Here is a 288358-nt window from a genome sequence, read left to right as displayed (position 1 = left end):
TTTTCCTGACACTTCACACAGGGTGACTTTTCTCTCTCTCATAGGTTTTCTGTGACTGGGATTCTCTGGCACATTTATAAAACTTCATCAGCATTGGCAACTTGAAGCTTTCTATCTGGTAATGTGTCTCACATTTCCAATCTCTGACTGGATAACCTTAAAGTGACTAACCAACAGAGCAGGGGAACTTCATAAGGATGTTGCAGTCAAAATAGCAAAATAGTGGTTTGGTTTTTCCAGCAGAGATTTATGCTGGGGTCAAAAACTGTAGTCCAGTTACAGACTTTACAATGATCTGCCTGATCATAAAAACAGACTGCATGTTGGTTACTTGCAATGTTCTGTTCCACAGAGGCTATTCAAATTCACCTTCTTCAAGTGTGTGAATAGATGAACCAATTGAAATTCCAGTTGTAACAATATATTATAGGATATTTGAATAGTAAATATATTTATCAATGTTAGAAAAGATGGGCTGTCAGTTTTGTGCTTCTTTCACATTTCTTCATTTTCTTCCTTATCATCATGCCAATGACAGTAACCAACAAAACACTTAAAAAACAAATAAAAACCCCACAACATTGCCCCAGCAATCACCATTTGGAACATTTTCATAAACATTCTTTTCAAGACATGCCCTACTCAATGAAATAGATGCCTGAAATCATGTATACTTCAACGTATTTCCTTTTCACATTCCTTCTGGACGTGTATTTATATGCCAACTCGTCTTCATAAATTTCATACCGGCCTTATAATAGCACAAATTAATGATGCCACTAGAAAAAGAACTCAGCTGCTTTTAAAGGAGCAATAATCATGTCAGAGGTGCAGTTGGCATGAAGATGATTGAGTTGCACCTCTTCCCTGAGATATTTTCAGGGATGAATCATCCCTTACATAACATATAGCAATGGACGAATTTTCCATGTTACTCTTGATACCTCATGCCATCACATTTAATTGTGTAACAGTCAATCACTATCGCATAAATTTGCTTCCTCAATGATTTGTTGTAAGACCGTGGTAGAAGTGTTTTCAGCAAGCTGATTCGAGACATCAGGAGACACGTATCTAACACTACATTGAATTACACTACACTACTCTGCAGGATACCGATACACCTTTCTGGAGACAAACTCTCCTTCTGACTTTTTGATGTGAGCTAATTGGAACTCCTCTCTCGAACATTAACTCCTCCATTGTGAACAATTAAAGGAGGAAATGATAGACAATAAAAAGTCACTTTACTGTAAATAAAAGGACCTTATTACATACTTTGCCTAACAGACTTTTTCATAACCTCATATATCAAAGATTTGCTTTAGTGCTTGTGATGTTTTTCAGGTTACGTCTTGCATCTCTCTTTAAGAGAAGTTTAGATTAATTATTCATCTAATATTGCAATCTAAATACGCTAACCAAAAGCCCCATGCTTTTCTTGCACCACAGCACAGATACAGCATTGCTGATGTGACACAGACTATTATCAGACATTCAAGCTGATATTCTAGAGCATTCTTTGGATTTCTAAATGTTATAAGTCAGACTTCCTTTTAACACAATATCTACAGAAGGTTTTTGTTGTAGACCCTGTTGAAGAATGGAATTAAGCAGAAGTAATTTTAAAACAATAGTTGTATATTAAATTGTTCTTATTCAAGTGGGTTCCAAACCTGGAAACTCCAGGAATGTTGCCCTTTCTCAGAAAAACTTCATCAGTAGAAAACTGTAGATCTGTCATGGTGCATTAGGCTGCTGTTTCACACAGCGTTTCACAGAGTAAGGAATATCTATAAACCACCCACTCTTTGGAGTCGATAATGTTTCGCATCAGCTTAGTGCATGACACCCTACTATGCCAGGGAGTGGTGAAGTGCATTTATATCTACATTGACTTTAACCTGACTGAGAGTGATTCATCCCTTTTAACTTTAGACATGTACCTGAAGTGACTAAGTTAGTAATCTAGGTGCCCTACAACTTAGGGCGATGGAGTTTTGTGCTGGTGCATTAAGATTCGCGCCTCTGAGCCGTCTCCCTCTCTCTTTCCGCTGAGCCTAGCTTACCTCAGAGAGGTGCCAAAAGCTACATGGGATAAATTAAAATAAATTAAAATGGAGTTACATTCTGAAAAACAAACAAAGAAACAAACAAAAACATAAGACCTGCAACTATTAAAGGAGAATATCTGTAAACAAAAGAAATATCAGATCTTAGCTCCTCTGATGAGGAGGGTAGATAATTAGGCTTTTACTAGCCTTAGTATTTCAAAATCTTCAACAGATACCAGGTTCTTTTTACCACAGGAGTGGGGTGCACACACACATTGTCTACCATATTCCACCCTACTTATAACTGCATAAAAGACCAAGAACGTAATCCTGTCCTGGTAGACATTTATTCTGTGATAGCAATTTTAATGTAAATCTCTACTGAATGGGTTCTGTATAGGGTTTGTTCATGAGGGGGATTGTCTAAGCCAGGAAAATTCCAAAGAAGTAAAAATTAACCTACATAACATAGCGTGCAGTTTAGGAAGAGACCGTGATTTTGGAAACAAGTCATATGTAGGATCTTCTCCCTCTTACAGAAAAAAGTTATTTAAAGTCAGAAAAAGTTTTAAAATTCACTTAAAATATAATATTGTGAATGGTATCTAGAATCTGAAATCTGCTAGAGTGTATTTCCCCTTCCACTGTGAAGTTTCCAACTGTGCAATACATTTCCCTTCTCTCCATTTATATTTTGTATGCATTCAACATGCAGTTTAGCTATAGCCTGTGTGATCTAAGCCTCCATGCAGAAATTCATGCTATTCTTTACTGGAACTGCATGAAAGGCTACCATATATTGAACTTTTCCCTTCATACATGGCTTGGTTGTTATAGCATTGTCATGGGGAGTTAGCTTGATTCCTACCAGTTCAAGAAACTCAAGTTACCCATTGCACAGAACATGTTCAAGGCTGTTGGCTGTTTTGTTTGGCAATTCTACCATGCCCTGTTGGGTTGGCACATTGGACCTGACCCTACACAGGCTTCTGCTCTGCTCTGCCCAGCTGGGCTTCAGAGGGTGCCAGCTGGTGAGGCAGGTCTGGACACACTCAGAAGCAGAAAATATATAAAATGAGGATATTTCTGAATGAAGAGGGAAGCATCTATCCAACACAGACCTTTCCAGTTTAGAGCCTTTGCATAGTGGGCATTAATATCAGCTTTACATCTGCATGCCTCAGGTCTCTCTAGACCTACATCTTGCAGCATGCACCTTCCAAGTCTGACAGAGGCCAGAGGAAAGACTCTTGGGAATGACACCATTACTGAGAAAAGGTATTTTGTGTTCGTATTTTCTGCAGGTTTCCTGCTGGGTCAATGAATTGTACCTTTGAGCAAAGGGCCTAAAGAAGACCATGGCACCACTTAACACCTACTGTCTGAATGCACCTCTTGTTTGATATCATGGCAAACCCATGACCCGCTTCTGTGTGAGACAGCGTGAAATCTGGGATGTGGATGTCCATTTTGAGAGACTGTGTACAATTTTTACTGATTCGGTCAGTAAGATTTTGGGCTTGCACAAAACATTTATTCCACATTCATGAAGTTCCAGACTTACACCTTCACCTGCCTTTTCCAGTGCCACTTTGCAGAGCAGAACATCAGGCTTAATCTTACATTTTTGCAAAACATTTTAGCAAACCTAAGTTGTTCAATGTACATAAGACCATACACCAAATCTTTTCTATATCTCTCTGAATAAGCAGAGAGAACTGAGATGAAAGCTGGTTACAAAAGACATCTGACAGTAACTTGTGTCCTAGGAAGTTACATAAAACAGAAAGCAAGTCGGTAAACAGTTTCTTCACTTTCAAGATGCTTCTAGATTAACAGACAAGTGCCTTGGCTGGCCAGAGACAGATTTCTTTGGTAGCTTGCCCACAAAAACGATCTAAGAACAATTAATGCAAGTAGGTGGACAATATTTTTCTAAAAGCAGTTACTTGAACAAACAGTTATGCTTTTACAAATGACCAACATGACTTTACATTCCCTGTTTATATAGTCTGGTATTCATTTCCATGCTTTTCCTTCTTTCTGAGTGTCCTCCCATGCCAATCCTCTCCCTGATCATGGAAAGCTAATGTATTTCAATACCTTTGTGCATAAATATATATATTTTTTAATAATAAATTAGAACAGGATTTTGTATTTTCATGATAGTGCTTTTGGCTCTGTACAGGTGCAGTGAAACTCAGTAACTCTTTGTTTTTATGTCTTAGTGGATGTTACTGCATGCAGAAAGCTTAAATTCCAGATATTATAGATTTGGTGTGTTTTAGTGCCAGCCCAACTGTTAACCTACCATAGCATAGAAATTGAACATTGATATGTAAAAAAAGCATGAGTTATTTGTTTCGTGTATTCTCTCTTCTTGGATACTCTATTTCTTCACTTTTTAAATTTCCTTTTGTTCTTTATAGTCTGTCAGTTTAGCCAATATATTTAAAGAAATTTGTAACAGCCTCTTTTCATACATTTATCAAAACTTCAAGTGTTTCCTTGCTTTATTAAAAAGTACCTCACTAAAAATAAAAAATATAATGCTCTTTGGCATTCCAGCCTCCTCACGTGGCCCATGAGACGTCAAGTGTTCCTGTCACCTGTTTGTGGAAGTTTGCATAAACTGGGAGGCTGGCACTTGGCCTCTGATATGAGGTGCCCTGTGTTCATAGTTTTAACCAAGTTTTAAACTTTCCAGACTGATTTTAAGGTCCTAAATCAGAAAGGATTGCTTTGGCGACCTATCAGCTACGCTCACTTAAACAAGAGTAGATACGAAATTGTTATTCAAGAATTGGAAAGAATTGTTTCTTTTTTTCTTTCCAAAGAAAGTTTGCATTAAATCTGTAATGTGATTCTTATTCAAAAGAGCTGATTCTATTTCCTTGTAGAAATAAAATTTCCTGTGAATATTTGTCATATAGTAGATATTTTCCCATCAAAATTACAAAATAAATCTGCTGTTATCAAAAGTTTACTGAAGTCAAAAAGCATTCAGTTTGGTAATTTTGTTTAACTGAAGGCCAGAACTCAGATACTAGGGTGTGGACTTTTTTGAATTAGTTTGGTGGGGTTTTTTTGGTCAGAGATTTTAGTCTATCAGCTAGGGGCTGGGTAGTGAACTGCTTTTAATCATATTATTCTCACAACTTAAGTCAGCATTGCCTAAAGCCACATAAAGCGGCTCAGTATTGTGGAGACTGAGATTTGAGTAAACAAAAATCCGTATAAAATGTGAATGAAACTACACCAATGTCGATTGAGACAAAAGGAGACAAGCAAGGGTAAATTCTTGCTTATCCTCTACCCTCTAATCCGCAAAGAATAGGGGGAAATGGATGTAACATGGGCATCACTGACGGGCAGAGTACATATGATTTACAGAAGCAAAGGTGAATGGAGGTGGGGGATGTGGTAGCTGGGAAGAGGAGGAAGCCAGAGCCCAGCTGCCGTGTAACCATGGGCAACTACACGGACTCACAGGGAATTTCAAAGGTGCCAGCACAACTGTCTTTGGGGTCTGCCAAGGAGCCAGATGCTGGTGCAGAGTGAATATTTTAGACCGTTTGCCATAGTGTTTTCAGAATTCTACCTGATCATCTTCCCATCTCCTCTGGAAAACCCAGTGGTGTGTTAATTACCAACTTCATGAAAGAAAGAAAAAAAAAATAGTCCACAGTAAGCCAGTGAGTTTACAGAACTTTTGCCGAAATGCAAGACAAAGCACGTGAACTAGCTGGGAAAACAAAAAAGTACATTGTTACAATCAGTACATTAAAATTCATTGGCAGCGTATAACATTCGTGGCCTCTTTGATTAAAAACGAGGTTTCTTCTTTCTGTAACACCCAGGGATTTTCATTAAGCAAAATAAAGATCTTAACTGCAGCTACTAAAAGCAGCAGCTGGTGTTTCTACTGGTAGAGTTGCACAGCCTGTGACTTGTTCTTTCCTTGCTTCTCATTTCTAGTTAGACAACACATATCTGCTTCATCTTCCCCTCTTTTGAAGACCCTTTGACCACTGCAGAAATACCAGGGTCCTGTAATAATGTGTGATTAAGTCTTTCCAATGAGAAGGGTAAGCTGAAGGTATAGATTTGCAATCGGTAGATGCTTCTCTGTTGATCAGATATAACTGTGTTTTTATTTCTGTCTCTTCCAGATTAGAGGATATAAAAGCAGTCACCTGTCAACCTAATCCAGCAATGAAATTCAGCAGCCTATTGTCCCAATCACTGCTTTCAATCACTCTAAACGGTCTCCAGAGACAATCATTATTATAGGACATGTTCCTAAGAGTAGATAAATGGAGCTCAACCTGCCAGCCTGCATAAGGAAAGATGGACAGTCTTGGCCAAAAATATGAAAGGGCCTGGAGCTTTATTGACATTTACATCAAAAATAGTTAGCAATGAAAGCAGCTGTTGTGGAGAGCTTTCACCACAACGTGTTTGGAATATGCTGCGAATTGAAATACAGACCTCCTGACAAGCAATTTACCTTCTGTCATTCTCCATGTGCTTGCAGCATTACTGGGTACTTGCTGTGATAGCCCACTTAAAGCTGCACATGTGTACAGTTTGGATGAAAGATTAACTGCAATTTGAGGCAGGAAGTAACGAATTGTGGAGTGTCATTCATAATGGCCGACATTGTCATCTGCGAGGTGACACCACAGCAAGAAGGTGCCTCTGTTGTGACGAGCTTATAGATTCAGATGTCATTCATCCTAATGAAGATCTGCCTACAGTTCTAATAAGCAGAGTGTGAGACAGCTCAGGATTATAAGCATTAATCTGCCTTGTTTGTTGACATTAACATGATGACTAAAATGCCATTATGCAAGAAATTCTTTTGAAAGCTATTAAAAAGGGGCAATCTTAATATGAGTATTACAGCCCAGAACAAAAGATGTGCCAGGAGTTAATTTCCATGTTTACTCTTGTCATTTTCTACACTGTACTGATTTTTTTCTCCTCTAAATAACTTATGCTGCACAAAAGTTTTTGCCGTTTCATGAATATAGTACCAGTTACTGTAGCTGAAATACAAGCCACTTGCTGGATTCTCTTAATGCAAAAGATAAATCCATTAACCCTTGGTGCTGATAGCAGATTAAGTTAAATAGAAATAACAATACAATAAATATTTAGCTGATATTTTGAGAGAATAACAAACCCAAATCATGCCAAACACACTTAAAAGGAAGATTTATGATAATATTTAATTTAAATAATTGACCTAATATGTAAAGTAGATTGGATTTTATTTTCAGCCATACAAATAAGCCATTTTCAAGCTGATGTGGTGCTCTTGACTATGGGGGTCAATGGAGAGCTGCCAAGGCTAATTTTTCCAAAGACATCAAGACTCTTATAAGTCATTATCAACTGGAATTGAAATAAATCTGTGTGTAAATCTCTGTTTAAAGAGGGCTAGAAGAAGGATATTAAGGATTTTGATCTTTATCCCTGCAGAAGTGGATGACATACATAAAAATGGATTTGTTTGCCTGTCTTTGCAACTAAGCTTAAATATCATTTGCTATCTGAAAACTGTATTCACTAGCAAAATTCAGACAGGAATCGAGTATACTCAGATATAGGATAAATAATTTTCTTTCTAGATGCACCTAAGAGACTCATGGCACAGGTTTTAAAGGACAGTGATGCAGATGGGGGATCTCTTTGCACCTGTAGATGCTTCAGCATCTTTTTGTTGGTGGTGGTGGTGATTTAGTGCCTAGTTGTTAAAAGCCACTTGAAAATTCTTAATTTATGTAAGGCAGATTTCACCAGGACATAGATTTTTTTTTTCTGTCTGGATGTGGACAAGTAATACTCAGTAGTAAGAGATTCGGGTTGGGGATAGGTTAGTAAAAGATCTTATAAAAAGGTTAATCAAAATCTAGTAGCAAATGTTATCTTTGTAATGTGTCAATGGAGAAAAGGGCAGAGAATTATCTTGACATATGTTTGCCTATATATCAATGGAAGCAGGTGAAGCAATTTAAAAGCCAGGATGACCTGAGAGACATGCTGAGGGCCAAGAGGAATACGCACTGTCTCTTCTTAGTCTCTCCTATCTCTGCAAAATGGGAAACCTCAAATTGTCAAATCTACCAGCATCCAACAAGAGAGGAGCAGGAAGTGAATTGGTGCTGCGTGTGGGACCACTATAGGCTTCCTTCAGGAGGTAAAAAAAATACCTATTTAAGGTGAAGGATAAACTGCTGGTTTATGTCAAGTTGATATTTTTTGACCAACAAGCCAAGTCTTGCAGCTTGTTGTAGCTATATTGCAGCTATAAATGATAAGAGGTCTTCAGATTGAGACAGCACTGGACTCCAAGTGCTGTAAGTGAGAAGAGTTAAATGTCTTGGAGTGGTGTTTAAAAGGGACACTTCTTCAAGTAAGGAGCTGCCAGAAGTCAACAGGGGCATGGCACAACCTTTTAGACTCAGACAAATAAGAGAATATCATTGATGGGAATAATATTATATATCATGTTATGGAAATCTCTCATGAAAGCAGGGACATGGTTTCCTTTCAAGCAGCCGAGCAGGGCACAGGTGTATTAAATGATAGGACCTGAAGAAGGTGGCACTTTCCTTCTTCCCTGCTTCTAGGGCAGAGCAGAAGGTGGCATGTGGGGGGCTCAGGTTCATCATATTTCCTCCATTTGATGGGTCCCTGAATTCCCCCCAGGCCTCTTGGTGGGTCAGGATTTTCCGTGTGAACTCCAAGCCTCCCTGGGGATGCACGATTTTTTTTTTCTTTTTCTTAGCAGGTGAAAGCACCATTTCAAAGGAGACCGTCATGCTGAATTATTTGAGCTGCTGGTAATGAAGCTCCCTTATGTCAGGGACCAGTAGTAGGGCAATGATGAAAGCCTAGCGGGGCGAACAGGGGCTGAGGGTAATTCTGAGGGTCTGAAGCACAACGCTGCACTCCCTCCAAGGCATCTCACACTGCTCACCGCCTTCTCCATCCCTCCACGGTGTGACTCCCCTGGCAGCACTGCCAGGCAGTCCCCGCTGGCTGTTTCAGCTGGGTGGGACTTCTGGTTCAGCTAGCACTAACCCCCTGACATATTTCTGACTAGAGATATACTCAGTCCCGAGGGGAACATACCTCAGAGAGCAGCTGTTGGCTGCTCGTCCTGCCCCCTGCACCAGCTGCAGAGCACCAGACGCGCACAGGAGATTTCATGGTGCTCATGCAGTCAGCTGGAACAGCACAGTACTGAAATATTTTCCTGCTCTGTTTGAACAAGGCTGCTATTCATTTCTTAAGCCTGTGTCAGGTAGATGAAGACAAGAGCAAAATTACAATTTCAAGTCCTTCTGAGAGAATCGCCCTCTTGCAAAACACTGTGCTCCTTCGTGGTGGTACTTGTCTGTTGCGTGGGAAGTGTCCTAGAGGTAAGACTGAAATGCCAGTTGTAAGGGTGTTTCTAGACCTTCTCAAACTATCTCAATTACGTGGCCATGAGAGTTATTCCAGCCCACAGAAAACTTGGTTAGGCTGCATGTGAAACTATATGTGGGTGTATGCCTGCAACAGCGTCCTGGTCCTCTGAGCAGGGGAGGTGCTTAGAAGCATTTTTTGCCCAGCCTCTGCATGGAGGTAGCCTTTCTATGAAAAAAAAAAGGGAGGAGCGGGGAAGGGAGGGCTCTGGGTTGGAGGCATAGAGGAGATAAAACCCCTGAATCTCACCCAGACAGAGCCAATTCACTCGAGGAAACTACCCACATGCCACAGGTTAGGCAGAGCCTTGCTGAGCCCAGACCAGCTCTAGGGAGTCTACCTACATCACTCCACTGAAGAGCAGGCCCAGTCCAAAACAAATAGATTTGCAGGATTGCGATTCAGTGGGAATAATATCTGCAGATTCAAAAGCTATGTCTGTGAATATTTTGAGGAACCACATGTCAGAACTTGGGTTTTTTTTGGACTTTATTTATCACAACTTTGTAATCAAAAAGACTTTTGAAGTTAGTATGCATTTATATTTGTTTGTTTGTTTGTTTGTTTGTTTCCAAGGAACAAAATGAAACATTCCAATGATCCAAAACCATCTGAGATTTGAGATGAAATGGTTCTTTGCTGGGAAGAACTTTGGCTTGTGACATATTTTTATTTTCTGACAGAATCCAGCTGTTGAGAAAGGTCCACAAGATCTAAGTTTAGAAGGAATGAGTCTGCATGAACAGGGTTCTTATCAGTCCAGAACATTTAGTTCTGGACTCTGAGAGCAAAAATGTAGCTGATTTATTACACATTTCTAGAAATGTAAGCTAATTATTTGTAGTTTACTACAGGTCTTGGTGCTATTAGTGTTGCACAGATCAGACTGACTGAAGAGATGTGAACAGGTGAATAGTGTTCAAATTACTGATTAGTTTCCAAATTTAAGATCAGAGAGTGGAACATTTCTATAAGGCAAAGTGATAGCTGAATGTGTGAGGATAATTTGAAGGAGAAAAAAAAAAGCAGAGATTTTTTTAAGATAAAAGTAGATTAAAGAAAATAAAGTATATGTTATTTATTAAACAGACCCATAGTACTCTTAACTAAGAGTTTCAGCTGTTTTGAATTAACTCATTGTATAAAAACATTGTATTTTCTATACAAATTCTGACGTATAGTTTTTACAGAGCTTGGCAAAATTTCTATCAGATCTTTAATTAGACCTTGTGCTGGGAAGAAGCTGACTGCAACTTTGGGGGTCAAGATGGAGCATCTTATTTTGAAGAGAGAATAATAGTGGGTCATTGAACTGCTGGGTAGATGTTCAGAAAGTAGGAGTATTTGGCTGTCTATGAAGTTTCCATTTAGATCTAGGAGTAGATCAGAAAAATTCCATGAACCTGGATGGAAAATCATCAAAACTTATTGCAAGGTTAAGCGAAGTAACCAACAGAAGTTCTCCCAGTGATCACACTGATCTGACAGAAATTCTGCAAGGACTTTCAGTCTTGTTCTTCAATTATTTTTTTAAATCAGAGAAAAGCACTGTCCTTAATAATGGAAGGGAAGAAAACCAAAACTAACGGTTTGAAAATTGTTTATTTTTCCACAAGTATTAGGAGAAGCAGCCAAATGAATACACTGGAGGATTATTTTTTTCTCTTTTCAGACTGCAGCCAGAGCTATGTAGGCTTGTTTCTAGCTCCAAAGCTGGACCTACTTTTGCCTCCTCTAACACTGTCATTAAACAGTAACACTATCTGGCAGCAACAAACAGTGCAAAATAAGTCTAAGATTATCTAACAGCATACACAGCTGAGAACATTCAAAACCAGCTGGCAAATGTTTGGAGTTACTCCAGATTCTCATAGTTGTCTTCCTTAATGCAGACAAAGGTAACAAATGGGTAAGAGGGGCCAAAGATCCCTGGTTTGCTCCACCCTCTGCTTTAGTCTTCAAAATAATTATCAGATGATCTTTGCTAACAAGAACACAGTGAGACTTCCTTTCCCTAAATCCCTTGAATTTTGTTGAATTTCAGCAAATGATAGAACAGAGTTTAAAAAACAAATAATCCAGGAGCATAGCGTATGACAGAAAGGAAATATTCTTCCTACATATCAAAACCTTGCAAACTGGCTATGTTCTGTATGAATTTTCTTCATTCTGCTCAAAGGACAACGCAAAATCAGTCCTCCAAAACCTCAAGTCTTGGCTTATTGCCATCAGAAAAATCCAGACCTGGGAAACAAGTCCTTAAGCAAAGGACTTGTCTCTTTCACACAGCTCTTGCAGGAGAAGGAAAAACTTCAGACAGGCATTGCCTGACATTAAAACCTCCTTGTCTGCCTAGTGGTAAATGTGTGCTTGATACACAGATACAGATGTCCCCGTGCTTGCCTTTCACTTGAGACTGTTCATTGCTTGTAGCTGATATTCAAACCAGCAAATGGAAGAAAAGTTCAATTGCCTGGAACACACCAAGCACAGGCTGCCGTCCCCTTTCTGCAGAATGCTTGTGCTGCTGGCAGCAGTAGGCTGCTCCACCTGACAATGTGAATGTTGTATTATTATGTATTTCTACTATTTGTGCTCTTTCCATTTGTCCTCAAAGTAAAGGCATGATTTTGGGCTCAAGCACAGCTGCTTCTCCCAGATGGACAATGTTAACACAATGGTGGATGGTCTCCCCAGCCCTACCAAGTTCCCCCCACAGACTTGGGAGCTGCGAGAATCATGTCCCCTGTGGAACACTGAAGTTATCAGGTATTGTGAGTGCCTGCCATTTAGCCAGAAAGTGTATCTTCTCTGTGAGTAGCTATAAGTGTATATGATTTTCCAGGTAAGTTCAGCAGTGAGATGTTGTTAGTAAGTGTAGGTGAAGTATTGCAGCTCTTGATCTCAGTGCTTTAAGGAGGAGAGGTGAAATGTTCCCTGGTCAGGGAGGTCTTGATGCTCTGGAAAGAGGTGTCATATTGGGCATGGCTGAAGGACCTTCGGGAAGATGCCTTTCTGAAGGCCATCTGGACAGAAGCCATTGATTTCTAGGGGGAGAGAGGGTAACACCCCACTGCAAACTGTAGAGGCAAAAAGGGAGTGCTTCTTATTTTGATGTGTGCCTTCTCGGGGCTCTAGGTATCATAAGGAGACCTGTCTTAGCAACTCCAAGGCAAAACCTCTGCAAGGAGCTGTGAATGGCAAGACAGAGGAGAAAGCATGCTATAGTTTAATATTCATAGTACGGCAGGACCCAGGAGCCTATGTCAGCCTCAGGACTCCCTTGTGCTAACCTTTATTCAAACACTTTTTGTCCTTTATCCTGTTTACCTGTTCATAGGGCTCCTCACTGCTTTTTACTTTTACAACTTTATTTGCCTTTTTTCCTTTATTTCTCAGGGGATTGTCACTTCTTTGTCTTGTTTCTAAAAATCAGTACAGAAACCAGAAAAAGTATTTAATTTAATGGGCTTCCTAGATTTCATTTGGTGATTAAGTTACAAAGAAACTGCCCTGCTAGGGAAAACTTCCTTTGAGGTCTTCCTTTCTCGTAATAGGAACAGTTCGAACAGGCAGTATTTTTTATTTCTTTTTTAAAGCATTTTCTGAATAAACAATTTTAGTTGAATTTTTTATTTGCTTGCCTCCCTTATGACTTTGGGAGTATTGGTTGCAAAAGTTATCCTCTATCCTAATTAGTAACTTATTAATCTGTTTTGCAAACATATCTTCATTCTGACCTTGTAAGTCAGCTATCTCCATAGACAAGTGAGGACTGATTCATAGCAGGTATAAATTTCCCCAAGTCTGAGTGAGGTACTGGGGAAGACAGAGAGAAATGGATGAGAAAAGAGTGCTAGTTATAACTTCGGCTGGGACATCTGAGAAAACAACATTTCCAGGCTTTCATTCCCACAGTACAGATGCTTGGACTGAGAAAAACCTGAGTGCAGTAGAACCAGTCAGCTCCTCTGTGCTTTAATTTGACCATAGCTATACATTGACAAGCCTTTAGGAACAAAACTTTTTAAGATAGGTACTGTTGAAGAAACAGCTGTCAGTGCGTGATGTCCATTAGACAGTCATGGCTGGGGAGCTGCAGATCCCTTGGTTTGCCCTGGTGAGAAGGAGGTGAATCTGCAGTGCCTCCTTCCAGACCTGGCCTCCTCCTGCCCCCAGGGTTGGAGTTTGCTACAATTTTATGAGTTTAGCAAACAGGGTTGAGCAGCGTCTCTGGATGGCAGGGGCCAACAGGGACCTAGGCCCTGCAAGAAGTGGCCCAGTGATTGTTGGAGAGGTGGGAAAGCCCTTGAGATGTACCAGGGTCACACTGCTTCACCCAGCAGTGGGCTTCCAGCTGTGTCATCCTCCTCCCCCACAGCACAACTGTCCCCCTGCCCACCTGTGTATAAACCCCACTATCTGTGCTCTCTTTGATCAAGACCACCAGTGTTTTAGGCCCACACTGCCTCTCTCCTGCATTGTCAGAGCCTGTTTCCAGGCATAAATGACTAATGACAGTAAAAGAGGAGGGTGGGGCAGGACCTGGGTTTCAAAATCTAAAGTAAAGCTCTGAGATAAGAGAAGTTGTGGTCATTTGAGCAAACAAACCTTTGATAAGTAAGGAGAGTTGTGGGGAGAGCAAACGAATGAATAAATAAACAAATAAAGTGCCTGTGTGAAGTTTTAAATAAAGAGTCAGCTGCTCCATAAAAACCGGAAGCCCTTAAAATATGAGGAGAAAGCAGCATTTGTTTTCTGCACGTGGCAACCCAGAGGCTTGCAGAGATGGGAAGAGCTGTGGTCTGAGTCTGGGTACTTTCATGCCCATTCACGGTGTATGTGAGTGTAGGAGCAGGTTTCTGCACTAAGAAGACTGGGGAAGAAAGGGTTTAAGACTGTAGGTTGAACAAGTCCCTGTGGACAAAGGGCATAGCTGCATGTGGGTTTAAAATCAGAATCAAGCCTCAGCACTCATTCCAGTTTCCCTTCTTACCACTTGCTTATTATTTTTTCTTAATTAAGTTTTTTGAACTGAAATACTTTTTAGTAGCAGCTCTGAATGATAGGTCTGAAGGAGGATGAAAAAGGAGAAGTATCTGCATCCATCTGCTTTTGCATTTCACTAGTCTGCTTCTATTTCAGATCTGGTGTAATTTGCCAGTTTGTCATTCATACAATGGAAGGACAGTCCTCACATGACAATATTTCAAATGTCTTATTGATACAGATTTGATACAGACGTATTGATACGCCATTTCTGACATGAAAAGACGTGTTTTGTTGCTTATTTACTCACAAGAAGAGCAAATAAAAGTTAAATTGTAAAGAGTATTGCATTAAGAGATCCCAAAGAATCTTTTTAACTACATTTGCAAATGTTTCCCTATGAAGAAAAGTTTATGAAACATGTTTAAATATTTATGGAATGTTAAAAATGAGGTATTAATTGGCAAACAACTTAATTAAAATGCTTTCTCGAGTAATTAGGAGCAAATACTTTCCTATCTGGTTTGCATGCCATTTGTCTAGTTTTCTGTTTGATAAAGCCTGCCTGTCAGTCAAACTTTGCTGCAGGTAATTTTTTAGCTCTGTGGGGAAAATCTTCAAAAATTACATCTGAATTTAAAATATTTTGATTATCATTTCTGTCTAACAAATTCTCCTTTTTACTTCATCTTCTATATGTCCCAGTAAAGCAGTATCCTGGGAATTTAGGGCCTGAAGATGAAATTCTGCATCAAGGCATTACTGAGTTTCCAAAAACGCTCTCCTGAGAACAAACTGAATCAATCTAGAATCAACAAACAGTGCAGTTAATTAATGAGTACACCATAAGGGAGCTTTTTTAAACAATGTTGACTGCTGCTGCCTCAGGACCAATAGCAACAGAAGTTATTGCTGGTTTCAAAGAAGTGATTCTTAGGGTTCCCCCAAGGCACCTTTTGCTTACATTAGCTATTTACTACAACTTTCTCTCTTATTTGCACCCTAGGGAAACTATACTTATTTGCTAAATTACTTTTTAAGTGGTGCTTCTTTGTGCCAGTAGCCTGAGGTATACGAGGGAAGATGCTACAGCGTAAATAACAGCAGAAATTGAGCTGCTGTGCAGCGAAGTGCAAGGAAAACCTTCGAGCTGGACACTGCCCAAGCAGCTCTTCCAAGCCAAGCTGAACCTGGAGGGCTGGCGACAGCCCCAGGGACCGACTGAACCCCCAGCCAGCTGCTGGATGCCACCAGGGGACACGGACCCATGGAAGCACGGGGCTCCCCACGGCAGTGCAGGGCTCCCCAGAGGGAGCAGCCCTGCACATCACTTTGGAGAATCAGGACAGAATAACTGAGAAAAAAATCCACATTTCCAGCCACTGTGAACCAGGGAAGCTGGATCGGTCTTATGAGAGTGATGCAAGTGTGCAGCAGGTGAGATCCTGGCTAGCAGACTGTCTCCAACAATAACCAAAAAGAGCTGAATATTACAACTACAACCTTCCATGCAAAAAAATCCAAACAAACTAATATTAAAAATGTGACTTCACTTTTTTATGGTCACAGTGCTACACAATAGCAACTCAGTGATTATTTTTCTTGTGCAACTTTTGGAATTTCCCTTTTGGGCCACTCTGTAGGAGGAGGAAAAAATATTTAAAGTAGGAAGTTGTGTTTGCCAAACACTCTTCAGAAGATAAGCTGGGCAGACCATCATGTTCTTGCAAAGCGATGTTTTCTTATTACAGCTATTTGATAAGACTTTAAAATTATTACTAAGTAGGGTCAAGCTATCACTGGCTTGGGGTAAAATTGTATTTGTGTGAAACAAAATTCAGATGTTGGATAAATTGCTGAAATTCCTTTTTAAAGATCCTGGCTGGCAGTTGTCCTTACCCCAGTCAAGCTTTGAGCTCTTTTAACTGTAATGATATCTGTCATTCACCCAGTTTAAAGTGTCCCATGAAATAAATGTGTAGAAATATTAATCTAAATCTGAATGGCAGCATTATATATTAATAAGTCCAAGAGACTGTACAAGCATTGGGGATAGCAATAATCAGTTAGTATTACTGATTGAATTTTTCTGGAAGGTATTTCCAGTCTTCACATGCTTTTAGTAACATTTACTTACAAATTACCACTACCATAAATATTTCAGTGGGGATTCACTATTAATGTTCAGATTTGTTCCCGCTATAGAATTTTAGCCAGATTTTTGTAAGACCAAGGAAAGCATGATCACTTGCAGGATGGGGGTGAAGCTGGAGAAAACTTCATGTTTCTGGAGGGCTTTCTCTGCAAAAGGTTCAGGCAGGTGGGAAAATAAAGGATCCCACACAATGCAGCTTTTTCTCCCAGAGAAGAAAGAAGTTAAATCTGCTGCCAGAAGGGCAAGTGCTATCTATAACTGTCGAGTTAAACTCAGTCATTTAATTCTCTTATGTTTATGCCTGGTTTTGTCAGTTTACTGTAAATTCAAAGGGACTTTGCAGCACAGGCACCATGACAGGGTTTGACCCGGGCAACAACCATCTGCTGGGAGGGAAAGACCTCTTGCCACCAAGGCTGGAACACACAGCATGTGAGCCTACTGCAGCCAGCGGCTGAGCATGAGGACGCTGTTTCTTTGGAGGTCCTCCTTGCTTTGCCCTATTTTATTTATTTTTTGTGATCCGAGGACTGTGACCAGAGATGGGGTGTGAGGTGGCCTCAGGCTCTAATCTCAGCGGGCCAGTGCTCCAGCAGGTTTGGCTGCAGTGAAAGGTTCATAGAAGCTGCCATTTCTTTAATGTTGTTTTGGGGTCAATTCTGCTTACTTCAGACTGCAGTCACTGTGGTCTTGGCATCAAGGAGCAACTTCTAACTGTGTTTTTGCTACTAAGAACATTTACCCGATTGAAAATACAAAGCAAAAGGCAGAGATTTCTTAAATATGAAAGAAAAACGGAATAAAAGTGGGTAGTATTTCTATTAAAAACAAACAGGAAAACCCTATCAGATTTGTAGTATTACTAGTGATGGTTCTGATTTCAGGCCCTTTATGAAGCAGCTTGTACATGCTGTTTTAAATTTCTCAGTAATAAATGCTGCTCCTCCCTCCATACCTCAAACATAAATTTCATTATACTTAAAGAACATGATTTCAGATTAGGAGTGTCCATACTAAGCCTTTTTATAAACAACATTTTTTGTATCAAATAGAAACAAAAACAGCTCACACTTGGTATTGATACATTGAATACTGCCTCAGTAGAAAAAAGATGAATTGTCTGTTTATTCCTTGATATACAATTAAAATCACTCTTAGAGATGTGTACCAGATTGTTGCATGCAAAAGTTGGAGATGTTTACCTGCTTATATAATATTCTAGTAATATGAGACACCAAAATCCTGAGACAGAATTTCTGCTTTGCAAAAATAGTTGTCAGTATCTGCTTTTGTTTGTGTCATTACTGTATCAGGCAAAGTACAGTAGTGGATTAATATCCTGATGACCAAAACCCAGGATTCAGCTAACAAATGATAGTTCTTATCTTCATGATGGTTCATGAAGTTCAGCAAGGCCAACTGCAAGGTCCTGTACAAGGGCTGGGGCAGTTTCAAACACAAATACAGACTGGGCAGAGAATGGATTGAGGAGAAGGACTTGGGGGTGTTGGTTGATGAGAAGCTCAACATGACCCAGCAATGTGCACTTGCAGCCCAGAAAGCCAACGGTATCCTGGGCTGCATCAAAAAGGAGCGTGGCCAGCAGGTTGAGGAAGGTCATTCTGCCCCTCTACTCTGCTCTGGTGAGACCCCACCTGGAGTCCTGTGTCCAGCTCTGGAGCCCTCAGCACAGGAAAGACATGGACCTGTTGGAGAGGATGCAGAGGCAGCCACCAAGATGATCAGAGGGCTGAAACACCTCTGCTATGAGAACAGGCAGAGAGTTGGGGTTGTTCAACCTGGAGAAGAGAAGACTCCGGGGAGACCTTATTGTGGCCTTTCAGTACTTAAAAGGGGCCTATGAGAAAGATGGGAACAGACTTTATAGCAGGGCCTGTTGCAATAGGACAAGAGGTAATGGTTTTAAACTAAAAGAGGTGAGATTCAGGCCAGACATGAGGAAGAAATATTTTACAATGTGGGAGGTGAAACACTGGTCCAGGTTGCCCAGAGAGGTGGTAGATGCCCCATCCCTGGAGACATTCAAGGCCAGGCTGGACGGGGCTCTGAGCAACCTGATCTAGTTGAAAGTGTCCCTGCGCATTGCAGGGGGGTTGGACTAGGTGACCTTTGAAAGTCCCTTCCAACCCAAGCTATTCTATGATTCTATGATTCTATGATTCTGTGATTCTATGATTCTATGAAGGACTGTGTTACATAGTCTCTAACCTGTTCATGATGAAGTTTATAAAGAAATGTTTTCACTTTATCTAATGTCAGTTCATCTGAATTAGTGGAAGATGGTGTGTAGTTTAAGCTGTTAGCTGAACTAACATAGTGCAATGCCAATGTAAGTGAATATGAATATTGACACACAGCTAGTGTCTAACTAGACCCTAGGAAATTCCTGAAAAACCCAACCTACCAAGCATCTTGACATTTCTGGAACGTGTATCATCACTGCTTGTATTCTGAAAGGGAGGTTCACAAAGCTGGATCAGTTGGGGATAATGTAGCAACAGAGCGTGAGACTGCTAACTTCCATGTAGTCCGTTGCTATAACCACTTGGCAAAAAGAGTTGGGGTGGTACTTTTGCTGCTTAACCATTTCTTCTTTTTATTTTTTTTTCCTTGTACAACATCAGAATGCTTAAGCATTATAGCTGCAAGAGTTTGAAATGCTGTTTGCAAGTCAAACTGTTTCAAAGTAGCCCTGAGGGGAAGGAAAACAAATAGTCCCTTAACCTTCATTCTAATTATATCAGTCATTAAAATACAAGGAACAAAGAACAGTGTTCGTTAAAATTCCCTTCTGCTGATAGCTCCTCTTTATATTGTGGTTCATACCAGCAGATGTTTAGTGGAAACATCTTTGTGGAAGTAAGGAAAAGAATGCTTATGAATTGAGATCAATTAACCAAATATTTTTAAATATTCAGATGCTGTCTACAACCTTGTACACTATCTGTAGGCAGGGGAGTTATTTTAAGGATGCATTTCTGTTATAGTTATCTCTGTGTTTGTCTGACTTTGCACAGTCCACTTAAATGTACAATCCTGATGAAATGACAGTGTTTGATAGCTGCTGACTAAAATCCAGAACTGGCATTGTAAGCTCTTCAGATAAGCAAACAGGAAGAATAGAAATGACTGTTTCCCACTGATGACTTAATTTCCCTTTGCTATGAGAACTCTTGATTCCATAATCATAAATTAATTAGATTAATTTTGAGATTATTAGTACAACTGCCACCTACTTTGAACAACAAAGCCATCTGCTTTTATAGGGGCGTTAGAGAGGTGCAGACTTCTGCTCTAGATCATTTATGTTCTTCATCGGTTTCTTCTTCTTTCCCAGGCTGCAAGGTTCAGAGCAGGTTTCACAGCAGGTGCAACTGTCCTGAGTTTGTGACCGAGGTGACTATTGCACTGGGTTCAAAATACTCACGCTGTGCTTTAGAAAAAATATTTCAGGGTTTCTGGTGATCCATAGAGACTACCAGAAGAACAGGAACACTGTTTTTTAGCCAAGATTTGCACCTGAGTGGATACTTCTCTGTAAATTAAGCGGCTTTTCATGACGATGACTAGAATAGGCTGTTGAACTCAATGTCTTTATCACAGAAGTTAGATCTGGAACACTTTATTGGATTTAGTTTTCACTTTTTCCTTCTTAAATAAAAGCTTTGTTATAATGAAAAGTTTTAAAAATCCTAAGGACTTCAGCATTTACTCTATAGGTGATTTCTGTTTGTTTGAACTTTTGCTTTCATAATCCACAGAAATAAAAATTGGCAGTCATGAAGCTTTAGAAAACAAGTTAAATCGAAGTTTGGTATGGTGTGCACTACTAGTCTGATATAGATAGATTTTTTTCCTTTCTTGGTGTTCATGCCACAAGGCCTCCGGCTGGCTTACAGGATGATTCTGTCATAAGCAAAAGGAGGCAGCCAGAGCAATCAGCATGGGACAAACGGGCTCTGGCTCTCAGAGGGGTGCTACGTTGCACATCCCTACTGCACAACACCTGTCTACCTTTGTATGGAAATACATGTTGCTCTTGTTGAACATGATGGTGATAGTATGTGCTATTGATGTCATCCTCCTAAGTTGGGGAATTCTAGCACATAAACCAGGTTACTGAGGCTTGTATGAAATTCAGGTCACACCTGACACAAGAAAGAGAAAGGAGATGACTTCTGGGAAGCTGCATATCCCAGCAGTAAAAGAGAGAGCAAAAACAAGCTCCTTAAGTTGAGTTCTCGAGGCTCCATGGCATACAAGTGTCAGCTGGTATCTTGAACTCTGTCATGTTTTGTGGCTGTGAGTATGAAGACCATTAAGAGTGAAAAGAGCACAACGAGAGCACCCAGAGTAGGGCTGATGGTATGAAAGCAATTTGTTCAGGGAGCAGGTGGGAAGCGATGGGGGCCAAGCACCTTAACCCCACTTTAAGCATGTCTCCTGCTCCTGCAGCAGAAGGCAGCTGTAACCGGGGTGGATCCTGAGGCAGCTCAGAGCTGCTGCCGTGTCATGTAGATCCCTTACCACTGGAGTATAGGCTGAAACTGCCAAAGCATTTCTGTTACATTTAAAAATTCTCCTTCATTCAATAAACACATTAAATTATTTCCTGTATTGAGCCTATGATATCAAAACAGTTGAGCAGTGGGCTGCTAAAACAACAGCAGAATTCTTGATCCTCTGTGGGTAATGCCACCAGGAAAATCTACTGATCTGCAGCAGCCTGTTCCACATTCTGCTGGACTCCATGTCTTTTGTCTCTAAAATCTGTCCCGTGTCTTTTTCTGTAGAAGGAAAAGCAGAAGAAAGAATTTGGTTCTGATGGATTTTTTATTTCAACGAAGTGCATGATTATTATAAAATATATGGAACCACAAAAGTCTCTTCTCATCATAATCCATAAAAGGTGCTCTATGTTTCCAAAAGTCAAAGTCTGACTGAATGGAAGAAGAGTCTTACAGAGGAATCTAAAACTAAGGAAAAAGTGTCACAAAGACAAAATGCTTGAGGTTATCAACATACACAACTTGACTTCAGAAATGAGTTCCTACAGTTCATTAAATCACAGGTAAAGAATTTTTGTTTTAAACGAGTCTTAGATTCTGTTATTGTTGACACAGACACCAATATACTCAGTTCTAGCTGGAGCAGAATAAATGGCTTTGCTCTGCACACAGCAATACAGGCTATAGAGTGACTTCACCTTTTCAGATGAGATGTCTAATTCTTTGAAGAGTTCCATAGACCTCTGGAAGACACCTCCTTGCTGGTGCAAGTCTAATGGCATCGTAAAAATAAAAATAAAATTTATGGATATTTAGAAGCCCTTTGCAAGTTGTAATTAATTTTTTTTTCCTGAGGCTGTCATGCAAATAAGGGTTTCAGAAAGATACTATTTCATGTGAAACTAAATATATAAGGGTTGCAAACGAGTGGTTCAGATTGTGTTCTGTGATAGTGTAGATGTATTTAAATTAAAGAGAATGTTTCCTACTTACACTGGTACCCAAAAAAATCAACTGAGGGGTTTGCTCATTGCTAGGTCTTGTGGGAACAGCATGCAGTAAGTCATATATACTCTACTTTTATTTCTGAAATATCACTGCTTGATTCTGTTTGGATCCTTGTGTAAAAAAAAAAACACTTCAGCCTTTAAAAATCAACAGCTACACACAAATAATCCAGTATTACATGTAGTTTGGAAAATAAATTTGACCTAATTTAAAATGTGAATATAGAGGTAAAAGCACCAGTTGCATTCCATAATTGCCAGCAGTCAACGTTATTGCATGCAGAAAATTGACTAGTACACCAAATATAAATTATTGATGTACTTATATTGACTTATTCTGACTTTGATGGATAGAAAATGTGACACTATTGTAATATGCATATTGTATTAATAACACAACTAATCAAAGATAATTTTTAACAAACTATGACACAAGGCCTTTAATTATTGATGGAGAACAGTTTAGAGATGGTTAGTGCATTAGTTGAATGTGTTCATTTCACTGACCATTTGGTCTGGTCCCATCTGCCACAAGTTTGCTTCCCCATCTCTCTAGTACCCATTCAGGTGCATTTGGAGCAGCTGGGATATTAGTTCTCTATGGAGAAATAAGATATCACCATGACTCGCCAATGCTCCCTGCAGTTCCATGCTCCCCAGTAGCCTCTTCAACAATAGGACAAGGCCCTTCCCAGTTCCAGGTCTAATAATTTAATCTCATAAAACAATGTAACTTAGTCCCTTGGAGACCCTTGCTTTATTAATAAAAAATGCGGGCATACAATTTACATTGTTACACTGACATTCCTCATATTGCTTTTTTTCATTCTGTGAAAAGCTCCTGGAAAAACCTTAGTAAACAGAGACTTATTCAAGGAAATAATGTGGCCATTTGAGCTAGTTAGCCTGGAATTATAGCACGAAAATGAGGAAAAGGCAGGGACAGGGTGAGAGGGATGTGAGATGGTGGAGTTACTGCATTAAAAGAGATCTGTTTCTTTAATTCTTCAGTTTGGCAATGCTATAAAAAAGAATATGGATTGCAAAACAAGAAATGTTCTCTTTTGATCTATTTTGCAGTTAGACACTGTAACAGCAAACAGACCATATTTGCTGAAGGGCTCTTCTTAATATTAATAGCATCGTTTAGCAATCTGTTGGACACTGAACCAGGACAACGCACAATGTGGATCAAAGCATTAAAACAAAGGGTTTCCCATGACTTTTATTTAAGTTTTTTTTCTGACAAATTGGCCATCTGCAGCATGCAGTGTTTGCAGGCTGTGTCCATTTCCACAAATGTTTTAAGTTAGAAGTTGTTCTTTGTTATTAACCCTGAACTAGCATCTCAAGAGGGATGTCAAGAAGAAGCAAGTAGTTGGAAGCTTAAAGAAAACATTACCTTATAGCAGCCATCTTTTGAAAGAAAATACTCTTCATTGCCAAACTTCACTAGAGATGGTGGGAAATGATGTTTGTTATCAGACAGCTCAGCAGACTTTCCAGAACTCCCCCTCCACCTTGCTGATTTTCTGCTGTATACTGACTTCAAAAGCGACTACCGTTTCTGAGACTAGTTTTTCAGACAGGGCAAGTCTTCTTTATGCTGGAAGACTTGCCATAATCCCACATGGTCTCCTAGACTGGATCAGCATGTCTACCTAAGCAGCACCCTGTATGCTTACACTGGTTCTCTGCCTCAGTTAATACATAGTGTGCTAAATGGGTTTCGAAAATTACCAGCAGCAACCAAGACATGAGTCAGAGGATGAAGTCAGCCTCTGAATGAACAAAAAGATATGTCAGATAACTCTTTGATTAATGTTGCCGGAAATACTCTTATTTTTCAGTTCCCATCGTCAGAAAATGTATGATTTCACCTTTTCTTTCATTAAGTAGGCTGCAATTACTCTCCCCACTGAAACAGAATGGGGCAGATCTAAAAAGCAGAGGAATTTTGGGAATTATTCACATAGCAAGCCACTGTTTACTGTAATAACAGACCCAGGAGCCAGTGATGAAAAAGTATCCAGATTTCCATGTGGTTCCAGAGAATCAATGCAGTGTTTCTATCTCCAGCCTGAGCTCTCTTGCCTCCTCACTCTCTAAAAACAAGCTGGGAGGGGCTTCTCCAGAACTAGGTTTTCTGTCCTGGTCACAGCTGAGAGGTTTTTAGGGGTAACTGAAAAATGTTACATCCCCACTGTGATGTAATTTATCTGATGTGACTAACATATAACAAAGGAAGCTGTGATGAAGTTTCCAGCTCTGGTAGCAAATGCTGAGGATGTCATTCACTGGGGGACTGTTTGGGAACTTCCAAGAGCCCAACCTGTACTATTTCCCTTTTACCAATGAAAACACCACATTTGGCTTCCCCATCCTTGCCAGATGTGACTAACTCTCAGGACTCATAAAAGGACTTCTGAAGAGCTGTTTTCTCCAAAGTATAATCAGATATATAAAATGAGACAAACTTTCTTTTATTTCTTTCTTTTTAAATGATACAAGGAGACTGTGTCTCATGAGGCAGCAGAACTATCAAATGTTGGTTCAATATACTGTTCAAATCTCACAGGTTGGACACGCTGTAGTATCAGTATGTGATTTTAGGAAACGTGGTAGAATGTACAGAAGGGACAAAGAAGTGTTTTCCTACTGCTGCTGGCAAAAGTACTCACTTTGGTATTCTAACTGCTAGAGAGCATATGATCTCCAACTGTTTCTTCCAGAAGAATTAAAAATTGTAAAGTGGCATTCTGCCTTCTTCCTGGATTTCATGGAAACAGCTGGCTAAACTTCTGTGCTCCCTCACCCTTCTGCTTGAGCCTAGTTTTTAGTCAGTGGCTCATTTTTTGTCCCTCCTATTTAAACCTTGCTTACGTGTTTTTAGTCTAGGTGGAGTAAGACATTCTCTAAGGTTTCGAAACGAAAGACATAAACTGAGTGATGGATTTGTCAAAATGCACAGGAACAAGGACTGAGGTCTGACACTCCTGGTGTAAGCTGTACGGTTTATCCATATCAACAAAAGTTATTAAATCCATGTATGATTTCAAAAATACACAGCATGAACAGCCTAATCCATGAAAATAAGCTGTAAAAGAAATTGCTTTTTTTTTCTGAACTACATATTTTATGATTAAATTGTTTGTTCCTGTGTCAAAGAAAAGTGTGCCTCTTGACTGTCTATCTGCCTGCTTAAATCCTCACCATAACGCAGATTAGTCAGTGGCTGGGGCTAGATGTATGCTCCTGCTATTCATTCACAATGCCTTCCTCAAACTATCAAAAAACAAAAAAATCTTGTTGCTGTTGGTTTCTGACTGAGCATTCAGAGGATAGTTATCTAATCAGAACTAAATGCTATCCAGACCAGTTCTTGCAAAACAAAGTTGATGCTCTTTTTAAAGGGGACTGTTTTAGATACTGAGATTTCTCCATGCAAGAAAACCCAATTTTACTTCCTCAGGCTTAGTGAATTGAGCAGTGTGTTCCACACATGTTCAGGCTGTCTCTTAACATGTGGACATAGCTCTTCTGTTGCCGATTTTCTCTGTATATTATGGTTATGAAAATGTAAATGAGAATCGGATTCCCATTTTATATTCTAGGTGAAAGGCATGATGTTGTCTGCCTTTGGAGGTGGCTTGGAAAGATTTGCATAGAGGGCAGAAGGCAGAGTTTTAAATCGTACCACGCAACCTCTCAGAGATTGCAGTGTCACAGGCCATAAAGCAACATGAAAAAACTGGTATAGCTTAGGCAATGTCTAGCCTATGTAGAGCATACAATGTAGAGTTAAAGATATCACAGGGTGGGATATGTCCAAACTAAAACACCAGGATCTAATTGGAGACATCAGCTGAAGTGCTCTGCCCTGCTGGGATGGGCAATTCGGGCTGTCCACATTTCGCTGGAGATCTCAACTGCCCTTCCCACTGGCACAAGTGACAAACCCATCCTGCCCATCAGCCTCCCATCTCTTAAGGACGGTACATTAAAAAAGTGCAACTAAAAATCTGCTGTGGTGTTATATGCAGATTTCTGAGCCTCTCGAACATGTTTTCTGGAGGGACTGTGTTTCGTTGGCTATTGCTATGTTATAATGAGTCTGTGCTTAAGCTCGGAGCATATGGACACAAGCCCAGGCTGTAGCATGGACATTCATTGAGCTCCAGTGCTTGTGAAGAAAAAGCCTGATCCCACCTTTTCCCTTACACAGAAGCCATGCCCCTCCTGCCTGCAGCACGAAGTGGCTTTGCACTGTTGTTTCTGTCACCAGCCTGTAACACACAACACCTTACAGCAATTGAACCTTGCCAAATTCAGACAGTAAGGACTGAAGGGATACAACAGGCAGCCCAACATGGCTACAGGGAGGTGGGAAGTGTGCTGTGCTTTTGGTGGTGCTCTGACCCCTACTCTGATGAGCAACACGGTCCCTTCTCTGGCTCCAGCAGGGATGTAGCACCTCACACTAATGATATGATCACTTGGTGCCAACTGGACATGTAAATGTAAGGTAGGTCTTCAACAGCAGGGAAAAAATGTCCTGTTTCCTCTTTTTAAGTTAATAAATACAGTATTTTCACCTGCTAAATAGCATGCAATTGTTTCATCTACTACTTCCAGAAAATTTGAAAATATGAAAGTGCTACCTGTTCTATTTGGTCAATAGATGTGCAAACTTAAAAGGAAGCCAAGATATTTTTTGTGTATTTTGCTCAGTTTACTCACGTAGCAAGGTGATGCTGAGCTATGGAGCATTTGTCTGAGGAATGGTGTCTTTTGCATGGCATCATGAAATATATGGGAACAAGATTACATCTACAGTTACTGCAATCTCAAATTACTAATTTGTTTTAATGGAATTCAACTCCTCCCAAGATTGCCCCAGAACTATATAATGATTTGAAGTGCTAATGCTTGCACTGGGATCTTTACATTAGCAAATAAATCTGTGAAAATAAATGTATCCATTTGTCTGCCTTGCAGGGATATTCCTGAGGAGGCAGCTGCATGCTGTTTCATTTCATCATATTGTTTTGGTTTTAACCAGCTTGGCTTTCTTTTCAGCCATGCTGCAGGACAGGAAGGCTCCATTTCAGCCGTAAAAATGTTTCTTTTTAGCCAAAAAAATAAATGTGTCTGCTCCACCATGGAAGTTGTAAGGCTACACAGTGCAGCTCCCTTTACAGTAGGATGGACTATAAAGGCACACTACTGAGAGAGCTGGTCATCTTCACTTCTGTGTTCCACTCCTGAAAGGACCCTGTAAGACTAAGGTAGTTTTTGGTGTGTTAGCCTTTCTGAAACTGCTAAAACACCATTTGCAAAGTTTAAGTTTCCCAGAAACAATAATCACAAGTGACTAATGTGTGTCATGTGAATATAAAATCTTCAGATACAGCTGAAAATAATCATTCAGCTAAATCCCACACTAAAATATAACAGGGGAATTCAACATTCAAAATAAACAAATAAAAACATTAAGAAGTCTGAAGCAGATTATGGGATTCATTCAGCAGATAAAATGTAGAGACCAAACTTTAGACTTTAGTGGGGAAACCAGTCAGGAAAAATATTAGAAGAATTTTAGACGAAGCAGAAATGTGAATTAATTTTTAAACTGAGATCATGTCTTCAAAGTTCAGCAAATCTGGGGATTAGTCTCAAGAATCTCTCACTGACCAATCACACAAATGAGGAAATCAAGAGCTGTAAGCAGCTGAGAATATTGTATCCAATGGTCTTTAAACGTCAATTCAAGGTGACTGAAATGATTTGGTTCACAAAAAGGAGGTTAGTAATAAATGCTATTTTCAAGTAATTGTTTAGCCAACTCCAGTTGAGAGCAGACCTTGGGAGAGAGGTTACACAGCTGCAAAAACTTATGTGTGTAACTTCTACATATCTCATGACTTTGCCAAGTAATATATCTCTCCCTCCTGCATCAGACTTCAGAAATGGGAAAACAAACACCAAATTCTCTATTTTTGCTTGGAAATTGGAGACTGCCATCATTCTTACTTCTGTTGCTTCACAAGAACCGCAGCCACATAGAAACTGTTCCATTTTCTTTAAAGGATATATAGGTCAGCAGGTACCTCACCTAATTTTTATTTCAGATTTTAAGCTGTTTTGAAGGGAGAGAGACACAATCAACCCCTTCTAAAATCACTGTCTCATCTCCCCTGATGATGAAAATAAAGAGGCATTTCTAGATATCTAGGTTAGATTTAGGCATCTAGCTTTTGATGTCTTAGGTTAAATGCTCTATTTACTCCACCATGAATCTAAACTGGTGCTTGGAATACACAGGCTTCTTTCCTGTTTTATCTGCTCACCAAAATAACTGCTGTACCTGTCACCCTGCAAATACCTTGGTGTGTATATCTATCTATCTATCTATCTATCTATCTATCTATCTATCTATCTATCTATCTATCTATCTATTTGCCACTTCATGTCTAACTGCCGTTACTGCTAGTAGGAGATATACATGAGTATTGAGAGCAGAATATACCTCAGTTTCAAGTACCTGAATTATTTTTACTTTGCATGGAAAGATGATTAGCTGTAATGAGAATTCAGGATTCAATGGAGGTGAGGTAGCTTAATGGTGAGAATTTAGTGCACTTTTACAATCTGATTATCTTAAAATGTCTCAACTTATAGCTTTTTCAAGCAAGCATAATGGACCTTATTCAATAAGTCTGCCTAATCAGGTGTTACTTGTGGAGAAATATTACCATTCTTCTAAAAATAAAATATTATGTTTCCATGTGTTACTACTGGGCTTTTTCCTTTTCTTCCTATGAAGGAATAACGCTGAAATTCTTTTATTAATGGTTTTACTTCTACCCTGTAGAACTGGCTCACTCATTTTTAGGTTTTCATATATATTTTATCATAGTAGTAACTTGGGGGTACTTTAGCTTCCATAAATGTTATTTGGCAAAAATAATGTAATTAACAAACCATGGCTCTGTAGGAAGCAGGAAAGCCACAGTCTTGTGAGGAAACGGGGTCCTGGTGAATGGAGACAGGGCCGAAACACTGAAGAACTGGACTTATAAACCTGCCTCTGGCAGTAACTCATGGCATTATTTCAAGCAGCTTGTCGCACCTCTGCCTCAGGGCCTTCATCTGTGAAAAGGAGGCAGCAATAGTCCCCATATCTCAGGACAAACCATGAGCGTAGTCAGTGTTTCACCTGCTGCTTGGACAAGTATTGCTGTTACATGGCCTTGTCCGTGCCTTTACCCACACAAAGGGCACGGCCTCTTTGTTTTGTGTGCACACCGAATGCTGGAAATGAGGCGAAGTTTGTGAAAATGGCCTCGCTATGCGTGCTCAAGGCCACAGACTGTGTCTGCTTTCCTTTGCTCCTTTGGGAGCGCTGCATCTAGCGTAACAAGGCACAGACTGAGTTGGGAAGACTCCATTTTGTAATTGCGATGATTCAATGTTTTTCCTAGGCTCAGCTTTGTACTTGAGATGGGTGTAAGCAGTCTAAAGTAAAAAACGTAGTCTTAGGAAGACCGCAAGGTCAGCTACCCAGGGGTAGGATTTTTCATTTTACATGTATTGTGCATGTATATATATATATATATATATATATACACATATGAAACACCTAACAAAGAACACATCCTTAATCCTTTCCATGTTTAAAGATAAAGACAAAAAATAACTCAATACCTGCCATGTTACCAACATAGGACAGCATGAGGAACCAGGAAAGCATCATCCACATGTGTTGTCTTATGGTATGCTGTGTTGAGCTGGATACTTACCTGTTTGTGTTAACTCAAGCAGCCTAAACATTAATTTTCCAGTCCAAGCCAGCTGAACCTGAACACAGCACTTCCCCTGGTCTGAAAATCAGTGTTTAGGAAGCTGTAGTGTATTGTCCTTTGGAAGCACTTATCTTTCCACTGAGTATATGGGGGCCTAGACAAACATCTTGGCCTAGAATTATGGAGTTGCAGTAGCATTAAGCAAAATGAAAGCAGCTTTCAGGTTCCTTGAAAGTATTAAAAATGTAAAAAGGATGTAAGAACTGTAAACGTGCAGAACAATTTTAAATATACTCATAATTCACTTTCAGCTTCATAAAGAACAAGGTCATTAATGTTATGGAATATCTATGGATAATTTTGAATGCCTGGTTTCTCATACAAGATACAGATATTTCTGGTGAGGGTATGAACCATATAGATTTCTGTCTGAAGGTATATCATGTGAGAAACCCACTATTATTGAACAGACTGGTATCCTGTGCAGAAATACTAGGCCAAACAAATGACTAACAAGTTAGAGACGACAAAAATCTGTCATCTCACTCTATCAGCATCTCACCACATTTTTTTCAGTGCTGCTTATTTAGTAGCAAACAGAAAGACTGTAGAATGTAGAAGACCAAAACAGATGAATTCTTTTACAATTTTGAAAGGATTAAATTATTCAGAAAACATCAGGATAAGGCAAACTTACAAAGAAATTTCACCTTGTTTTTCAATATATGATCGAGCTACTTAAGGAAAAGAACACAAAAATAACACATAGCTGAAAAAATATTAAAAAATTGTAAGCTTTCTCCTTTGGCTGTATAAACTGTGCAGAGGATTGAATCCTGTAGTCCATACTCAAACATTCAAATTGATTAAGGTTTTGTCTGGGTAAGTAGGAAAGATGACATGTTGATGCTACTTGCCAAGTTGTACTTTTTACTGATAGGTATTGGAGATTGGCTGTGCCACTTCAGTCTGTTGATTCTCAGTCTATATATCAGATAAAAACTAAAACTAGTCTGGGACTGAAATGGTAAAACCATTGAAATCCAGCATGGATCCAAGATGTCTGGAAAAAGCTGAGAAGCAAGTGTTGCAGTGAGTACTTTAAATGCAGCAAGGAACTGCTGAATGGCAATGTGACGGAAGTAGTTTAAAGATCATTCCATGAATCTTAGTGCTTGAACAAGTTTAGGGCTATTTTGGATCATGATCCAGAAGGTCATTCCTTATTCATATCCAGAGAAGTCCCTGGAGCTGTTCTGCCCTCACTGATGATGTCACTGGGAGAAGAGCATCACCCCCCTCTTTTAATTCCATTTACTTGATGATCCGAGTTTTCCTTTGTCTCATGTATACATACTGAGAACTCACTTTTATTGTTGCAAATCATTGTCAACAAAAACGACAGTTTGCAGAGCAGGCATTTTGGGTGATTGAATATCACTGTTACGACATTGTCCATTTTGAACTCTGCCATAGCCTGTGAACCTCCATGCATGTCCAGAGAAAGTCACTTTCCTGTTGTCCCTGTGCCATACACACATATATGTTTTTGAAAACTAGAGCTTTTAGTGATTGGCTCGGCTAGCACCATCCTTAACAAGCTTGTTTTAGTCTATTACTTCAAATTAATTTTTTAAGACTAGAGCATTAGAGAGTATGTCTGCTGGGGCTACAGTTGGAAAGACAAGTCTGAGGGATAGAATGAAATAAAAACAGCACAGAAGGGAAGAAAACTGCCTAAAGGAAACATACTGCTGTTTGAATAGCAGGCGGGAGGTGGGAGGCAACCAGTTGAAAGAACCCTTGTTTAAAAAACAAAAACAAAAACAAAAACAAAAACAACTGAGAAAAAGGTCCAATTCTTCTTTAGTATCTCCAAATCAAGCTGAGGCTTTGCCAGTTTTAGCCTATCCTACACATTTTTCTTATCACAGTGTTTAACTTTTGAGATGTACTGGTAAAAAAACCCTAAAATTGCAAATGCTTTAGGGATTACATCCTGCCTGCTGGCAGACATACATCAGGGAGGTGGGACACAGAGGGTTCTGTAGTTGCCCCTTCAGCACTCCTCTGTTTAATACATCTTGTTTGGGAAGTGTCTGTACAGCTCTGTGCACCCATTAAATTTTGCAAGTCAAATTCTGTGTTCCCAGAACTTCCCAAAAGGGGAGAAGCTTTATTTTTAAGGTAGAAAAGGGTAACAAGGCAGAGGTGACAACCAGGAGATTATTGTAAACACCCTGAGGTTTTATGTGATGGTTTCTTTTCCTTCTGATTTCTGGATTTTGATTGCTCACTTTTTAGTTAATTTCTCCAAAGCAAAGTATTATTTCTTAAAGAAAACTGATATTCTTCTGTGGCTCCACAATCTGGAGCTTAAAAGAAACACTGTCTAACAGCATGAGATCCATGCTGTCTCTGAGAAATAGCAAAGCTGAGTCTAAAAGTCTGTCCAGAATCTGTAGCTATGACTATACTCAAGCCCTGAATCCCTTTGAGGAACTCCCTCATATTAGTCAGGTGCAAGCAGAGCAGGTAGTATGGGACATTCCAGAACAAGGTCCTTCTAATAGAAATGTTCATCTAGGTCAAAGGAGACAACGCTGTTTCCTCAGCTTCAAATGATATTTGATGCCTATTCCAATTCCTTGTGTGTGTTCTGTGGATATTTAATACTGGCAGCTTCCACAGGCTCACCTGCCTCCTGGGGCACCTGAATCCTAATGCAATTTCAGGAACAAATAGAAATGGTCACATTGATGTGATTTGTGTGTACATATCTTTAAAATTGTGTCCAACAGACTACTGTGAGTTGTGATTTTTGGGCTTATATGCAGCTAAAATATTGTCAATACAACTTGAGCCTTCATCTGGAAAAAAAAGTAAATGTGATATTATGCCTCACACTCCAGATCCCTGTTTTTTTTTCCTCTGCTGGGCACATTGCCTATGGTTCTCCAGGATTTGGTTAGATCTGAGATCTCCAGCTTTCAAATATATACCTTCTTCCTCATGCTAAACTTGTTTTCTATCTGTAATAAATTCCCCATTAATTTAGGTAATATACATCATGCATGTCACTCTTATCAGGTCAAAAGCACTAAGAATGAACAATAGTTAATATGCCTCTCTTAACTAACTCTCTTTCACAGAAAAGAGAGCCAGTTTGAACTCATATAGTAAAAAATTAAATACGAAATCAGACATCATCTGAATGGCCAGAAACTGGTAAGATTCCTATTTTGATCTGACAAAGAAATCCCCCTAGAGAAAGAGAACCTGTGGAGTTGCATCCATCCTGCATCATGTAATCCATTGTGGGAGAAACAGAGGAACTCCATACCAGCTCAGAGTAGGTATATGCATGTATGTCGTTACTTTAAATGCATGCTACACTCTCTCCCAAAGGTAAAATGGGAATCAGTTGAATAGTTTGATGTCAATTGAGTGATCTTCACATTTAACTCCTTCTCTACAAACTGGCTGTGTTTATAGCAGGACAGAAATATTTTTCCTAAGATCATTTAAGAAAAAATGTGCTGAAAATTGCAGCTATATAAATTTTTAAATTGTGTTTAAAATCATAATTGCTGCTAAAACTCCTCTTTCCCCCTACTCCCAAAAAAGAAGTACATTTGAGGATACAAAATGTCACCGAAACTCTGAGAAAAAATATTTCAAACTGCTCTGTTGCTAGCATAGTACAGCTACAGGAAAACACATACTAGTGAGTTGGAATCATATCATCCTGAGCATCTGCACTACTCCTCCTTGGAGAGTGCATACTAATCATCTCTCTTCATGGTCAGTAACCACATAAGGACAACACCAGACGATGCCAGTGGTTTTGGTCCTGTAGCATTTATATGCTTTCCTGCAAAGATAGTCATGCCAGATAATATTCGTCAACCTTGTCTTTGGTCTTCTCTCTTGATTGAGGCAGATGTTTATTTTCCATCTGCACTATATGTCAGTGCAACTGCAGCCTTCATCTGGCAAAGGGTGCCTGTAATATTATGAGGCCATCGCATAAGCTGCTGGGAAGATTACTCTTGTGAATAAAATCAGTTTATGGCTAAAAACATTTATTCTTCATTTTGATAAGCCCTTAACAAATGAAAATTTGCTTCCTTACACTTTTGCCAAGCATAGGACCATGTTTATTTCTAGCTATATGGGTCACGAAGGATTCCCAGCTGTTAGATAGAGTCAGTTGTGCATTGCTGCACTCAACAACATCTGTTTCACAAAAACAGTATCCAGCTTTTAGCGCTCAAATGGAGGTTATACCATATGCCAGCAGACCACTTAGTTTTTACCTTGGGAACCAACTTTACACTAGTCAAGGTAACAGAGGAAGTACTGAGTATTTAAATGCTACCAGGCTTCAGTCACATCTTCATGTGCTCTTGTCATTTCCAACTATATATAGTAAAATTAGTTCCAAGCATATACCGCAAGCTGTTCCTCTGTTTAATTATTAACTGGAAGAAAGTTTGTTTGCAAAACAGTTAAAATGTTTTTTGTGATAGACTCTGATGTTGAAAGTGGTGCCATAAGATGCTTCTGCAAATACAGAACCTTGTTAAAATGTCAAATAATATCAGCGATCAACAAAGGCAGATCAGGTTGAATACCCTTTAACTACTGAGCAGGATGTTAAAAAGCCATACTACCGTGGAACTCTTCAGAGCCTCACAAACCATTCAAAATGTCTGGCGGTGTTATACTACCAGGATGTTTTCGATTATGATTTATGTTGTTCTACCAACTGTTTTCTTTCCTCTCATTTGGTTTTAATCACTTAATGGCCCTCTAGAAATAAAGTTTTAAATATACATATCTTTGACAGCAACAGATAAATTAGATTAAAGAAAATGCCTCTGATAGGTGAATCATGCTCTAAGGAGAAAACCAAATAATTTTACGACCTGACTGGTAGTAGGAGGACAGTTGTCGCTGTTAACATTGCATGGCATTATATTGCACTTAGCAATGTAGTGAAGTGGATTTGTTTGCTGATGATTCATTTCCATCATAAATGTTTTGCTGCAAAATACATTCCTTAATTCCCAGTAAGATGTTTTCAATAGTCCATGGATTAAATTTGGTGTGTACTTCAGAACAGCTACAAGATTCACATTATACTTGCTTCTACCAAATCATATCATTGAAAATGTGGATTATGCCAGTGAAGTGAATGAGTTAGCTTCTGTTAACACAGACATATTTTACTTGTATGTAATTCAATTGACTGCAGTGGAATTATTCTTCATTAAAGTGATGTAAAAAGCCAGTCATGATACTACGGACCAGTTTGCTCCAAATCTCATCATTAGTTTGTAAAACTGAAGAGCAAGTTGAGTCAAGTTGCACTTTTAAATTACTTATATTTATTTATAGCTGCCACTATACAACCAAGTAAGTAACAGGTTCAGCTCACCATATAGACTCTGTCCTGCCAGCTTCCAGGGGAGCAGTAATAAATTCACTTGGTCCATTGTAACTCTTCTGTGAGCATCACATGTACATACTACAAGTTGTATCTGACAAGTGATCTCTTTACTTACCTTGTGAGCTGCACTATGGGCTCTCTTCTACTGGTGTAGGGAGTAGACCACCGTTGCCTCCTGCCTAGCTGCTCATTATTTTCTTTTGGATGAAAATGATGCAGTGTTCACATACTGATATGGAGTTCATGTCCTGATACGGAGCAAGGTATAGCCAGAAAAGCATCTACGTCCAATATCAGATGCTCTCAGTTCCATTATACAGGCATTGCCATAACCTTAGAAATCCATGCTTTGGGGAAACATGTCAATCAATCTAACAGAAGACAAAACAAGATTCTAAGTATGCTAAGTCACACATAATATTAAGAATTCAAGGGTTCTACTCCCAAAAGGAATGCTGACAAGAAGGATTCCAGGACAGATCAGAACATCAGAGGCAGCACATTTCTGAACAGGATGATGTAACCTTATGGTTTAGTTTCTGTCTAGTTTCTTTTGCAGAAAACACACGATGAAACTTCAGGTAAATAAAGATGGAAAAGAAATAAGATTGCCTAATTTTTAAATTTGGGTTAGGCACTTGATGGATAGAAGATCTTCCCAGATAGCTGGGTCTAAACTGGTTTAGCAAAACTTAAATCAGAAGAGTTACATCCATTTACACTGCCTCAGAGCTTGGTCTATAACTGTGGCTTCTTTGCTGTTTTTTTTTAATTTTGCTAACTGTAGTCACGTATGTAACTGAGCTACTCCTGCAACCACATTTACTCAAATCAGGGGTGGAGATTTGAGTGAACAGAGGAAATGGGAAAAAAAATTCGCTATTTTTTCCCCAGTTTATCCACCAATCACATCCACCATTAGATGGCATTTAAGTATTGGTATGTGGTAAATCTCTAACCACCTCAAATATAATTTACAAATTCTGCTTTGCTCACGTCGCTTGAAGACTTTATTTTGTTTTCAAACCTTTAAGAAATCATCCAGACAAGAATGATCTACCCAAAGGACAATATAGGATTCTTCCTATAAAAACCCAATAAAATCCTTGAAATCATCAGTTCTGTCTACTTATGATGGAAAAAAAACCCCTTTCCTTACATTTTTAGTATTTTTTACTATCTTCAACAACTTTAAGTTCTTTGGGACACTGGTGTCTTTCTGTAAGTGTGTATCATGCTCGTGCTTGGCTAATTCTGTATTACAAATAGTAACAGTTTAGTTTACTCTTCTCTCAAAGGCTAAAATTACTGAAGTTTTGGGTTTCCCATTTTTCTCACCAGCAATTGCCTGAATAGTCACACTCTCCACAAACTAAAACAGAGGCTTTATTTAAAAATAAAGTAACTTTTGCAAAAATGAAAGGTACACTAACAATTTATAGTTTTCATCTTAGAATGAAGCTTTTTCTCCAATGAAAGTAGGTAGTATTAGTGTTTTTGCTTTTCAGTCTTCAGAAATATACAATTTGCTGGAAAATCTTCACTTCTATTCGTTATTGTTTGGCATCCTGTTCAGTTTTGAATTGTTAGCTCTTGCTTCACTTGGGAAACATGAGGATTCAGAGGAATGAAAATAATATTGAGAAGGCTAGGGTTATGGGAATATTTGTTGTTCCATATCAAACAATGGCAAAAAATGCTCCTTCCTCAATCCATAACCAGTATTTTTTTTCAGTATTTCTGACTAAATCCATACCTACAGTATTCAGAGGTATTTCTTGCTCCCACTGATTTGATAGGGAAGCTGTTAAGTACATTAGACCGATTGTGGAGTTTGAAACTCTGCTTTTTCCCCCAAGTGAATCATTGCCAGGAACAAAGGACCTCTCAATGTCCCTTTTAGTTTCTACCATGCATCTGTACCATCTTGCTCCATGTGAGAAAAATTGCATGTGTACTTTGAAAGACCATCCTTGTCCTGGAGAGTCTACGCTGCTGCTGCTGCAAAGCCGTGATGTCTCACAGCTATCAGCTAAAAAGAGCTACTCATCATTTGTCAGCACCAGACAAAATGTCAATATTGCATCTGTGAATCCCACGGAATACCTCGTCCCAGACTGTCATTTTTCAGAGTCCAGCATCCCTCCGTGTGGTGTCCCACAGCTGCAGCAGGGGAGCAGGAGGCTGGCAGGAGGGTGTCCTTTCCAGGGCAGAGGGGTGAGACATTTTGGTGGTTTCACTGTGATATTCTCCACTCTTTATACATACTGGCACCATCCACTTCTGACTCCTCATTAGCTATTTGTCATCTAGTGTTTTTATTACGATTTTGTGCTCCTGCTTCATGTCCCTTTCTCCTCTTCCCCCTTTAAAATTCTCCACTGGCTTTATTAAAGCTCTCCCTAATCCTAGAGGTTTGCTGAGCTTTTCTGAACAAAATATACTAAAAACCAAGCTGGTTTGCCAGGTGGGTTTTCCCAAGCTCTCATAGCTCCCGTTAGAGTAAAGTTTTTACAGTTACATCTGTGCAAACAGTGAAAACAAATACAGCGTAATGGCACAGAGCTGAAGGAAGTTAAGTGCACCTCTCCACCTGCCAAGGCCCAGATGTGGGAAATAACATGGCACAAATACCCCAAGTATCGGGACACAGGAAAATTATTGCTACAGAAGGCTTTGGTACTATGTTAGTTTAATTTCATGAAGCGTAATATGTTCCACAACCATTGTTTCACCGTTCCTGCTGCAAGCAGTTTTACCACACTAAGCATGAGGTAAGATTTGTAATGTCATTACAACCAGAAATGAGCAAAATATTTGTCTGCAATGAAGAATGCACATCAGTAAGAGAGATTATAAAGACAGATGTTCGTGTCTACTACCAGAGATAGGCAAGATATGCAACTTACAGAAAGACTTACTGCCTTACAGAATTTGGGCCTGTATTAAGAGAGCAAAAGAAAAATCTGCTTTCTGAAATTTCCGAGATTTTGTAACCTCTCTCCGGCCCCACAAATGAGTCGAGTAACACTCACATTGAATCTCTTTCTCTTCGTAAGTCCTCTTATTAATTCTCACCATGTGATGCTATTTGGCACATAAAGGCGGTGTTGTTTCTTAAAGCAGAAAAAACAGAGAAACCCCTTGTTAGAGCTAGACACTTGCATCTATCAGACAAGCACAAAGTGGCATTAACTACTGGTGCTGAAAGCCTGGAAAGCTTCTGAGATGTAGTCCACCACACAACTGCTCATCCTGGATCAGGACACAGTTCTATTATATGCAGTATCTGATCTTTAATAATAAACAGGACAGTGCTACAACGTGCACAGCGCAACCCTCCCTCAAATACACTTGTGTTTTGTGCAGTTTTACAGACTTTACAGGCTGGACATGCCAGCCACATCTTTCCATTTAAACAGCCCTATTTTTACATGTATATCCTTCAGATATGAGCCCTACAATTTAATTTCCATGCGAAAAAATGTCTTTTGTTTTGCTACCTGATAATGTAATTGGTTTCCTCTTAATATTTACATTAGAGAAACAATTGCTAGTTGTTCCCAGTTCTCTGTCCCATGCCATTAGTGACTCTACAGACTTACCCTTTATCTTTCTTTTTCCAAATGGAGGGGAGGTGAGACTGTTTCATCTCTGTTCATGAAGGAAGCCTTTCTCTGTTCTTCTGGTTGCCATTTTCACATTCTTCTGCTGAATCCTTCCTGATATGGAGGGGAATTGAACTGCATGTGGTACCAATGGGCCACATCAGGGATATATAAAGGTAAATTGAGGGTGGTGAGACACTGGAACAGGCTGCCCAGAGAAGTTGTGGATGCCCCATCCCTGGGAGTGTTCAAGGCCAGGTTGGATGGGGCTTTGAGCAACCTGGTCTAGCGGAAGGTGTCCTTGCCAATGGCAGGGGGGTTGGAACTAGATGATCTTTAAGGTCCCTTCCAACCCAAACCATCCTACGATTCTATGATGTGATTCTATGTTCTTTCTGTTTACTTTTTGATTACTTTCCCAATAATTTTTAACAAACTATTTGGGGGTTTTATTGCCTCTGAGTTTTGAGCTTACATTTTTGTACCCACAATGAGTCAAAATCTCCTTGCTGAGTGGTAAAGATAAGAGCTGATTTAGAATACATTGATGCATATGTCCATTTTACAATTGTTTCTCCCCATGAACATTATTTGGCACTTATGGATATTGAATTTGCTATATTATTCTTAGTCATTCAGTACTGCAAGATCCTTTTGTAACTCTGTAGATATTTTACTAGCATTAATGGTTTAGAATCATCGGCAAGCTTGCCACCACTCTTTGCAGATGATTTATCATTTGGACAGCAGAGGTTCCAACCCACATCCCTGCAAGACTCTCGTGGTATCGGTCCCTCATTTTGACAGCTAATCACTTCTTTCTACAACTTGTTCCCTGTACAGAAAAGTTACTGTAGAGGAAACTGTGTATTGTCCTCTACAGCAACTATCAACACAGAGAATTCATCCAGCTTTTCAGGTTTGGCTTTATGATCCTTGATCGCTCTTTCCATACTTGAGTCCTTTTATAGTCCTTAAAAGTTGGTTTGCACAACTTCTTCTCTACTACAAAAAACATTCTTGTTATTGTTCTTGTGCTTTTATCAAGTCATTTATCACTATTTGCTTTTGCTTTGTTAGTGTTTGCATTTACATTGCTAGAATTTATGTTTTGTTCAGACACTTTACCAGAAGTGGGTTTCCTGCAACTTGAAGGTCTTTTATTCCTAACTGCCTTTCCTATTCTGTTGAGTCTTCTCCCCTGATTATTTTCCAATCCTTTAGGACAACTTATGTCTTGGTGTACATAGGTTTGTTTCTCAGTTAACATTTATAATGATATATACATTAATTCAGAAAGGCAGGGAATCTATAGAGCTATAGGAAAGTTATTGGCTTGTAAAATAACAAAATTATAACTGTAACACAAGACAGAAAAGAAGGTTGTGTGATATGCAACTTCCTTTTAAATTCTACCAACATCTAGAATAACTGGGATGAATGGTAAAGAGCAAATGAAAAAAAAATGCCTTGTATTTACCTTCTGACAACACCAATAGTCCACATCTGCCGAATCAGGTTTGGTGATGAGGCCAGGTAACCCTGGATTTCTGCAGGGAAAGCTTTGTTTGTTTGAGTTGGTTTTAGGGTTTTGGTTGTTGTTGTTGTTTGGTTTAATGTTTACTATATTTCAAGTATTATCAAGGGGAAATACTCTGTTGATCTAGAAAGAGTGAAATCCCATGCTTAATAGAAATTATTTAAAATCCAAGATTCATCCTTCTTTTGTAAGCTTACGGTACTTGGAAGAATTGGACAAGAAGGGTGTTTAGATTTCAAGTGTAAGGATTTGCTTTCTGTCGTGTTACATCAGTCTTAAGATCTTTTTAAGAGGAGGTATTTATCAAGCTGTAATGTAGGTTTCAGTCATCTCTGTCAGTGGAGGATAGTGAAAATTGATGAAATATGAACAGAAGTGTTGGAAAAATATTGAAAAGACCTTCACATAGATACCAATGTGTCCAAGTTACTTGACTCTTCAATTTTCCCCAACAGCTGATTTACTATAGTATTTTTCTGTGTTTGTTCCTAACCTCACCTGTGAAGTTTCTGTTCTTTTCATGTGACTGAAGTTTCATATATGATCAGTGTTGTAATTTATCAGGAACAGACAACCAGCCACATGGACTTGACTAATAAGGACCATATTCCAAGACAACCGATACAAGAAAGATTATTCACAGAATAGTGTACCACTAAAATGACTTTAAAATGAGGCCTTATATTACTGAGTAATATGTAACCAGGCAAGTGTTCTCCATTTGTATTCAGCTCAGAAGTTATCCATCTCTGTTTGAAAAAGCTGAGTTTTTTTAGAGCTGAGAAAAGGTTTATATGCCTAAAAGCTTGTAGGTTTCTCAATGACTTCAGCTGTTCTAAAGGCAGATTTTACTTCTACCTGCAAATCATAACTTGTGCATGTCCTTAAACCCCTATGGATAGTGATCAGCCATAATTTGATCACTTGTTTTGATGACAATTTCAGAGGTGGTTGATCCTCCCACTGCAGAAAGACTTGACTAATAGTACTTTATTTGTCTACACCTTGTCTGGAAATTTTGAAACTGGATCTTCCTTTTAGTCCTGATATTGCACACAACAGTAACTGTGTCAGCTAAATGGACCTGTAAAGACTGTATTTAGTTGGTGAAAATGTTTTGTTTGAGTTTTGTTGCCTAGCCTTTTCATGAATCCACTTTCCCTGAACATTAATGTATAAAAAATTTGGTCCTTGTTCTGATTTTCTCAGCATGGGTACAAGGGATTTGTGATCTTCTGCAGTGACTGATGGCTATATCTGAGATTGTCTCCCTTGGCTTCTTTGGTGGTCAACAGAAAGTTAAATGTATCATCTGACCTGTTTTAGATATCTGCTTTATGGTGGGATGAATCACACCTTGGAAGAGTCTATGTCTCTGCTGCTAAAACAGAGGTGAAGGCAATTAACTCATCCATAGAGTGTCCTCTGTAGATATCTTTATATGGCCGAATTAATTCCATCCAGAGTGTGCTGTCACTTTTTCTGAGTTGTAAAATTTCATTAACAAAAACAGTTGAAGGAGAACATTCAGTACCTGAAAATCTGTTCTTTTACCTCTAGCTCACTGATTTGAATGCAGACTGAGAGTGCTCACGGTCTAACAGCTGTTCAGTGACCTATGTGACACGCTTTGAGTCTTCAGATTTTGGTTTTGGAAAGTCCTAAAAATAACCTTCTTTTTGCCATCCAGCTGCTCCAGTGACACTGCCTGCATGCTTGGGGTGTTTGCTCAGGCATGTTAAATGTGTTTTTATGTACCTCCCTGGAAACAAGCTCTTCAGGTAATTATTATGCCAAATGCAAGAATAAGGGGAAGAATACAGATCTACCTGATCTTGACAGAAAACTCTATTGTCCAGAGCTAGTTCCAACCAGCAAAGTACCAGCCAGGATATCGGGAAACAGGGAGTTCCTAAATACCGATTTGCACTCAAGTCCTCTACTGCCTTGATATAATTTTGCAATGCTAACTAAGACCTTTGTCCTAATTTTGAAAATAATTCATGGTTTAACCCCCAGTTGCATCAAATTTGCATCTCTGAATCCTGCTGACAGCTAAGCTCTTCAGAGACGACATTGACCACAAAGCTAAGAGCAAAGCTGGGGACACAGTGTTCTCTGTTCAGGGCATCTGGCTAAGGAACAACAGTCCAGAGGAAAACAGCTTTAGGAAATGTTGCAAAAGCTTTTCAGCCTCAGAAATTACAATGCACAATTTGAACACCTTTCTCTCTCTCCCTCTCGAAGTTTTATCTGAGGAAACCATACCCCAACAGAGTTTTGACCCTAAATGCACTGGAGATTCCCTGAATCCCTCAGTGCACTTTGCTATTGCAAATGCCTTCATATAGTGTCAGGATTCCTGGCAGCAGTATAAAACCCTGAGATGTACAGAAGAAATCTTTTTGTGCTTCCCAGGACTATAGCCATCAAGTGTGCAGGTGGTGCAATTGCACCAGGACCTGTAGGGTGAAGCAGAGGTGAGAGAAGATGGAGGCAAGCGCCAGACAAGTTGGTCAGCTATTTTCTTTCCTTTAGCCAAAGAAAATGCCAGGCCCCGATGTTTAGGTTATTTGGGGAAGACAGTAGCCTCATTGCCTGCTGAAGAGGTTTACATTACCCTCTGTTCAGTTTCCAGGGGATGTTACTATGTGACTGGCAGGACTAGAAGTCAGGATTAAAAATGCAACTTTCCTTGAAACATTCATGCAAAATCTGTATCTACCTAGTTGAATGACTAAATTACTTTGACTTTCGGAGGATTATATAACTATACATTTTCCATATACAACACTATTTCAAGATTAACTGAAAAGGCTGTCCATCCAGAGCCCACCACACAGAGGAGTTAAAATATTAACAGCATCTCTTTGTATATCTGGGAAACAAAGCTGTAGAGAGTTACTTGATCCAGTGCTACTGGACAAGTTAGAAAATGTTTGCAGTATTGTTTTGAAATGCTTTGATTACAAAAGTGTTTGTAATGTAACGATGGTGCCATTAAATCCTGGGCACATGTTGATACCGCTTTCATACAGATGCCTTGGTGACCCCCTGAGGGTTCAAGAGCTGATTTCTGTAGGCAGTGAGACCTCACAGGTAGTCAGAATTACATCAGTTTTGCTGTCTCAAGACAAAACCCCAACATTATTAGTGTCGTCCCATCCACCAAGGATTCCCTGCCCTTTCATTAGGATGGAGACACACAAGCAGTGGATGTGAAATTTGGAACAGCTGCAGGGGTAGATCCCACAGAGCAAAGGCAGGAAGGAGGAGGTGGCTGGTGAAAGAAACTCCAGAAATCTATGTAATAAAAATGTTTCCAACCATAACCTTAACATAATAACCATGCCGTTCATCAGGCATTCTAGCCAATAGCTCATGCTCTGTCCCATTGCATCATACACTTGCGTCCCACTGGTAATGACTTGTTCTTTGAATTGCAATTAGCCTATTTAAGACCAATTAAGAAACAGATCTTGAATAGGCCTGCAGTATTACAGCTCAGTACTCACAGAAGATGACAATGATGTTTTAATTAAATATGGGAGCAAAAGGTCTCAAACTGAAGCTTACAGCTAACTAAGCAGCAGTCATTTGGTTACTGAACAGGCAAGAAGCTTTATGGTCTCCTTCCACATGGTTCAGCCTCCATAGCTCTCAAGTTTGCTTAAGGCTAAATAGCTTTCCTAATCTATTATTGCACAGAAGATGTCCCTCCCGCCCCCATTTTCCGGATAGCAGTTTGGTGTGTTTTAACAAACTACGATAATCCCTTGGTTTTTGCAGGGCAAGAGTATTGCTGATAAAGTGATTTCATTTAGGCAAATTAACTCTGTTAGTTACATGAAAGATTGAACACTGTTATCTTATGCCGGTATGTGCAAAGTCTCATAAGTGCAAAATACACATCAAGGGCCAATTTCGCATGAAAAACTCCTGATAGTATAAGAGCTGGTTAATATTTCTGAATTATTAAGTCTGACAACATAATCATGCTTTTTTGTTGTTTAGGCTGTTGATACCAGATGTTTAATGCACAGTAGAATGTGTTAGTGTAATAGGAAGCATTTTAAGGAAGTGTGATTTTGGAAAATGAAGAAAACTACTTGGGGTAATTTAAAGCATAAAAACAGATGCTGGAACTTGGAGCTGCTTTAGTTTCAAATGAAGTGGAAGCCTTCCCTTAGAAACCTACAGATATTCACCATCATCTGCCTTTCTACCTGGCTGGTATTGCTGTGGCCAGCTTAGGCTTGGAAGTCGGGTCGAAGTGTCAATTCTCACTCTCAGGCAATGGTCAACACTGTGCCTTGGCTACCACAGCTGCAAATAGGATGGAGGGATCACTCCTGCTGCCCTAGGGCTGGTTGTTCTGCCTCTGCTGGTTATTTAGCACATGACGACCGCAAGACTAAATTAAAAGCTTGACTGCGATGCTTTTCCTGATGTGGTATTGGATTCTAAGAAAGTCTTGCAAGTATTTCAGGGACCCTAGATTTAATTTTGGTTGTGTTACCAAGCTGTTTATAAAAATTGCCATACTTTAGACCACATGATGCTTTTGTTAACTATTATAAAATGAGATTATTAAAAAATACTGTACAACAAGATAAAACAGTATCTATGATTATATATTTATTTTAAATATATATTTGTTAAGATGTGTATGTGTATAGTCAGTTGCACATTAAATATGGAAGCAACAGACAATAATGAATACTGATCATTATTTTGGGACTGCTGAGTCTAATAACATAATCACACTTCCCTTCTCCTTGCTGCTTCTTTTGGTACCAGATGTTTAAAGCACAGTAAAATGGAACCTTAATGTTCTCTGTAATTAATGGGTGAAAGCACAGAAGTATATACAGACAGGTTGTGTTCCTATTAAGATGTCATATAATTTATGAGACAAAACAGATGTTCCTTTAAACAATTTTCACTTGGTGTGCCTGGAATTCCCCTTGAGAAATGAGAAGTTGTGGGAATTTTTGATGACAAAAAAGAGTGAATTTCATACTTAAAAAATAATTGTTATCATAAAGAAATTCTACACAGCTGGAGGCAGGAAACTTTGTCACAGCAAGAACCATTCCAGTTTGATTATATATTTCCTTGCACATTGCAAGAAGTCCAGCTCTTAGGCAAGGACCTCACAGAGCTCAACAGAGAGAATTTAGCTGTAGGAGAAGATTAGGTCTTTCCTGATCTTAGACTATTCAACATGTTTCTTTGTGGTTTTGTTTGTCTGTTGTTTCTTTTTTGTGGGTTTGTTGTTGAGTTTTTTGTTTGTTTTGGTTTTGTTTGGTTTGGGTTTCTGTTGATTTTTTTTTCTTTTTTACTTTTTTTTTCAGTTTTGTTTTTTTTGAAAGTCACTGCTTCTCGTCGCTTCAAGTAAGCTCTGTCAGATCCCCTTTGAAACCCATCTGAACACAACTGGTATTGTGACTGTCTTCAGCAGCTCTGATTTTTAAAGAACAGCTACTGAGAGGTTTCTAATGACTGGGGCTTTTTTAAGGTGTCACAACTCAACCACCCAGATAGGCCTTAGTTCAGTTGGGGTTTAGGTCATTAGATTATGGTGCAGTGAATTACATCTTCAAAGCACCTTCTTCCAAGTGTTTTTTCAGTACAATATCCTTCACAAGTGAAGAAATTGTTTTCCACCAATGAAAAAGTGTGGCAGAAATGGAAGAACACAGTGAGAAGCTACACAGGTAGGAGCCAGTCTCAAATCAGAACTCAGGGCTCAAACATTTCATCAAATTCTTGCAGCTTTGCTGTATATCTCATATCAGCTGAAGGGCAATGACCCTCTGTGGATACATGCTCAGTCCATGGCAAGGAAAGGTTAATTAGCCTACTCCAGTCGATGGTGCAAGAGGTGTAGGGGCTTCGACTGTGCACAGAAACATTCCTCTTGCCACTGCTCTTCAAATCCCATGCTTAGGCCTCTCTACCACAATTTGAAAAATTCATAAGTAGCTAATCAATGTATTTGCTATAATTTTCTAAACTGGCAGAAATCTTCCATTGACTTGTCTTCTGATCGCTGGTCGCCCCAAGCTTCAAGCAAGTGTTACTTGCTCAGCACTGTTTTCCAGAGAAAAACAAAGATTCAGGATCAGATCCTGGGTTTAATATTGTCCCATTATCTCATTTCAAATTAAAATAAGTTTCCCTAATCTTCCATTGCACAATCTGCTAATATTTTTGTAAACAGATGTGTAGTAGACAGCTGTTTTGTTTAACAACCAACTGAGAAAGCCAGGCTCCTGCATGTAGTAAATAAACAGATGAAATGTTAGATTTAGAATTGCTTCTTTCAGAAATACCAGCCTGAAAATACTGTCTGGGGCACAGCTCTTCCCCTCAGCAATTGACATTCCGCTTCTGGAAAACAGGGCAACTCCTTTGTTGCTGGCACATAGGAATGAAAAGCATAAGCCGTCTGCTCTCCAGTCTGTACATTGTTAGTTTAGCTTATATAAATACAATTTTTTAAAAAATCAAATCTGGGGAGCTTTGGTGAAAAATTGCAGTGATGGGTCACTTGCAAACACAGATTTCAGCAGGAATTACAAACAATAGTCTCCTCATTTGAACCAAGAACACCCACCTCTCAAAATCCTACTGACTCACTGCAGGATTTCAGGAGTTTTTCCTGCTTCCAGTTACGTAGCATAGTCTTGTCAGGGCTTCTGAGAATTTTAGTTGATACTTTTGGGAAATTCTCTTTTTGACCTTCTCTCAGGGGAAAAACTTAAAAGAAAAACCTATTACTGTATGGTTTCACGGATTTGACTTTTGCTTCCCTCATCTTTAGTCATTCTGGATTGGCAGAATGTCTGAAACACCATTCCACTATGCCTCCATATGGCCAAGATTAAAAATGAATACAACTACAGCACATCTGTCAAAAGTAACTTACTATTTAAAGAGGAATCAAAACTCCAGGAGAGAAAAAAATCTTTGGTTTTTTTTCAGAATACAGACTTATTTCTCCTGGCAGGTTGGTCAACTGGGTATTGTTCTCATTAAGTCGTATGACTCCCAAAGTGCCAACAAATTATTTGAGACTCTCAAACCAGAAAGAAATATTTCCTGAGATTTGTACACATACATATTTGTATATTTATTTACGTAACATAGTAAGTATTTAATACAATAAAGATTTCCACTTGAAAGTTCAGGATTGCTGGAAATAACTCACACAGGGCTACTGTATTAAGGAAAATTCTTGAAAACTATGGATTTTTTTCAAATATGTTTCTCTCATTTTAAGAAAAAAAATTTAAAAGTCTATACCTCACAGTAAGCTACATGTAAATCAATGGGTTATGATAGAAACCCCCCTCAGGAGGAAGGAACACTAAAAATACTTACCCTGAAATCGAAGTCATGAAGATTCCTTTGCTTGGAGAAGCATGTCAGTGTAACAGAAGCGTTCTCTGTAGCTTCCCTAACCCCAGCTGTACTTTTCAAGGATACAGATGACTCTGATGATAAACCAGGCTGGCTCTGCAGAGCACTTTGTTCATTCCCCAAAAGATCTGCTGCTCGAGGACTTGGTGTCAAGATAACTTACCTTGCTTCGCTTGCTATGCCCTGGGAGACTGAAAGAACTCCTGCTCCCAAGAGATTTCATAAGAGATGTGTTTTTTAAAAGTCTGTTTAAAGTCAGGTGTTTTTGTCTGTTTCCCTGCGAGAGGACTGTTCCTGACAGTATTTATTTATTTCCAGAAGGTTTAGGTCAATATGACTACTGTATTGATTATACGGGCAGATCCTGACCTCAGTTAGGCTGGAATAAAGCAAATGAAATCACTCCAAATTTAAACCAGCACAATGAAGCTCAGAATATAGCCCATAGTTTTGTTGTATGTGAACTAGTCTTCTTATATTTGCTCAGAGAGATACATTTGGGGGAACGCGAAGGTTCTTCAATGTTGTAATCATAATTTGTGCATTGCACGCATGCTTTACTCTTTGGTTGCGTTATTGTTGCCGTGCTGTTCATATAGACACAGTCGCAAACCACCGTGGAGAAAACCTTTCACAGAAATCAGGAGACGGATTAAGCTTCCACAGCTCCCATTGATTTTAAAGGCTTTTAAAAATCAGCGTGCCTGAGGATCAGGCATGTTAACAAGACACTAGGCAGTGTTCATTTAGAAACAGATAGCTAAAACACTAACCAGTCATGACAAATTCCCTTTTCTTTAACAGAGCCTAAATTTAATGATGAATCTCCCTCCCTCAGAAAAGCATACAAACAAATAAACATGTTCGTATGTTAAAAATGAAACTGAGGTGAGAGCATAAATGATTTGTGTCAAACTTAATGTCAGGAGGAGGAAACCACACCATTGGAGCAGCACTTAAACCAGGTATCAACAAAGGCTGTTGTTGAAGAGCAGATTTTGAATATATTGTTACAGAAGAAATGATGAGACAACAAAACAAGGAATTAAACAAGACATGTATGAGAAAGTGGGGCAGAAAAATGACAGAAATGGAGAGAGGAAAAAAACTCAGTGGGAATTTTTGTAAGAAAGAGAGTACTGCTGGCAATCTGTCAGGGTGGGATTCAGCTCCATATTAAGATACCTTGGGCTTCTTTTGTAGGTGTTTACATGTGCTCCCCTTGGTGCTCACTGGAGAGCTGCGCCGCGTGGAGCCCAGAGCTAATCACAGTAATGCCTGTCCATTTGAGCGTAACCGTCTCCATTGACCGTAGCGGGAATTTAACTACCTGCCTTATTTGTAGACACCTACGTATTCATATTTGCACATTAAAACACATCTAAGTGTTCGAATCTCAAATTTAACAAGCTATGTTAAAATGGCAGGTGATGTGACAGGAGGCGAGCTGAGAGTCTGGAAGTGGAAGTCAGGTAGACATGACATTAACCAGAGGAAAGTGTTGGATGGAGAAGACGGCTGTAACCTTGAAACTGGCTGAAAGCATAGTGGAAATGTGCCTCCTTTTCTTCCTCCCTACCCCTCCAGGGAATAAACTGGGAGAAAATCACATGAAGTAGCCTACGGTAAAGGAACTGAAAGTGATATCAAAATGTTCATTTATCATGGTTTCAGTTTACAGATACAGGCATATTCTGGTTTGTATATATATAGACAAGTAAACCCTTAGAAGCATTTGTGCTGCTAGACATTAGGAAAAAAAAAATCCAAACTCAAATCTAATGTTATTAATAAGGAACAAAAATATAAATACAGTGTGACTTTCAAACTAGTGCTATTCCTGCTTGTTATTTCTAATTTGCAGCAGTGCCTGTGAGAATAAGGGAATGCTACACGTTCAGAGGTTGATGATAAACAGAGAGGATAGTCCTCGAGGTTCTTCATTAGTGAAGAATACAACACATTTCCAGATAGCACTTTTGCTGAACATGCTAGGCCATCTGCTCTTGAGGCTTTTGGTTTCATTTCAGACACAACTGGCTTCAGCCCATCTCCAGCAGTCAATAAAAAGAAAGTTTCTAAAAAATGAATTACCGTCCCAAAACACAAATCACTTTTTGCAAATGTTGTGATAAAGTTTCTGAGCAATGCAAAGTGGGCTACCATATGTGCAAATCTCTGTGGGCTGGTGAGGAGGGAGACATTGCCATTGTAGCTCTCTGAGGCCATGTATATTTTCATTTTAATATACCAGTATTAAAATCTATATTCATTCTCTTTTTTTTTCAGTCACTACTGAAAAAACCTTCTGTTCAGTTTAAATATACAGGTTTAACAATTGCTTTTCTTTTTCAAAGCAGAATGTTAATGTCAATAATTCTAAGAATGCAGTATGTCATGTTGGTTGGAAGGAATTTATGGACATTTTCTAGTGCAGCCACTCACTTGAAACAGGACTGTCAACACAAGATCAGGTCAGATGTGTTTTTCCAGTCTGAACATCTAGATGGGTGGGCTAAATCCTGATCTTTCCGGGTAACCTCTCCCACTGCAGCATTACTCTCTCGGTGACAAATTGTCTTCTAACGACCAACCTGAGCATCCCAAGCCACACTCTTGAGTTTACTGTTTGCTTTCAAAAAACCAGTATAATGCAGAGGGCCAGCAAAGGCTGTAAGTATTGGATAAAAACTCATCAACAAAAGTCAGGTAGGATCTAGGGGGACACAGGTTCTGTCTGCACATTGGTACTACAGGCTGAGTGCCTTCTGCATGCAGCACTTAATCCTGTGTCCACAAGTATTTCCATCCTGCGAGCAATATCAGAAGGGATCGTCAGTGGAAATCAACTACCTGCTTTCAATCTAGCGTAAGTTACTGCTTTTCAAAATGCTGTACATCAAAAAGAGAGGCTGACGGAGAAAGTGGGGATGTTGGGTTTCAATACCCTGCTTGTCACAGGAAGGACAGCAAGGAACCGCTGGCTCTGTTGCTGCTGAGTATTACCAGCAACTTGTTTTAAAAGGCAGCTTTCCTGTGTGCTTTGGCAGACTAAGCACTCACTGTTTTATAAGCTTACACCAAAATTTTGACACAGGTGATTTAAACTTCCCATACAGTAATCTGTACGTAATTAAAAATGGCATTTGTGGTTCCTCAGTGGCCTCCTGACACTGCAAGAGCAGGTGTTTTGTTGACATTTTAAGATCGGGATGGTCTTTGAATTTGAAATTCTCTCCCAATGCAATAACCTGCTGACTGCCAAGTTGCAGCATCAAGAGCCTTTCAGCAAGTGATGGGTATGGTGCAGGCTGGGCTTTGGAAAGACAATTGACTTGTTTTGCCTGTCTTGGGTAGTCTGGAATCTAGTGCCCCATTTTGTTGAACCTCTACTACCTTTTAGTCAAAATAAGCGCTACCTGGGCTAGGCAGCTGTTCATGGAGGTGTTGCATCAATTAAAGTAGTAGACTGCTCAGTTTAAGCTGAAGAATTGAGGCTCTTGACTCTTTGGATCAAGCTGAATGACCCAATGGTTGAAGCACCTTGTCAGGGCTGACACAGTTACTTCTGTGCAGCGCTTTTTGCTCAGCTGTGTGATAAATCTTGCATTGCTATTGCCCGTGGGTTTTTTGCCATTTTGTGAATATACAAAAGAGTTCAGCCTGAGGGCCACTGATCAGGCACCTTTCAAAAGCACAACGCTTAGGACACGTCAACTGGACCAGACAAAAGACTATAGGTGGAGCTGAGACACCCAGCCCCCAGGCTGGAGCAGCTCTGTGCAGAGATGTTGGAGCTGGAATATGGCTGCACTTTGGACTCACATGCTCAAAGCTAAACATGAGTACAAAAAATTTCAAGACAAAGGCTAAGGGACAAATGTTTAGCAGGATCAGACATTTCTAAAAATCATCAGGTATTATACCTGAGCAAGATCTATAAATGTGTATGGGGGTGGATATTTATAGGTTAATCATAATAACAATTATGCCCATAGTTACAATACTAAATATTACAGTAAAATCAGGTGTTTGGGAAAGGCTGTACCCCCTCATTGTTTCAAGCAGAAGCAAAACTTCCTTCAGAATTAGGAGGAGACTTGTCCGTTAGATAAATCATCCTCTAACCAACTTCTGCAAGGACCTTGTAGCCCACACTACTGCCTTTGATGAGAACTACCGTCTAGAATAAAAGAGTAGGCCACTTGTCATGGCCATTATGATGATACCTGCTTTCCAGAGTTCTGGGTCGTATGTCCAGTTGATGTAACCTGGCACAGCTGTATTGGAGACACAAGAAACACACTCATTGATATCAGATCATGAATGACCTGATTGTTGCCTCATTCCATTTGCTGTCATTTAGAGCAGGAATATTAACCATGAAAGGGAAAAGTTATTTTGCAAACACTTTGTATACAATTCCTTATTTTCATATTTGCAGTAACTAACATTAATTGTTAAACAGTGAATGAATGAGAGATACCAGAGTTATTCACATTTTCTGGATGTACTTTAAAAGTCTCTTTTCTAGATCATGCCAGAAGACAAGCAGCTCACTTGAAACTGAACGTGTTGCATTGCTAATAAATCACAATGTAAAATGCTTTGTTTTACTATCAGTTAAAATTTGTTTTAAAATAAAGGTGAATTGCCACATTTGAATTTTATTTAGCAGTTTTTCACTAATATAAATACATGAGGTTTTGCTTAGAAAAACACTCTGTGGGAAGATGGATACCATAGTAGTGAAGAAAATTTTCCCTAATATTTGACTTTCTGTCAACTTTTAAGGACACAATTTTAAGACTGAGGAAAGACAAAAATACTTGGTAATTCCTGCACATATTTTACAGCTTTCAAAACTGTTGAGACAGAAACTTGTAGAGGTATCAATTCTATTTTAATAGGTGATAGAATAATATGCCATCTTCCAGCAAATGAATAATTACATTTTTCTGCTTCATGAAGATTTCTCCTGACTTTGGTAGGAGTTCTACATGTGAAAGACGTTTAGGTCCAAGTTCTTGGTGTTGTTTTTGGAGCTGAAATAGTATCTATTCTAAGCGCAAAATTTCCAGCAGATGTTCCTCACTATGACATTGAACTTCTTAAGGAGTCTCTCAGTTTGAGTTCAACGAGACTGTTCAGTCTTTTAAAGCTAAGTATATGCTTAAGTGACATACTGGATAAGGGCCAATGTTTTTCTAAAATATATATAATTAAAAGTATAACTTAAAGTTTTACAGAATTAAATGATTGACAAGGATACATAGGTAAGTAACCCAACATAAACAGATTCGTTAAGCAAACTAATTTTTGTTCTCTAAAGTTCAGGCATGGGATTAGAAATCCAAATGCAAATAGAAGTAAACTTTAATTTTGAGTAATGATTAAGAAACATAAAATTTCTCAGGAATTTCGTACCACTAATTAAATATTTCTTTTACTTTTAAAATGTTCATTTTAATTCACCTAGGAAAAAATGCATGGAATTCCAGAGATAACTCCAATATAGTATCATAGAAATGTAATTAGCTGTAACATAAATGAATACAGAATGCAACATAAAATGATCATGCTATGGTTATCTTTTTAACCAGCCTATGCCATGTAATATAAATATGTGTCTCAGACGATAGAGAATTCTATAAGGTATCACAAAAAGCAATAGGAAAGACTTTTTCAATTAAATGGGACCTTTTCCAAAATAAGGAAGGAAATATGATAATTTATATGCTGACTATATACAAGTTTGAAATGTACAGGGGCCTGTTAAATACATATATCAGCATTTAGTGCTTGTGAATATAATACAAGAGCATAATGGATGTTGGGATGACACATCTTTGAAACTGATGCAACTGGTTACTGACCTTCACAGGTTCTCCTCCTACAAACGCAGGAGAAGTGGTGTCTGGAGTAAGAGGAAGGAAATGAAGCCACAGCCCAAAACATAGCTCATGCAGAAACTGCAACTGGGGAAACTGGGCGGGAATGTACTGCGAAGTGGAAATATCTGTGTGTTTCTGGAAGCAGAAGCCACCTGTGATGTGCAAAAGAGCTGGAAATAACTGCAGGAAGCGGTGAACCTGGCAGAAGAAAAAAGTAATGGCCTGAGGAAGGCTTGAAAATGCAAACAAAGGAAACACTCCGTTTTCGTCCGAGCTGGCAATCAGGTCTTTGCCCTTCATAGAGAATTCGGGTTGCATCAAAGAAATGTCTGATCCCACCCACCACCAATTTTTCCTCCTAGAAGGGAAAAAATCAAAATAAGATGAATGTTTTTCAAGGTAAACAATTATTTTCCTTATTTTATATACTTCCTTTCTGGTTTAGGAGTTTCTTGATGTGTTCTTATGTGTTTACATTTGCAGTAGCCATTTGTTTGATTGGTGTTTGTGAACACCATCTTCACCTACTTTTGCACGCTCATGTGCGATACAACCAGGAGAGTCTGTTGCTTTCGTTAAACCACTGACATCTGCATCCGATAACACACTATTTTAGAACCTCCAGCATTTGCAAAGTATAACTCAAACTATGAAGCAATCATTTGAATGAAAATGTAGACAAGTCCACAAATTGAAATACATTGCCCTACAGGCACTAACGCTACACTTTTTGAAGGTTTTAACCAGGCCTTGAATATTAGGCCAGAAGCATGTTTACAGAGAATCTCATTAAAACCAAAGCACTTTTCAAAGACAAGGCCGAGTGCAGCCATTTTTAACTTATTTTAGAAAGCCTGTGTTACCAGAGCAGAAGATGCATAACTATAACCAGTGAGCTCTGAATAGATCCAGCTTGCAGCTCCGATAGAAGCTGAATGGATTCAAGTCATTCCCTTCCTTCATTATTCACATTCCTTTTCCCTAGTAATCATGCATTCCCTTGGCTGTGCTAGAGACATAAAGCAGAATAACTCTCAAGTGTTCCTTCCAACACTTCAACATTATAATCCAGACAAACTCCACCACTTCATTTCAGTTATAGCATGAGCACCCATGCACAAATGAACCACTGAACGGGTGTTTCTGAGTGGCTCTAGATATACAAGAGGGTATAAATGCCTCCATCTACTGCTGCCTTCCCTTGATCAGCTACTTACTGTGATGACCCATACATTTGCATTACATGCTGGTTTTTTAAAGAGCTTGTGTAGTCAGCAGGTAGGTGACCAAAATGCTGCGCTGCTTTTACCATCTTGCTTACAAGTGTGTCTATGCTAAGGAACAAATCCTAGTTGTTTTACCTCTTGGAGCCAACTCGTATTTCTGCTTATGAATTACAACATATTGTCTCATATTTTGAAAGCCCAGTGCTTGAACTCATAGGGCTGCACCTGCTTTTATATCCCTCTTCCTATTACTACATCTTAGTGGCATTGGTTCTGCCTATGGAGATGACACCCAGGGAGGTATCATCTCCCCTCTCATACACCGACCGCTTCTGGAGGCCAACCTGTGTAGAGGGGAGCTCCGCTGCCTTCTAATATCATCATAAAGTGCACGTGGCCTCAGTTTCAACTTAGCCTGTGACAAGCCTGGAAGGTAACTGTGGTCATACACTGGCTGCATACATACTTCCCATTTCCCTTTTAAAGGATCTGTGCTTTCCCAACTCTTTAGGTAAAAGTTAAGATGAAGTAACTTCAAAGGTTTGATTTCAGACCTGCCTGAGCTTAGTCTTTATCCACTCACAATTTGATGGAGCAAAAATACCTATTTAGGGTGGAGTCCAAAGCACAGAGTCTACTCCACCCCTGTCCAATTCCTTTAAGCAAAACACCTCGAACAGGTGTGCCCTGTGCAGTGCGGCACACATTTAGCAACTCCGACAGCTTTACAGGACAACTTCAAGCTTTGACAGATTTGCAGCACAAGATTAAAATCAGATGACTGACAAAATTATGGGCCATGAGTGTCTGCCCCAGCCTTGCCGTGACATCTCTGGGGCAAGAACATACATACACCCATGAATGAGCTGAGTGTCACTCATTAAATGACAAAAGATCAATGCAGATTTGGTTTACTTTAACATGGAGAATTGAAAAATGATAGATCAGGAGCTGATTCATGGGCAAATCAAGTGTCTTTGCCTCAAGAGTGGGAGCATCAGTCATAGATAGGTGGAAGAGAACAGCTCCAGTTTCTAATCTGCTGGCGCACTGCTGTCAAAACCCTACACTTTGAGATTCAAAACACTTCCATATTAACTTCAAATCAAGAGATTCTCAAGTAGAATAAACAGTAAAGGTAATACACCCAGAGACTAATTTAAAAAAAAAAAAAAAAAAAGGCGCAGCGTACAAGTCATCTTGAAGTATATCTGATTTGGTTTTTATAAAGTCAGTCATAAAAAGTGCTGAGCAATCTTGAGTACCTTTGACTTAATTGATTGCATATTAACTCTGAACAACTGGCTGCTAAGCCAAATTTTGGACTCTCCATACACTGTTCGAATTGATTGTGCTAGGAAGTTTGCTTTTTTTTTCCCCCACAGTTAGGCTTAATTCAAATTATTAAGTACAATAAAATATAAACCCAAATAATTTAAGTAATAACTTAATCACAACATGATTGATCAGCAAGACCATTAATACAAACTAACATCAGATGAACAAGCAATGCAGTAAGTTAACAAACCCCCCAAAGCACAAACTTATCACATTTAAAAGCATGGTGTAAGAGATCCATAGCACCAATGTACTGATAAACTATGGTCCAGAAATGGCTAATAAGAAAGAAAAGCTGATTGTGCAGCAGTATAGTTAATACTTTGGGAATCACTGTCAGCTCTAGTTTAAGACATAAGGATTTAGAAGTCTTGTGACTCAGTCATGTAATTCAAGTCACATTTCAGGTCTATACGAGCTTTTTCTCCTTGAAACCTCATTTGTTAACTGTGTTTCTTTTCAGTGTGAATGCAAACATACAAGCATGCATTCGGAACTTGTGGGTATCTCCACTTTTTGACATAAAATATAACTTAATTGATAATTTCCCTGTGTTTTATAGTAATTAACTTCCACGTACGCAGTAACTTATAGAACTGGTCTTCAAAAACTTTTTCTGCACTTTGATCTGTTCAGCACTGCTCCACCTTGTCTGCTCTTGCCACGACAGCTCACAAGTTGTTCAGTGTATTACAGGTTTTATCTCCATTTAGGAGGTCTAGTCTCCTTTATAATTTTTTTTTTTTGCATCCGTCGCATATATTTGTCCTGTTTTTTAATGGTTAGCATTCCTGACATCAGTGGCTGATCATTTTAGGAAGATTTTCTTTTGCTTGTCATCATATTTTCCTATGTGGTGTTTCAGAAATGCCTATGGATGGATTCCCAGTTGCATTGAAGCCAGTATTATTATCATCCTTGATGGTAAACCTGATTAGATTTTACTGCCTCCATTTCCACTGCTTCTACCGTCTAACCATTTGGCTCATATAATATTCTTGTATCACAGTTCATCAATAATACACTTGCTAATAGTTTTAGGATTTTTCATCTCCAATCTTCAGCCATTCATTATTTTCACTTCAGTAACTGTGCACTCTTAAGACTTTCTCTTGCACTGTTTCTGTTTGCAAATCAGGATATTTCACTCTCTTTCCTGCGGATTCATCCTTACAGTGGAGAGGACTGTGAGAGCTGATTTTTTTAATGTTCCTCCCCTCCCCTCTCCTCTCCTCTCCTCTCCTCTCCTCTCCTCTCCTCTCCTCTCCTCTCCTCTCCTCTCCTCTCCCTTTCTTCCTCATTTCAGTCTGTGCTATAGCTATGTTCAGTACTCTAGGGAAATGAAAACTGTCCAGATGTTGTTTATATACATACACCTGCCAGCTAATGAGTTAATACATGATATTTGTTTTTATAGTAGTACAAACACTATTTAGTTGCCCCAAATATTTGTTGCTAGCAAAGACTGCACTATTCCCAAGGCAAATAAAATTGAATTACAGCAATGAAATGTAAAATCCGCATTTTGAAGGTTACAAAGTCAGCTATAAGAAAGTTAGGAAATCCCAGAATTGTAGGCCTTTAATGAAGTATGCTGTAGTTACACTTATTTTTCATTATAACTTTCCCAAATTCTGTCCACATGATCCTGTGCAGGGAATATGGCATTCTTCAAAATTTTGTGATGTTATTCAGACCATACAGCTGAATAACTTACTATATTGTCAAATCAGACCCAAGCTCTCAAGTTGAGCCTGAAGAAAATGAAGGACTATCAGATAATTAGCCTACAAACAGTATCATGACATACGACCTACCACAGAAAGGGACTGAATATAACTCTCAAGGAGAGTCTTTAGTTAACTTAGCCAGCAGAGCCACTTCTCTTGCAGTCCCATCCTTGCTTCACCAAGTTTCATAAGAAAGAAGGAGCCCTACAGCTTCTTTGTGTGCATAATCTAGATTTATTTGTAAAGCTCATTCCTAAATTACTTTCTTACAGATATGCATCTGTAGTAAAATCTTCTCATGAAAAAGACAGAGTAAGAACATGAAAATTCTCCCACGTGACATCATACTAGCATTTGTCTGAGCATCATCAGGGCTGAAAACCTTCATGCTGTAGCACATGTCCCTTTCATTTCACTCCCAGAAGAGGATGCCACATTTCCCCATAGTCCACATCTCAGACCATCACTCCCTCTCCTTGCACAAGCTACATGGCTTGGGCATGAGTTGAATCAATGGCTTACCTGGTGGAATGCTATTCCTTCTTCTTCTTCAGTGAGGGAGATTTCTGCCAGATTAGGGAGTAACCAGTTCTCACTGTGACAACATGATCGTTAGACAAAACAAAAGGGAAATTACAATATTGCATGACTTGTGGCACAAATGGCTGTAAGCAGAAACGTGACCACGTTTTTTGAGGCTCGTTGCAGTTGTACCATCTTAAACAACATGAAACTGCATCCAGGAAGATGCAGCCTCTTCTGTTGGTCCGTTCTTCTTTTGATTCTCTTGCCCATCCCTTCTATGCTTCCCCAGTGACAATTTTTGATGCAAATCCCTTTCTTGTTTCCTTCTAAGACCCAGACTGCAAACTGCAGGAACCACCTCAGCAGTTTTAACCTTAGTCCTCTTGGCTTCTCCTCTCCCATACTGACATTTCTACTCATTTCCAGTTCTACCTCTCTTCTTGGATTTCCCCTTTGAGTCATACCACAATTCCACACCTTAATCTTTTCACTGAGAAAGCGCCAGTTCTCTCACACTCCCCCTCAAAATCTTTCATATTCTCACTCTCCTCTTCTTCTCTCCTTCCCTTTGGTTCCCAGATTTAATCTTGCTCATTCATCCCCAGTTTCCACACATCTGTTCCTAATCCTCTTTTTTATTTCCCTCTCTGAGCCCTATTCATAATCTCTTTGCCTATTCAGTTCTCCATCTCTACCAGCCAACCCCACCACGCCTGCCCCTGTAGACCTCTCAGCTTCTTTTTTTTCCCTGACACAACGCAAGTCCATGTGTTGGTGCATGTAACAGGTATGTGTTTGGCGTGTCAGTCAACATGATAGTGGCTACTATATTTGAAGTGCAGGGGCAGAAGAGTGGGACTTCTTGCTCCTCTCAGCGTGGGGTCTTGTTCAGAGCTCAGGCCAATTGGCTGTATTGACACAGCAGGTCATGGGAGAGAGGTTGCAGGGCTGCATTACAAAAGCATTAAAAGAAAAACTGATCTGTTCACAAAGGAGAAAACACAAAGCGAGAATGAAATGCGTTACTCTTAAATCTAGTGAGTGATATTTGAGAGGTCTGTAGCCTTTTCATCCTACACTTAAATCACTGCACTTCCCTTCGCTTGTATTCCAGCAGGAAGGGAGACGGAGAACAGTGAACAAAAAGGCTTTTAGTTTCGTTGCCCTGAATTCAGCCTGATCTCTATTAGCTCAGAGCTTCACTTTCAGAGAAAACAGCTGCTGAACTAAGAGCTGGAAGCAGACCCAGTTCCAGTAGCATCTTCATGGAATTAAGCTCCAAAGGTCCAGTGGGTCACTAGAGTATACAAAACCTTTCTTCTTGTGGAGCTTATAACCTAAATAAATTTGGACAGATTATCTTTGACACAGAGGTTAATTTGTTGACCCTGTTTCAAAGTCTAATGCCACTGCCATTTCTCAAAACCACTAAAAATGTTAGCACGGGTATTTTTCCTTAGCATTGTTCACAAAAATACATAGACTGTTTTGGTTGGAATACTTCATGTGCATTTAAACTGAAGGCAAGAATAGACTTGCAGTATTGCAACTGCAATGGTTACAGCAGAGCAAAGCTATAAGCTGTTGAAAATAGCCTTAGAATGAGTAGTGCTGGGCAAGCAGAAAAATAAGCCTTGTTCCTGAAACCGCTTATAACACATATCTCACCGGTGTTTCAGTGATAGAAAATCTGCTCTTGTCTAAGCCTAGGAGTTTAAATTCTTGTGCACACTAAAGCTACCCAGTAGAACAGGCATTTGTCCATGTGCTGCATATAGCAAAATCACACTCTGATGTGTAACATACAGTACAGATTGCAGTATATACTGTTCGAAGTTTATTTTGAGTCTTCTGCATTTTCATAAGACAAAAAAATATGATCTATATCATCTTACAACATTGGCAGTATGAAACATACACACAGTATGCATTTTGAACTGTAGCATATGTACAGAATGTTCACAATTTAAACAGGAGAAATGTAACCGAGCATCTATCTATCTATCTATCTAGGCGTACTACCATGCTATTAAGAACCTCTCTAAAATCTTTGGTGTCTCCCAACTGAAAAGCCCTCAAAGCTTAGCTTATGACTTCTCCATCCCTCCCCCCGGCTGCAGTATATATCTGCAAATGCCTTCACCTCTCTCCAGCCTGCAGTTGTTTCTAGCAGCTTTCTAAGCACAGGGACTGCACTTTAAAAATTCACCAAGGAGCCAATACTGCTGTCAGGGGAAAACAGCAATTACACCCCACCAGTACAAATAACAACTGGACGCAGTTGTACCCAGCTGGAGAGTAGCATTATCCTTTTTCCAAATATAACAGCATTTGCATTCTTCCTCCTCACTTATGTCTGTGCTACAGTGAGAGCTTCATGAAGATCAGCTTAAAACTGAAAACCCCTCCAATTCTTAAGAGTCATTTTTCAACATGAGACCGTATCACTATGAGATTAGGCTTGCACCTCCAGAAAATGAAATAAATTTACTCTTTTCTGCTACAGCTATGTTAAAAGGGACTATTCACCCTGACCCTCTTTCCCCAGTTAGCTGAGATGCCAGTATGTACAGACACATCTCCGGAGTGTTTTAAAAAGATGGACTCAATTTCAAAGCAAGTTTGGTCCATCTTTTTGAAACACCCTGTATTATAACTTGTATTTTGTACGTTATGTGCAAATACCACCCAGCTGGATCTGCACCAAGGTAGTTCATACTATATATACGACACCAAACTTCAAAAGGTTTGGGCTGTCAACTCTTTGAGGTTCCTTTACTAGCTGAGGAGAAATTAATGCATCCTCTCGGGCTTTTTAAAGGATTGAAACAGAAAAGTATAGAGCACTTTCAGGGTACTTAGGATCTTTCAGGCCGCGTTCGCTGTATTTTAAAATAACACAGGCTTGCTCATGGTCTGGTGTTTTTTGGTGTGTGGTGGTGCGATTTTTCATCTGCAATTGATCCGAGACAGTAACTTAGGTACAAACAGTGCAAATAAAAAAAAAAGTATTGTTGTAACCCTCTTCATGCCCTCTGCCAGAACTACAGCGATCTTCTCAAGGTTTCGATAGTTCAAATCAGGATAAGGGATTACTCTATCTGACACAGCTATTTAATTGTATGTGAACACTTCTCATTATACTGAAGTGAAACACTCAATTATCACAGCAGAGGTCACTTGTAAAATGAGTAATATTTTACACTGTGTAATGCCTTACAGTTCTAAACTACTATTTTTCCAGGAATTGGTAGCTAAGGTTGGTAGCTAACAGGATTGGTAGCTAAGAAACCCCTTGGGATTCCCAAGCTGGGGATTTCAAATACAGTTCCCTGCAAAAAAGCCCTGTAGAGCTACGGGTAAAACATTGGTTTCTCTTATGGTTCCCCTCAGTGTGCTGTATTGCACAATAAGGGTGTCTGATTTTTTTATCTCTGGAGGCACAGCTGATGGTTTTAAGCAGTAGCAAGCAGATCCTGAGACACTTTAGTGTGAGACACATGAATTAGATGTTCTCTGATTAATACAATGGCATTTTTGAGTATTTCACTGAAATTAACAGGAACGTCTGAGGAAGAAGACACACAGCGCTGCCAATTGCAAACCTCAGATGTGAGTCAGGCCTCTAAAAATGACGAGATCTGCTGAAGTCAGGACGGCTTTTTAGCTAACTGGCCTTTTGATCTGCTAAGACACATTTGGGTATCTACAATTCAGAGGAAACTTAAAACGGGGCAATTCAGAAAACTGAGTGTTCTATGACTTTTTCCAAGATGAAAGGAATGTATAAACCACCAAATACAGTGAAAAACTATTTCGTAATACCACAGACAGCCGAGAATGAGTAAGGTATGTGAAATTCTGTCTGGTAGCATTCAATCAAATCACGATTCCAGAACCTACAGCATCTTACTCAATATGAATTTGCATTAAATGGTATCTGACATCACAGCAATGTTTCTCAGTGCACCTTGTACCAAATGGCAGCCGAGCTATGAGGTACTGCTGTTGGTCCGCTATTTTGTTAGCCTCCTGCCCAGCCACGGAGCACCAAACTGCCTCCACTCCGCCCCATCCTGCTTCCTCAAGCTGGGGATCTCTCCGTGTCCTCAGTTTTTGGTTTCTCGCCTCGTCCTCTCTGTAACACACCAGAAGGGCTGGCACGGTGGGACTGGGAGGAGTGAAGTGCTACCTTGGGGACTGGACCTGGCTTTTTCTCACACAGCACAGCATCAAAAGCCAACCTTCACTGTTCACGTCTAGCTTATCCTACTGCAGGTGAAGTTTTATGAAGCTGAGGGGTGTTGTCTTGCTTTTTAAGCAGGGGACTCAACCGGGTGTTTGTACCAAAACCAAGCGGAGACGACAGGGCTGCCAGAGCCGCCACCTGCTCAAGCTTGGCACCTCTCGCACTGGGGACCCGCCGTCGCTGCTCGGGCAGCCGAGTCTCTGGGGGCACCGAGCCCGTCCCGGGCTGCGGAGAGGGTTGCAGGGGATCGGCGGCCGGGGGCCGTTTACCGGCGCAGCCGGACGCCCTTGGACCCCCCGCCCCGATCTCCGTCCTGGGACCTCTCCGCCGGATCCCAGCCGTGCCCCGCACAGCGAAGGCCGGCGCTTCCCCTCCGCCGCCGGGGCGGGCAGGCGCGACCCTCCCCGCGCCGGTCGCTCCTCGGGGAGGAGCCGGCCGGGTCGCACCGGGCCCGCTCGCCAAGTCGGGCTCCGAGCAGCCAAACCCAGCCCCCTGGGCTCGGGGTGGGCGGGGAGGGCCGGCGGGCCGGGCGCCTCTCCTGCAGGGAGCCGGGGGACGGGCGAAACTTTGCTCCCGGGCGGCGGCGAGGCAGCAGCGGCCACCGAGGCGGGCTCTGCCGGCATGGGCCCCGACGCGCTGCAGCTCCGCACCTACGGCGGGGCGGCCGCCGCCGCGCTGCTGCTCTGGGCCGTATGCATGCTCTGCAGGAGGAAAAGGTACCGGGGCGGCGGGGCGACGGGCTGCCGCCGCATTCCTGCACGGCCGCGCCGGGGGAGCGGGGCTGCGAGGCGGGAGTCGCGCCGCCGAGCCGCGCATTGGGCCGCGCGTCCCTCTGCCCGCCCCTCCGCGCCGGGAAGCCCTATCAGCGCCCGGCGCCGCCGCCGCCGCCCCGCCGGGCCGGGGGCGGTGGGGCCCCGGGGGATGGCGGCCGGCGGCCCCCGGTTGCGGAGGGGGCGAGCGCGGGGGCCGCGGAGCCCCCGGCGGGCGCCGCTCGGCGGGGCTCCGGTGGCGCGACGCGACGCTCCGCTGCGGCGCCGCGGCCGGAGGCGGGGGAGGGCCGGGGCGGTGCGGGGCTGCGGGCGGCGGCTGCGCTCCTGGGCGCTGTGCGGGGGCCGCCGCTCGCACGTGGGTGCTCGGGGCGCCCGGCAAGCGCGTGTCGCCTTCCGTGGGTGCGTGGGAGCCCGTGCTGCCAAACAAGGGGGGCACGAGGCACACAGCCTGGCCCCTGGCAGCGACCCTCATGCTGGCTAAAAACCTGAGTGCTCCTCCTGCGCCGTACGTTGCACGTATGAAGGTGCAGCACTTGACAAGGTTCCCAAGGTGCACTGACTTCATCTACCGAGGCAAGGGTGACAGGTACTCTTGCTGGGTTGCAGCCCAGACTCTCCGCTGCCACTTGTCTCCGTGATGAGTAGCCGGCAGTGGCGTTAGCAAAGCCAGTAGAACTCGTGTCGTGGACATTTCGGTGACTTTTGTCAGTGCCCCTCACAGTATTGCCTTTAGTTCCTTTCATCTGTACGATTTAAAGCTTCACAGAAGGCACACGCATACTTTGGGACACTTGAAGTTGCATTTTTTTGAGGGAAAGCAGTACTGTCCGGAACCATTCTTTATATTTTTGGACAACACCTGTTTCTTTATATATAGCGAACCTTTTCCTGGGTATTTTTCACTTGTGTTGCCAATGCTTGAGGCTTCTCAGTGTCTGTTCGACAGCTGATGAATAAATGTGTGTAAAGACTTGGTGAAGGAGGAGTGAAGAAGGGGAGGGATCTGTATTCACTGTATTGTGTGGTTATTTTTTTTTCCAATCACATGATAAAACACATTGCAAATATTAAATTTAATTCTGAATAGCGAACCATTACTTTTCCTAATCATTGAAAGTTACTTTTGGAAGGTGTAGACAAACAAATGCGAAAAAAGAAGTTGCAGTACTAGCCTGTAAAAAAGGATCAGAAAGTCAGTCTGACAGTTTTTAGGCAAATAACCCTAACTTTGGGACCATGTATAGAGTGAATGAATCAACAGAGAAAAACAGGGAAAATTCTTGGTTTAATCCCAGAAGACATCTGGTCACTGACTGTAAACAGAGATGGATTATTTCCACAATATCTGTCTTGGAATCATTATTAATGCGATTCGAGTTAGAGAGCCCAATCCATCCCTGAAGTGGAAGACATCCATTCCAGTGTTCAGCTGAGGTCATCTCATAAGACAAACTGCTTGACAGAGTAGTTCAGGATGCAGCTTTATGTTTCAGCTCGGTTTACCGAATGGATTGCTGCTGCCAGACTGGTCACTCCTCTTCGTCCTCCCTGTTGCTTATCTGACCCCCTGTGAGCTGCTTCTGGGAGTTAAACCAGCAAAAAACTATATGCTTTTCTTTATAGTTTTTGTTTTCTAAAAGTTTGGCTTCCTAAAGGAGGTCAGCACAGAAGACAAAAGGGGAGCAGTAAGGACATAGGCCAAATGGCGTTGTGTGTAATTTTAAGGCTAGAAGGTCTTCTACTGGCTCAGCTATATTTTAAGATTGTGCCTGTTACTTGTAGAAATTCTAGTAGAATTGTAATAGGCTGAAGTTTTGTTAGAAGTGGAAACAGGCAAAACTCTTGCTGTTAAGTTTTCAACCAGATGTGAGTGGTAGGCAAAAAGGTTAAAATAACCCATTTTGAATTATTTTCATAACCCTCGTGGCTGTAGAGTTTTTTAAGTCAGCTCTTTAGAGTCTATAGCAAAATTGTTCGGACATTCGTGCCAAAACAGAATAATATTATACAGGAGGCCTCAACAAGAAGGCATACTGTCTTGCCCTAAAAAGCAAACTGCTGTTCAATTAATAAACTATGTCTTTAAATCCTGTGTTGTTTCTCAAACACGTGTGCAAAGCACCAGAGTGCAAGCAGCTGGAGATAAAAAGTGGAAAAATCCATCAACCTAGGTGTAGTACAGCCTTAAGCATAAGGTGCTGGTGCAGAGGTGCTATCTTGTGCCAGTGAAATGTGCAACTATTACTTACTTTTTTAGCATAAAAGAAATTGTGCATGGTCTTGAGAGATGCCAAGCAGTAGCCTGGCTGCCTTCAGCAGCCATTTCTGATCTGCAGAAGAAAAGCCATGCTAAGGGTGCAGTGGATTAAAAAATGGGGATAAAGCTTAGTTCATGCTCCTCAGATTTGGTGCAAGTTTGTGATCTCTGATTGCTTATCTGACCCTTACCTGTTTATCCATCCCTGTGTGACCTCTACATGTCAGTTGTCTTCTTCCCCTTTCTTCTGTTTGAATCTAACAAACCCAGCAGCAGGTGGGGCTACCCCTCCCACCTCCTGCTCAGGAACTATTTGGGAACATGTTGACCTATGGACTGTTGGCAAATTACTGTGTGAATACATGCCAAAGTCAAGGTTGTACTCCTGATCATGGATCATACCTGTTTGGACAGAAACACAAATAATTTGGGTTTTCTAGAGCTTGCCCACGCTAGAAAATAATGTTGCTACTTCACCTATGCACATGTTTTTATAGAAACTTATATGCTGCCCTAATGTTGGTATACTTGTACCAGTGTGCAAGCTCTGTATAAGGGGACTGTTTGTTGTGTTTAAGATACCAAGATAAACTTTACCAGAATAACCAAATTTAATATCTTAACCACAACTATGCATGGGTTCCATCTAGGGTAGCAACAGTAGTCAAATGTGTGTGTATATAAGAGTTTAAGTAAGTAAATAATACACCACTGAGTGCTAATTTGCTCTTGCAAGTTTGGCAGGTTTGTTTTGCCAGGTGATGCCTCTGTCCTGCTTGACTTGAGGTGAGGCACAAACCATCAGTGTGTCTCTGAGAGTTACGTGTCTGGGAGCGTAACGAGGGTTTGTATGTCCCAGAGAAGAAAACTCTCCAAATCCATGCCAGATGTTCCTTAAGCAGATGTTGCAGGGTTTTGCCTTTCTTGGTGTGAGGTGCTTCTGCTTCATTTCCTCTCAGTCTGAGTGCTCGTTACTGGAGAGAAGATTTTGTCAGAAGAGGTGTTGTATTGCCTTTTTCTGTAGTGCAGTTGGTGTAATCTGGTGTTACAAGGTTTCAGGGTGAGTTCAGTAGAGGTTTTCTTATTGAAGTATTTGCATTACTCTTCAGAGACAGCAAAGAAAGGAAGAGGAATTTCCTTTTGTATAAATGTTTATCATTTGAGTGCTGGTGGCAGTAATAACACAACGGAAGCTAATTGGAGTCTTTGCCAGGTTTCGTATCACAGATGGTGAAGAAACACAAGTAGAACAAAAGTTTCTTTAATCACAGAAAATTTTATTTTGAGTTAAACTTCAGTGTCAGATGAGGCTTGGTGCCTTCTGCATGCTACAGAAAGATCTGCCTCTTACTGGTTAATGAAGAAAAGCCTGTCTGGGCTGTTTGCTGGGGAATGTATTTTCTCGTCCTTTGTGCCTCCACACGGAAGTATTTCTGCTATGTCAAAATCTGGTGACTTCCTAACCTGGAAATTGTACATATGATTCTCTTTCGTTTTCATAAAGTGACTAAGTCTGCCCCAGCTTTATGGTTTTTATTTCTGATTTCAAACTGTTTTTCCACAAGCCGTGCACAGGTGAGATGGCAGGTGAAGCCAGCTCCTGCCCGTCTCCCAGCAGTAACGCTGCCAGAGCCAGGGAAGGGCCCTCCAGACCAGCAGGGGTTGGCTCCTGGTGGCTGCTGTCAATGTGGTACTGTGCCACCTTTTCTTGCTCAAATTGATGCTTATTTTTTGCCTGCTAGTGTTTATTGCATGTCCATGCCTGAAAGTGATCATAAATTGTAACCAGCAATTTGGGGGTGAGGCTGGGATGCTCTCTGCCTCCCTCCTTGCGGGGCGGATGCTGCAAACTACCAGGAAGAGGAAGAGGCTCAGGCTGACCACAAATTAAAACCACCAGCTTGGGAAAGGGGACAGTGGAGAGAAGTGGAACACAGATTGTTGCATCCGTATTTATCCGTCGAAATTGGTTCCTGCAGTCCTGAGGGTTGCATCCCAAAGTTTGTCAGATAAAGAAGATAGAAACCCAACCTGGAAATACTCATAAGAAGTTTATGTCTGCTTGGAAAGTTAACACATGTCCTGTGCGAGCTACACTGATGAAGTGGTTTGTAAAAATTACTCACTCTGCAACTCTATAGGTTGGCAAGATTGGTATTTTAATTATTACGAATGGGCTTCACAGTCAAGATTGCTTCGGGGAATTATGTGATATGTGGCACGTGTAACCTGTGTGTGTTTTACTGTACAGCAGTATAGGAATTCCCATGCTGGGCTAGACGTGGCACATACATTCTAATGTATTATTTCTGACCAGTTTCTAATGTGTCAGAACATGGCATAATAGTAGATTAAAATCAACATAAGAGGAACTACTTGATACATTTCTCAGAAGAGATTTTGCTATGGCCTGAGTTACAGGTTTAAAGCCTTGTTGGAGCAAAGTGCCTTTCATTTTTCTCCTTTATTCAGTCCTCTAAAATACCTCCAGTCTATACAATCGCATTAATCTAAGATACTTTTCCAAAAAATTGCTCTCTTGAACCCAGATAGATATTGTTGAAAAAAAAATATAGATTTCATCTTTGCCTTCAAGAACATCTTATCCTTCTCTGTGACAAGCTGTGAGCTTGCTAACAGCTCTCTTACCAAGCGAATTGTAGTTCACAAGATGTCATCAGCCTGTCTTTTTTACCACTTCTGCTAATTTAGGCAATATGTTAAGGTAGTTTTCTGTTGGAGGGAACATCAGGAAGGACAGATAGAAGGATACTAGAAAAATCCAGCCTCTCCCTTCTTACCTTGACTTTCTACAGGGGCCTTTTCTCCATCCTTTTGGTTGGAGTTCTAGAGAATGCATGGGTTTTCATGACCTCCGTTTGTTTAATGTCATTGTCCACCATTGCTCCACTCGGAAAAGATTAGGACTGAAGACTGAAACTGTTTAAGGCAGAAAAGTAACAGTTCTGTTTCTTAAGTAGCCTTAAAAAACCTTTCTTTCTCACCACCACACTTGGGTTTTCTGTCAACTGTTCACTGCTGTGCCAAGATATGGTGAGAGCTTATTTCTCTGCATGCTTCTTCTTGTAAGAGCTTCAAGAAGGTCGAATAAAATGAAGTAAGTGAAACCGTAGCCTTCTCAAGATGTACAGGACTCAGTTCACTGGCTTTTGGGTTCTCTTACAGCACTAACAGACTTGGAGAGCCATTAAGTTGTGGGTCTTGCACGATAGGAAGGCTCAAGGCAGGTTTTTCTTTTTCTTTTTTTTTTTTTCCAGTGCTGCTTCTCATCCTTCTGATATGTAGTCTGGGTATCATGTACATCTTGGGATCTGCTTCCTACCAAGGCTCTGAAGATGACACTGGAGATGTCACCTCTTTTAGCAGATAACAAACTTTTCCAATAGTCTATGATTTACAGTATTCTTTGCTTAAGGTACACTGCCACCTAGCAACAGTTTCCCTTCCCTCCCAATTTTCTTGACCTACTTTGTTGGGGGTTGTTCAGCTTTAGTTTGTACCTGGTCTGGTCTTGATTAGCATCCAAAACCCATCAGTAGATGCCATCTTGGTAAACGTATGTGTGTGTGGGGTGGAGATATTTTTAGTGGCAATAAGAACTGCTAGCTTCAGGTTTCTCACTGAAATAACAATGGTCTATACTTTTACAGTGGTTTTTCCTTCCAGTGTTTTTGTGAAAAATGCCTGTAATTCTTTTTTACTCTTGAAGTGCTTGGTTTTGCTTTCTTGTTTTCATTGTTCTTTGGAGGAAATAAAATTAAAGGGCAAGAATTAAATGGAATTGCTTTCTGCTCTTTTTATTATTCCAGTGCAATATGAAGCATGGAGCATCCATCTAGAGCACTGTGCACAAATGCACAGAGCTTACAGAAAGTACTGAGAGATTAACCCTTCTGCTCCTCCTCTTAAGTTGATAGTCCTGAAGGTGTGAATGAGGAGAACACAAGCAAATACAGACTGCTTCAAAAATGAGCTTCATGCTTACTACTATATTTAGAGGAGGAAAGCAAGCTAGTTGGCAAACCTTAGCTGAAATGTTAAATATAAAGGCTGGTGTGAAGGCAGACACAAAGGGGCAAATCTTAATCCTGTTATCGTCTTACAGGAGATATTAACTACTTCTCCTTTAAGCATGATGGTGAAATTTGGCACCTGGTGTGTTTTAATTGTTGGTGATATAAATAGAGATCTACATTGTCAGGTGACTGCAGGAAGATGAGTACGACCCGCAGAGCTACCTGGGCCCACAAGAAGGGATGCAGGCACTGGATGCTCCCCGAGCTTGCAGTCTTGCCTGCGGACTATGCCTCAGTTCTTCTGCTGTAAATCAGAGTTCAATGTGGGCTCCTCTTGATTTACACGTAACGTAGCCAAATGCTTCACATGGTGCTCAGTTGCCAGAGAAGACGAAAAAAATTATCCCATGGTATAACCACTCAGCTTTTGCTGAGGAACTGTTGCCTGCCCATTCCATTTCTCCTGTTTGCTGAAGTACAAGTTCCAGTTACAGTTTTAAGACAGAAATGACACATTTAATGGCAATATTCAGCTGAGCTGTTGGATCATGTCAGCCACTTTAATATTTTGCTCAGTTATGAGAATTAGAGTCCCATATAAAACTGTTTGGGAATTTTTCAGTCAAGTATTTTGATGAAGAAGCTGGGCAGAGCTTGTTTTGGTATAGTAATATAATCATTCTCAGTACTGCATCTAGTCACTTATTTAACTTAGTGGATAGTGATGCCAAGGAGTGGGGGAAATATAGAAGCTAAAAGAAACAGCATAAGTGCAATGTTAATACACTATATGAAGTTAAGGAAAATCTCACATTTAAGTTGGCAGTCTTTTTTATCCAAGTTTTATAGAGCTACTTGGTAGTGGAGCCTGGGCTGGAACTCATTTTCCTGACTTCTAGTTTTCTGCTTTAACTTGCTGCATTTTCTTTCCAACACACTTACCATATATGACATTATAGCTGTCTGGTAAACTAACTTTTTCAACGATGAGGCAGATTTTGAATTCTAATTTAAAACTTCGGTAGTGTTCCTTTTCTTTCCCCGCCATTTACTGATCCTTCTACAAGATGCGTGTAGGTTTTTAGGCTAATATCCATTTGCACGCCGTCTGGGAGAATTTTGGCTGACTGAGAGTCCCATAAAACAAAAGTTTCCTCTTTACAAACCACATGGAGCTTGGCTGTAGATATTCAGTGCCTTTCTCCACAAACTGTTTTTAATGGTGCCAGATTCTTCTGTTTCTTCTCCTTGTTTGGCACATGTCAGGAAAAAAAATCTTGGCTCTCGTGTAGAACATATCTTGTTTCCTCTTAACTGCTCGTACTTTCTATTCGTAATTCAAATCAGCAGAAAAATGGTATGGTTGTGCTTCTTGTGATTTCATCTTGTAGTTTTCTAAGCAATATTCTTATGTTCTTTAACAAAAAGTTCTCCCTCATACTGCAGGCCTGACGGTAGGAGGTTCTAGCTGAATGCAACAGATGCATCCCTGATGATTTGGAAGAGTATTGCACGGCGTCCTGACATGGTGGCCTGCTCAAGCCCTGTGGAGGGACATGAAGGAAGAACAGATGAGCAAAATGAAGCTAAAATGGGATGTTAGAGGAGTGTCCTCTCTGTTACACAGCTGTCCCTTCCTGGCACTGCAGTGAAAACCCAGATTGCAGTGCTGCACGTTCCGGGCTCATATCCGTAGTGGAAAGTTGAAGAACCATCTCCTTCCTGGTCCATGGCATCCCAGGGACCTGTCAGAGACCCTGTGCACATTTGTCACAAGCTATACTCGTGTCGCTTGCTGACAGCCTCACTCAGCACCTGTGGAGTTCTTGTTCGCATGAGTCAATCTGCTACTGATGGCTAAGAGATCGTACAAAGTCTGGTTACCTTTCTGATTTCTTGTGACCCTCCAGAAAAATCAGCAATCCACTCACTAGCCGGTGCTTTCCTCACCCTGATTCCTTGCTTCTCAGGACGCCCATGCCCAGATTTTTCCTGAGCGGTCATTACAAATTCTTATGTCACTTGCCTTACCTAAAAAGATTGAACAAAATGTGAATTTTTTGAATGGTACATTGAAAAAATGATCATAGAAAATTGCCGCATTTTCATTACTTTTTATAGCGACATGGTATTTAGCGAAAAATGATGGTCTCGTTTCAGGACTGTGAGAATGCAGAAGTTTTGCAATTATTAGCTCTAACAGTGATTACTTAAAAAAAAAAAAAAGGGAACCTGTATATTCCTTAACAAGAGAAACTGCTGCTGTTAAAGCACGGTAGACAGAATTGACGGAGAATTGGTGATGAAGTTCCTGAGAAGTCAGTATTTCAGTGGTTTTGTACTTTTTCTTTCAGCAGAAGGGTAGGTTTTCCCCTTTGTCATGGTGTAATACTGTAGTCTCTGAAGGCTTCAGAGAGGTGGTCTCTGACTTTCTAATAGGGCCCCAAGGAAAATTAAAGTATTTTCAGATACTCTCATTCAATCTGGTTAACAAAAGCAGGATGCTTACCGAAGGAAGGACAATTGCTGGTATCTCCTTGGAGAGAATTTGTGCGACTTCCAGTACTGGTCCACTCAACTGATGCTACAGTAGTGTTGTTCATCACTTCTCAAGCTGGGAAGTACTGCTCCACATTTTCCTCTTCAGTGCTGGCATGGCTTTTTAGGTTACAATAGCTCCTCTTCAGAGCTTCTGGTGTGTGATAGATCATAGCTGTACTAATTCTCTCCAGCTGTTTTTTCAACATGAGAAGCTTTGGGAGTCACATTTGGGAAGCTTCTCTGAAGATAGCTCAAACGGTGGCTTGATGACAAAGTGTAATTTTTTCCTTCAGTTGTTCAGGAATCACAGCATCACAGAATGTTAGGGATTGGAAGGGACCTCAAAAGATCATCTAGTCCAATCGCCGAGGATCCAATATCTATGATATTTACTCACCTAATACTTCATAAGACGGAAAAAGCATCTCTGGAAGGTTTGCTTTTGTTTTGGTAGGTACCAGTATTTGTAAAATGTTTCCAGTGGACTATGTGTTTCTTCCTTATTCCTTAGGAAAACTTCTGTTATCTTGTTGGATGGAATTTTTTCTAATTTTTAAAAGATTTTCTGATGTCTAGGTTAGTTTTCAGCAAGATAACTGTTTTGCTTAAATAGCAAATTTCCAAACCCTACAGCTGAGGGCGAGGCATGTTGCCAGAGCCCACACTGAAATGCTCATGTGTGATTCCCATTTAAAAAGGAGCAGCTGTGTAGCTGAATGAGAAGTGAAAATGTCTCTCAGTTCAGGAGTTACCCAAGAACCAATTGTAAAACACAATGAACCTGCAGAAGTGATATTTGAGCAAAACGGAGAGGAAAAATCTAAGGACTGGGAGAGCAGGCTTGTATGTGGTGCACTTTTTAACCTCAAATTCTTGTCTGAAAGATTCTGATTCGACAACAGTAGGACTTAGATGTGTGTATCTGATGATGAAATTAAGCTTAAAGTGCATGGTGGTACACAAAAGATGTTTGAGCTTTTCGGTAACAGTTGCCATCAGAGCATCTGTGACTGGTGGAGATTCATTTCCAGGCCCCGAAGCGCAACAAGCCGGCTTCAGAGCCTGAGCTCCTTCTGAGGACCAGATGAGGGTAATTTAAAGTTTTTGTCCTAGCGGCTTGCACATAATTTAACCTGGCTTTAAAGGGTATTATGTGTTGCTGCTGAAGAGCGACACAGAATTGTTCACAGCAGGACAGGAGAATTTCCCCATGTATGTCAGTGTTCCATGGCTCGGGAAACAGCTGCTTGCGCGATGTCTGGTTTGTGGTTGAACAGATAACTGAATTTCTGGTATTGCTGCTTTAAGATACAAGAATTATAATTAAGCTTCAAAGGAATTTTGCATATGTAAGCGAGTCGTATTTTTTTTTTCTGTAAGCTGTTTAGTTTCTTGCATCCTATGTAGTGAAAATGCTGCTAGATCCTACTTGATATTGTGGCATTACAAGAGAAAGGAATTTTTTTTGTAACCCGTGGACTTCCTCATATAGAACCACATCAGCTATAATAAATGTAGAGCCTTAAAAACCTGTTGTCATGAAGACTTTAAAATAAAACTCTGCATGCCCCTCCTATTGGCTCTGCAGTGATAAGATGCTAAAATAGACAATGCAGAGATATGTTGGGCTTCTTGGCTTCATGATCTCATTTGCAGAAGTCAGACATACCTTAATGTTTGGCCCTCCCAAACAGATGTCAAAGAAAGTACAGTTGTGACCTGTCCAGTCTTATCTCCTGCACAGACTAAGCCATTGCAGTGTCTCCTGCATCAAGTACATTAAATTGTGATTAAACACAATTTGGCTTGAAATTGTGGATGGAAAGCTGTCCTGCTTTTGGTTTATTTTTTCCTGTGAGTGATGAGTAGTCCAATGTTTATCCCATAGGTTGTTCTTACCATTCTGTCTTTGCTTTAAGAAAGTCTCGTAAGCTAATGCAGTCTCATAAGCGAATGTGTGTGTCCTTTTACACATCAAAAAGATTTAACTGAAAAAGATTGAAAGATAGCCTAAGATGGCATCCAAAACAAGCAAGGCTATCTCATGTTCGAAGTATGGAATACTGCTATTTAAAGGTGCTGGCAAGCTCATCTGATATATCTTTAATTGTGCCTTGATGGCAAGTTAGTATGGACTGAAGCAACTTACTGTCTATCCTTTCTCCCCACCCCAAGAACATGTGTGTGGACCGATGTATCTACACTTAGTGCCTCTGCATTGCATCCTTGCTTGCCTTCAGGAAAAAGGAGAAGAGCAGCCAGTTTTATTAACTGTCTATAAAAAAAAGAGAGAATTCAGATGGGACCAGATGAACCGACACTTTGTTCTTTTGCTTAGGCATTAAAAAAATCTTTTTTGTTTTGTTTGGCATGCTATTTCAGTGTATCTTGTTATTAATAATACCTCTGAGACTACTGTTTAGGAGCCAGGAATATGCGTGATCTCATGCTTCCAAATTATGTTTCAGCAGTTCCAGAGACTCAAATGCACTGTATAAAATAGAAATGTGCGGGATAAAGCTACTTAAACTGTAGCAATAAGGTTCATTTCATCAAAAGGAAAGCCCAGGAAGATTTTTCTTGTAATTGTTTTCAGCACGAATAATGATGTGCCGATTTGGAACGTCAGGTGGTTTCTGTCATCAGACCATGTGAAAAAAAAAAACAAAACAGCATGCTTGTAGTTGCAACTTTATAGCTACTTGGAGGTGTTAGGAATGTCATTGAATTAAAGCCTTTATACCAGGCTCAGTTTTCAGTGAAGGACCTCAAGGTTGGAGATGGCAGGAAGATGGAAACCCCCACATGTGCTACGGTGATGCTGACTTCCCAAGTGAAGGCTGCCCAAGGATTCCCGCATGTGCAGGACACACACAGCTTTTCTCAGTGGGCTCTGGGTGACAAAATCTCTGCTGTTACACCCATGACCACTTGTACCTCTGGTATCCTATTTAGGCCCAGGCACACCAATCAGATATAGCTACAGCCCTGCTGTATCAGATGCTTCTTTTTACTTTTTGTGGCAACTATCAAATCATCTCCTTAAAGGCAGCGAGGTAGTGGAAAGTCTTTCCTGCTCATGGCAGTCAGTTAATTTCTCAAGATTGTGGAAGGGTCAGATCAGTTAATTGTCTGCCCAAGTATGAATTTAACTCCAAGCCAGTACATAAACGTCTCTTTCATTTTCCAGGGTTGGACTGCCAAAGCCTCCTCAATAAACATGACTTTGCATGTAAAATTTCTCAGAACTGCTCTGTATATGAAACGCAAGCAGCACAATTGAGTTCTGTAATTCAAACAAGGTGCCTACTGCAAATTCAAACCTGGCCCCTACTGCAATTCTGCCGATAATCATTGTAACCTGACTGCAGAGTCTGGCTGGTGGGTAATGCTAGATTTATGTCAGTAAAGGATAAAGTCCGTATTTATCACTTTTTGCTCTTTCAGCAGGCTTTATATTTTGTATCATCCCATTTTCTGCTAGGTATGAGAGTGTGGGGTTTTTTTTTCTGATTTCTCAATTTACTATTTTACTGTTCACAAAATTAACTGTGCTGTATAGGAACTGTCCTCATGAATTCCCATTGCTGTACTCAGGGGTAAGCCGAGCTAATGAGACCTTTCTTTGTTTCATTTGAGTGGGTTTTGCTAATTGGTTTTATCACACTGGAACCTGTAAGGGGATTTTCTGTAGACAAAATGACAATAAAAAAATGAAGTGCTTTTGTTGATAAGTCACCTGGCAATTCCACCTGGATCCTCAACATAGCTGTCAGGAGATGTGACTCCTTAACATCCAGTGCCTCTAATTGCCCTTTATTTCCCCTCTGTTCTCCTTGTGTGGGATTTATTTCTCAACTGATAGGATGAAACCTGAAAGCAGGTTGTGATGGAGTGCATCTCCAGTGAGCAGTAGGGAGATGAAAGAGCAAATTAGGACGGTCAACATGCAGCAGGAAGAGCAATTTCATCCTGCCTCCTGCCCTCTGGTTGCGGCTGATCTCTCCCCATCCCACTTCACCCTCATATCATCGCTTTCTTACAGCTCAGCTCATGCCAGGAGCCTGCTGCTTCCTCAGACCCAAGGGGCAGGGACTTCAACACTTTGTCCTTCCCAAAGGCTCATGGTAGCTCCCCCAGTTATCCGTTTGTATCCATCTTCTTCCTCAAGTCTTGCTCAGTATACTGATCATCAACCTATGCTCTCATCTTTCCCCAGGATCATATAATTATTCTCAGCATGAAGATAGTATTAGGTTTTATGAACTTCCTAAGAAAAAATGATTGAATTTCAAGCCCCAAGAGTGAGATGGCAGCTGTTAGTCAAATGTACCTTGGAGAGCCTCTGTGAGTCCCAGGTAGACCTGTGCTCTGACTTTTGAAGAAAATTTATGTTGACTCCTAATGGAGTGTACTGAACCATTGAATTCGTAATTATTGATTTTTGTGAATTTCACTAGGTTTATGTTGAATCAAGACACACTGGGATTTTTTTTTTGTCTAGCTTGAAACTTTGCCCTTGAGCTATGCTGTAGTCCCTTCAGCTTGATCAAGAGTAGCTTGAAAGCGTCCTGCCTTTGCTGCAACACCTGCCTTCTGCAGGAGTCCTTTGCCCCGGAAAGGGATTAGAGCAGTCACTATTCTCTTCATTTATATAATTCTGTCATTGTCCTGACACCAGCGTAATCTTCTTGACTGGCTGATCAAACTGATTTTCAACAGTTTTAGACAGAAGAAAAAATTAGTGCGTTTAAGTCTTCCCTGATTTTTCTGGCAGTTTCTCTGTCATTCTTGTTTTCTTTCTTTATCTCAAGTCCCTTTTGTTTTTTACTGTGCTTATCTTCCTCCCTATGAAATATCTACTACAGCTGGCATTTTCTAACCTTTAGGCCTCTAATTCTCCTAATCTCATGTTAAAGCAGTAAACATGTGATAACAGACCCTTATCAGACTTTGTATTATTGCAATATTTGACATGACTTTTTGGCCTTACTTTAGACAGTTGTTGTTTTTCATTAATTTCAGCAAGCCCAGGATTTTACCTTAGAGAGTTGCTCACACTGTAGAGATTCTATGGTGGCTGTAGCTTTATCATATAGCCAAATGAAATAATCTGTTCTGTAAATCGTGTGTGTATATTTAGTGTTTCCGTGATTCATAACACATCAGTAACAACTGAAATACTTTTGCATATGAAAAACTGTTCAAAATCATAGCAAATCCTGATGCTTTGGGCTTTTGAAAATGGAACAGAGCTCTGGTTTGTGGTCCTGCTTCTACCAAGAAACGGCTTTGGATTTTGTTACAGCGTGAGCTTTTAATTTTTGCTTTGCAGGATGAAAATACACAGTAGTTAAGGGTCCTTTTGCAAGAGTCACAGTTACTGAGTTTCTCCGTGACATCTTGAACGAAGTTTTGCCGACCTGGGCGCGTTAGCCGGGCTTGTGATTTGTCCCTCCTTGTCACCAACGTTGCTGTGCCTGCAGAAGCCCTCCAGCAGTCCGTCGTGGGCAGGGAGGAATGCCGTGGTAGCTCTTTCTGGTTGAGGAACCAGCTTACTGCATCTGTTGGAGGCATGTTTGCTCATGTGGCATTTACTGATGAGTAGAGCAGACCAGGACACGTGGGAAGGAGCGAATATCTTGGTGCAAAAGACAACAACCTGACCATGTGCAAGTTCTTTGCTTCTGCCGGACCTCGCCTTCACCATCTCCGCATCTTTGCATGGTGACTTACCATGTAAAGGATAATACTTGAAAGTTTAGTGTATTTTGGGTTCATAAGAGTTCCCTTAAGTTGTGATTCAGTGAATTGCTGAAGCAAAGGCTTCCTTTTAAGCCTTTGCATAGCCTCTGATTTGACAATGAGGGTGGTAAACCACAGGCCCAGGTTGCCCAGAGTGGTGGTAGATGCTCCATCCCTGGAGACATTGAAGGCCAGGCTGGACGGGGCTCTGAGCAACCTGATCCAGTTGAAGATGTTCCTGCTCATTGCAGGGGGTTGGACAAGATGAGCTTTGAAGGGCCCTTCCAGCCTGAACTATTATTCTGTGATTAGTGGGACTTGTGCTTCTAAGCTGAGCAGAAGCTCAATTTTTTTGGCAGATGGGCACTTTCTTACTGAGGCAAATGTATATTTCTGGTTCCATGGTATGATACAGAATATACAGTAGTATTTCCTCACCTCACTGCTACTAATTCCTGGTGGGAGCAATGTGGTACTAATTTTATGCTTTGAACAATTTCAGGGCTCAGTTTTGATGCAGTTAAAATGTCTTTATTCATTGATTCTTGAAGAGTTTACAATTCAGGGTCTGGAATGCAGTTTTTATCCCCTAGAAGTTTGTAGAGGATGAGACCACTTCTTGTTGGTAATTGAAGTTATTTAGAAATAGTACTTTCACTTCCATCTGAATACACATGTTGGTTGAGAGCTTAAAAGACTGGGGCTGATTCTAGGTTTCCTTTCATATGTAAAATTACATATATTCGAGTAGTATGGATTGCATGAGAGTAAAATGGCCGCATGGCCCTGATCATGAAGCAAACTTTTTTTTCACGTTCCTAACACTGTGAAGCGATGACTTGTCTCTCAGATGTCTGTCTGGATCTGTAACACTGGCAGCTGTGTGTGGCAAACCATAGTTGGCACATTCACTGTCCTCTGCTAAACCCAACCCTTATTTTTCTTCCCATAAACTGGCACGCTTGTGCTTAACCACATTTGCTGATGAGTCCAATCCGGTGTTTTCCACTGGAATATTAACCTTTTAAAAGCAGTCTGAAGCTTATTTTTCTTTCATAAAAGAGATGGGAAGATATAATTCTATTGACTTATACAAAGCAAAAGTATTCTGTTTCGGTGGTTGAGAAGGCTGAAGCCTTTACAGCCTTTTTTAATTTGTAAGCCGTAAGATTCAGAACACAGTCAAGGACTTCTGTCTTCAAGCTGTGGACCACATAAGATGTGAATTTTCTGTAATTGTGGTGACAAAACTAATCACATAGTCACGAAAAGTGGGAAAGTGGCTTTTGAGCCACAAAGATTTTGCAACATTATAGTACTTTGTTTTGGGCATCTGTAAATGGAGATAGTACTTCTTTAACAAAATCTATCTCAAGTTTATGGGTGAGTTGTCTCATAAGAAGCTCTTCTGGTAGCCTTAGGCTGCACAGAGCTGTCTGCAGTTTGTTATCACTGAATTTTAAAAAAATTGTTCTGATCACTTAAGTACAAGATAGTTCCTTCTAGTACAAAAGAAAAAAAGTGTTGTGGGTAGTAAAAATAATGGGCATTTTCTGTTGTGAAATATGCGTCTGTTCCTTTCCACAGAAACCAGCTGTGAAGGGAGAAGGGAGGGAGGCTGGGGGAAAAATCCCAGCGGACGCTGAGGGTATGTGACAGGACACAGTACCTGGGAACTGATCCTTGTCCTGCCCTGCAGACAGGGCCACACTGAGCTTAATTAATTTTTTTCAAAGGAAAGGACTTTTGCCTCATCAGCTATCAAATTTATGCCCAATTTATGTGTAAGTCCTCTTCTCTGTTTTTTCCTTACCATCCAGAGTATCACTTCTCCTAATCCTGATGTTCAATCCTGAACCGGCAGCTTCTACTTCAACTTGAAAATTGTTCCTTTTTTAGCTAGATAGTTTTTCCTAAATTAAAGAGGACTGTAAGCAAATGGGAAGGTAACTCCCAGATGTATGGTGGAAAAGGTGCAGGGTAGGTAGTTTAACTGGGGTGTAATAGATGGTAAAACTTTTGGAAACAGCCAATAAGAAGAGAATGGTAGACTGAAAATCCTAACGATCCTTTGATTACTACCAGATTCAAACATTCCTGCAATCTTAGCATACTAATTAACCACAACTGATACGTTATGGATGCTTTTAAATAAGTACTTTCCCTTTAACTCTGGTTCAACTCCTGAAGATACTATTTTAGGTGTTTATTTTGGTATAAGCTTTACATTCATTTAGCTGTACTATTTCTTGTCAAAAATTAAACTTAGCTAAATCGATTAATGTTTCGTGATACATATCTTTTCAATAATGTCAATACATAGATCTTGTCAGCCTACAGCTTTCTGACAATCAATAACTTTTTGAAAAGAAAAAGATCTCCTTTTTTTCCTTAAAACTGATTTATGTTGGTTGCCATTTTCTTTAGTGTCAATCACCATCTATCATCAATTCAGGCACTGGGAGTCTTTGGGTGAAACTGGAAGCAAAGCCCAACTCCTTTAAAGTTAGTTTATTTCTTATCAATGTGTTGACATTAACATGTTTTTTGAGTTCACGAATGATCTACTGAGCTTGTGTTTGGGGAACCAAGCTGTGACCAGTCTTTGGCTTACTTTAGATTTGTGGTTTGACCCCCCAGCATGACTGTGCTGCTGCAGCCGTGGCAATGCTGGAAGTCTGCTCCGTGTCTGCTGTATTGGTGATCTCTGAATCATGTCACCTGCGGTCGAGTTTGCTGCTGCTTGGTACCACTCGGTCGTCTTCACTCTGTGCCTGCAGTGATGGAGCCACATTGGGGCTCAAATCACTGTTATTTCAACAAGACGTCGCTGAAATAAAAATTCTCATTAGTCAAGAGTTCAGTGAGGAGTGAGTCCAGACTTGGGATTCCTGGTCTGGGTCGTCTACCATGTTTTTCTGCTTTGTGTGTGAGAGCACCTAGTAAACACCTCTCCCTAGAAAAGGATGCTGTGTCGATTTCTTCTGAGTAATTAGAAAGTTATTTGGGTAGAAGTCATGTACGATTAGGTAGGATCATTTGGATTTTCTCATGGATGAGAAATACAGGCTCTCTCATACGCAGGAGTAGCAGAAGATAGTTGATGTAGTGTTAAGAATAGTGTCATTTTATCTTGGCTTATTAAAAGTAGTGACTGAAATAATTAATGCATTTTTGAAGTAAGAAAGAACATAGAACAAAAACATTCAGGCAACTTGTTTGTAATTCCCATAAATGTACTCTGCCTCACAAAAATTACTGGAAGAAGTTGGTAAGTCTTTTTTGATCCAGAAAATCAAAATGAAATTGCTTTCCATTTTCAACCTGGCGCTTCTGCCAGATTTGTTATGTTGGGAACATGATGTGGTGTAAAAGGCATCTGTAACCTCAGGCTCTCAAGGCCCATGTTTTATACATTATTCTCTTCTCTTCGATGGATACCTTCTAGGAACTGTCTTTGTTAGTTGTTCTTTTTTCCAGTACAGAAATACTGCTTCAACATGTTCTGTGCTGAAATGTCAGCGTTGTGCTGTTGTGTAGGTGGTAGTATGTATTATACACAGTTTTCAAAACCTGCATAATCAGTGATGTGCATGACTTTGCCAGGGAAAACAAATGGCTGTGTCATTTTGATTTCGGTATATCAAGAAAATGTAACCTATAAAAGTTAATTAGCATTCTTCCAGAAGGGGGTTGTTTAACTAACATCTTTGTTTCCATGTTTTCAGTTTTGTCAGAAGTTGGAGGGGATTGTTTTATTATGTTGCTAATATATACCCATAGATTTGCAGAGTATTTAACGGAGTTTCAGCTACCATGTATTTCTCCTCCGCTTCAGCAAATGCCTAGATTTTCCACTCACTTGAACAAGCACTTGGATCCACTGAAAATTTTTTATTCTGGTTTTCATGGAATTTTTTTACATAGTTTTTGTAAATAAAATTCCTCGAGCCTGGTGTCCCTGTTATCTACCAAAATAAAGTTTTGTCAGTGATTTTAACAGGAGAAATCCTTCCATTGTCATTGAAATCCTGACCATCTGCACCTCTGGTTGCTGCGGGATGTTGATGGATCTCACCTTCATGGGTTCGGTTCTCTGGTAGGCTCAGCTTTTCCTCTTCAGCGTGACATCTGGCTGTATTGAATGCACAAAAGTTTCTGGTCTGAGATAAAACTGGAGTTTGAGCACCCATATACTGAATTAAGTAATCTCACTCTATTTTTCTGTATAACTATGCAATTCGTTAGCCCTCCTCTACCACTTCAGAAACTGACTGATAGAAGATGTAGCTGTTTGCACACCAGCTTTACTTAACTGTGCTAAGGTAAGTTATAAAACTTAAAGAACAGGTTTCTCAAGCAGTAACTACTTTGACAAACTCTTGTCTACGGTGACTTCTTCCTAAGGCTGAAAAATCAAAGCTAAATAAAATTACCTTTTATAGTAAAATTATATTGGTAGCCTTCCAAATATTCTAGCATTGGAGGTGTGGTTTGACTCTGGCTATTGTTTCTGGGTGTTAATATTTACAGAAAGTGTTTAAGAACAAGCAGCCAGTAGAGAAGTCTAATTTTTATTTTAATGAGGCCCTTATAGAAAAAATAATCCTCAGAGGCCAGATTTTCAAGCCTGCTAAACCTGCTGAGATACACTTGCTGTGTATCGAATCCTTCCTTAAATGCTGAAGTTAAGATGATCATGTGGATAGCTTGGGTTCATTTGGACTGCTCTGTAAATGCACGCTTGAGACTAAGCTGTGTACTTAAATGCTTGGTGATCTTTAACGCAAACTCTGGATGGTGGCTAGAGCCTGTGCAGGGACTTGAACATCCCTGGAGCATGGTGAAAAAGTGGTCAGGAGAAAATACTTGAAAGATAATGGGATTTATTAGCCACAGTGAGAGAGAACTGAACAAATGGTGGGCTCTGTGGCAGGGAGAGGGACTCGGGACAAATTGCTTTGAGGATTAATGTTAGGTAGAGGGCTGTTGTTCCTGCTACTGTTGTTGAGAAGAAGTTTTTTGCTGCCGTGTTATGCTTAGGCCAGTTCTGAACACAATCTGTTTGATTTTATTATCTCTCTGATTATAAATCCAAGAGCCTGTGAGAGCGTCTACTCTGCCCCTTTGCTTGAAGTGGGCATTAGCATTTAACTTGGCGGTGCCATGCCAACATGTCTTTGGAGAGTATGCATCTTCCAGACCATCCTCCTGACTTTCCTGGTAGTCAGTTCCTTTTGTTCCTCATCCTTGTGTTTAAAATACCACGTTTATAAGCAGGATTTGTCATTTCCTCGTCACTGGTCGTTGCTATGTGTTTCTCCTCTAAGATAAAAGCCTGCTAAGGCTCATTTTTTTCACTTGACTTAACTGAGTTTTTGCAAGCTCCTTCATTTAGTTGTGTGCTGGTTGATTCCATTCCCTCTTTAGAGATGGTGTCTTTGTAAGAGGTTGTTTCTGGGCTAAAATCTTATGTATGTCTGTAGCTGGAATTCCAGCCCCCCCACCACTCTCCTGCCCCCAAGGCTGATTACTAATATCCTTGCCCATATTTCCGAGCCAATATACTTCCTTACAAAGTTCAGTTTTCCTTCTTTTCATAGTTTCCACTGTTCCTAATATGCTTGTTCTCTCATCTCCCATCTTTAGTCCTACCAACCACATTACCGTGTTTTGATTTTTTCCCTGTGAGGGCTCCAATTGCCCTTACTCATTTGTAACGAACTAATTGACTCTGGCATTGAGAGAGGCTGTTACCGAGGTTTATTAAATACAAAAGAGAATACCCATTAGAAGTAAAGGGTGGAAAGTATAATCTTTAAGGTAAGACTATATCTTTTCCATTATATCCATAGGGTATCCCTTTCTGTCCTTAGTTTTCATTAGTAAATGTTTTCAGTTCTTTACTGACCCAAGTTGCATAGTTTTCCAACCTTTGGCGCTTTGGCTTATAGAAATCTAAATCCTCTTGAAGAATTCTAAATCTCATTCACATTTTCTCTTTCTGATTTTGTCCTCCCGAGTTACAATTACTAGGCTTTCCTGTAGCATTTGGAAATTGTGTTCTTTAAAACTGTTGACTTTGGTACTGTCCACATTGGACATAATCCAGGATATGATTACTGATTACTGCAATAGCAGCTTCCAGCCGAAAGATTTATTTCATCTATGTATGCCTGCATAGTTACTCTGTCTTGAACAGGGTATCTCTAGTGTTGATAAGGGATGGAAACTCTAATGGTGTTTCTTAACTGCCTGCCTGGAATCCAAAGAGAAGCCCCTCACAGCAAAATAATTGTATTTCACGTAGTGTATATGCGCATGGGGATGAGTGCATCCCTGAAGTGTGAGAAGATCTTAAATAATGATGGACAATTTCCTTCTTATCACCCTTTCATCCCCAAACCACTCGAGCACAGAGCTGTAGCTATGGAACTACGAGGAAACTGGGCCATACCGTAGCTTTGTTGGGCCACAGGGTCTGCAAACCCTACGCAGCCATGAGCATCCACCCCTCCGTGCTTCTGCTGCAGGGTCCGGCATGAGGAACTGAGACTTGGGGAACCCAGCCGGGCGTCCAGGGCACGAAGCAAGCACCGAGACAGCCCTCAGGAGCCCTCAGACACGTTGGCATCTGCCCTGCTGTGATCGCCGGAGCCTGTTGTGAGCCTTGCGGTTCCTGTGCTCTGCACTGCCCTGCAGCCCCGTTGGTCTTTAATGGCTGGAGCAAGGGCAGGGGTAGTTCTTGCAAATGAGACTGTTTTGCTATTAATACTGTATTAATGGATATCATTTAACCATTTATTTCAAGCTCTTTTGAACTTTCTAAGGAGTAGGCGTCATTGTAAAAATGCTCAAAATAGATCGCTAACAGGTTTTTTTTTTCCTCTGCTGTCTTCCTACTGTAATATGTTAATGCCATATATACTATAATAGGAACAATTATAAGACAAACTCGGGAATTTCTTTTAAGTTCTTAAATGCCATGAAGATTTGTTGAGGAAGATAGCCTGCTTTCAAGATCTGGAACAGGGAGAAGTTCTTCCTGCTGAGATCAGTGAGACTGGGTGGAAGGATGGGGAGCATGCAAGTGCCAGGACAGACAGACAGACAGGAGGAGAGTGCATTGCAACTTGTGGGATGGGCTCGCACTAATTCTTTGTGTGCATGGATGGTTTAAATGAAGATTTGAACAGTAGCAAAGTTGAAAGATACTGTCCCATGTGCACAGGCGTCTTGTGAAAGTGGGGTTAACTTTTGTTTCTGGGCCTGGGAAAAGGGTCAGGATTTGGAGGCGGGAGGAAGGTGAACACTTCATTATTGAGGTCAGGCTTCTACAGGCTTGGGTTGTCCAAAAGTACTTTGGAAAAGGACTAACACAGGCAAATGTTTGTGTGGCAAAAGCACAGGGAATGGACAGGAAGATGTCCTCAAAGGCTTGAGAAGGTGGGCAGTGGAGCACTGGAACAGGCTCCCCAGGGAGGTGGTCGTGGCCCCAAGCCTGACAGTGTTCGGGAAGCAATTGGACAATGCTCTCAGACACATGGTGTGAAACTGTGGGGTTGTCATATGCAGAAACAGGAGTTGAACTCGATGATCTTTGTGGATCCCTTAAAACTCAGGACATTCTGTGATTCTATGCTAAGATTTGCGCTCACTTTAGTATCCTGTTCCTGTTCAGGAAGCAATTGGACAATGCTCTCAGACACATGGTGTGAAACTGTGGGGTTGTCATATGCAGAAACAGGAGTTGAACTCGATGATCTTTGTGGATCCCTTAAAACTCAGGACATTCTGTGATTCTATGCTAAGATTTGCGCTCACTTTAGTATCCTGTTCCTAAAATGGTGAGTTATGAAGGGGGAAAGCGCAGTAGCACATGAGGAGGTCATGGAGGTTCGGTTGCTTTTGTATTAGTATAAAGTATGTTTAAACTTCTGTTTCTCTAGACACATTTTCACATTCTGGTTTATCGTCATGTCAGATAATACGAGATCTTGCTGTATTCGAGTTTGAACCAAGAACTACCAAGATTTCACAGAGGAAAATAAAAGAGGATTTTCAACAAAGTAGTGAACGCTTTCTGGGCTAAATGTTCCATCTTACCTCTAGTTAGTGACCTTACCTAAAAAAACCCCCAAATTCACATTTTGTTTGCCAAATAGGAAAAAAAAATCTCTACCTAAATAAATATTTAGGACAGTATTTTGTGCAATTAATGTCATTTTACCTCAAATAATGATGAAATGAAGAGGTAATATATATGTATATTAATGCTAAATGATATGAACTTCCCTTCAAAAAGTTTTCTTGGAAAAATCAGCAGACTTCACCCCCTCAAGTGCTGACAGAACTGGAGCTATTGCTCTATATTAAAATTATAAGTGACTATAAAATATGTCTGCCTGAATTAACTGCAGGAAATTAATTCCAAGAGAAAGGGTTAATATGTCATTATTAGAATAATGACAAGTTTTGGAAAAAGAAGCATTACAAAGTGAGAAAATAAGTGTTGCATTCAGTTAAAGCTCTCTTTGAGGGGTTGCATTTCTTTTTTTGAAACTGTTCTACACTTGTGTAATTCTTACTTCTGCATTTTAGTGTGAGGACAAAAAACATACCTTCCACAATGAGCCTCTACTGTAATAAGAATTACAGAAATGTGCAGTAGTGTCTTTATACTTCTATAGAAGTGTAACATTTATTTTTATCTGCCTATATATATATATATAATATTTAAAACTAGTCCTTTCTCTCTTGTCAGTGTGCTGTGCCATATGGTGCCGAGCAACATGCCAGATGATAAAAATATTCCTAGAACATATGATATCATCAGTCAATTCAAGAGGGGTGAAACTTCTTGACCAAAGCATTTATGGCTTTGATACATTTTCCTAGGTGTAAAGTGTGTATTTTGAAATGATGAAGTGTGTCCAAGAGGTCTCCTTTTATGCAAATTCTAAAATATCAGCTTAGAACATTTTGCCTGTTAAAAAAGGTTGAAACTGAAGAAATTTTGTTTTAACAAAGGAATTCATGGCAAAGTAGCAGTTCTTTTCATAGCAAGAAATGATTCACCTTCTTCCTTTCAATATATATCATTGATAGCTGCTCTGGTGTTGGAACTGCTCCACGAGGAATGGCATCTCTCCATCACCTCCACTTGCAGAGAAGACAGAATATAGATCTTGGTCAGAGGATGTTCATGTTTGGTGCAGACAGCTATCTGGACATGCTTGGGGAAAGACTGCTTGTGCCCAGAAAAAACAAAATAAAACAAAACAACAACAGTATTAAGTATTATGGTTTCCACCAGAGTAACTGAAATTACTCTGGTGTTAATGCTACAAAGCAAATAAAAGAGATGTTACAAGCCGGAGGGCCAACACTGCAGGAAAAGTGGCCTTTGGAATGATGTTAGCAATATGCACTGTAAATAACAAACTTACATGTTACAAGTGCCTAAACAGCCAGTGTCTTTAGATTCCTGCCAGTTCTCTGTTCATTTGTGTCTTTCTTATGGGAGGAATAAATATTAAGGAGAAAAGCCTTGTCTGTGAGTTAGGACCTAAAAATGGTGCTAATTGATTCAACGGGATCGTCTTCACTGGACTTCTTCTTCCTGCTTGTCTTCCTTCATGTATTTCCTCACAGTGTTCATGTTGTACCTGAGAGTCTCCTTAGTGTCAGGTCTGGTGTTCCTGGGTCAGTTTTTTAGACTCACCTTAAAACTCAAGTGCATATTGCAGCATTCTCCTTCTGTATTCCCTGTTTACAGATTTTGAGTCCTAAAATCATCCTCGCTTCTCCTCCTATCAAATATCTGTTAGGGCTTCGACCTATTTATTTGTGGTCAAAAATTGCCTTACAAAAATTCTTGAATATCCCTGGATAGAGACCTCGGTTGTACAATATATGATTTAAAAGATAGTGTCTGGTCTAATTGTTATAATCTGGTTTATAGAATGAATGAATTAACTGGAGCTGAATGAAAAGCAACATTCAGAAGTGTGGTTAAAAATCTGTTTTGCACATCGCTCAGGCTCAGACCTCAGATGTTACAGTCCCACTAATCCTCCAGTTATCCATTAAGTTCCCAAAGAGATAGGATGTGTATTTGTAACTAAAAACATGAAAAAATGTATATGTGAGGAAAAAAATAGAAAGTGTTTTTTTGCACAATGCGAAGAGGGAAAAAGGAGTGCAAAGTAAAATTTATAAAACGGGGAACAAAGAGTAAATGCTGTCATAAGTTAGTATCTGTATACCAGCATGTATGCTGTTGATGTAGTGGAAAAAATGCAGTCCTAACTTCCAATTTATGCTTTCCACCCTTTCCTTGTTGTGAGTGCTCTTTTTTGTTTTTATGGTTCTCCGTAACAATTTCTTTCAACCTATAAACCCATCAGCGATTTGTTTTTACAGGTTAATATACTTACGAATGATTTCGTAATAGAATATCCTAATTAGAGGGCAGATCCTTCCTCCTTGGTTCCTCAGTTTTTTCTTTGAAACTCAACTACGTATCTAATTTAGTGCTTTTACAATGACCAATTAGTTTGGTGAGGAGTTCTTTGCCTTGTGCTTGAACCGTCAACCTCTTGAGTGTCTCAAGGTACATCACACCACAGGCTTTTTAATAACTCGGGCACTGTGTGTTTGTTTGGGTTTTGAATGTTTAATGCAGAACTAAATGGGGTTAAGAACCAGAACCCCTTGGATTATGTCACCTTTTTATCAGTAAGGGTTCTCTTCTGGAGAGCTGTGTTTACCATGGCTGTATTATCCTCTTACAGCTGCCACTCGTGGCTGGGCTCTTCCCAGAATCAGATGTGATTGTGGTCATTGTTTATGAGAGGGGACACACAGACACATTTTGCCATGTGTATATTTGATAATTTAATAACCTACTAATTAAAATTTTGTAAATGTAGCCATCCCTCTTGCACTCCTTCTTCTCCAAACCAGTATCAGATCTACAGGTCCTGTCTAACCCTCTGGTTCAAATACAGATATGAACTTGTCCTTTGCTTGAAACTTTTGAGTAGCATTACTGAGATCTTCTAAGCCAAGATGATCAGAATGCTGTTAAGTGTGCAGGGACAAAATCGTGTTGCAAATGGGATCCACTACTTTCAGGAAGACAGAAGTAACTGTCTGTATTTAAAAGCAAAAACCCTAAAAATTATTTCTTACTGGTGTTCTGGTACCTAAAAATATTAATCGTCACTAACTTTAGGCTGAACTAGGCCAATATGCCAGAGCAAAAGATATGGATGTGATTAAAGGCTGAAATGATCTCAGCAGATAAAACCGATACTTCATCTACTTCAAAAAAAGATTAAAGCATTGTCTAGTAATGCTTTACAATCATCTTTTACCTTCTTTCCGAGGATCTCGTCATTACAGTAATTTGAGGCTAGAGAGCGTTATTGTCTATAACCTGCTGGTGAGGGGACTGAGGCACAGATGATCCTTGAGGGTCCCTTCCAACTCAGGACATTCTATGATTCCATGAAGACAGACACTTTAAAGATGCTGTTAAAGAGAGTTACTGGGTTCTGGTCTGGCGTGGGGCTGGCCTGTGCAGGCAGAGTGAGATGCCATGGGAACTGTGCCTGATCCCTCTGGCAAGAGCATCTCCCATGCACTGGGTCAGATAATGGGCACTGCCCACCGCAACTGAGCACTTATGAATTCGCCCTCTTAACGTTGTAACCTGCAGACCATCTCAGTTAATTTGCAGCCAAGAAGAAACAACACAGCGGGAACAGGAACAAGCAGGAGCTAACGGGGCCCCGCGATGCTCCGCGCAGCGGTGGGGCACTAACCTGCCTGCCGAGCATCTCGGCGGGTGCGTTACGGCACGTGCTGCTCTCCTGCAGCCTCAGCGAGCCGGCTCCGGGCCCGCAGCTTGCCCGTTTGCCGTATAGCTTACCTAAAGAAAGCAAATCAGACACAGTTCGCTGCGTTGTTATTGTTTTTTTAATATTTATGAAGCAGCTCATAGACCTTATCAACCTTAGCTAACCACAGTGTGTAAATATTTTCACTGGGGCTCTACACTCTCTTAAGTGGTGAAGGGTAACTAGAGACAGCAAAGCTTAGAAGTTATAGGCAGTGGTGAAAGGGTTTTGTTGGCTCTTACAACCTTGAATATACATTCTCAGATCACGTTTTCAGAAGGTAAAGAAACACAGTTATGAGCACAAAAATATGCATACTTGTATGGATTCGTGCAGTTGGTTCACAACACAAGCAAATGCATATTTCAGCACCTAATTACCCCTTCTGAAGTGTAGTTACGCAATGTATCCACCCACTCGCTATAAGCCTGAATGAAGATATAAGCTGCATATAGGTTGTTTACATTGCAAATCTCTGCCTCTTTTAGAAAATCCAACTTTTACTCACTTCATGTGAGCAGCTCACAGGATTTTAAGAATTCATCTTAACAGAAAGCAGATGGTTTCAGAAAGCTGAAATGAAGAAGAAAAAGGAAGAAATTGAAGATCAGAACTAAAACGTGTAACATTAAGTGAAAGCTACCATGATAGATTTTCATTTTTAAAGACAGAGGATTACAACAATTAGTCTTGTGTCCTGGCATGCAGGAAAAAAAGAAAGCGCTAAAGATGTTTTTAAAGAGGCAACTAGGCAATTTTTTTTTCCTTTTTAAAAATTTTTTAAAGCTGTGAAGTGTTCAACAAAAATTTGCAGGACACAGATTAGCTTTCTTCTTTAATTTTCTATCTGGTTAGGAGGTGGTGTGTGTTGACAATACCTAACTCTTCCCTAGGACCTCGGCTTGCAAAACCTCGCATTTCCTCACTGTGCAAGACCCTAGGGACTCTTGTCTCAGTGCTAGGGTGACAGAGGACATCACCTCTGAGACAAGGGAATGCAAACTTCGATGTCTGCAAGAGAGCTGCATCTTTCTGCTCTGTTCCGCCTTCCTCTCCAAAGATACCTCCTGCCTGTCCAAGGCTCTGTGGATTAGGGTACCTCAAAGTGCGTTTAACAGTCCTATTGTGAAAATCAACAGCCTGTTTTAAATTAATAGGAAGAGTAATTTCCTCTTGCAGTGTTGATATTTCCTTATTAAGATGAGAGGACGAGATTTAAATATAGCATAAGACTTCCAATACTGTGTAGTATTTCTTGGAGGACTGCGTTTGCTATGTTTATTTGCCTCAGGGGTAACACTTTTTTATGTACATCGTGAGGCTCAATAGTCTGGCAGCGGCAGCGCTCAGAGCTGCTTTTCGTGATACTGTGCATCTGTCTCTGTTATGATGGTATCTATAGCAAAGTTGATGGGAGAGAAATAGATAGTGAAGATGTCTCTGGACTCAGTTTTTCAGTGTTGCTGTAAGTTAGGTTTTCCAAAAGGTCGTGATTAACTTTAGTGTAAGGTAGAATGAATGCTAACATTTTTGCCCCTGGCGATTCTTAAGGAAAGAGTGATGAAAAATTCCCAGAGGAAATTTTGCGGTAAATACCATGGGGATTAATTACTGCCTGTTTTCTCCACATGGATACGTAGTCCTTTTGGATTTGTGTGAGAAGGATCACATGCACTTTATTAATGATCAGTCTTTGGTCAACATAACCTTTTTATTATTTGAAACTTATGTTCAGTCATGAACTATTGGTCTTACCACAGGAACTGAAGGCAATCAACACGAATATAATCTATATTGTTCATATTTAATAATTCATATTTATTAATTCATATTAATAATTCCACTAGGTTACTACTGTCATTACAGTTTTTTAGACTGAAAGTTCATCTTTAAGTCACTGATACAAGAATGGTTGGTGTGTCTTCTCCTTTCTGCCTTCATTTCTACACGGACTGATTTCCAGGGACTACATGATGCTGGTGTTTCCACCTGTGCTGTGTGGACTTCAAGGGTGGAGCCTCAGCTGCCCGGTAGAGGAATTTTTCAAAACAAGGCTCTATAAATTGCAGTGATGAGAGAGTGTTCAAATGGCCAGATAGGTGGAGAGTTGATTAGAAAAACTTTTGCTCTTCAAACTTCACTCACGAGCCAGTGATTCCATTTTTTAAATAGTCAGTTCCAGAGGTTTTTCTTTTTATTTCTCTTCAGAAAGTTTCTGTTTGCAAATCATGTTTGGTTGTCAGTAGCAGTCAAGCATTAGGCAGCTGTCTAGCAGCGATAGCAGAAGCACCATTATTGCATGTCTCCATAAAGGTGTGGCTATTATTCTTACTGGGAGAAATATATATCTCTACATATTCTGTATGTCTTTGTAAACCGTATAGATAGAGATATATTCAGAAAAGGGCAAGCTATCTACATGGCTTATTAAAACATACAACTTCTCTTGCTTTTCTTCTCAGCTTATTTACATAGCACAGTTTGGGATATAGATAGGAAAAGGAAATTATTTCCTCAATGGAATTTTTTGTTCAAATTCTCCGCTAATCTGTCCCAGTGCTATTCATATGCCTGTTCAGAGTTTTGTGCCTATATTCATTCCACAGTTTCTGAAGATACCAACTCATTTTTAAAGCCTGATGAAAATATGGGCTGGAATGGATCCACTTGCTGGTGAATATAGAAAGTCATAGCATTCATCTAGAAAGGAAAGCACAATGTATTAGTCTTGCATTAAGTACAGGACTACACCTAGTGAATAACTATGAGTTTTCAATAGCAAGAGAAATAGATTAATTATATGTTATGTCTTTGGCTTTTAGTAGCACTTATGAGTTGGTCTGGGTCAGCTCTTATTGAAATCACTGTCAAAATCAGCGTCAGGGTTGGAGAGCCTGACACTAAGGTCCTGTTTGTGTGATCAGGTGATAAACTTTCAGTTTGGATGTTTTCTTATCCTTGAGTGCTCACACGGAGAACTGGTCAGGAATAATTGCTCTGTTTGGAGCTCATAGCCGAACTTGTTCATATGGACTGTGCGTGGGCAAGTTCTGCAAGCTTTTGAAAACAGCAACAGTTAACATTGGCTTGTGTTGGAGGCAGTACAGGTCCTACCTAGCCCAAAAGAAATGGTGGTAAGATCATTATCTGGAATGCCATTCATCCCCAGAGTCCAAGGGTAAAATCCTTGCTGGCCTTAACTCTTCCTTCTTGTGCTTTGAAGCAGCTTGTGTCCTTGGATTTGCTAGGAGAGGAGCATTTCCTTTGTTCCTGTTACTCCTCAGTGTGGGTTGCATTTGCTTGTGGTTAGTGTAAATATTAATGCACAGTACCTTCCTGGAGGTCCATCTGACTGCATATACGTCTGGGGGAAGGGAGCACTTCTAAAGCATGATTCATCTCATTTTAAGTCTAAAACAGATTAGACAAATTGCAACTCAAAAGGAGATGGGTAATCCAGATGTGTCCTCACATGCCTCTGCCAGGACTAGCCACATACATCTAGCCAGGACTTTGTTTTTCTCGTTACTCTTGAAAACTGGTCATTCTGATAGCACATGTGCACGGTGTTCCAAACTAGATTAAAAATATCCTGGAAAATTGGTATCCAATGAATTTTGCAAATGCTTTTCTATTTTTCTAAGCTCTCCTGAGGATAAAACTCATTCTGTATGAATGTCCAACATACAATTGCTTCTTGATTTGTAACAGCTGCTGCAAAAAAAGGAGTCTTTTACATTAACAATTCTGGGCAGGCAGTCAGTTTTTAAGCTGTGGGCTACTCCATTCTCTCACCCTGATTTTCTCAGGAGACCAGTAGATCAAAAAAAAAAAATTGAATACATGTATCATGTTGTGCAAACTGACAGGCTTTGATCTTTCTGGAGCGATGCAACAAGTACAGAAGACTGGAAATCTAATTTGGAGACATGATGTTATGAGAAACTTAAAATGAGGAAAGAAATTAAATTTAAAATTTGATTAAAAATTTAACTGGAGCAAATATTGTTCAAAAATAATTTTTTAAAAGAGTTTCTTAGATGGTCAGTAGAGGGCAGGCATATTTTATTTCTGAAGAACCTTTGCCCGCTACTGTATGCAAAGAATATTTGTTCTATCTTCAGATTTGGGGAATGTAAGTCTACTTTGTCATATTACAGTGATATAAATCAGCAGTTATAATTTAAAAAGAAATTGTCAACCCCTTTGAGGAGCTAAATGTCCATTTTAAAGCAATTGGAGGATATGAGTTATGACTACAGGCATTTAATTTCTGTGTTTAGATTTTAAAAACCATGGCATAAAAACCCTGAAATATTGCTGCTCTCGAGTACTAGAGAAGAATAATTTCTCTGCTGAATTCTGTAAAATGCAGCAGTTCTTTCTGATGTGAACTACTATATCACTAATGGGCTGGAAACACTCTGGGAAGTCATGATTGTTTAAATCTTAAGCTTGGTAACAGAGATTTCTTCTTGAAGACCTGACTAGCCAAGTTACTTTAAACCTAAAGGAGCAATGCCTCTTTTAATTTCTACCTGTCTTCCTCTGTAATTGAAACAGTGTCTGTATTTCAGCTGGACAGAATACCTAACAGGTTCTGAATACAGGATAAAATCAGTGTCATATCTGATTAACTCAACAGAAAAAAATTAAAGTGGATTTTTAAAGCACATTTTTGGTATACAACTTCTAAGGTTTTGTAATGAGATTTATTTTTAAAGAGAATGGATGCTAAAGACATACAGCACTGTTTGGCCCCAGGTGTTGGGAACAAAACCCGGGTTGATGCAAACACAGACCCACCACTAGTGGAGGAAGATTTGGTGTGTGAACTACTACAGGAGCTCAACCCCTACAAACTGATAAGCCCTGACAATATCCGCCCAAGGGTGTTAATAGAGCTGGCTGATGAGGTCACTCTCCGTAATCTTTGAGAAGTCATAGAAATCGGGAGATGTCCCAGAAGACTGGAAGAAGGACAGTGTCACTCTGTCTACAAGAAAGGCTTAAAGAAGAATCCAGGCAATTATAGGCTCACCAGACATATTTCAGTCCCTGGGAAAGTTATGGAACAAATCCTCCTGGGAGCTGTCACAAGTCAGCTGAAGCACGTGACTGGGAAAAGCCAGCACGGATTCACCAGGGCAAGTCGTACTTGACAAACCTGAACGCCTCCTAAGACAAAGTAACCTGTTCCATCAGTGTGGGGCGAGTGGTGGACATTGTCCACCTGGATTTCTCCGAGGCTATCAGTATGTTTTCCCACAGCCTCCTCCTAGGGAAGCAGATGTGTTATGGTCTAGACAAGTGGTCTGTGTGGTGGGTGGGGAACTGGCTGACGGGCTGTATCCAGAGAATTGTGCTAAACGGCTCCTTTTCAAACCGGCAACCTGTCACAAGTAGGCTCCCCCAGGGATCAATACTGGGCCAAACACTGTTTAACATCTTCATAAGTGATCTAGATGATAGATCAAGTGTACTCTGCTGAAGTTTGCTGATGACACCAAACTGAGTGGGGAAGTGGACATTTCGGAAGGCAGATCCATGCTGCAGGAACCTGAACAGGCTGGAAGAGTGGGCTAACAAAAACCTTTTGAAGTTCAACAAGGACAAGCGTAAGGTCTTGCACCAGGGAAAACATAAACCAGAAGTCCAGCCCAGGTTGGGATCTGCCCAGCTGGGGAGCAGCTCTGTGGAAAGGGACCTGAGGTCCTGGTGGACAACAAGCTCAGTATGAGTGACCAGTGTGATGCTGCAGCAAAGAAAGGGATTGGGATGCTGGGCTGCATCAACAAGGGCAGCACGAACAGAGACAAAGAAGTCATTATCCTGCTCTACTCAGTGCTTGTCTGGCCACACCTGGAATGCTGTGTTCAGGTTTGGTCCCCGCTATACAAAAAATATGTGGACAGGCTGGAGAGGGTCCAGAGATGGGTCACAAAGGTGATCAAAGGACTGGGAAGCCGCCACATGAGGAAAGGCTGAGAGAACTGGATTTGTTCAGCCTTGAGAAAAGGTGGCTTAGGGAAGACTTTATCACCACGTTCTGGTATTTGAAGAGTGGCTACAAAGAAGATGGAGACTCCCTTCTTAGGAGGAGTCACATGGAAAAGATGAGGGTTAATGGATACAAGTTACTCCTGGAGAGATTCTGATTGGACACAAGAGGGAATTTTTTCACAAGAGAACAATCAGCCATCAGAATAATCTTCCCAGAGAAGCCATGGATTCCCCAACGTGGGACACTTTTAAGATTCGGCTGGACAGGGTGGTGGACCATCTTGTCTAGACCTTGCTTTTGCCAAGAAAGGCTGGACCAGATGATCCTTGGGGTCCCTTCCAACCTGGTATTCTATGATTCTATGACATGTTGTTGCTATAAAAAATAAGAAATTTTTGTTAACCTTTGTAAAAGTGTGTGTAAGCATCTGTGAACTCTTATTTATGTGTATGATCAAACTTGCTATGGTGAAGCTACACATATAAGTAGCAGTAACATAAGATAAGGCGTATGTCACCTACCACTTATTTCTATGGCTTGACAGTTCCTTTTTTTCTGGCAAGGCTGATATTCACATAGACACCTTTAATTAGGATCAAAAACGTTTTGAAGATTTTTCCCAAAATATGCAGTTCACATTCACTCTGTCCTTTCTGTATCCATCAAGAGAAAGCCTTCATTGCATTTCAGAAGTATTTCAAGTAGAAGAAGTGAATATTCTGAAAAGTGTTGGCCATCAGCTCCAATTTCATAGGCTTTGGACTTCTTAGTTTGGATGCCATGTTGCCTTCATTACAACCATGGCTTAGGCATATATGACTGAGGTACAGAGGTCCTTGAATCACACTTGTAACCGAAAATAAAACAAAGTTTGCGCTTTTTTTCTTTTTAAAGAAGTGATGCAGCCTTACAAGCAAGGAGCTGAATTTTTATGATGTTCATGCCTTCCAGATGGTCTCCAGGATTAGTTTCAGTGTTTCATTCTAGAAATTAATGGAGGTCCGTATTTTCATGCAATCCAGCTAGATACTGAGATGATGAAACTCTGTAAGAAATGAAAGCTGATTGAAGAGATGCAAATGTTAGAACCTTCAAATTATTTCAATCAAAATTGGACTTGCTATCATGTGGGTACATGTTACTAAATTAACTGCAATTTTATCTACTTGTATCTTTGTTGTAGTCATCTAGGCAGATGGAAGAACTGTCCATATGCAGCCTATATCATATACAGAATTTACAGGATATTTATTCTAATCTTGAGCTTAACCCCTGAATGATCTAGTGTTACTGTTGCCTGTGAAATGCTAAGTATAAAAACTGAACTTACTGCTTAATGCTTTTAAGTGACTTGATTTCATGGCACTTAGGATAGAAAATCTAAAACTTTGCCATGTATTGTTCTGTTACAGTGATGACACTGTAGCAAAATATTTGTAGTCATATGGATCTGAAGAAAAAATAGATATTTCTGTAGATAATGCAATAACTTTCATCAAGACATCAAATAACTTCCAAAGTTTCAATGCATAAGCTTTCAAAAAGGACATTTCCCTTTAAAATCTCTTCCTTTGACTTGAGATAGTGAAACTGCTGTAGTGTAAATTGTAAGATTATTTGCACTGACAATATCAACTTGAAACCTAGTCATTTCATTAACAAAAGAGCTAGTAGTTTCAGGAAATGTTCCTTTTTCTATGTTATCTTGCCAGTTTCTGTAAATTCTGGTGTTAAATTTTCCTCTTCAATGACTTTGATCTCCTGTGTTGGACTGCAAGGCTGTCACAAAAGCAGGGGAAAATCCATTTATGCAGAGTAACAATGAAACAGACTTTAAAGAAAACTGTACTTTTTAACACAAATTCTTATGTGAATTTTTTTTACACATTCTATTTTCACAAAGTAAACAGAGATTAGAGAATCTAATATGTTATTAGTGTTGCTTATAAATGCAGACCTATTTATTATTACAATAGTGCTGAGCATAGTAAAAGCTGGAAATAATTTCTCCTTCAAGAAACTGCATCTTCAAAACAAGACAAACAGATGGCCATAGAGGAAGCAGAGATGAACAGGATTGGCCTGCTCTATAGTAAGTCAAATATTTTCATCGAGGAGTGCTGAAACAAGGTCTTACTGAATATCTTCAGTACCATCTTAAAAAATCAGGACTGCTGTTTTAGCTTATGTGTTTGTTGGGGTTTTTTTGGTTTTGTTTTTTTAACTTAGGACCCTGGTGCATGCAAGCTGCCATGTAGCATATGTTGGCTGTCTACCGTAGCCTCCTTAGAAATGATATGTGGACCACCTAGGGTCTCCAGCAGTTCCAAAACCACTTATCTAAATAAAGCTGAGGAGCAACCATGACCACAGTCAGGTGTACGATCTCCTTCAGGACTCTTTCTTTCTGGTGAAGCCGCGTTCTGTGCTGTAGATTCTTGTGCTCAGTCTTCTTCATCTACACTCGTTTGTCTTCAGAGGTGCTGAACTGGCTGTTTCCATGGCCCTTCTTGTGCTATTTCTGCTTGATGCTCTGTAACCTCCCTGATGTGAAGGATGAGATGTGTTGCAGGAGACATGAATGGAAACAACAGTATGGGCAGCTGAACTGAGATAACCCAGATGCAACTGCAAGATGATGTTCAACACTTAGTTTAATACCTCTGTAAAAGCTTATATGGTTAAGATTACTTGGAAGGGAACTAAGGAGTAGGAACTATGCAGTAGCACAGAAAAAAACGCCTGACAGAGGACGAGAGATGAGTCTGTGGGGGAGGATGAATGCCTTGGAGACTGAGCGGGGTAAAAAGGAAAAGTAAGGGGAAGCCTGAGAAGAAGTGATAGAAAGGAGGAAGAAAAGAATCTCTTATTGTCTCTTGCCTAAAAACTTGTGCCTGAGGAGGAGCTCACTTGAACATTGGCAAAATAAAAACAACCAGGAAAGCTGTCCAGGGAAACATTAAACTGGAAGCAAAAAAAAAAAGGGAAAGGGCTTTCTTTTTCTTTATTATTTTTTGGCAACAGAATGTTTCCAAATTGCTGGGGTTTTGTTTGTTTGTGTGGGGGGGGTTTTTAGTGGTTTTTGGTGTTTGTTTTGTTCTGGCTAAAAATCTTCTGATTTCCCAACTTCTTCTCATTCTGTAAACTGAGCTGGGGTTTATGACTTTCCCGTCATATATATTATTGTTGTTGCAGTACCATCCAAAGTCTCAAACAAGGTCAGGACCTTTCTTGGAGAGAGACTATGAAAACAAAGATAGATGATAAATTTTGTGTCCTGAAGCCTGGTTCAAAAGGCTGTTACAGGCAGCATGAAGGCTCCCATTAATGTAAATGAGTGGTTAACATTTTAAACATACTAGAAAACCAAGTATGTGTCTGCATACTGCAATGACATGTCATCAGGAGATGTAAAGCCAGTTCTAAACTTCTGAAGCAGCAGAAGTCTGAGGTAATTCATCCCAAATCTTGGCCTCAGTGGAGAATGTGGGAGTAGGATTTTAGCCCTGCAGCTTCTGGGACAGGAATTAGCTCAAGTGTTTCTAAATGGTTCTTGCACTGTAGCAATGTGGTGCAGCTACAGTGGTTAACTGCAAGATGGTCCTACCGTAGAAGGTGGCCGGGTTTTGTTTGTCTGATCATAAAGCGTAACTTATGTTTAATGTAAACAGAAGCAGCCTGGCAGGGCTGAAGAAAGTCAGGCTTAGGACTTGTCACTAGTTCCCTGGGTGCTCCTTTTTCCAGTTGCCAAGTCCAGTTCGGCCGTTGTTTGATCCCCCAGAGAGATGTTAGAACAGTTCATAAGCACCTAGACAATGATCAGGTGATAAAAACCAGCCAGCGTGAATTTGTCAAGAGCAAATTGTGTCAAACCAATCTCACTTCCTTCTTTGACAGGGTAACTGGCCTAGCAGATAACAAAGAAGCAGGAGATGTGATGTATCTTGACTAAAGTGAGGCTTTTGACACTGTCCAACGTGACATTCTTATAAGCAAGCTTGAAAAATATGGCCTAGATGAAATTGCCATAAGTGGCTGCAAAGCAGTTGAAAAAAGCGTTCTCAAAGAGAAGTTACTGGTGGTGCTCTTTCGTACTGCAAGGGAAGCTCACCTGGCATCACTCACCAGTCTTTTCCGGGGAAAGTTCTGTTCTCTAATCCATCATTCAACATGTTAATGAGAAAATATACTTTTTTTTTTTTGGTTGGGTTTTTTTTGTTACAGAGACAATGAGTCAGGGGGGTTGAAATTCTGTGGAGGGGTGAATCCATTCAAAAGGATCTATTTAAATTAAGAGGCCATGATAAAAATAAAGCAGGTGAAGTTTGATAAAGAAGTGCAAAATACAGCCCTTGGAAAAGATACGATAAATGCACAAAGACAAAATGCGGAAGTAATTGGAAGGCAGAAAGGTGTCTGGGGTTTTAGGAGATCACAAGTGAAATATAACTCACAAAGGACATGCTATTGCAAATAAAGAACCTCTTTTTTTTTCGGGATTCTTTAACAGGAGTGTCATGTGTAAGACATGGGAAGTAATTATTTTGCACCATATGGTGCTGGTGAGGCCTCAGCTGGAGTATTGAATCCAGTTTTGGGGACTGTGTATAAAGAAAGATGTAGATAAATTGGAGAGTTTCCAAAAGAAATCATGAGGAAATGAAGAATTTTAAAAGCATGGTTTAAAAGGAAAGGGTGAAGGGGTTAAGTTTGCCTAGAATATTTATTCCGCTTACCCCTTTTATGCAGAAGGAGGGTCTAGACAGTGCCCTGAGGTCTCTGAGAGACCTATATTTTTGTAGTCCTAACTGTACTATTGGCTATCTGAATGACATATTCTTCTCAGTCACCATAAGTTGATGTCCTAGCGGAGTCATCTTTGGAGGTGTCATAGCAGAGAGGTCTGACAAGATCTGAAGAGGAAGCAGATACTTGAAGTGGCTTTAGAGGGTCTCTCTGTGCAATAAGCAGCAAGGAAGATGAGTTTATTGGGGAAATAGAGAAGCCAGTGTTCAGAACTGACATCGTTAGTAATGCGGAGAAAAACTAATTGATACACAATGATTGGTTTTCCGTGTGACAACATGGATTTAAGTATCATAATTTCGACAGGTTGGTGCCATGCTTCAAATCTCTGCAGTTTACTTCTGTAAAGTTTTGCTCACTGGAGATTTCTGATTGGATCCAGAATATTTTTTCCTGAATTGAAATGCAATAGAGTGAAAACAATTTTTAAGAAAGTAAATTTTTTAAGAAGGAAGTGATTCCACATTTACAGTTATTTGTCATATTTTTCTTTCTTTTTTTTGTGTATTTTTCAATTCCAAGATACATCTGCTGAATTGTATTAGATATTGAGGCATTGGCAAAAATGTTTGCTGGCTCTTACTTTCTGATTCTCCGCTTTTCTGTAGAACTGTATTACACGTACTTACATACACCTACCAAAAAGTTCTCAGCATTTGCAGGATTCAATCCTGTGTGCTCCGCTGAAAGGTAGAGTTACAGTAAGCACGTCCCAATTGACTGTGGAGCAGCTCAGCTCGGTGGACTAATGCAGTGCTAGGTATGGCATTTACATTTGCTGCAGAAAGTTCATATGGTCACCAACAAAATATTAATAAATCAGTAGACAGTGAATCTTTTAAGGTTCTAAGTAAGGAATAATAAATATAACTCCTTTTTTTCCCAGAAGCCAAATCTTCCTATCCTGCCTCAAGAAGAATTAGACTTTCCAATGTGGGCTGAGGGAGTTTAAGCTTCCCTAAACTTGTATGGATTTGTGGAGCAAGTGGAAATAGTTTTACGTCCTGTGAAAGGTAGTACTGCCCAGGCATCCCAGAAGGATAATACTGCCCATTTGTCATCCCTAGGTCAGGCTGTGTGGCTGGTGGAGCTGAGGAGCTGTGGTCATGGCTGCACTTCAGCCTGTCCTTCATATCCTTCCAGACCAAGGTGTCGCACAGCTATGTTAAAGGGAGTGAAGACCCTCGGCTTTGTAGTACCGCAGCTGCTCTGCCTTAGAGGCTGCTAATGCTTGTGACCTGAGTGAAAATGATGTGATTGTCTGTAGGCACAAGCGGGACGTGTATCACGACTCGTCCTGTCCCTTTCCTAGTACAATGCCTTGAAAGCATTTGTGTTTGCTTAAAAAAAAAAAAAAAAAGGAAAAAAAAATCACTATATCTCAGAGAGATACACAGCACTCCTCATCTCCTCCCAAAAAAAAGAAAAAAGAAAAAAAAAAAGCAGGGCCTGGTTTAATCCACAGCAAACCCCAGGCAGCTCAAAGTTAAACTTCCCATTCAATTACCAATTCATTGCTTTTGTTTGTGAGTATTGCAGTATATGTGGTCTGTGAGATTACCCGCAGATCGTCATTTTTCATAGCGATGCGGTTATCCCACAGAAGGGATTAAGAGTGAAGCTTCCTTTAGCGCTTGCACTTTGCAGCATTACAGGGCACAGGGAAGTTGTTTTCTGTGTGTGCAAGGGGAGCTGTACGTGGGTGCGAATTAATAGAGTTTTTAAATGTATTTTTAATTTTTATCTCCAAGCAATGCTCTATTATCAGCTAGATGATAAAATGTCTTGAACAGTTGACTCCAGGGCTTTCACTAAACTGCCCATGAATGCTGAAACCATCTGTTTTTCTGGACGTTTGTCAGGGTGAGTGTGGCAGAGGCAGCTGTTTAAAAAGGGACGCTTTGGATGATGAACCAGCCCATTGTTTCTGAGCGATTCACTTGTATTCAGAGGCTCTACCCAAGCGTACTATAGAGCAATCAAAATCAAACTATTGTTTGTCCCAATCATATTGATCTGAAAAGAAGGTGGTGGGATGACCGCATTGTAGATGCAAATAGTTGTTTAGAGCAGCTGTATGCTGGCCAATATGTACCACAGTAGGAAACCCGCATGGAAGCTAGAGGGCTCCCTGCTCCCTACTGGGGAAAGAGAAAAGATGATGCCAGATTGAACTCCAGTCTACAGCAAAAAATTAGGCTCTGGACTGTTGGTATTGCTAGTAATTTGCTTTTTACAGCAATGGTTGACATTAACCCTGTAGTGCCTTAGTAAGTCAAGTCGATTGTTTGGGTTTTGTTGTTTTTTTTTTTTTTCTGCAAGCACATTGCAAAGAGAGTTTATCAAGAATATAATTACCTAAAGCTACTGCAGTAAAATGTAGGGGCGATTGGAGAGCTCAGATGTCAACTATCAATTTTCTCTTCTATAAAAATTAATTGTGTTTTTGTTGTTGTTTTCTATGCAGAATCACTCATGCACTGTTTAAAGTTTTCATAATTTATTTATGATTATGAAAACACAGCAGCTGAATCGAAACATATTGTGGTGTTCGTTTCTGTGTTAAATATAGCTGTCTTATCTCTGCAGAAAGCAAGGGAAAAGATGATCTTTAGTGCATGTAATGAAGATTATAGCTTTTAGTTTAGAGTAACTGAGAAAGCTGCACTTCATCCATTAACATTTTAAGCTTTTTAGTTGTCCTTGTCACTTCATTGCATGCATGCTAATATCTCCTCATATAAAATTTAATCTGTCGAACTAAATGAAGGAATTAGTATCTGAAAGACATCTTTCATTAAGCAATTAACGAATCTTTCTAACAAATCTACAAAAGCATATGTGTTTATATTTAATAAGTATTTGTATGATCAGCCAATTACAATACATAGATACATCTTTTTTGTTTATTTTTGTTATTACGAAATCTAAACTTACAATCAAGTCATAATTATGCTTTAGCAAACATATTGTAATTGTCAACAACTGTGGTTAGGGGAATACCGTCTTTCAAAATCATCACAGTCACGTAAAGCTTAATATCTGTTTCTTTGTGTAAGAATCTTTTTTCCTGTCTCTTCATGATTCATGGATGGAAATGATGAGGTAGTAAAGAATCAGCAGAGAGAATATATTCAAAGATAGGTCTTTTTAAAATTAATAATGATGTATGTGTGCATGTAGGAGGGAAGCAAACAAGAAGAGGATGGCAGTCTGGATGAAAAGATGATCACCTGCACCAGCTGCAACACATTTCCTTTCACAGCTTTAGAGTAGATTTTCAAATGTATTCTCTTTTCAGGCTACTTAATTTTATGAAGGGGCACCCCATCCTAACTTAAGCTGTTACTAAACCAGTGTCGGCCTCTGTGTAAAAAGTGAAAAACATAAGTAAAAATAATTATATTGCCCCTTTGCCCTTACACCATTATTAACTTGTTCGGGAGTAATCTTCTTAGCAGTATAGATGAATGCTTCCTTCTTGGGCTTCCCTCTTGTCTGAATTTAGGCTTCAGAATGCTCCATCTGATGTATGAATGTCCACTTGCTGCAGCAGAATGAGTTATCAGTTGACTAATATGACCAAAAAAAGCTAATTTGTTTCCTTGAATAAGATGGTGCTCCTATACTAGTTACTCTCTGATTTGGCCTCCGTTGTAGATTTTTTTTTTTAATGAAGAGTTCACTTGGATCATGCAGTTGTTTGGAGAAAAAGACTGTGGTAAAGCAGACGAGCAACAAATCATACTAGCTGCAAGTAATGGCCACTTTCCTGAGTGAGGACCAGCTTCTGCATTAAATGGTTCATTTTCAAGCACATACAGTGTATACAACTCTTCTAAGCATTTCCTTCTACTAAAGAATAATATTCTTCAGACGCTTCTTCCCTTCTGAGTGCGTGTAGGTCCATCTCTATAAAAAACTCTGGCTAGTTGGCAGGAAAGCTCCACAGAGGAGAACTGGAAGTGTGTAGGAGGAATAAAACCCCCAGTACTTACAATACCTTTCACCTGCAATTCTCTCCCTGGGAATGGGAGTGAGCCCCAGGGCAGAGATGTGAGTCAGGTCACTTAATGAATTACAGGAAGACATTTGGGTGTTATAAAAATGAATTTGGCCAATAGAAAGACTTGTTTTTCTTTCCAGACGTACCAAGCAACATCAAGACAGACAGTGTAGCATGCTTGAGTTGACTCATTTGCTTATCTTTTTCATTAGCAGTTTGCTACCTGTTTCAGAGCCAGCTCTCCAAGTGTTAAAATAACTCACCAGCTTGACAGCTATCATATATGTCTGGCAGTATTAACAAAGTGCAATCCTTGCCATAAAGTTTGAAAAAAATGTATCAGACACCTACTCGCTGGTTGCCAGAGGACCAAACCTCTGAGCAGGAGAGAGACAGAGGGAGATGCTGCACCACCAGTGAAGTTCAGGGGGGATGAGGAGCCAAGACACCTGCTGTCTTCACCTACTGGAAAGAGTGAGGTGGAGGGATCCTGGAAATCTTTGTTCGCTCTCGGGTATTTCTCTGTAGTGTCTGTGGAAGCCTGCTCAAAGTTTCACCCTTTGCGTCAGACTCGGGGTTGCGTGTGCCTTGTCTCATGTTATAGCGGACACCGAAGTCATCTGCTTAAGGATGCTTTCACCCGTGTGCAATGCACTGTGCAAAATACTGGTAAGACCCCTTCCCATCCTGAAAGAGCCCCAGCCGCTCCAAAGCATTAGCAGCTTCCTTCTTCTTTTAATCTTTTGTTTCCCCTCTTTTTGTTTGCCTTTCTGGACGCAGGCTTTTATTACGCTCCTTTTTTATACTCCGTCAGCGACTGATTCCAGTGCCTGCTTCCAATGCTACTCAGTTTTGCCAGATATTGGTGGTATGAATTAAGTTAAATCCGGAGATTTTAGCAAGTGCAGTTCCTGGATCCGCTTTACTGCAAATGAAATTATGAAAACGAGAGCTACAGAACATCGGTGTTTGGTTATAGTCCTCCTGATGAAGAGCATATAAATATGTAGATAGACAGAAATCAGTGCCTTGGAAAAATAGTACATCACTAGTGTATAACACTTTTACCTTTTCCCATGATCAGTTCTTATCAGAAAAATTCTACAGCACTCAGCTGTAGGTGTAGGGTTGTGGTATAGTCCTGCAGCTGTCTGGAAGGAATCGTTTGCCTGTGGTCTCAGACTGAATTAGGCTCTACTTTGGTCAACCCAGTGTCCTCATGTCTGCTGTGCATTTCCTCATCCAGGCACAGGTTATAAAAGAGGTAGATGCAAACCATAATACGGAACTGCTGGTACTGTATGTCCATGTATTAACATTATTTAGCTGGGGTTTATTAGGAAAATAATGCGAGTGTCTTTTTTAGAGTGAAGGGTGACTCAGATCTTTAAATCCTACTGGAGACAGGGAAATTATAGTCTAATATAGATAATGTTTGTTTCAGGTGGGCACATAGAAATAAATCCACTTTTGCTCTGTTTCCTTTTAAATTTTAAACTTCTCAGTATAAAAATGCATACATCTGAATCCACCTTTTTTCTTTCCTTATTTTTTTAATACATGTTGTTATAATCCCCTAAAAAAAGATTTTTTTTATGCAGTCTCCTTTTCCTGGTGCAAATTTTCTTCTGAAAGAAGCATTTTGACAATGATACTGATTAACATCCTTTCACAAGGTGAATAATATGTTAGGCGAAAACGTAGTAGAGTTAGAGAATTTGGCACAAAATTGGAATAAAGACAAAATGTTGTCAGAATTGGGTGCTGGAAGCCATATGCTTCTTTTTTGAAGGTGGGTCACGTTTTTAGCTGTCAGATTGCTAAGAATCCTCACGTCACCCGTGGGCTTCAGGCAGAGACAGGTTTTCACCATGGTGGGAAGGGAGGCCTGCCTGCTACCCCCAGTTTGACACATGAATTCAAAACTTGTGTGACAAGGCATCCAATTTACCAAGCCTATTTTGCGACGTGGAAGGACTTCTCTTACAGAGATTTGATTTCCAGTCTTCCTGTGGCAAACTGTCATTTTAATGCAAGTTTCAGAAAATGGAAAAGATTTGGTTTGTTTTCTTACGTCTTTCTCTAAAGGATTCGACTTGTTAAGTGCTTGAATAGGAATTTCATCTTTAGAAGAACACAAATAAGTCTTGTGACTTTTGGTCCCAAGCATCATTCTTCTGTTTATTTAGGGGGGAAAAGAGAGAGAAAGAGGGGAAAAGATTAAGAAAAAAACCCCAGACTTCTCATCTCACCCCTGAATGAGCACATAGGTAATTTGCAATCAGACTTTCGTGCCCATACTTTTGCCCTAGCTTGAATAAATCTGTTGTTTTCACCTTCCACCTCTTTCCGGTGTATTTTTAGAAAGCCTCAATTTTACTCTGCTACATCTGTATATCTCCTTGTCCAAGGAACTGTTCACACCCTTGTACCTTCTTTTGTTTTGGTTTGGTTTGGTTTGGTTTTTAGTTGTCCACTGAAATTTCTTTGAAATTCTAGATGAAGTTTCATCAGAGATTTTAGGGGGTGATACAAATATTTCTGTTGACAATATGTGGATTGACAGTACTATTGTGTTTCTGCATCTCCTTACTAGAAGAAATGAATAGCTCTCAGTCCTTGGCCTCCTCTGTATTTTCAGGTGCGGAAGCCCAGCACCTAGCACAAATTCTTGTCCCTGTCCTAAAGTGCATGACCTCTCACCTGAGGCTCACAGAACTCCCGTTTCCACTACTGGTGTTCCACATTTCTTCTTTGTGATTTCTGGTCCTTCCTTTTGTTGCCAGTGAGTGCCGACTTAGTGTTCTTGTTAGCGTCCTTATATTTAATATTTTGTTGTTGAAAGAATTAAAGCTAACTAGTCTTGAACTAGTTGTGTACTTCAATAGTAACCTCCTTCCCATGTGAATTGTCCTTTTCTTCTGTGTAAAGCACTGGCTTCTGCAGCCAGTCCCAGTTCTCGGTGTGAACTGGCTGTGACTACTAGAGATGCATTGCTGAGTTCCAGATAGATTAGAATTACTATTTTTATTTTTTAACCTAAAATAGTGGTTCTCTAGAAAAAGTAAGATGAAGAGTGATTTAATTTAATGTCTGATCATCTCCTTTCAAAAATTGTTTGAAAACCTCAGTAGCTCTAAAGATGGGTGGTAACTTAGGACTGTTTTTCTTTGGTATTGCCGTTGGAAAGAAATAGGCATAATCACATCATGCAACTCCCGATTTGTTTGACAAGTGTATTTGTTTCAACAAAAATTAGCACAGTGATCTTTTCAAATCAGACTGGTTTAATATTTTTCAGTATTTGGAAATGAAGCTCAGTTGCACTTTACGGATGTTATATGTCACAAGACGGATTTGTATGCAGCAATTTATCATGCAGAACTTCCATTTCTTAATGGTTCTTAATCAAAAACTTGTAAGTCCAGGAAGGTGTCTTTTCAGCTTTCCAAGTAGAACCCAACAAATACAAACCTATTCATACCAAGAGAAAAATTATCCTACTTTCTTGCAGATGAGTTTTATAATAGGAGACTGCTTATGGTTGGTTGAGATCTTGTAGCGACCTTTTCCTGGCATGCTCATCAATTCTGCTTTAGATTTTTACCAAGTAATATATTCCAGTCATCTAAGAAAATACCTCCCCCCTACTATTATTTGCTTTAGGCTTGATTTGATATTGCTTTCTTTATTTTGCATCTTCAGCTGTCCATAGTTTAATTCCAAACAGGTGAAAGCAGCTACTGAGTGGCCGCACTGCTGTAGATCTTGTGTATCCGAGTGGGGTCAGCCCTTAAAACAGAGCTGGTGGCCAGGAAAATGCAAGTTTGTTTTTTTTCCTCAAATGAGGGTGGTGCTCAGGTAGCTTTCTCATGTTTTATTAGGAGGAGATGCTGACCTTTCAGTTCGGATGTGAATTTTATGTTTGGGAAAGTGGATGATGTGGCTTTTCTAAAGACATAGAAACTTTTGTGTGTGGACTTATAGAACAAATTTGATATTTATTACTCACTGCAGACAAATACAACACATTCATTTCTCAATATGCATGCATAATAGTAATCAGTATTAAATGAGGAATATATACTCAGCCTTCAACTTGAAGTAAAGGCTTTCTTCTTAAACAACACATTAACTCTCTCATTCCAGCAATGAGTGAATCAAAGTTTAATGATAGTAATGAGACTAAATTAATAGAGTTTGTGCATGAAATAAATATGAAAGGTTAGAAATATCAGTTTAGTTCCAGAATCTTAAATATTTTAGGTCAAAAACCTTCTGCTACCATCCCTTTGTTTTTAACTGATGGATATTTACCTCCACTTCTATTTAAAAGCCAGTTTCCTGCACTGAACACACAAGAAATATAATGTAAAATATTGATGGAAAATTCTGTGTCATAACATAGCACAGTGATGGTTCAAATACAGTGATAACCAATGGATGAAATTTATAGTAAAACAGTAAAATAAATATTTGGCATAATTTAAGAAATAGAGTTTTGTTTAGCCTCTTTCACAAAAGCTTAGCAGTAAAATTTACTTTTTTCTTAATTTTATGAGAAATTTCACTAAGGGTTAATTGGGTTGATTTATATTGCCACTATAGGAAAAAGATTAAAAGAGTTTAGCTTAAGACACCTTATGCCCAGCTGAACTTTTTGATGAAACTGGGTAGTTTACCTTTAGGGGCATCACCATGTTATGGCATATATTGAGAGAGAGTTAAAAATGCTGGCAAAAATAATTTTTGCTGAAGTGGGTGTTCACATTGCTTAGATATGGTGAGAAAACAAATCAACGCGTATGCTTTATTAAAGGGTAAATGCAATGCTGTCACATGAGGAAGCGGGAGTGCCGTTCTGCTCTAGGTAGTGCAGATGTGATACCCAGTTTTCAGCAGGATCCCTGCCTGGGGCCTGGTGGGATGCAGGCACAGGCCCCTTTTTTGAGTGCAGTGGTATTTGTTCCTTGATGTGCTTAACCCTTTGAGCCTCCAGGGAGTGCAAATAGGCATTCAGAGCAGTTCCAGTGTTAGTTTGTACTCTGTTTTTGTTCTCTCCCTGGTCACCTCTCCTGAGGTGCTGCTAATGGTTTTGTGGAAATCATTTATACTGATGCTGTAATGAAGACATGAAGGACACCATTCATTCTCCTAAATAGAGATGTCTGTCCTGCGTGGCCTCCAGCTGTGGGTCCAGAAGGATGTAATTCTCCCTCTGTGGCAGTGTCAGACCTGCCAGGTCTGTGTGAATGAGGAATAAATACCATGGAGCATCTCATGGTACTAGATAGACCCCTGTCTTGAGGCAGCTGAATTGAGCCCTGCTCGTTTACTTCAGGTGAAATAAATCAGTTTGAGCTCCATTGCCTGCACTAGTCGCTTTTGGGGGTGGGGAGGGAGAGCACAGACAGAACATTTTTAGATACCTACATTCAGGTGCCTAAATTTAATCTGAAACCGAATCCCAAGTATGCAATCAAAAGCAGGGTACTTACTGTCGTCTTTGGTACATGGGATCCAGGCTGGAAACTCTTGGCATGCCACTCTCTACCAACCTAAAGCCATCGTGTCGCACACTCATCTTTAAATAAAACATGAAATTCTTGTAAATGAAGTGTACGATACATTCACCCTTACTAAGTTCATGCACCTGATGAGTTTAAGCAAAGACTGTAGTTGTCTCTCTGCAGATCAGGGAGGACGGACAGGCACCTCTATAGAGGAATTCAGATCTTGAGCACCTCAATTGGCACTAAGAGCTAGGAACAATCCTTTCCATCAGCTGTATAGTATGTGTGGGGTGATTAGGATCCTTACTGATTGCTTTAATTTGAGGAAAATGAATCCTAACCTAAATTGTTTCATGTTACGGCTTCAGAGAGAGCCCCCAAAGCATAAAGCAGGTATAATAAACAGAGTCTGCAAGGAGTGTGGAGTGATATCCCAGTGATGTTAGGGAGACAGGCAAGTAGCAAACAGATTTGCAGGTTGGCTGACTCAGGTGTTGGGCTGAGTGTTGAATTTCAGTTAGGAATTATTTTCTTGTTCATCTTCTTTAAAAACATGGTGTGTTGATTTTGTGTCAGGGATGGGATTAGCAATGGCTTATTCCAACTGTCATCATGACCTCCAGTCTGTGTCTTCTTCATGGTGAATTCAAAAAGAACAATGTCGGGCAGTTGGGGTTATTCCAGTGGAAGGGAAGGGGAAACCACTGATTAATTCCCAGGAATACTGAAATGTCCCTAGAATAAACTGATGTTCTTTAGGAGCAATTCCTGGTCATTCTTTTTTTTCTTCCAACAATGATTTCTGTTTGTGGGACAAAGCTCTTCTGTTCGTTTTGTTATTTTCTTTCTGGAAAGCAGAAAGAAACACTCTTCTGAAAAATAAAATAAGGTGGCCCAAAAGAGAGAAGCCTAACTGTCCCATTCCACCTTGAGAGCATCCCTGCTGTGCAGAGGTTCCTGGTGCAGAGACCCCTGCCCCAAAGTCCTGTCCAGCTAGTAGGAGCTGTGTGCTTGCACTCACTTGCATCTGCGGAAGAGCTCCCAAGAAGGAATAATTTGGAGAGACATGGCTCTGCTCATGGAAGGTCAGCTTCGAGCTGAAGGGGCTTTCTTCCACTGTATTTCCAACCCTGTCGCAGAGAGTTGCCCACTTAACTACAATGGTGCCGAGTGCTTCTCAAGATTGAGAATCAAAGCTGAAAGATAGAGGGGGATGTGGATTGTCCAAATATGAAGTACTGGCACCCATACTATCCTACATTTCTCGGTGAGGGGTCGTCACAGGCCCTGAGGCTTTGCTGATGGTGGCAGAGAGACTGCAACCTCCTGTCTGCCAGCAGCAGCCTCCTGTCTCAGCAGCTCTGGTTAATACCAGCGATGATCTTGAGAGAAAGTCAATGTAAAAATGCCTGTCTGAGCTAGACCAACTTCTACCCATGTTTCAAGGTGGAAACATCCTTGTTTAGGTTTCTGAACAGGATGATCTGGCATAAATACCTGCAGGCTACTCCACTTCATGACTTGGGGCGGTTCTTCCAGCCCTGTGCTCTCCCATTGTTGTTTGAGTTGCTGTAACCTTAATTAAGGTTGCCTTCTTACAGTATTTTTTTAAATATGTTCTTGGAAATGTTGGGCTGCTTGTGAGTTTAAAGCAAATTAACAATACTTCTTTTTTTTTCCCCTCTCTAAAAGCTGTTTTACAATATGTCTCTTGTAAACTTGCAGCTTTCTAAGTTTCTGTATCAGAATATGAATTGATTATGGGGTTTGACGGATCGTATCCCATTAGCTCCTTGGCTTGTAGGAAGCAGCCCTTGACCTATTTTTTTAAGCTTTATTTCATAAATGTTTTCAAAACTATCTGAACATCAAAAAAGCAGGGTCGTTCATTGAAATTTACTTTAAAGACCAGCGATTCATGGCTAATGAATGTATGGTTTATTAATCAAATGTATGTAGCTGAAAGAAGCCAACTACAATTCACTTACAATTGCGATTTTACCCTATTTTAACGTTATTTTAATGAGCTACAGATTTGAATGTGGGCTTTGTTCATCTGTTGCTTCCACTCAATTGCAGCTTCACCCTAAGAAGACACAAGACAGATTGATCAGGCTTCCAGTCATTGTGAGACTTAAATGAAGTGAACAGGGCCTTATGTTTCAAAACCAAATGAGAGGATTAAAGCAAAAAAAAAAAATTCTCCTATGTTATCTGTCTGCTGTTCTTAAATTTGATTAAGCTACTTGCCACTAAGCACTTTTGGTTTTACTGTAAATACAGCCTAGAAATAAATTTTCATGGCCGCAGGCACCAATCAGCAAGTGATACCATGAATAATTAGCACTTAGAAACACTTGTTCATGTTAGAATATTTCTTTGATTGCCATTTCCAAAAACACACTCAGATGATAGGACAGTACATTTCTTTAAGGTCTAATTGGGATAGAGCTCCATGCCAGCAGTTACAATAGCAGTATAAGCAAAGTTTTCCTAATTTTATTTTTCTTGTGTGTGTACTCCAAGCTTGTGTTTTGTGAGAACAAGGAAAAAAAAAAAAAAAGAATAGTCTCAAGCTGTAATAATTTGATATATTCATATTTTCTTTTAAACCACAGCATTCAGGTTTGGGCTATAAATGACACTTCTGAACATGAATATGACCATATCTAATATTCTCTTTGTAAAATGTGAGCAGATTGCAACCACCTGTAAAATAAGGAAGTGGCCTGTGAAGACAATGTAAGCAAGAATTCTGTATCCTACTTTATTCTTATTCTGCTTTATTCTTAAAGGATCTCTGGTTGTCTTGAGAATGTCTGATGGGGAATAGCAATCCCTGTGAGTTATGCTGAACATAAACTCTAGGAGCAGCAATGTAGAAGCATAGCTCAGTTTTATAGACTTTTGCTGTGGTTTGTGTGTTTAACTTTTGACATAGGTGTGTTTGAACTGTAAAGTCCATCAAGAAATACTGTGAAAATATTAATCACAATGCTGTATTTTTCACATATGTTTAATTTACCTATTTCATAATGGATTTTTATGCCAATTGTACATTTCTGTATTGGACTTTGAACTTTTTTTTATTCTTTCTAAATTGCCATTTGAATTTTGCATGAAAAAAATGTTGTCAGAGCAGCATAACATATCTGTACTTGATCCCATGTTTCTTGTGTACCCAAACTTCAACTCTACTTTGTGATGACTTTTTGTGCAGAAAAACCCTCTCTGCAGATTCTGGTGGCCTCAGCAATGTGAAATTGTTATCTCAGATGACTTTTTACCTTGAGATTTTAAATGAGAAATACAGGAAATTATTTTTTTGTGATGCTGAGACATTTTACAGGGTTTAAAAATGCTTTTAGAGTGGAAAACAGCTATAGAATCCCTGAAAATAAATGTTTTTGAAAACCAATCTTTATATAATGCCCTGACTACATTAAGTACAAGCACTAACCAATTAGTGCAGTATCTCCATGGAGCTGGCTAAATTTACAGCTGGTGAAACTGAGGCAGAGAAGGAAAAAAAAAATTGACTTTCTGGTATGCTTAAGCATATCTTGAATGATGGGCATCTCTAGGCAGCAAATGAAGCACAGGCTGCCATACCTGTGCCACTTTTAATCTGGCTGGAATGAGAGCAATGAAGAGTAGGGAAGCTGCGGCAGGACAGTGGTCAGCATAGAAACTTGGAGGGCAACCTGGCTATGTCTTATTATCTGTAATAATAAGATGAAAGCTAATTGTGGTTTGCCTCGCTGGGCTATGAGCTGTACTGTCATTCGATATCCTACGGACAAACACAATACAGAAATTGTAAGATTATGATGGAATTTGGGAGTCCCAGACTCCCAGATTTGCATGGCTTTCTCTTGAGCATTCAGACTCTCCTTGTCTTCTCTAAGTGTTAGACTAATGTCTGTCAGCCTTGGGAATCAAATGTGTGAGAATGAACACATTGATAAGAAAAACTAATTTATAATCAACACTGAGTCTTTATGCAAAAATTTAGAATAATGCAGGTCTTAAATCTGTCTGATTCCCACACATTGTTTGTTTTTAAATAATATGCTACATGAAGTACATTTTTTGTGTACTAGAGAAATGATCATTAAGAGACCTTTCAGTTTTCTCAGCCTTTGTGTGGCCATATGTAAACTTGAGGATCCGAGTTCTGTTGTATGCATCTGTGTCTAGCTGAAATCAAAGGTGATTTGATTTTTTCACCCAAAACCAGAATTTAGGTGAAAAAAATATTGGTGGTGAATTTGAAGCACAAGCATATACTCATCCTCTGTATGTTAATTTTCATGCAAGTTATATGCTATTATTTAGGAAGAAAGCTTTAAGAAATATTTGCTTGTATTTTTAATAGAGTTGGATTACTTCATGTTTTGTAAAAGTATGTATGAAGACAAAAGCACATAGTGTGATTAAATTTTGTAAAGCATTTGTGGGCTCATTTTCTGCAGTGCAGGGTGTTTGGCGGTACAGTCAGTGAATATTTCTGTATAGCTTTGCAGCATTAAACAAATTTCTCTTGACATTCAGTATATGTAAGTAACTGAGAATATAGTTCATTTCATTTAGTGTTCAGTCATCTAAAATCAAAGCATTGGGGATATTATTTCCTAGCTTTGATATAAATGAGTAATCTGCCATGTATTAAGCTTGCTCTGTTTAAACTGAAGTTTCCAGATAGCACAGGTTACCATCTGTATTTTTTCGTATTATTATTGCCCTCATAATAAGTTCAAGGTGAGGTTTTCAGGCAGTAAGCTGCAAGTCAGTTTTCATATAAACACTTTAGAAAAGCCATCTTGACATCAGCGGCTTATGCAGTCTCCCATCTATAATGTAAATGACTACACCTGCATTATTTTTATTTCTTCATTATTTTGTGGTCGCTCATTTAAAAATGTTTAAAGGATTAAAAAGGTCTCTGCAAATATGTGTGAAAGGAGACAATTGTTCTTGTAGGAAAGGCCAGGAAAACCCACAAAAGAAGCCACAGTGAGACGATAAACATAAAGGTCCAGGAGGTATTATGATGAGGTTCACAGATACTGTGTTCCAATGAAGCTCAATAAGCTCTGAATTCCTATTATGTTTCTCAAGCCTCCAAAAAGACATGGGAAGAAACCAAAAGTTTAAGTCAAATAAAAAGCACTTAAGCCAAGAGCACATGAATGTATAGCTGGGTAATGGAGCTTTCATCTCCGGAATAAAAACAGTTCAATTCAATTGGAACTGAAGTTTCTTCCCCCTTTGAAAAAGTTTATTTTAATGAGTTTCCATTTTATGCGTGGGCTGTTCTTTAATCGATGCTGCTCCATTGAAGTTTTACCCAATGAAGACACAAGACAGATTGTCCAAGCTTGCAGCTATTGTTGGGAGTTGATGAAGTGTATGGCCCCTTATGGTTGATAACAGAAGTAGATGGTCAGAGCCAATAAATAAAACTTTAACTCTGATTGTTGGGTGCTTTTTGCTGAAAAGCTTTCTATTACCATGAAGCTTCGGTTTTGAAGGACTTGTGAACCCAAAGGCAGCTCGTAGCTCTGTCACACAGACTAAGTCAGTCAGACAAGCAGCAATCTGTCCTATCCGATAAACCCAGTTTTGTCTTTTGAATTCCAGACTTCTCTTCAGGAATCAACATTGTTAATATCTTGACAGACCATTAACTTCATAATACATGTATCTGCTGCCCTGTTGATTTATCATAAAAATTTGATGTTTGCAGAAGTTAAGTTGTGCTGTCCTTGATCATGTTTTTACAAATCAAATATCAGAAAGAACAATTTTAACAGCTGTAAACCTGTGCTAATATTTGAGGAAATGAGTAAAATATTTTTTGTGACACTGCCGCGATTCATAGGTGCAAAAGAAACATAAAAAGATTCATATTCAGTATATTAAGAAATCAGAATATTATCTAGGGTTTTGATTTTTTTCAATAAGAAATGAGATTTATTTTGTGGATAGAGCAGCCCTAGAGCCAAATTTGTTTGTCGCGCGGTCCGAAGAGATCTCAGTGAACAGAAAAGCAAATACAAATTCAATTAAAATAGTCTGCATATTTACCAAAGAAATGTCACTCATTTCAGTTTTAAGGAGAAAATCTGTTCAATATTTGTGTTATAACTGGTTTTGTTTGAGCAGCAATACTTGGAGTGTAGCAGCTAGTGGCTGCCCCACTTTGGAGGTGTCACACAGATACAGTGGAAGATAATCGGCCTTAAGGGGGTATCCTGTATCCTGGAGTTTCCCATTTTCTGGGGTGAGAGGACAAGAGGGATTGAAGGACCCTGACCAGCTGGGAAAATGCAGGGAATTCAGTTGTGGGTACCCTTGGGATGAGGAGAGGGAGGAGGATGCAGAAGGGAGAGGGTAAGATTGTGGGGAAACAGAGTGGGGTTTTGCTGGGAAAGTCTGTTGTGTATTTGCATGAAGGTCACTTAAGCTCTGGCCCTTCTAATCTTCTGAGGTTCATACTCTTCTTCAGTATCTAGTATCTTCAGTATCTAGTATCTTCAGTATCAGAACATCTTTCAGTGGTGGGTGAAGTGACATGGCTAATATTTGTCACATGTGGTTTGTTCTCTTTTATTCTTTACATCTGAACACAAGAAAACACTTTTTTACTGTGAGGGTGGTCAAATTTTGGAACAGGTTGCTCCGACAGATTATGGAGTCTCCTGCCTATCTGTGGTCCTGGACAACCAGCTGTAAATGACGCTGCTTGAGCAGGTGGGTTGGACTATACAATTTCAAAAGGTCCCTCCCAACCTAAACGATGGCAAAGTTTTGTGTACTGTGCAGTATTTTATTCTGGTAGGCATGTTGCTTGGGTTCTAATACTCCATGTTATTGGCATGTGTTTCAGGAAAGAGGGGAAAGGCCCAGCTTGCATATGGAACAGGAGGTCATTCTCAGATCGGCTGCCAAAAAACTCCTGTCCTGTAATGATGAACTTTTAATCTGCAATGGTAATCAATGCAACATCAGCTCATATAAAGTACATGGGGAGGGTAGGCAAATCTTTTTGATGCATGCTTGTTATGCCTGAAAAAAAAAAATCCCTATTTAATATTTGATACAGTTACTGGCACTGCACTGAGCACTATTGATCATTCTTCACTCATGCATTTGATGGAGGGGAAAATACTATTTTTTTTTCATTCTAAGACCTCCATTTTGTCCATCTTCTAGAACAAGTTAGGCTCGTGAGAAGAGGTGGCACTGAAAGAGGAAATAATGTACAAGGTATGGGAGGTCAAACAGATGCATTTAGTGTGTACCAAGGAATCCTGGACTGGAGCTATGGTGCCTCTAAACTGTGCACCATTACGTGTTTAAGGACTGGCTTTGGATGACGTGTAGCACATGCAATACAGTAGCTACTCCTGCAGAGCAATATGCCAAACCTGGTCTTCATAGCCGTAAAGATCTCATATATTTCATGTACTAAATATGCTGATATTACCATACTCTTGCAAAACATGCTTTTAGCTCGAAGTGTGTTAGATATGCTAATAGAATAAAATGTTGTGTGTACGACTCTGTTGGGATGTGGGTAGATGGAAAGGCTAAACTTAGAGCAAGAAGCTCTAAAACACCTGGAGGAATGCCAGCTATTAAAATCTCTGTGAATAGTGGACACAGATAAAGCCAATTCCATGACAAAGTAAAGGTCATTCTAATTTAGTGTTGACCAAAGTTGTTTAGTGCCCAAGATGAGTTGCTCAGGCACTTGTGAGAGTGAGTGTGCTAATTCCAGCCTCAATCCAAATCACAGAGAATTTAACCATCACTTGTACCACGTGGAATCTCTTTTGACTCTCTCAGTAGATAAGCCACTACCTGAAAGGATTCAAAGGCTTGATTCCATCTTACTCTAACTGATGACACTTCTGTCCTTACTACATTTATCTGTTCATTGCTGTTGAAGAATACTGTGTTCTAGGAACTGGTGATAATGTCACCAGTTATTAAAGTAGGGATCATATATTTCCATGAACTAGATCTTCTTACTGGTTGCTATCTCTCTTTTGTAACATGCTTAGAGATTTGAACAAGAATAACGGTACAGAACTCTGGATATTATTGTATTATATTATGCTGAATGCCTTTGTGCAAACCAATCTCCTTGCTGGGGAATATGTAATGTGAGCTCTTGCAGATGAGATTCATTCCCTTGCCAATGCCCATCTTTGCTCAAAAGCTTCACTGCCAGCCCTTTCCCAGAGAGGGCATGTGGCTGTACAGATATCCTAAATAGCAAGAGGCTGTACACCCCAAAGTGCCCAGTCAGACAGGGAGAGGCACAACCAGCAAACAAAGTAATTCAGAGACTCACTTCACCATTCCCTGTTAGCACGAAGAGAATTCTCTGGGAAGATTCAGATTTACGAGCTCTCTCTGAGCAGGGAGAGCGGTGCTCCTTCCTGAGGCATCTAATTATGAATCTGTTCCTGGGTATTACCTGGCACGGGGAGGCGTGCTTGCATATTCCTTCTAATTACATCTGGTAGGAATTTATTCTTTTTACATTTAAATTGGTTTTGTATCGAGCTTCTTTTACTTGCTAATACACCTCAGATTATAGGGTTCCCTTAGTCCCTCTACTAATGGAATTAGAGAATGTACCTCTTGTTCCCACAAGGATGCCCTGAAGGATGATTATCCATGCTTTGCCTCAGATAAACTGGTTCATACAGGGATTTCACCAATTTCAGCAGTTACATGTTGGGCAAAAGAGTCCTGGGCAGTTAGAGTCTGCCGGCACTCTGACTTACTACCTTCTTAAAAAAACATTCTCTCTTCTCTAACGTAGCATCAGTAGAGTTTTCATGATCAATCAAGGAGGAGAAACTCTAGTTTGTTTTTGTAAGCCCTCGTTTAATGAAAGGGAAGGTTGTTGGAAGAGTGCTTTACATTATTTGAGATAATGAAGTTAAATGTTCAGTTAAAATACTGGCTGCATTTCAGATAAATTTGCAGCCATAGGTCTTCTTCCATGCATCACCTGCAGCTGTGGCACCTGAGGACTGTGGAATCTCTTCGGAGCAAGCATCTTTGGCTCTAGTAAAAGGACTGGGATGTATGTAACCTCCTGGTGAGGCTGCACCGCAGGTCCCTCAGCGTGCTCAGAGCTTGGGCTCCATCCAGGACCTGCACAACCTCTCAGTAACAGGCTTTGGCTTTTCTGGTCAAGCTGTTAATGACTCAAGCTCTGGAAACCCCTGCTGCTTTAAGCAAGAGGGTGGGTTTTCTCAGGTCTGTGGAGAACTGACAGTCTGACTTCTAAGTCTTTGGAACATAAAGCAGCATCCAGCAGGAAAACTGTACTTGATAAAGCAAACTTCTTTTGCTGGAAGATAAGGAGCGTTAGAATTCGATTTATATGATAAAAGTACTGGCTAGAGGCTGTATCGCTTGCTGTCCTTTATTATAATCCCCCAATTGCCAGATATGGGTCAAAAAGGTAAGATGTACTCTTTTGTACCAAAGCAATGGAGTAATAAGGACATCTGTTTTCATATGGTACTTGACACACACTACCAGAAATTTGATGTCATGCTGTCCAAACTTGTACATCATTGCAGAATTGCATTAGCTTTTCTGATTGATTCTGACAAGTCACTGACAGTTTTTGAGGTGAAACACAGACATGACAAAGGGCAAGCAGAGGCTGCATATGTCAGCTGGAACACTCCCTTGTTGACTTGAAGGGGTGAAAATCTTTCAGTCTTGTTTCTATCTGCCCCTTGCTATTGTTTAACTTCCCCACACTTGCCCCAGCATGTGCAGCTTTATGTATTATTTGGTTACAGGAGCAGGTCCTTTTGAGTTTTCAAAGCAATACAGTGCCAGGGAATCATTTTCTTTTCATGGGTTAATGCATGTGCCCATAAGGTAAAAAAAAAATGTAGTTCAGTAAATTTATTTGTCATGAATCATGCAAGGTTGATTTCATTTATCGTATCACACCGTAAACATAGGATTTTGTGGTTTGTATTTACACATGCATAAACTTAATTTACCCTCACAGTGTCAAGCAAGTCCTTGTTTCCTTTCCAGGAAGTGTCAACGTATATGTATTAACACAGAGTATTTAAAATACCAGTGCTATGAAGAAAACAGTTGTTTTTCTTTTAATGTTGTAGGGATTTTGGGGAGGCTTGGGATGGCTGGTTTTTTAAGAAAAATAAGGACAAATTGCACTCCAGTGATGATACACACAGGTTTACCAGCTCTGAACCAACACAGGATTCCCTCTGGTGCTGGTGTCAGTAGGGTCAAATGCACCATTCGTTCTCAATATATGGTTCTAGGTATGCCAGCAAAAGAGCAAGTGGTGTGCTGTAGCATAGCAAGTTGGAGTCGCATTTTATTTTACAATTTTACATGCTGCCTTCTGCTCCAGCCATTCCTTATGAGATGGGTGGTCATTTTTTCGCCACAACTTGTTTTGCCCATTTCTTGAGAAACAGTTGATCAGCAAATGCAGACTGGTTGTATTGCAAATATTTGCTGCTGAAACACTCAATGTTCAATAAAACTCCTAAAAACAGGAAGCAACATAAATGGAAAAATACCATATTGCACCTGGTTAATCTTACTAGACTTGCACACTGATCTCAGAAGGGATCAGATCATGTGTGCCTTGGTTTTACAGATAGGTGTGCATTACAGTCTTTTGGCTCATTTATACTTTTTCCTAAGGAAACATAGAAATGCAGTGATCCATTTTAGGTGAAATACTGAGGTTAACATTTACAATTTTAATGAAAAGATAGCTTCAAACCATATGTTCTTATTAGTAAAATAAATCTCCTCTTCCACAAGGTTTTTTTTAATTAAGAACAGGTCTTTTTACAAAATGGTTTTGTAATAGTATTGAAGGAGCATATAAATGAAAAAAAATGAATACTTAGGGGAAAATATAATTAATTGTAGAGTCTTAAAGTAGTATTCAGGTGTTAAACCACAGATCGTATTAATGTTGTTTAGATCTGGCTTATTCATTAGTTTAGAAATTTCATTTTGAAAGGATTGTGATCTTTCAGTTAAGTTAGTGAAAGGCACTTGTAGATGAACCATAGACAGCATTATCACATCTTCCCAGAAAGAGGAATGCATGAAAGAAATTATGTGTGAAGCAAAGCAACAAACTTCCCCACCTTATTGCCATGTCAATTCCAAGAGACCGCTTTATCTTAATGCCTTTCCCCCAGCTGGGCTCTGTGAAATGCAGCAAGTTACATGTTTTTGAAGTATTTGATCTGTGGTCACCTATTTTTGTTTTCCTATGGAGATGCAGACCTCTCCTGGTTGCAAGAGGCCTACTTTACTCAGTTAACCTTTGCAGACATCAGAGATGCAACTCACTGATTCTCCAAGATTCAGGGATTACACTTTTGCACAAACTAACATTTGGAGGGCAGTGTCATCTCATTTTACATGCTGTCTGAGCAGCTAAAATTATGCACTGATCATGCTGTGTTTGTGGTGGCCATGACAGGTATGATTGATACTTCTGTGGCTGTGGAGAGCTATGGTGGTGTAGGCAGACCCATCAGAAGTTGCTCTGCTGCTCAGGTTCTGTGGTTGGACTCTCAAACCTCATATGGGCAAAGCTGGCCTGAGCAAGCGTGCGAACACAACTTCTTCCATCTCCTACTTGGAAGGAGAAGCACAATGGGATCGCCTTCATCGTTGATTGTTTCAGATTCCAGGTTGAATCACTCAAGAACAATTTTGTTCTGTCCGTTTCGTACACCGGAGAGACCTGCACAAGTCATGCTCCCATTTGGGAAGCCTGGCTGTCACTTGTTTGAGCTGCAGACCTGCAGAGGAGAACCACACAAGCAGCAATACAACAGCTGAGATATGAAAACAATGTTGACTTGTTGCTACATTTGATATCCTTAGTGCATCCTTTTGCATTATTTTTGAATGTACAGTGCGTGTTTGTATGCAAAACCACACACCATTATCAAACATTTGCAGTGTTTAGGACAAATATGTGGATCAAGGGGATTTTCAACATATTTCTTAAAGCATCTCTTTCTTTGCTTAAATGCTATTGACTTCAATTCCCATTGTATTTTTTGTGGTGAAACTTGGAGACACATAAAAAAGTGTTCTCTCTTGGTTGTGCATACATAATTTGAGCTCACCAGCTGGAATCACATGTATATGTAAATGATGGCAGATTTGGGCTCATAATTGTTCAAATTGGCTATGGCATTTGTTATGTCAACCCTGTGTTCTCAGTGCTGCCACTTCGATTTCAATCAACATTTTGTTAGGCAGGAGTCGTGGAAAACTTCATTCTTTGAAGTATGTAACTTTCTCCTGGTGCAGTCTGGAGGTAGCGTACACTTAAAGAATTATTTTAGCAAATGTCAGTCTTGTAATAGCTTAATCTGGGGTGTACTCTTAACAGTTTATATTCTTCGGAGATTTCTGACCTGCCCATCAAGATAGTTTCCAGTACTAATGCTGTATATTTTACTTTAGTCTGTGAATGTCAAATAGAATGCCATATCTTTTTTTCAAATCCATGTTAATATTTTAGCCTCCTCATCTGCGAGGGTATGCTGCAGATATTAATTATTAGGGACAATTGCTAGCTACAATGTCATTTCTGAAATTAAGACCTATATTACATTACTCTTCTTACAGATCCCTGACAGTATCAGCAGAAGCAGTGCAATGAGACCCTCCAGACACTTCCTTTGGAAGACACTGATTAAAGTTACTCAGAACTACTGTTTCAGAACAAAAGATAGTTATTTCCAAAACTACTAAGCACACTGGACCAAATTTTCACAACGGCAAAAAAAAATGTATATAAAAATGTATATACTCCTCTATCTAAATGTGATGTCTCTGGTATAATTCAGACAGGTCCAGTTTAATCCTCATGCTTGAGTTGGAAAGAGGAGCATATTCAACCCACAACATACTCTGGCTTTCTGGTTTTCAGTGTTTCCAAATTGTTGGCTATTTCATTAATGTACCCTCTGATTTTTCCGGCATGCCTAGAAGAATCCCTCTCCCTTCTCAAGGCTTTGAAGATGTTGGGTTTCCATCCATCGCAGGCCTGATCTTGGGAAGATTCCAGCTTGGAGAAAACCAACTATGGTTATTTTAACTTCCTCAGAAGTTGTGTACCTGGAACTGTCATTTTTCTAATGTTTCCTTTACGTACTTATTTTCATAGTTTCTCTGAGCACAGTCATACACATAAGCAGGCATCAGAGCAAACCTGGACAGGCAAACAGCTGTTCTCATAATATTTATAAAAGATAATGCCAACAGTTTCTCAGTTCATCACAGTCCTGAGTCTTCATTAAAAACAATTTAAAATACAGTGACCAGCACAGAAATATTAACTAATCTGGGCTGTCACAAAGTTACATTTTAGTGTCTTAGGTAGGTAGGGCTCAAGCAGAGCAGAAGTTCCTTAGGGTTCAGACCAATTCTGAGCTTTATGCTCAGAAAGCGTTTTACAGCAGTGATAACGTGTCTCTGAAATTAAGCATCTTAACAGCACGGCTGATTGTCTTTAGTTAATTTATCACTCTGCAGTATCTATACAGTCACTTAAAATGACAGGCTGTAGTGTGGACAGTAAACCTTTCCCATGGCAGACTGCGTCTCCAGGCTTTGTCTGAACCTGTAAAATAAACATTTGCAATGTGCCTTGTTTTCCCACCACACGAGGTTGGTTAATGTCCTGCTTTGTGTGTGCGTGAGCGAGGGAAACGGGGAACCATGCTGAGCAATGCTGGAGCTGCCCCAGGTCTCCTGTGTCGCCTGGCTTATCTCCTCAGAGGACATCTACATCTAGCAGGTGTGCCCAGATGTATCAGCTCCTTCACTAGACACTCCTCCATCCAGAGAGCCACAGGTTATTGTCATTGACCTTTTCAGGAAAAGTATGTCTTGGAGTTCTCCAATGTAAAGACGCAGGTGCATTTCTAACTAGATGGGTGCTTGGTTTTGCTGTCAGCAAAGTCTGAATTTCATCCAGTGGTTGTAGGTCTTATGCTTTGGCTGCATTTATCAGCTTGGTTTCTGAGCATCTCATTACTATGTAACTGAATGTCTATGGTGTATATTTTAAATTGCCTTTTATGGCAGTAATTACTGATTTGTATGATGATGTTTGAATTTGTACAGTGCCTGTTTATGAGACCTATGTGTGTTTACATCCTGAACTCCACATTTGTGTATTCCATTCAAACTGTTGAGGTTGGCTTGATGGATAGCCTTTTAAGATGGAGCTCAGCTCCAGTGCCTGCCTGTTACTGGTTTTACTATACTGCTGGAAAGGAAGCAATGCATTCTGCTCTATCCCTTCCCACCCCACTATAATGTGTGTTTTTAAAAATAACAATTTCTACTGTGGTCTGGATTTCATTGCAAGCTATTGCAGAAACAAATACTAATACACTGTAAAGTTAAAAACCATTACTGTATATTCATCATGCTGGTTGAGTGTGGCAGCACCATTCTAACATTAAGTTAATTGTAGGGAAAGTGTTCCTGGGCATGGTAGCTTGGTTTCTGTACCAAGATCCGGATTCAAAAAACCTTGCTGATTTATGCCACCTTGGATCCAAATGTTTTTATGCTATTAAAAAAGTACACCTTTTATTTGGAATGGTTATTAACCTTTAAGTTATAGTTAGTTCTATTAATGTACTGGGGAAAAATAGAAAAATATTTTCCTGGAAAGAATAGCTTGGTGAATTTTTGTTTCAAAGCAACTCTTTGGCAGTCTGAGAGGTCTAGGGGAGGAAAAGGTAGGATGTGCTATAAGAAGACCAAAGACAGAAAAAGGGTATGAGATGATGACACCAGACACATCCAGTAATCCAGTGGTGAAAATTCCTTAAAGTTCGGGGCAAATCCCACCTCTTCCATGTTTTCTTTTTAGGGCAAATGCTTCCCTTAAAATAAGGGCTTAGTTCCTCTGTGAAAATCATGATTTCTAGGCAGCACAACCCTGCCTCTCAAGTTTTCTGTCTGGAAAGTAAAACTGTTTTAATGAGGAATAATAAAGCAACATCAGAAGGAGTTACACTGTGTCTTTCTTCCAGGAACAAACAAAGCTGTTAACATCCTTTTAAGCCAGCCTTAGTTTCATCTAAGCAATGTCTCATTTCAGAGGCTGACAGGAAAAGTGATGGGCATCAGGAAGGCAGTTTTCTTCTTGGCTCCTGACACCCATCCCATTCTGCGACTTGTACCCTGACGCCGTGCAGCACCGTTAGAGTTGCTCTGCAATGGTTTTTTTCTTCCAACAGAATTGCAGGTGCACGTATAGAGGTCTGGACAGTGGAGCTTTAAGTAGAAGTGCAAGTGGATTTGTACACAGAGGCATAACCATTCCTTATCAATTCAGATGCAACAGTTGCACAGCTGATATGCAAGAGGACAAAGACCAAAGGCATAAAGAAGTCTGAAGCTTAGCAAACTCCAAGGTGTTAAAAATATATCGCTATTGTTTTAGATGTATCAGCTTTTCTCTTGGAGCCTCTGCTTTCAAGGTACTACAACTTCGGTTCAAAGAGAGGGTTAGTTTTCAAAATTTAATGTACAAGATCTGACTCAGCTGGAATCGATTACATGGGGTTTGTGATTTTTTGTTTCAATAGCAGCAAAAATTACACATGTAAAACTAGGGCAGGAGGGATTGGTAGTTGTCTTAGTTTTGTCTGGGATAGAGTTAATTATTGGGCAGATGTTTCCTGAGATGTTGGAATAAATCCATTTGGTTGTCAGTAAGGCAGTACTTGAAATGCAAGCACTCAGTATAACTGAACACCCATGGAGCCATTCTTTCAGCTGCTATAGCTCCTTCAGATCATGGAAGGTGACAGGAGTACTTCTGAATAGCTTCTGAAAGCTTTTTCATCAAGCTTTGGTATCCCTGCCATTTCGCAACACTGACTTCCCCACTTTTTTCAGTGCACGTTTGAGAGTACTCAAGTGGGCTCATATAACAAATAGCTCCTTAGTTCCTAGGGCTTGGTACAAAACCAAACAAGTCATTGACAAGATTTCACTCCAGCAGACCTTGTATCATGAACTTTCAGTATGTACTGAAAAGAAGACACCAAATCAAAGCAAGTTTTCCTTCAAAGAAGCCAAGACATCTTCCCACTGAGAGAAATTTTCTTGCCAAATGCTGGCTCTCCAACTGTGGCCATCTTGACTAGGGAGCTATTTAAAGCAAGGATGCAATGATTTTTTTCATTATGGCAAGACTTTATTTCACTTCTCATGGATAGCTAAGCTGTTGATGCTCAATGTTTCCTTATAAAGTGTGTTCAGACAGAAATCAAGATCGGAAATTTCAGAAGAAAACTGATAATTTGGAAGAACTGGAGGCAGAATTAAAATGAACACTATTCGTGTAAATATGTAGCTTATTTCTGCTGCTGTAATCGTAATAATTTCTCTTTGTCTGATATATTCTATCCTATCCAAAGTCAGAGCACACCCCACATGGTCACTGCATCCACTTGTCTACTCTCTGACACAGTTTATAGCTGGTGGTTCAGAAACTGGGGCCAGAAATTACAGTCTCAGTTCAGATAAGTGCTGTTGCCTTGGATGAGAAATGGTCCCATCTGATCCCTCAGACACAAAACAAGGATGTGGCATTGTTTACATTAGAAAATATCTTGCAAAAATTTGTTGGTTTTATGTAGAATGTGTCCAAAGCTCTTCCATGTTTATTGCAAAATGCTTGGGGAAAAAAAAATGAAATCTACTAAGAGCCAGAAACAAACAAGGTATTCGGGAGTTGCTCATAAGTTGTAAAGCTGTCAGCTTACTCAAGGTAAGCAAGGAATGGTGGGTAGTGAAGCAGCCACTGAAGGAGTTAATTTGTAACCCTGAGGCTCACTTCTCAGGGTGGACTGACTTACACAGTTTTTCTGTGAAATTAATGAAGTCAAGATATGCATATGCTCAGCCTGCCTGGGTATGGATTTTCAACCCTTGAGCAATGAGATACTAATCTGTTTCAGCTTTTTAAATTTTTATAACTTGGAGATCTCCTTTGGCCAGAGAATTAACAACTCTGATATTAGTTGATGTTCACCTACAGCTTGAGCAGCTCTTTGAGAAGGATGAAATAAACTTCTCTTTGTTTCACAACTATGTTTATAAGAATTTGTCCTCAGAACTTGAGTAAACTATGGCTGAACCCTCACCTCAAATCACTCACCTTTGCCGGTCCGCCGTATGTGTAAATGAACGTTTCAAATAACACTTTTCATTATTTCCCGGATAACACTGGCTTCTAGAGAGTGTTGTTCAGCCTCTGATCGATAGTTGCTGTCCTTGATGAGGAAAGGTTGGATTTGGTTTTCTAAGTTCACTGCAAGGTCACATGCCATGGAATAAGTACTTAATGCTCCGATGTTTACTATTGGTCTTACGGGGAACAACCATTGATCTTTTCCAAAACCAGCAGTTAATCATCTAGGTTACGTAGGCAAATATAGTTCCTAACTGCCTAAACACCAATAATAGAATTGAACTCATTTATTTTAAAATGTAAATATGCACATGCTTGATTTTAATTGGCATGCCTCGTTTTCTCATTTCTGCCCTTGTTAAGAAACAGCTTTACATTCTTCCAACCTTCTTTCCAATCCCCACTGTTCTTGTTGCCCTTTTCTCCATTGCTGTAGCCCCTGCCACCAGTCCTCCTGTGAATCAGGCATGTGATGCAGACATCATTATCATCTACTCACATCTTCTAGCCGGACTATGCCAAATCTTACCGATTAGTTTGTATAACATCTTTAAGAGACCACCTTTCTTGTCTGTCTGTGTATCTCATATTCTTGTTCAGTTTCCTGCTCTGTTATGCCTCAGTTATGGCATCTCAGCGTGTGACCACCAGGGATGAATCCATCAAATGCAACATGCTTAGTCTCATTCTTGGGGTCTCTCATGGTCTCTCTTCTCACTGATTCAACTAGCCTTTTACATAGTATCCAAGTATTTACACACTCTTCCTTATCAGCCCAGAATGCCGGTTCATCTGAGGTTGTTGAAGATATTGCCCTTGAGAAATTACTTTCAGAGGTTGCATTTCCTTGTGACAACACAAAAAAAATGGTTTGTCTGCTCATGTGCCAAGGTGACTGCTAACTGATGTTCACTGAATGCTTTTCCGATGCTATTTCCTTCTGTCTTTAAACAGCTGTTGTGTATTGTCTGAAGTAAAATCTTTGAGGAGGAAAATACCTTCTTCATTTGCTTTGGCTCTGTGCAGTGTCTAATGCAAGGAGTTTCTGATCCATTATTTAGGTTACAGAAATAGTTTCAAAAATAATGAAGTACAACTAGCTTGTTCTAATGATTACCTCTGATGGCATTCTTTACATCTTGTCTTTCTTATAGTTTAACTTGCAAGCAGTAACACTTAAATTCCTATAAATTTCAAAGTGAAAACAATTCATTCTGGGATTATAAAGTAAGAACATCCCTAGCTAAAATCTTCCGTAAACATTCAGGGCTACTGAACACAAAAATAAAGGACACCAGCAATTTAAGTTGCATTCCTATTACTCCAAGGCAGTTTACTATCTTGGAAAAAAAAAAAGTCTCCATTTGCTTATGTTTTATAGTACTTTGTTTGTAAACTGTTATGCTGTTTCCCTGAAAGAAATGGTGAGAATTAATCCAAAGGCTGTTGAAGCCAGTGGAGCATTAGTCAGATTTGCCATTTGTTTCTGATTTTGATACAGAAGGAAGGCTGGAGATTTTTAAACAAAAATACACAAATCTGATTTCAAAGGCACAAAATTGGTAATTTGGCTTGGGGGCAGGTCTTACCCCTGAAGCTGCTTTTAAATCATGTTCTTAATTGACTGAATTTGAAGTTGACTTCTCTTTAAACACCCTCATATGGATAGCAAAGAGAAATCCCAAATTTATTAATTGATGGTAGGGTCTTTTTTTCGAGTTTTACTTGTAATTGATACTCTAGACTTTGTTTGACATGATAGACATCACTAGAATAGTTACCTAGAAAATGAATTCTTACTTTCTTATAGGCATATTTTTTAGACTCAAAAAATAGTGGCCTCTTCGCCTGAGGCAAATTGTAATCTGGCAGGCACACAAGGCCCTAAAGACTTCAGAGGAGCTGAGCAGAATGGCCCATAAATCTCATTTTAAAGCTTTCTGCAATAACTTTGAGTCCAATGAGGATCTGTATTTTGGTAAGATCTGCCTCTTGACACAGGAAGAGAGGAAGAAAGATTAGATAGGCACTGTATTCCCTATGTGGAGGCCTAATTTCTTTCTTTCTTTATCAGAAGGACCTCAGCAATGTGCTGTTGGATATGATAAACGTGGTTTTTGCCTAAATCGGGATGGTTTTCACTGTGTCATCATAATTTTGTGCTGCAAGTGATAAAATATGGGGAGGGGATAATTTTGAAGATACAGAAAGAAAAAAGAGAAGCTACATATTATCTGCAAAGCTTTTAGATTTCCTAGAACTGATGAATGTGCTATGTTTTCTGAAGCCACTAGTGGCCTGATTACTTTTTGGAGAGACTTAATAAGAGGAGGAGCTTTAACACGTCTGTCACCTCTCTGCTGCTGTGTGCGTTTTGTGTAAGCCATGTACATTGAATGAATGTGGATGTAAAGAGATTACCTCAGACCCATTTACACAGTCAGTTGGGTGTGCAATTGAAAGATAATAAGTGCACACACAATTCAGATGCAGAAAGATTTTAGTTAAAAAGGACAGGGCCTCTGTTGCCGAAAGTTAGCAGAGCTCCTGTTGACATCAGGCAGTGTAAATCAGCAGAGCATCACTGGTGACCCAGCCCATCCTGCCTTAACTCACAAATACTCCTCTTTTCATTTCTGCTTACTAACTGGGTGGCCCAGTGAATAAGAAATCTCTTGCCTTCTGCCCTTGCAAAGGAGAATTAGTCCCACACAGTGTCTGGGAATCTCAGCTTCTCTCCAGGTCCAGCTGTTTAGCAACAACCCTCTGGGCTGAAATTGCCCTTCTCCAGCACTGCAAGGGTTTGCTTGCTCAGAGGAGTGGCTGCACTGGATTACACTGAAGATCCAGAAGACTGTGATCTCAGGTCCCTCAGGCCTTAGTGCAATAACATCTCATATGCTGTTTTCAGTGGCACTTGTCCTCAAGATGGCCTGGAAGCCAAGAGCTTGCATGAGCATGGCCAGAAAAACCCCAAATAAATTCAGTTGTCTTACCACAGAACAATGAAATAAGATGTGATATCAAAACAGATTACGGGTAGAGATTTAGGGAAAAAGGTGTGCTAAAGGCAGACCAGATGAAACATTTGTCCCAAATCCATGGCAGGCTGCAGGGTGTTTCTTCTGCTGCTTCTAATTACAAACTTAGGAACTTTTTCAAGTGATAAAATGACTTATTGGAACTGAGCACAAGGTAGCTTGTCATCAGAAATCATAGAATTATAGAATCACAGAATAGTTTGGGTTGGAAGGGACCTTCAAAGCTCACCTAGTCCAACCCCCGTGCAATGAGCAGGGACATCTTCAACTAGATCAGGTTGCTCAGAGCCCCGTCCAGCCTGGCCTTGAATGTCTCCAGGGATGGGGCATCTACCACCTCTCTGGGCAACCTGGGCCAGTATTTTACCACCCTAATTGAAAAAAAAATCTTCCTCATGTCTAGCCTGAGCGTCCCCTCCTTTAGTTTAAAACCATTACCCCTTGTCCTGTTGCAACAGGCCCTGCTATAAAGTCTGTCCCCATCTTTCTTATAAGCCCCTTTAAATACTGAAAGGCTGCAATAATGTCTCCCTGTAGCCTTCTATTCTCCAGGCTGAACAACCCCAACTCTCTCAGCCTGTCCTCTTAGGAGAGGTGTTCCAGCCCTCAGATCATCTTGGTGGCCTCCTCTGGACCCTCTCCAACAGGTCCATGTCTTTCCTGTACTGAGGACCCCAGAGCTGGATGCAGGACGCCAGGTGGGGTCTCACCAGAGCAGAGGGACAGAATCACCTCCCTCAACCTGCTGGCCACACTCCTTTTGATGCAGCCCAGGATATGATTGGCTTTCTGGGCTGCAAGCACACATTGCCAGTTCATGTCCAATCTTTCATCCACCAGTACCCCCAAGTCCTTCTCCACAGGGCTGCTCTCAATCCCTTCACCCTCCAGCCTGTATTGATACTGGGGGTTGCCCTGACCCATGTGCAGGACCTTGCATTTGGCCTTGTTGAACCTCATGCGGTTCACATGGGCCCACTTCTCGAGCTTGTCCAGGTGCCTCTGGATGGCATCCCATCCCTCAGGTGTGTCAGCCACACCACTTAGCTTGGTGTCATCCACAAACTTCTGAGGGTGCACTCGATCCCACTGTCTATGTCATTGATGAAGATATTAAACAGTATTCATCCCAGTATGGACCCCTGAGGGACACGACTTGTTACTGGTGTCCATCCAGACATTGTGCCATTGACCACTATCATCATAAAACCCAGGGAGAAACAGAAGTCAAAGTACTCCTCCACATTTCCATACAGTGCCCAAGACTATGGTATTAAAACTCATTGTATTCATATATATATTATATATCCATATATGTGGATAGATATATATGCCTATGGATTTATAGAACTATATATATACTTTTTAAAGATAAGAAAAAAGATAAGATGGTTTGCATCTTAAGGAAAAATTATCCTGATAGTTCTCCCTAAAGGTGTGTGCTGCACTCCTTATTTTTTCCCCTTAATGTGAATGCTCACAGGTTGTATGTTACACTTGCTTTGGAGGCAGCCGGGTACTGGAGGAACCCTGTTCTGAGAGCACAAGATTCATCCTTCAGGATTCAGAGTTCCTGAGGGGCAGAGCTGTCAGGAGTGGTTGATGTTTAAAGGAGAGGAGGCTGTCTTCTGTGAATGCTGTGCAAGCTTCTCAAAGGTTTTGAAACGAGGGAGTAAATGTGAACTTTATATATAGACTTGAAGGCCAGGTGCCCCTGGTAACCTGCGTGACTGCGGATGTGAACTGCTGTGCTGCACTAAGTCTGGGTACAGAGGATGAAATCTGCTGTTATCCTGGGAACTCTGCTGGTGTTGACATCCATTCAGATTCATTTTGCTTACAGAGAAGAAGAGAAAGAACGTAAATTTTCAGTGTAAGTAAAAGTTGTTGTTGAATACATTAGGATTCAAGAAAAAAAAAATTACAGACAGATTTAAACTAATTTGGAGCCACAGAAGGGATTAGGAGGCATTTCAGTGGTGCAGTAAATTAGTACACAGATCTTTCACCTCCAGCCACTGGGTTCAAACTCATGCCAAGCTGCAGGCTGATAAAAAAATGAGTGATTTAAACTATATCCTTAGTCTGGCATGGCCATGGTTTCTTGTGTGTGCCTCTCTTCAGCTGGAAAACATTTCCGTTATATTCCATTTCAGAGTGTGGGATTGTTGCTTTGTAAATTTACAAAACTGATATGTTTTCAACATTAATTAGAATTTTTATAAGAGCTTTGTCCTGATTGAATTAAAATATTTCAAAACACAGCTATTGAATTTAAAGCAACTGTTTTTCCATGGGCATTCTTGCAGGAATAATGGAAGCTCTTTATTCTCTTACAAATAAGAAGAGTTCATGTATGTATGTATGGACACATAGTCTTTATTTATAATAAAAATACCAAGGAAGGGAATTGTTTGTTTTTAAAAACCTTAAAACCTTAATCTTTCCTTTTTACATAGTAGCTAGACTTGGATGTAGCTAATGTCATTTGGATGCTCAGTACAACATATGCTCTGAAAACACAGCCAGCAATATTGATAAGATAACCCCATTTCTCCACATACTATGGGTGCAGATTTGAATTTAACACTGTTAAGCTGTGAATGCGAAATGAGAGATCATATGAGGCCTTTTTCAAGAATGCAGCCATAAAACATACATTCAAATGATACCAAGTCATAAATTCATAAAAATGAAACAGCTCCACGTTTATGTTTCTCTCACGCTCCATAACTCGGACATTTTGCATGTATGTTTGGTTGTGGCATACGGTCGTCTTCTATCAGAAAGTTACAAAGATCTGAATAATGTTACGTAAAAATTGGGAGAAAAGGTCTGGTATTTTTCATTGTTGCGATTACGATCTGGTACATGGTATAGGGACAGAACACCTATATCCTAGACAAGATGAGGTACAGCTTTCAGTAGGTATCTCTAACTGCGTGAAATAAATATTATTTTATGTATTTATTTTATTTTAGAAATGTATTATCATCTCTCATTGCTAAGGCAATATTTTATTAATAGTTCTCTCATGGAAGAAGAAGAACATCTCAGTAGCCAGTCAGAAATCCTTATAGTTCTGGAAGGTGCATAAGGCAGCATTTACGGACAAGAAATGGATCATGTAGAGAATTAGAGAAGCATAGGTGTTTGTTAATAAAAGCCCAAATATTCCACTCTTGCTCATTGGAGTAATTCACTTTGCTTCAGGAGAAAGGACTATTCATGCGTCAGTATGAAGCATCTAGAGAAAAAGTGCCAATTTGTAATTTCTTAAGAAATTCATCTCTGGGGATGGATAATGCATATTAGAACATTTTAATTGTAGTGTATTATATTTTATTTGCAGGATAACAGCTGGGATATACAGCAGTTTTCAGGGTTATTGTGTACTGGGTTGTGTCTCTGATTAAAGACTATTTATGTGTTGGTTTTTTATTATTATTTTTATTTACTTCATAGACATACTTCACAATATATCATAGGCTGGCATCTCTACAGTAGCTCGGAGCTGCTCTTTAAAATGTCCTTGACTTTAAATAAGTATGTAGCCAGAATAGGCATATTCTTGGCTTCAATGTAATTTGCCTTAGTCCACTCTCTGACAAGGCTGTTTAGGAGGGAGGATGGCAGTAGTTTCCAACAGGAAAATTTATACTGGGGGAAATTCAGCGTTTGACAGTAACACAAAAGGACATTAGAGGCAGGTATGAAAGCACCTACTACAAGGGATTCCAAATTTTAGTTGGACTTTTACTTGCTTCTGCAATACAAACAGTTGGAGAATTTATTAATAATTAAATAAAAGCAGTAGAGTCCTTCTGGCATCATTAGGCTTGGGGGAAGCTACTAATATACTGCATTACTTCAACAAAGGGTCATGTTTTCTGCTTGGGCAGAGCCTGAGTTTGGGAAGAGGAACATCAAATGATAGCAGACTCGTTCTTCTCCACGTTTTCTTGTTTTGTTTCACATGGTGGAGGAGACACAGTTGAGAATACTTATTTTTACCAGAAAACAAACAAACAAACCACAAACAGTTTGAATATTCTGTTGTAAATATAAAGAACTGGAATAGCCTAACTCCTGGCATCCCTTTCCAAGAAGGTTGCAGGGCAGAATGCCTTTACAGCTTTGCCTGTCTGGGCTTTCAAGTTGACACCTCTAAAATACAAGATGAGTTCGTGCGTGATACCTCCCCTCTCACGTCACGTTGAGGACGGGCCGGGCTCAGCAGGGCTGACACAGAGATCTAAGGACATTTTGAGCCTCCCAAGACCCCCCCGGCTCTCTTCAATTCAAGACACAATGCAGTAAGCAATAATGAGCTTTTTACTGCCACGTGATTGCTGTCTGATTTCTTGTTCTTCACGTAATGGGTTGGTTTGTGATCGCAGGGGTGAGGGTGGTTTAAGAACTTTTTGGAAATGTGCCTCACTGCATTAGCAACTGAAACCAACGCAGCCTTAGCTGGGGATTTTTTCATACTTTTCAGTAGAGTATTTTGAAGATCATTAAATGTGAATTTAATTAATCTTTGTGATTCCTTTGGGAGACAAAATATTGTTATTAGTCCTATTTTACAAATGGGGAAACTGCGATAGTTTCAGGCAACACACTTCTATGTGGTGAACCACCAATGTAGCAAAGACAATGGCGTAACATCTCCTCACTCCTACCCCTCTGCCTCTTCTCCAGGCCTTGTTGTTTTACTGCCAGACATACTGTGTCTCCAAAGCCCTTCATACCTATGCCAGCTACAAGTGCCTCAAGCCTACTTAAGTTTAGGCTACAGGTGCCACAAGTTCTGCATCCAAAGAATGAGGTATATGCTAAAGGCATCTGTCAAAATGTTGATTTGAAGGCCTTGCCAGACATGACATAAGAAATCTAGGCGAGCGTGGGGCACAGGACTGGGTTTGATGTGCCGTTCATTTCCCTTGACCACAGTAATGTTTCTCTCCAGTTCTGTAACATGATTTCATTTCCCTGTCACTCGCTGGAAAATCTCTGACGCTGAGAACCATTTAGTGGCAGGAGCATTGCTGAAAACAGCCTCATTTACTGCACAGTCTTAATTTGCTCCCTGAAAACTATGCTTATGATACACTGAGGCTGTGGAAGAAAAGAGCATAGACAAGCCTGCAGCTTATGATCAGATCATAACATAAAAAGGAAAGGAATGGGATACAGTAATGCAGGACGGCTTTAATTCTGGTACTTCCTAACTTTGTGGTTGATAAAGCAATGGTACCTTTAATTTGAGATTTAAGCTGTCGTTCATTGAGTTTCTTTGTTTTCTTCGTATTCTCGGAAAGCCAAAAGGAACCGTGCTGCTTGCCATTGTGGCAACAATTTCCTACATAGGTAATGATCACCCATCCAGCCCCAGGCCTCCGAGACTACAGCACATGCTGTTTTAGCTTCTTAGGGGATTAACAACTTTAGCTGAAAGCGTAATAAGCTTTTTATCCTTTAGGCACCAGCTATTACAGGGGTATGTACATCATGTTTGAATGGTGCCCTATCTAGTGGGACTGATAAAGAAACAAAAAAGGGCTGGAGGACAATTGGGGGAACAGTCCCCAGCACCCTGGGACAGGGTATATTGAGCTCTGGTAGTTTTTGCTTTCTCAGTTATTTGGCTTTTCATGGGGTTGATGCACAGGCAGCAAAGAGGAGGGTTCTGCTGGGGCTGCGTCTCCTGGGGACCCTGCCTCTCGCCGCCTTTAAGCATGCTGTATTTCCTTTTTATTGCACCTGCAAGCGGTACTCGGGAGCAAGGCACTAAATTTTGTATACCGTCTGGATGTCAGCAAGCACTGCAAAGAGGGGTTTTGTATTCCAGTTAGGATGCCAGTTTGGCTTAGCAAACTGGTGCAAGTGGGACAGAATAGCTCCGGGTTTGTTTTGCTCACTCCAGCGTGCTGAACTGGTCTAAAAAACATTTTCATTTTCACTTCATTTCTCAGAGAAAAAAAGCCTCCTGTTATTATTCTCTCCCGCTTCTCTGAGAGGCTGTTTCGTTTTGTTGAAAACAGTTAGAAAAAGCCCTTTGTTTCTAAACTCCCATTCCTGTAAAACTCATCCTGGCTGTAAATCCGGGATTGGTGGCTTAACAGGTTTTGGACTGTGCTTTTAATCCTGTGAGCTGGACCCAGAAACCTTGCCTTGTTCCATTTTTAAGCTCAGAAGAAATGTTTAATATTTCTGTATTGGTAACATTTTGTTAAATTTATAAGGCAGATCACCAGCATACTGTTTATAATGAGTTCATTATATGTTCTTGATATGTCCATCCTTGGACCCAACTCTGACTTCAGTAGAAAGTTTTACTCTCCTGACTTTCAGCCGTCAGCATACGGTAAAAATACAACTTTCAGCTGCCCTGTATCTCTTTATCTCCTGGGTCCTGGGTAATTATTTGAAATACGATTGTCTAAGGACTTGTGTTGGAAAGCAGAGAGCGGGAGGGTGCTGGGATGGGAGTGAGGGGCAGCTGCAGCCATATGGGCGTCAGCGAAGTGCAGAGCAATGCCACGTGCCAGAAAATACTGCAACAACCTCTTGCATTTTGTATAAGCAATTTTCCAGTCTGTTGTCTTCTGTCAAATGCAATGTTCTGAGACATTTAAATAAAATAAATAATGCTGTTGAGTTATATTTAGAGTCATGTGAAATTTCTCTAGTGAAACTCCCAGCCAGGCAAAACATGCTGGCTTTCAGGTTTCCGTACCACTTGAAGCTTCTCCTGGGTTTGTCGGAGGGGTTGTTAGTGAAATCTGTCGGCGAACACAGGCTGCTTTCCCAAGGAGGCCAGTGGAGGCTCTGCCTGCCGCTATGGATGCTGCTGGGGAGGTTTGGGCAAACCAGGGCTGGGTCCAGGTGAGCCTTGGAAGAGAGTCGAGTTTCTCGCAGATGGAAGGTCAAAAAAAGCAAATGATGAGACAGGCTGCTGATGGAAATTGAAATGAAGGTTTGCGTAAACCTCCCCACCCCTGCTCATCGTAATCACTGAGCTTTCACGTTTGCCTATCTTCCCAGACGTGCGTTGCTTATCTAATGAGTCCCAGCCTGCGTGGGGGCTGGCTGAGGTGAGCGTGGGCACGTGGAAACCCCTCTGGAGGTGGGGTGGGAGTCTGCTGGGACAGGGACCGCGGTGGGGCCCTGGGCAGAGGGGGCTGCCTTGGCACGGGCTGGCAGCCCCTCTCCCTCCCCTCCGCCCAGCCCAGAGGATCCCAGCACCCCATCTCTGCCCCAGGACACTTGCCCTCGGCCCTGGGTGTTCCCAGGGGCACCATTTTGCCCCGCTGAGGTGCCCTCAGGTGGAGCACACCCACTCAGCTGAATTTTGAGGCTCCTTGAGCATGAATGCGTTAGGTCTGCACATCCCGTCTGCCGTCCGGAGAGAGGCCGGCAGCGCAGCAGTTTGTCCGGGGAGCCGCTGGTGTCGCACAGGCTCCTGCGCACATTTTACTGCGCTTTTCCTCCGGTACTAAAATCCAGTCAAATGGATTTTGATAAAGCAGCGAGCACTATTCTCTCTCCGTTTTCCTGGTGTGATGGGGAGAGGAGCCTGAGCATGCCTTTAAATCACTGTCCTTCCTCTTCATAAAGAGTCCAAAACCAAATTCAAAATATACAAAGACTTTATTTTAGAATAGATATTAATGAAGAAGCAGGCAGATTTGTTGGCTGCAGTAGTGGTCTAGCTGTGAAGGTTATGTAGAATCATAGAATAATTTAAAATAGTATTTTAAACAGCATATAAAATAATAACATACATTGTCTAAAAGCTCTTTTTTATTATTTTAACTCAATAAGACCCTTCTTTTGTTCATTTAAAAGTTAACCTTGTTTGATAACATGCTAGGAAGGGCCACAGAAACCTTTATTCTTCCAGAGGGTTGAATTCTTTTGTGAGATATGATAGACAAAGCTGGCATCCCTTGTACAAGATATGTAAAGCCTGTCTCCAGACATTGTGACATTGCTACAGACAGAGTTTGTCATCCATAAATTTACAGCTTATTTCAGTCTATTCATAAATTGACTAAATTTTTTTTTAAAGAAAAAAAATATATATAGGTGTATAAAATACCCCGTTACAGGTTGTGTTCTATTTAGCCCTTGATTGAAACGTATTGCTCCTCAGTATCTTTTAGCTATGAAAATTATAATATGGAACAGAGATTAGAATGAAATTATCATGGCTAGAAGGCATTTACTCAGTGGTGGCAGCCACATAAACCTGAGCCCTGAGAATGATGATAATGCATTAGGTTCTGCATGCCCGATATTATTGCTGTACATTATGTATGTTTCATTTATACTATTTCGCACACACCAGCAACGCTGACAGATAGGTAATTACTCTCTGCGCCAATGAACACTTATCAGCCCCGCCGCTGTTTATTGCTGGGATGAAGTGCGCTTGTCAGTCAAGGTCACTTGTTTGTGTGTCCTTTTTAATAGTTCTTTCACAGTTGTTGAACTTTGCGGGCGGTTCTTACAGCCAGCGTTCGGCAGGTCGCTTTACTGCATCGCCTGCCTTATCAAAGTCGTTTGTACTTATCGCTTTAATTGATGAACAACTGGGTTGCGGGAAGCAGAACTGGAGAGAGGAAGGAGCATATTTTGCTGGTCAGCTGGTCCGCGGGGGTGCTCGGTCACGGGTGACCTCAAAAGCAGCGTTTTGCGGAGACCCTCAGACCCTGCTGTGCCACCAGCGTAAGCTGGTGAAACCTCTTGTGCTAAAGATAAACATGAATTTAATGGCGATGGATACGAAGGCAATCTGCAGACGGCTGTGGGGCTACTGCTTATGCTTTTTGGCAGAATATTTGCCATTTCTGAACAGGGCTCTTATTGTTTTCACCCTCAGGACATGCATGCAATAGACCAAGCCACTTTGTTTGCCTTCAAATCAGGGTTTCCTTTTCTGCAAGAAGCCTCACAGAAACTCTGTATTATTGCATAAAATATGTTTTCCAGGCAATGTGTGTGACACCAGAATTTAAGCCCATAATTTCTTTAGCGACAAAGAAAAAAAATCACAAGCTTTTTCTCTTTTTCTCTCCCTCTTTCCTTCTTTCTTACTTTCCTTCTTCTTCGCTTCTTACTTTCATTTCTGTTTGCTGCTCAAGCTTTATTGGAAAAAAACAGAATAACCTCCAGGATATAATAATTTATCCAGTCAAGATAACTGTAGCTATTTCCTTAAGCCTGTAATCAGCCGGAGTTTGTGTGTTGTGAGATTTATACCACAGTCCCTTATTACCAAAGAAACAGTTAAAAAGGATTTATGTAGTGTGTGCACTGTGTGTGTCTGGAATTTCTCTGTGTGTTCCCAACTTCTGCACTCTGGTATCTCCTTGGTCCTTTTAGTAGAGGGCACTATTTTGAAGTGGAGACTGAACATTCAATTAAATGCAAATTTTATTCAGGCATTAAAGCAGAATCACATTCATTCATTAAACTCAAATGATGCTTTTATTTAGAAAAATATATCAGCACATGGTAGCACCACATGCTGCTTATAAATAACTATGGTGATCTGGTTGTGCCAAAGTATATAATTTCATTATTAAAAGATTTAAACTCCTTACAAGGTGCATGGTGTCCATGAATGTTTCACTTAATTTGATTACATCCATAGAAAAAGCATTTCACTTACATGGGAGGCGGTGGGTCTCCTGTCTTACGGCGCCGTTCTCATGCATTATGATCCCAATCTCACACATCCAGGTGCTGACTTGGCTGAATGTGTTTAGTATTTCGGGTGCATAAATGCAGGTTTGAGCAATTCAGTTCGTTTCTGAATCTGGCCTGTCAAGCTTCCACATTTTCAAACCGCTTCCTTTTCTTAGTTCTTAGTTACCAGAATGTTACAAAGAAAGGGTTTTGATCTCATGTAGATAGCATAGCATTAATTACCCTGACACTAATTAAACTGCATCAAACAAATACCACCGTGTTCCTCAGGGGGACAACAGAAGGCAGTTTAAAATAATTACTGGAGCTTCATGCATGTGTGAAGTTTTCATTACTCTTAGGACACAAGCAAAAGAGATTTGATATCATTAAAATCCCTCCCTTTAGTGTTTGCAAAAAATGACTAAAATTTCCTCGGAGCATATTGATGTCTAAATAGTAGTGATTTCAGTTCTTGCGAATAGTAACTTTTCTTTAAGAATTGTAAGCCTGCGAAGCAGGAACAGGTGTTCCAGTCCACATTCTGGTATGATTATGTATTAGCTTATGTTTGTCAGACCATTTCATTAACCACCCACTGCTATCACATATACATATACTTTGTTCTTTCTGAACCATGAAATGAAATGCATATATCTTCACTAATGCTTGCTATCAATGTAAATGAGAAAAGGAGGCTTATTACCAATCACTGCTGCTGTGAAGCACACACCTCTGTACAGCTACAGGTAATAAACATCTTTTTGTAAGTAGGAAGCAAGATATATTGAGTTCTGCTTACAATAAGAAACAGACATGCCGTCCACCATACTCGGATATTAATAGATTGCAATTGCAAGCCGTATTTACACATTCAACAGGACATCCTAAGGCACATCTATGAACCTGTTCTTTTTTATGCTCATTTGTGCCTTGCACATGTTTTGAAGCTGGCAAAACTTTGCTGGCCAATGGTTAATGGGCAGCTTTTCCGAGGAAAATTGGAGCGTGTTTGCACCATTGAGCAAGAACCCATTTCTGGATCAGTGGTTGCTGCTGTCAGAGCCTGCAGCGGCGGCAGCAGCAGCTTCATAGGCCCTTTGAAAAAGTGGATGTAAGAAGGATGTCCCTGCCCAGGGTGGGAGGTTGGACCAGGTGGTCTTTGAAAAGTCCCTTCCAACCCATCCCATTCTATATGGTTCCACGAACCGCATACCAGCAAGCAAAGATGACACCACAGACAGTAAAAGCAGAAAATCTGGAGTTCCAAACTTGGTGTAAATGCTGCATTTTGCCAGTGCTTGCTTGACTATGCATGAAGTGCTGCTTTCCCATTTCCAAGTTTGTGTGTATGCTTCATGTTTCCCAATGCTCTAGAAGCCACCTAAACCATTCTACATGGGCATTTAGCCTCTTTATTTCTAGACATCTATACAGTCGTAGTAAACTTCTTTGAATTTAGTACAGATGGCAATTGCCTATGGCAAAAGGTATGTGAGATGGAAAGCATTTCTAGATCTGCACTAGTCATAGCATTCCAAATAAGTGGTTCTTTCTCAAAATTTGATTATGTATAATTTGAATATATATAGTCATGTATCATAACCCACTTATTTTCTGTCTTCTTTGAGGAACTGTTTAAAAGAATTATCTGTAACGGAAGGTCCGGTGATACTGGTGGAGCTGCTTTTTTTTTTTTTAAATTAAAGTAATGCCTTGATATTATTAAATCTGCTGCCTGAAATATAACATTGCATTAGGATTGTGCAATCGACAGACTAAGTAGAGACGATCAAAACTGACTGGAGAGGAAATACAAAATTAATCCAGTTGTAGGATTCTGCAAACCCAACAAACAAGCACAGCAGAGTACTTTTATTTCTTTGGAGCCAGATGGTTTGTCCTATTTTAAGCTGATAGATTCTTCATGCATTTCTTTTGGATGCCATTGGTTTTAACTGCCAGACAGTATCTACTGTTAGAACTCTCCTTATTCCTGGATTATTTAAAGAGTATTTTTGGCACATGTGAATGATCATACTGTACACCAAGTTAATTTTTCCTTACACTTAGCTCATACGTGAAAAAAAAGTGTTTATATAATGAAAAAAAACCTCTAAAATGAACAGTTCTTTTTTTCCTTCTTTTGACATGATGTTGACAGAAGTCGCTTTGATGTAGTTTAGAGTCATGAATTTTCTATCTGTTCTGTTTTTCCTGGGGCTCCATCTATTCAGACATCCTGATCTGTCATTTTGCAACACTTTGTGAAGTGCTTGACAGATAGCGGTTTTGACAAGTGCTGGACATCAGCAGCAATTCAGAATAAGCAGTGTATATTTCTCCAGGTAAAGTGACAAAACGTCTAAAAGCGTAAGAAGAACTGTACAGTCTTCAATCACATTTAATGTTACAAAGCAAGACTTTTTCTGCTTTCTCCATTTGTTCTAGTAACGTGCACTGGTTCAGACTTGAGTATCTGCTGGAATTTTGGATTGAGAACTTTCTGTTTTCTTTTTTTATTTCCTAATACATGACTTAATTTCTCCAGTCTGATTAAAAAACGAAAGGGCTTGCTGAGACTGAGATCCGGAAAAGTGTAGCACAACTAATGTTTCATGTAATAATGATTTCCAGGGTCTTCTAGTATTTGACATAAACAATATGTATGTGATCAATTATCCGTGGGTTTTTAAGTAGTGCCATTTTAATTCTACAAATAGGGTACGTAAAGAATATAATTCATGAAATCACCGTTATTGATCAGTCATTCTGTTTCCTATTCTGCTTCTCAATTCCTTTCCTGGTGGTGGTTTATGCTATATCACCCATGGGTACTCATGGATTCCATATTTACATTATGTAGTATATTGAAAATGTAAAACATTTCATATAATTATTTTGCATCTGTATTCACTCAAGAAACAGCTGTTGAAAGTTGAGGGGGATGCAAAATGGCACAGCCTGAAGATGTTCTTGTTCATTCAGCTAACTCCTTTTTGATGTGATACCTACTGGCAGGGTTGTGTGGTGAATTCAACTTCTTTGACAGCCATCAGCCCCACTGACCAGTAGTTTCAGTTTTTGTAGTTGGGCGAAAGATGAGAAAAAATATTTCCATAATTTAGATTTTTTTTTCAGCTGCTGGATCGAAAGCCCCTGCCAACAGCTATCTAAATCAACACCATGCCAACATGTTCTGCAGTCCGAAGGTCACTCAAACATCTGGCCCCACAGTCTTGTTCTTTAAGGTTTGTCACTGGGCAGCATCTGTTTATAGATTCTTTCTCAACCTCCCTTTGATCACTTTGACAGCAAAAAGAAGCTTCTATCACCCTTGATGTGTAAAGAGAAAAATATCAGGAACATCGGACCATTGTGAAATTTGGTGCAATTTCGTATAATACTGTATTTGCACTTTTAGTTTCTCAAGTTTATTTGGTTTTTTTCTTGGGGAGGGAATTATGTAGTACTCTCTGCTGTTGAGATTTAAAAAATTATTGTCAGAGCTGATATGTTCAGTGGGAATGTGAAAATGACTACACTAAGCAGGTCTTGCCCAGCTAAGCTTGGTCAGCATTTAGGGAAAAAAAAAAAAAAAGAAGTTTGGAAAGTGAGCAGAGCCGGCATATTTAGCTCTGGACTATTTTGAGTAACATGTTATCTAACTCTCTCTAATATGTCTGTCCTATGTACTCCTACGAGGAGTTACCTATTTCATAAAGGTTTATATATGCTTTTATATCTTTAGATATTTCTTTTATCATGGGGGGAAAATGAAATATCATTACTTCCCTGTTTCCCTTTTCTAGCTTTTAGCTAACTTCTAGATCTACTATTTCAAAGCAATGCAGAACTTCTTGCTTTATTCTAGACAAGAATAAATAGACTCTCTTTAACCTGGTAAAAACATTTGGTAGTCTTTGTCAGTGTTAGCATGTTCATATCTGTGAACATTCCTAAAGACTAGTTTGTACCATAACAGAAAAGATCTCAGATGACATGTTGTCTTATGGTCTTATCCTCAGCAAAGACACTTTGTTTGAAGATGTATAACCAGGAACACACAATCCGTAATATGAATGCAAAAGATTATGTATATGTGGAATTAATATTTTGTTTATACACTTCCAGAGTTTGTGGCAAATGCTGCAGACAGCTCTAGAGTCCTTTGTTACTCCATGGGATTGGTGCAGCATGGTATCGGTCATTCAGGCTTCCTCATCTTCAGTGGAGAGAGGTCTCTGTATGAGAACTTAACTAAATGCACACATAAAGGCCTTAATCCTGTTCATCTGCCATGGACAGTCACCTCAGTTCTGTAACGGTGGTTTTATCGGTGTAGATAGAAATAAGCCACAAGCTCATTTCGCCTGAGCTAATGACCATCACCGGCTGACTATGAGAAAATAACCAGATGTGAAAACCAGGAGCAAACACATCTTATCTGGGTGCTGTGTAGCCATATAAAATGATGTGAGGATGCATGTATCAAACGGGCCAGGTGAGGGGGCTGCATCCCCGCTGTTCTCTCAGGTGCCGTCATCCTGGGCACTGGGTGCGTGAGCGGTCCCTTCCCAGGCGCTGGTGGTGCGACAAGAAATGGACACCTGAGCAGCAAGGGGTGGAACTGTTGGCAGCTTGGAGCTTTAGTTGCGGGCTCTGTTTTCCCCAATAATTCAGCTAAGCCATGAAGAGTCTTAGCAGTAGCGAAGTTTGTACTCAACATAGGGGAGCAAAGAAACACTTCACCTCTGAGGTGCTCAGAATGAAGAAGGAAGAACTTAATCCTTACAGAACCATGTCCAGCAGCTTTGAGGGGCAAGGTGACATGGACACTTGATGGGATTTCTGGTTGTATGAAAGAGGGGAAAGGTCAATCTTCAGAGATATTTTCAGGAAGAAGTGGCAACATTTTGTTATAATCTAATATGCAAAGAAGGCCAAGTCTAAGACTGTAGATCTGAAATATACAGAGGGTAGGCGCTTCCATAGTAACTGTGAAAGAAATGTAGGCTTTGAATTTAAATTCCAGCTAGCACATTTGATAGTGTACAAACTGTTTATGGTAGATAACTTGGGGTGATTCTATCCAGAATCTTGCTTTTTATTAAAGCAATGTGTTGTGAAAATGGGTCGATTGCATGATACCGCATCTTCACTGATACTATACATCTCTGTTCTTCCATTTCTTACGTGGTGTCATGATATTTTCTTGGCAGTTTTGCTTTCTGCATGATCTTTAAAGTCCACTTGGAAGTATTATCCGTACTCCTTATCCTGTGCCTTGCTGCTTTTGTAATAGATTAATCCCTGGCTTGTTGTCTTTCCTCCTTTAGCTTTCCTTTCCTTTGCAGCAATATTTTATGTATTCTCTTTGTGTACTCTAATAAAATCTCATTGTTGAAGGGCTGAAATAGTGACAAGTAGTCATAGTCCCCTCCATTCATTTATAGATGGCCTTTTACTGAGAAAATGTCTCGGCTGAAGGAGACTACATAAGCAAAGACTGTTGGGTGAGAATTTTGCCCCATAATGTTTTTGTAGAACAGCTGCAGTTGATATCACCTGCAAGAATCAGAAGGTTTCATCCTATTACTAGCTCTAACATCTGAAAAACATACGTGCTTTCTGAGAAAAATAAAACAGGTTTGGACATCAGAAACCCTGCTGTAGCCTCTGAGGTGAGTTGTAGAGATTCTCAGAGGTGGTACAGGTTTGAACAGAATGCTGCATTTTAGCGCTAAGTGCACTGGAAGGTCATATTGGCTAGAACTAATAGTCTCTCTCTATGTAACACGCAAGTTACTTAACTTTAAGTTTTAAGATAAATGAGTAAGTATTCGCACAGAAACTCTCCGGGAATACAAAGACATGAAAGCAAGGAAAGAATCAGATAAATCTTGTTCCTTGTGTACTGCTCAAATATGGTTAAAACTTCAGTCAAAACTTAAACTTATGAAGCAAAAAGCTATATAGGAACAAGTCTGCATGAAAAATAACATGGTGAGCAGTGCAGTCAGCATGCACATGAAGCAGTACCATTTTCAGCATTGCAGCTATGAGATGAGACCCTTGCCTCACTAGCGGCCAAAAACCCTACATTGTCTTGTGTCTTTTTATCTAGTATTTTTCTTTTGTAACTAGATTTTTATGATGTATTAATACAGAATGAGCAAGCTTTTCATCTAGGCTTATATCTGAATGAAGACTATGTATTCTCTTGAGTCTGTTTCTGGCTTCCTTCCCCAAGTCAGAAACCTGATTTATTAACATTTTGTGTTTGATATTTTGTGTTTAAAGGTAAGAACGGTCAAGATGAGACCAACAGCTTCCCAAGCAGAGTTTCATGTCGACTCCAGGGTCAGCAGCAGGTGTGTGCCAGGGAGTGCGTGGCAGAGTACAGACAGACACATGCCTGTTGTCTCTTCCAGTTTCTGTGAATTTGTAACTCAGGGATTTTCTGGCATATGAGCAGTATATTTGTAATTCTAGACTTTCCATCCATGGATTTCACTAACTGGTTAACATTTCAAACTTTTTAGTTTCTACAGTACAGTTTCCACAGGCACCCTGCCAGACTCTAGGTGAAAGACAGCCCTTTAAAACCTGTGAGATCTGAACCAAATTGATTAAGATACTACTTTCTTGTTCCCTGGAGTTCAGCATTTTTATTTCTCCTGTTTTCTACCAGATCCTCGTGTGGCTCCCAAATCTATTCCTTTCTTTTTCAGCTTGATGTTCTCCATTGTTTTGTTCTTGATCCTGTTCTCCCTTCTCCCTCTTCTCTGTCTTTCTTCCCTCTCCAGGAATTCATTTCAGGCAGCTCTGCTCAGCTGGCAGGTTGGGAATGTGTCTGCTGTGCTCTCACACAGTAGAGATGGGACCCATTCACCAAGTGGTGGGTGTTGCAGGCACATCATGGACGGAGCCAGTGCCACCACCGAGTGTGCCTCTTCTCAGCCACAATGCCAAGCTGGGTAGGGGGGGACAAGCATCCCACCAACACAGGGCCAAGCACATTCTGGTGGTTAGAAAACTGGCATTTTAGTAGGATTATCAGCTCCATTTTTGAGTCAAGAAAGGCTTGTAATTAAGAACATGGGCCTTTAATATGTCAGTGATGTCTTCAAAACGAGATGCTGGCATTACTGTGTTGTCTGGGAGCACAACCAGTTTAAAGCCCCTAGGAAGACATCCCTGACTCACTGGCTGCAAGGCGAGTTGAACTGGTGGCTGATGTTGTTTTTTTCTGCAATGAAACTTCCCACAGATGATATTGAAGGCTGAAGGGCCTTTCCAAGGCAGACTGGAATATTTTATGCAAACAAGTGAGTGAACTGAATGCTGTGCAAAACAGCATATTACAGAGGCTATGAGTATTTTGGCACATTTCTTGCACAACCAGGCTCATAACAATTTATGCCACCTGTGATTAAAAATGAGATAATCCCAGCAATCTGAGAAAGTCTTATATGATTAATATCCATTTCCATCCATTTGTATGATTAATATCCAGTTGCTTACTACAGTGAAAGATAATTAATTGTAAAGACATTTTTAGAAGCAATGCAACAGTCTTCCCTAACCAAAAGCAAATGTTTAAAAAGTGAGAAAGTTGATAATGCAATTAATTATGTGGATATTACAATAATCTAACCTCCTTGGTAGAAAGTTGATGCCTAGGGACAGTATTATGTACACATTAAATGGAAATGCACAATAACATTCTCTTTATTATTGCAGTCTAGGAAATGACAGATGTGACATAACTGCAGCCCTACTGAGTTGCTTGGGTTGAGATTTCAGAGTGGTTCCTGAAGATGTGGTTCTCTGTTCATCGGCAGATAGTCATAAAAGGTCTATATATCCTAAAAGAATGTTTCGGCTAGAGATTTTAAGACTTACCCCAAATATATTCATAGGCTTTACATTGTAACAATGATCACAAATTTCACAGGTGGATTTGTATCTAGATGGTGGGTTAATGAGGACGTGTCCACCTTCTTTCCAGCTTTAACAGCTGTATTTTAAATACATTAACTCCTCAAGTAAGCCTTCGTTGAACACGGGTTTTTGTCGAGTGTAAACATTCTATTTCGAACTTAGTCATATTATTTCCAAAACAAATCTTAATGAAGGAAACAATAAACATAAACACTTAATTTTTAAAATGCTAATTTACAAGAAAATAAATAAAAGATATTGTTGATAGTGGATGCGGAAAATAATACACAGTTACTGCAAGCTGTTGTGCTGAATGTTTTCTTGAAGGACTGTAAACTCTTAATCAATTGGGTATATGGTTATAATTTACCTACAGTATTTTGCTAATATTGCAGATGGCAGTAGAAGCTCAAGATTAAATTAGTTATCTGGCATTCAATTAGACCTCAACAGGTTGCTTATAATATAACAAGAAAAAGAGCATTTAAAATCATATCAGTTGTAAGAGTAAAATGATAAAGCACAAATAGGTAAAATACAGCACTGACAGTATGGCAGGAATTGCATTAGCTCTGTATAGGTGTGTGTAATAATGTGTATGTTTTTATACATCATGGGAATGCAGGCTTTGTTTTTTATTCATAAGGGAGAGAGGTCAATATGGGCTTTGTTACTAAAAATGAAGAAACTTAATATATCAGTTGCAAGTAGTAGGAAAATGTTTGTGTGTAACAGAGGGATAAAATGAAGCTTTTGTGTTTGATTTGTTGGTTCCTGATTTATTTGTATGTATATACACACAGACATATATTTCTCTAATCTTAAGCAGTCTTTACAGCAAACCATGAAGTGTCTACTGTGTGATTCTCTTTCCTATGGAGAATCAATATGCTGTTCAGGGGAAGAGTATGATGTGACCGGCGGTGCTCTGTTGTTGGGATGCAGAGCAGCAGAGGCTTAGAAGCTGAAGGCAACATGAAGCAGTGGAGATTTATGAAATAGTTGCTCTGTAAGAATTTTGCTCTATGAGTTTTGAACTTGGTATCTGATTTCTGCTGCCTTCCAGCTGACTTCATGTTGTGGCACACACTATCTCCTAGGCTCTGCCACTGTACCTGGTGCTGGTGAGGCCCCACCTCAAATACTGTGTTCGGTTTTGGGCCCCTCGCTACAGGAAAGACATTGAGGTGCTGGAGAGAGTTCAGAGAAGGGCAACGAAGCTGGTGAGGGGTCTGGGGGACAAGCCTGATGAGGAGCAGCTGAGGGAACTGGGGCTGTTCAGCCTGGAGAAAAGGAGGCTGAGGGGAGACCTGATCGCTGTCTGCAACTACCTGAAAGGAGGTTGTAGCATGGAGGGGGTTGGTCTCTTCTCCCAAGTAACAAGTGATAGGATGAGAGGAAATGGCCTCAAGTTGTGCCAGTAAAGGTTCAGATTGGATATCAGGAAAAAATTTTTCACAGAAAGGCTTGTGAAGCACTGGAACAGGCTGCCCAGGGAAGTGGTTGAGTCACCATCCCTGGAGGTGTTTAAAAGGTGCATAGATGAGGCTGTTAGGGACATGGTTTAGTGCTAGAGTTAGGTTATGGTTGGACTCAATGATCTTAAAGGTCTCTTCCAACCAAAATGATTCTATGATTCTACCTAGGGGAAATCTGGACTTTTCTTTTTCCTTAAAAATACACCTAGAGCAAGAGCTCTTCAAGCTACCCAAGCATAAAATCACATGAAAATAAATCCTAAACAAAAAACAAACCCCAAAAAATCCACCTTTGGACACATAGATCCGTAATCTGTAAATAGCTGCAGGCTTAATTCTGCAGTATGGTTTGCATTCAGCCTTTGCTTGTGTTCTTCAGGGTTTGAAGCCATATATCGCATAGTACTTAAATTTGTCGTCGGCATGTTAAGATCACGATATTCTAACGTACGTGTCCTGAATTATATAATACTACTGAGCACCCTTTCTAATTTTCTTAATGCTGTGAGTCATTCGGCTTCTGGGCATTAGTTAAGTTGTTACATAGATGATTTCCCTCATAATTGTAGACAGTTTTGCCGCCTTGTTTTTCTTTTTTTCTCTGGCAAACAGGATTGTTTCACTGGTGGTAATAGAGTTGCCTGTTGCTATTGTGAGTTTAGCCAGCTGTGAAACTGCCCTTCCATTTGTTATTAACCTGCACTTGATTATGAAATGCATCCTATTAATTATTTCACGAAAATATAGCCACTGGGCCCGATCCTGGGGGATATTCCACTTCCTCCTGCTGCTTTACATTTCCATTAATTTTAAGGGCAGTTCAAGCTGTTTCTTTAGCTTTATGTGTAATTTCCTGTGACCGTCACTGCCTTTTCCTTCTAGATACTTCAGTCAATATTTTCCAGTGTTGATTAAATTCAGGTTTCTGCTCAGGAGCTGTCATTGTAACTTCTGGTTTCGTATTTTCCCCTCGATGCTATAGTTGAACACTGAGGTGTACAAGGGTGAAGGTCAGGGGTGCAACACTTCCGATTCACCATGGAGCAGCTTTCCAGAATAGTACTCACCTTTAAGCATTAAAACATTTGACCCGTAACCCGCCTTGGTTGCTGCATTTGACACAATAGCTCCATTTTGATTTTTTTTTCCTTCGGCTCTGGTTGGTATTGCAGTGGACTTCTTGGGAAGTTAATAGCTATCATGGCAATTTTTATTTTCTAAATGAAACAATGCCCCCTGGTGCTCTAGGATTCGAGAGGTCTGGTTTTACAGTAAAAATAAAAATAAGACCAAATAAAATCTTTTCAGACAGATACTTCCTGTCCTTAAATCTGCCAGCTACCACTCAAATGCTGTCACTGTCACTCACAGGGGATGGGGAAGAACACTGTCAGCACTGAGCAACAAAGAGAAGTCACAAGGAGAGTAACAGGGAATAAAAGCACACTTGAAAAGAGACACACGTCAGTTAGGCAGGATAAAAGCAAATTACAGAAGAGAAAAATAAAATGAAAGGGTCAAGACAAGAAACAGTTCTAATAAAAGGAACAGTCAGAGAAAAGTAAAATTAAAACTGCTTAATGAAATGTAAAATCCAGATAGCGATAGAGAAGAAGCCAAAATATTAAAAAAATGAAGTACTTTTTAATAAAAAAGATTGTATTTAATAAAGGTATTACAGAAGAAAAGGACAAAGAGGGTAAGTGTGAAAAATATGCAATCGAGGGCATTAAATTAAAATGGCAAACCTAAAAAGGAAGAATGCATGAATACTACAGAACTCAGTAGAATGAATGTAGTTTGTTATTTTCTGTACACTATCAAAAAAGATTATCCATGCAAAAATTTAAACCAAAGTCCCTCTGGAGTAAAAATATAAGCAAAGCTGCTAAGCAATGAAATTGGACAGTTGATCTCTCTTCAGTTTTGCCTGTCACTAGCATTTGATTCTTTAAAAATTAAGACGCTAAATTACAAAATGATTCCTGATGGGCACGGCACGCACGTGAACCGCGAGAAGGTCGCTTGTCCTGTTTGCAAACAGCAAACCCCCGCACAGTGTGCCTCCCCGCAGCCCCGCGGCTGGCAGGAGCCTCGGCTTTGGAAGACCAGTCAGTAGAGCAGAGACTGCCATGAATCACCGGCTCTGATGGAGCGCGGGGCTATGAACGCTACCAGAGCTATCTGTAAAGCCAAAACAGACAGAAAAAAAATGAAGGATGGAGAAAGGTAAAAGAAACCACCCCATTGCTGCAGCTGCAAGACATGTGAACAACCCATGCTCTTAGTTTGGTTTGTTGTTTTTTTTTTTTTCCCAATTGCAGGCAAGGATGAAATAGCACGGCTCAGAAGCAGGGACGTCTGAAAATTATTTTGAGGTAGCTTTATGTTCCCACAGTCCTGGAGCAGCAATGAGTCAGTCGAGTCCCTCACCGTGAGTTAGAATAGCCTGAAGGATGCTCTGAATCATTCTGGCTGCCAGTGACCCTGCAACAGCAGTGAGGGGCTGCTGGGGCAGAGCAGGCTTGGCTGTACTTCTCCTCCTTTGGCCATGTCCTCCAGCGCAGCCAGAGGAGCTGTTGGGAGGGGTGTGAGGGGGAATCAGGGGAGAAGAAGAGAAGGGAAAGCACAGAAACAACTGTGATGCCTGTTCTACTGGAAGACGCTCGCTTCTGATGTGGTTGGCAGAGGTCCAGCAGCTGGTTGTGATGGGACCTGATCCCAGCACAGACAAGAGATTCTGTGGCTCTGCCATGGCCAGGTGCAGTTGTAGGGTTTCTTTATAATGACCTGCTTTTCAATGGCATTTTTTGAGAGTTCTTCAGATTATATAGAATCCCCTTTCCTTGGGAATCTCATTGTGATGGTGCCAAGTGTGTAGGTCCTACATGTTGGTGGGTGTTCATATTCTGTGACCACCATGGTCACTTTTGTTAGTGTACCAGTGTTAATCAGATACTTTTCCTTACCCAGTATCTTTTGGCCTAGCAATAGTGATACTTAAATTAATGCTGCTATGTGGATTTATACCACTGAGTCTAGCTTGTGATTTCAATTTGGTTTTTGTTTACCTACCTCTATAAACTAAATGCATATCCTGGACAGGGAAAAAAACATGAGACTGTGATTTGGTTTTTTACTTTCTTTTTTTCTTTTAAGAGGAAATTTCTAAAGAATATGAATACCAAATGTCAACAATATCTTTTTGTTCAGTAATCCTAACTCCAGAAATTTACATTTTGCATTTGGATGGGTTGATGCTGTTGTCAGTCACCTTCGAGGTGACCCTATATGTGATGGAAGCTGCAGTTAAAAGTGTGATATCTTTCCAAACTCTTCTGTAAATATCCCAGTCTTCCTACTTCAGTGTGAGCAAAATATTTGTGGCTTAGAAGATCATGATGCTTTCCAAACCACAGAGCATACTTTCTGAAACCTCCCCTTTCTCTCACTAAGCAGCGAGCAGCCCAACCTCACTAGCAGGTTGCTATCAGAATTGGAATGCTATCGAACTGATTAGTAGTGACAGGTAATTGAGCGTGCTGCTAGAGAAGATCCTGCGGCAGAGAAAAAATGATTATTCCTTTTAATAATTCCTTAAAGCAGTTACCAAAATTTCATTTTCAGTCAACTGGGTATTCCATGGTGTGCAACAGAAGTAGAGTGATTTTTTTTAAGTATTGAGCAAGACAATTGGTCTTATAAGTAGTAGACGTCTCCTATCTTACATATCTCTGCAGTTATACAGACACATACACGTAACCTGCACATCTGGTTCAAAGGATATAATTTATACTTCCAGATCTATTCTAATAAAAGTATAAGGAAGAACCTTCCCCACTGACTAAACCTCCATGAAGGGAGAGATAGAAGGTCACAGACATTCAGCCACTCACTGCCTCTCATTAGGCAAAAGAATAAGATCCCTTGAACAGCAAATGTTAGAAGAATGGTAGTTTGTGTGCATGTGAGGGAGCAGAGATGCTGTAATCCATAATTAAAAATGAATGCCGTTGATACTGTAGCTTATAATGTCTTGTCTTTTTCCAATAATTTAGAACAGAATTTTTTAAAGGGAAAAAGAAAGTTGTATGTGTTAGTTGGATGTATGTGAGCACTGGCTGACGCCATCAGCAGAACTAGATCTGCAGGGTGTAAATTCATTTAGCTCAGTTGAGGCCAGGAGAGCTGTGCCAGTCTGCAGTACTTCAAGCTCTATCCTGAGGACACTCAGGACCATCCGCAGGAATCCCGTACACAGGATCAGTGGAGTTCCTTGGAAAGGAGTCAGTGCTTTCCTGTCAGGAGTTTCAGCACCAGCAGTGGTCCTGAAGATCTAGTACTGCCAGAAGAGACACACAACCTCTGTCTGTTGCCTTTAATCAGAACAGAGGCGAAAACTGTTTCATGTTATCTTCCAGTCTGAAAACTGCTAACATTGCAAAATACTGAAGACCATCTGATTCTGTGGGATTTGCCTGCTGCCAGCTTCTCCATGGCCTTTTTAGGTAGGACAGACTGCAGCAGTCAATGCTGATGTGTGGGAGATTGTTCCAGAGTCTTAGCTATCTCCATCCAAACACAAAGACCTTCCTACAAGTGGTGAGCATTTCATCCCATCCACAGTATTGTTTTTAAAATATCTGCCAGTTCACCAGGCTGAGCATCGTTGCAACCATTCTGGTTCACAAAACAGAGAAACATTTATGGTAACTTGGGGGAAATGGTGAAAAGTGGATATTCTCTGCATTCCCAGTTAATAAGTCAGTGCTGGAGAATACTTCCAGATATATTGCTTTGCATGGGAGAGCACACTGAGCAGGTTTCTTTGATTTAACAGAAGGATGGAGCTGAAATCACGTCCTGACATGCAAGCATTTTGGATTATTTAACAGCTTAATTTTTCCTTGAGGATTGATGGCTTAGTCTGTCATTTATTTGTTTGAGATATTTTATGATCTGATGATTTCTCCTCACATATTTTAGTCAGGCATATTATGTATCATTGTTGCTTTATGTTTTCTATTACTGGGAATTAATTTTTCACACAGTATCTTTGTTTAATTATATAATAGAATCACATGCGCATTTTGCATGAATACGAAGAACCTAGTTTAATTTAGCCATTATATATTTTGCTATCTTGGGTTTTCCAGTTAAAATTCCCAAGTTTTTTGTTTTAGCATAACAATAGTCATATTCATTGCTTCTTACATTATAACAAAAGCTCTCAGATGTCAGTTCATAGATTGACATAATCAGCTTTGTCTCTTAATTAGAAAAGAGAATAAAGCTGTTTAGGGGTGTCAATAAAATGACAGATGTATCATTAACAGAAGGCTACATTGGATCAGAATGGTGCAAATGCTTGGAATGGAAATGTTAAAATTTTTTACTGATAACCTTTCGTTTCTAATTTTCATTTTCTTAGGATTTTTTTCTAATTGAAAAATAATAAAGCCAAAGGTACGTAATACAGCATATAAATGAACAATTATTAGTGACAGAGAACTTAAATTAGACTCAAGTTTATAACCAAAGTAGAGCTATAGCTAGGAAAACCTGTTACCCAGGATTCCTACCTACCCTCAAAGCAAAATTCAGAGTGGCCAGTGCAGCCTTTGGCTATGCCTTTGATGCACTCCTCATCATCCCTATGGTATCACCCATTGTTTATGAACAATGGGACAGCATGTAGGTTTTAATATGATATTCAGGATACACCCCATACCTGGCTTCTCGGTGCAGCACACGACATGAAATCTTTTCACAATTAGCCTGAATAGTAAGGCTAGTATTGACTTCAGTGAGACCATCTTTTGCACATTTCTTCGTCAGTTTATGATGCTGTTGGTATCCACCCTTTCATATTAAAAAAGTCCATTGCACTTGTAAGACACAATAGCTTTCAGTTGGACCAAGCAAAAATTGCAGAACCTGGCTGAATTCCAGATATTCAAATACTGGGACAATGGGAAGTACGTGCTTTTGGATTCAGGTGTACAGATGGAAATAAGATGGTGAGCTGCATCTATGATCTGTCAGAGGTGGCTCATCCCAGCAGGGTCTGATGTCCAGGGCATTCACTAGACCCAGCATCTTACATCAGCTTCTCTGGCAACCTGAGCTAGAGGATTTTCAGACTTCTATAGACCCAACCATCTTCTGGCAAGCAATATTAAGGTCCTTCTAGGAAGAAATCAGGTATTTTGTCTTTCCAGCATCAGTTGGATGACAAAATTTGAGGTGCAAAGCCACATGGGAGGGCACCCTTGAGTGTATTCTAAAAAATTGCCCACAGCCATGGCTTTCTGTACCAGATGCGTGGCTGTACAGCCAGTCTCAGAGGCTTTTCAGCAAGAATGGTAAATGGGTGAGCCACCTGGCCACAGTCCCAAGTTTGCATCCATTTCTGCACAGTAATATTAACATGGATGAGGTGTCCTGAATCTTTGTCTCTTTCTTTGGCTGCACCCACTTTCTTTTCGTTAGAACCTGTAAAGCTCATTATCTCCCCAATAGAAATGTTTTAAACTCTTAAGATTTCATGAAACTTTGAAATTTCTATGAATTTTGTGCACCATGTATAGACAGCTGCCTCATCTGCTGTTTGAGATCCAGCAGTTAGTTATGTGGCATTTTAAAACAAGTGCAATAGTACTCAGTTGGAATCGCTGGCTGGAAAATATTGAACGTTTCTTAAATGAAATTTCTAATTTTCGAATTCAAGCCTTTTACTTGACGGAAAATGGAAATGAGTGTTACCTGTGACAGGGAGTTTAGATCTATCCTATACTCTTGAACTGAGGTAGGAAATTATGCAATTGGATGGTATCTGGTTTTGATTTGGTTTTGTTTGTGGTTTTGTTTATTTGGGTTTGTTTGTGGTTTTTGTTTGTTGGTTGGTTTTTCTTTTTGTTTTTAAAGGTAATCTGTTTCAATAAATCTAGGACAAGCAAGTCTTGGACTCTTCAGAAATATGATCCTATTATAACCCAAGTATTATTTTGTGCAGGAAACAACACAGGAAAACAGTAAAACAAGTATTCATTTGCAATTGTAATGTCTCTGATTACAGTCCCCAAGTTGACATTTACTCAATTTAATTAAAGAAATTGAGAATTGTATTTATATTTTCTACTCCATCTTTCACAGCAGAGGGATTTAAAACACGTTCAGAGCTATAATGTCCCAGTTACTGTTCCATCTTACGATCTTCAATTAATAATACTTTAACTCTCTATGACTGCAGAATGAAAATATATTCTTGATTTACCTAAAACTGGAATTAGTTAACTACCAAAAACCAACAAGGATGTTGTACATTCCAGAGAACTCACACAAACACAAGGCCAGGAGCTTCGTTTAGGTTTAACCCTTGTGCCCTTGAACACAATAGAATTTACATAAATATTTAAGAAGGGCAGCCGCAGACCAATTAAAGGAATATATTTTCCAAGCATCAAACTGTTGTTTTCAGACAATGCGCCGAAGCTCTTAAATTAATACATATTAACTCTGTTACAGGATCAGCAGAGTTTTAGGCTCAGGGGAGGGAAAAGCAGATGAGAGCACCCCAGGGGGAGGTTGGGCAGAGATTGTCTGTGAGATGCGGGACCCACCACCCAGCTCACAAGGTGTCTGCATGAGAGGCTCCACAAATCCACCCAAGAAGGAGAGGGCACTACCGTCCCTCTCGTCAGGCCTTTCAGCATCCTAGGAAAAGCTGTGGGCACGCTGAGAAGGCTGCGACAGTTTTCTTTCTGGTATTTGCTAAATAAAATCGCGTAGCAGCTGTTTTGTGGGAAATATATCTATTTTTTTTTTTAATCTTTGAAAACAAAAATGTTTCAAGACACCTAAGAATTTCCCTCATAAAGACAGGTCTAGGTTCAGGCTAATCTTACCCAGAAATGCTCAGTAAAAGCCGGTACTTCATACGCTACATACACTTCAGACGAGATACTCAGTGGGGTTGCTGTTACATAGCATGTAGCATGAATTGTGGAAGGGTTCTGCTCTTACGTGTGGTAGTACTACCCAGCCCTAGAAAAATAAATTTGCAGATAATCAGATTTGTTGCCCCATAATTTTGACAGCTGAAGTTAAGGCAGGGACAGGACTTACCCAACTATGAACTTCGAGAAAGTCTGGCTTGAGAAAGTCCTCTGTGTGCTACTGCAGGCAGGGGCAGTGCCAGAGCAGAGCTCAGGGGAAAAGGAGAAGGAGGGAAAAGGGGCAAGTGAAATGGAAAACAGAGTGGGGAGGTTTTGGAAGAGGAGGAAGGATGCGAGGGAAGAGCATAGAAGCACGTCTAGGAAGAGGGAAGAAAAAGAGAGACTCGTTGCAATTAGTGAGGAGCAAAAGACAAAGACTGCAGATTGCAACGTGCTTTCTGCTGAAATAAATCATCTATAGCCTTTGCTGAGAGAATTAAAATCAGTTCAGATGGAGAAACCGAGATGTCAGTCTAGGCTGGTGACAGAAGGAGATGAGGCAGGAGAGAATGAATGTACTGAATTGTCCAGTTACAAGCCTGTTTCTCCGAAGATGTGCAATAGAAGGAAGGAAAAAGAGAAAAAAGCAAGGATCCGGGACGAAAGTATGTGTAATACTTTAAAAGGAAGAAGACCTACTAATACTGTATTCATCTTACAAACATTAAGGGCTTTTGAAACATTCACCTGAGTACACTATTCAGTTGCTGTTTCACTGCGATATATGCACTAGTGGCAGGATTAGCTACCTTCTCTCAGTGTATCATTTCACCTTCAAGTGATGCTTACAAGTAAGTGGACTAAATAAGGTACCTGGAGTATTTTTGTACTTACTCAACTGTTCAGACTACGCTTTGGAATTTTTCAGTACATTTTTAAGCAAAACATATATGCCCTGACTGTTAATTCTGTAATACGATTTATGAAATGTCTGACATCTGAAACTCATGGGGGAGAGGAGGGGAACTGCTCGCGGATCGCCATGTGCTGCATGTGCACGGCCATAAGTGTGGGAGTCATGAAATTGTTAATTAAAGACTTCATAACTGCATTGCATCCTTTTTTAAAGATCAAATGGAAGAATTTTTATTCCTATAAAGCTATGTGTGTGCAGATTTTAAGACAGAGGAAGTGGCCTCATTTGTCTAGTTAATTACCTTGATAAATCAGGAGTGGGCTGCTGGTATTTGAAGATAATGTGCATAGTACACGGAGCAAGCAAGAAAACAGTTTTCTGCAGAGTTCTGTTGTTGGCCTACAGCGATATAATGCACTCAGATCAAAAGGGTGGTACTGATACCCATAATACCACCATGGCTGTAACATCAGTATTGTACTGCCATGAATCTAAATATTGCAATAAAACTAAATGTTTATGTTACTTTTACTAAAAAAATGCAACACCACCCAATTTTTCTGATAGTGGAATTACTCTTTGTTTGCGTATATGCATATGTGTGTGCATATATTGAAATAAGTATGCATATATACACATAATCTGTGTTTACATACATACAGAAACATGCATTCTGAATGATCTGTGGTTGCTTTTTAAAAATGGCTGATATTTCCTGGAAGGGGAAATAGAGTGATTTTACTGGTACTAGTCGATCCAACAAATTAAGATGAATTTTGCAAGGTGCAGTGTAGACATACACTGTAGAAAGGCTGTTCTTATCTCCATCTAAGAGGGGAGAGCACAGGTGGGTACAGGCGAACGGGAGAGCATGGTGAGGAAACTGGACAAGACCCACCAACAGCCCTTGCACGTTCTGTGTGCCATTGCATGATGTCTGTGGTGCCAGTGGTGGTCAGGAGTCAAGAAGGGACTTGACTGAAGATGAAACCAGGAGGATGATATTTGGACTAAGAATGTAGTGCGGGAGGTGAGAGCAGAGGCTCCCTGGATTTGAGCAGGAGCTTGGTTTGAGAAAGAAGAGTGGGTGGGGAAGGGGGCTGAACGGTGGTGGCAGGTCCATGGAGGCACCCGGAGGGATGGGCAGTCAGGGTGGCAGTATGCAGAGGGGACATGGGGAGGGGAAAAGAAGTTTGCAAATCAGTGCGCCAGAAAAACTGACGTAAAAAAAAAAAAGTGGGAAGAGACATGACAGAATTAGGGAAATGCAGGAGAGTCATCCTCTCTTTGCTACCTAAGTGAGCGACTCTAACCTGTCTGTATCATTAATAAAGACCAATATTTCCAGAAAGCCTTTTCACTCCTTTTCTCTCCTTTTCTCTATAGTGATTACAGAGAGCTTAGAAAATGTCTGGCTTAACAAATATCGCAAACTTTTGGACAGCTCAGTTACAAGAAATGAAGGGTATATTTTCATTACCTGCTTTTCTCTAATGAACATCCTGCATTATTCAGCATTCATACAGTTTTGTAGGAAATAATATTTGATTTTTACTTTTTTTTTTCACTTCTGAAATTATATACTACATACTCAAAGAAAATACAGTTGCTACACACAGAAGGTGCAGTATCTCTCCATCTAAAATTCTGTTCTCTTTCCTTGTTACCAGATTTTTTTAAGCGTGATGGTGTCCCACCACTGTTTCTGAGATTTCCTGAATGTATTTGTTTGCTCTTTATTACATAAGGAATGATTTCTGCATGTTTGACTGTATTTCTGTGGGGAGTGCTGACATTCTTATCCACACTTCACTTGTCATTTCTAGGCCAGACGGTTAATATGATTTCCTACTCTGAGCTACTTACTGCGTACAGTTTTAACATGTGTTGCAGTGAGGCAGTATATTAAAGTGCAGAAATGGCTTATGAGAGAGATGGATATTAGGCGAGAGTCATTGGATTCTCTTAGGTAAAGGCAGTTAATGGGCAACATAAATATGTTCCTTATAGTAGTAAAAGGAAATACTGGTGGACTTCGTATTCTTATCTCATCCTTCTCACATGAATACAGGGAAAAAAGTGTTTCTGCTTGTGGATACTACCAAAAAAGGAGTGGCTGCAAGACTGCAAAGGAGGGATTAGTGTTCCAAATGGTGAACTGGAAGACACAGAGGACTAATCAACAGCATCTGGACAGGACCACAACCTTTTCTCTGGGAAAAGTCTGAGGGCTGTAATGGTTCCCAAGCTGGGTTTTTATCAACACGGTGGTGATTTTGCACAGAAAGCCAAGTTTGGGCTGGGAGGCAAAGTTGGGTGCATCACCCTTGAGATGGAAGAGGTAATTGCTCTGCTGAGCTCAGTGCAGGACACTGCAGGAGAGAAAGGTGCGGGTGAACTTCAGAAAATCAAGGGAGGAATGACACAAATATGTAGAGGTCTGGAAAACAGTTATAAGGAAATACTGGGAGAAATTGAGGTTGTTTAACCTGAAGAAGAATAAGGGTGAACATGATAAGTACCTCTAAATACATTAAGTGCTCCTGCAGAAGTGAAGGGAATCATTTATTCTCTTATCCTTCGCAAGCAGAATGAGAAGTAGTGAGCTTGAGGTATGACATGAAGATAAAGGTTATATGTGAGGAGAAACTTTCTGGTAATGAGGACAAATTGCTTGGAGAGACTGTAAAGACTCCATTACTGAGTATCTACAAGAACAGCATAGACAAATATGAGAGCAAATATCAGTGCACAGCACCCTACCTGGGATGTGAGACATGGAACAAGTAGCCTCTCATCATCCCTTCCTAGCCTATTTTTCTTTGATTAAAGCTGAATTAAGAAAGGAAAAGCCCTGGGCTGGGCAAGTGATTTCAAATGTAAAACAGAATAACCTTGGTCTAGGTCAGGGAAAGTGTTGGGTGATCGTGGCTGCTCTCGCTGACCTCACCCAGAGCAGAAACAAAGTAGGATTTCAAGGGTGGGGCCATAAGCCCTGAATCTATATTAATTTCTAATATTGCTGAATTATTGTCACATTGGCCAGATCTTGTCTTTGCCATGACTCCTGTCCTGGCTGTTATGAAATTTTACTTTACATTTTGCATAGGACTTTTCTGGGAATTTTCAGCCTCTGATAAAACCTGAACCAAAAGGACTTTTTCAGTGGGTTTCCATTTTTAAACTGTTCTGATGACTTTCCCACAATGTTATTCACCCACCTTTTGGCTTTTTAGGCAGCGTCCCTACCACTTAATGCAAGTAGTGGCTGAATTTGTGGATGTACCCTTCAACACACAGGTTTGAACTGCAGTAGTAGAGGTGATGCTTAAAATGTCGACGTACAGTTATTCAGATAATGTAACGTAAAAAAATGGCAATGGAATATGATTTCCTAGGGAGCGATACTTCAGAGCTACTGAACGAGTTGTTGAGTGCTGGTATTTTTTTATATTCGGGGATGATGCAAACGAAATTACTAGAAGACTGGAAAAAAGAAGAGGCTCTTGTGGTGAATTGATTACAAGTTAGAGTTCTTAACAACAAAAAGCTTGTATGCTTTTACAGAAAAAAAAAAAAGTTAAAAAAATTTTAAAAGTGTTTTTGTTAAAATCCCACGAGTTCTTGACATGAAAAACTTCAAACAAAATTATTTCATTTTTCTGTGGGGAAAAAAACAAACAAGCAAACAAAAATCACTACAGATATTCACTGGTTGGTTTGTTTTCATCAGCATTTCTCCCAGTTCGTCTCACATCACCACTAGAGTCTGTCTTTGCTGTACTGCTCTTTTTGGGAGCGCAGAAAAACTCTTCCTTCCTTGGTGTTCTCAAAAGTGTATTTGCTACTTCTTCCTCAGTCTTTTTCCTTTTCTTTTACAAGTGATCTTTATTCTAATGAAAAAGAGGAGATTATCAGTACCAAGTGTGAAATCACTTTACTTAGGCCAAAGTATAGGCAATGGCAGCGTGAGTTTTTTTCCATCCGAGGGCTCTTGTTTCTTCTTCCTCACTGAGTCAATCCGTGTCTGCATCTCTCTGTCAAAACTTGGCCTGATGCATCCATTTACTCCACGTAAGCCTCCAAACAGTGATCGGGTAGGAGCAACATTTAGTCCTTACCTCCGTAGGAAGTGTTTAAGCTGAGAATTCAAAGGTAAGAGACTGTATATTGCTAAACCGCTCATCTGGCTTGTTCTGCAGACAATACTTTTTCATGCTGTATGTATTCAACCTGGAAAATTTAGAGTTCCAGGAAGTCACCGAGGCAGATAATCTAGATGGGGTATTTAAGGTATGCATAATTTTATAAGTATCAAAAAATGGTGTAGTGGACATATATTTGGAAGATAATTTTTTCTCCTGTCCTCATAGATAGAAAACACCTAATGCTATCAGCAGATCTGGGGGGAAAACTGTAACTGCTAAATTAAAAAAAAAATAGGAAGATATACTTGCTGGCTTTCTCCTGTCCTAAGTTTCCTTTGTTCTCTCTCTCATAATACAAGAAGACACTCTAGACACCACATTTCTGGGGATTACCTTTCTTGGGGTTGAAGCCTTTGGCCTCATTCTTTTCCTCACAGTTAGAGTGTTCATAAGCCCCTGGAAAGACACTGTCTGTCATGTCTTGTTGCTTAAATATTGTGATCGAGCCTGTGAATAATCTCAAACTGCTTTGACATGTTCATAATAGCTTTTGTTCTACTTCTGTACCCGTCCATTTCCATTCCTTAAAGTCCCCTAGCACAGTGTGTTCCAGCTTGGACCAGAGATGCTATGAGATGCTATGAGAAAATCAGACCGATACCTTTAATTTTTGTGGATGGTAACTACGGTTTGGGAAGTTAAAATGGCCCCTCTGTGGCAAACGGTATTGTTAGACCCTTTTCTCCCTGGCTTGCATGTTTTTTTGTCAGCCTTTGGTGAAAGTTGTTGAGAAGTGGTCAGCTGAACCGGCGGTGCCCCGCAGAGTGACGTCTTCATGTCGGGCTTTTTCAGCTGCGCTGTGTGCAGCGAGGGCTGCGTTAGCACCAGATGCCAATCATACATCACCAGTGGATTTGCAAGATTATAGGACAGGAAAAAAGATGAAGGTTAAGCACAGGGCACAATAGAGATTACTTATGGTAATGAATTGTATAATTTTTCTAGACAGATCTGGATTAATGTTTATCCCAGGCAAGAGATTACTGTATGTCTGATTCTAGTTGTAAACAGACATTATTAAACAGAAGGTTTATGTTCATGAAATGCGACTATGGGTGTTAAAGCACTTATGATTTATTATGTGCAAAGAGAAAAATTAACCTGTTCATCTGCTATAGTACAAGATGCGCTGTGGATTTTTGCATAATTTGGAAGGCATCTGCTCCTTTGGAATACAAATAACCAGTGAAATGAGAAGGATTCTCCTCTCATTTACGCTGAGCCTGTGCCCTACACTGCAGAGGGGTTGAAGTGGTGCAACCAGCAAAAGAATAGTCTTGTGTGCTTTTATAAAGCAACAATATTTCTATGAGAGATAATGTTGACAAAGTCTATTTGCTGGTGAATCTTTAGGGTATTTTCTTTACAGTTAAAAAAAATGTTCAGAGACATTAACAAATTACCTTATTTGGGCTTCCCAAATAATTCCATCTCAGTAATTGAAAACATAACGGTTAGAGACATTGAATTTAAAAAATATATTTTTTAATCTATTTTGCACATAATTTGTGTTGTAGCCAATTTTTTTCCTGCCTTGTTGCATCACTGCTGCTTAGAGTAAGTGAGACATAGGCACAACATCCACGTTTTTTGATAGTGCCTTACCTCAGTTACTAAATAATCACACCTGAGTGAGTGACTTCTGTGTTTTGAGTGAGCTGAAAAATCTCCCTTAAGGAAACTGTATACAAATTCCAAAACTTTCCTTCTTTGATTGACTAGACATTGCAACTTCATTACCTGCTAACGATGAAGTATCTTTTCTCTGTGAAAGCAAAGAAAAATTACAGTTATCAAAATCTGTTAATTCTGTTTACAGGCTGTATTTGTAGCCAGCTGATTTTTGCATAATGCCATTTGAAATTATCCATTTAACAATGATGGATGATACAACGACGTTGCTTTCCCTCCACTTTGTAACTGATCTGTCTACGTATAGATTGCATTGGACATGTTGCTGATGCTTTATTTGCAAAATTCACTCACATATGTGAGAAATTTGTCCATGAAGTCTTACTGACTTCAGAGAGGCTTCTCAGATAAGTAAAGATATTCCTGTATATATGCAAAACCAGCCCAATCTGTAAAAAACAGGAATGTGGAGTAAAAAGGCCTGGGAATATTACAAGGTGTGTTAAATGATTAGAATTTAAGCAGTTAAACTAGGACTGCATAAAACGTAATCTGGTGAGGTGTTCTGAATGCTTCAGTTAAAAACATTGCAATCTTAAATTGCCATCAAAACACTTTGTATTGCTCTTTTGTATTTCTTAGCTGTATTTTACATTTTGTACAACTATATATTGTATCACGAGACATTAACATTTTTAATATTTTGCCTAATTATCAAATTTCACAACGGCCGTGAGGTGTGAGTCCAGAGTTAAAGTTCGTACACGAATTAATGAACCAGTAAAAGTTTCTGTGGGCTTTGCTACTGGTTCAGTGTAGCACCTGAAGGTGACAGGAGCCTCTGGAGGTACCCGGGATGCGGGTGAGAGTCCTTCAGGCAGCCGGGGTCAGCTGAACTGTGCTGATGAAAAGTTTGTGCAGCGAAGCATTGTATTTTGGGAGGTACCAGAATATCCACAGCGCTCTTTTCTTTGCTGTGTGTTGGCAGACATCTATAAGTCATGAAGATGACCTCCATCTTCCAAAGAGAAGGAAAGCTAGAAATGAAGACACATTTCTGTTATCAGTCTGCTGTGGGTCGTAAGTTGAACTGGTGTTATATTTTCCTCTGAAAGCCGCGTAGCCTTGACATGGTGTTTAACAGTGTTAAGCTTATTGCTGCTGAGCTAAACATGTCTGAAGCGAACGATGACCCTCACGTCTTTGCGATAGCAAAATGTCTCCGTGATGTGATCCCGCAGACTTGGAGCATTAAGTTAATTTTCCCCTGGATTTCTGAGCTGCCTCCTTTTTACCCAGCGGAGAGCTTGTGAAGAATACAGCTTCTGACCGAATGACAGAACGTGGAAGGTGAAATTAGATGCATTCAATTAGAAGATGACAAAAAGCCCATCTAAATATTTGTCAGGATGCTACTTACGGGTCATAGTGTCCAGCCTGGGAAGTGAAAGGAGGCCACTCTCGGGACCCAATAGTCGGGAGGGGAAAAAATGGGTAAATCATCCAGATTCTTTACGGGCTTGGAGAGGATAATTGAGGGTATTGAGTGGGCCGTTATGCTTCCTGGGCTGGTGATCCCTCTTGTGTAATCTCAGATTAGTTCTTTTCTTGTATTCACTTAATACAGAATTAACCGTTAGAAAGTTTTCTGGACCACTGGAGTAAACAGTGGTGTTATTAGACCACTAGAGGATGGATAATGCAGTGGGTTTTGTGAGGTATTGAAAAAAGAGGGGCTTCACCTTCTCAAAGAAAACAAAACCAAAACAGAACAAAATACCAACACACTCCCAACACCAGAAAACAAACAAACAAAACCCCAAAGCCACAAAACCCAAAGAAATGAAAAAGCCAGGGCAAACCTGTCAGCTGTGAGATTGTCTGGTTTGGACCATCAGGTTTACTGGTTTCCCAGGGGACAAAAGGATATTCTTGAAAACTAACTTTCAGAATAAGCGGCCAGTTAAACAGAAGGAGATCAAGATGTGCAACTGGGTTTGGACACATCTGTTTATCTGTCAATTAAATTTATAGCAACTTTTTAAAGTAGGAGTGTATATCTTTGGCTTGTCATTTCCTCGTGAGAAAGTTTTAATTGGGAGAATAAAAAATTTAAATCCAGCATGTTGTGTTTACCTTTTTTCTTTTCATTTCTGTTACAGGAGTTCAAGAGAGTATGTGACTATGATAGGGTTAATCCAGCTACATAAAAATCCATGCTGTGTATGATAGTAGTAAAGCTTGTGATCCCTTGATCTTTGATTAGATCCAAGCTAGTAAATATCTTGTGTTTAATCAGAATGAGTTGTTCTGCATGTAGTATAAGTCACCTTCACAGATGGGATGTAGCAGCAGAGTTGCTCGTGAATATTTGTTTTAATCCTTTCCAGAGCAAGCACGCTTTATGTTTCTTTGTTGTAAATCAGATTCAAGCAACTAAAGACCAGCAGGAAGGAAAGACATTTACTTGCAGTCAGGAATAGGACAGTGTAGGAACATTCTTCCTTTTTAAAGAAAAATGTAACTTATCAGAATCTTAAACAGTACTTTATACTCTTCCATAAACATAACTAACATACCGTGGCTGCTTTTTTAGACCGGGATGCAAATATAATTATCCAGAATTTGATCTTAAACTCTTCATACACATTTCTGTCTTAGGAGTCTATAAATATACGGAGGTTAAGATTTATTATGGTAAATGTTCAGCCTCTATTATTTTCCTATATTTTAAAGATATTTAGTTAGAATGGTAACTGTTCTTTGTGCTGGTAAAGTGAAATTCTTAAAACATTATCTGTAAGGCTACGTGTTTTGTGTGGTATGTCAGCGTCCTATTTACCTAAATCTGTCATAATTGCCTTCCAATACATCTTCCTCTGACAAGCCAAATATTGAAAATGAGAGGTCTCTTTGCTGGGAGATTTTCTACTGAATGTCATTTTTCTGTGTTCATAACTTGATGGTAATAACTGGACGACCTGTAGTTAAATGCATCTCAATTTCTCTCACTTATTTTTCCTAATCACCACACAGAGCCTTCTGTGCTCAGAGGTGTGATTAGATTTAACCTGCCATCATATCTGAAGAACTTTCTGTGCAACATATTATACATTGCAAGAATTATATACGTAGATGATGGGTCTAAGTGTAATATATAAATAGATATAAAGATGAGTTGCTCTCATGCCAAAGTTAATTCCTGATTTTTTTTTTTCTGTTTTTAACAGGAAGACTGGAGAGCCCCCACTAATAAATGGCTGGATTCCTTACCTTGGGAAGGCTTTGATTTTTAGAAAAGATGCTTTCAAATTCTTACTGGATCAGCAAAAGAAACTTGGAGATATTTTCACTGTACATATTGCTGGTGAGAAATATTTTAGTATTTCTCTTGGTTTTTTCCATCAGTGAAATTAAATATCAATTCAAATGTTTAGTTTGTAATTGTCCTTAACCAAAACTATTTTTGTGTAGCATAGGCCAATAAAAATAACTTAAATTCACATGTGTTGTATTCATAGTAAGTCTCCACAGGATATAATTATGAGCATGTCAATTTATATACAGCTATAGGTATATATGCTTATTGACAAAATTTTTAGGCATGTAATGTAAGAACAAAGATTTTACCAACACATTTAATTGTGTATTTTTTTTTTCCTAAAGAAGGGAGAACTAACATCATCTTGACACTGCACAGAAAAATATCAGATTAAATTTAGAAAACACTTAAGGAAAAAAGTGCAGAATATGTTCTCACACATTTTACAACTGGTTGACAGGAACACGAGGGAATGAATGACACGTTGACTCAGTGATACAATCAGGACTGGAACACAGAAACTTCCCGTTGCCAGCCTCTTACTCTGATCATGCTTGCTGAAAATAACAATATAATAAAGTATGATATAACCTTGCTGCTTTCTGTATTTATAGCTGTATTACTACGCTAGCTCAAATATAAACAGTTGAGTGATTTCACGTAGACAGTTAGCTGTAAAAGAAAAACATAATGAAACCAGAATCTTGAATGAAACTTAAATATATAAATTTACATATATATATAGAGAGAGAGAGACACAGAGATCTACTTTTACTGAAATAAATTTAAAATCCAGTATTTTCCTCTGTTCAGAAAAAGGCAAACTCTTATTAGTGTGAGTGGATGTAATGGGTCTTTTGGCCTTTTACATGTTGATATCCTTTTTCAAATGATCAACTTTACAGTTCAATCTCTCTTGATTTTAGCTATTCTTCTATTATTAGGGAGTTTCAAGTAAAAAAATTTGAAGTATAAAGTTTGCTTTGTAATTTCATGGCAGTAGCATTATCTTAATATTTCTATATAAGTAATATTTTGCAACAAAAAAATATTTTTTTCCAAAATATTTTTTTTCCAAATTTAATTGCAAGCCGTGTGTTTAATTAATAAAATTTTTCTACCTCTTACCAAATGTGTTCTTTTTTTTCATTTGGAATAACATTTTTACTGCTGTTAAATGTGTGATTTTTTCGTTCATTCAGGGTTTTTTTCTTTGGAAACTGGTATAGTCAGATTTTTTTCCATCTTGAAAGTGAGTTCAACACATTACAAGACCAGCTTTTGTTTAAATACAGTCTTTTTTATTGTTAATGTACATTCACACTGTATACAGTCATGGCTTCTTATGAATACAGATTGATAATTGTCATTCAAAGACTACCTTAGTACATTCATAAAACTAGATACAGTCGTACTTCAGAATCCTTAATATGTTTAATCAAATATTTATTTCTCTTTTACCTCTTTATTATTTTATGCAAGTCTGTGTAGAGATTTGTGTGTTTAAGTAATCTATGATTGTAATTTAGTTTCACCAATTTCTATTTGCATACTAAACAAAATTCCATTTCTACTAATCTCTCTGTGTTCAAGTATTTTGAGGAAGCCTTCCTTGATAAAGACTGAGGTAAATGAAGTGAGTTCTTTGATTTTTGTGAATTTTTCAGAAAAGGGTTCTCTTTTTTTCAGTGTAAAAATACTGACCGTCAAGACTTAACTAAAGAGAAACGGTTTGTCATCCACAAGTCAAGGAAGAACCTGAAGCTAGTTAGTGCCTCCGATCATGCCCTGATCTGAAGACATACAGGATTTCTATATGTCTTACTGATTTGACAAAGATGATGTTTATATGTTCGGCAAACATAGCGTAGCCTGTTGTATATGGACTATCATTACTTCAGCCCCATGGTGGGTGACTAAAGGTCCTGTCAAAAAATTCTATCAATATATATTGTTCTAATTATTGGTTCTCAAACTAGTTCATTTGGAAAATGCGGAACGATGCTTGGAGTTTCTGGCGTTGCCCCGTACCGGTAATGCGATTTCGCTGATTGTACTTTCCCATGTGATGAGCAAATGATTGTCATCCCTAAAAGTCGCAAGGGACATGGATGTCATCTTAATAAAGAAATTAAAAAGCACATCTTTCTATGAGAAACAATGTAAATTCCTGACCTGTCGCAGAAAATAGTTCTCTAATTGGTTTTGTGTGGTGGTGCAGCAGAATCGTTTTCCCCGAACGTCATGCCAGCGAAGCACCACTGTACATCATTGTCAGCAGTTCAGCAGAATCTCTCTAATAAGAGGACGATTACGTAAATGCGATAGTCTTTAAAAAAAAAAAAAAAAAAAAAAAGAAGAAAAAAGGAGAAAAGAAAATAATAAGGAGGGGAAAGAGAGAGAGTCTGTTGTGTTGAGATGATTGTACTTCCCCGCCCAACCTCTCTGCTTTTTCAGGGTCAGCAGCACGGGCAGACAGCTAGGTAAGGACTTAAAGAGCTTCAAAGACTCTTGTCATTGTTCTCGGGATTAAACTTTGTCTTCTTTTCCTGATAAGTAATTAGGAACGATATCGAACCCTACAACAGTCTCTCTGAGACCGTCTCAACTTTTAATAAATTTTTTTCACTAAGCACACTTGCCTTTTCGAATACTGCTGCTAAGTCATTATTTTATTTTAAATGATGATACACCTACAGTGACATATCATGTTTTTCTCTCTTAGGCAAAAGGTAATTTACATTAACTCCTTACCAAGCTGAAGCCTGCTGCAAGCATTACTGAAATAACATCCATCATTAGATGCCATCTGAAATGCTTGTCTTTCATCATTAGCATTAAAAACCTCCAGAATGCATTATTAGAGTAATTTCTTAACTATCGTGCAAATACTGGCTTCTGTGCTCAGATTTACCAAAGTTGACAATTTTCATATTTTCCACATCAATCTTCTATTTCTAGGAGACTGTATAAACCAAATGGAGATAACTAGGCTATTTGCAGCATGGGTGTAATGCAGACTGAAGGACTGGATGTGCAAGTATGAATTCTCTCTAGCCATATTAAAAAAAAAAAAAAAAACAGAGAGCTTTTTACAAAAAAAAGGATACATCTCTTATTTTGACTTGTTTCTACAGTACTAAATAAAATAGCTCAGTGACTTAAAATACTGGGATTTGGAGTGTGACGTTTCTGTATGGACATGTCTACTTAGTTTTTTGCGTTGAAGGATTTTTTTACGATCTAACAAGGAAAGGCTTGGTCCCCAGTGGTTTCTGTGCAAGTTTCTTCAATATTTAAGGCTTCCTGATTTGTGAGGAATGTGATGTGCCTCCACTTTTGACTGATCTGGCATTTACCTTTACCAATACTCTGATGGAATCTCATGAGCATCAAGATTTTGGTTCTGTTTCAGAAAACGTTGCATTTAAGAGATAGTTCTTGGCATTAGCTGCAATGGAAAGGTGTGGGAGGGTAGGGGAAGGGGGAACTGCATTTCAAAATACCAAATAATAACGGGAAACTTTATGAAATATTTGCATTTGTTGGTCTCTGACACCACCAGGGACAATAAGTGGGAAGAGACCTCATCAGGGACGACAGGATTTTAAAAAGCAGAATTAAGAACCATATTGACGCTTATAAAATTTAAAATCATAACTTGAGGTGAGAAAGTTTGTTCCAGTTTGGATGTTTGCTGCTCAGGGTAGAGGAGGTGTCGGGTCACGGTTTTGTAATTAGCAATCTGTTCCTGCGTGGAGGAGACCGGGGTAACTGGTGTAGCCACGTCGTGCATCTGCGTGCGATTATGATTGTAATTGCTAAAGGCTCCCATAACCACTCTCACAACAACTTACTAGCTGCAGTTAATTAGCTCTAGATTTTAGTCTTTTTCTAATTAAGAAATGTAAAATTAGATTCTCAGTGAGGTGCATAAAAAAGCTGCCATTGTTATAGAGAGGTTCCACTTTTCTGACTATATAGACCTTTACTAAATGCAGTCACAAAAGTATTTTGGTTTATGTGTTTATATATATTGTTGACTTGCCGTGATGTGGTCTGGAGCCTGAACTGATTCTACAGAATGAATTCTATTTTGGTACATACTTACTTTTTCCTACCAGGAACCTGATGAGAATAATAAAAATCAGGATCTGTAAGATTCTGTTTCTCAGAGGTTTGGGGTTTTTTTCAAAGTGTGTGCTAGTGTTGAGTGAGTTTTGATTTTAAATTATTGCTAAAATTGTTTGTTTGTCTGAAAACTCATTTGCTGAAAATCATTTTCTTACTTAAAAATGATAAGAATTGATGTGCGTTTGCTAAGTGCCTGATTAAAGATCACAAAGAAACTCATATTTTGCATCAGAAATAAGCAGATGGTGGACAGATGGTTTAAATTAATATTAATTAAAAATCTTAACTTAAATTGTTTACCCTGTAAACGCAAAGTTAGGAAGCCAGCTTTCATCTTTAGGGTTAATAACACTCCAAATCTATTTATTAAAAATTGCTCCAGTGGGCATTCTTTCCAAGCTTTGATAGCAAAGATGGTGGCCTCAATAAAGAGCATGACAGTGGCTGAAAGCTGGAAAGAGAGAGGAATTCTAGGACTCCTAACAAAGATCCTGCAGAGGTTGAGACTAGAAAATTCCTGTCAGCCTGTGTGGTCTGGGAGGGAAGAAATGATCAGAAAATAGGACTGGGAATTCAGGATCTCTTTTTCTTGCCGATTTCTCGAAATATTTATTCTTGAAAAATTAATTTACATCTATGGTTGATTATATTATAGTAAAGCAAACTCTACAAGTACCTTAAAAACCTTTGCACGCTGTTGCCAAAAAAAGGGGGATCAAATTCTGTGTCAAGTTATCCCTTGTGTTTCTTTACTGGTTCCCTGGGATTGCAGTAGATGTGGTTGGGGGGGAAATTATGGCACCTGGTAATTGCAGAGGAAGTCCAGAGCACAACCAGATTTACCATAGAGCACTGTTTGTATATACAAGTCAGAATATGGAATAACTATGATAATTCAAATATCACTATATCGTAACCATGGATACTTGTTGACATCTTTAGTGGCAGTGACTACTTTATCTCAGGACATCTGTCACAGAGCCAAATTTGGTCCTCAGTGAAGCATGTAGCGTTCCCATTAAAATCAAAGGAGATTTGTCCTTTTAGTGAGACAGAATTAGTCTGTAAGTGCTGGAAGCTTTGCTATTTTCCTGAGTTTATAGCTGGGACATTTTGCAGAAGATGTGTGCGTTTTAGTGGGTACCCTTTTTCCCTAATGCACTTCTCCATTCAAGTTAAGAATCAGGAACTCTAAATTAAGAGTTAAGATGGGCATCATCTATAAAGAGTTAAGATTTAATTGAGCTTTGAGAGTATTAGCATTTTGATTCATGATAGTTCACCAAAATGCTCTTCTTCAGTAGTTGACTTTAAGGAGGAATTGCGGGATTTTTTTGGCATGGGCAACTTGAAAAAACATCAAACGTGATATGATCCTGTCCCTCTGTACAAGCAGCTGAAAGTACGGCCGTGTCAACACATTAGTTACCTTGGGAAGGGTAGGAGGTTGTAAGTGCACTCTGGCACAATGCATGATAGCACCAGGGCACCGTGTACCCCAGAATAGCTCCCATGTTAAAAATGGCAGCCTGCTCCATTGTAAGCTGTGGCTTCAAGATCAAATCCTGAGGTAGTCATTTTACGGACACTAAGTACCTTCTTAGCAAAGACTTAGGAAAACTTCAGGAAAAAAAGAAAAAAAAAAACCCAACCAAAAAAGCGGATGTGAGAGAGACTTTAAATGCTGGGGGCTTGCGGGGTGCAGTTAAAGCCACAACTGGCAGATTTTGAGTCTCTGTATTATCTCCTTGAAGAAAAGCTGCCTGGATGGCATTATTACTACTCCAGCCCACTGCCTTCACTTTTCTTCATGCAGGTGGAACATGTGTGTTTTCTGCTAGTGAAAACCTACAGTTTTCAAATGCTGCTACAACTCCGTACTGTATTTTCATGAATTATACCAGAGTAATAAATTATTTATTCCGGAGTGCCACAATTGCGGGTCATGCCCTACTGTTGGCAAAACCAGTAGCTCAGTCTATGTGGAAATGGTTTCACGTTAATTTTAAAATAGCCATAGAAGTGTACACAGGTGATATCTGCACCCAGACAAAGAGAATCTAAATAAAACTTGTTCAATCTTCCTTTGTTTTTTCTTTTGTTTTTTCTTTCTTTTTTTTTTTTTTGGCTTTGCAGATTTCTTCACAGGTCTTTGCTTTGGGGACTTTCTGTGTGCTTTTCTTCCAGACATTGAGTGGGCTTATTTTCTTATTTACTTCTGAGAGTGTCACCAGATTATAACAGTGCGCGTCTCTCATTTTTTCTTTTCTTGCATTCAGGTAGATATATTACCTTTATCATGGACCCATTTCTATATGTTTACGTCATCCGAAATAGCAAGCAACTAGAATTTCATGAATTTGCTGATAAAATGGCTTCCAAAACTTTTGACTACCCAGCCTTGTCAAACGGAAAATTCCCTGATCTCAAGGAAAACCTGCACAGAATCTACCAGTATCTACAAGGCAAGCCTTTGGATATCATTTCTGACCACATGATGAAAAATCTCCAGGATATATTTGAATGGAAATGCTCACAAGCAACAGATTGGGAAACAGAAAAAATGTACGAATTCTGCTGCTCTGTAATGTTTGAAGCCAGTTTTGTAACACTATATGGAAGAGTTCCTGCTGCAGATGGCCACAAAGTTATTAGTGAAATCAGAGACAAATTTATCAAGTTTGATGCCAGCTTTCCCTATTTAGCTGCAAACATACCAATTGAGTTGCTAGGAGCTACCAAGAAGGTTCGGAAGGAGCTTATACATCATTTTTTACTTCAGAACATGACAAAATGGCTGGGAGGGTCAAAAGTGGTCCAAGCCAGACAAGATATATTTGAGAAATATGAGCTGCTTGGAGATTATGACAAAGCAGGTAGGAAACTTATGAATGATTGCTTGTCTAAAATAAAATAATTTACTATAGACCTTTGAAATAAAAAGGCAAAATGGCGACCTTGAAATTTTTTTATGTTCTTTCTAATTGGCTAATGATAAAATGTTTTACTCTGAAACAACCCTCTATGATAATTGATTTTTTTTTTGTGCTGAGGTGGTAAAACAAGATACTTAATGGCGATAATGAGAAAGATTATAACTGAGCTGCATTTCCTCCCCTTATTCCCCCCGCCCCCCCGACATTACATTTCAAACTATTCTCATTAAGCAGAAAATTAGACTTCAGAAGCCTATTGGTCCTCATTAGCATTCACTGATCCTTGGCTGGGTCTGTGTCCTAACATCTTTTAATTAGCACACTGCAAATCTAATCAGTGTAATAAACGCTATTAATCTTCCTTTTCACTTATTTTCTCCCAGCACATCATTTTGCCTTCCTGTGGGCCTCTGTGGGAAACACGATTCCAGCTACATTCTGGGCCATGTATTATCTTCTGCGGCACCCAGAAGCTCTTGCAGCGGTGCGTGACGAGATTGACCATTTGCTGCAGTCAACAGGTCAAAAGAGAGGGCCCACGTATAACATCCACCTCACCAGAGAACAATTGGACAACCTGGTCTACCTAGGTAATTTATTTTTATCTGTTAGGAAGAAAAGAGGGGCTCTCCCGGCAAATTCGGTTTATCACTCATTTCTGTTTACTGAGAAGGTGGAGGACACAGCTGCCTAATTGACATAATAACACCCATTTACATCAATTATAAATTATGTAGTTTATAGCTGTAGATACTCTCATTGCATGTAAACATTAAAGCCTAGGTAATTAACTATGCAAGGTATGCAAAAGGCTAAATCGAAGCTTTGCAATTATTTGGAAAAAAAGTTGATGCCTATTAAGTTGTTTGATTCTGAGCATCTGCCGAAGTGTTAATGCATTTCAAATACTTCTGTATGGTACTGCCAAGAAAGACCCTTTTTCTGAAATTAAAGTGGGATAATGTATTTAAACTGCAAATGTAATTTTTTTCACAAGCACTTTCTTTCTTTAACAAAACAAAGAGACTTCAAAAGCAGGCTTCGGTTGAGCGATGCTTCTAAATGAAACATAAGAAGGTAAAGCTTCGTGGAGTAGAAATGGTGTTTTCGGTATTGAAAAAAGCACCTTGATTCAAAATAGGGAGCTTTAAGGGAGATACAGATCTCCCGATTCTGGATCAGGGGTTCAGAGTGGCCATTGCCAGTGGCCATTGGACGTTGTTTGATCCAGGAGCTGGATAGGCCTTCAGAGCACCAGCTGATGGTTTCACTTCGTTCACTAGTGCACAGGCACTGACAAGACAAATGCTAAAATTAGCCCAAGGGAGGAGAAAGGGTGTAGCAGGTAGGAGCCTAATCTTTAAGGATCCGAAAGTCTCCATAAGTAGTGTCAGTAGGGTAGATAACAGCTGAATAAAAGCTTAAAGGTTCAATATTCCTCTCTTTTTAAATATCAGAAACAGTCCCCTGTTAAAACTGAGCTCACATCTATATGTTTTGGTAGTTCTTGTCTATATTTTTTGGTAGCTCATGGCCTGAACTGATGTTCCACTCTTAAAAGAAGCTGTGTCAGGAGAGAGTAGTGGAGCAGTGCAGTCTCTGTGCCTGGTTTGGGTCTAAGCAATAGCTGCCATTCTCCAGGACCATCGAGTTTGGCCTTTATCAAGACCTTGTGTTCAAACTTTTAATTGCAAAATTGAGTTTGATCCAGTTACTTTTTTTTAGGCCATTAATGTTAATCTTCTATAGCATGAGTCTAGTAAGTTGGTTTCGTCTGGAGTCATGGCTGTTTTGGTGCAGATTTCTCTCTAACTGATGGAGAATGCTTTTGAAGTAGGGGATGTACTGGATGACAAGGACACTTCTGAAGAGTAACATGACATTCTAAGGATTTCATGTACTTTTAAGGAACACAAGTAAAAGTACTTCACATCAGAGTTAACATCCATCAAAAAATAAGAGGAAAGGAAACTTACCAAGCATCAAGAAGATCAAGAGAGAACATATTTTCTATTTGGAGACTGAGATAGGAATGGCAATGAAAACAAAAAGCAAAACAAAACAAAAAAAGGCACCCCAGAAGTGTAGGAATAAGGAAAATAAAAGCATGTACTTCACTAAAACCATCTGGTGCAAAATGGTATGAACAGTTTAAAATATTAACTGTGTCATTCCTCTGCTGCTCCTTGAAATCTTGAAGTACCTTGATAACATTTGATTTATGTGTTGAGAGGAAGGTGCCACATCCTACTTTGTAGTATTCTTGTAACACTTTTGTTAAATTTTATAATCGCGTTAAATGTAATGTGGTATGAACAGAAGCTAGATTTCAATTCTTGTGGCACTTAAGTCATAAAGGGCTGGATACTTTCCCATAAAATAATAATATAGAAAAAAATCTGTACCATAAGAGAATTAAATTCATGCTTCAGTGGAAAGGGATGTAAATGTGTAGGAGGGACAGAGGTCCCAATTTGCATTGCTTGCCCACCAAAAATCCCCACATCACAGGAAGGCTGGGGGCCAGGGCTGCCCTTGCCCTTGCAGCTCACCGACCCCAACCTCCGAGGCTGAGCTTCTCCTCTTCCCTCTCTCCCCTGTGCCAACCCAGGGCACAGAAAACCGAGATTTGTGTCCCTGCTCTTGAGTAAGGCAGACCAGGTGGGATTCTTGTACGTTCATCACCTTGTCATCTCATTCTCCTGTTTTAAGTGCTCTGATTCTCCGTCCTCTTTTTGGCCTACTATAACAAGAGGTTTTTTTTGGATTCCTCATGCTATGGAGAATAGGCAAGAATTGCTAAAAAGCCTTTCTCAGGAAGCAACGTTGTTGTTATGGTCAGATTCTTTGGGTCTAGGGAACAACATGGCCTGATTTACTTCTAAATTCAAAACTCAGGTATGTGATTTTTTATTAAAAAAAAAAAGCTTTCAAGCTTCAGCAATACTAGCAAATTTTGGCTCTGATTATTTTTTTCCTATGGCATTTCTGGGGCAGCACACTTTGTCTTGTCTACGCAAGACTTTTCCCGAAACTCAAATGCGTGTATTTGCGTGCACAGAATAACATACATTATTAGTCATTATGGCTCACAACGGAGCTCTAATATGGTAAACGACACATGAGAATGGTCTGTCAGTTTTTATGGTTAAAATGGAAATGTAAAGGGTAAAGCAGAGATATACTTAGTGCATATTTAATGCTAGGCATGTTTAGTCAGTTCATTTGTTTAATATTAGTCCATTCATTTATATGGTGAAGTATTCTTGCCCCAGGTCATTGCTGAATCCCAGATATTTCCTGCGAAAAGAGCACAGCTTGAAAATGTTTTGTACGCAGGAAAGGGTAGTAACCAAAAAAAAGCTAATACGGAGTGTGTAGTTGTACCGCAAATGCTAACCATTAAAAATGTTGGTTGTATTGAGAGAAATGAATATATTTTCCTGGAATGGGCTGGGCAGTACCATTTAGGTCTTAGTAAGATGCAAATGTATTTGTTTCAGATCATCGTTTGTGTTGGCACACCGTGATGCCTGTGGGTAAATGACCCCCCCCCCAAATATTTGCATACTTGATAGCTATTTTCCTACAATACACTCTAATAATTATAGTACCGTATTACCTGCTATGTGTTAGTGTAAAATTAACAATCCATTATGCACAATAAGTTTTATAAAACATTTACAGATAGAGATCATGTTTAATTAAAATTAACTTGCCTACGAAAGCCAAATGCACTTATGATTCGCAATGACCTTTTATTACCTGCAGTCCCTTGTTTTGGCTGGATGATTGACAGCTTGCTGTTTGGCTACCATGTTGTATTTCAGCTGACAAGACTTTTCATTTTAACTCAATTTGCCTGCCTATCACAAGCTGGTGGCAGGCCAGGCTCAAGTCACCCAGCTTTGCCTCAGCAGCTTGCTCTATTTCTCATTAGTACGCATTTATTCAGTGGAAATTGGAAGACAAATGCTTGAAGGCATGTGAACTAAGTATAGCAAATTAGGGTTTAAGGACTGAATATTTATAAGTATATTGAAACAATTTTAAAAAAAAATCTAGAATGAATTGGAAGCTGAGTGCTAGCTTTAGTATAAGAGAAATGAAGAGAGAAGTGGGAGGATTCTAAGAATAACAATACTATGAGAGATATCTTTCTCTTTTTTTTTTCCCCTCTCTCTCCCTCTAGAAAATATGTAAAATCTCTCTGACAACACCTTATCAAACAACAGCCTGGCTTCTTTATGTAGCACTCGCACAGTGAAGTTTAGCATCTCATGTGTGTAAGAAGCGGGGGAAAAAATGAGGGTCATGTTCATTTGCTGCTTGGTTATCCCTTGGTATGCTTTAAATTGCCTTGTTTGTTCGGCACAAGCACAGAAACAGATGTTGCTCTACCATGCTGGATAATTTACTGTACCTCACGGTGCAGAATGGAAGGCCTCCCAAGCTACCCAGCTGGTCTGTCAGCGGCGATGGCTGGTGTCTGCTGAACTATGACAACTGCAAGTAAAGGCTGCAGTTTTATTGTGCAGTTGTCATTCCTTTCAATGTATAGCTTCGGCATTTGTGGAAAGCTGACTGTCTATTTTTTTAATGTGAGCCTGCAAAGCCGTATAAGCTCCATTCTCCTTTGTTGATCATAATGTGACTCATTACTTTTGTCATCTAATGATTATCGGCATGATCGCTCAGAGCGAGAGCCAAGCTCGCCTTCCACACATAACTGGTACTGGAAGGTAAAACAGATTTGTCATTTACGATCTGACCGCTAAGCCACACTTTGTGCTCCATTATTGTGATTAACTTCTGCATAAGAGATGCTGCCCAGTTGTCATTCGGGATCCGGCAGCGGGCAGGGACTGCCACGCTTTCTGGGACGATGTCCGCCAATAGGATGTGACCCCATCGCTTGGGCGCTTAAACGTAAACCTGCTATTTCTCAGCAGCGCTTTAATAATTTTTTTCCCCCTCCTTCCCCCTTCCTCACTTGTTTTCTGGTGTCACTACGTATGTCGCCACCATTTCCAAATGGTGGACCAGCGCGGAGTCACCAGCTTCATTTTCCGCAGGTCAAAGACAGTCTGGGAGTGGAGGCTGGACCCTTTCTCTGTACCGCGTAAAGTTTTGTTGCCAGAGCGCTGCCAGTTGAAATCTATCGTGTCAGGTGCCTTGTGGCTATCCGCAGTAGAGGCCATCTTCTGGAACCAGGGTTCTTTTCTGGCTTCGTCACCAACAAGCCGATTTGACTCTGCCTGATTATAGTAACGAAGGCAGTCCAAAAGAATATGCACAGACTCACTGTACGTCACATTGAATCACGGCGCTGGCCACACAAAGCTGACCGCAGCCTCATTTCTTTAGACAAATGCATGCTTAAGGAAAAACCTCCTGCAAGAAAGCATCCAGGGCCACTTTATTTGCTATGCATGCTGCACCAGATTTAATTTTTAGTGAAAGAACGTTTGTTATTATTTTTTTTCGGTGGCATCTACACTGGGTAGCTACTGCCTCTAATAAACTAACCTTTTGGGTGCAGCAGTTACAGTGCCTTGGCGAGCACTTAGAGAAAGCTTATTTGATATCACAGAACATAAACGCAGACACAAATGGATTATTATGTGCAAATGAAACCCTATTTTAGGCTATTTTTCACACTGATGATTAGAAGGAATCAAGTCACATATAACAGCGCCCATACACGCTGGTGGAAAAATAGTCAGTTTTGATTACAAAGTGAGCGATGCAGACCTAGACAGGAGCTACATGCTGATATACATGCTATCAGAATGATTTATGCAAATTATGCATATTATTCCCAAAGGAATTCCTCCTCAAACTGCCAGGATAAATTGCCGGAAATTAGCCATAAAATCTGTCGTGCTAGGAGCAAAAGGTGAAGGCCACTGGGAAAGCAAGGACATTCAGCTTCTGGAGCCTTCCAGGATGTGATGGTGGAGACAGAAATCTTGCCTTCCTTAAGCCTTGAAGAACTATGTTTTGTTTTCTCTTAGCCAATTAAAAGTGTCTTTCTCTCTTAAAATTACCAGGAAAAGAATGAATTGCTTTTGTTCACTCTGACCATAATAGACACTACCATTTGACAACATAGCGCATTGGAAAGAAAATAAATAAATTTTAAAATCCTCAGAATGACTATGGAATAACAAGCAAATTTTTTTTTTTTCTAGCATATACTCCTGCCATTACATGCAACAGCTTTTGAAAGGCAAGCTAAGTAGCTCCATGGATGCTTTTGCTGGTATTTGCTTGCAACATCCAAAATATATGTAAATGCATAAAGTGTTTGTGTCTTTCGATTGCGTTGTTTCCAACATGATGCCTGAATAATAACTTTCCACCCAAAACTCAATGCTGCCTACAACCGACAGGATTTCTCAATACCATCAGTGAGAATCACATCGAGAGGTTCAGCGTCGCAGCTCCCCCCCTGCCCTGCGGGGTTGTTTATTGCCTCCTCCTGGTCTCTGCTTTATGTTTGGTTTGGTTTGTGGTTTGTTTTTTTTTTCCCTTTAGCCTGCCCTACTAAGCCTGTCGAGATTCAGCAGCTGCAACCGTGTATAATTTCCAGTCATCTCCCATATTTCTGATGCTTCCCCTGCTCCGCTTTTGTTTAATCGCAGAGAGTGCCTTAAACGAGAGTTTACGAATGTGCTCGTCCTCCATGAACATTCGCATCAGCCAGGAGGATTTTGTTCTCAAGCTTGAAGGGAATCAAGAAGTTGGTTTGAGGAAAGGAGACTGGATAGCCCTTTACCCGCAGATTTTGCACATGGACCCTGAGGTCTATGAAGATCCTAAGGTAAACACTCAGTTGGTGCTACTCTTTCTACTCCAGGCACATCACAGCAGCCAAGCCTTTTGTGATCTGTGGGTTGCATTTATTTTTTTTTCCACTGCTGTTCCTTCTTGTGGAACAAATCTTCCTACTTTCAGATGTATTTTCTAGGGCCCTATAGGTCAAAGGATTCATGGCCTGAAGAGAGAAATATGGTGATGAGACTGACTGCGACTGCTTTCAAAGGAATTGACAATTGCACATTGACTACCATAAACTGTAGACTAAATGTGGGGTTTGTTTGGCAGTGGATCATTTGATATCCAAGGAGGGCTGGATAATAGAAGGTGGTTTAAATAGCAAATAATGTGGGCCATTTAGCTAAGTGCCCCCAAAGCATCATTGACTCTCTGAAGCCCTATAATATTATAGCAGTGTCTTACTTGAGCCTTATGCTTTTTCACCTCCCTTCGTAGGAACTCGCCTCTTCTTGATCAATTAGTAGAGCATTGTGAACTTGAGACTGTAAAGCTGTTGCTCTGCAGCGAAGCTCGGAGGGTAATTGTGTCATCTCCTTGTATTTTTCTCTGACGCTCGAGTTAATGAATATCAAAGACTCGAAATTAATCCACCCTGCCTCAGCCTTAATACGGTTTCAGAAGTTCACCACCTGCATGCAAATTGAATAGTCTTCATCTGCACGAGGTTGCTCCCCCAGATTGCTGTCCCCAGCCTGGGGTGTCACGGAGGAAGCACAGGGGTGGACACTGAGGCTGTTAAATGCCACGTCTGCCTGGGAAGCAAGAGTTCATAGCCAATCCATTCCTCCTCCCATTTTTCCTAAGCAAGCAGCTTTCTCCCAGCCATGCAGATTTGGCATTTGAGGCAAAGAAGGGAACTGGAATTTTTTTGCATGTTTATAGAACATCCATGTTAGAGGCATTGCTGCCTGAGGCTGTCCCATTTGGGAATTTAAGGATATGAGGTTGCAGAGGAAAGATGAGATTCAAGTTCCTTGTTGATTCAGGACAGCGTCTCGTTGTGCAGGAACTCCACCGGAGTCCGTGAGAGGAGGTGTGATGCGAGTCAGAGTTAGCAGAGTAAGGTACGGTCACAGGGATGATCGCTGGAGACATGAAAGTGGAAGTGACATCCAGGAGGGCCCTGCTGGCTGTCCGCACCAAAAACAAAGACAAGGGCCACTGAGAAAACGAGGGGTTTAAAAAATAATCCATATATTGGCAAATAGTTGATTAATATTTCTGTCCTTAAAAAGCAACAACTGACAAATAGACTTTTTCTCGTTTTATCCTTAACACTTTATTTTGGAGAACATTATTGATTTGTCAAAAGTCCATCTGTTTGTTTAGGTCCTAGACAAAAAGCATCAGCGTGGAAACTGATCCCCTCCCTTATCCAATAATTGCCAGAATATATTACCATATTTCCATTGCTTGAATATATCTGTTTAGTATCAGCTCTGCTCAGCTTTCACAGTACAGCTTTAGTTCATATATTTTATCTTTTTAATAGTGAATGAGCAATCCACACATTGCAGTACATTGATTTCAGCACACGGGCCCTCTCGAAAAGTGGGGAAATCACTGTTCTGTTTGGTTCTTAAAATATGCAGTGTGCTTTCAACAATAACTACTGAGGATCAGATAGAGATGGAGAATGAATTTTTTGAAAGGTGCAGTCTTGAGCTTGTCATGTATTTAGGGAAAACTTTCCTGGGAAAACAGGCAGCTTGATGAGATAATTTTGTAGCAATGCTTTTCTCCTCGATACATAAATTGAAGTTCAGGTTATCTTCTGCTTTGTCTAAGTGTAAGCATATATTGTTGACCTCTTTCTCCACTCATCAAAGCCTAAATAAATGAGTCTTTTTTTTCATGAGGTGGGTAAGTGAACCCCTGAATCCTAACTTGGCTAAATTATAGAGGTCCATAAATTAACTTTGTAAATCCCATAGAGTGAAATATTGGGAAACCTTACATAGTGGCTTTCCAAACAAGATAAGTAGGAGATGTGACAAAGAGACACTTATAGCAACTGCAGGAGATTGTTCAGTTTTCACAACACCCTTAGCAGGCCATCCACACAGAATTTCATCTCCTGCTCTTCCTCAGTGGTTTTTTTTCACATTTTCCTCACCATCATCCACCCTGTCTCTTCCAAAGAGGCCTCATGCATGGCTGAAAGTTCCTTTATCATCAAAAATTAGTCTTTATTTAGCCACAGAACTAGCTTTTAAATAAATGCTATCCAATCCTAGGGTCTTCAACAACCTAAGCACGAGTTTGATGTCACTTGCATTGGCTCCATTCCTGCCTCACACTTGTGTTCTGCTTTTCCAATTCCTTAGACAGCAATTTATTTTTTGTTAAAAGCAATTACAACTCTCAGACGGCTCTTAAAATGACAAAGAAAGCATAAGGTTTGGCCCAGTATGTCTATATGTGTTCAATACCACAGTTCTTAATTGCTCCAGACGCCAGGAGTGCACCTTGTGGAAACGTTCCAACAAAGTGAAGAGCTCTGGACTGGGTTGGTTTTTTTAAGCAATTGCAGTTCATATTTAGCAGAGCTTTTTTAGACCAGCAGGATTTACATTTCAGGAAGTAAATATGTTTTAAGGAAGAAATGGTATTCTGGGCTTTCATTCGTTACTGTGTTTCTTCAAACGAAGCAATAGCTTACCAGGAAAAAAAATAATGGCGTGCTTCCTTTTGGCTGAGATGTTCAAAGAGACTGAAAAGAATTGTTTCTCAGTGGAAACACATATATGATCACTTTTAACTTTGTGGAAAATACTGGCCTCTATCATTTAGCGAAACAAGCTCCTGCTCTTCAACATGCAAAATTACAGCCCCTCCGGTGCACCTTGTGCTTGTTCCTTTTCTCACAAACCACCTCCCCTCACTGTTTTTTCTTGACAGCAAGACCTGCAGTGCATGGTTTTCAGAGCCTTTAATCTTATGGGTAGATCAGTATCAGTGTATTTTTCATTGTGGTGTGTTTTTTTTAATCAGTTGAGGTTGGTTTCTGTCTGACTGACTTGTTCCCAGGCAGCTCCAAATGGCTGCTGCTATAGCAGATGTATGCAAAGCAGGACAAATGCTAATGAGTGACCATAAGCAAGAAGTGTCTGTCATTTTTATTCAAAGCATGCAGGAGGATTTTGTACGTGGTTAATTTGCCGTTGACTGAGTGAGGATGCCAGATCTCCTTCATTCAAAAACATGAATTATCTCTAAACAGGGATCCTGCTACTGGAAAATAGTCAGAAAGATGTTCAGTTTATGGAATGAAGGTTACGAGTGCAACCTCAAGCCTTACTTGAAAGTCCCCTCTTTATAGTGGTCAGTCACTGATGGTCGTCCTGCTTAACAGCTTCTGGAGCAAACCCTTTGAAGGTCACATGTGGCGAATTAAGCAGCAACCATCTCCAACTGAAGAGAAAATTGACCGCAAAGCATCGGGTCTGGTTTTCAAATAATCTGCACCACTGGGTGCAAAAGAAGCATAAATTTTGCTCTAGATCGCAAGAACAAGATCAGTGCAATGCATTAATTTATTCGTAGGCATTTGTGGAATTTGGCAGATTACCCTTATTCATGATGTATATACCAGACTGAGCGCATATGATGCTTTACAAGAAAATTGTCCTTCCACTAAGGTTCATTGTCCCTGCTACAAAGCAGTCAAAATCTAATTACAATCAATACAGGCCAGACACTCAGTGGATGAGACATGGAAGTTGAAGGAGCTTGATGTAAAAGGGCTAAGCTAACTAAGTGGATTTAAGGAGCGTTCTTTGCAGGGAAGATAATGTGAGCTAATGAAACTTGAGGGAACCAACTAAAAAGGAGAAGCTGTCAGCTCCTTGTCTCCCTCTTTATCTTATTTTCTGGGTTTCAGAAGTGTCACTGTTGCGCAAACAAAGCAACTCATTTAACTGCCTTGTTAGATATCACGCTCTCTCTCTCTTTCTATTTTCAGGAGTATAAGTTTGATCGATACATAGAGAACGGCAAGAAGAAAACCACATTCTACAAGGCAGGAAGAAAACTGAAGTATTTCCTAATGCCCTTCGGCTCTGGAATCAGCATGTGTCCAGGGAGGTTCCTGGCAATGAATGAGATGAAGATGTTTCTCTTCATACTATTGGCTCATTTTGATGTAGAACTAGTGGAAAACAAAGCTGTCAGACTTGATAACAGTCGTATGGGCCTTGGTATCCTCCTGCCAGACGTTGATATTGCCTTTCGTTACAAGCTAAGGTCCTTAAGAAAGTGAGCGGCTGCCTGTATGCCTTCTACTAATTTCTGTGTTTGCTCTGTTTCCTCACTCAGCTTTGTATTTTTGGAAATGTTTGGGTTTTCCCTTTCTGCTTTTCTATTTGTTTCTAAGGAGAAAAGCCCTTGGGCTGGAGGTAGATGTCAGATGTGGGGACGTGCAACCCCAGTTTGTCCTGCCTGCCTTGTGAGTAATGAGGTGAGACGACAAGAGTTTGGCCAAGTGAATAGCCCAACATCCCTGCAAGATGAACCCCCATACTCTTGGCCATGAGTTGAACAGGATTTACAGGGAAGATGACATCAAGCTGAATCCAGGCCATTTAAATGGGAAATGTGCTCAGCAGCCCTCTGTCACAGGGGTTCCCCCTTGTTGGATTGGGAGGTCCCATACACCCACCATCTGATGGAATTGCTGTATCTGCTCATAGAAGCATAATAGCAAGAAAAGGAGAACTTAATTCTAGAGGACAAAAGAATTTTTAGGGCTCATTATTCTAACTTCTTATTTACTCTGTTCCCTTTGTGGTCTTGAGTGTCTTAGCCCTTTTTTGGGAGATGTGATGGAAACTGTGTGGGGTGTTGGGGGGTGACTTGCAAGAATGTCTTGATGGCAACACATTTCTGACTACACTTTTATGTACTGAGGTACTGAGGGTGAATGCTTTGCTTTTCTTTTTTTTTTTTTGGTGCATTGCAAAGAAATTAAAATCTGGGTTTTTTTCCTGCAGTCATTTAAAGTCAGAAGGGAGGTTCTGTTGATTTTAATAAGCTCTGGATCAAGCCTAATTTATCTATTTTGGCTTTTGACCCAAAAAAGTATGTTCTTCAGGGAGAAAATATATGAGCCTGTTTGAAATGATTCTACTATCTCAAAAATTACCTTCTGTTTGTCTCACTGTTTTCCTATAGCACATCCGTGTGTTTTATTTTGATCATTTCTTGTGTTTGTTCATTTCTGCAAAAAGGCAAAAGAAGAAGAGGGCTTCAAGGGCAAGTGTGGTCTCTGAAACTACTTTTTAATGGTGTTTTTCTGTGCCTAAGTTATGCATAGGCAGAGCAGCGTGGCCTCTGTTTGGAAACAGACGTGTCCATGCACACGTTGGAAAATAAGCTCTTCCTGGGGGCCAAAATCTGAGCAAGTGACAACCCTGGGCAGCCACAGAAGTTATCTGTGTACTGGCTGCCCAACCTGCTGCATGGGGTGACCAGCTCTTGTTTCAAAAATAAATTTCCTAGCGCACAAGATCTGAGATTTTTAGACCCTGTCTCTCTTCCCAGCCATCACTTCAGAGACTGATGAGGATTCTCGTGGCTGTCCAGTCTCAGTTTGCCAAGATGATAATTGTGATGGGAGAGTAGCCATGTCTGTGGGCCTTGCCTTGTGCTCCCAAAAAATTCTCTCTTTGGGATGTGCCAGCATAAGTTCTGCCTCCACTGCCAGCAGATGAATAATGATGTTGTACCTGGAAAAGGCTTCCCCTCATACTCCCAAGTGTCCTGTCATCATTTATCGAAGTTAGACTGGAAGAAAGATGAATAATCACTGCAAGAAAAGGTTAGTTTGGGCAGCCAACCCTTGATCTATTCTGTGCCAGGATTTCCATTTCTCTACATAACTAACCAACCACGGAGGTGTTACCGCTGTCTGAACTTGAGTTCAGATTTGCCTTATAGGTGCTGAATGAATTGCTGGCTCATCTGGAGTTGCAGTTCATTAAAAATATCTTTTTTCCCCCAATATTTCATTGTTTGCTGTGGTTTTGTGGTGTCCTGCTTTGGCACTGTCAGAGGGAGGATGCTCAAAACAAGCACCCAGAACTCTGCTTTGTGCAAAAGACACAGAGCTCTGAAAACTTCAGCTTGACTTGACCTGTCTTTTCCCAGTGGACCATAAGAGCCACTAGCTCATTTCGAGAATATTGAGCTGAAATTTGTTGTTCCTTAATTTTGTGTCTCTTTTAAAGTCAGAAATTTTACTCATCTCTAAAGCACTCAATGGCCTATGAATGGAAACTTCTACGTACACACTAAGGATTAGAATTATTTATTGTTATTTGTGTAGAAGCCTGTTTAGTTATTCACGTAAAGCAAATACCCTGAATAAGCAGCAGCATCAGTAGAAAAGCTTTCAGAGATTGGCATAGCCACATTCCAAATCCTCTGAGGAGAAAATTGTGTTTTTGTGAGATATATTGGATAAACATTTTCTCTTCATATATAATATCAATAATGTCCACAGTGCTGGAGTATGCTTACATTAAATGCGCTTTGCAGTTGATTAAATGCCTTAACTTTGCTTCAACATTTAATCAACAGCAAAAGCTGATTATTGCTTTGTGCCACAGAATAAAATTTGTTTTTATGGAGAGATTCTTGTACTCAAGTTACTTACTGCTGTTGTTACTCTGTAGGAGTTATTCTCTGCTCAGCCGTAGCTCACAATCCAGTTTGGACATTAGAGCCTGGTTTATTGAGAGAGGAAAAGTTGATATCATTACACTGTTGACTGTATTCCATTATTGCTTAAATGTAAGCTGTAAAATGTCTCATGCCATAGTTATGATAAATCTTTCTTTGGCATCCAACTTCGAAACAAACCTGAAGCAACTGTGAAAATAACAGTAGGTATTTGTTTTAAACATAAGACTTTTTTTATAATTGTATTCTATTTTTAGGATTTTGAATTAGACTATCACAGGCTGCTGCATAATTTGGTAGGACATAATAAGTCTCTGCCAAAAGTACATGCAAATCATTAGTAATTCCAGATTAATTGCCGATCAGTTTGTATAGTATCTATTTTGAAATTAAAAGAAGAGCTAGATTGTATTCAAAATAGCCAATTAAATCCACAGGGCATGTTCCGTGGAAAAAAAAAAAGTCAGAATTTTTCCCAGGATTTGCAGGAAACCTCCGTGAAGGCACTTGGAGGCCTTGCATTGGGTTTGGAGAGCACGCTTTGCACCTGCAAGAGGCCAGACTTTTCCTGGGATAAGAGTTAGTTGCTCTTTCGCTCAGGGACCAAAATAATCAAACTTAAAGCAGCATCTGCCCAGCTTGTCCTGGAAGTGTGTCCCTGGTAACTCCTGCTCCTGCTAGGTTAGTTTTGCTGGTGAGCAGTGCATCACCACCTGAGCGTACCCCAGCTGCAGAGGACACAAGCCTCACCCCGCTGTAAAGTCGCAAGTGCTAGAGCAGGACAGAGGAAATGTAAAGCCCTTCTGGTCCATGTACTCAGCAGCTGAGGAGGTGACCTCTTGAGTTAGCAGCTGAACTGACCAAGAGTGACTCGGTCTCTGTGGAGAAGGGAGTGAAAAGGCCCACAGTGTCCATGTTCCTGGTCGAAAAGCCATAGCAACACAAGGGGATGCACGTGGACCATCCCTGGAGGTCCCAGCTGGAGCCAAGCTGGCTGCAGCACGCTGCACCGAAGAGTGTGTTTCATGACAGTTTTTGATGACCTGCCACAGAACCCAGGAGCAACCAGCTCTGACGGTCTGTCACAGGGGCACTAAGATGGCAAAATCAGCTGAGCAGAAACAGCAGTGCTGCTCACAAGCGCTGAGGTGCCAGTGGGGCTGCGGGGGTGAGCAGTGGGAGGCAGCCAGCCCTTGTGCTTCCTTGTCCCTCCTCTCCGCTGCAGCAGGGCTTCTGCCCGGCAAGCCCGGCCATCCCTGCTCGGCTCATCCGCTGCATCAGCGGGCGTAGGGTCAGCCAGGAGGGGTGCGCGGGTGCCTCTGGAATTTCTCTGCTGCTCCCCTACTGACCTGGTGCTCTCACTGATTGCTGTGAGATGTGACTCGGCTGGTCGGTACCAGCCTCCGACTGTACATTGTCATTGCCTATGGCTATATTGATAATACCTTCTGCTACTAAAAAAAAATTAAAAAATAAAAACCCACCTTTTTTTCTCATATAAAATAGGTTTACTAAGTCAGTATGGCCCTTTATAGCACCCGAGAAGAAAACTGAATTGGGTCAACTAATGTGAATGCTAAAATGTGATTTTTTACACTATTATTCTTATTTTAATTTTCAGATTGTGTGTTCTTCATTTTTATGCTGGCACGCAGTACTGCTATAAGCTATTGTAAAGTTTTTAAACTGTTACATTACTTAAAAGACTGTGCTAGTCTATGTATACCTGTTTGCAAATCAGATTTTCACATCTCTGCCAGTATGTCCTAATGTGCTAATATAAAACCATGTAAGAGTTGTTCTTTAGTTTATGCTTTTAAGCCAGTTGCATGTCACTATTTTTGGTGTTGCTATTTTTATGAATAATTACTGGTCTGTGAATTTCTCTTGTGGAATTATAAATGATCTTTTATTTCATCATTATTGAACTTTCTGACATTCAAAAGATTGTGAATTGCTTTTAATTGTGCAAACTGACATTTCGCATATAGATGAACAACGGTTAGGTTCTACTTTAATAGTTAAAATCCATCATTAAGGCTTATAGATTGGATAAGGTATATTGTGAATTTCTGAGTGAGAAAATTGAAACTTCGTTATTTTAGTAATCTAACATCTCAAGTGAATTTTGTATTTTAAGGACACAATAAAAATGAATATATCTATTTTAATATTGAATGACTGTCCATGGTATTTTTTTCCAGCTTACATTAACACTTTTCTTACAAAAACACAGCTATTACTTTAATTTTAAAATGATTTTTTTATTCAGCATACAGCATTTTTCTCTTACTTGATCTTGAAAGGTATTTCTGTAAAGGAAAAAAGTCTTTAATTCAGCACTGGCATGGAGTAACTCCTTTGAATTTAGGAAATGGTCAAGTCTGTTTTACCCTCCCCCCCATTAAACTTAAGCCAGTTTCTATCAGATAAGGGAAAAAAAAAGAAGTGGTACTTCTGACATTCTTAGGACATTATTCAGTATTAGTAATATTAGTATAAAGATCTACAGTCCATTGGCAATTCCCAAATACAGCTCCTAGGCTTTTCCTTTTACAAACCTGTGTAGTACAAGATGTACTACCTAGTGTAAAATGTTCTGTCCTCTCAGATCATTCATTTTAAAAGGGGAAATGAATGAAAAATGTTACAATGTACAGCACTGCACCAGCCAAGCACAGCTTGGCTTTTCTGGGTATCACTTGAGTTCTACAAGTAAGTATTTAATATGAAGACTGCACCCTAAAGACATCAGTGTTTTTTCACTCCTTCGTGCAGAAATACTTTTCAGGTATGTCTGTGAGGGTTGTTGAAGATACATCGTAGAGAAGATAGACCTGCAGCATTTTTCAGGGTTAGATAAATGTATTTGTAACTGTGCAATTGTTTTAACTCCAGATTACATTAGAAGTTACTGAAGTTTATAAATAAAAAGTGGCTTTGGGATTTTTTGAAAGGCACATTTCTGAGTGAGCTTTCCATGATGATCTGAGAGATAGCTTTGTGGGGAAGTTAATAAGACCTCCTAACACTGTACTTTAATATTTGTTCTGACACCAAGTGCTTTCTTGATGCTACTTATATTGCACTGTATTTTCAAATTATTCGAGACATCAATTTATGCATGACGTATGCTTAATTCAAATGGATAGAACTATTTTAACTGTCAAACTGTAGATAGCAAAGTATTTTCCTGCCCATTACCTAAACCAGCCTATGTACCCTGGCTAGTCATGTCCCGATACCCATAACATGTCAGAAAAATTATCTCATTACAAAAGCACCATTTAAAGCTGCACTTGTGAAAGTATCGTGATCCTTAAGTTATTGTTTATGTTTATAAATAGTAATGAGTATGAAGAAATGGTTGCTGCATATAAAATAAGCGTATAAAAATAGAGAATTATTCATTTTCATTTGAAAGCAAAGAATTAAACTGGAGTGGGATCTTTATCCTCATGTAAACCAGTGCTGTGTCTACATACCCTATGCTATGCATCAGGCTTTCCTGGGATCTCAGGTACTGAGGTTGTGTGAACAAACACAATAGCAGAAATGTGCTTGTCTTCTAGAACTATTTACACCTAAATAAATAATCTAAAGAAGCTTAAGCTTCAGCTTTTCCTGCGAGGAGCCTTCCAGGATTCTATCTTGCAAGATTTTGTTGAACTGATTTTGACAGTGATGTGCTTGTGTGTATTTTTCTCTCCAAAGAGCAGCTACGAGTGCAGCAAAGTTGAATAAAGTCTAGGTTCTGGCTACAGGGAGACTAAAAGACAGTAAATAAACACCCTGTGATGACTTGTGACAGTGACTTCATTCCTATCAGCTCATCTTTCCAACTACCTCTTTCTTCCAAATAGTTTAGTCGCTAACCTCCTACAAGCAGCAGGTCTTTCCCTGTCTAATTTCCATCTCGTGTGCCAGTGAATCGGCTTTATTCTCAACGTATTTTTTCAGTTGCCTTCTAAAAATGAAATCTTTACAGCAGCCTCTTGCAAAATCGGCATCGCAGGTAGCTACAGCTGAGAGAAGCGCCGCGTCGCTTATAAGCTTTGAACCTGAAAAGTGGATGGGCATTAATTGAGCTCGGGATTGATGAGGGAGTTTGTTCGCCCGGCACCGGGGGATGCCGCCGCTCCGGGATGGCTCCGCTCCGGGATGCCGCCTCGGGGTGCCCCCGGCGCGGGGGTTCCCCACACCCGCCGGGCTCCCGGCGCCGGCCGGAGCTCGCTGCGCTCCAAACACCCCCGACTCCCTAAAAAATTCAGTCGGAAAGGGATGGGAAGGGGGAGATGAGGAGAGACTCCTGACGCCCCTTCCTAAAAGCAGCCCGTGCTTGCAGGGATGGTGGAATGGGGAAAGGGGACAGGACCCCCGAGAAGGTTCCTAGGCAACGTTTCTGGGTGTTAGGTGAGTTCAGAGGGCTTTGGCTCGTGCAGAGGCGGTTTACTCTGGAAAGGCGATTGTTTGCCCCTAATCCTCAATTATGAGGATTTTAAAATAGTATTAGAGGGGCAATCTGTTCTGCAACTTCTCAGAAGAAATAATTGTTGATTTAGATAAGCACTGATCCCTTCAGTGTTTGATGAAGACGTTAATTTATGGCTGTCTAGCAGTTTATGGCTGTCATTAGATTTTCAGCTTTGTCTCTGTTCGCGATGTATCTTCCCTTTTATTTTAATCCGAGACAATTATGTAAGAAAACGGTTATGTTTGATCTAAAATGCATCGTTTTCCTATAACATTTCAAATTATTCACAGATCATAGTTCTTATATGTGCATATATGAATTTAAAAATACAGCAGTAAAGTGCTTGAAACGGACCATAAATTTGCTTCGTCTTTTATTACACGTCTCTGAATCAGGTTGAGCGGACAAGGGCAACTAGGGGTTTGGGGAAGGATTTAACTCTTCCCGAGGCTGAAGAACCAGCCGAACCAGAGCAAATCCCCCCTGGAGCGTTTCGGAGGAGGAGGAGGCTGGGTGACACCGAGCTGATGAGTGACCACGGGGAAACGGGGCTGGTGCAGCTCTTTGCTCAATTAGCAGATGTCCCTTCTGCGGCGTGACCGGCTGCTAGGAGTCCCCGAGCCAGGCTGGGGGCCGCGGCAGCCACGCCGGCTCCCGCTCCCGGCAGCGGCTCCTGCCTTCGATCCTGCCGGGCCGGGATGGGATGGGATGGGATGGGATGGGATGGCATCTGGGTCAGCGGACAGGAGCGGCTTAACCCCTGAGGCGCCTGCCTAAGCTAAGCGCAATGGTTCATCGGGAGCCGGTATTAAGCTTCCGACGGGCTCCGCTAGCGCCAGAGCCCTTCGGGCAGGGGTCTTGCCCCGCCGAGAGGTAGCGACCCCGCGGAGCGGTCGGCGGTGGCCGGGGCCGGCGCGGAGCCCAGCGCCGCTTCCCCAAAGTTTTGTCCCGCTCCGACAAGGAGCTGTTCCGACATCTGATTAAAGCCTCAGGATCCCTCCGGCCTGGCGGCGGCGGGTGCAATCAAACTTTAAAATGATGCTGGAGAGAGTCGCGGAGGCCTGGTTCATTTATTTTAACCCCCAACAATCCCCCTCCGCCGCCACCACCACCCAAAAAAAAGAGTGTTAATTGCTGTAAAGTTTCCGAGCACGTGGATAATTTACTTTGGCTGCTGCTTTTTAATTAAAAATAAACTTATTTATGTTTCTGATGTTTATATTACGCGATTTAATTACGTTTAGAGGCAGCGTCGCACTTTTTTTCCCCCCTTCCACCCTAAATCACATTTTCATTAAAGGTTTTAATAAGAAAACTCACTTGACCACTATTCATTATCTAGTCCCCTCCATGCACACAAGTTCACTTACCCATTCATTTATTCACTTACTCATTCCAGCAGATCCGCTGCAACTGCTGCTAGCAGGGATGTGAACACTCATAATTATTTGTCAAAGTCTGGAAAGTGTATTATCCCTTCTTCTAGTGGTAATTAGTTACCATAGCATCTAATACGTAAATGTGCCCAGAGCACACCATTAACAGTTAAGCGGAGGATTCAATTTAACACATGATTATATCTTTCATAAGTCATTACATTAGGAAAGCCAATGTCACTCATGCTGGGACAATTTCAGGCTCAGGACCGGGGGAAGGGGCCAGAGGCCGAGGGAGGGGAGCGGGGCTGAGCGGCGGGGGCAGAGGGAGACTTCGGAGGAGGCTGGGGGAGATCTCGCTACGATGGGGCGGCTGGAAACGGGGAAGAAGCTCTTTTGAACGGGGACATGTTCATTTCTGGTGAAGTGATCTATCAAGCGTTAAGAGGGGCGGGGGACACTCCTCCCCCCACCCCCGACACACACGGCGCTCGCATTGGCAAGACCTGCCCAGGGACTGGCCCGGCGGCTTCGTGTCGCTTCCCAGCGAGGCTAGTCGGTGCAGAGGGACAAGAGTGAAGGGCCAGGAGTGACAGCACCTCTACTCAGCAGAGACCCCTTTCGCCCTCCAAAGCAAGCAAGGAGGGAGCAAGAGAGTCCGACGTCGGGCGGCAGCGGTAGCCAGGAATGAAAAGCGTTTTCATTCCTCTTTCCCAACGCTCCGAAGCAGAGGCAGGTGAGAGGTGGACGGAGAAACCGCCCGATGTGCCATAGACAGCAGCGGACGCCCTCGCTCCTTCGAGCCGGCGGGGAGCAGTCCCGGCCGGGCCCGCACACGCCACCAGCTCCTCGGCCCCTTTCCACGGGAGCCGGGAAGCAGAGCGTGGGCCCTCGCCTTCCCCCCAGCCCAGGTCACGGCCACTCCAGGAGTTTGCTGGGACCCCGCTTGCCTTCCCCGTCCCGAGCCCGGGCAAAGCCAGGAATTGCCCGCGCCTTCCGGGGGACACCCTCTCCGGGAAGCCTGCTCGGTAGCCAGAGATATTAAGCGGTAAATCTTGCAGCAAACGTGCCCTGCGATGTTACATACACTCACACACACTCACACACACACACACAGGCACGCACCACGCCAAGCTGGTGGCGGTGGTTAATTCCTAATCAGAATGATGGACAGCAGAGACAGAACAATACAAACTAATGGCTGTGTTGCTGATCACTTTACCCCTTGATTAAAGACACCCAATTATGGCGCAGAACAGTGTCGTAATTATGTTCCTTAATCACATCCAGGAGGTTTAATTGCCTTAACGATGTGTTTCATTAAATGAATTTAGGTATTATAGTCGACAGTTTTCATACACAGTTGTTTTCAAATTAACATAATATTAGACATCGTCATGGAAATTGTTTTAATAATCATAATTAGACGCACCCAGCCTTTGTCTAGTAAATGCTGAGAGACGCTTCTCCTTGCGCCTGGGGGCTGATCTGCCCACCCTCTCTGGGCTGCCTTCCCACAGCTCCCTGGCACTTTACAGTTATGTTTCCTGAAAAGTTACAGGTTCTGATTAATCTTTTTTGATGGGAAGTGGAGCAGAAAATATTTATCCCCTACCCCCGCGAGTGTTGCTACCGTTGAGAGAGGACACCCGGCACCGGTCCCGGCTGCCTGAGGCGGGGGGGACCCGGTGGGGGCCCCGGCTCACGGCTCTGCCTGGACCCTCGGCCCGGGCCCAGGGCAGGGTGGGCAGCTTTTGGGAGATGCCCGTCCCCTCTGCCCTCGGGTTTGGGGCAGGGCGGAAGGGCCACGAGTGGAAAGGCGGCACCAAATACTGAAGGGAAGAAGGAGGCAGGGGGGTGGTGCTGCAGCTCACCCCGGTGCGTAGCCAGCCCCACGGGTCGGGGGCGAGGGCCGTGCGTGGGGCCGCGGGACGGGCAGGCAGGGCCCGGCGCTGCCCCACGGCTGCTCTGCGCCGCCGGGGTCCGCCCGCCACGGGCGCAGGAGAAAAGCACCGCGGGGAAGAACTTCTCACCCCCCCTCCCCTGGACACCCTGAGCCAGGAGTGGGTTGCCGGGGGGATGCTGGGGAGCATTCAGAGCAAAGGAAACTACCCGCCCCCCCCCCCCCCCCCCCGCCCCTTCCTTAAATCTGGAGATACATGCTTAACAAAGCACAACATAATACAAGCGTTTGTTCAAAATATTTTAATAAAGATTCTTTCCGACATAGATACACATACAAACGATCGTACATTGCTGTCATAATCTGATTGACCTATTTAATATATATCACTCTTTACACATCCATGACCTGCCAACAGATCCATCATGGCTCCGATTTTGCCATCCAACCTGACAGTCCGAATTTGTATTATCTGCAAGTAGTGGAAAATAGCAGGACTCGTTTTTGAAAAGAGAAAAAAAGTGGGGGGGGGAAGAAAGGAAAAAAATAATCTTGATTTACAAATGGCAGAGAGACAGCCACCCAGCCATGCAAACTCAAACTGAAGGCTCACTTTGGATAAATAGCTACTTCTTGCTTTTCATCTTTCATTTTTCTTTCAGGAAACCCACCCTCCCACCCACCCCCACCAGAAAAAAAGAAACGAGAATTCCACGCATTCTGTAAGTCAGCCTAAAGTATTTTGAAGTATTTCAACTTAAATAATCATCCACAGTCAGAATAATTTACACATACATTAAAGCGGTTTAAATTATACCTTTGAAAACACAGCACCTGGGAAAACATTGGCTTGGCAAGTGTTCTTGTAGCAGCTATTGCTCTGATGCCTTGTAAAAGTAAATAGCTATTACCTGTTATAATGGAAAGAATACCCTTTCAAAAATCAGTTGGTTGAGCAATTAAGAATACACCTTTCCTGTAATTTTTGGACTGAAGCAATTTATTAAAGCTCAATTTAAATACAGGGATGATGCAACTTAAAATCCAGATGACCTTTCGTAAACTTAAGCAGCTTGGATACATCAACATTTCTGGTTATACGTTGTTGGCAAATAAACGTTTTAAACACTTGGCACACAGTTTAAGTTAATCCATAAACAGAATTTTAGAAGCATTTAAAGTAACTGCACATAAGACCCGTGACTTTAACACATGATAAATATTGTTGGCGTGGAAGGGTCATTTAAAGTATAACAAATAAATAGCATGTCTTGTTTATACATCATTGCAAAGTGGAAAGAAACAAGGTGCACATAAATATTTCTTTTAAAAATGCGATAGTTTCAGTCACACGGAGTAAGGGGTTTGATCGGTTATTTTTTGTCTTTTTTTTTAACTCTCTCGTTTTTTTTTTTTTTTTTTTTAAATCACTCTCACCAAACTTTGCGCATTTTCACAGGATCAAAGTTTAGAGACGATAAAAAATACAAAGTCTTCCATAGCAATGGTCCAGTCCCTTTGTTTCTGCGAGTCGCTTAAATAATAAGTTTACATTTCAAGTTTGTTTGTTTCCTGGCTCAGAATAATAATAATACTGCTAATAATTAAAAAAAAATATCTATGTTCAAGTGCCCTCTCTGATTTGTCCCATCCACCTCCGCGCCCGGGTTAGCCGCGGCCCCTTCCCCTCGCCCGCACCGGGACCAGGACCGGGTGGGGGCCGCTCTCCTTCCCTCTCCCCGGCGCTAGCCCCGGCTCCCAACTCGGCCTTTCATTTCTCGGCCGCTCCTTTGTCCGGACGCGCAGGGGGTGCCCGACGAGAGCGACCCCCCCCCCCAGCACCCCCGGGCCGAGGCTTCCTCTCCGTGGCACCCCCGGCTCCGCGCCCCCTCCCCGGCTCCGCACGCACGCTGGCTCCCGTCGCGGTCCCGTCTCGGCAAAACCCGAGGAGAAGAGCGAGACGAGACGAGGCCGGGTGGAGGGAGGCGGGGGCCGGGCAGCCGTCAGTCCCTCCGCCGCCCCCGCGCCCCCCGGCCCGGGGCCGGGTCCGGACCGCCGGCTGTCGCCGCTCCCCGGGGCCGCGGCGGCGGCGGGGGGCGGCAACGGCGGCGCTTAAGGCTTCTCCGTGCACTGTTTGCAGAGGCTGGAGGAGACGCTGTTGAAAATGGCACATTTCTCCGGGCAGGAGGTGGCGGGGGGCAGCCCAGCGCTGAAGGGGTAGCCGGCCGCCTGCTCGTAGGCGCCGAGGGCGGGGTGCAGCGCCGCTGCCGCCGCCGCCGCCGCCGCGGCGGAGCTGGGCAGGGAGGCTGCCGAGATGGCCTGGCCCTGGTTGAGATAAGCCACCAGGCGCCGCATCTCCTCCAGGGCCTGCGCCTGCATCAGGATGTAGTTCTTGGCCAGGAGGAGCGTGGCGATCTTGGAGAGCTTCCGCACCGAGGGGCTGTGCGCGTAGGGGATGACCGCCCGCAGCTCGTCCAGCGCGTCGTTCAGGTCGTGCATCCGCCGCCGCTCCCGCGCGTTGATGTTGAGGCGCAGCGCCTTCTGCTCCTTGGACTTCTTGCTGCCGCCGTGCCCGTGGCTGTTGGAGCAGCCGCCCTCGGCCGCCTTGAGCCCCCCGCCCCCCCCGCCGCCGCCGCCGCCCGCCGCCGGCGAGGCGACGCGCGGGTCCCCCCCGGCACCGCGCAGCACCAGCTCGCAGCGGCCGTCGCTGTCGTCGTCGGGGCTCTGCTCGCCGCCGCTGCTCTCGGCCACCGAGCTGCGGCTGGCGCTCTCCCCGTACTTGACGCAGACGGAGCCTGGCGGCAGCGCCAGCGGGTCGCCGCCGACGCCGGGCTGCAGCAGCGCCTCGGGCTCCGCCGCCTCGTAGCAGGCGAGCGGCGAGGGCTGGCGGTCGCGGGGGTGGGAGAGGTCGAGCCCCGGGGGCGAGCGGAAGGCGGACTCCATGCGCTTGGCCGAGGCGGCGAGGCTCTTGTGGAAGAGGTCCTCTTCTGCGGGCAGCCCCAGCGCCCGCTCCATCGGCGCCCCGCTCGCCTCCGCCTCCGCCTCCTCCGCCCCCCTCAGCTCCTGGCCCGCTCCTCCAAGGCTCCGCGCCGCGGCGGGCGGCTCCCCGGCGTCCCGCTGGCAGAAATCGCCTCCCGCTCCGGCCGGGGCTGCGCCGTGCCCGGCAACGCGGCTGCCCTTGCTCCGGCTCCGGCGGCGGCTCGGGTTGCGGCTCCGGCGGCGGCTGCGGCTCCGGCTCCGGCGGCGGCTCCGGCTGTGGCTCCGGCTGCAGCTCCGGCTCCGGCTCGCCCTCAGCAGGCGCCACGCTGGGGCATTGTGCTCTGCCAGCGGAGCCGCTTCCACCGTTTATCTTGCTTGGATTCACCTTCAAGAGATTTCCGGACCCATCAACCAGCAGCCGCCGCAGACGGGGGAGTCTTTTACATCATTATCTCTGAGAGTAGGTTATTATGAAGAAGACTCGCCTGTTGGGACAGAGCTTTCTACCCAATCAGGTTAACGTTTTAATTAATAGGATTAAAACGGTAACAAACAATCCCAGGCGCTATCTGGCCCTGAGTCTGAATAGTTTCATTTCCCAGGTCTGAAGACAGGCAGCAGCTAGAGCTTTATAAGAGGCGCCTGCTCCATTATTCTCCCTGCCATCTGTATACACAGCTTAACGCATATGTTTGCAAGACGTTGTGTCCTGTTAGTAACCCAACAACTGCCTTTAGCTTGACATGTGTGGCGACTTTCACTCATCAATGAGCACACTAAAAGCCCTACTTAGATCGAAGGATGTTCTTTGCCTCCTTCAGCAAATTACAGCCCTGCACTGCAGAAAAGCCCGTTTCAACACTTCCCCTTCCGAGTGCTGCCAGCAGACTTCTGCTAACTTAGCCGTGGAGTCAGAAGTGACACCCTCTCCCCCCAGCCCACCCACCCCCTGCATTTACATTAACTTATAGCCCACTCCCACCCCCACCCGTCTTCACGAAAAGCATCCCCTGGGAAAGAAAAAAAAAAATAATTAAAACCCCGGACCAACCCGAACCGCCGTGCCCTCTCCTGCCCACCTCCGAAGTCCACTTTTCTTCCCCGGGAGATGAATAGTCCCCAGCTCCCTCTCCCCCCGCTCCAGCAAACGGAGAGCAAACTACGGGGGGAGGGTCCCCCTTTTCCTCCCCTTAGCCGTTTTCAGGTAACAGATTGCCGCTTTCGAGTGATTATTCCCCGTGACCCTATAAAAAATGTAAAGCCCCATCCCGTACCTTGAAAATGAACCGATCTGGGGAGAAGGGAGGGCAGGGTGAGAAAAGGCAAAACCCACCAAACTTTTTTTTTTTTAATTATTATTATTATGATTGACCGACTCTTCGCAGCTCTCTCCCTCCCTCCGGCGAGCCCTGCGGGGCGGGAGCACCCCGCGCCGCTCCCAAACGCCGGGATGCCACCGCCGGTGTCAAGGCGAGAGCGACCCCAGCACCCCGGTTACCCCGGGGGTGTCGGCCCCCTGCTTTCCTCTCAAGGCTTCTCCTCAGGGCCGGGCACACGCTCTTCGGCGCTCTCCCAGAAGATGAAATCGCAACCCAAGGGTTGGTCTGAGTTTTGTCCCCCTGCTCCTCTAATGCTCGAAGCGAGCAGCTCGCTCTCGCTTTACTGTAAGCGCTCGGAGTATTTAGTGGCAAGTTTTCATTCTTATGACATCAGTAAAAACAATATTTCCCAACACTTCCAGTAAATCATTCTTATGTGGCAGAATTACTGAAGGCTATGAAATTTTTTTTGGTTTCTCCGGTTTCATTAAAAACCTTTTAATTGTGCCTTTCAGAGTTGGCCCCAGGTGTTGGACTCTTTTCATTACATTTTGCTCTAATGTGATGAAATTCTAATTCTCTCCTTACCATATGGTTAAATTTCCCCACTGAGAATTAGTTGAAAAAGGAGAAATAATCTATTAATCTCTGTAATAGATTCACAAATGAGGTTTGCCACAGAACCTGTTTTTGAATGGTAATATCAGAACAGTTGGGGGCCTTGTTTCAGGAAAGAAAGGACCAGGCAACAACAGAAAACGTTTGAATTTTCACCTGGAAAGAATGAAAAGAAGCCAAGCTGCAGATTTCAAAGTAATTGACTGAGATTTCATCTAGCGAGGACATGACTACAATACAGACCTTCCTCACCTCGTGTCTCCGGATCAGAGGCGAACATACAAGCCGAGTCCTCCGAAGAGGGGGAGCTCTGGCCCCCCGCCCCCTCCCAGCCCCGTTTGGCTGCTGCGCTTGTCTCTGGTCGCCGTCCAAGCGCACAGTCACCGAGCGCCTCGCTCCCCTCCCCCTTTCCAAGGGATGCCACCGTTAACCTCCATCATTAGTAATCCAAAAGCATTTTAGGTTTATTCTTTTCCAATTAGCAACTTCATTTTCCCCGGTATCATAAACAAAGGGCTTTGTAATCGCAATAAGGGTTTTGGTTTTCTTTTTTTATTATTATTATTTAATCTGTTTAATATCTAACTTATAAAACTCATGTGGTCACTTAAGGATGACGGATACTGTTACTATAATTTGATGGCTAGAGAATATATTTCATCCCTTGCAACTAATTTCTTCGAAGACAGAGGTATCCGGCTCGATCTTTCCTGCTGATGCCTGGGTTCACAAGTGCTACCTCCCTTTTTTTTGCCAGCAGCTTTGGGGATAGCGTACGCTCCCGCTCCGCCGGTGGCCCGCAGAGGGACGGGGGCATCGCGGAGACCTCCAGGAGGTCCCGACCGCCTCCTCTTGTCCTCAGTTGCCTTCGCTCAGATTTGCGTTCTGCGTCTAAAATTTATTTCTCTTAGAGCTTAGAGCTCTCTGCTCATCCCTGTCCACCCGCCAGCCTGATTGATGCTGATCTGTCTGCGGATCTCTCGATGTGCCTCTCCCTGCTTTTACCCGCCCATTCATTCACCTCGCTTTTTCTTTTGTTTCTCTTCATTCTTTCCTCTCCCTTTCTTTCTGGGTCTGCTCCCTGTTCTTGAAATACTGATAGATCCCAGTCATGTTGTAGATACGTTCATCCGTGACTTCCCGTGGTCTAATAATGCCAACTTTCTACCAAACTTTAGCTTGTATCGGGTGGGAGAGGGAAGTGGAGGAGGCAAGAAGAGAGCCCTTCTCGCCTCTCCCGCCTGTTGTGGTCTGTCTCTCCCTCCCTCCCGAAGAAGTGACTGTTTAATAATCTCCGGGAACTTTAGTTTGGAAGCAGGCAGAAAAATTTATAGAAGCTTTAAATGCGGGGCTTGTAAAAATACCGAGGAATGGTCTTTGAGGTTTATGCACTCGTAAACTTTTGCTGATTGCTTCTGGGAAGTTGTCAGGCATTTAACACTGCGTTTATCTTACAGGGCAATGAAAACACATCTGCCCAGCGTCTCGTTACCTGGTTTAATTGTGCCGCAGCCCTCTGCCACCCGCTCCGCTCCACTTGGGTCATTATTCCGGGAAACGAGAAGTCCGGAGCCGAGCTGCAGAAGGGACAGCGCCGGCCGCACTGAAACATCACCCGGACTCCACTGGGAGCGGCCGGGGACGGGTCGTCCCGGGCGGGGACGGAGGCAACGAAGCGGGTGCAGGGAGGCTGGGGGTTCCCAGAAACAGGTGAGAGCGGACAGCACAGCGTTTACTAATTTTCCAAGGCGTCTTTTACGAGATCTACTTGGGAGTCATTTTGTTCTGCACCCCACCTGGGAGTAAAGTTAAAAACCTCTTCCCGGTCCCCAGGGCTGGGCTTCCCGTTTGTTGAAAAGCCTCCTGGAGGAAGAATGCTTCCCAAATTTTCCCTAAAGGCACTCAGGAGCTCAATGCTGGCGAGGCAGATTTTAGACAGATGAAAGTAGTCTCTCCCTGCCTGCTCCGAGCAGATACAAGGGGTGCCCGCCGCGGCAGGACGGCCCCCGCAGCAAGCTGGAGGCTTCGGACCACCCGCAAGTTCCCTCCCGGTCCTTCATCCAGCGACTCGGCCCCGAGTCCCTCCTGCCTCCGGCACAGCCGAGCGGGGGCCGAGCTCCCCATGCAGCGGGGGGCAGCCCCAGTTGCACCGTCCGCTCGGCTTTTCCAGCTCAAAGTTCAGTGTCGGAGGGCGCTTTCGTTCACCGCTTATGTGTTGACTTCACTTTGAGACAAACTTCATTTAAGTTTAGAGTGAAGAAAATACAGTAAAAAGAAAGAAACTCCCCCCCTCTTCCCCCCAATTGCATTTGCTTCTAGTGCAAACCTCCTCAAAGGTGTCTGTCCAGAGTCAGCACCGGGAGGCCGATGAATTCCAAGCCTGAGAAGTGTTTTCACTGGGCTGCAGGGGGATGAACGGCACCGGAGGGTCCCCGGTGAGACCCGCCAGGTGGCCGGTGTGTCCCCTCCGGGGTCTGCGGGGAAGAGCGGCGGCCGCTCTGCTCTACAGAGCCCGGAGGGAACACGCCGGCCACCCGGCCCCAGCCCTGGCCCCGCTAGCTGCGTTCCCGATCCAAAATCCACAGCACCATCTCCTGGGCAGCGGGAGAAATGCATGGCCTGGCTCAGCGGCGGAGGGATTGATGTCGGCCGTGGAAGGAGCGACATGGGAAGTACACAAAATAACATGGAAATGTAAAAACAAACCAAACAAAACAAAAAACCAACAAAATAAAACTAAAAATACAACACAAAAAAACCTTACATGGAAATGTAAAATAACCCCTCAGTGTGTTACAGCATGGGGAATGAAATAATTGTTCCTCTGGTGTCCCTTTTGAAATGGAAGTCTAGGGGCTGAGGGCCGTGCTTGGACAGGAGTCAAGAGACTCTCAGGAGATATTTTATGTAGTCATTTACACAGACACACTCACCAGGAAATATATGTACTTGAAGAGATTATGGGTGGAAGATCCTGATAGTTTCCCAGTTTCAGGGACAACATTGGGTGTATGGACAGTGACAAACCCACTGAGTCATTACACTGAGTTTTGTGGAGAAAGACTGGAAGATCCTATCACAAATCAGTGTGCTCTGTTTTGGTTTTGGGAAGTTTGAGATACCTTCCTTCCTTCCTTCCTTCCTTCCTTCCTTCCTTCCTTCCTTCCTTCCTTCCTTCCTTCCTTCCTTCCTTCCTTCCTTCCTTCCTTCCTTCCTTCCTTCTTTCCCTCTGTCCTCCTCTTTTTTTTTCTCCCTCTCCCTCTCCCTCTCCTTCTCCCTCTCCCTCTCTCCTTCATTTCGCCCAGAGAAGCCCCCTTAGGCCCTCAAAGCCATTCCCCTCCTCATGCACATGATTCCCCACGCATTTGTGCTTCTGCTTTGGCCAAACCAAGGTTACTGGCGTACCTTCCCTTAGCAAACTATGCCCTGGATCAACAGAACTACCTGTTATGCTTATCTGTCCACTTCAGCCTGAATTCTGCCTCACACAGCTCTATCTAACTGCTCCCCTCTTGTTTCCAGCTCTCAGAGTAAGTCCTCATTCTCTCTTCTTCCAAACACTGCCCAGGAAACATCTGGATGGGTGTCTGCAGGAGCAGAGGGCAGCGCTCTGGCCATGTACAATTAATACTTACTCCCTGCCCAGCTTGCTTTCTCACAATTGACCCTATTTTGTTTATACTGGAAACCTTCCACTGAAAGGAATGTGGCACTGAGATTACTCTTCCCACCCTTGTTTGGCCAGGCTATAGATGTTTATTTTCAGTTAATATTTCATCACCAGTTTCTATAGGCCTTTCTTTTTCATTCCATGCTTCTTGAACTCCTTCAAGTTCACCTTTATTGATACTGAAAGTACTTAAATCTGAAAGCAGTAGTCGAGATGCTATCTCATCAGTATTGTATACCAAGAGAGACATCTATCACTTCTCCGGTACGTGACACAATGTCTCTGTGTTAGAAGCCCCAAAATTACATTGGATTATTTTTTGATCACACTGCTAGATTCTATTTAATTTACAGAAGCCCATACAGCCAAATCCATACGTTAGTAAGCACATATATTACACCTACTATATTCCCTTCAGTCACCACTTTGCAATTATAAGAAGAAAAAATGCTTGCATGTGCCTTTCTTCCTTTCTTTATAAATCCATGCTGTTTATTGGTTGTGGATCCATTATTCCCCAAGTGCTCAGGATTTTTACCTTTTAATATTTTTTCCACTATATTACTGCAGACTGAAGTTAGGTTTACCAGATGGTAGATGACAGGTTCACTCTTTCTCTTCTCCTTCCCCTGCCATTTTTAAAGACCAGTAACATGATCCCCTTTCTTTTCAGACATCTTAGAGCCCACTAATTCTCCAGAACACTTTACAGTAATTGTCAGTAGTTTGGATAACTTCATTAGTTAATTCCCTTTCCTCCCCATGCTGCACATCACAGAGATATGCTCAGTTTCACATCCTCAGTTTTCTCTTCCTCAACCTTCCTTATGACCTTCTCTCAGCAACTCTTGCTACAAGGTTATTTTTCCTAACTGTGCTTTATTTTTCTTAAAAAGAAATGCAATTCAATACTTTTGCTAATTTAGAATCATCGCTCCTTTTGTTCTCTTCTTTGTAGAATAACAAACTCCTTTTATTCCTAGCAATTCCCTTCTTCCCCTTGTAATTAAAAGATCATCTAGAATCTATGCACATCTAAGTAGTTGCTACATTGAAAAATGGAGGCACTATCTCTAGCAATGCTGTTATACTCTATAAATAAGGCAATTTTATATGTTTAATAACTTATCATGGGTATAAAATTTAAATTGTGTTGAAATACATTTTAGTAAGGATCAAAATCCATATATTTAACAGTGAAAAATAATTTCATTCTCAGATTCTTCTTATATTTCAACTATTTTTGAATTAAAGTATAAGCTCATTTCCCATTGCATCCCTTCAGTTGCCATGATAAGTAACAAGAAAGAACAAAGAATTTCCTTCATGGATTACTTTGCTAAATTCATACTTTAATCTTTGGTAGACGATGTTTTTCAAACACACTCAGATGTCTGATTGTCAGCTTTATGTCTAGGGAAGAATTCCTAGCAATTCAGGTACAGTAAAGTATCTACCTCTAGCACGACTCTGTGTACTATATAACTTTTATAGTCATTATAAAAAATAATTTATTGAAAAAACTTAAACCTTTTCCAACTCAACTGACTTTTGATTTAAAGGATTGTGCTCCTGGTTATGGTAATCCGGTGTGGTAGGTGCTTTTTTCAGAATTAGGTTTGCTGTCACGAAGTTTAGAACCTATGAGAGTAACTTCCTCTCAAACATAGCGTGTTCACATAAACAGAGATATCAGCTCATGTTTCACTGTTAAACTGCCAAGAATTGCACATAATACAAGGTAGGAGAACATTTCCCTTGTTTTAGATCTTTTTTTTTCTAGTGTGTATTATTTCTATTTGCTCCACTGTAGTGCAATGCAGTGATTCTGGCTACAGGCTAGGTCTGGGGAAATGGTATATAGCAAAAAAGTAGAAGTAACATAGCTCATTGGTATGTGACTCCTCCTTCCTTCCTTCCTTCCTTCCTTCCTTCCTTCCTTCCTTCCTTCCTTCCTTCCTTCCTTCCTTCCTTCCTTCCTTCCTTCCTTCCTTCCCTCCCTCCCTCCCTCCCTCCTTCCCTCCCTCCTTCCCTCCTTCCCTCCTTTTTTACTTTTCTTTTTTACTTCTTTCTTTCTTTTGCTTGTTTTGCTTTCTTGATTGCTTGCTTTTTCTTTTTGCTTGCTTGCTTGCACTTGCTTGATTGCTTGCTTCATATACCATATGGACTTGCTTCATTTTAAATGTGACAGGATCCTCTAATAACAGCAGAGATCGTGACCCAGAGGAAAGCTCCTTGTAACAGTGCCTAGCTCTGACACTTGCTCACGATGGTTTTGGCCAAACCATTGCAATGGGATTTGAATTTGCTTTTTGATCCAGAGAGGAGGATGTTGCCAGCGATGGTTCCAGTCCAGTCGCTGATTCTGCGTAGGCAGAGGCTTGCTGGTGTGAACTGAAGGACTCCACCTCACTGCAGCCACAACAGCAAGGGAAGGAAAAGCGAGGAGGGGCAAGTACGTGCAGCAGGGACTCTGATGTGCTCCTGAGAGGTTCAGCTGCTGAACTCTGACAAGGGTGCTTACAGCAGCCTTGGTGTTGCTCTACATTGTGCTGGTAGCTCAGTTAGTCCTTCACTCAAACCTAGCATTAGTAGGCCTACTGCCATAGCTCAGCCAGAAAGCAAGGCGGGATGTCAGAGGCCAAATGCTACCTATGGGGGAAAAAATATACAGTTGAGTTTTGTGAGGAACTTCGGCTTTCAGAGTATTTTGCAATGCAGTCTTATTTACCAAGAGTAGTCCAGGTACCACAAAGCTTACACACAACTTCCTCTCTGAGGGTAAGACTGCGTGACCAGAGAATGCTTGAGGGCTGACAAAAGCTCTTAGCATCCTTAGTGACATCTTAGGCTGTCACAGAGACTTATCAATGTTTCCTTTCCAGAGTTATTTGATTATTCCAGGAGAGGACTACTGGAGGCGAGGGGCTCCATGCACCTGCAGGCTGAATCCACCAAGGTGACAGTCATCGTTGAAGAGGCAAGTTTGCATCAAGTTCTGAACATATTTCAAACTGATTTACTTCATTATTGTGCAATTTCTCTCACTGATCATCCACTTGGACAACAGTTTGATTTATTTGAGTTTAAATAGGCATGAAAACAAACGGTGTGGCTTGAGGCAAGGCTAGGTGCGTCCGATCTACAAAACATGTAAGATTGCATTTGGGGACTTGTGAGCTGAGGCACTGTCAGGGAAAGGGCATAGGCAGCCTTTTCACATTCCTGGCCCTATACACACCTACATAAGACATCAGAGCAGATTAATACAGGAAAGAAGCCCTGTTTAATGTATTGGTTGGTTACCTACTTCTTGTCAATAATCTTGAATGAAGACCTTCTTGGAGAATGACATGCTGTTTTTCTGAGAGGTGGGTTCACTGAGGTCAACCTTATACTAGTCTCACCAGCCATCAGACTTGGAGGGATGCTTGCTTGAACCGCTGAAGTTTCCCTGAGACACAGTTTTCAGACTTCCCAAACAGGGTATGGGATTTTCCCTGCCTCTCTTAGCTGTGGCCACAGGAAATTCTGCAGGAATTTCCTGGTGTAATGACAGAAGGATGGGAGATGAAAGCTCCAACACTGACATTGGCTCTGATAAACCCAAGTCACCCTGGAGACATATGTTTTGTGTTATGTGATACACATCAGATTTGATCTTTGGGTTTCTGGGCATCTAGCTGCTCGGTCCATGTTTTGCTTTTCTAAATTTGGCTTCCCTTTTTGTACCATAGCATATGATTTCCTTCAGGATTCCTCCAGTTCTTAGGGTAGGTTCTCTGTATTGCTCACCTGAAGTAAAAAAACCTCAAACAGCAGAGTAACTCCACCGAAAGTTAAAGACTCAAATGCTTTCAGCAGTGATAATTATTCCTGTATGTCAGATGAAGCCCGCAGTGTGGAAGAGTGTAGTTTCAGTGTGCTTGCTAACCTTCTAACCATGCATGGGATGAATCTGGATCCTAGTGCTCACACAGCACAAGATTTGGGCATCATTTTTAGTGATAACTTCAGAATTATGTCAGCAGTGTGAGACCAGGAACAGCGAGAAGCATGCAGCCTGCACCACATTGTTATCATATTCACGCTGTTGAATCTGATTCTCTGATAAAGTTAATTGACTGAGTCAGGGCAAATTTGCTCCACACCTGCTCTGGACAGACCAAGCTCGACCAGCTCTAATCAATCACTCCCACTGGGAAACTGGCACAAATGGTTCTTGTTCAGCTGGTGCCAGTGGCTGATCTTGGTGGCACTGGTGCAGTCCCAGGATAAGACTGTGGGATGTACAAATCACCATCAGGGAACCACATCAGAACCTGTCCCTAAGCCACTTCGTTTTCTTACACTTAAAATAGTATGTTCTCTGAGCCTTTCTAACAAGCTTTGCTGGTCTCAATGCCATTCAGTTAATGCTTTGGCAGCATTTTCTTCAGAAAAAGTATACTTCATTGCATTTGCAATCTGTCCATTATCAAACTGGTTATAGGGTGGACCAAGGGAGGGTCTTTCCCCCTGGTGCCACACTAGAACTCCTCATCCAAGGGCCTTCAGCAAGGAGGGATGGCTGCACTTTACTCTGAGCACACAGGCCAGGAGTCTCAGACACTGGGTCCTGTGTTTCCTGGATTTACTCATCAAGAGATTCACCCCAGTTAAGGTATGTTTAGAAATGGCTATTAGACACACCCAGAACCTGCCTCATCCTTTGTTTATGAATATTTCTGAGCCCTTTCACGTGTTTTGCTCTGCCCTGCTGCCTGCACACAAAGCACCCCATCCAAAATCTGTGCCTCTTCCCAGGGAAAACCTGTACCAAAGGCTCTGGTAGGAGCCCATGGGAGCCCATGGCTCTCCTGCCCAGTGCAGTATGTGGAGCACTCGTACCCAAGCCCCAAGAGAAGCAGGGCTCTGCAGTGAGTTACAACATGGGATACAGCAGCTACAGCAAACCCAGGACCTTGAGTCAGACAGAAGGCAGGTTAAAACTCCCAGCAGAGTTGAAACTCTTCCCAAGGCAGCTGCAGAAGGTTAAACTCTGTGGGTAGCTGGAGAAAGAAAGATAGACCGCAGCAAGTAACAGTGCTTGCTTTTGAGGCACTTAAATGTTTTAGTGGTTTTTAGTCAGCAGAGAGAAGAGCCTGACTAGGATCTTTCCTTTGTGGTTAAGTCAGACCACAGCAGAAACAGAGAGAAGAGAGAAGGACATCATGCTTGAAGATATTTTGACAAGGAGAATGGCAGCAGCAACAGCAGATGCAGCAATCCTATGGGCTAATGGGCAACTGCTTAGCAGGAGACAAATGGACTGTAAAGGCAGCAACATAAGGAAAAATCATAGGCAAAGACCATGTACACATTTGGATACTGTCAGCTCTGCATTCCCATGCTGTGGCTACAGATCCTCATCCTATGCTAAATGTGGATTTGTGTAAATGACTGCCTATGCATTTGTGGGATCAGGAGCTTTAACCACGGGCAAATGGGCACACAAGGAATTACTATGGTTCATGATCTGCCTAAGGATAACTTGCTTTTGTGTCGAGAAGCTCAATCTGAAAGCAAGGGGAACATTTAATACTTTAAATTGAACACTAACAAACAAACCGAGGCATGGACAGAAATGGTGCTATCAACCCTCCTGTCCTCACCACAGCTTTGATGGGCACAGTAGTGGTGTACTTCTCCCTGTACTGGGCTCTGGAGGCACGAGAAGGAGTTCAGCTGTCCTAGTGAATTTAATTCCTTGAACATCTGGTCTCCGTCTGCTACAGAAAAGATGGCAGGACAGATGGGAATATCCTAGTGGCTGCAGTCAGCCTGAGGGGCACCTACTGCATCGTGCTCGAAGATATTTTGAAAATGATAGATTGCAGAACCTGAAGAGTTTTCACATAAAAGTCCTAACTTTACTGTAAATTTAAACAAGGTGCACTTTTTTTTCTTTTGTAAGGGAAAGATGTTGATATAGTAAGATGCAAAAGTAAAAGATATATTCATTATAGTTTCAGCAATGCTTCTAGGTAAAGGAAAATAAAAGGCAGAGAGAGAGCCAGAGCATGGACTGTGCACACTCTTTAGTTGCTAGTACATGCCCTGCCTCTGCTTTCCACCATTCCAGCTGGCCACTACCCAGGCAGAGTCTGGGAAGAGACAGGCTGGAGTAGTGAGCCCCTGTGAACCTCATGAAGTTCAACAAAGCCAAGTGCAAGGTCCTGCACCTGGATCAGGGCAATCTCCGGTACCAATACAGACCAGAGATGAACGGATTGAGAGCCGCCCTGTTGAGAGGACTTGGGGATCCTGGTGGATGAAAAATTGGACATCAACCAGCAATGTACACTTGCAGCCCAGAAAGCCAGCTGTATCCTGGGCTGCCTCAAAATGAGCATGACCAGCAGGTCAAGGGAGTACTGCATCTGCTGTGAGCCCAAGTGGAGTCCTGCATCCAGCTCTGGAGCCCTCAGTACAGGAAAGACATGGAGCTATTGGACAGGATCCAGAGGAGGGAGACAAAAATGATCAGAAGGATGGAACACCTCTCCTGTGAGGAAAGGCTTGAGAGAATCATGGTTGTTCATCCTAGAGAAGAGAAGGTTCTAGGGAGACCTTCTTGTACCCTTTTAGTACTTGATGGGGGCTTATTAGAAAGATAGGGACAGACTTTTTGCTAAGACCTTTACTGACAGGGTAAGGGGCAGCAGTTTTAAAGTGAAGGAGGGTAGATTTAGATTGGACATAAGGAAGACACTTTTTACAATGAGTGTGGTGAGACCCTTGGACCGAGTTGCTCAGTTGTGGATGCCCCACCATTGGACATGTTCAAGGTCAGGTTAGACAGAGCTTTGGGCAACCTAATGTAGTGAAAGATGTCCCTGTCCATGGCAAGGAGGGTTGAACTAGATGATATTTAAAGGTCTTTTCTGACCCAAACTGTTCTGTGATTCTGAGAGACTGAAAAAATTTAGTCCCTGGAAACATTCAAGGCCAGACTGGACGGAGCTCTGAGCAACCTGCTTATTGCAGGGGAGTTGGACTATATGACCTTTAAAGGTCCTTCCAAACAAAACTATTCTATGATTCTATGCCAGTTCATGCCCAAAGGGCAATATGGACTGCACTAGGTTGGGCTCCTTCCATGCTACATAGTCTTCTCAGACCATTCTGTAAGGCCTTGTGTTTCCAGACTCCCAATCTGTCAGAATGTTCTGTTTTCTCTTAGTTTAATGGTGCACATGCTGTGTGGGCTGCCTATATCATTTCATCTTTCTTATTATTTTAGGTATTGTAAACTGACAAAAGAAACATGAACTAAAAATGACAACTTGGGGACAAAGGGGCTTGAGAAGACAGAGATCAAGTGCTCTGGGTGAAGCCCCTCTACTGAAGAGAGGTCTGGCTTTAGTGATGTGGGGATCCATCAGTCTGTGCCACCTTGCCTTGGGGACTAGCCACTGCTCCCACCTCCTGTACTTAGGTGTGCAGATACAGCCTAAAAGCTGGAACCTTCATGGCTAGGACCATTTCAACTGACAAGTGAAGGATGCACAATTTCCCTGGATGTCAAATTGCGAAGGAAAGTTTGTCCTACTGAACCGGTTGAATGAGGCAGTTCAGAAGGTCATTAATTTTAGGTACAAATAGAAACTCAATGTCATTGGTTTCAGCCCTTGGACTGAAACTTTTTTACCTTACCAGTCAATGGTAAAGGCATTTACGGTCAGAGACTGAACATACATAACTTAGTGCCATCACTAACAAGACTCAGCAGCTTCTTTCTTGGGATTACAGAATTTTTTCTTTCAGCACCAAATCAGTGATGCTGTAGATTGCATACAAACTTGACTGAGGTTTGGTAGTTGATAGAAATGCAATCTAACAAAGTCTAGTGCTAGATCATATTTATGCCATGTTGTGAAGAAAACAGAAATCCATCCAATTTCAAATGAAAGGTGGACAACTGCTGCCAGAACTGCTGCCGAAATGAAACTCTGGAAGAAAGAAAGGTATTAGCATAGGGTAGACAGAACATCTTATTTCCAAAAATTGTTGCCACTTGAATGAAGGGACCAGAACAGTCAAGATTTTATTTCACAATATTCACAATGTTTATTTCACAATTTCATAGGATTTTATTTCAGTCTGTATTGTGATTCTTAAGCAGTTACAGAAGAAGGTTTACTAAAAATAAAATAAAAATAATCCACAAAGAAATAATCTGGGAACTGGAAAATCCAAGAGAAATGTGATAGGGATGTTGTAATGGCTGCAAAGAAACTGTGAGTGTTCAAACAATGTTAAGGATTATAATTTCTGCAACACATACAGATCAATTAAAGCAAAAGGACATAAAGACTAATTATCCCCATAGGTGACACAGCTAGTGCATTCCTATAAAGAGACGTATCCCTTTATATAAAACTTGACATAGATTATTCACTGAAGTGTTCAAGAAACCTCACTTTCCTCCCTGTTCTCACTTCCCTGAGACAGCCTGGCTACAAGTAAACAGGAGATTTTTGTGTTTCTGGTAATTTTCTGATGGTCTGTCTGTGTTGCACAATCTCAGCTAAGTGGACATGGGTTTAGCAGTTTGCAGTAAAGTTCAGGTTTAAGTAAGCACTCTTTAGTTCCCATTTACTTCAGTCCATTTGCTGGAAACTGTCACTGAAATAATAAAGTATTTATTTTAAAAAAGGGCTACAGAATCAACTTCTGGCTACAGTTAGTACTTCTATTACAGAATGGTGCCAATGAAACAGGGTTAACAGAAGCTTAGATTTTGCTTGCGAGAACAACACAAAAAATCTGTTATAAATCCAGAGAAACTGAATACTTGCAAAAATAAAAAAGAGAGGGAAGGCAGGACCAGAATGCCCTAGGAGCTGCCACCACTTGATAGAAACAGTCTGCATATCTGTGAGAATATTGGTTGTGTCATGAGAGGTAGCCTGGTGGTCATAGAAGGTTGTAACTCCAGATGGACACATGCTCTGCCAAGAGGAGAGCAGACAAGAGGCATTAAGTCAATTGTTTTGCACAAGACATTTTCAGGCAACAACCAGCAGGTAGAGTTGACTGAGTCCCAAAATATGGCACAGTCAGGAAAAGGCTGCGTCAGGGCAGACCCAGAGGTCCAAATGACAAATATGCAACTCTAATTCAGCATCAATTCTGTTAATTAAGTTAATAGTTCATTTTCAAGCATTTGAATGTCTTTTCTGTGTTAACTGTAGGAAAGTGATGAAGATAGTGATGGTCTGTGCCTGTTAAGGGAAGGTGTGGGGAAGTGTGTTGTGAGGTGGTGCTGGCACATGCCTTTTGGAAAGGACTGCTGGGTTGTGCTCCTGTAGCGCTGTACTGATCCACTCACACACAGGCGATGTGTGGAGCAGACCTCTGTCAGGCTCCTTGGCTCTTAATGAGTCTAAACAACAGCTGTTCACTCATTCTTTGGGCCAAAGTCAAACACTGCAGCACAAAACATGTGGGTTACAGTGACAAGGAGGGAGTGTGCAATTCATCCTCTGGTAACTGTTGTGGACTTGTGCACTTGTGGGAGCAGCATTTGCATGCATGTGACAGTCTAGAGGAGGGCAAAAGAACCATAAAGTACAGATTTCAGTTAAAAGACCCAAGAACCACTGTGAGCATCTAATCGGACCTCCTGTGTGATGCACAAGACAGCACTGAATTAATTTGTTTAAACCAGATCATGTCTACAGAAAATAAAATCTTAATATTTCAGTTTCCTATGTTAATGCACCATGATCTTAGATTAATTGTTCTGATGATAGCTGTTCTCAATGATTAAAACATGCGACTATCTCCTGGTTTGAACCTGGCTAGTTTTCAGCTCCTTGGCATTGCATTGTTATACCTTCCTCAGCTAGACTGAAGATCACTTCTAATAACATAACTGAGCCATCAACTCCACACTTGTTAAAGGCAGTTCCTTAAGTTTATAATGATAAAGCACCCCTCGGTGACTCTTTCTGGTTCATTTCTGAACCCTTTCCATGTTGCTGGCTACCTTCCTGAGGAGCAGGCAGCAGAACTGGACACCATGCTCCAGCTGCGCTCATTCAGGGGGTCAGTGGCTGACTGGCCGCTTGAATGCCGAGCCTGAATATCAGGCTCTTTTCTCCTACTTGATATTCCCTGTTTATGTGTCCAAAGGAATTGCACTTGGAATGGTGTTCGGCTCATTGGCCATTTTTTCCCTTAATAAAACCAGCCTTCTTTCTTTGTCAGGATGACAGATTTACAATCAAATCAGTAATTTTGTTTAAGATGTGGGCATGATATTACCTTACTTTTAATCAGCTTGAACTTTTCCGGTATTCCATAGTTATAGAAAATACTGAGTTTCTTTGTCAACTCTTCTGAAATTCTTGTTTACAAAATTTCTTACAATGTGACTCTCATCTACACTTTGAAAGGGAATTCACATTCATTTAAATGCACCTGCTACGTCTACAAGAATTTGCATGTGCACTTCAAGTATGCTAAAACTTACATTTAAATATGCATTGTGGTCTAGAGAACTGGTGTTCAGCTACTCACAGGTCTTGAAATCAGGAAACACTCTTATAATGATTTAATCTCTGTATATGAGGATGCTGGAGCAGGTTCAGTGGAAGAACCAAAGAGAAACAGGCCAACATTGACAACCAAAGTTGTATATTTTGATCTAACTTATGTGTGACACAAACTGTAGAATTTTTCTTCTGTGTCTTTTAGAAATAAATTCTAATTCCTGGATGAGCTGGAGCAATCCTTTCAACCAGACATTTTCTCTTGATTCAGAGGCTTCAACTGATGAGAAGCTACCAGAGTGACTGAAAAAATTCATCAGTCTAATTACCCTCACCATTAACATTTTACACAAGTTCTAAATGAAATGTATACAGTGTCACTTGCCAGCTGTTGAAACTTCAGAGAATCACAGAATGGTGGAAGCTGGAAAAGACCTCTGGAGGTCATCAGGTTAAAACCTGCTGCTCAAGCAGGGTCTGTTATAGCAGGTTGCCTAGGACCATTTCCAGTTACATTCTGAATATCTCCCCAGATGGAGACTCCATAGACTCTCTGAGCAAACTGCTTTAATGTTGACCAACCTCACAGTAAAAAAAAAGTTTCGTTTTGTTTTGTTTTGTATTCACATGGACTTTCCTGTTTTTATGTCCATTGCCTCTTGTCCTGTCTGTGGGCACTACTGAGAAGAGCCTGTCTCCTTCTTCTTAATTTCTTTCCATCAGATATTTATAGCTGTTGATAAGATCCCCCTGAGCCTTCTCTTCTCCATGCTGAACAGTCCCAGCTCTTCCAGCCTCTCCTCACACAAGAGATGCTCCAGTCCCTTAATTGTCTTTCTGGCCCTGCACTGGACTTGTTGCAGAAAGTCCATATCTCTCTTATACCGTAGAGCCCAGAACTGGACACATTGCTACACATGTGCCTCACCAGTGCTGAGTAGAGGAGAGAGATCACTTCTCTTGACCTGCTGGGAACTAATGCAGGCCAGGATACCGCTGGCCTTTTTTTGCTGCATTGTGGGGTCATGGTCAGCTTGTTGTCCACCAGGACCCCAAGGTCCTTCTTGGTGGAGCTACTTTCCTGCTGGTCAGCCCCCAGCATATACTGGTGCCTGGGCTATTCCTCCCTAGGTGCAAGACTTGGTATTTCCCTTTCTTGAACTTCATGAGGTTCCTCTCTGTCTAGTTCTCCAGCCTGTCCAGGTCCCTCTGAATGGTAGCACAACCATATGATGTATCAGACTCTCCTCCCAGTTTTGTATCATTTGCAAATTTGCTGCAGTGCACCCTGTCCAAGCATCCAGGTCATTAATGAAGAGGTTAAACAGTATTGGCACCAGTTTTGAACCTCATCACTAATGATTTGACTCTGAGTTGACTTTGTGCTCCTGACCACAACTCTCTGGGCCCAGTTGTTCAGCTAGTTTTCAATCCATCTCGCTGCCTACTTATGTAACTTCTACTTTGTCATCTTATCTATGTTGTTGTTATAGGAGACAGTGTGAAAAGGCTTACTGAAGTCAAGGCAAACAATATCAGCTGCTCCCCCTCATCCACCAAGCCAGTCGTCTCACTATGGAAGGCTATCCGACTGGTTAAACATGATTTCCTCTTCATAAATCCATGCTCATTATTACCAATCACTTTTTTTGTTTGGAAATTTTTTTCCAGGAGGAGTTTCATCATCATCTTCCTAGGGGCTGAGATGAGGTTGTCTGGCCTTTGGTTCCCCAGATCTTTCTTCTTGCCCTTCTTCAAGATAGGACTGATATTTCCTTGCTTTGGTTCTTTGGGAACTTCCTCCAGTTGCCAAGATCTTTCAAGGAAAATAGAGAGTGACCTCATAATGACATCAGCCAGTTCCCCAGGCCTCATTGTGTATGTTCAGTTTGTTTAGGTGCTCCCTAATCTGGTCCTCCTCTAACAGGAGTAAGTCATTCTTGTTCTGGACTTTCACTCTGGTAGCAGGGGCCTGGGATTCCTGAAGACTGGTCTTACAGATAATGACTGAGCAAAAGATGGTACTGAGCTCCTTGGCCTTTTCTGTGTCTTCCATCACTAGGTCCCCTGTAACAGATACCAACTACAATGACACCCATGTTGGTCTGCCTGCTAATCTTGAACCATAAGCTCTCAGCTGGCTCTGGCCTGTCCTGAAGCTGAGCTCCATGCACTCCAGCTGCTCTTTAATATAAAGAGCAACTTCCTCTCACTGTCTCCCTGGCCTGTCCCATCTGAAGCGCCTGTAACTCCTGTGCAGCACTCTAGCCATGTGAACCATCTCACAATGTCTTCGTGATCCCAAAGGTCATAGCCCTGTGACTGTACAGACACGTCTAACTCCTATTTGTTATGCCTTTGTCTACTAGAAAGAACAGATTTCTTACTAACAGAAATGTCTCCTAGGCTCTAAGAGCTCGAGTATCTTCTTCTTAGTGAAACCATATAAAACTGTGTTATTTTGTCATTGTAAGGCAAGTTTTCCAGACCATCAATTGTAACTCTTTTCTGAACATTTTTCAATCTGTATCCTAATCAGCATCCTTTCGAAGTATAGATCTCGGTGCTGGGTGCAGCCTTCCACACGTGGTCTCCCTAATCCTGTGTACTGTATGAATAATAACACATTTTTACTATTACTAGCATAGTTCTTTGTTTATGATTCCAAGGACTTACACTTTATAAGTGAGGAACGTGGAAAACAATGCACAACAGAGAGCAAGACATGCTCTGTGTTTGTTCAGTGATTCCTTTCTGTTCCTAAACCCCTTAAAGCTCCAAAGCTTTAAAAGATTTAGAGCAATCTGGGGGGACTGCTGGGACAGTCCCCCATTTGCTTAGTATAATCTAGGGAGGCATAAACTTCTGAACCTTATACTATGAAGGTTGTTGTGGAAAAGAGATGGAGAAGCTGGGAAATGCTTCTGGCCAAGAAGAAGTGAGAAGGAAGCCCACTGTGTTCTGTGAGGCTAAGTCCTTCTGTAGAAAGAAATTATGAGATACAAATTCAAAAGATTGCCAAGTTTTCTGTCCACCCCACAGGGATAATTTTGCCATGCACATAAATAAATTGAAATTAAATAATAATGGCTACATCTTAAATCAATATTAATTGCAAAATCACAGAATTATTCAGATTTGCAGTCAAAACTCCCACTCAGGCTCTTGTCACACACACATGTAAAGGCCTGGATCTCTCTTCTTGACAACCTCCTCATAGGTACTGGAAGGGTGTTATGAAATGCTCTCTTCTCCTGGCTGAACAAGCACAAGTTCCTTGGCTTATCTTCAGAGGACAATTTCTTCAGCTGCTGATCATGTTTCTGGCTTTCTGCTGAACCCACTCTATTGATCAATGTTTTCCTTGTACCAGGAGGGGTAAAACTGGGGACAGTACTGTACATAGCATCTAAGGACTACTGAGCATCCCCTTGATGTATTAGCTTTGTTGCTGTTGAAAGAGTCCTGGATGCTGTAGGCCTTTTTGTCTGCCAGCGCACACAGCAGGCTTGTGTTCAGCTTGCTGTATACCAAAACTCCTGTGTCTTTTCCAGCTGAGCTGCTCCACAGCCAGTGCATCTTCAGCCTGTATCACTGCAATGAGTTCTTTCTTCCCAGGTGCAGGACTTGGCATTTGTCTTTAATAAATTTCATGGAGTTCTTGTTGGCCTGTTCCTCCAGCCTGTCTAGGTCCTGTTGGATGCTGACCTTGCTCTTGGGCATACAGACAGGCACCAATTTAGTATCATCTGCAAACGAGATGAGAACATACTATGTTGCCTCCTCCAGGTGACTGATAAAGTTGTTAAACAGGACAGGCTTGGTACAGGTCCTGCTTTATTCAACTTGCAACTGGCCTCCAGGTGGAGTTCAACCCATTAACCAGCCCAACCACTGACTAGCTTTTCGCATATCTACTTGTCCACTGTCCAGACCAAAACATATTAACTTGGATATAAGAATATTGCAGGAGGCAGTTTCAAAAGCCTTGCTATTGTAAAATAGAGGTAAATGACATCCACTGATCATATTGATCACCATACTAGTCATTTCATCATAAAAGATGATCCAGTCTGTTGGGCATAAAGACTTTAGTAAATCCGTGCTGACTGTTCCAAATCATCTTCTTCATGTGCCCAGAAATGTCTTCCAAGATGACTTTATCTACAATTTTTTCAGGCACCAAGTTGCAGCTAGCCAGACTGTAGTTCCCTTGGATGGTCATTTTGGCCTTTTCTGAAGAAAGGTGCAACTCTTGCCTTTCTCCAGAAGTCATGGATCTCTTCCAGTCTCCACAATTTTAGAATAAATGATAGAGAATCACTTTGCAAGGACATTTACCAGGTCTCTTAGTACCCTTGGATACAGCTTGATCAGTCCCGTGGGCTGGTATGGGTCAAGTAGTTTTAAATAATCCCTGAATGGATCTTCAACCACTGCTGATAGTTCTCCTTCTCAAACTTTCTAAGCAAAGAAGATTTTGCAAGACTTTGTTTGTTGGGGAAGCTTGAAACAGAAAAGGCATTGAGTACTTCAGTCTTCTCTGTGTCCACTGTCACTAGATCACCTGCTCCATTCAGAAATGAACTCACATTTTCTTTGTTCAGGCTTTTACTACTACTAACACAGTGGTAGGAGGTCTTCTTGTTGCCCTTGAGATCTCTTGTGAAGGTCAACTTTAGGTGAACTTTGTCTTTCCTGACATCATCCCTACACAGCCAGACAACATTTATACATTTCTCCTTTGTAGCCTGTCCCTGATTCCACCTCTCATATACAGCCTTTTTGCACTGGAGCTGCCATATGTTCCCTGTTTAGCCAAGCCCGTATCCTCGTACATCTGCCTTTTTTACCTGAATATTGTCATGAACAATTCTTGTACTTGGAGGATGCTGTCCTTAAAGATATGCCAGCTTTCATGAGCTCCTTTACCCTTCAGAGCTGTCTCCCACAGGATCCTACCTATAAGATGCCTGAATAAACTGAAGTCTGCCCTCCTGAAGAGCAGTCTTTACTCTGCTACTCATAGAATCACAGAATTGTAGAATATTTTGGGTTGGAAGTGACCTTTGAAGGTCATCTAGTCCAACCCCCAATCTTCCCCAATGAATGTGAATTCTGTGTAGATTTACCAAATTAGTGTACACTTCTTAGAATATTTGAGGGGAAAGACCAAAATTCAATAGTTGCTTATGGAAGTAATTTCGGTTTCTGGGCTACAAATGCATATTTTATTTCTGTTTATGCCAAAGTAGAATTTCCTTAAAATCAACTTAAGACTTTTTTACTTTCCAGATCATAAAATGCTTTTTGCAAAAGAGAGATAAACCCCCCATTTTGTCATCTAGGCTGTTTTAGACATGAAAAGCATCATTTTGGAACTATTTTCAAAGCAGGACAGGGGTGTTTGACAGCTGAAGTGTAGCAGAGCACCTTGTTATTCTGGCTTAAATTAGCCTCATACTTTTGTAACTTTATTAGATATCCACTGTCAGTTGTGGTGGTAAGGATGCTTACTTCCCTGAATATCATGGGTCAATGGAGGGATCATATTGCTTCCGAAACTGTTCTCACCTTGAGGTCACTACATGGGACACATGATTTCTTGCAGAGGATGTCCAGCATCACTTGGTAGGCGGCAAGGACTCTCAACAGCCAGTGTGGATGGGGATGGGCCACCTCATTTTGGATGGAGAAGAGTTTGGGCACACAGATTCAAACTGTGCTACTTCATTTACTCTGAGGATTATCAAATGGCCATGATTTATTTTACTTGTTGGCACAAATGTAGCACATCTGACACTAGTAAAAATTATTATTGCGTAGTTCTGTATTATCATTATTGTTAAGCTCTGTATAGGTTTCTAAAGGAGGCCATCTGATGTATTTTAGACAAAATAGAGGCATTTCTACATGTTTTTGCTGCTACCCCTATCACCACTTTCAGTAGTGGTGACCCTGGTATTGGCATTGCATAGAGCTAAATTTCGTTCATAATTGTAGAGAAGGTAAAAGGGAGACTGGAGGAAGAAAAGGTTCAGGTTTAATTTTTATTTTTGTTTGAAAGTCAAATAAATTGCAGGAGTTCTTCCTAGGTCATTCTGAGCTGGCTTGTAAAATAGTGGGGTGCAGTTTTCTGTGATGTTAATTCATATCAAATGAACATGAAGTAAACTTTGCAAGTTTCCAACTGGAAGTCCTGTCTTTTGCTTATTTATTAAGGCAGTGTCAGAATACTTGCACTGCAAAAGCCTGTACTGTATATGTTGTATGAAAAAATAGCACTTCTCTCTTGTATATTTGGCAATCTCACACTTTTTAAAAGCACTAAAATGATTTCAGATATAAATTATTTGTATTAAAATGTAGAAGCTGAAAAGATCCAAGGAATATATATTTGCTAAGCAGGGGTCACTCCTGTGCCTCAGAGAGAAATGAATTTCATAACCACACATGAACAATTACAAACCACACGATGTTTTAGAGAAATACATCAAGCACATGAAAGGTTGTGTCAAACCGAAAAAAGCTTGGAGAATTAAAACTGGGTATAAACCTTATTCTGCCCATTGTTCTTGTTTTGAAAACTCGAGGTGCCTAGGGTTTCTAGGTTTAATTTTTGTATCTTTTATTTCCTTTTTTTGAAGTGAACAGTTGACAGTCTGCTTTATATGCAGCATGCATAGCACATAAATAGCATTCAAATTAAATTCTACACCAGCTGTACATACCCCATACATGTGGTTCGCGAATGTTGCTGACTGCAAATGGTGCATATTTTGATTTTCAGTTGATATCTAAAACTGTGAATTATCTTCTGAATATGTAGTGTTTTGCTTTCAATCCCTAGATTACATTTATATCAGGCAAAATAAATACAAGTGTCTGATAATCACAACCTGGCTTTCTTCAACTTAGGTAAAGACTAGTTTCTGGCAAAGTGACCCCAAATCTTGTCTTCTTCAAGGCAGCAGTCCCATTTTAGATCCAAAAGGGAAGTCGAAATGAAAAGTACACACAGAGGAGAAAATCTAGTGTTTCTACATGCTGCACCCTGTCAACATGAATTGTTTTGAATGTAGGGCTGCTTTTACTTCTGTAAAGTCCCAATTTTCCTTTAAGATAGCAAGATTTGGTATTCAGTTATTAGCCTTCTCGGGTGTGTTCGCACTGCATGACATTTATATAACATTGACTCCCAGCAATCAGTTCCAGCATCCACTGGGCCCAGTATAAAACCTGTGAGGATTTTTTTGGATGTGGCCTGTATCTGGTTCTTCCAATATCCTGGTCAGGAATATGGCAGGGAGCCATCGGAGGGAGGAGAAGTAGCCAGATGGCACCAGTACACTGTTGCTTTGGCATTTTTTTCTGGCCAGCTGACTGGTGTGATCTCTAAGGAGGATTTTTGTTTGTTTGTTCATTTGTTTTGTATCTTTTCTTTGAGGTCGCCTGTGGACCTGAGTTAAGCTCACTGGTGGCTTGATCACCTTACAGATTTTCCACCTTTTTTTTTTCTCTTTTTATTTGTCATACATAGTGTTGGAGGAAATTCACTTTGATATACTAAAATGTTGTCCTGATTTCATATTCATTTTTCATACAAAAGCCTTGTTGGCTCTAAGGAGAGCCATATGCTTGAAAGACATGCAACACTGTTTTTTTTTTTTTCTATCAGCATATCTACGAACATTGTGAAAATTCAAGACAAAGCTCAAAGGGAGATAAGATCTATATAGATATTTATTCCCACATCAAAGACTTTCTTTTAAATTCTGTCTGAGTTTGAAAATGCCTCCTCTTACTGGCTGTATCTCAGATGTTGTCATCTTCCTTAGCAAATCAAGGGAGTTCAGGGAAATCTATGGGTGCACTCTCCTGAGGATGGACGTAGGCGTGAGCTTTGTCTGCCCATGCTCTGAGCTGGCCAGACATGAGCCATTTCTGGTCTATATAACTGTGCTAACATTGCATTGTGCTCAAGTCAGTAAGGCCTCGTGACAGGCTGTGTATATTACCGGTTTGTGTCTAAACAGCTTTGAGACGAGAGCTGGCTTGTGTCCAGCCATCTGAGAGCACCGACCAAGCAGCCTGCATGTATCTGCACCTGTTCACGTGGATGTATTATAAATGTGTATGATGCAATATAATTCACTGTTTATAAATGACATATTGTGACACCTCCTCCTCAAAACACCTTTTTTTTCCACCAAAGCCTTTCAGCAATAATCCAACACAGAAACAACACGGCTAAGAGAATAAGTGCATCACTGGGAGTTACCACTTCTCCTTTGTGTTTGAACCCTATGATCTGCCTAATTGAGAGACTGGTCTTGATTGGTTGTGAGCACCCACGGTTCCTTCTGATGGGAGCATATGGTATTGCACTGTATGTGCTTTGAGCCAGGGAACAGATCTCTCACTACCCCCTTAACACATAGGGCTGACATTACTACAAAGACAGGCGGCAGTAATATAATGCCTTTCAGCAACTGTGAAAACTGTCTGCATGATTCAGACGCTTTTCTACTTACTGATAATTTAGTTCTAATAGTGACTTAAAAAGTGGCTTGCTGACCTCCCAAAAGCACAACACTCTTGGGTCATCTGTCTGCTCACACCTTTACAGGTGATGATGTTCCTCCTGGTTTAGTATAACAACAGTGAATAAGTGACTGCAATACAAGATGTAAATGTCAATGCATTCAATTTAAAAGCTGCTTTTGGCCAATATCTTTCCAACACAGAGGTTACTGATTCCTAAAAACTCTGTTCAGACTGAAGTGGTTAATGCTACACCTATTTTGATGATTCATTTTTGTATGAGACATCAGCAGCAGCCCGGTTGCTCTAAGGAAGGGAGAAGATCGGAAGCAACTGCATTGGTGGTCTGAAGATTCAGGGCAACACCAGTCAGGAAACTGTGAACTATCTTTAGTTGATCAGCACAATGAAGTGGAGGAGTGAGCGTTCACATCTGTGGCCCATTCTTATAACATGTTTCCTCCTCACTAACTCTTGCTACTGTCTGGAAGATTTCCAGCTGCTGCTAATGATCAGAAGACAATTCTTCCATGAAGAAGCAGTCATTTCCAGCTCTCAAAGGGCTTTAAACAACTAAGCAGAGGTGTTTTCTGTTATAATAATTAGTTAAACTAAATAAACTGTACTTAGAGAGCATTTAAACTTGGTTTTAAGAGAAAGTAGGCCTGGTTTCAGATGCAGCCCCCTTCCTGGGGCTTCCACGGAGCTCCATTCAGATTCAAATCTTCTCTCTCACTCTTTCCTTAGGTCTTCCTAATCTTTAGCTCTACGAGGGAGGAGTACTGAGCTTCCTTCCAGGAGACTAGGGCTGCCTCTGCCTTGGAAATGCTAATGTTCCCTGGGCATGCCTGGCAGTGATTAGGACTAGCCCAACCACTAAACTGGAAATTGGCTAATCCCAAAATAGATTGTTAATCTGTGGTTCAGGCTGAGCAATGTTAAAAGCCCAGACTCATCCTGTGTTCTGCATCTCTAAGAATTCTTTAAGCCCTTATGATTTGGGAGGGTCCACATAAAACACAACTGGCTTTGAGACAATAATATGACTGTCCCCAACCCTGATACCAACAGTTTCCATCATAAACATGGTGACAGTCAGTTTAGAAAGGTAAAGATGGATTTAGAAATCAGGGTCTATTGTTTAATAGTAATAAAAGGTAACAGATAGTACAACTCCTTGTAATGGGATGTTGTTGAGATTAAGACACTAACTAGGACTGGATGTTTATAGAAGTAACAATAACCAGACCTATGAATAGTTAAAAATACTAAATTTTTAATTTTTTTCTTTAGACTTTTTGTCACTTGGTGAAGTTAAATTTAGTCTGTTTCTTTATATTGCATATGCATTTGGAAACAAAGTTCCATCCATATCTGAAATTTAGCATCCTTGCAAGATCTCTGGCCAGTGCAACTGCACTGAAGAACATTGACTGGACTCAGCATGGAAAAAGTTTACTGTTGTGTTATTCATATACATTTGTTTCCTTTATCTGGATGTCAAGATAATGAATCAAGTGTACAACAAAGAAGAAAATTACCTGAGTTAGGTAAGAAAATAAAATCATGTGATCTATGATGCAAAGTAAAAATCTTATTGATTTAAATAAAATATGAATATTTTTTGAGCACAAGTTTCGATATAATTTTGAATGATGAGAAAAAGAGGAAATACAGTATTCCTTGTTTACTATCAGAAGTGTAGAAGTTATGAAACTAACACTTGAACAACAAAAGCGAGAAGAATTTCTTGCTTCAAAAATATGAAACAGCTAAAGATGAAATATGGATCTAAAGTCTCACCTGTCTGAGAGGAGCTGATGACAAACTGCTAGAACTATCTGTTACAGCCTGAGGATAAAGATTCAGCTGGAGGTCCAGTATGGAGAGGTTTCTGAGGGGGTATAGCTGACCTGTTACTGCACACACAGCCTCTGCAGAGCGTGGGAGTTCATGCCAACTTGACATACAAACAGAAGGATGTAGAAAAAACCCACATCTTTTAGCAAAAGCTTGACTAAGCCATGCCTTTTCTACTACTGAAAAAAGTTCCAGGACAGGCTTCTGGTAGTGAGGCCAAGCAACACAATACATTCACTTTCACCTGCCTAAACTCTTGTCCCCCTTGAAATAGGGGTGTCTATATCCAGCCCCCTGCTTGGGCATGTGCCCTGGCTTGTGCTGTGCTCTGAGCCATACCCGGGCAGGATGGGCTGTTCCTGCTTGGTACGCACCAAAACTGCTCCAAGGAGTATGTTGACACAGTGAGTGACCATGGGCTTGAGCCTTTGCCCTGAGATTTTCTTCATTTGTTTGTATAGACACTGCCTGAGAGACCCTGATGAAGAAGCACTCTGTGTCTTCAGCATGTTCTCCTCGGGTGTTAATACTCTGCCCACTGGTCTCACCTCTCATGTCTTCTGTATATTTCTTCTCAACTTTCACTTAATCTTTGAACCAAAAAAAATTGTGCTGTGGACACTTTTGGGGGGCAATTATAGTCCACATTGTGGAAATGGGACATTGGACAGTGAGTACCAGCAGTTACTGTCACATGCTTTGTTCAGTCTCTAAGGATTTCATTGAGCTTTCTGCCTGAGAGCCTCCAATTTTGCAGTTCAAGGTCTAAAGCTGCTTCTGTCTATATATAGGTTACATATGTGATCGACTGGCTGGCTGGCTATTTGGTTGACCGTGTCTGTTGACAGCAAGATGAGATTTTGGTATCCAGAGTGCTGCTTGAATCCCCTCTGTCACTTATGCCACTTCAACAAAAATACAGGGTAAATTCTGAAGTACTTGCCCAGTTAATCAACTAATAATGTAATGTGCTGAGAAACATCTTAGAATTCTGAATGTTCTGCATATTCCCATATTCTAAATGATTATGTGTTGAGGTAATTATTCTTTTTGTTAATACTGATATGTACTGCAAATACTTCCCTTGCATATGCTAGGTGATGTTTGTGAGAAAATGTCTTTTCCTTGAATGCAATGTGTACAACAGAGGAGCCTAAATGCACTGCCAGGGTAAATTGCATACATTGATGACCAAATGAAAACAAAAAATTTCTTGCAGCACATGACACCCTCATGGTGTGGTTTTTTTTCCTCCTCCTGAAAACAGAAGATTTCACATGTGTGGTTCCTCTTCTGAACAGTCTTATCTCATGTTTTGGTTTCACACTGGACATATTCAGATTCACTGCCCAGTGTCTGCAACTGCATAGTTCCATGGGATCTTCTGGTTTTAGAGCTCTGAGTTGCAGGGCTGGTCTATAAATCTGACCAAGAAGTGTCCAAAGGCCAGTGTGGAATAAATAGCAACAATTTAATGTTCTCCCTTTGTTTCATTGCTGGTGGATGGTCTGATTCTTCTCTTTCAGTGAGACTAATCTGGCATTGACATAATTCAGAAGTAGTTCAGTTTTTATGGACTGATGATATAGTTGGACTGATGCCTACGTCAAACTGACATCACAGGTTTAAATACGGACATAAGAGGCATAAACCAAGAGTTATATACTGGTTTATGATTTTCCCCATAAGGTCTATCTATACGTGACCCCACTCTGTCCTTGCTCCAAGTCAACTATAATCCACCTGACTGAATTAGCTGGAGCCTGTATATTCTGTCATGTCTCTGGCTTGGAAACTTGGGCTCAGTGTTGTGCCATCAACAGTCACAAGGTTTGGCATCATCTTGGAGAGCAGAAAGCAAAAGACCTGCTCCTCTTGGTGCCTGCAAGGCAGCACCCCCATGGCATTGAGTTACTTTGGGAGGAGTGGTTCTATGCGGCTGGAAACTGCAGTCACTAAAAATAGTCAGGGAGGTTAAAAAAAATGAGAGTGGGAAAAAGCATTTAATGTGTGATAAAGTAAGTGATTTTATAACTGATTTTATTGCTTAAAGTTCAAACATTATTTTCCCTAGTCTTTGTCTGGTATAAATGAAGATGAAAGAAGTTGAACAAGGGGAGACTTAGGTACTGCAGGATGCTTCAGGGATCACGTCTTTAAGGGCTATTAAACACAATTTGTTTTTGTCAGATTCCAATTTGTCTGTGTTTTAGCAAATCCTAGAAACTTGAGTTCTGACATTTTGTATATCCCTGTTAATTATTCATTCCTGAGAATATGTACTTGTTTGACCTTAAGAGTTATTGCCTGTTTACACTGAAGAAGACTCTGTAAGACTTGCCATACATTGTCCTTCACAAAAATAAAAAAAATATCTGAGTCTTTCTCCCTGGGTAAATGAGGAAATAAAACAACCTGGGCTGGGTCAGTGGTTTTAGTACTGGTGGAAAACTCTTAACATGCTGCAGAGGCAGCATCTAAGGAATCTGCTGAGATAGCTGGATCTGCAGTTCTAGGTTAAACTTAGGGATACAGGGCCACACTTTATCAATGTTATATGAGATGAAGTGACCCTTGTGCAGTGTGCCATCAGAGGACTCATGCATCACTTATGTCTGACAAAGCATCCTAGATGGGACTTTGGTGGTGCATGAGACTAACATGGATGCTCTTAGCAGGAGCTAAGTTTTAACCACCATGAGTAGTGTTAATACAATCTCGATCTTTGTATACATTTTCTTTTTTTTTTTTTAATTGAGATAAACTTCACTGAACTCAACGTGATATTGAGCATATTGCACAAACCCCACTGACTTCAGCAGGTCCAGGGCAGAGCTGGCTGCAGGTTTCCAATCAGAACGAGATTTTGTTGGAAAATCCCACCTCTACAAAGAATTTCATGGAAACAATCTGCTTTTGGTGATGTCAGTGGTTTTTGCCCAGATTGTGTAGAAGCCTGGGCCACTTAGGAACTGATTTTTTGTGGCAGCCTTACTGCTCACATTACCATGGAGCTGACAAGCCCAGGGCTTCCAGGGTTTGCAACATTAGGGCAGCCCAATCAGTTAACCTTTCTACAGCTGTTAAGGGAGCAAGCATAGCACTGAGAGGTCCTGGGATCTGAACCTCTAGATAGGGCTCACATCTCGTCTCTGCAGAAATATTCTGGGACACAATTCTCACTAAAGCCAGGGCTTCAGGGATTACAATGTTTCTGTCACTGGACTGAAAGAAAATAATGGTCTTCCCAACTCCAGCCTTCCTGTCATGCAGTGGCGAAGAAGACCTGCAAGCATGTTAGTTCTTAATGCTCTCTGGTTTGGGGTTGGGTATGACTTGGATGCTGAAGAACTCGTTGGGATGTTTGACTTTCCTAGAAATAGCCAGGAGCTCAGCTGATGAAAAAGTACTATTCTCAAGGAACAATATCTGACTGAAATACATATATTTTTCTGAAATGAATTATTTTTCTATTTTTCCTCACAGTATCAACATCTACAGTTTTCATTTTAGATCAGGAAAAAAATCCTTTGTTTGATAATAGAGATTTTTCTCATACAAAATCTTGTGACGGTATTTAGGACTACAGCACTGAGGTTCATTAGCACTTGTCTCTCCTTGAATGGCCAATGAGCCATTCAAGCTCAGCACTGCGATACAAATATGAATGATCCCAACTTCCCGAAGGGGAATTGGAGACAGGGACTAATCAGTGAGCTCACAAGGTGTAAAGTCTCCACCATGAGGTCTAATCACATATTTCTTCCTCTCTAAATCTGTGACTCCGTTGTCTGTGATAATAATTTTAGTGTGAACTAATTCAAAACCCATACAGATGAAAAGCATGCAATTTTTCTTGGAATCAAAGACTTCAGTTGTTGTTATTCCATTACCTACTGATGGACGAGCATCTACTAGTTAGCTTCTTGGTTTTGGCCTGCCTTGGAAATAGGAGCTGGACTAAAGCATGGACTTGGCTATTGTCTTTCCCAAAACTGGATTAAGACATGATGGGAAAGCTGTGTTGATGCAGTTGTCAGACTGTACTTATTCTCTGGATTTGTTTGTCATTTCTCAATCTGTAAAGTTTATGGGTTTGGAGAGACACTATGGACTTCCCAAAGTGAGCAGAGAGCAGTACTACTGCAGAGATTGTGATTCAAGAAAAGCACTGAAACAGGGACTGAGAAGGAGAAAGTAGCAGATTTTGTGACCTTGTTAGCTACCAGCAGGGAATCTTGCACAGCTTTAAATTAAATATGAAGATCTTGACTTATGTAGAGCCTTTGACATGGTCCCATACAACATACTTGTCCCTAAATTTAGGATAAATGGGTTTGGTGGATGGATCATTTGATGGATAAAGAATTGGCTGGATGGTCACGTCCAAAGAGTTACAGTCAATGGCTCAATGTCCAAATAGAGATCAGTTACAAGTAGTGTCCTTTGGGGGTCTATACTGGGACAAGTACTGTTCAACATCTTTATTAATGACACAGCAGGATTGAGTGCACCCTCAACAAGCTGGCTGATGACATCAAGCTGAGTAGTGAAGTTGATACGCTTGAGGGATGGCATGCCATCCAGAGGGACCTTGACAGGCTGGAGGAGTGGGCACTTGTAAACCTCACTAAACAAGACCAATTGCAAGGTCCTGCACCTGGGGCAGTGCAATCCTTAATATCAATACAGGTTGGGTGATGAATGGATTAAGAACAGCCTTGTGGAGAAGGACTTAGGTATATTGGTAAAAAAATTGGTGGAAAATTAGATATGAGCAGGCAATGTGTTCTTGCAGCCCAGAAAGCCAACTCTATCCTGGGCTGCATCCAAAGAAGCATGACCAGCAGGTCAAGGGTGGGGCTTCTGTCCATCTACTCCACTCTGGTGAAACCCCACCTGGAGTACTGCATCCAGCTATGGAGTCACCAGCACAAGAAAGACATGAATGTGTTAGACCAGGTCCAGAGGAAGGATGCAAAAATGATCAGAGGGATGGAACACCTCTCCTATGAAGAAAAGCTGAGAAAGTTGTGTCTGTTCATCCTGGAGAAGAAAAGACTCTGGGGAGACCTTATTGCAGCCTTTCATTACTTAATCAAGGGCTTATAAGAAAGAGAAAGACCTTTCACCAAAACCTGTAGTGATAGGACAAGGGATAGCAGTTTTAAACTGAAAGATGGTGGATTTAGACTAGATGTAAGGAAGATAATTCTTGTGATGAGGGTGGTGAGACATAAAAACAGGTTGTCCAGAGAGGTTATGGATGATCCATCACTGAAAGTATTCAAGGTCATGTGGGCAGAGCTTTGAACAACCTGATCTAGCAAAAGATGTCCTTGTCCACTGCAGGGGGGGTTGGACTAGATGATCTTAAAAGGTCCCTTCTGACCCACATAATTCAATGATTCCATGATTCCATTATTTTAATGAAATATAATGAAAGAAATGTGAAATTTCAGTAATTCAGAAGACAGAATTCACATTTAAACACATTCTTAAGTGATCACGGAGATTCAGAAATTTTTTCATTGGGATAAGTATTTTCACTATCCTTCCCATGTTTTAAGGAAGGTAGTGGGTGCAGGCTGGAAGGTTGCAGAGTACAATCTAAAGGCCCTATCCTACACCCTGCTGTTTGGAAAAAAGGTCCTGGAAAACTGGTAAAACATCCTGCTTGAATTGGTCTATCATAGTCATCCTCACAGCAACTGCAGGCTTGGGGTCCATTTTGTGGGAGATTTCTGGGATATTGCTTTCTATGCTCAAAATGAAGATTTTAGTTTTTAAGCCCAAACAGTCTGAGATCTCAAGCTTTCATCTTGGTTTCCCATCTTGGACCCTTTTTTTTTTTTTTAAATTCTGTCTTCATTTACTGTAAATCTTCTGTTGGTTTTTTTTGCCATGACTGCTCTTCAGCCAAACTGCAGCTATTCAAGCATCCTTCTTTGGCTTTCACCCTGAATTTCTTTCCTTTTGTCCCTGACAACTTCCTCTTCCTACTATAAGTAATCAATTGGTTTTTAATACGTTCTGGTTACATCCTGGTTCCTTCTTTCAGACTTTGGATCTCCTCAAGGGTCACCATCCCACCTAATCTCAGTAAATCACTATATGTGTTGGTCCCTCTTGTGGCTGTCATATGTCAGCAAGGTTTATATTTCAGTAAAGTTCAGAATAAGAAAACTTCACACTGTGACTTGGCTGCTGTCTAGACTGATGAAAAACCTGTGATAACAGACTGCCTAAGGCACTACCAAGCAGTAACTAGCTAACTTTGTTTACCCAATGGCAAAAAAGAAAAACAAACAAACAAACAAAAACAAAAACCACAAAAGTGTCCAAGGCAGGAGAGGGTAGGCGATAATCTGCTACAAGCAGGACTTAAACTCCTTCCTGATTGAGTTAGGGATGAAGAAATCCTTCAGGGGTCGAAGGATGTGGGGAAGAGGAAGGCTTGAAACTAGTTAGTCTCCAAAGAAGGTGGAGTACAGAAGGAAGCGAGGTCCCCAGGATCCATGGGAAAGAGCAGAGTGGAAGGTGGATCATCTACCAGGAGACTGTGAACATATTGCACCCTGTCAGCTGTACCATGGAGGTCACCTTTGGGGCTAAGTTAAATGTAGAGATACACATGTGTTTATCAACTTCTGAGGTTGTGGAGTTTCCTTCTCTGGAGACATTCAAAACCTGCCCGGACACATTCCTGTGCGATCTGCTCTGGTTGAACCTGCTTTAGCAGGTGGGTTGGACTAGATGATCTCCAGAGGTCCTTTCCAATCCCAACCATTCTGTGATTCTGTAAACTATACGCTATAAAAGGCTGAGCAAATGCCTGGGACTCAGTGCTAATGCTTTGGCACTTTGGACATCTTCAACCAAACAGTGGACTGAGACTACTGCACTCAGTGAAACCTATCAGTGAAAACTGATTTCCTGGTGAAATGAAAGACAGACAGTTTTCCCCTGCCACAATTCACTTGTTTGCTGAACATTCCTGTATAACAATTTTCATCTTTTTAATATTAAGTGATGATAATAATAGTAAATTCTTCTCTGTCTGATGAAATTGAAACCTCTCTATTTAGATTATAAAAGCTGCACAAAAAGGCACAAGGAAAAAAATTTCCTTCAATATGTTAGCAATGAGCACTTACATATTTTCAGTCCAAGATGGGAGACGGTGTTCTCTGTCACAGATATACACCCTGTGTGCTCTGCAACACCACTGCATCCAGTAAAAGGCATTAAAGGGTGGACCACGTAGTGGGGATTTCAGGACACATACTGCCCCTAAATAGAACACGTTCCAGTGAATGCCACCTTGCAGCTGCTAAGAAGATTGTTCTGCCAAAATGAGGCTGGGGCTTCAGGTGGTAAGGCAGATCCTGATCCTCATCATGCTAAAGTGAATTATGAGAGATTTCCAGACAGAAAGGTAGAGGTATGACAAAAAGCTACAACCTGTGTATTTGGAACCAAGAGCCTCAGCTCCTATAGGTACCTCTATACTGGTAAAGGAAGTGGAGCCACATTTAGACAGTGTTGGTACAGCTAAAAGTCCGTGAGGGAGGAAACTTGGATTACTGTGAGGTAATTTGGGCTGGTGTCCTCAGCTGCCTTTAGAGGGGCTTTTGCATTGAGTGGAAAGAGGACATGACTTCCGTTTGAGGAAGGATCCCCATTACTGAAGATAGCAATGAGCCCAGGGTGGATTTTCTGTGACAGCAGATGGTGAGCAGGGAAGAGGGTGTTAGGAAATGGTCTGAGCCTGGAGAAAGGGCTCTGAGCTGTGGAGAGGATCAGAAATGAACTAAGGGCTTTCTGATTGGAAAGGTAGGTATGTGGGTTTGTATCTGAGTGTGGGGCTGTGGCTGTCAGAGGGGTAAAAATAAAACAAGCTAGACTGATTAGATTATGAAACTAGGAGGTAGCAGGTCTAATTTTTATTTCTGACTTGCTATATGATTAATGCAAACTCATCTAATTTCTCAGGGCATCAGTTTTTCCATCTGTGAAATGTGGATGATATGACCACCATCAATAAATCGGACAATGTAAGTACAATGTGATACCTACCTCTAGTGCCTCATGGACAGATTTTTATTTAGATGCTCCACCACCTTTGAAATCACATTGAATAGGTGATTTGAAAGCTTTGTCGTGAATCTGAATATCACTGACACATTAAGAAGGATGAGGTGATCAGAGGATGAAATGCATTAGCAGAAGGAGTATGTTTAAATCTGCTATAAATGAGTTTGTACTGCAGTACTACAAAGGTATTTTTGTTTAGGCATTCTGCCAAAATGTGAGGCATTCACATTTTTATCCTTTTCATGGATTTTCTTGCAACATAAACAACAAAAATATTATTGTTACAACTTTGCAGAAGTAAGTGACTGAAACACAATTTGACTATTTTTGATGAATGGTGTAGATAAGATTTGCCTTACAGAAAGTACTTTTGTGAACATAAAATGATGAAAAAGGAGACTTGTGCAAGGCATCCACCACAGGCTGCACTTTTTCGCGTTCTCACAATAAACAGATCAAAGGGGAGGCATTTATTTTGCAGAAGACCCTCCACTGATTTGAGGATAGTCTTTGTAAAAGCGATGGATGTCACCCTCCAGAATTCTCCAAACTCTTCTACCAACTTTATAATTTCAGGAATTGAGTATATCTTTGTAACATGGTGTAAAAGAAGATTCAGAGAAATGCAGCTTAATCTTTTCTGAATAAGTCTTTCGCAAGTTTTGTGGAAAAAAGGCTATGGGATTGGCCCTAAAAGAGAGCTGAATTGCAACTTCGGTTTTAGTGCTGTAATATAAACCATGCATTTTAATGTGTACATCGTGCTTGCAGCAGTGCGATAATATAGAAGCATAACAATTACATCAGTAGAATGAACACATTTCTAATGGTATTTGTGTTATATGGATATATGGCTGTTGGCCTGTATGCTGATACTTTCATTGCTGCCATATACATGCAATCTACTTATGGTTAAGGTTGCCAGGCAAGTAATTACCAGAATGGAGTGCTAAGCAAGCAGTCCTGGTGTCAAAGAATCTGACCTTGTGAAGATAATGAGACAAGGAGAATTCAGAACAGATGAAAGCCAAGAGCACCTACTTTATCTACTGACAGCCAGGGAACACCTTCATGCTCAATCAGTTCCTGCTAATGAGACAAGATGGGGCAAGATGGTAAAACAGCAGTAACGGGCAAACTTTTTTTCAGCTTAATGATCTATAACTTAGTTAGATAAAATTGTCTTTTAAACCAGGCAGTAACGTAAGTATGAACAGAGAAATACAAAGAATGTGGTTAATACCTTTTGGTTTTGTTTACATTATAATGGGGAATGATTAATGGGTGGGGAAATATACCCTGTAGTGCAGCTGGGGGAAGCTAAATCCATTTAACTTATCAAAGGAAAGGCGAAAGGGCAATGCGATTGCTCTCTGAGAGTCCACATCAGGAGAGGAGCGTGGTAATAGAGGCTTTTCAGCCTAGGTGGCAAACAAATGCAGCATACACTGTCTGGAAGCTGAAACCAGAGAAATTCGGGTGAGAAACAGTGAGCTTTTAAACATGGAGGTAATTTATTACTCGGCATTGTGGGGAGGGCCATTCTTCCTCAATTTAAAATTTAATTTCATTTTTTTTTAAATTAAGACTGGATGCTTTTTGAAAGGTAATGTGCTTTTTTTTAAATGTGTTTGTGAACACCTGGTGGTCTGGAGGTCACTGAAGAGATCTAAGATAGGCAATAAAGAAGAGCAAGTTTATTGTCAGTGGGCCTGAAATCCCTGTACAGCATCTTCAAATATATTGTAAAGTTTAAGGATATGCAAATTGTAAAAGGTTGAAAACTAATGAACTAGCTAAATCGACTCTTGGACTTGGATCAAGAATTAATGTAGGGGAATGTTAAAGCCTCTCTTACACAGAATATCAGACTAAACAATCACTCTGGTCTACTCTCATTTTGCAGTCTATAAATAGGACTAATATTGTGGAGCCAGACTGAGATTAGGAAATTATAACATATGCTGTAGATTACCTCTTGTAATGCATGTTAGCTGGGCAGCCTTATGAGGTGTTTTCAGGATAGATAGCTGATTTTCTAAATTGCATGTTCTTTTTCCTGCCATTTTAAAGCTATGCAGGAATTAGAAATTATTCCTGATGCTCAAACAAAGTTGTAGCCTTATTATTTTCATTCTATATGGAAAACCTCTGCATTTATTCTCTAAAGGCTATGGCTTGGTGAGAAGGTGGCACAGGGAAGGAAAGGACTCTGGAAAAGAGCTGACTGTAGTCTCAATCTTACTTGAAAGTCCAGCCAAACTTATAATTAACAAAGGTCCTTGGCAGGTTGATGGCAGAGAAGAAATATAAGCTTGATGCAAAAGAAGCATGGCCAGCAGGTCAACGGAGGTGATTCTCCCCCTCTAATCTGTTCTTATGAGACCTCACCAGAGTACTGCATCCAGCTCTGGGGCCCCCGACATAAGAAGGACATGGACCTGTTGGAGTGAATCCAGAGGAGGGCCACGAAGGTTATCAGAGGGCTGAAGTACCTCTTCCATGGAGACAGGCTGAGAGTGTTGGGGTTGCCTAGCCTGGAGAAGAGAAGGCTCTGAGAAGACCTTAGAGCAGATTTCCAGTACCTAAAAGGGGCCTACAAGAAAGCTGAAGAAGAACTTTTTAGAAGGGCATGTAGTGATAGGACAAAGGGTAATGTTTTTAAACTGGAAGAGGGTAGATTCGGATTGGAAATAAAGAAGAAATTATTTGCTATGAGGGTGGTGAGGCACTGGAACAGGCTGCTCATAGAAGCTGTGGATGACCCATCCCTGGAAGCGTTCAAGGCCAGGTTGGATGGGACTTTGAGCAACCTAGTCCAGTAGAAAGTGTCCATGCCCATGGCAGGGGGGTTGGAACTAAATGACCTTTAAAGTCCTTTCCAAAACATTCTGTGTTTCTGTGATATCTGAGATGCGGTTTGAAATCCTTCTCCTTTATTGTTTATAGCAAAGAATTTAAGCCACCCAAAATGAAGCAGACCACCTGAAAAGCACAGACCAGAGTTTTTGAGAGGTGTTTTCCTATCCTAGTCCTCTGAGAACAAAGGAAAGGTCACTGTCCTCTTCCGCAGCTCTGGCAGGGAGATGGCTGAGAGGTTGCAGAGCCACACTTTTTCCATCCCTGCTTCCCTTCAGACCTGCCTTCACTCCATATAAAAAGGCCTTTCAGTGACCAGTTCAGACCCATCTCTTCAACTGGAGGAAATGACAAGTCCTTGCCTCTGGATGCTGCTGGGCAGCAGTCCTGCTCCTTCTGTACTGGGAGAGGATCAGAGCATAACTCCAGAGGCCAACGTCAGGAAGGAGAGGACCAGGGGCACCAGGGAATCAGTTTCTCTGGCCAGTCCTGAATTTCAACAATCAGTTTCTGTGCTGACCCATGACAAAGCTAGTTGGCCCTTTAAAAAAAACCAAAAACAAACAAAACCAAACAGCTCCTGGTCTTGATTTATTTTCTCAGAGTAACCAGATCACTCCGGGGACTCGGCTTGCCCTTAATTGAGGCAAAAAACTAATGGTAGTTGCCAAATGCAAGTCACTCCTGGAGCTCAAATGAACTGGCTCTCCTGCTGCAATGCTATCCTCCTTTTCTGCCTCTTCTAATAAGCAATGAAATACCTAGCAAAGTTGAGGCTTCACCCAGATGGTCAGTTATGCTGATTAATTTACAGGTCTGTCAGATCTCACACGTTGCCCCTGAGACACATGTTCCATGCTCCTGTTCTGTTTTCTTCAGACTTGCTCTACCCGTTGGTGGTTCATGGTGGTACATGGTGGTCCTGCTCCCTCTGTGGCTTTGGGTGTTTGGTGTCCCAGCTTCCCAGGGCCGTGGGTTAGTGGCCCCACAGGGCTTGGTGGACAGGGTCACCACATGGGAGGGCAGCTGCAGAGTCCCAGGGAAGTACTGCTGTTGCGGGTCCACCCTCAGAAGTCCTTCATTAGAAATCACGTTTTTCGGCCACAGCTTCATGCCATGAACCCTTTCCCCTCTGGTTTTCTTTACACAAAGTCTCCCGTGTATCTGGACAGGAGACACTAGAAGGATATGAAGGTAGTGGTTTCCTTCCAAGCATGTCAAAACTGTGGATTGCAGCTATTGCTGCTATAATTTTAGACCAGAGTTGTCCAACAAACTGTAAGTTAAATTTCTTTATGTCTGGAAAGCATAAAAATAAGGTCATGGAAGTTTGTGCAAAGGTTTCTTTCAGAAATAGATATCCTTTCCTCTATTCAGTTTGTTCTGTCCTTTTTTTTCTGTTCTGCCCAGTTCTGCTGCAGATCCATTGGACACAGCTGCTCTGGGCACCACTGCCTCAGAGCTTCAAAGTTTGGTGGGTTTTTTTTGGTTGGTTGTGGGTTGGTTTTTTTTTTTGTTTTTTGGTTTTTTTTGGGGTGTGTGTGCGTGGATATTTTATTTGTTTGTTTGTTGTTGTTGTTGTTGTTGTTGTTGTTGTTGTTGTTGTTTTGTTTTTTTCTGGTTTGAACTGGTAAAAGCAGAGAAGTGAGCCTGGTGGTGGCACAGCTGTACAGGCCCAGGTTAACATAGCTAGAGAAACCAGACAAGTGTTCTGGTCTCACAAGCCTGTATGTAAATGAGCAAAACAAACTCAATTCATGTAAGGCATTAGGAGCTATTGGTCAGTCCCATTACTTTTCTCCAAATCCTCTAAAGTTGTGGACTTTTTTGTGTGCTTTTTTTTTTTTCCCCATCCTTACCACAGTTCCTATTATTCTGGTGCACAGAGACTATGGGGGCAGGTACTTTTGTACAGACACCCTGACTCAGCCCCAGGGAAGCTACTATTGGAAGTGTAACTAAAAGTTGAAATTTAGCCCTCTCCTGTTATTTGAAACAACTAGAGAAATCATTGCACCAAAATTACATCTGAAAATACAGAATTATGACTTTTCTCGTAACAGCTGAGCTGCTTTTGGGAAACAGTAATTCCGAGGTTCACATAGAATAAGGCAAAGAGGTTTAGGGGATTAGAGATGGACCTGCTCATGTATTTTAATTCAGCTGTGCTGTGGAAGATGAATTTACTCTGTTACTATTTTTTTCTTTTTAAGTACTTAATAATCAACTTACAGAAATCATCTGATATTTTACAAACATTAAAGAAACTGGAGTGTGTTTATCTATGTATGTGTGTGTTTGTAAGTTCTTGCATCTTGGCTTCAGATTATAGTAGATATAAACAAAGAAGAGAAGCTGGCAGCATTGTTATGTCATTTTTTATGGCTTTTGGTTTTTAATATCTGACTTTGTGGCTGGTTAGCAGCCAAATGAAACCTGCTTGTGAAAAACAGAGAGCAACACCCATTTCTTGAGACAGTGAGGATTCGCTTCAGTCACACAGGTAGCACAGCTCAGCAAGTTCATTTTGGTCTGTCATCTGCATGAAAAGCCAATAATGTGTTTTCTTTTGTTTTGTTTTCTGTACGTGTAGCTGAACTTACTACTGAAGATTTTATGTGCAAAGAATTACTCAGAGCCCCACAGATATTTTTTGTAAAGTTGTACAAGAAAATTGTGTAATCTCAAAGACCAAAGTAGTTAGTATTTTTCAAATAACTCAACTATACCAGAAAAGATTACTGGGAAATATTTAACTCTACTGTTAACAACATACATGTATTTAGAGTATTCTCCTCATTGTGGTATCATTGCACGTTTAATACTGGATCTTTTCAAAAGCTGAAATTATTTCTAAAAATTATATTCTGACATGTCGCTATGATATACATCTTCAAGGCATCACAGAGAAGAAGGCATGGCTGGGTGCTCTGACCTGCCAGTGTTGGGTTGCCAGTGTGAGAAAGGGACAAAGACGCGTGCTGTGCACCTCTGATTGGATGTGTGTCATCTCTCACATGTGCTGGATGCAATCCCTTGGGTGCAAGAGCTGCTCAGGCAGGAAAGTAGCAGCATGACATTGGGAAAGGCGTCTTTCTCCTCTCCTAAGAAAGCAGCTGGGGTGTGGATACGGCCCATGCGGCCAGCGTTGTGCCTTTCTGGGGTGGGTGCTCATCACCCATGGACTCAGGGGGACCATGCTTTCCATTGAACACTTTTTGCAGCTTGAGCTGTGGATCTGAAGTACCCAGACATTATTGTGCAGCACCTCATTTTCCTGAGGTAACAGAGCAAAAGGCAGGCGATCAAAGGCAGGTGAGAGTGAGCCAACGCCGAGAGCTGTGAAAAGGTACAGGGATTCAGAGCAGGAAGGACCTAACTTGAAAATAAACATGTAATGAATGAAATGACTTTGTCTGCTCTGAAGTTTTGGCCTCCCTGTGCTTCAGATGCCTGGGACTTCCCTTCTTGCAGTAACACCATTTCAGTTCATTGATCCCTGCTGAACTGAGGAAGCACCCACATCCCCCTGCGCTGCGTGCCCTGTGGGCAGGGTTGCTTTTGAGGCAAACATTACCAGTCAGAAATGCTGCTAATTAGCACAGCTGAGGTAGCAAGCGGGTTTAGTCCTGTGAAGAAGTCCCATGGGGAGGAACAGAGGAGACAGTACCAAGGGGTCCAGGAATGAAAGAAGATCCTCTGTCAGCGCTTTGTGCTGCTTGGTCCTTCTCCGTGCTGCTGACCCTCACTACAACCTCCGTTTTCCCATTGCCTGGCAGCCCTGGGAGGAGGCACATCTTAACCCCCCAGAGTGTGAGCCTGATCCGGGGGGAGAAGCGGGCTGGCAGTGAGCCAGGGCAGTCAGATGCACACACCGCAGGACGCCCGTCAGTCACGGCCGTGGGGATAAGGCACAGTCGGAGTGAAATTCAGCCTCCTGACAGCTGATGCGGGGCTGACAGCTCTGCAACAGACACCAAAAGTAATTGTTAGGTGCAGTTTTGTGGAAGAAAATGATCTAAGGCTGAGCGAGGCAGAAACTGTCGCATGGAGAGTATTGACGGTAGCATCAGCTGTCCCGCCGTACAACTCCCTTCTGAAAACTTTGCCTCAAATTCTGTCGATTCATTTAAAAAAACCCCGCAGCAGATAGTGTAAATCGGGAGGTAGGTTCCAGGCAAATCTGAGTTCATCTGCTAGAGGCTGAATCATAGCTGAAAGACTGTCAGTCGAAGAAACTGGTGGAAGAAAACTTGACAGCCCAAGTTTTGTACCCACTTGGAGAGGCAGAAAAACCACCTTGTGCAGAGAGCGGTCCTGGGCAGCGGTGGGAAGAGAAATCCTCAGACTTGTTAGGTATGAGAGAGATGCGAAAACCAGGGGAAACTTTTATCTGCTGCTGTTTTACTGACAAAATGAAATGTGCGAATGTTCAGTAACAACAGAAGTGGTCTTATGACTATAGATAGGCGTAGTTGAAATATACTTTTCACAGGAGAACTTGGATTAGTGTGTTATTCAGTTCAATTTCTCTTTCTTCTTATCCTCTGGCCTCCTTCTGTATCACTTCGTGGCACATTTTGCCTTGGTAAGACTGATTTCAAACAAATTGAATAAATTACTCCAATTTACATTAACTGAGCAAATGATACAATTCCAGAGTTCTTCCATGATCTGTAAAGGGACAGGCATCTAACTCACTTAAGGAACATCATTTTAGGCTGAAGATCCTTCACAGCCAAAATCTTCACATTTTTCTAAGTAAGTAGACATTTCCTTGGTGCAAATTTCTGACTTTACACAAAGCAGAACTGAATTGCTGTGTTGGATGTAAATTCCATACTTCCTCCATGAAGAGTTTAGATTTGGAATTAGTGTTTGACTGTCTCAGAATAGGAAGAGAGAGAAGATTACGAGATCTGGGTAGTGAATATAGCATGATGATCTAACTTTAGGTAATGTTCAGGTCTGCAATTCTGGTTCAGGAAACTTGGCAAATGTGCATCTTTTCTGGAGGTACTCAGATTGGGAATTTGAGATAAAAATACAGAAAGCATAACTTCTTGTTAGGAATCTGTTAAACCTTATGGATACTGATCCATTGCAGTTTTGTTTAAAATAGAAATGTACATAAAGGCAATAGTTATGTGCAAACAAAAAAGTTAGGGTTTTTCAAAACAATGAATCTGAATTGAATTTAAAAATATCCATGAACAAGTTGATATGATTTTCAGAGAAGTCTCCCGTGTTATTTGAATGTTTATCCTTTATCTAATCACTGAAAGACTGGTTGCAGACTGTGTATATTTTATTTTCAAAATGTGATGAGACTAAGAAATTTAGAAGCAGAATAGCTATTTAGAATAGCTTTCAAATTCAACACATTTGTGTGCTTCATACAAAACAAAGAATCTTCAGATCAGTAAGAGAGAACTAAAACAGTAGAAAGGGGTAGCTTATGTTTTTGGTGAAGAATGGAATCTAAGCAATCCATATTCACTCTGTAATTTTTGAATTTATCACACCTTCTTGTGTGTTGTCTGCCTTGATAGATAGCAGGATAACAGATGACATCTGCCTGCATCTGAACACAATGTTAAAACATGCGGATGCACTCAGGAAAGATCCATTGTCCCAGTGATGTGCCAGTCCTAGAAAATCTAAAACCAAAACAAAACAAAGAAAAAACCCCAAACCCTCAAACCCTGGGACTGAAACCAAAGATTTAAAAATTTTACTGAAGTATCTTAAATTATAGAAATCATATATTGGTACAAGACAATTTATGAATGTTTGTCTGACAATTAGACATGCTGGAATGAGCGGATGCCTTGCCAAAGATTTAGCACAGTCTTTTCTCCCCTGAACCATTGCAACTGTTCTCTTCTCCATTTCACTGTTGTATTCTTGCTCTCTTGATATACATTTTCTGTCCTCTGTTTTGACTATGTTCTCAAAGCAAAAGAACCCAAACCACCCAAAACCACCTTTTCAGTCATCAGAAATCTCTATCCACTCAATGAAAGTAGCTGTACTGTTATTGTCCTTGAATGTTGATTGAGCAGTTTCTAGGGAATAGTCTTTAGCAAATAAATGAATCTTGTATCATCCCAAGCTTTTCATGATCAAGATGCATACTGCCAAATGTATGAAATTAAATGGATATATTTTCTACATGGAATAAACTTTCTCTTTAATAATCCATTTGGAGTCCTATGGCACTAATAGAACTTACATTATTGAATTATTATAGATGCCAGCTTCATAATGAAATGATTATCATGGACTAGATGGACCCAGACAAGGGAGACAGACTAAATGCACCTTCTTTCAGTCCTGTTTTCTATGGTTATACAATCTGTGCAAATCAGGTAGAACATTGTTAAACTTAGGGAAGAACACATAAGGTTTCTATGCAAATATTGATCCAGGTACAAGATTAAGGCTGTGACATTATGGTTTCTCTTAAAATAGAATCAAAGTATCAAGCAGGTTGGAAAGGACACCTGGAGGTCATGTAGTCCAATCTGATGCTCAAAACATTTTACAAGAAGTAAATGGAATTACTTGTTGCTGTTTTCCTGGTGATCTAGGGAAATATAAAAAAATGCTAGATAGCTACTTTGTTATTTAGATTAATATCTTATAGCTATGAGGCAAACCTTAATTATAACATCACTCCATTAGACTTACACACACCTCAAGCACATTGAGAAAACTTCTTCAGATTTTGTAGACGTTCAAAGCTTCAAAAGAATACCAACATTAAAACTGAATAAATATTACCTGATAGCATTTTTCAAAAGGTTGGCTCCTTTCTCCACCCATGAATGGTTTGTGATCATATTTTCATCTGTACAACTGTATTTGTTATTCAGGAATATTCACCAAATAGTTCATACAAACAATTCTCTTAAAGTACCTTTTGCTGTGTGGTTGATTTATGTCACCTGATATTGCAAGCACACTTGATGACATGACTTAAAACCACAGGTAGAAAAACACCACAATGCCACATGGTACAGTCAATTAATGAAGTCAGGGATTCTGAGACAAGCCTGCAACACACAATGTTTATTCAAGTATCTAAGACTTCCAAATAGCACTGGAGTTAACCTTTGTAGAACTTCTTTGCTGTGCTTGAGGACAGAAATGTTTGTCAGTTACCTAATCCAAATCTCAGGTTTGACACTCTTTGGTTGCATGTGATGTAGTTTTTAAAGATATTTTAAATTTCTCTTATCGGGCTGATTAAAATGGAGAACAGATGGAAAAACCTATTCCGAATTTTCAAACAGATAACCCAAAGAATTTTACAGTAAATCTCCCAAAGTCTTTGGCTTAGTGCTGAGTGAAGACTCTTAGGGATGTTGACAGAGTTGCTCATCTTTCTACAAAAAATCCCGTGGCTTAAACCATATATATTGTCATGAAAGCAAAAGTACAGCATTAATGGGTCCAAACTGTCTCGAAGTCATTCTAAAAGTTTCCAGTTACCTAATAATTTTCTTTTGGTTTTATCCTGAAGAAAAATCCATGTATCATGATTGTTTAAAAATGAAAAACTCCTGATTAAGCTATTAGAAGTCTGTAAGTATTCATAGTGAACTTGAAAAAAAAAAAGGTCTGTAGAGGTTTTGCTTTACAAATTCTTCAGAACACTAATTTCACATCCTGTTCTTTAAAATATGTTCCCTTTTGTGGCAATAATTATTGAGGATGTGAGTGAATCAGAGTGAATCACTTAAGACCTCTACATCCATGAATAATGTTCACCAGTGACTATTTCTCAACTCCATATTTATGCAGTAATTCCAACAATGAAGTCTTCTTGTGTTTCAGGAAAATAAACGTTAAAGTAAACAGCTTGTTCTATATTGAGATGATTAGAGGAGGTATTCAACAAAGACTAGACCTCTGTCAGTCCAGTTAGGAGTTTATTATTCAAAGCTGTTGCAATAACAGTGTTATTTCAGTGGATACAGGCTGTTCAGGTTTCCTGGGATTTAAAGGTGAATTCAGGTCATTCATTACTTTTGTTGGCACTGTAAATCTGCAGCATTAGGAAGGAGTGGAAAGAGATAAGTATGCTACAAATAGTACAAATAAAGATGGGAGAGATCACTTTAACCCCCTAAAGTTTCCTGTATGAAAATCTTGCTCCCTTCATGCTGGAATCACAAAAATAAGATGGAAGAAAAAACAATGAGTTTCGTTTTCAAGCCATATTGTGTACACTTTCTTATGAATGCAGGACATTCTCCGAAGCCCTTGAGCTTGTGCACACTGTGGCTTTCTGTTGGGTTCTTTGAATGGTGGAGTTCAACACCACCAGTGTAAACGCCAGAGAAACTGGGGAACTTGCACAATAAATTAGTTCTTGAAGAGTGTGCTGTGATTTTTAATGACTGTAACATACTGTGAACACTCTCCAATTTGGATATGAGTAGTGGAAGAAGCTGTGTTAAAATTTGTGTTTCAGTGGCAGTTTGATTAGACCTACTACTCAGCAGCCTTGGTTTGAGTATAGTTGGACATATTCCTTCATCTTGAGCCCATTCATCTTCTTTTTATTCCTGAAAGAGTGAAGGAGCAGAAAAGGCACCTTTTCCCCCAAGTTTTCCAGACTGATCATAGGATCTTCCTCTTTCATATTTCCCCTCAGATAATTTTTTACCATGAAAAAATGTTGAAAATTCATCTCCTGTTACATGATGGCTAGACGTATAACTTCTAAATGAACTAATCTTTCTTATTTATCACATTAATTCTTCCCTTTTGCTAATTTATTTGGAGTTAGTCTACATCTAATTATAAGATGAAAGCTATTTATTTCTCTTCCTCTGATTAACCATGGTAGAGTTCTTATATACTTTATTCTTCCCTATATTAGAGAAAGGTCTGGTGGTTATCTAACTGTCTTAGATGTTTGTGGTGAGTAGAAGGCTACAGGACTCAACTCACTGGAAATTTCATGCATGGAGATGAAAGCTAAGTTTCTGTCTTGAGCAGTGTTAGAAGCACTTCTCTGGTTTTAGATCTCATTTAAGCATCCTCAGACACAAAAATAGACCAGTGCAAGTCTTATGAGTGGTAGAACTGAGTTTTGTTATAAAGAATTCAGGTTGGAGTTAATTATTGCTTTGGAGCTTGGAAATCAACTTGAACTTTGTAGGTAGTTTTTCAGAGTTTTGAGGTTTAGTGCCATGAGTACTAAAGTTTCACTTTGAAATCTTGTAATGGTCATTGTCTTAATTATTCTCACTTAAAGGTGCAAGTTCAAAACACCTTGCTCTTTTGGGACCTATATACTGTTTTCATTATCAGATTGTGGTGTACAATGATATGCTTAGAAGAGATACTAATAAAAAGGTAGAAGCATCTGTCATTGTCCCAGTAGAGATGAAACTGGTCGATACTTAAAAAAAAATCAGACCATAAAACTGAAATGATCTGAAATCCTTTGTCATGAGCTGTTTAAAATGATTATCCCTTTTACAGTGTGAAATAAGGATGTTCTTCTATTTGTAGGACATTATCTGAAAACTGTTTGAGATCTTAACTTTACCATTACATCTCCTGTCTTTAGAATCTACCTTCCAAAGGACTGAATTCAAAATAAGGTGTTGAGATGAGATGATGCAGCCAGTCAACCCCTGCCCCCTGCCCCATGTTCATCAGGGGACACACTTTGAAAACAACTTAAATGCTCAAGCTTCCCTCTCTTCTACTCAATGTGTACAGATTCCGGCAGATGACACGTTCACTCAGCTCTATGCTTACTATTAAACACCTTTCGACAAACACAGGCAAAACCACTCTGTCATAGTAACACTAACTCCTACTTCCAGTGAAAAGCTACTGCGGCTATGGGGAGGGAAAGCATCAGCTGTGTGGTGGAAAAGCGTGCCCTCCGCGCAGCGGAGCTGCTGTCAGGATGGTGAGGTGTCTAACAGGAGGGTTTGCGCAGGCTGCCTTTCGGCGCAGCTGGGATTCCTGTTGCCCGACCAGCCCGTTTAACTGCGGAGAGCACAGGCTGACTGACACCCTTTAAGGCAAATGTAGAAACTTTGCTGTAAAACCTGATATAGTTTTTGACATTGATGGGTATGAATAGTAAGAAATGTCAGTTCAAGCTGAAAAGCTGCAGGTGAAACAGCATCCTCCAAACATATTCCTGTGATACCATAGCAGGCTTTAGCAGCCTTGATTTTCTTGAAATGGAAGCTGATAACTAAAGGTCTAGATGTAGCTTCAGTCATATTATTTTCAAACAGTTGCTGGAAAGGCTGTAGCCTCATTTGCAGAGCACATTTTCACTCCTAATGCAGAGGAGGGTTGTTTTTGTACTGTCAGATACGTGGAACATAAAACATAAAGATGCATTTGTTAAGGTATGTATGTATGTCTGATTTTAACATAGAAGTATGGGGGAACAGGACATGCTGCAAAGCATTTTTCTCTTTCATCGCCTCACTTTTCCTAGCCAATGATTGAATTGCCTTGATGAGAGTACATAAAGATGCCTATTCAAATAGTTACAGATTTTATTTCTTTCCTCAATATATGAAATTTTCTCTTCAAAATTATACTCCCTAGAACTAAGAGTTACAGGCCTGTGTTAGTCCCTAGGCCTGAAACTCAACAGGCTACATGATGGTATATCATAGGCAAAAAGATATTCTTAGTGTTACCACAGGATGCCTAATATTAGCTTTTCACCCTCACAGATATCTGAGATAAAAGTTGGGAAAACAAAAAAGTTTTAAAAAACTTTTCTGTCCTGTCTTTGCTGATAAACAAAATTTGTTTGTTTGCATTTTGTTTGTTTGCGTTTTGCCTGTTCAAAAACACCTAGGCATTGGCTCCTGACTTGTTCTGAGGCAAGCAGACACTTTTCATGAACACTTCCAATTTATCAAATAAATTTGCACAGAAAAATTTTAACCAATCCTACCTAATGACATTTTAAGTTATGTTTTTTACAACACTTTTTGTTTTCAAGGAATAGACTTTGAGCCCTTTTTAAAAAAATGTATTATTCTTCTTGGAGAGATTTATGAAGGTAAGAACCTGAGTTCATATACAAAAAAATGTGACAAATAGTCCTCCAAAGACATTTAAATATCCCTTAAAATATTTGTAAAGCTTTCCTTGTAAATGCTTTTGTTACATCAGTTCCCTACATACAGCCCATTGTAGAACAATACAAGAGTCAGAGCTTGAGTACATGCAGCACTTACCACAACAAATACAATTAGGTATTTATACACATTAATAAGATATCCCTGAGCCTTCTTTCCTCCAGGCTGAACAGGCCCAGCTCTGTCCCCATATATCAGATACTCTCATTCTTGAATCATCTTTGCGGCCCTTCCCAGATTCTTGTGCAGGGGAACCAAAACCTATTCGCAGCACTTGAGATGTGCCTCACCAGAGCTCAGAAGAAGGAAAGGATTACCTCGCTCAACCTGCTGGCAGCACAATTCCTAATGCAGAGCCACTCCGCCCGGCTTTGTATCACCTGCAAACTTGCTGAAGTTTCACTGTGTCTCATTATCCAGGTCATTAATGAAGAAGTTACAGGACTGGACCAACTATTGACCCCTTGGGTACACCACTGGTGACTGGCCTCCAGCTGGCCTTTGTGCTGCAGATCACAACCCTTTGAGCCTGGCAGTTCAGCCAGTTTTCAGTCTGCCTCACTGTCTGCTTACCTAGTGTGTAGTTCATCAGTTTGTCAATACAGATGTTATGGGTCACGTTGTGTCAAAAGCCTCACTAAAGCCAAGATAAACATCATCCACTGTTGTCTCCTCATCCATCAAGCCAGTCATCCCATTGTAGAAGTTTATCAGGTTGGTTGAGCATGATTTCTCCTTTGTAAATCCATGCTGCCTACTTCAAATCACTTTCTTGTCCTTCTTGTGTTTGGAAATGACTTCCAGGATTAGTGGTGCCATCACCTTCCTAGGGCTGAGGTGAGGCTGACTGGCCTGTAATACCCTAGATCTTCCTTCTTGCTCTTCCTGAAGATAGGGGCAGCATCCATTTCTCAGGAAACTCCCTGCCCACCTTGACTTTTCAAAGATAGTTGAAAGTGGTCTTGCAATGACATCAGCCAGCTCCCTCAGCACTAGTAGATGCATTCTGCCAAGTCACATCCAACCATTACGTAAGTTCCAGTTTGTCTAAATATTCCCTAACCTGATCCTTCTCCACCAAGGGTGTTTTCCTTGCTCCAGACTTTAACTCTGACCTCAGGGTTCTGGGATTCCTGAAGACCAGTCTTACTGGTAAAGACTAAGGCAAAGAAGGCATTCAGTATCCTGGCCTTTTCCATGTCCTTTGGCATTAGGTCACCTGCCCCATTCAGCAGCGGGCCCACATTTTCCATAGTTGCCCTTTTGCTGTTTCTGTACTTGTAGAAACATTTCCTGCTGACTTTCACATCCCTCACCAGCTTCAACTCCAGTTGATCTTTGGCTTTCCTAACCCCACCACACGCTCAGACAGTGTCTCTATACTCCTCCTGTGTGACCTGACCCTGCTTCCACCTCTTTTATACTTCCTTTTGAAGTCTGAGTTTAATCAGAAACTGCTTGCTCACCCATGAAGGCTTTCTGCCACCTTTGCTTGACTTCCTGAATGTGGGAATGGATCATTCCTCATATTGTAGATGGTGGTTCCTGAGAATCAACAAGCTCTGCTGCACCCTTCTTCTCTCCAGAGCTTAATCCCATGGGATGCTTCCAAGCAGTTCCCTGAAGAGGTCTAAGCCTGCTCTCCTGAGGCCCAGGGCTGGAGATCCTGCTATTTGCTTTCCTCCCTCCTCTCAGGATTCTCAGCTTCACTGTATCCATGATCACTGCAGCCAATGTTGCTCCCAACTGTCACATCCCCAACAAGCTTTTTCTTTGTAAGTATGAGGTGCAGCAGAGCATGTACCCTTGTTGGGTCTTTGATCACCTGTTTTAGGAAGTTACCATCAAGGCCATCCAGAAACCTCCTTGATTGTTTGTGCCCGGCTGTGTTGCTCTCCCAACAGATAATGGAGTGATTACAGTCCTCCAGGAGGACCTAAGGCCTGTGAATGTGAGGCTGCTTCTTGTTTGGGGAAAGGAACATCCTATGCTCTCTAACAGCCAGGCTGCACACTCTTTCTTTTTTTTTTTTTTTTGAACAAGACATGTTGGCAAAACATCTTCATTTCAAGACAGTATATTTGGTTTTGCCGAAAATGCCATGCATCAACAGCTGGATTTTTGAGATCGAAAAGTTTCTGTTATGCAAAGAAACATGCCTTTTGAAAAGATACACAGAATTATTTCTGACATACTTGGCTGGGATCCAAAACAAAACCATCAGTGCTCCGAAGGTAATCCAGAATATTCTAGTCCATAAACTCAAGGAGATAAAGATCAAACCTATCTCTGACTTTGAGTTACTGTTTCACGTCTGCTTTGGCTTTATTGGAATGTCTCTCTGGGACAACATAATTCATCCCTGGCCAAACCCTATTCCCTGCTATGCAAAGGGATTTTATAGGAATTTACCTAAATCTCCCGCATTCAGTTACAATACCTATTAATTTTTTTTTCTTAGATAATTTATATTCCCAAATAAGGTGTGTACTATCTCTTGGCTTGTGCTGCTGTTTTCTTGGAGTAGTTCATAAGAGTCTCTGAATCTGCAGGATTAAACCTGTATTTCTGATGTCCACCACATCAGCCAAGGTTACTCACTAGACCAGAGTGGTTCAGTCACACCACTGTTTATAGCTAGTGTAGCACTGTAGCTGCAGCAGCTTAAATAAGATGAAGTTTATTAGTAATTCTTAGTCATATCTATTTATTTTTATTTAATGTCTTATTTTGAATTAAGATTACTTCACTGATTGTGTATAGATAATTCTTTTGAGGGATTAAATACACATTTTAGATCTTTCTTTTGTCTAAAATTTCCCAAAGTGGTAGGCTTAAACCACCACAAAGTTTTATTAAATATGTCAATAGGGTGACTGGGGTTTTTTAAGACACAAAAATGTGGAAAAAAACCTCTGTTCTCGGTAGTTTATGATCAGAAAAATGATTTCATTAATTCTGAAATAATTAAATTTGGATTTGGTGCCCTCTATTCAGGTTCAATCACCTGTAAATGAAATCCTGTTTTTAATTCTGTGTCGATCCCCTAGCTTAAAAACACATGCTACTAAAATACTAAAATTGTAGACAATGTGACCTCTAATATTTCTATTTGTGAGTTGAATGGGGTTACTTCTGAGGCAGTACTGATTTCTGTAGCAGGATTGTAACTGCAGTACTAGATTTTGACCACTGAGTGTCAGACACTGAATAATCTTTTGACATAGTTTGTTTAGCCTTTTCATTTAATCTCTTCCCATCTGCGACACAGTGTTGAAAAAAAAAAAAAGAAGGTTATGACAGATCTTCCTGGCCCTGCTGCAACCTGGAAAATGTTCTGATTATTTAATAAATTAAACTCCATAACCGATGAGACTGAAGGATGAGAAATTTGAGATTTACAACACATACTACAAAAAGAGGAGTTCCTTGTGATGTGATTTACTGGTGGCATTAGCACAGGAGAGAGTTACGTTTTATCGATAATAAGTTATGCAGGCTATTCAAATCCTGTTCTTGGTGTAGCCATTACACTCTCTTTGTTCTTCCTCAAAAGCAGAGAACAGACATGACCATAAACTACCTCTCAGGATTATTCTGGGGTTTATTATTCCAGAACTGTGAGATGAGGAAACCCTGCACTGCTTGGCGATGGTCTGTGCAATGTTCTGCACATATGCATCTGCTCTAGAAAGGCCTGTAGGGAGCTTTGGGAGCTTTCTTGGTGGAGACACAATTTAAATAAGCAGTAACTTCTTCAATAGCATATTCTGTTTCCTTTTTCTCTGCACTTTTAACTATTGCAACTGGACAGATGACACACTGAAGTGCAGACCAGACCTTATGACACTATTTTTGCTGCCTTGGGAAACCCATTGTCATGAGGTTTAACTGAGGCAAATGCTTAGTAACAATGAGATAATTTCCATCTTTGTGTTACAATGAAAAGACACAGTTGTGCCAGCCACTGTGGCACCCATTAAAGATGGAACTGTGAGCAACACTGTCTACTTCAGATTCTCTAACACTTTTCATGATACGTCTCTGGCTTTTAGCTGGTCATAGCTGATGAACTTACACACCTGGTCTTGCTCTCTTGGTGCTTCCCCTCAATGTGTTTGTATAATAAACAGAGGGATCTATCACACTGGATTACAGAAGAAGTGGTAGAAAGGCAGAGGCTGGAAAAAAACTGTTTAGAAGAGCTGGAAGGGACTGAAAATCTGAGCTAGCCTGCAGCTATGCTGAGACATGACAATGACTGTGGCTAGGAGCAGAGAGAGAAGCTCAGGTGACACAGGGCAGACATGAGGGGTGCAGTGGTGGGGGACGCAATTGTTAGCTGTGTCAACAGTGGATGTGAACCCTCACTTTTGCTTCAGCTCAAGCAGAAGGAAAAATACAGTTATGTGCAATGAAGTTTGCTGTAGGGAAGTACTTAAATCAGCACTGCCTGTGCAACCTTAAGTCAGTCACTAATGGATGTGACGTTTAGTAACAGCTACTTAATTGCTTATCTGCAAGATCATCTCAGGAAGGTCATTTAGACATCTAGGTGCTACAGAGCTAAGATGTTATGCTGCAGGAGTTATACATATGAAAATTGTTCTAGGTTTCTCTGCCACGTGATGTTACAAAATGTTAAACTCTCTGGAAAACCGCCTGAAGGACAATCAACTAAATGGGACTCAGATACCCCTGTGTCTCAGTTTCCCTTCTGCAAGGAGTCCTTGCTCTCATCTCTGGGGCATACCAGAAAGACAAATTCATAATGGCTGTGGGTCAGTTGTTGTGACATGAAATAATCACAGAAACTTCCAGGAGGTAATTAATTACTTCATACTTGATAAAACATTGGGCTGTGGCACTGCAAATAATGCCTGAACCATCCCTTGAGAGAAGATACACAGAAAGGTTGAATAAGAGTTTGCACATCAACTGTTCTGCACACTGAATGAGCCTGGGATATGATGCCATGGCCATGTCACAGTATGTCCTCTGTGACACAAAATAGAGTATTTAATCTCACTATGCTTATAGACAAAATGGATGAAATTTGGACAGGCCCTATAGACAAAACGGTTGAAATTTGGACAGGCAGGTTTGGGTTTTTTTCATATTGTAAAGTACCGAGTGCTTGGATTTTCGACTTTTAATTTTATTTTAACACAATTTTTAGTCTGATAGCCCAATTGTGAGAAGGCACCTTCTGCTTTCCTAAGAACAAGCTGTTGGTCAATTTACTGTCCAGTGAGAACAAATGTTTCTGACAATGCTCTCTTCAGTACGGATCTCTCTTCCTTTCTTCTTTTCCTCATCTATTAAATGCTAGATAAGTTGCTTTTAGAAATGCTGGCTTTCAATTGTAACCTGGTTTGTGCAGCACTTTCATCACATTTTAGTCCATTGTAATCTGATCACTTAGAAAATTGCCCATTGAGGCACATTGCTTCCAAGAAGTATGAGTAAGATGCCATTATGAAGATCTAATAACAAAACCTAGAGTTTTCACTCAAGAAGGAATAGTCTGACCTGCCTGGGAATACTGTAATAAACAGTAAAACTTAAAATCAGTCTAGCGGGTTTATGGCTTGTAGGGCTTCAAGCTAGTAGGAAGGGACAGAGAGAAATGCTGCTGGACTACAGGTCTGTCTCCCTGGGGAGAAGAGTTTGCCATACAGTTTGCCCCCCATCTGGAGGTTTAGTGTGCTTATTCCATCTGTGTGGTTTTGTGTACTGCTGCTCTATAAGACTGTTTGCATTTTGCCTTGGCACTCTTTGTCAAAGACTTGCTGCTTAGTGCAAGGTAGAGTCCAAAATACCCTATGGAGTCCCCTCAGAGACTGACCCTCTGCTGCACAGTATTATATAGTTTCTTTCTCTTCAGGACAGAGAGAGGTAAAACATAAAGCTTAAAATGGACAAAATAATTAACTGAAAAGAAGAAAATTTAATTAGACAGTAACAGGGTCTAAGTGGAGAAAGCCTTGCCTGCTGGCACACCTTCTGACAAGTGTGGTGCTAAGTTCACGACTCTGCTGGTTACAACGGGTACAACGAAAAAGAAAGCAGTGGTGCAAGGGTAGAAATGGATTACATAGACTTTTAATATCTGAAAATGAACAGCGATGCTTGCTGTGACAGGACGAGGTCTGTTTACAGCAGTGAGCTATAGAGCTGATAGCAGAAAGCTCCTGGCTGAGCTAAACAGGACTCAGTTTTACACAGATGCAGTTGGCTTTTGGTTCGAGTCCACAACCTGTTGGACCCCACTGGTATCACTGATCTTTATCTCAAGATCTTGGTGGTCTGGAAAAGGCTCTTCAGGGCACTGTCCAGAGGGTGGCACACTTTCACTGGTGGTGGGGAAAATCTTCCCCAGGCCCAAATCTCTTAAACACCACATCTGGTTAGAAGTTCTACTGCTCTCTGCAGGGTTGTCTGGGGCTGTGTGAGCAAACACAGCTCTTCGGAGACAGGAATGCAAATAGTTGAAGCAATGAACACAATAAGCTCTAATCAATTTATTCAGGAGACTGTTGGTCTCTGTGGACTATTTCTAAGAGATCTCAAAGGAGAGCTTAAAAAGGCAGCTTTATCGCCTGGAGGCTTGACAGAAGTTAACGCCTCTCCTTGAAAAGCGCAAGCCAAAAAGGATGAAAATTGCTACATCTAAACCACAGATGAGTGAGTTTGGTGGAGGAGTCACTAGGAAAAAAATTACAAACTGTTATGCAGGAGGACAAACCTAGAGAGCTCCCTGCTGGCCTTTAAATACCTATGAAGATGTTTTTTTCAGTCTTACAGTAATTGTGAAAACCGTGATTATGATGTTGAGCCCAATTATACTTTTTGCCTTGTAGCATGGGGAAAGCCATGTAAATCTCTGACACTTAGGTACAATGGACTGCAAAAAGCTCCTTGTAATAGCATGAATTACACCTAACGATGTTCAGCCTGCAGTGAATCCTTTAGGTATGGTTATCCCTGTTTTACAGGAAGGTAGCTGAGTAAAGGAGCTGAAGTGGCTTCTTCTGAGGTTATATGGAAGGTCAGCTAGGGGTGTAGGAAAAGAACACAGGAAATCCCCTCTGCCTTGTCTTACAGCTCTGAAATGTCTGCATGAAAAAAAGCAGGAAGAAAATCATTTCACTTATGCTGTGTCAGACCTACTTGGGTGACTGCCTCATGTAGGCATGCATAGAGACATCACTGAACTGTGATGCAAGAACATAGGTGGTAATGGTCTGAATGGCTGAGTCCCAAGGAGGGAGGAGTGACCCAGCATAGGGGGCAGAAGGATGAGCCCTGCAATCACAGTCCTTCAATTTCTCCTCCCAGGGCCTCTCTGGTAGAGGCAGGAGCCTGAGTTTGACAGATGTGCAGGATGCTTCTTCTTAGGGGAGAGAAAAGGTGGCCAAGATTAGAAATTAACTACGTTGGACCTGGGAGCTTGCGAGGACCCACTGCAGGGTGGGCTATGAAGGTAGGAGGAGATAGCAAGGGTAACCGTGGTGTCTTTGAAATAAGCCTGGTGACTGGAGTGCCAAGGGTAGTTGGACATCTTGGATGATCCCCAGAGGGGATTTTATGTCTCCTCCCTGCCATTTTTGGTGCCCTTCTTTCTGAATAGTGTGTGTGCACACTAAGCTCTTCTGGCATATTCCGTGGGCAGTGGAGCCCATTCGGTGGTGTCCAACCACCAAGACAGAGGGCAATTGGGTGACCTTCCTTGTCAATGGGCTGGCAGCCTCCAGCAAATCCCATTAGCTTGGGCACTGAGAGGGCTACTGAGCGGTAGGGTAAGCTGTATGCCTTGTAATACCCAGCCAGCACTAGTAAAGGATATTTAATAGTACCTTACAGCTGATGCCAGCTGGCTGTAGGAGAGGAGCAACAGGCCTCTTACTGTCCAGGCAACCATCTGCTGGAAGAAGGGCTGATTTACCCTGAGCGCGTTCTCTTACGTGTTTTATTTGACTTTCTGTATTTTTAATCAGAAATTTTGGGGTATGTGGTAATTAAGAGGGTCTCAAGCTATGGTGCTTGAGACTGTTCTGTTTGGAAAGGGCAGATGATTTTCACTTTGAATTGCTTCATTTCAAAATCTCTGCCAAATCATCTCGCTGGCAAGACGGAGCCACCTGGCATTTTTGAATGGCTTCTGGGGGTGGCTGCATGCCAAAAATTTGCCAGACTGCTGCAATTAGTTTTAAAGAACCTGGTCTATGTTGTTTCTTCTCTGTGCAATGCCCTCGGTCCCTAAAGCCAGGCAGATTCCTGCACGTGTATCAGGAGGAACACAGAGCTTTTGAAGTTCAGGACGGTGCTCTTGTGTCAGCAGTTTCGGTCACCAGAAGGTAACACGGCAAATGGTACAGGTGTTCCCAGGAACTTCCTTGCTTTTTGCCTTCAAGTTTCCACTTCAAAAGTATTCATTTGTTGAGAGGCAGAGAATGTGTGGAGTAATTATACTTCTATTTGTGCTGATTGTAACAGAGGGACACATGTCCCTGAAGGAAATGCTCAGCTGATAAATTATATATACTGTTTACTAACAAGTCTTTTATTGCTCCCTTACTTTGCAGTCCAGGTCCATTTGTGACATGCAAAATGATTTCTGTGTTTTGGCTTTGAAACTAGAAAGAGGTTTCTCATCAGAAAAAAATCATTGCTCATATTTAGTTTAACTGCCTTTCTTAGAAGATATCTGCTCTCCAGATGAAAGTGCTACAGAGGTGCCTCATCTAGTTTTAAATGCAACTGAAGCAGAGTTTGTCCCGTCTCAGCAGTGCAGATATAGTTTTTATGTGTAAAGCAGAGACTCCCGTGAGCTCGTGAGTATACAAACTGAATGAGCTTTTTGCTTCAGAAGTGATTGCTTCAAACTGGGATCAAAACATATTACCAGGGTAAAAGGAGCATACTTGTGATTAGGTGTACTGAACATACAGTCAAATAGAAGACTTCTGTCTCTGGATAATAGTTTATAAATGCTTCAGAACAGACTTATTGTCTTTGTTATGCATTTTAATACAACATGACCCTTATTCCTGCCATGCTTTGCATTGTTTAGGGGAAGGGAACAATAGCAGGGATAAACATGAATAGAAATTTATTCCAGAAATAGTCCAGTAGTACCAGTGGAAGTATTTTTGGCATACATTACTGCTCAACCTAATTTAATGATGTCTTGACTTGGTCAACTAAAATAGAAGAGAGAGTTCGGGCAGTGAAATGATATTTAACATTAATGAGAGTGGCAGATCCTGATCATTAGTAAGAGGCCCTGTATTCTCTCTTTCTTTTCAACCAGCAAATCAACAGTTGGTGCCATGCAGTCAGGTAATCATGGAGTTAACTTCAATGACTTAGGTGGCCTACAGATACAAGAGAACTTTCACTAGCACTCTGTCCTGTTGAGTATTAATTTCTACTGTTTGCTGTTGATACTCATAAGCATCTGAATTTATATGTAAAACTTTTACTGTGAAAAGAACATGTCCAAGTCTTGCTCAGGAAGTGTGCAGGGTATATAGAGAATATAAGGCCTTCTCTTTGTCTCCTTGGTAGGGGATTAAATACATTGCCTGTAAACAAGGCCTAGAGCCAGAGTGGGACACCTAAGACAGTACCTGAGGCACATGAGGCTGAAACTGCATCTGGAAAAAAACATCTGCTAACCTGCTACCTAGAGGGTACTGGAGCTGCCACACACCCCTCTGTCACCTTATGGTGTTTAGTAAATAGATTTTCCTCCTTTAAGCTGGCTGAGGGGCTCCTTAAGTAGGTGTTTTCAGATGTCACCTGATATGGTCTGACAGTATCAGACTTGTCTCAAAATGCAGCTGACAACAGTTGCTTTCTTTTAGGACAGTGGCAATGATGCCCCACGTTTTCTATGGTAGACTAACGATGGGAGAACAGAGGCAGCAAGAAAAGAGCCAGGCTTGTGTCTCATTTTCTGATGGGATGCACACTTACTATTTCTTCAGCAATACCTTAACCAAGGACTTCTTACTCCTGCTTGCCCATGTGGAGCAATTAAAATATATGGATGCAGCTTCTCTTGCAAGTCTATTCATTTCTACGCCTACAAAATGCATATACATCATTGCATGGGCTGAGAGAAGTTTCTGAAACGGTGTTGCAAAGGCTGACAAGGTTGCTGGCATGATGGCTGTATTGTTTATTAATACTTGTATCTTGTGAAGTAAGGGGTTGCTTTTTCAGGCTATGTTGCTTAAAGTCAACTAGGTTATACTCTCAGTCATCTTTTTGCAGCCTATTTTGTACTGCTGTTGCTCACCTTTCATTCTCTTCTAAGGGTTTTGTTCACAGGTTCATCAAAGATTTCTCTGTACTTGATATTTTTGCCCATCATCAGCTCGTTCCTAAGTTACTGGCATGTGGTGGTCCACACTCTGTGCAAAGTGCATCTGCCTGTCCCAGCTCCCTAGATACTGCACAGTTCCTGCTGTGTAGATGGATACCTGTGGCCATAGTTGGCACATTTGAGCAGAAGACTACCTGGGATGGAGTTAGAAGAGAAATAAGAAGGTTGATACGCTGTAAGGCCACAATGGGACACAAAGGCATTCTTAGGTCTATATTCATTGTGAACACTCCCAACAAAGAGGCTCACGTGCCACTGATTAGGAGGGCCCTTTGTTGCACGGCATGTTTTTCTTAGCTGACACCCAACATCAATTAATAATCTAGTTTATAAATGGAGAAAGAAACAGGATCTGCCTTTGAATAGCAAGGCTGCTTTAAACAGCTTGACTGACACCTCTTTAAACTCACCTAGAAGATTTGGGGGCTTGAGCTCATTCACCATGTGGATCCTTCGCACTCACAGGCAGGTTTTCCAGGACCTCAGTGTAAAAGAGGCTTAGGCCTGCTATTTGTGTGTTACTCGAAGTTCTTTCAAAACTGCTGTGACAAGTAGAACAGCACCACTATAAAGCAAGAATTTTGGGAAATGTGCCTTTGGAACTTTTAGGAAGGAGGAGGAGAGACCATCTGTTTTGCTTGTCACAATTCTTGTTTGTTTAAGATGTGAATTGCCAGAAATGTGGAAAGATTGGGTACAACGACAAGTGATAGAGTAATTTTCACACCGGACTTATGGGAAGCATGTGTTGTCCATCTGTGTGATTCTCATTTTATGCAAATTTAGGAAACATAGTCTTATGTCTTATTGTCCAAAGGTAGTTCTGGTCATTCAAATGGGGGAAAGATGTCATGCCATATCATCAGTAGGCTTTCCTTTGGCTCTATAACACACCAATGCAGAATGCTGCTTGCTTGAAAATACAAATCATAATAAACGTTTATATTTAGAAACCAATAAAATAATGTTTCAGGGTCTGAAACACACTTCAGACCCGTGCTTGCATTTTCCTGGAAGTGGAAAATGATGACAGAATTTTCCTGACCTTCCTAAGCAGGTGTTACCAACCTGCCCAGAGCTGTGTGCTGGTGCCTGCCGGTTCACAATGATAGCGGATAGGCTGCTGTGAGTTTTTGTGCTAAAGAATATGCAGCTGTGTGAGTTTAAAGTTTTTGCAAGGAATATCTGAGGTTCTGGGAGAAAGATTTGATTTAAGGTTTGGGGGGGGGGCTGGGAGGTAAGGGGGAAGGGGTGGTTATTTGACTTCTTAAAAATAAAAAAAAATCATACTCTGCTGAGGGGGATGGAGTTTTACCTGGAGCATATTGCACTTTTCAAAGCTGGTGAAAATGATACTTCCCTTTATCTTACCCTAAGCACTTTCAGTGAATAGCTCCCAGAAGAGACAGGTGGTTTTTTTCCTTTTTATTTTATTTTATTTTATTTTTAATTTTTCCAGTTCATGGTTTGTCTATGCACTGCAAATGATTCTGTATTTTTTGACTCAGTATGGCAACTGGAAATTTGACTAGAAATAATTCTTAATTCCACTGTCATTGAACTGCAAGTAATTCCTGTTTAAAATAAACTTTTGGAGAGTGTTCCATCAAGGAGTGCTTCAAAGCTTGAATCATTCTGGAAAGAAAGACAAAAGAGATCCAAACGTAATGAAAATGAGATTCAGCTTAGAATTCTTATTGAAATGAAACATTTTTTCTTGTTGCTGATTCTTTAAATAGTACAATGACAGCAGTGTCAAATATTTAGGTTTGTGCAATGTCAGTTACTGAACCCTCCTTAGCCAAACATCATAGTTCTACATTTAGACGGATTTTCTTGTCTTCTTTCCATTGTTTCTGTTTGGATGTTTTCAAGGCAATTCTCATTTGTGAATTTTGAAAATATTATTTTTCCAAAATAATATTTTCAAAATTCTTCAAAAATGTTCTATTTTACAATATAGTGTATTGCTAAGGCAGAAAAAAAAACCCCAAACAAACAAGAAGACAAACATTTTTAATAAACAGTTATATAATGATAGTAATCAATAAAAACTCAAGAAGAAATGTAATAACAGGACTGATTCTGACTCCTTGCAATCTGGGTGGCTCTGGAGGCTCTGTTGGGCTTGTGAGCAGAATGGAAACCTTGTCCATGTGGGAGGCCCAAGCGTTGGCTCTGTGATGGCTGACGTTGGAAAGACCATCTCTGTATAAATTTGTGAAGTGCTCCATATAGCAGGATCCCAGCTGTTGGTTGGGTCAAGAGTACTGCTATATTAAAGCTGAGAAGATTTTAGGTGTGTGAAGCTAAAACAAAGTAGAAGTGGACTTACTGAAGGGGAAGGAAGGAAGGAAGGAAGGAAGGAAGGAAGGAAGGAAGGAAGGAAGGAAGGAAGGAAGGAAGGAAGGAAGGAGGGAAATGGAACTTGGGTCTTGTGTATCCAGTATGACAAGGGAGAGCAGCAGGGCAGAGGTAGAAATCCATATTTCATTGACTGAGGTAGAAATCTGTATTTCACAGAGTAGCCCATTATTCAGAGAGGACTCTGAGAGAGGGGGAATGAAATATGCCTTCTTTTGTGCATTGGGATTATTTAATGAGTAGGTGAGCTGGCTTTCAGCTGGGAGAGGCTGGGAAAATATTTCAAGTCTCTTTTGGTGGCAATATCAAGATGCTCTTTCTGGTGGTGGTGGGAATCAAAGATGGAGGACGAAGACAGGGAGGTGTTGAGGTGGCAGAGGAAGGGGGATGTTTCTGTGCAACTCAAGATGGGTGAACTCAAAGGTGAGGAACTGCAGCCTTGTGAGACAAAATCTTTTTCTCTGCCTGTTAGAAGCTGAGCTCTGTGGAAGACTTCTACTGAAATGTGCCTTTTACCTGGAGGAAAGACTGCTCCAGACTTAGCTGAAGAAGCTGGAAGCTTTTCTTCTGTTTCTTCTTCCATCCTAGAGTGCTTGTTAAATTAATCTCTGTGGTGGTATGTGGATACATACAGTAAAGATTATAAGATTCTTGGATATGCGTAATTGGAGCTATCAATAGTCAGTTATCTGAATATGGTACAACTGACCGTTTAAAAAATTTCAATGGAACAATCAATTATATTTCATATATAGTAAATACATACCAGGCCAAGTAGAAGCAGCTCCATAATTCAGAGGTTCTTTTCTGCTGTTGAAGTATGCAAAATATATTTTTAAAAAAACCTTTAAATTTCATTTTATAGGTTCCAAGTTTAAAGATTAATATCTTTAAGATAAACGTGGTAGCCACTTTGCAATAAGCAATGACTTATTAATGTATTTGGATACTGAAAACTTGGCATCTGGAGGAGTGAACTGCAGTACTATTATAGTTCTGCTTCCACCTTATTTGAATTATATAAGGATGTGTTTAAACGATAGCTGATTCACTGAAAACACTGGATTTTCTTTTGATGCTTTCATCATGCAATGCCTAACTCATGCAAAACAAACAAGGAATTCAGGAGATTTGAATAAACAACTCGTAGCTGCCCATGTTTTCTGCTTGTATGTTCTAATCAAATGATCTCGTGCAAAATGTTGCTATGTAACTGCTTTGTCTTCGTCTGCTTGCCTTCATCAAAACCAATTATTCCTGAAGCTGTGCCATGTTCATGCTACACTGCAATGTGCTGTATAGGTGTGTCCTAAGTGAGTTAGCTGAAGTATCTCTGTGTTGTAAACTGATTTAAGAAAGCAGGAAAGAAGAGGTACACTTCCTCTGTTCCACACCCAAAATATTGTGGAATCTGCAACAACTTTGGAAATTCTTGCATGTTGCTGGAGGTGGTTTCAGTTTTCGCACCAGAAGTAATTTAATTTCAGCACTTAAAAACCAAAAAGCTCCAACATATTGCTAGCATGCAAAAATTCCATGTGTGCTAAAAAACAACAGCATATGGTTGGGTGGGGTGTGACCAAAATGAACATAGTTATCACGTTGTGAACTTTCTTTTTACAGGCTTGATTAAATAAGTTGGGGGGGGCATCTAGGACAAGAACCTGGAATCCTCCTAGAGTCTGCCTTTTCAAATGTTGTGTAGTTAACTGAAAAGTTCATCTTGCATAAACTGTGGCTTAAAATAGGAGACTGACATTTCATCTGAACATGAAGAACACATACAAAAGAAAGGTAGAAAAAATGGAAGATGTTTCTGGGGTGAACCATTGAAGGAGAATGGTACAGAGCACAAGCTGGAGGGGAGCTCCAGCCCTCCCTGTTTGCTGTTGGAAAGTAGGTCGATTGGGATTACTTGCTTTTTATTTATAATCTATCACCTCCTCTTGAATTGGGTAGAATGAGATTTAAGCGAGTTTATTTTCTCAGATTGTATGTTTCAGGATGTTTAAACATCACCACCAATTCTTCTCAGCATAGTTTAGTGCCGAGGTAACTTTGGGCACAAATAACTTAGTTATCTCTGATGGTGACTCTATATGTATATCCACAGTAATTTTTTTGATGCAAGTATTTTTTTTTCTGTTGACTCCAATGGTGCCCAAGACCCTTTCAGGTTTTCATATAAGAATATCTAAATATCGAGCAAACCAAAATCAGAAATACTTCTGGAAACTTAGGCCTAGGTACTTGACTTATCCTTTTGAATCCCTAGTGGCAAGGTTGAAACCCTTCAAAGTAGTAATAAAAAAAAAGCTTTGGGGACTAACATTAACATATGGTTGTTTTGTGTGACTTTTTAGTTGCACTTAAAGCCACTCATCTGAGTGGACCTCTCTTGGGTCCTTCTTAGGGTAGGCTGTTTGCTTAGTTTGCTTTGCTCTTGTCTGCTTTTTGTGTGCTCTTTGGGCTGTAAATATATCTGGAGAAGCAGAATCCTTGTTTTCTGGTATGTCACTTGCTATTCTATCTGTCGTTCAGCTGTGAATATGACAATAGCCCAACTTTGCCAGGTAGCGGCTCTTTGCAGGCTGTTTCACTGTCAGGTTCTTGGCTATCTGCATGACCAGCATTGCTGTCCTGTGGGCAGCCAGGGAAGATAAGATGTCTTCTACTCATATTCCCAGTCAAACTACATCACTTCTGCTGCAGAGACCAAACACCATCACTGGGCCAAATGAGCTATATCATGCAAAATGTGCCTTTATTTTCTGCATGCAAGACTCTCAGATTGTTAAAAGTGAAAAAACCAGTCCTAATTTGCCTTCTTTTTTTGAATAGCTGGTGATTTCCATGAACTCTGTAATCTTGTCTGGTTTCTAATGATTAAAGTTTTCACACTTAGTGTTGTTGCCCTAGTTTTCTCAAGCGAATAGTCATCCTTGAGCATCCTTAATGATTAGACCTTTGTCCAATTTTCTTTATGTTCTTGCAAAGTGGGTCTTAGAAACAAAAAAATAACATTTCACAGCAAGGATGTTCTTCCAATTTCAAAACTAAGAACTCAGAATGACTTTGGATGCCTTTGCAACTTTGGAAAAACTTCGAATATGAGAGTTTTACCCAGAAAGGCCATTGCTCACATTAATTATGCTGGCCAAGACAAAGCATCTTTTACAGAATAAAACTCAGATTATTCTGTGGAATAATAGGGCCTGTCAACATGTGACAAGGCTTTCATATCTCGAGGAGAGGATCCAGTTGATGCAGCAAAGTGTCAATCAGGATGTAGAGCTGCAGGAAGTTAACTCATGCGTACTCCAGGGTTGTCCAGATCAGATGAAGAAAAGTGCCAAAAGAGGTTACCCTTCATCACCAGCTGAGAGATGAGCTATGTATGAAAGACAGGACAGCTTGAAGGGCCCTGAATGGTGATCTCAGGAGATGTGTCCCTCAAGAGATAGAGACATGCTTCATGTCCTTATACAGTCACTTGAGCAACTTGACATGAAAATACTAAATAAAACATACAGAAACCCCAAGAGGGCGTTTCGCCAAGGAGCCCGAATGGGAATTATCCAGCCTTTTAGCAGGTGTAGGGCCCTGTCTGCAAGTGGCATCATGGATGTCTCCTGAGCCATCCCAGTAAGCCAGTAATGGATCTGCAGCTTGCAGATAGTCTGTCATAGGTTGTCAGCCACGGCTGGGAGGACGGCCGGCAGCCTCTTTTGTTCCCACATCAAGCATGCAGAGAAGGGACTCCTAAGTAGATAATTCAAGGGGAAACAGCTGCTGAGTTCTCAATTCTCCATGACTGTCTAATTTTGCCTTCTTCTCTTAGTGTATTTGCCTTCTGCTGGATGAATACTTCCTGCTGACAGTCAGGCAAACAGAAAAATGCTGTAAACTTCTTTGAAAACTACTGTGAAGTGTGGCTATTTTGATCCTTATGGAAGAACAAGTTGAAAGGCTTTCCTGAATGCATGGGGTCATGGATGGATAATTTTGAACGCCTATAAAAGGACACTCTAACTTGGTTGCCCTAATACTGATCTTTTAAGTCAAACTAAGTATTACAAACTCTTCTGATTTTGTGATTGTGAAGGGTTTTTTCTTCCCTTTTAAATGGCCTCAGCACCTGACATCACTTGAATATTTAAGAATCAAAAACTTCACCTAGAAGTAAATAAACATTTGAATTGTGGCTTGAAAATGTAAAACCTATAAGCATAAAAAGTCAGATAGTTAATAAACAACCCTCCCCACCTGATTAATGATGTGTTACTTTTAGGCCAATGTCAGGTGCCTTACAGGTTTTGGATATTTTGGTTCACTGTACTTCGGCTTCTGTATCACTTAGCATACCACAAAATTGTTCATGAACTCCAATAAGAAAAACTTACCTTGGACAGTTTGTCTCTATGACAAGCTAACTGACATAGCCAAAGTCATATAAACATATCATTACAACCTTGCAAATAAACCCTCTGTTAGCCTTGCCTGCACTGACCCTGCCAGCTGAAACATCGCGTGCTTCAGTCCTGGGCCATATTGATTTATAATATGTAATTTGTAATTTGTAATTTGTAATTTGTAATTCATCATTTGTAATTCGTAATTCGTAATTCGTAATTGTTCTGAGTCTGGTTAACTCTGGCACTAGGGCGCTTCTGAGACTGCTAACTAATCACATTGTCTAGAAGCTGAATATGATATGGGGCTATTTTGCCCTCCTCCCATGCCACCTAGTTTCTAGGGATGTTTGTGCCTATGTTTTCAGGGAGAAAAAGGTAGATCTGGGGGCCTTCCTTTTAATTTTTGTGGCTTTACCTACGCCTCTTGTTCGCTGCCTGATTCTGGGGGGCCCTCTGCGTGGCTTTCCCTCTCTTCAGTAGCTGCGGGGGCGTGGAGGGTAGGGGCGAGGATGTGAAGCGGCGGGGTCCGCCTGGCCGAGCCGGGCCGCGCCGTCGGGGCGGCGCGGTCCGTGTGCCGGTCGGTGCCGTTCCGAGCACCCATCACTAGATGGCACCATGCGACCGGGCTGGCGGCGGGGCTGGCGGCGGGCGGGGGGGCGGGCAGGCAGCCCCTGCCCGGTGACACCGCGACAAGCGGCAGGCGGAGCCGGCGAGCCCTGGCGCTTCGCCTCCTGCCGCTCGTCTTGGCCGTGCCGGGCTCGCTCGGGATGGAGCGGGGCGGGCAGCGCGGCCGGGCCGGGACTGCCGGCATCAGCCGGGTCCGTGCGTGCCTCGGCCCGGCAGCGCTGGGCCAGCGGGACCGTGAGCCCACCGTGCCTCGGGTAGGGTCATCTAACAGGGAAGGCCAAGAGCTGAAAGTATATGAGAGCAAAATGCGAAAAACTTCCATAAGAATTAAATAAGCCTTCGTGCCCCCACACATCCATCACAAACGTGAAGACGGTCACAGCAGCTGGTTTAGCCGGTTTATTTGCGTGTGATTCAGAGGATGCAAGGTTGAAAGCCAAAGATTATGTTCAACATTGTCAAAATGTTTCCTTGTTTGCTCCTGAACTTCTGACAGCCTGTGTGACAGGAGCCTCTGTTTCAGCGTTTTAGTTTGGATCAGGAGTGATATTGTGACCTTAGTGTGTTCTGATATGCACCACAGGGTGGTCTCAGAGTACACAAACTAGTTTTCTTTACGATGAGATAAAGAAATCCTTATGCAAGAAGCACATTAGACACACACATCAAACACAGATTATCTGCTACAACTGTTACGGCAATGATTAGATGGTAGACTGAAGAACTGCCCCACAAATTTTCAGTGTGAATGCTCCTGGCTCCAACTGTTTCACTGTATGGATACACTCTTATCAGGCTGTGATATGTGTTAATTTTGACATAGCCTAAATTCATTGTAGTGTCAACTGAGAAAGAGAGTGACCCATAGGGGAAACTGAATGCCTCCAATTTAGACATATGCATTTGCATCAAGTAGGTGATGTAGATAAACCTGGTAGTGATGACAGGTTTCTGGTTTCCATAAACACAGAGGCAATGCAGGCATCTTGTTGACTGTACCACTTTTGTTTTCCACTACTGGCTGTTCAGAGAAGAGGTTCATGAAATAAATATTTTTTTTTCTTTGTTGTTTCACTTTTATGGCATGGTCTCAGGCTTTCTGCAGATCCAGGCACGTGTTTCTGTATGAGTTATGCTGAGTTATGGCAGTTCTGAAGGCTTTCTCACTACAGTCTTAGGCTTGTCACCATTCTTCTTTTAAATCCAACGTAAAGACTGTGGGGAGCCATTGGGAAATTAGTTTGCATCCCCTTTACTTTGAAAAACAACCTCAAAGCACAGAGATCTTGATAACAGTGGTGTTTTCATTCTGCAAGCTGACATCACTTACTAACTCTGTTATTTTTTGTTATAGTGAATCCATTAATATTATATTTCTGGAAATTAATATTTTAGTTAATGGGTAGAAAAGAGTTAATAATCCTTTATTTATTTAAAGTTTATTTTCTATATTAGTGAAAAATTGTACTCAGTGGTGCATAGAGATGGGTGATTAATGCTACGAAGCATCCAACAACTTGCTGAGTGGGCATCCAGCACCTCCTTTCTAGAATATATACCAGGATCATTGCTAAATATATTTGAGGTAAATTACAAAGTCCAAAATCCTGGAAGCAGGAACTATTAATACCAAATTTGGTTTTCCTGCACTACTTTTGCTCCTGCTGTCTGTCTGCTGCAGTCATTGGTGGGAAAGGGATTTCCTTTCATATTTCTGTGACTGTGCTGCAATGCCGCAAGGAGGATGCAATGAGGCTTCCCAGACAGCTGTGATTCTGGCATACTCTGACTTCTTCAGGTGTCTGACTTTTCACTGTAGCTCTCAAACTTTCAGCTGAGGGGCTTTGGGTGAAATGTCATTCTGTTTTTAAGGTAAAAATCATAATAAGCACCTAAAAAAAATTCAGCAGGATTTCAGCAGGACTAATAGTGTCCTGAAAATTAAATGTTTTCATAAAACATTGTTGAATTTACCCTTGTTTTTTATGATATGGATAATTGTTTATTTGAAATGATATTGAATGAATACCTAGCTGGGTATTTTGAAGGACCACAGTAAAACAAGAAAGGAGTCCTGTGTTCAAAATCATGCTTAAATAGTTAAGCTGCTATCTGTGCTCCTTTGGATCACTAGAAAATGAGTTAAAAATGCTGTCATTTTTCTAAATGCTTTATTTCTAGTGAACATAAATTGCAACTGAAATCTTAGCCTCTGAGCTTAATTGGTAGTAGTCAAGGATATGCTATAAAGAGATTGTTTTAAAAAAGTTTCTTCTGTTTTATTCTTAAAGATGGATTGAAGGAAATATGTTGAAGCCAAGTTGTTCCAGCACTGCTTAACCTGCTAGGATCTTGGAGATTATTTCTGCTGGCTTTGTGGGCCTTTTCAGTGTGATCCTTGAATATGCTAATTAATTTCAGGATTGCTGTGTGTGTGATATGCTTTGACATACACAGCAAATTAATAATAATATAATAATCTTTCTAAAATAATTTTGGAAGCAATTTATAGTTCATGCCAGATGTCAGTTGACTGAGTAATTTAACACACTTGTGTAACTGAAACGTAATAGCTTTTTCAAGCTTGCCATGCTGCTTATGGATATGAATGACAAAATTTATGGGTTTTTAGCTATGTGCATAATCCAAAAAATTCACTCCCTGTTGCAGGGAATAAGCAGTATCACAAGTGAATATGTTTTAATCATCTGAAACATATAGCCCCAATACTATTTTATTTTGTTTAATCCAGGAAAAGACATAATTCCTCTAAAGGAAGTGCTGTGAATGCAAGACCAAGAAAATTGTTTTTGTCCTATCAGTAGCTGCAGAGACCACATCTCCATAGCAGTCATTTAAGCAGCAAAGACAGCACTGTCAGCTTAGAAATTGTGCTAGAAGACCTACTAAGCCTCTGGCACTGGAATCAAATGTTTCTTCATATGTTTGTGCCCAGTGTTATGGCTCTGAATCCTGCAGCTTTTATTATAGCTCTGTAAGTGACCCTGGGAATGAGGGTCAGCAAAACCAGGGAGCCAGCTTGCCAGACTTGAACGACCTAGAAACCATTCAGCCTGAGCTGGATCTTCTCTAGAGTGGATAGAGAGAGGCAGGTACCACTGGGAGGAGGCTCATCCCCAAGAGGTAGGTAGGTAGATATATTGCTCCTTGTGGGGACACAAGTCTAAGTAAGATGAATATCTCTATGCTTTCATGCAAATAATGGTAAACTACAGAACTGAGTGGAGTGTGTTCCCTTTACCTCTCAGGAAAATGATGGTTTCACAATCAGCCTGCAGGTTATGACACTTAGCATTTTTAACTTGTTCTAATTTTACAAGAAGTATCATACTTAATTATTTTTGTTTCACCCTTTAAAGCACAACATCTCCCTCAGCTCTAAGTTCCTTATAAAGTGTCTTAGACGCTCATGTCTATAGTGCTCTCCACAATATGATGGTTTGTCCTAGGATACTGGATTGTGAAAATCTTCCTGGCTCTCCACTTTGCTGCCAGCTCCAACTCTTTCACCCTTCTTTTTCTCTCTGAGAAAGGATAAGCCATGCAAGGTGTCAATGAGGTTAACAAATGTGGGGCTTGTCCAGCTAAATTAAATGGAGTAACCACTTTGGTGTGTAAGGAAAGGAGCAAAAAGATCGGTTCCTGTCTGTGATTTGTTTTCTTCAGCTGAGACTCTAATCCCAGCTCCTCTAGAAATTGAAGTGTGCCAGATTGAATGCTGGGGTTTATTTTCTTCATTTTTTATTTTGGCTGTTTGGGGTGTTTGTGTGTGTTTTTGTTTGCTTGCTTTCGTTTGTTTCTGTTTTGTTTTATTTGTTTTGTGGGTTTTGGTGGATGGTGGGTTGTTTTCTAAGTGTGTTTCTGCTTCCCTTTTAGTCATAAAAATAGCAACTAGCATATCCTGAGACTATTACACCCTGGAATTTCCCATGCATGCAATTAGATGCTCAAGTACGTCTTCGAATTAGAAGTTAACAGGTAGAAGCCAGGGGAGTTGAGGAGAGGAGGACTGGAAGTGAATTGGTTTAATCAAGAAGTGATGAGAAGCCACTGAGCAGTGCAAGACCACATTATCAGTTCCACTTGCTCTCCTTCTCTGAAATCCCACTGATCTAGAAGAGCTGTTACTCAGACGTGCAAGCCAGAGAACACATAGTGTCCATGATGTCTCCAAGAAACGTTATGAGGATTATGAATGAGATGGGTTGTGATTGCTATATGCTTACTATAATTTCATTCAGCTCCTTATGTGTATCTGTTTTTTCATCTAAGGTTACTAGTTAAGAAGCCCTTGAGTGTAGCCCACGCATGCAGTGCCTAGCAGAGAGCAACCTTGGCTTTGAGGATCTTCCATACCTGAGATAAAAAAGAACAGTTACAGTGTGTGCTCAGGTTGTTTCATGAGTAATTTTTCCCTTTTTTATGGAAAACATTTGACATCCTTATCCTATCGACACATGCTATGGTAAATTGTAGGGCTCTCAGGGGGCTGGCTAGAAAGCAGTGTTTCTCATCAGCAGCCAGTGAGGAGCTGATCTTCCACGAGGCATCAAAGTCTTTATATGCTCTATAAGCCGATTGCAAACAAGACCTAGGCATGCATTTCCATGCACAAACTCAAGGAGCCAATATGGGGAACATAAGGGTAATGTTGTAAGTGCTGGTCAAATTTTATTGGGTTGTATGTTAAACTGATTCTAGCACCATAGCAGGAGGCAGCCTGTCTTGCTTTTTCTTCTTGAAAAACTATGCTCCACAGAATGCAAATAGGCCTTGTACATATGCACTGTAAATCTGTAGTGTCTATAAACTTGTATGTTCTCACCATACCTGATGGACAGATTAGTGTTTTTGAATTAGATTATCTACACATTGTTGATATGAGAGACAGCTAAAGCTCTGACTCTGATGTCTTTGTCTGAGGAGGTTTGCCAGCACCACAATAAAGCTGAATAACATCTGTGAGGCAAGAACTGTCTTTGATTTTGATGTGGAATCTCAAATCCCTCTCACGACAATGAGAGAGTACTTTGTTTTTCCTTGTCAGAGACCAAAAAAAGTAGGGAGGAGACCCAGGGTCTACAGACAGGGCTCTATTTAGCTCATGATGCTCTAGATAGCCTTTATCTTGTTTACATCTTCCTGCAGATTTGTCTGAAGTCAGTAGAGGTGCATACACCAATGCAAACTTTCTTTTGCATAACAAAGACAATTTAAAAACAATCTTCGTTCCTTGTAAATTATCTGTGTTTGCTTAAATTACCATATTGCAGGAATCTTGTTAGACACAACATGATTGATAGTTTTGATAACAGGCTTGAAAATATGCCTGATGTAACTCATGCCTTCTACATTATTCTGACTAGAACCGTGTGCTGTGGTTCTAAGAAGTTATTTGCTTATTTATTATAATAGCACATTTAATGGAACTTTAACAAAAAACAGTCCTTATAGCAATCTTAGGTTTTGTGTGTGTAGGAGGAATATTGGATCGACATGATCTTTAACATTTTTAGTTTGGAATTTTTATTGGTGCGTTAATAGAAGGTCTATGTTTCCAGTTTACTTTTGTGGCAGTCCCACAAACTAAATATGGTTTATCAAGAGACAGGGACTCGCCAAATGCTGTCCTTTTAGCTGGAGAAGCTACATGAGTAATGGCAACATTGGCCTAACCATGGCTTGCAATTGAATGTTTGTTGTTTCACTTCTGAGAGGAGAGAGGCTGTGTTAGTTTGAGAAAACTGTAGTAGTAAGATTTAGCAGGAGGAAGGTGCTCTCCTGTGTGTATGTGTGTATGGTGGCTCACTCCTCCCCTCCGCAACATATGAGAAGTGTCATTTTTTCCTCTGATATGAAACAGGCATGAATTTAGAAATCATAGCACATTTTTTTGCAAAACTTTCTTTCTGACCAGCCCCACTTTGTTAGGCTAACATATTTGTACAAAACGGGGAGTTCTGAAGTTGACTAAGGATGTCCCTAAGATCGTCACTGCCATTATAAAGCTAAAAATCTGAAAAGAGGATAAATCCCTTTTGTGTGGCAAGTAGAGCTGGTTAGATTTACATATCAAATGCATTTAGATCTTTTTTTCTTCTGAGCACTTCTGAACTAAGCCTGTTCTTCAGGGCATTTGCTACATTATCCCACTTTGGAGCTTATGAGTAGTTCCTGGGCCATTGTAAACTGTGACCAGTTATCAAGCTTTAATATGAAGTCCTATGTGCCTTGTCTTAGTGACAGTGTTGACTTTTTCCCCATTCCCTCTCACTGTTCCCTGTTGCTTATTCATTCCTTGTGCTTTTGTCTCTGTGCAAATTCAACTTGTTGTGGTACTATATGCTGAACAGTAGGAGGAAAACGCTTGGGTTTCAGAAGAGCCCTGCAAGTTGTGAGTGGTCTCTCAAACAGGAGAACAGTGGGAGTGGGAGAATGCACAGCTGGAAGCATTAATGGAGAAAGTGGAAATGCCCTCACCTACTGTTATCATGAGGAGAATACCTAGCACAGTGCTGGAGCGCAGCTGGGATGGTTGGGGAGGGGGCCAGGCTGCGAGGCTGGGGGTGATGCTGCACTGGCTGCAGACTGGATAGTTTCTGCAGCCCCTCCACTATACCTCTGCTGAAGCACTTTGTCACAGAATTTGTCCCATTCATGAATTTAACACACAGGCTTTTTGCAGAAAAGGAGGATTAGTGGTGAAGAGTATTTTAGGAACATCTCTGTTTACACTCAGGGAGCCTTGTCTGTCTGAGCCATGAGGGAAGCGGGGACACTGCATGGGCAAACACCGGTTTGTATCTCTTACATAGATGTTTGCATGCTTATATACCCATACCAGTTGTGGTCATTCCAGCAACTATTTACAGTGCAATCAATGGTTAGCAAACCACAGCAACAAACTGGAAGATGAGTTGTATGTTGCTATAGATATAATGGTTTGCCTAGAAGAGTAGGTCAAGTTTTCCAAAATAATTACTGATGTAGGCTGCTCAGAGGACAACTCTTTCATTGTGAACCTGATTTTCTGAACTGGTGTTCTTCTGACAATGAGGCTCTTCAAAGCCATCTTAAGCCTCAACTACAGAAAATGTGGAGCTGTCTTTCTATATCTTATTATTCGTCTTCTTAGTGGTAAAAACAGAGAAACGTGAAAGAAAATGAGCGCAGCACTACATTGTGAAGGCATATCAAATTGAATTGTTTATTAAGGAGTATATATTAATACTGCCTTAAATTATTAGGCTGATTTGAGAAGTCACCTTTAAGAATGTCCTTAAGTGTATGTTTTAAGTGCTTTCCTGAACAGAGATGTTTTTCTGAACCAATTCAGTAAAAAAGGAACGAGATTAGGACTAAAGGTTAGCACTAAGAATATCTTCAGACTTCAGTAAGTTAAATATAGTGGAAGGAATTTTAGTTAGGTGAAAGGAACAACAGAAGAAAATACAGAATGAAGGATTTTGGAAGATTTTTTTCCTCATCTTTTATAAATCCGGTATTTTAAAGCTTCTCTAGACCACTTTGTTTTAGTAGACATGTTATAAATGTACGTGTGTATATATATACACATACATGTATACACACTGTATGTATATGATGTCCAAATGTAATACATGAGAATAAAGAAGCATGTAGCCTGCAGACATGATGCTGTAGCCTGAAGAGATGGGACCTGACAGGAAATTTAAACTATGTGATAGTACTTCCCAACTGTGTACTTGACCAAGTTTTCCAGATCTCCCCTTTCTGGACCACTTTCAGCTACACTAATAATAAAAAAGGGAAAAATCACAGGCTACTCAATTTCTCCCTGTGCTAAAGTGGACTGCATAGTGATAAACATTAAATAGAAATATAATTTACATAGACTACATCTAAATTGTGAGAGTTCTTCACACTGAATATCCAGATTTTCTCATTATGCACATCCCAGTCCCCAGAGCCGTTCTTCGAAGCTCGTTAGCAGCTCTGATCCCTATAGAGCTCTTAAGCTCCATCTCTGCCTGTACAGAATTTAGAAAATGTGTGGCTTTGGATAATTGCCCATACATTAGACTGTCCTGATTAAGCAGTCCCTACTGTCCCTAGTTTGCTATAAACAGAATTGCATCGTGTTAGTAGTAGAGAGCATTGGAAAGAATCACATGAATTAGATCCTGGAAATGTAATGTTTGTAATGTTGCTCCTCTGCCCTGCAGTGCTTGACCTGAAGAAATACTTAGTTTAGTTTCTTCTTAATCACTTCCAATGAGAGAGCTCCTGTAATAACCAGTGCTGCAGTGGTCACAGCTTTCTTGCACTGGGAAACAAGAAACTTTAGCTGGAACTTAAATAAGCTGTATTAGTGCTTCCCAAAACCTGACACTGGAGACACAGCTTGCTGAATGACTCTATGACATACATATGCATATGGTTATCCATTTCTACCAGTACAGACAGATCTCAAGAGCTTTAGACAGGTAGTCACTGAAGCCTAGACTGAGTACCAGTACTGAACTATGGGCTTACCAGCAAGTTACTATCCCTGGACTTCTCCATGGGGAGAACCAGCCATTAGATGGAAGGCTGTAATTATTGCTGAATTTAGATGCCAGTTGTCTGGCAATTGCTGTATCTGAAGCTGCTGGTGTGGTTCTGCAGGCCTCCCATGCTGTGCTGTCTTCTCATGCCCTCCTAGAAACTGTCTGGTGAAGGGTAGTCAAGCCTATTGCACCATATTCGGAAGAAAAAAAGAAAAACTGGTAAATAAACTTCTTAAAATTACTTTTTCTCGTTTCAGTAGCTGGGCACCCCTGAGATGGTATATTGAAATAATAAATCGAGATCCTATCCACAAAGCTGTGGTCTCTTTAGAGATGCAGATTTTTCACATAAGCAATGATATTTTCCAAACACTTTTAAAATAATTCATAGTCAGAAGCCAGAATGTAGAAGACTTCTAATTAAAGAGTGTCAAGTCAGTTTCCTTTATTCATCTTGGTCATATTCTTAAGTTCTTGCTGTGCATTTTTTAGGGTTTTATTTTTCTGAAGCTGCTATTTTGGGAGAGCTCAGACAATTTTTGTCCCTGTAAGAATAACCATTTCAATAGATTTTCTCTCAGTGTTAGGCAAACTAGGCAAAATCAGGAAACTCATTTCTCCTAAATGAGCTCTCCAGAATCTCTCCAGCTCTCCTTAGTTGGTTGGGTTTTTGTTTGTTTGTTTGCTTGTTTGTTTTTTTAATTTTTATTTGTTGTTGGTTTTTTTTAATTTTTTACTTTTTTTTCCCTCCCATACCTTCAGAAAGTACGATCTGTTACTGTGATATCTGCTAATCCCTCCCTACCCTCGCAATCACTTTCTAAACCTGCTGGCTCTCACTAGGGATAGGAGGGCACAGCAACCCTGCATGCAACTCAGACATTTCAGGCCCAGCCCTTCTCACCTAGAGTTAGAAGGTTCATTTCACTCAACTTTACTCCTGATACTGAACAGTGTCGATGGCTAAAACCCCACCTTCTCTTCCTCAGCCAGAAGAGCAGTGGTCACTAGTAGGACAGTTTCTAAAATTAAGGAAAACGTAGGAATCACGTGCTATAGGATACAAACTCTGAAACACAATAGGGAAATGGAGAATTTCAGATGGGGAACACATACAATACTGTTGTGCATTATATTGATTTGTGTTACATTAATTAATGTGTGTATATGTAACACAATAATTTAATGTTTCTGTATAGTTCTAGCAGATTCAAAGCCATCTTCCAATTGCTCATTCTGTAGCGGTTTTTCAGAAGACTTTCAAAACATCAGCCATCTTTCTTTTTCATTGATAAGGCTGTTCTGACACTCGTAAGTGCTTCATAGGAGTCATTATTGCCTTTTCTTGCCTGGATTAATCTTCTGCTCTCCTTTTTCATTGGTCTTTCTAAGTTCCAGGTCTGGACATACACAAGCAGAAAGAAGGATTTGTCCTCCTGTTCCTTAGTAGACTCTCGTATCCCCTCCTCCAGGGCAGGCTTTGGGCTGAAATTGCACTCCCAGTGCTCAAGGTTTATGCCCGCTCAACATCCACTACGGTTGGACTCGATGATCCTGGGGGTCTCTTCCAAACCGAAATGATTCTGTGATTCTATCTCCTCTGCCCTTCATCCCATATCATGTGGCTCAAGGAAGAAATAAGCTGCGGTCAGGAATCCAACACACATAGCTTCATCTGACATGCTCAGCAGATGTTTCAGTTTTCTGTAGAAAAAAGGCTCTTCAAAGGCATCCCTTATTCACCTGAGATCTGTCTGTGGTTCTTGCTTGCTGGACAGAAATGTTCTTATTTTCTGAGAGAATGACTGCTTGAATAAATAGAACAAAAACATGTGCGTATGGAGACATAGAAATCTAGTGATTTTTGTGTTTGCCCACAAAATATTAACGTTTACTGGAAAGAAACTTGCTTGCACAAATGTCTTAAGCTGAGTGTAAAAGGATAAGCATATGCAACTGAAGAAAATATATTATAAACTAAAAAAAAAAAAAAAAGAAATTTTCACAGTTTTATTGCTCTTTGAACTATTTGTCTACTTTCTCTGCTTCTCCATATTGTGGTATGAACTTCTGAAGTTACAGAATTATTTCTCTTCAATTAACTTCGTACAGAATCTCAGTCCTCATTTCTACTCAAGACCAGTTGCAATTTTCCTAATAAATACTCAGCTTCTGTATTCCCCTAATATTCCAGGCACTTTGTGTTTTCCATGCAGATGTGCTTGCATAGTCTTTCATCTTTTCTCCTTCACATCCACATGAGGCATATAACAGCCTTCATTTTTCAGGCTCATGTGTCATATCAGGAAAGGCAGCAGTGTCTGTAGTTTAAGAAGGTAAAAACAGTCAAGCATTTTCAGTTCTAACCTCTTGTTCTCCTGCATTTAGGATTTCCTCAGACTTTTGCATCCTTAGGTGGCTTTTCTCCAATGCTTGCTTTGTCTCCAAATTGAGGGAAAATAAAAATATTTTTATTATATAAAAGTTATATATTGATGAAGATTATAATACGATGTAACATGCCTTTATGGACTGTTAATTGTTTGAAAATGGATTAACGTTAATATAATTGATACCTGGGGTGTATTTATTTATCCATATTTTGAACATATATATGCCTGTGTGCAAATCACCATGCAGAAAAAACCAATGTATATGATCTCTGATGTGCATTTAATCATAAACATCCAGGAACAATGGTTCTTTCATTGCCTGCGTTTAGCAGAACATAAACCTTGCTAAATGTATGTATTTCAGTCCACAAAATCAATTTAAAAAAATCTTTGTATTTTCCTTATCTCTTTGCTTAAAATCAGAAAAATTAATAAAGGGAAAAGCTTTTGAATCCTTTGATTTGGAGAATTTATTTCCAGAGCTGTTAACAAAGCCATAACATACCCTGATTTTCTGTTCCTGTAAGCTTGCTATATTCTTGACATATTGAAGTCTATGTTATTATGCAAGTTTTGCATAATGACTGAAGGAACACTTCAAAGAGGAACAGAGGGCTATTTGTATAACAGTGCATTTAGGATTTTCTAATATTTTTTAAAGAATAAAATGCTGATTCATTGAAACCATACAGTGAAACCGTACATGTTGATAAATTATTCAACACAAACCCACCTTGAATTAGTGGATTAAAACCCCTTGTTGTCAACACTTTATTTTATTTGAAAATATTTCTCTTCCCTTTCTTTGTTTCTCCATTTCTTTTTGATTCTTCCCATTTCTCTCTGTCTCTTCCTCTCCTTCTCTCTTGTTCTTGCTCTCTTACTCTCATTCTTTCTCTTTCTCTCATTTCCTCTTTCAAAACAACCTTTTATTTTACATTTGTTATAGATTTAGAGCTCACAAATACATTGAAATATTTTGCATGATCCAGGTTGAGATCAGTTTTATTTCTTCATTTTTTTGTCACTTCCACGTTAGAAAAATTATCAGAATAATCTTCCTAATCAATTAATCCAGTTACTCTTAAAATCAGTTCTCCCCACCTCCACCATCTTATGAGAAGGCCGTTTATGAATTTACTTCCCTTTATGCCTTTTTTTTTCCCAATATAACATTAGTGCTAGCATCCTGTAGTACAATTACTTCTTTGCCTATCTTAGCGTTGTTTCTTCTCGAGTATTTGCCAAGAGCCACTAGACCTCCCCTATGACTTCACTTTGCTAAGCTGATAAATCAAGTTTTTGCAATGACCTCATGGATCGGAGGTTCTTCATCCTCTTTGCTGTCTTGGCAGTCTTTTGCCTGACCATGACTGATCAGATTGTGCTTAATATTCCCAGTGAAGGCTTTCCTGCACCTAGAGTTATAGCATAAAATAATTTCCTCTAATAGCATTCCACTGCCTTTTTTTTCCCACATACCTGGCATACAGATATTATGCAACCAAACATTATGCTGAGTCTTTTTCCTCCCACTGCCTCCAGCCATTTGTAGTCCTAACTTACAACATGAAAAAGTTTTGTTAATTCCAGAGTGTGATCTTCCACATTCTTATGCGACATTTAATTCTGTTTCTATTATTCACGGTCCTTAAAGTCATTCTGTTCTTTCTTACATAATATTCCAAAAGTCCTACATTTTTCATAAATCAGGAAAAGTGTTTCTGGGCCATCTGTTATTATTATGCGTTTCTTAATGCAGAACTAGTGTTCTATTTTGTGCATATATAGTATTAGTATAGTATTGCATCCTACGTGCTTTGGATCTTCATTCTGTGTGTTCAAACCTTGCTCTTGGTCTTAAGAGTGCAACATCTTGCTAAAAAGTCAAGCTTACTAAAATCAAGCTTGTGAATCAAGCTTATGCAGAAGATGTATCTGAACAGGCACATACGTTATTTTGATTTTATACTGACCATGATAAAATTAACACTTACTTCTTATTACATGACAGGTTAAAAATTCAGAATTTCTAAGAATTTCTCAACTACTTGTGGCCTGAAACCTGTAGCCAGTTTCATTGGTTTGACTAAGACTGGGAATCTGACATTTTAATTGCTTGAAATTGAGCAAAAGAAATGCAAAGAAGCAAAAGTCTCTGATTCGTCTGTTTTCTTTTGGGGTTTTGGCACTCTTTTCAAGGAAATTATTTATTCTGATTGGCCTTTAGAATCCTCTACAGAAGAGAGATGAGGAATTATCAATCTTTAAAATAGGTCACCATCTTACTAATTATTGCTTTAATTAGTGACAGCCATATAATTATTTTTTTCTAACAGGTTTTTTTATATCAGTCAGAGATATCCCAATTTTACTAATTTACAAGAAATTGTGCCCTTGATTTTTAATGGAACTCACCCAGTCTGTCAGATTACATGGAAGTGTACATGGTAAAAAATATAAAGGCTGTACCTTTAGTTTTGCTGTCACATCTGCTCTTTTCATTTTATCCACAAACAGTAGACTGAACACATATCATCTAAAGAAAGAACAAATAGCAAGAAGTTCTTAATTAGGTTTGGAAAACAATGGTGTGAAGGTAAGAGCTTTTTACAGTGACCTGTGTGCTCATTAAAAAATGTTCTGTCAGCTGATTGCCTCATACTCTGAATATATAACAGTAAATCATAATAAATCTTTAAAGGGTCAAAAACTACTTTAAATACCTCTAATAGATCTAGTTTGTGTGATCTGAATGATGTATGCGGGAAGTTTTAGTTTCAGGAAAGACTGAACAGTTATTTTATGCACGTTATACAAAATGAGATATCACAGTGGTTTGTCATAACCCTTTGAAGTAGGGAATACCTACATATTTTGGGTTTTTCCATGTTCTAAGCACTGTATGGATGTCTTCAAAGAATTCTGTGATTCCCTCCTAGAATTGCTATGAAGTTAACGCTATCGCCTTGCTTACTACTTTACTAGCTGCATTCATCAAGATCAGTTTAAATGTACACTGGTTAGCTGCTGTGAATAGAATATTTAATCTTGTATTTTCTTGTACAGAACACTTACACAAAACCTGTTAGTGATGGAGTTAGCTACCTTAGATTACACTTTAAGTACTTTTGTACAAGCATTAAGTGTTTATTTAAGCTAATATTATCTAACATACAACCTGCACTTCATGACATAATAAACAGAATTACTTTAATACAGAGAATTATAGACCAACTTTAGCATGTACAGTACATGAAGTTAATTTGGTAGTTTCCTGGTGCTAATGAAATTTTCCTTAAGTTACATTTTCAAATATTTTACAGTAACGGTGTATTTCAAATTTTGTATTTCTTCCCAGTTTTTTGATTGTGGGAGTTATGTAGGTTGGTTTCATGTTTTTGTTTTGTTGTTGTTGCTGTTGTTGTTGTTTTTAAGACTACTTCAGACACAAAGATATTTACTATTAAGAAGTACTGTACTTTTAATACCCACCACGCTTTTAAAGCAATTTCTGATTAAGAGAGAATTAATTCATGTTAGACTGAAAATTACTATCTCTATTATCTCACTCAGTTATCCTGGTAATTTATCACTGTCAGCAGAGATAAGTAATACAAGCAAAATTTAAGGAAGTTTATACAGTGTGAAAATGAATCTCATGCCATACCTTGCTGGCTAGCTCATCCGCTCTCCCGCAGTGAAGCAGTCGCAGTCATGCACCAGGCCTTGAAGCGCAGGACACCGTGTTTCTCCTCTGCATCTCTGAATGGAGGCATCAGGGAAGATCCTGCTCTTGGGGCAGGGGCGGCAGGGTGGAGGCCGTGGAAGAGTGCTCGTTCTGCTGGAGGGTTGCTTTACTTATCACCTGACTTACCTGCGCTCTACGCCTTTCTTAGCCACCACCTTGAATACAGGAGAACAAGTGAAACAAATTGAAAAGTTGGCATTTAATCAGGCTGATTCATAAGCTGAATTAAATGCTTCATTTTAAATTTTTGAAGAATACTGGCCAGTCTCCCTAACCGGGCAATGCCTTAACTTTGCCTTTTGTAATAGTAGAACTGTTTGTCCCTGAGTTAATCTGATGCCCCGGTCTGCCTAAACAGCTAGTAAGCAAGCACTAGCCTGTTTCCCTTCATATTTTGGTGCCACAGCTGATGTTTTACAGCAGTGAATTTACCCGAGAGGGATAGCCTCGGTTTCCATTGGGCAGGCACGGAAAGTCAACTTTCCTCACTCTGCATTTCAAAACATTTAGAATCACGTGCATTTAACGTTTTGAGGCTGTTTTTCTTTCGAAACGTAGCTTCTGGATCGCTCCTACCCGAAGTTGGCACCGAGCTCTCGCCGCGGAGGGAGCGCGGCGCTCGGCCGCCAGGCGGCGCTGCGGTGCGGTGGTGGGCGGGGCAGAGCGTCCCGCCCCGCCCCCACAGCCCGCCCCGCTCCCGCGGCCCCGGACACCGCAGGATGGAAAAAGGAGAGGAAAAAAAAAAAAAAAAAAAAAAGAGAGGAAAAAGGAGAGGATGTCTTAACGCTTCTGACTGCAGAGGGGGCTGGCAGGCAGCGCTTCTACTCTCCTCCCTGTGGGAAGCCATGATTGAGTTAGTCTCGGAAATCAGGCTACCCCGAGGAAAAATTGCTGAGGGAAGGGTTTTCGTTCCGTTTTCAGAGCAGGAAGGAAAGTGATGAATATTAAATGCACGTTACTTTCAGACGCCGCCACCAGAACCTCAATACTCCTGTGGCAGCAATATGACATCAGAGGGGAAAATGTGCATGCCATCCAGAGAGGGCACGATCCATCACCTTGGTCTTCGGCCCTTGGTTACATCCATTTTTTATGTGCTACATCATCATCACCACCATTATTATTGCTACTGCAGTTTAGAAGGCAGCAAGGTTCCCTGTCTCTGGAAGCTCTCCAAAAGAAAGCTCCATCTATTCCAAAGAAAGTTCCATTTCTTTCCAAGCTTTAAGAAATATTTTAAAGGCTAGATTGAGACATTGGCAGTGGCAGGTTCACTTATGTATTTGTGTTTCTTTTGCTGTGGAATAACATCATATTTATAACGAATCTTTAGCATCCGTTTCCGAGAAGAAAGAAAAATAAAGTGACCTTTGGTGGGCATAATGCCACGATGCAGGGGTGGTCAGCTCATGCTTGTAATCCTGCAAACAGTTTAAATGAGTGTTTCAGGTTGCTCAGGACACACTGCATTTAAAAGCCCTCCCCACTCACTACCTGTATAAGGGTCAATCTTGGCTGCAGCTTATTCTGTCTCACACACGAGCAGGTGAAGATGGAATTTTCTCTGTTCCCTGCATGGTTCTCCTGAGATCCAGTGAAGCTCTGGGTCTTACAAAGGGAATATAAGCAAGAAGTGATGAACAGAACTCATAACAATCTGAGGCTACTTAGATAGACACACACAAATGTGCGTATAGGTGTCTAGGTAGATGTGTGCATGTATATAGATATCTCAAAGCAAAAAATAAGAACAGCGATGTGGTGTAGCAGATGCAGGCAATGCATCAGGAGATACTTGACCTCCAACTTGCTGAGCTGGAGGGAAGGGTCGGAGTAGCCTGTGTGCTTCATCTGTCTGCTGCACCATGCAAAGACGATTACAAGGGGATGCAGAGGCCCGAGACTGGGGAAAGCGCAGGGATTGTCCCCTTTATCCCCTTGTAGAGAAGGGTGACCAGTCCAATCTGTAGTCCAGTCTCCGGCAAAAACTCCACTGTGATCAGCGCTGTCTGCTGAGCGCAAGAGGAAAGAGGGCAAAGCCGTCCGACCTCTGGGCGGATAATATTGTCATCTTTATTGTTCTTGTGGTTATTACTGTTACTTAGTTGATTTGCCTTATTTAGTATCTGAGAGCATCCCCTGCGCTTGCTGGCTATGGCCACTGTTTGATAGAGGTCAGCGCAGAATTAGGCCCGCCGGAGTACCCTGTGCTGCCCTGCCTGCAGACGGAACCTGGACGGGAGCAGGACAGAGACCTGCATCAAATCCGGCTCTTTCAGATGCAGGGCGGAGGCGGACTTGCCGGGAGAGACGCGGCAGGGGATCGACCCGGGGATGCCGTCGGGGCAGCGGCTGTGCACCACGCAGAGGCAAAAGCGCAGGCCGAGCTTCTTTCCTGCCCTTTCCGCATCCCTGCCCTGCCCGCCGCGTATTCCCCTGCCCTTCAGCCCCATGGGGATGCTGGGGTTTTCTTCTGCCGGGGACTCTCCCGCCCCACCGGCCAGCCGGAGCCGCCGGGACGTGCCTGCCCGGACCGGGGCAGACGGTCTCGGCGGGCGGCGGGGGAAACTCAGCACCGCCGCCAGCACCAGGGACAGCGCCGGCAGCGGCCCCGGCCCCTGCCCGGGCCCGCCGCTCCTTTGTTCCGCCGCCGGCGAGGCCCCGAGGAACAAAGGCTTCCGCCGCTGCCGGCGCGGGGACCCCGGCCTCTTCCGTCCCCGCACCCTCCGTTCACCCCGCCGACGTGTCCCCGCCACGGCCGCCGCCTCCACCTAAGCCGCGTCTTCGGTGCCCCGGCCGCACATGCACGTGCCCCCGCGCACGCTGCGCTGCCGCCGCTGCCCCCCCCGCCGCCCGCTCCCGCCCCTGCGCTGCCCCGCACACCCTGCTCCGCTGCCGCCCCCCCGCTCCGTGCTCGTAAGCCGCCGCCTTGGTCCTCGCCTGCCGCCCAGCCCTGCGCACAAAGCCGGCACGCCGCTCCGCTGCGTCCCGCCGCACCGCTGCCCTCCGGCACCGCGCTGCGCCGCTCTCCCCGCGCCGTGCCCACACGCTACTCTCAAGCCACCCCCGCGCAACCTCCACACACTCCTTCGCGTATCCACGCTGCCCCTCTGCACGCTTCTCAGCCGTAGTGGCCTCTCCGCCCCCGCAACCTCCCACCCCGTACACCAACGCTGCTCATGGCTCTGCTGGCCCGCGGCACAGATGCTGTTCCGCTGACCCCTGCACACCGCTCCGCTCCCCCTGCGCACCGTTCCTCTGCCCCAGGGCCCACATTCCTCGGCTTTCAGTGGAACCTCGCAAGAGGAGGAGCCGTTACCGAGAGGGCACTCCTAGCTATCGCCTGGGCGATGCGCAAAGAACAATCCTCGCCATGGTAATATTAGAAAATGTATTTATTTCCCATTAATCGACTTTACATGGTTTAACCCAGGAAAGAGAGAGGTCGAGTCACCACTGCCTTGAAAAACCACCACGGCTACCGCACCGCTCCGGTACTCGCCCACGGCCCCGTTACCTGCTGCTGACAGCTGCCCCAGCGGGCGCCCATCCCCCGGCAGCGGTCATCTCCTCTCCACTGGGCTGAGCTGTTCAGTCCGCCAGTCCTGTTTAATCTCTGTTTTCGTAGGTGAGTACAGACTGTCGAGGTCTTTACTGCTTTATCTCTCTTTTTTTTTTTGGTATGTGATTTTTAACTTATTGATATTACTTTTATTATTAGCGTTGTTATTATTATGCTATATTCTAGCCAGATCTTTCATGCTGCCTTGAGGATCCGCTCTTGGCATTCACCGCGTGCCTTAATTGTATGACATTAAATCAAGGTCCGCTGTGAACACGGAGAGTCAGAGCCTTGGAGCGCTCCCTCTCTCTCTCTCTGGAAACAGAACAGCAACTGATCCCCGAAAAAGGAAAAAAAAAAAAAAAGATAGAAAAAAAGGAAACAGAAAAAAGCTATTTCCCCTCCACCCTAGTCCCATCCTGTCCTGGGATGGATGTAATTCGTGCTCGAGTTTTCTTACTAGCCCTTCTTTTGTTTGCAATGTCCAGGAAGCTGTTAAATATGTATTTAATGGATTAAAAAAAAAAAAAGAAATTAAGCGTGTGCCTATTACACACTTCCAGGCGACTACTTTACTTTCGTGAGCGTCTTCGCGTGATTTTAAACGCAGGAGTTGGTTTTCCGCGACTCGATGTTTCCGATTTGGTATCCCTGGCTGGGAGGGACGGTGTCTCTCCTGCTGCCTCGGTCCTCCTGGTCCTGCGGCTCAGCTCGGGCGCGGGCGGTGGGAACTCGCATCCCCAGAGCATCCCCGCTCTTCTCGGCCGGGGGGGAAGAGAGGGTCTTTCGGCGGTGGAAAATGAAAGAGCAGGACGTGTCATCTTTCTTTGTAAAGAGGAAAAAAATTTAACTCAGTCGCACCTGCCCCTTTCCCGGGAGGGTCTGGGCAGCCCATCTGGCCTGCCTGCACTGAACTGGGCGAGCGAGGAAATGAGGGGTGAAGTCATTACAGTAATTAAAAAAAAAAAAAAAAAAAAGGAAAAAAAGGAAAAAAAAAACACCAGAAAAACCCACAAAAAACCCCCAAACAAGCAAACCAAACAAAAAGAAACACCCTAAGCTTTTATTATCATTATTACGCTTATTGCCATCTTTCATCGCTCAGGACGGGAACCATTCCTTTTAGGTGCCGATGGCACGCCGAGAAGAGCGGGGCGGCCAGGCACCGTGAATCGCCCTGCGGACTCGAACCTGGCTGGACCCCAGGAACCGGGCGGGCTGACCTCGACTGCTACCTCGGTGCCAGGGCCCGGGAGAGAGAGAGGAGGCGAAAAGGGCTGTGCTGCGGCTGCCGGCGGCGGGGGGCGGGCTCCGGCGGCGAGCTGGGCTTCCCGGAGACTTTCCCGTAGCTTGCCGAGGCATCCGGGGGAAAACTGGGCAGGTGGCTCCGGGCCCCTCGGCACCGCAGCTCCTGCGTGCGGCCGCCTGGAAAACAGACAAAGCGAGAGCGTTAGAAAGGCAGGCGGGGAGGGAAGGGCGCCGGGAGCCCGCACGCCTCGCGGTTGCCAATGACAAAAGGGAGAGAGGGGGGAGTCAGAGCAGGGGAAGGGCGGGGAGGAAAGGGGAAGGGGAGGAAGGGAAGGAAGGAAAGGGGGGCCACACGGACTGACGCGGAGCTAGGGCCGGTCAGACCCGAGCCTCCGGGGCTGCTCGCTTCGCGGCCCAGGAGGGACAAGGCGGAACGCCCATCACCGCAGCGCCGGGGCTGGCGAGCGCCTGGCTCTCTGCAGTGCCATGGGAACTGGCCAGCCGCGGGGAACCGCAGCGGGCAACCTCCCCGCCCGCCGCTGCAAAAATCCCTGAACAGCAAACATAGGGGAAAGCTAAAAAACAAAAAAAAATAGGGCGGGGGGTTGGGGGAAAGGGGAACAGCAGTTCCTCCTTCTTTCTCGGCTTGAGGATCATATGAGAGCAAAGAGCGAAATCCATGGGGAGAAATCCAAGCACCCAAATAAAAATAAGAATTATGAACCCACTCAAAATATATTAAAAAATAGCAATAAAAAAGAAAATAGTCAAACCTGCCGAATGCTGGCGGCTCCTCACCGCCCAGTCGGAGCCGAGGAGCACAGGAGAGGAGAGCCCCTCTAGCTGCTTTCGGGGGGTATAAAGCCGACCGGTCTCTCCCCCTCGCTTGCTGCTCCAGAATTAGGGATTAATGCCTCTCCAGCCAAACAAATAAGGCATCTGCCTTCAGTACAAGAGGATTACACGGGGCTGCTGACGTCACCAGCCAGGCAGATGTTGGCTCCCAAAGTCCTGATCATCTCCCGTGTCCTTGAAACCCGGCACAGTCCCAGCCCCGCGCCGACTGGCCGGGTCCCTGCAAGGTCGAGGGGGACCTGCTCGGCGAGGACCCCACCGAGCCGCTCTCTCCCCAAACGCTCTCTCTCATCATGGTGAGAGAAAGGTGTGAAAAGTCAAGCCCGGCAGAAAGTTTAACCCTCCCCCTTCCCTCCCTGTCCTTTCCACCCGTTCCCCCGCCTTCCTCCCACCTCCCCAACCTCAATGCCACATGAATCTGTACAGTCATAGCGAGGAAGAGGAGTCTGGTCCCCGGCTCACCCAGAGGCCACCCTCCCCTCATGGCAGCCGACCTCCACTCACTGCGGCACTGCCGCGCCCCCTGGCCCCACACCGCCCCAACCTCTGACCCGTTCCACCCCGGAGCCCGGCACCAGGCCGGGAGCGCAGGGGAGCCGGGCCGGGCCGAGATCCCACGGGCTTTGTTCCCGCCGTGTCCGTCCCGGTGGGGCAGCGGCGGGCACCGGGCAGCTGCCGCTCTCTGGCCGTGAGGGGACAGCTCCCTCCTGCTGCCCCGGAGATTCGGGGTGCCTCTGCGGCAGGCAGACCCCTTCGGTCGGGCAGCAAACAGGGCCGGGCGGGGCCGAGTGCGGGCAGAGAGTGCGGAGGTTGCTCAAGGTCTCCTCTCGCCTTGGAAGGCCGGCGGGAGGCACAGAAGTAGTTTTTTTTTTCCCCTGGCTAAAGGACTTCGAGGCTGCGTTTGTGCAATTCTTAGGTAGAGCAGCTTGTAATTACCGGAGGTGAGCTCTGAGTTTTCTGATACCTATTCTAGAGCTGTGGGGCGGGCTGGAAGTGCCGCAAAGTGGATCTGAAAGGGGAGTCCAATTAGAAGCATGATCAAAATAAAAAAAAAAACCAACAAATTTGCCTGAGAGCCATGTCTGTTGCCTTTGCTGTGACATAAAGTCCATGACTCATCATCTAGTCCCTTTGCATCAAACAATGGTTTCAATCACTTCGGTACCGCAGAAAGGCAAATTAAATGATGTGACATAACGGAGTGGGATGAAGAAGAAGGGATCGCTAGTACCTAGGCTCCTGTTGGGTTGATGTTGTTGTTCAAAGGAGCTGTTTTATAGATCTGTTCCATATTATCCTTGTCTGTCAAAGTGGCATTTAATTTTTCCAATTGTAGAACTTGGTCAGTGATAAAATCAGTTTAATTTACACCACTGTCATTCAGCCCATCTGAGCAGTAGATTTATTTTTGGCTCGGAGTTGATGGGAAAAAAAAAAAGCAATCGTATGCAGAACGGAGAGATCTTTTTACTTCTTTCGCGGACAGCCGGAAGAGCAACCACTAACATGGCATTTTATTAGAGCTTGCCCTGGTGCAGGAGAATTATAGATGTCATTTCTCAGATCTTTTGTGTGGAAACTTGAGAAGCCATACGAAAGCGAAAACAAAAAAGGCAGGCCAGCACGGTCCCCCGTCGTTTTGTGGGGACGGAGATCCCGATTCACCCCCTTTTTTTCCCGAAGCGACACCGGCCGGGTGGCGCGGCCGGTCCCTGTCCATGGTGCTGACCGGCGGGCGGCAGCGCCCTCCCCGCCGCTCCCGCGCTGTCGGCTGCCGCCCGCGGGCCGAGCGACCTGTGGGCTGTCCTGGGGCATTTCTGAAACTGCCGGCGCTTTGCTGTTATTATTATAAGAAATATTTTTTAAAGCTCATCACCTTGGAAGGAAGTGCGGGGAGAGAGGGGAGGAATTTGCCTTTCGTGGGTTTTATTTGATATCTCGCCTGTTTCGAAGTGCTTTTAATCGCTGACGCCTGGGCAAGCCTACATTATAATGAAAAGTGGTTCATGTCTGACAATGGTCTGTAAACCTCCAACTCTCATTTGTTTCCTTAAACGAATTAACGTGGAAATTCGGACGCGGTTTTTGGTAAGCGTCACCCACCTATTGGCTGACCTGAAAACAACTGACAACATTGCAAACTATTTTTTA

The 288358-nt window shown here is 41.1% G+C and overlaps 2 protein-coding genes across 3 annotated transcripts; one reads left to right on the top strand and one right to left on the bottom strand.

Moving 5' to 3' along the window:
* Window positions 1-63637: 63637 nt before the first annotated feature.
* On the top strand, window positions 63638-190779 carry LOC135985181 (cytochrome P450 7B1). 2 transcript variants are annotated; one of them, XM_065628224.1, is made up of 6 exons: window positions 63638-63727; window positions 167978-168114; window positions 174483-175079; window positions 175523-175729; window positions 181787-181965; window positions 185947-190779. In XM_065628224.1, the coding sequence occupies exons 1-6, from the start codon at window positions 63708-63710 to the stop codon at window positions 186241-186243; spliced, it is 1437 nt and encodes a 478-aa protein (XP_065484296.1). In that variant the 5' UTR covers window positions 63638-63707; the 3' UTR covers window positions 186244-190779. The 2 variants fall into 2 exon arrangements, with proteins under 2 accessions (XP_065484296.1, XP_065484295.1); XM_065628223.1 differs by lacking the exon at window positions 63638-63727 and having other exon boundaries at window positions 167934-168114.
* Window positions 190780-198528: 7749 nt separating this feature from the next.
* BHLHE22 (basic helix-loop-helix family member e22) lies at window positions 198529-199431 on the bottom strand. Its single transcript, XM_065629931.1, has one exon. It carries the CDS (start codon window positions 199429-199431, stop codon window positions 198529-198531), a length of 903 nt encoding a protein of 300 aa, XP_065486003.1.
* Window positions 199432-288358: the final 88927 nt, after the last annotated feature.

This window comes from Caloenas nicobarica, chromosome 2 (genome assembly GCF_036013445.1).
Source record: "Caloenas nicobarica isolate bCalNic1 chromosome 2, bCalNic1.hap1, whole genome shotgun sequence".
Classification (NCBI taxonomy): Eukaryota; Metazoa; Chordata; class Aves; order Columbiformes; family Columbidae; genus Caloenas; species Caloenas nicobarica.
The sequence above is the reverse complement of the archived record's forward strand: the minus strand, read 5'-3'. Positions and strand labels throughout refer to the sequence as shown.

Excerpts from the sequence above, each read along its gene's own strand:
- LOC135985181 (XM_065628223.1), top strand. The coding sequence starts at position 167,934 with ATGCCAAAGTTAATTCCTGATTTTTTTTTTTCTGTTTTTAACAGGAAG. Across the intron at positions 175,080-175,522 it reads TGGAGATTATGACAAAGCAG|CACATCATTTTGCCTTCCTG; the intron begins GTAGGAAACTTA and ends ATTTTCTCCCAG. Across the intron at positions 181,966-185,946 it reads AGGTCTATGAAGATCCTAAG|GAGTATAAGTTTGATCGATA; the intron begins GTAAACACTCAG and ends TTCTATTTTCAG.
- BHLHE22 (XM_065629931.1), bottom strand. The coding sequence starts at position 199,431 with ATGGAGCGGGCGCTGGGGCTGCCCGCAGAAGAGGACCTCTTCCACAAG.